Source organism: Peromyscus californicus, unplaced genomic scaffold, assembly GCF_007827085.1.
Source record: "Peromyscus californicus insignis strain IS unplaced genomic scaffold, ASM782708v3 Scaffold_6__1_contigs__length_162567912, whole genome shotgun sequence".
Classification (NCBI taxonomy): domain Eukaryota; kingdom Metazoa; phylum Chordata; class Mammalia; order Rodentia; family Cricetidae; genus Peromyscus; species Peromyscus californicus.
The window spans coordinates 60,911,097-61,150,535 of NW_026294584.1; the positions used below are offsets into that span (position 1 = coordinate 60,911,097).

General features: G+C 53.0%; 13 protein-coding genes and 2 long non-coding RNA genes across 45 annotated transcripts; 5 read left to right on the forward strand and 10 right to left on the reverse strand.

Annotated features, from left to right (window-relative positions):
• The first annotated feature begins 12,413 nt into the window (after positions 1 to 12,413).
• Positions 12,414 to 32,639, forward strand: Nos3 (nitric oxide synthase 3). The gene is made up of 26 exons (XM_052721082.1): positions 12,414 to 12,614; positions 14,698 to 14,800; positions 15,173 to 15,321; positions 15,450 to 15,612; positions 16,767 to 16,858; positions 16,940 to 17,081; positions 17,785 to 17,924; positions 18,035 to 18,209; positions 18,760 to 18,861; positions 19,483 to 19,677; positions 19,785 to 19,858; positions 20,011 to 20,155; positions 20,533 to 20,637; positions 25,411 to 25,478; positions 25,841 to 25,957; positions 26,054 to 26,228; positions 28,025 to 28,157; positions 28,279 to 28,357; positions 28,489 to 28,676; positions 29,188 to 29,360; positions 29,666 to 29,876; positions 29,956 to 30,043; positions 30,714 to 30,835; positions 31,477 to 31,625; positions 31,779 to 31,973; positions 32,066 to 32,639. Exons 1-26 carry the CDS (start codon positions 12,451 to 12,453, stop codon positions 32,225 to 32,227), a joined length of 3,609 nt encoding a protein of 1,202 aa, XP_052577042.1. The 5' UTR covers positions 12,414 to 12,450; the 3' UTR covers positions 32,228 to 32,639.
• LOC128099271 (uncharacterized) lies at positions 30,937 to 31,896 on the reverse strand. The gene is made up of 2 exons (XR_008214483.1): positions 31,785 to 31,896; positions 30,937 to 31,620 (listed from the first exon to the last, which is right to left on the reverse strand). It is a non-coding gene; the product is annotated as an uncharacterized LOC128099271 (long non-coding RNA).
• An 849-nt stretch (positions 32,640 to 33,488) lies between the features above and the next one.
• Atg9b (autophagy related 9B) lies at positions 33,489 to 40,317 on the reverse strand. Its single transcript, XM_052722161.1, is given in 14 exon segments — positions 33,489 to 33,648; positions 33,731 to 33,854; positions 34,028 to 34,124; positions 34,281 to 34,414; positions 34,581 to 34,817; positions 35,258 to 35,437; positions 35,666 to 35,822; positions 35,995 to 36,749; positions 37,960 to 38,101; positions 38,701 to 38,862; positions 39,420 to 39,482; positions 39,602 to 39,647; positions 39,770 to 40,295; positions 40,297 to 40,317. Coding segments are annotated over 14 exon segments (2,769 nt in total). The 3' UTR covers positions 33,489 to 33,523.
• Positions 40,318 to 42,836: 2,519 nt separating this feature from the next.
• Positions 42,837 to 59,419, forward strand: Abcb8 (ATP binding cassette subfamily B member 8). Of its 2 annotated transcripts, XM_052722172.1 has the most exons (16): positions 42,837 to 43,048; positions 47,825 to 48,137; positions 48,488 to 48,643; positions 48,724 to 48,818; positions 48,944 to 49,049; positions 49,705 to 49,866; positions 49,987 to 50,072; positions 50,186 to 50,283; positions 51,460 to 51,565; positions 54,904 to 54,937; positions 55,103 to 55,239; positions 55,409 to 55,503; positions 55,704 to 55,837; positions 56,469 to 56,616; positions 57,855 to 58,105; positions 58,807 to 59,419. In XM_052722172.1, the coding sequence occupies exons 1-16, from the start codon at positions 42,954 to 42,956 to the stop codon at positions 58,945 to 58,947; spliced, it is 2,157 nt and encodes a 718-aa protein (XP_052578132.1). In that variant the 5' UTR covers positions 42,837 to 42,953; the 3' UTR covers positions 58,948 to 59,419. The 2 variants fall into 2 exon arrangements, with proteins under 2 accessions (XP_052578132.1, XP_052578133.1); XM_052722173.1 differs by lacking the exon at positions 47,825 to 48,137 and having other exon boundaries at positions 42,890 to 43,048.
• A 102-nt stretch (positions 59,420 to 59,521) lies between these two features.
• Asic3 (acid sensing ion channel subunit 3) lies at positions 59,522 to 67,159 on the forward strand. Of its 9 annotated transcripts, none has more exons than XM_052722165.1 (11): positions 59,522 to 63,564; positions 64,754 to 64,904; positions 65,143 to 65,270; positions 65,432 to 65,627; positions 65,712 to 65,768; positions 65,872 to 66,019; positions 66,297 to 66,388; positions 66,467 to 66,546; positions 66,641 to 66,715; positions 66,812 to 66,870; positions 66,984 to 67,159. In XM_052722165.1, exons 1-11 carry the CDS (start codon positions 62,329 to 62,331, stop codon positions 67,060 to 67,062), a joined length of 2,301 nt encoding a protein of 766 aa, XP_052578125.1. In that variant the 5' UTR covers positions 59,522 to 62,328; the 3' UTR covers positions 67,063 to 67,159. The 9 variants fall into 9 exon arrangements, with proteins under 9 accessions (XP_052578125.1, XP_052578126.1, XP_052578122.1 ...); XM_052722166.1 differs by having other exon boundaries at positions 66,641 to 66,712; XM_052722162.1 differs by having other exon boundaries at positions 66,467 to 66,715.
• A 1,382-nt stretch (positions 67,160 to 68,541) lies between these two features.
• On the reverse strand, positions 68,542 to 72,995 carry Cdk5 (cyclin dependent kinase 5). 2 transcript variants are annotated; one of them, XM_052722178.1, is made up of 12 exons: positions 72,861 to 72,995; positions 72,205 to 72,293; positions 72,059 to 72,126; positions 71,900 to 71,960; positions 71,739 to 71,795; positions 70,377 to 70,472; positions 70,152 to 70,226; positions 69,897 to 69,993; positions 69,647 to 69,717; positions 69,144 to 69,203; positions 68,960 to 69,040; positions 68,542 to 68,820 (listed from the first exon to the last, which is right to left on the reverse strand). In XM_052722178.1, exons 1-12 carry the CDS (start codon positions 72,895 to 72,897, stop codon positions 68,734 to 68,736), a joined length of 879 nt encoding a protein of 292 aa, XP_052578138.1. In that variant the 5' UTR covers positions 72,898 to 72,995; the 3' UTR covers positions 68,542 to 68,733. The 2 variants fall into 2 exon arrangements, with proteins under 2 accessions (XP_052578138.1, XP_052578139.1); XM_052722179.1 differs by lacking the exons at positions 69,647 to 69,717; positions 69,897 to 69,993 and having other exon boundaries at positions 69,144 to 69,245.
• A 268-nt stretch (positions 72,996 to 73,263) lies between these two features.
• Positions 73,264 to 90,726, forward strand: Slc4a2 (solute carrier family 4 member 2). 7 transcript variants are annotated; one of them, XM_052722153.1, is made up of 23 exons: positions 73,264 to 73,790; positions 76,943 to 77,056; positions 78,776 to 78,938; positions 79,081 to 79,325; positions 79,406 to 79,524; positions 80,656 to 80,888; positions 80,984 to 81,126; positions 82,178 to 82,358; positions 83,497 to 83,632; positions 84,067 to 84,232; positions 84,366 to 84,480; positions 84,595 to 84,779; positions 84,901 to 85,126; positions 85,326 to 85,541; positions 85,628 to 85,776; positions 85,862 to 86,056; positions 88,469 to 88,720; positions 88,831 to 88,920; positions 89,040 to 89,206; positions 89,574 to 89,827; positions 89,917 to 90,086; positions 90,236 to 90,409; positions 90,500 to 90,726. In XM_052722153.1, exons 2-23 carry the CDS (start codon positions 77,006 to 77,008, stop codon positions 90,578 to 90,580), a joined length of 3,711 nt encoding a protein of 1,236 aa, XP_052578113.1. In that variant the 5' UTR covers positions 73,264 to 73,790; positions 76,943 to 77,005; the 3' UTR covers positions 90,581 to 90,726. The 7 variants fall into 7 exon arrangements, with proteins under 7 accessions (XP_052578113.1, XP_052578112.1, XP_052578114.1 ...); XM_052722152.1 differs by lacking the exon at positions 73,264 to 73,790 and adding an exon at positions 74,362 to 74,834; XM_052722154.1 differs by lacking the exon at positions 73,264 to 73,790 and adding an exon at positions 74,362 to 74,834 and having other exon boundaries at positions 84,067 to 84,220.
• On the reverse strand, positions 73,832 to 78,004 carry LOC128100098 (uncharacterized). The gene is made up of 2 exons (XR_008214658.1): positions 77,895 to 78,004; positions 73,832 to 74,368 (listed from the first exon to the last, which is right to left on the reverse strand). It is a non-coding gene; the product is annotated as an uncharacterized LOC128100098 (long non-coding RNA).
• Fastk (Fas activated serine/threonine kinase) lies at positions 89,643 to 95,045 on the reverse strand. 4 transcript variants are annotated; one of them, XM_052722176.1, is made up of 11 exons: positions 94,865 to 95,045; positions 93,701 to 94,111; positions 93,094 to 93,273; positions 92,821 to 92,960; positions 92,019 to 92,232; positions 91,848 to 91,920; positions 91,511 to 91,602; positions 91,303 to 91,438; positions 91,112 to 91,226; positions 90,935 to 91,034; positions 89,643 to 89,755 (listed from the first exon to the last, which is right to left on the reverse strand). In XM_052722176.1, the coding sequence occupies exons 1-11, from the start codon at positions 94,944 to 94,946 to the stop codon at positions 89,715 to 89,717; spliced, it is 1,584 nt and encodes a 527-aa protein (XP_052578136.1). In that variant the 5' UTR covers positions 94,947 to 95,045; the 3' UTR covers positions 89,643 to 89,714. The 4 variants fall into 4 exon arrangements, with proteins under 4 accessions (XP_052578136.1, XP_052578134.1, XP_052578137.1 ...); XM_052722174.1 differs by having other exon boundaries at positions 91,761 to 91,920; positions 94,865 to 95,043; XM_052722177.1 differs by lacking the exon at positions 94,865 to 95,045 and adding an exon at positions 94,387 to 94,854 and having other exon boundaries at positions 91,761 to 91,920.
• Positions 95,046 to 95,261: 216 nt separating this feature from the next.
• On the reverse strand, positions 95,262 to 98,269 carry Tmub1 (transmembrane and ubiquitin like domain containing 1). Of its 4 annotated transcripts, none has more exons than XM_052722181.1 (3): positions 97,641 to 98,269; positions 96,354 to 96,772; positions 95,262 to 96,071 (listed from the first exon to the last, which is right to left on the reverse strand). In XM_052722181.1, exons 2-3 carry the CDS (start codon positions 96,740 to 96,742, stop codon positions 95,720 to 95,722), a joined length of 741 nt encoding a protein of 246 aa, XP_052578141.1. In that variant the 5' UTR covers positions 96,743 to 96,772; positions 97,641 to 98,269; the 3' UTR covers positions 95,262 to 95,719. The 4 variants fall into 4 exon arrangements, with proteins under 4 accessions (XP_052578141.1, XP_052578144.1, XP_052578142.1 ...); XM_052722184.1 differs by lacking the exon at positions 97,641 to 98,269 and adding an exon at positions 97,112 to 97,585; XM_052722182.1 differs by lacking the exon at positions 97,641 to 98,269 and adding an exon at positions 96,900 to 97,584.
• Positions 98,270 to 101,977: 3,708 nt separating this feature from the next.
• On the forward strand, positions 101,978 to 155,932 carry Agap3 (ArfGAP with GTPase domain, ankyrin repeat and PH domain 3). 6 transcript variants are annotated; one of them, XM_052722301.1, is made up of 18 exons: positions 101,978 to 102,584; positions 127,533 to 127,591; positions 127,842 to 127,929; positions 128,161 to 128,246; positions 128,325 to 128,466; positions 128,967 to 129,101; positions 129,238 to 129,365; positions 131,069 to 131,227; positions 134,756 to 134,848; positions 139,780 to 139,884; positions 145,171 to 145,339; positions 148,909 to 149,076; positions 150,417 to 150,557; positions 152,144 to 152,298; positions 152,404 to 152,494; positions 152,646 to 152,868; positions 154,907 to 155,162; positions 155,293 to 155,932. In XM_052722301.1, the coding sequence occupies exons 1-18, from the start codon at positions 102,257 to 102,259 to the stop codon at positions 155,497 to 155,499; spliced, it is 2,733 nt and encodes a 910-aa protein (XP_052578261.1). In that variant the 5' UTR covers positions 101,978 to 102,256; the 3' UTR covers positions 155,500 to 155,932. The 6 variants fall into 6 exon arrangements, with proteins under 6 accessions (XP_052578261.1, XP_052578262.1, XP_052578264.1 ...); XM_052722302.1 differs by lacking the exons at positions 148,909 to 149,076; positions 150,417 to 150,557 and having other exon boundaries at positions 101,980 to 102,584; XM_052722305.1 differs by lacking the exons at positions 101,978 to 102,584; positions 127,533 to 127,591; positions 127,842 to 127,929; ... (3 more) ...; positions 129,238 to 129,365; positions 131,069 to 131,227 and adding an exon at positions 131,630 to 131,785.
• Positions 155,933 to 156,652: 720 nt separating this feature from the next.
• On the reverse strand, positions 156,653 to 182,307 carry Gbx1 (gastrulation brain homeobox 1). The gene is made up of 2 exons (XM_052722307.1): positions 181,761 to 182,307; positions 156,653 to 159,087 (listed from the first exon to the last, which is right to left on the reverse strand). The coding sequence occupies exons 1-2, from the start codon at positions 182,290 to 182,292 to the stop codon at positions 158,537 to 158,539; spliced, it is 1,083 nt and encodes a 360-aa protein (XP_052578267.1). The 5' UTR covers positions 182,293 to 182,307; the 3' UTR covers positions 156,653 to 158,536.
• Positions 182,308 to 190,708: 8,401 nt separating this feature from the next.
• On the reverse strand, positions 190,709 to 199,881 carry Asb10 (ankyrin repeat and SOCS box containing 10). Of its 3 annotated transcripts, none has more exons than XM_052722053.1 (5): positions 199,611 to 199,881; positions 198,580 to 198,847; positions 195,436 to 195,955; positions 191,149 to 191,262; positions 190,709 to 190,894 (listed from the first exon to the last, which is right to left on the reverse strand). In XM_052722053.1, exons 1-5 carry the CDS (start codon positions 199,879 to 199,881, stop codon positions 190,709 to 190,711), a joined length of 1,359 nt encoding a protein of 452 aa, XP_052578013.1. The 3 variants fall into 3 exon arrangements, with proteins under 3 accessions (XP_052578013.1, XP_052578012.1, XP_052578014.1); XM_052722052.1 differs by lacking the exon at positions 199,611 to 199,881 and adding an exon at positions 198,997 to 199,306; XM_052722054.1 differs by lacking the exons at positions 191,149 to 191,262; positions 199,611 to 199,881 and adding an exon at positions 198,997 to 199,306.
• A 2,193-nt stretch (positions 199,882 to 202,074) lies between these two features.
• Iqca1l (IQ motif containing with AAA domain 1 like) lies at positions 202,075 to 214,543 on the reverse strand. The gene is made up of 19 exons (XM_052721506.1): positions 214,533 to 214,543; positions 213,618 to 213,945; positions 212,688 to 212,807; positions 211,515 to 211,700; positions 210,897 to 210,968; positions 209,434 to 209,639; positions 208,870 to 208,954; positions 208,113 to 208,235; positions 207,902 to 207,977; positions 207,558 to 207,664; positions 206,756 to 206,839; positions 206,609 to 206,667; positions 205,368 to 205,450; positions 205,133 to 205,240; positions 204,362 to 204,561; positions 203,704 to 203,790; positions 203,291 to 203,468; positions 202,724 to 202,962; positions 202,075 to 202,238 (listed from the first exon to the last, which is right to left on the reverse strand). The coding sequence occupies exons 1-19, from the start codon at positions 214,541 to 214,543 to the stop codon at positions 202,131 to 202,133; spliced, it is 2,460 nt and encodes an 819-aa protein (XP_052577466.1). The 3' UTR covers positions 202,075 to 202,130.
• A 6,272-nt stretch (positions 214,544 to 220,815) lies between these two features.
• Abcf2 (ATP binding cassette subfamily F member 2) lies at positions 220,816 to 233,721 on the reverse strand. 2 transcript variants are annotated; one of them, XM_052721047.1, is made up of 15 exons: positions 233,592 to 233,721; positions 232,756 to 232,955; positions 230,380 to 230,592; positions 229,783 to 229,965; positions 229,534 to 229,705; positions 227,373 to 227,468; positions 226,466 to 226,568; positions 224,858 to 224,953; positions 224,371 to 224,490; positions 224,200 to 224,289; positions 223,809 to 223,919; positions 223,114 to 223,176; positions 222,764 to 222,892; positions 222,064 to 222,267; positions 220,816 to 221,469 (listed from the first exon to the last, which is right to left on the reverse strand). In XM_052721047.1, the coding sequence occupies exons 2-15, from the start codon at positions 232,913 to 232,915 to the stop codon at positions 221,332 to 221,334; spliced, it is 1,878 nt and encodes a 625-aa protein (XP_052577007.1). In that variant the 5' UTR covers positions 232,916 to 232,955; positions 233,592 to 233,721; the 3' UTR covers positions 220,816 to 221,331. The 2 variants fall into 2 exon arrangements, with proteins under 2 accessions (XP_052577007.1, XP_052577006.1); XM_052721046.1 differs by lacking the exon at positions 233,592 to 233,721 and adding an exon at positions 233,272 to 233,536.
• Between the last annotated feature and the right edge of the window lie 5,718 nt (positions 233,722 to 239,439).

Genomic DNA, 239,439 nt, shown 5'->3' on the forward strand with positions numbered 1-239,439 from the left:
CCACCAGCTGATGCTAAAAACGTCGAGAGGCTCCTGCCTGCACAGTCATCCTTCAGACCCTTCCCACCTCCAGTGGCTTCCTCCCTCACACCCAGGATGCCCAGGGCCTTCCCCAACATGTAACTGCCATCAGAGGCATCATCACATCTGGGTCTGGCTCTTCACACACACACACACACACACACACACACACACACACACACACACACACACACACACACACATACACTCCTTCCTTCCAGACCAAGGCCAGGAGAGCCAGGCCCCAAAAGGAAGGAACTCCTCATCTGACCTGGCCAGCCATCCTTAAGACAGGGAGCCACTTGCTGAGAAAGCCTTTGGGTCTTATCGCAGGGGAAAACATAGGAGTCACTGAGACCCTTTGTCATGCCAATAAGAGAGGACCAGATATAGAGTAGCTCTCCTGAGGATGAGAGCTTCTTCATCAGGCTAAAGAAAGCCAAATCTCTCTCTCTCTCTCTCTCTCTCTCTCTCTCTCTCTCTCTCTCTCTCTCTCTCTCTCTCTCTTTCTCCACACACCACCACCACCACCACCACCAAGCAACATACAGAGAAAGGTGTATGTCAAAGCCAATTGCAGATTTCTAACTTCCTAGGAAGCTCAGGGGGTGCCTGAAGGCAGGCCACAGAGCCACCCCCAGTCAGGGATAAAGTTGAGGATGGAGAAACCCTGAGCTAGACATGCTTTCCTCAAGGCATCATTTCTGGAGTTGCTGGTGCCCGGCATCAAGAGACCACTTCATACAGAAGTCCCTCTGGTCTATCATGCACCAACCTCCCACTTCCAGACGCAGACAAACCTAATACCCAGAGCATCTACACTCTGCCCCACCCCCACAACAGGCCCCAAGGGTCATTCATGGGAAGAGCTCTCCCCCACCCTGCCTGTGACTGAGGGAAGGGAGAGGCTGTATTTATAGAGAGACACATGTAGGCTCCACCCAGCTCCCAGAAAGAGACAATTTAGGGAGAAAAGTCTGCAGAAAACATCCTACCCACCCCACTCTCTGCTCCTGCTCAGCCTGAGGGAGGAAGAAATGGAAGCTGCCCTTGCTGGCAGTCCCCCAAGGACCAGGCCAGGAGAGACAGTGACACTCACAGGGGACTGACAAGCAGTTCCAGTGGAGCAGACATAAGAAAGACAGCTGACAGGGATGGACTCTTTCGAAGCCCCAGGGGAGGGAGGGCAGCAACAGCAATCCCCTGGTATCAAGGGCAAACTTGAATTTTGGGGGGCACCGGGACCTTTTTCTGTACAGCTGGGTTCTCAGAATAGCAATGTTCTTCAGATGTAAACTGGAGTTGCAGAAGACAAGCAAGGGGCAGTGTGTCTTCCCCCCAGGAGCAGGTGCTCAGGGCCTACTGAGAGAGAGGGGAAAGGGGGGGCTGAATCAACAGAGGAGGGACACACCTCAGCCCTACACCCGAAGCCAGGGCTCCCTGACTCACTGCCACCTGCAGTTCCACATGAAGCAATTCTGCCAAGCCCCAGCCCATTGCAAGGTCTTTCCCTACCAACCCAGACACTTACCTTTGAAGGCACATGTTCCTGATTTGGTGGCATAGGAAGTGAGGAAAGTGCTGGAGGCTGGGATTCAGGACACCTAGCTTCCGATTCTACTTCTGCTACCAGTCATGTCAACAAATGCTTCCTGGGGGGCCTCCTATGCTCTAGGCCTTGTGCCAGATGCTAGGGGCTTGGAAAACAGGAGGACTAAGGCAGTCTCCCTCCTCCAGGGATTCACAGTCTAGTGGTGTCTGAGCGAGGCGGTGGGCAGACAAAACTGTAGTCTGTAATGAGTGCTGTGGGATTACAGGGAGGTGCCAGTTCATGTCTCCTGGAGGAGACGAGGAGGGTCTGGGGAGGGGAAGAGGCTTTGGAGCAAGTCCTTGAAGGTTGATGTGAGCAAGGAAGAAGTGTTGCAGGTGGAGGGGACACGAACCAAAATATAGAGACTTGGATCATGGGGATCAGGTCTAGGGACAAAACCAGTGTGGGGGCTGGCACCATTTGCAGAGCTCAGAGATTGCTCTTTAGTCTGTATGCACTAAAGGAACTAAAGGAGCAGCTGAAATGCACATTCTATGTATCCAATAAAGGTTTGTTGAAGTAATAAGCACGTATAACAGTTTGGAGAAACTAAGGTAGATACAAGGAAATTCTACTACCTGCTGCTGCCTAAAGGCCACCCCCAAACCAAAGATAGCATTGGTTTTGCTCATGGACCTACAGGCTCAGCCAGGACCTAATGACTGCTTCACACACTTAAGACTAGGGACCAGGGGCGACCACGTTTGATGGTGGAAGCTGGCTGTCATTAGGACCTCAGGTCAGGCTGAGGTCAGATATCCCATGAAGCCTTTCCACATGGCTAACTGGATTCCTCACAGCATAGCTGCAAGGTTACAAGGACAAATCTCTCAAGAAAGGACCAGCCAGAGCTGAATGAACTGTAATGACTAAATTTTGAAAGTCACACAAACAACTCCGGCCATCAGCATGGCCCATCAAATTGGGGGAAGGAGTACATACCGCTGCCATGTAGGAAGAAAGGCATGTGCAATGAGACATATTGGCATGACCACCTTGGAAAAAACATAAGCTGCCAAGTGAAGCTACACAATAGCCCAAGGGAGAGATTTGGCACAGGTCAGAAGTGATGGCAAGGAGCCCATTTGTTGTGTGCCTTTAGAAGCATCACTAAATATCACTTTCCTTACCTGTAAAATGAGACTAACCAAGCTGGTCTCTGGGACCCTTTCCAACTCTGGTCAGGAGTGATGCCTTAGTTCCACACAACCTAGAGCCCTGCATGGCTCTAGACTCACAGCCATCCTGCGATCCCCGCTCCCAGACAGCCCTTCATTTCCCTTGGAAACCGCCCCACTGCACCTCTTGCCTCCACTTCCTTGTCCTGAGCGCCCCTGGAGCCAACGGCTACTCCACAGACAACGCCATGAGCCATTTTATAGTGCTGTTTCAGGTTAAAAGGAAGTGGAGGAGGACACGTTGTAGGAGAGGTGAGAAGCCTCTGAAATGCACCAGTCCCCCACCCTGCTAAGGGAGTATCCCCGCGGGGTCTGTAACAAGTAAACCTCGGAGATGGTGCATCATCTGACAGGGGCACAGATGTCATGAAGGAATCTGGTGGTTCTGGCTATATTATAGGAGAAGATGCTCAAGCAGGGAGTGCTCTGGATGGGGGGGCAGCTGAGGGGGCTTCCCGGAAGAACTGGGCCCTGCCAGTTGGGAAGGATTCTCCCAGGCACATGGAAAGATGGCTGACAGCTTCATAAAGCCAGATGTCACCGGGACTCAGGTGTGGGTCTTCTCACCAGTTTATCCTTGTTCCAAATGAGGAAGCGAACTGCTAGTGTGATTCTTCTGGCTGAGAACCCGACAGCCATCTGTCCCTTTGAATTAGGGACGGGGTTTCCCCCACACAGAAGGGGTTTCAAGAGGGCTCTGGAGCTCAGTGAGTTATAGAGCTAAGCTAGAATGACCACATGAGGATGACTGACTGGTCCATGGGTGGGTGGGAGCTCTCATGATAAAGGGAGGGTGCCTGTAGACTGTGTTTGAATGCATTCCTGTAAAATCATGTTTACAAAGTATCTAATGCCTACCTTACACTATTTTAGAAAATAGGTTGGTTTTTGTTGTCTGCTTTGGTTTGGTAATTTGAGATATTTGTTACTTGGTTTGGTTTGGTTTGGTCTGGTTGTTGTGTCGGGTCTCACTGTGTAGTCCACACTAGTCTTGAAATTGCTAGCCTCCTGTCACAGCCTCCCAAGCGCTGGGATGATGGGTCTGCATCAAGTCACCTGGCTTTTGTTATTATTTAAATACTGTCCTCAGAGTTCGGCAAACAAGCGCTACTTTGACATTTATTTGGGGTTTATATTGGAGTGACCTTAAAAGACTGAAAAAATATTAGAGAATGCACCATGTTCAAACTGCCCTGCTAGGGAAACTGCCCGAGAGAAGATTCCAAGCCCTCTTGGCAGCTGAAACTTCAGCAGGAGGGGAACTCTGCCTCTGTCCAAGGTGCTGAAAGTCCTTCGTGACAGGCTCTGCAGGAAGCCAGAGGGGCAACCCAGGTGACCAGGATGAGGGCCCTCTTCTGGACACTGTGAAGTGAGCAGCTTCCCCAAACCATAAAAATCCTGGAACTATGCAGTGGCTCCACCTGGCAGCGTCTTGACACAGTAAGACCTGGTTTTCCGTGGGCACCGAAAACCCGGGTCTCGTGTACCCAGAGCTTTCTACCTCTCTCACCCTCCCCAAGCAACACTACGGAGCACTGTGACTCTGCCCTGGATTTTATAGGAGAAATTCTCTGGATTCCACTGGGGGTGAGGGCTGACACTTTAGGAAACATCAAAGCAGGAAGCAAACACTTTCTTATTCTAGGTGACAGGGACACAAAGTAGCGAAGACTTCCTGGAGATTATACAAGTTAGAAATGGAGCTGGGTCTCTTGGTCCTAAATCAAGTGACTTAACCACTATAACAGGACAGATTGTGGCTTATACACCACACACATCAAGAGCTAGAAAAATACAGAACTGAAGGAAAGATGGAGATGGGGGTTAGGAATGAGAATATGAACTACAGAGATGGCCGTGTCAGAGGTGGCTGAAATCAGGCAGAAATCAGAGCCACTTTGGGGTTCGAGGATCATGAGAGTGAGAATGGTAACCCACCCCTAGCTCTAGGTCCTTGCCTTCTCCATATATCACTACGTAGCAAATGCTAAAGACCACAGAAGAGATTTAAGATCCAATTTGATAACCTCTGACCCTGTCATCCCCTGACCTACTCACAATTACCTACCACTTCCCCAAATACTGGTATATTCACTTATTTACTTAAGTGTGTAGACTTGCATGTGACAGCCCACACAGAGAGGTTAGAAAACAATCTGCAGGAGTCCTTTGCATTAGCATGTGGGTCCCAGCGATCAGGCTCGGGTCACCAGGCTTGGCAGCAAGCACCTTCACCTGCTGAGCCGTCTCACTGGCCCACCATAGCTTTCTGTGTGTGCCATACTGTGCAGGCCACCCAGGGAAACACGAGGTCTGAAGTCTGTCCCCTGACCTCAAAGAGTTGCAGCCAATTAAGAAGAAAAGATGCTATATGAAGACAATATTGTAGGAGCCAAATACAAATACCATCTGACAAGAGAAGTTACATAGTCCTGCATTCAAACCCCCAAAATCGATACCTTCCATGGATGCTCCGGCTTCGTGTAGGGAAGTAGGGGAGGGAAGGTATAACCACCTGGTGGGGCTGAGAGCAGGGGTCAGGACCCCATCCCTTTCCTTTTGGAAATCACCGGTGAGCACAGCCAGTGAGTATGGGAAGGTGACAGTAGAAACCCATCACAGTATGGGAACTAAGTCCTCCTACCCTGAAAAAGAAAGGGCCCAGGCAGGGCACTCTGCCTTCTGGATCTATGAGGCACAACCCCCTTTATTTCAGATTCCACTGGGAACAGGGGCCAGCATTACCTGAAGCAGCCTAAGCTGGGGTTTAGGAAACCAGAACTCAAAATGGGAATCCCAAGCAGACCTCAGCCTATCAGCAACAAATACATCAGGACTGCCTTACTCATTGGTCCTAGGCTGGTAACTGGGAATCTACTTGGAAGGACAGAAAGAAAAGCCCACAGTGCTTTGTTTCCCAGGCACATGACTGAGCAGCTTTGCTCTATCATATCTGTGATTGGCTGCTGGTCACCATCATAAAGCAACAAGGCAACTAATAGTGGGCTGGAACCTCCAAAACCATGTGCCAAAACAGACTTCTCCCCTAAAAACTAAAGGACAGCAACTTCATGGTGATGCAAATTCCTTCAGGTGTCACAATGCCCCTGTCTCCACATCTGTAGGGCCTCTAAGGGCTGCTCTTCCCTCCTTGTGTGGAGAGAGGGTCAGCCCCTCCCTGGGGTACCCAGGAGGCCAAGGAAGCACACCCTCCCAGCTGAGCTCTGGGGCTGGTTGCTACGGAATTTCCATGCTTGGCATACTTGATGCTTAAACCCTGGTTCCCAAGGGACCCAGCACCACAGCAACCACACCAGGAAACTGGGCCAGCCTGAGGGACTGGAGCCGGGGGTGGGGGTGGGGGGTGGCGGGTGGGTGCGAGGCTGTTTGTTGGACAGATCCCTGAAAGTTGTCTGTCGGAAGTCTGGGTTCATCCCAGAGCCTTGCACTGATAAGTGATAGAGTTCCATGCAGGGTCCCCAAGGCCTGAGACAGAGATTCTGACTGTCACCACTCAGGAGATCTCAGCCTGACCCTAAACACTCATCCTCACACCAGATACCAAGAACGAAGAGCATTTTCAGGTCCCTGTGGATGTTAAAACATTCACATTCACCTCCACAGCCATGTTTTTGTTCCAAATAAATTTCGGGGGGCTGGAGAGATGGCTCAGTGGTTAAGAGCACTGTCTGCTCTTCCAGAGGTCCTGAGTTCAATTCCCAGCAACCACATGGTGGCTCACAACCATCTGTAATGCGATCTGGTGCCCTCTCCTGGCCTGCAGGGATATATGCAGAGAGGAAATTGTATACATAATAAATAAATAAATAAATCTTAAAAAAAAAATTTCGGAAGCACGGGGACCAGATGATGAAATTGGTCAGTGCGAGTGCCCCAGGACATACTGGTCATGGGCACATATATGTGCTTGCATCTCTGTCTCTGTCTCTCTGTCTCTGTCTCTCTGTCTCTGTCTCTCTGTCACACACACACACACACACACACACACACACACACACACTTTTATCCTCCACCACCACAACCAAATTTCTGTTCTGAGATCCCGGTTCCTACTGTGGAATCTTAGCGGTAGAATCTTAGCTGGGACTGGTGGCACACACCTGTAACCATGGCAGTCAGGAAATTGAGGCAGAAAAGCCCAAGGCCAGCCTGTGCTGCAGCTAACCTGCAGCTACAAAATTAAACTCTGTCCCCCAAAAAGGAAGTGGGTTCTCTGGGCAGTGATAGGGCCATGATGGGGGAGCCCTTCTGAGCATAATTACTGTCTCTATGAAACAGACCTAAGAGCCCCGGAGCTGGTAGTTACTGCCAGAACAAGTACAAAGGATTCCAAAAGCCTCTGTACCACAAGGCTTTCCCGTGAGGCTGAAAGCTGGTAGACAGGTGTGGTTCCAGATCATTGGGTGAGAACAGGAAATTCAACAGGCCCTGCCCTAGGGAGTCCACCCACAGGATGGGATAGCCCCAAGGGTCCATTCCCTGGCTCCCTGGGATACAGAAACTGCCTCTTCTTACAGGAGTCATGACATCTGATGCTTCACTCTCCGAGCTGTGGTAGACAGCGCTCCTGTGCCTCTGGCTTGGCAGGCCCTATGCAGGTTTGTGCAAAAAGGAGGGCAGAAAGAGGCTTACTCTCAGAAGGCTCCCTTCCTCTGGGAAAGGGCTGCAGATAGAATCACCACCGGGAGTTTTAGGGCCCCCAGAGGGCCACTGTGGAGACACCATTAAATCAGAAACCCAAGACAGTTGGCTAGTTCCCTGTGTGTCGCTGTTTGTTTGGGGTCAGACCCCAAGACGTGTTAGCACAGATCATTTCTCTCTGGCTCTCTGCTTCCCTCATGTGGCTATCTCGGGAATCGCAACAGCAGCTAGAGGGCGCCCAAGGCCAACAAAGCAGCCCTTTTCAGAGCAGCAAAAACCCTTTCCTTGCCTGCAGCCGGCACCTGCACCTCCTTGGCTCTTAGCCAAAGTCCTCGTAAAGACCCAGCCCCATCTTGCAACCTGGAAGCACAGCAGACCTCTCCCCACACACAGCATGAGTTACATCCTGAGTATGAGGGAGGCCTCCAGGCTGGCAGACCCTCCTCCCTTCCCTCCTTTCCCCTCGGTTCCCCACCCAGTCCTTGCCAGCAAGCGGGAAGGAAGTTGCTCATAGTGGGGAGGGCGGGGCACTTCCAGCTCACACTGAACAACTTAGGACTGGGCCAGAAGGAGTCAGGGCCTTCTGCTCCTGCCACCCACCACCTTCCTTAGCCCCTAGGGCCCCTCCACACACACCCCGGACCTGGGGCCTTCTTTTCCCAACACAGGCACCCCAAGATCAGAGCAATCACTCCCCTCCCAGACTTCACACAGACCTCTGGTCTGAGCTAAAAGGCAAGATTAGAGTCTAGGAGGGTACAGGAGGTGCAGGGGGCACCAGAGAGCTTGCTCTGCCAGGAAGGGGCCCCTACTCCCCCACAGAAGCCTGTCACCCTGTCAACCAGGACCAATGATGACTGAGGTCTGTGTTAACCTTCCCACTAGCTGCAACACTGCCCACCATCGGGGATGGAGGAGCTGGACTCCTAACAAGCCCATCAACCAAGCCCCGTCCAGTTCCATATCTTACATTAAATCTGTGATTTCCTTTCAATGGAGATGCACCCCTGAAACTTTAAAAAAAAATTCCCAGATATAACTTTTTTAAAAGCAGTTATTAAATAAATACAATAGAGTTGCCAGTATAAGAAATCAGTCACTAAGATGTAAAGCATTAGTGAGGTCCAGCAGGGCTGCAGGCAAATAGCGGAAGCAGAACCTCTGACGACGCCCTAGGAGACAGGGAGAAGCCACATCCTAGAAATGGAAGAGTCAGCAGCTGGTGAGGGTTGGGGGGTGGTCACTGGCCTTTGGCTTGGTTTGAATTTTTTAGTTTGGGGACAGTCTCGCTGGGTAGCTCTAGCTGGTCTATGTAGACCAGGCTGGCCTCGAACTCACAGAGCTCTGCCTGCCTTCCTAGTACTGCAATTAAGGGCCTGCACCACCACACCTACCCCTGCACCCAGCCTTGGTTTGGTTTTTAATTGACAAGCAAAACTATACATATACATACAAGATACTGCTATGTGATGTTTGGAGATAAATATACAATATATATATATATATATATATATCCTGTGCCATGTTGAAATTCAGGTGAGTCAGACATGGCAGCGCATGCCTGTAATCCCAGCACTTGGAAAGTAGAAGCGGGAGGCCCTGGAGTTCAAGGCTCTTGGCTACATAGCAAGCTTGAGACCAGCCAGGGCTTCTCAAACATTTGTCATCGTTTGTGGTAAAAAACAAAACCATTTGAAACCCTTTCTTCTTGAGTTGTCGGCATTTGGCATCGTCACTATCAGTCTCCATAGTCCCCTGCTGTGTATCAGAAAGTCAGGGATCCTCGGGAAAGAAAACTGTCTTGGCCAGCCTCTCCTCGTCTCTCCTCCCGCTGCCACCACACGAATCCCACCAAAAGTACCTCAGTGGAGAAGTCAGACGGACCGGAAGTGCCTCCTCGCCTTTTGTAAGAGGTTCTGCCTCTGACTCTTCTGGGATTTATCTTTCCTTTTCTCCAGCCTGGTGTGTTCTGCCCCACATACCGATCTACTCCACATCTCCTCCTGTGGCTGAACAAGGCTCCCTCTTGACCCTGTCCCTTCACCCAGCCATGTTACCTCAGCCACACCCATCCTAAGAGCTTCTCCCCTCGGCCTCCAAAACACAGCCCTGGGTGCCTGGTGGCTAAGCACGCTTGCAGCAGAGCTAATTTAGGAAGCGCTTACTCTGCAGAGGGTCCAAAGCCAGCAGGGGACCCCAAGGAGCAGAAGGTACTCTCACGCAGAGCAGGCTGCTTAGAATCCACAACCCAAGGGCTGGAGAGATGGCCCAGGGGTTAAAAGAGCTTGCTGTTCTTCAGAGAACCCAGGATCAGTTCTTGCCACCTACAGAGTGGATCACAACCAGGTCTTGGAGACCCAATACCTTCTGGCCTCCTTCTAGGTACTGAACATATATGGTGCACATACATATAAACGCAGGCAAACATTCTTACACATGAAATAAAAGTATATAAATAAATGATGATAGGTAGGTAGGTAGATAGATAGATAGATAGATAGATAGATAGACAGAGATAGATAGATAGATAGATAGATAGATAGATAGATAGATTAAAAAATAGAAATCACAACCCCAAGGACCTGAAGAAAGAGATGCTCCCAGAGTCTGGGTCAGGGTAACAAAGAGCCTTGGAGAGTACAGAAGAGAAGTGCTAGAGAAGCCAGGAGCCCCTTGGCACTGTATAGCACTCTCTAGGAAGCAGACCTCAGGGCATTGGAAGTTTAAGAGAATTACTGGGGGTGATGTCTCAGAGAGACCAGGAAAAGAAGCAACAGGGTCCAGGGGAAGGATCTAAAACAAGATACGAGTGTGACATGTGGGAACATGAAAGTCACAGCAGCTGAGAAGGGCATCTGACAGTGAGTTCTGAGGATCTCACCCTGCCCATCAGGGAACCCTGGCATCAGGGCAGCCACACAGGGGACTAGTTGGGCAGGAACGAATCCACATACCTTCCCAGGCTTATGGACTATCTGGAGCTTCTGGGAAAACACAGAAGCTTGACCTGAACACCAGACAGATCCCCACATCAACACATCCAGAAGATGTCAGCTACCTACCTTGCTTCCTTGCTTGCCTCTCTACAAGGCAAGATGGGATGACATCTCCAAGTCCAAGGCTGGCCCCGGGGAGGTGGGAAGATTTTCTCCGGTCTGAGAGGAAAGGCAAGAATGAAGGATAGTATGAACAGAGGCCTGAAGGCACAAAAGCACAGGAGTGTTTGAGAAAGCTAACTTATCAAGAATGAATGTGAAGAGTAAAGTTGGGAGACGGGCTAGGCCAGCATGTTAGAGTAACCCTGGGTTTAGTCGAAGGTTTCAAGTGAAGACAAAGTATGAGGCAGACCCTGACAAGAACCTAGCAGTGGTGGGAAAGATGGGATGGGGAGACCTGGGGTCGGAAGACCTTTATCAAGGGCCATGGCCAGCAGCACAGGCAAGGAGTCCGGAAGGTGTCCATTCGTGATGGTGGTTATAACCTTGACACTGAGGCCAGTCACGGCTTCCTTAACAGACGCTCAAAAAGAGGAGTTCTTGGTTGTCAAGGAGTCAAAGCATAGCTGGACACGGGAGCCAGGTGGATCAGGTCTAGCCAAGAGTATGAGAAGATGAAATACCCAGGGGCTTGATTCCATTGCCTGCCTCTCTGAGGATGCAGGTCAGTAGGGACAGGCAGGGGCCTCAAGGCCAGGGACCTGAAAGCAAGCTGGGGTGAGTAGGGTTGCCTGCGGATCCTCTGCTCCCACCTCCCACCAGTCACCCAGGGAGATCAGAACACTCACATTCAGGGACAGGCCTCTCCCCAGGAGGTCCCTTCACCTCCACCTGCCCTACCCCAAATTGGTGGGCCCCACCTTCTTAGTGACCCCAGAGATCAGCACAGCCCATTCCTTCCTGCTGATCCTGCCAGCCCCCCACCCAACCCACCCCAATCTTATCCTCCTCTGCTTTTCAAGAGTCCAGCCAACACAAATCCACATGTTTGTTTGTCTGCCTGTCTGCCTCTCCCAGTCTCTGCCTCTCCCTGTCTCTAAGCTTCTGTTTTGTTTCTTTCTCATAGTTTCTTTTTTGGCCTCTGAGGTCTCAAACTCACAAGGCTCCCACTCCTGTAAGCTCAAGTATCTAGCTCCTAGTTTTCTTCCAGTGCTCGATAGCACAGAACTACAAACTCCAGCATGCACTTCTACTTAAGGTGCCCAAAAGGTGCTGGTATATGTCTCCCCTGCATTCTGGGAATTGTAGTTTGCCTAGCCCACACCCAGTGCCCCCCTCCCCCAACTCTCCCCTATGGTCCATCTGCCTCTGCTCTGATGGTTAGGTCTCTCCACTGACCTGCTGACCCAGGGAAACATGCGTCACTTGATGACAGGATTGGGGGTGGAGGCCCTGGATGGCAGCTTCCTGCCCTTTTGTGTCCCCCATTTGAGTCATGGGGTGTGGGGGTTTCAGGAAATTGAGATGGGAGGGGGAAAGATACCCTAATGCCAGCCACAAGGGAAAAAATGTCACTGCATCCTTACTGAACCTGTTTCCCCAATCCCCCAAAGGATGCTGGGATAGGAAGGGTAAAGAGCAAGAGGGCCAGGGTAAACCTAGAGATCCCTATGATTACTAGGAGTATGATATTCCATTGCCCTGCTACTGACCCAGTGCTCAAAGCTGTCCACTGTGGCCTAACACCACCAAAGCCCACCATTCCCCCAAGACAAGCTCCTACCTCAGTCCCAGGCCTCTAATGGACACCTGTGTTCCCACTTATCAGCTCCAGCCCTCAAGGCGGAACCCAGGCGTCCGGCCCCCCACCCTCTGGGCCAGCGGGCATGAAGCCGAGGTTTTAGAGCCGCCCCCGCCAGCCTTGTTCCTGTCCCATTGTGTGTGGGACAGGGGCGGAGCGAGGGCCAGCATCTGAGAGCCCCCTCCCACCACCCCCTCCCTGCTTCCTAAGGAAAAGGCCAGGACTCTGCTGAGCAGCCAGCAGACTCGAGGTGCAACTGGCATGGGCAACTTGAAGAGCGTGGGCCAGGAGCCTGGGCCACCCTGCGGCCTAGGGCTCGGGCTGGGCCTAGGGCTCTGCGGCAAGCAGGGCCCAGCCTCTCCAGCACCAGAGCCTAGCCAGGCACCAGCACCCCCGACTCCGGCCCAACCAGCACCAGACCCCAGGTGAGGGCCATATGGCTATGAGCAGGTAAGATCTGGGAATAAAGGGTTGTATGGAGGACCGAGGCCTAGAGCTGGGAAGAGCCAGAAGGACCAAGCTACCAGTGCAAAAAGCTGCCAGTGTGAACAGGACAGGATGAGGCTGCATGGCTGAGAAGAAGCCAGATGCAGAGCCAACAGGTAATAGGTAAAAGTGAGATATAAGGGGCCCCGTTACAGAATTGGGCCAGAGTTTGAATGTTGCTCCACTGTCAAAAACTGTTTGACCTCAAACAAGTTACTTAATCTCTCTGAGCCTCTGTGTGAATAAAAAGTGCACTTGGCAGTACTTACCTAGTTCACAGGAAGCCTTCAACAAACAGCAGTGATGGCCACTTACCTGGAGAAGACAGGAGCAGGGGAGGGGCCTGCAGGAGTGGAGTTTCATACAACAGTGGAGAGTTGGGACCTGAGATCCGAACACTTGGGGTGGGGGCTAAGGCAAAGCTGCTAGGCCCTTTCCCTGGGACTCCCTCCTCACAGCCCTTCACCACAAACAACCCTACAGCCCTAGCCCTCAAGGAATCTTCCCTGGGCCTAGGTCCCTGAAGAGAAGAAAGACCAAAACCCCCAGCGGGGTGTCAGGCCCAGCAGCTCCTGCTAAGCCTGGGGGTCTGGTGCTGCTGCTCAGGGACACCAGGGCCCCCAGTCCCTCCCTTCCTCCTGCGCAGGCAGGCGGTCCTGGGAGGAAGTGATAAGGCTTCTGAGGCTTCCCTTCACATGATGGCTGCTGTCAAGAGGGGTGTGAGTGGGAGCAAAATCAGAGCAAAATCAGAGAACTCCCTGTCGGGGCTTTGCTCAGCTCAGGCCCCTCAAGTAGGGCCCATGCCTATTCCGTAACCAGTTACCAAAATATGATCCTTCAGACAGGGTAACATGACAAATGGAGGCTTAGGGGCCGCATGGTGGAGTATGACAATAATGCCAGCAGTTGGGAAGAACAAGCAGGAGGGTCAGAATTCTAGGTCATCCTCAGCTATATGGAGTTTGAATCTAGCCAAACATGTCTCAACCACACACACACACACACACACACACACACACACACACACACACACACATACATACATACACACATACACACACACATACATACACACATACACATACACACACATACACATACATACATACATACACACACATACACATATACATACATACATACATACACACACATACACATATACATACATACATACATACATACATACACACACACACACACACAAAGGTTATTTCACTCATGGTTCAGAAAGCTGGACATCTACATGACAGAGGCACCTGTTCTGTTGAGAACCTTATGCACATCTCAGGTGGGAAGGGCATGGTGAGCACCTAGATCAAGCAAGCAGGACAAAGAGCTCTCTCTCTCTCTCTCTCTCTCTCTCTCTCTCTCTGTCTCTGTCTCTTTCTCTCTCTCTCTCTGTCTCTCTCTCTGTCTCTCTCTGTCTCTGTCTCTGTCTCTGTCTCTCTCTCTCTCTCTCTCTCTCTCTCTCTCTCTCTCTCTCTCTGACAAAGGCACTCCTCTAGAACCCAGTCTGTCAATGCAGGAGTCTATACCGCTGTACCTCACCTCCCAAATCACTAACTTCTCAGCACACTTCCCTGGAATCCAAACTTCCAAATTGTAAAGCTAGGAAATACACATTCACACTAAAAGAACCTCAGACGTAGAGGAGACAGAACAGACGCTATGCAGGGAGTGAGAACCAGTCTGGGCCAGCACTCCAGGCCTAGCGAGTGGGGGGGGGGGGGGGCCTGAGCCCCGGGAAACTAGACACAGGCTCAGAGCAGAGCTTCCATTGTGCACTCAGGCTAGAGACAGCATTCGTCTAAGCCCTGCCGCCTTTGTAAGAAGGGGCACAAAGGCACTGCCCACCTCCCAAGGCTATTGTGAGAGCTGACAGAAAATATCAGGAGGCCGTTGGCGGGCAATGACCCGGTGGGGTGACTGATACTGTACAGTGCTGCCCTGGGCTACAATGGAAGGCCTAAAAAAGTAAACTTCTCTCCCATGACTCCATGCATCCCTGGTTCCCAACAGCCCCCCACTAACCCGGGCCCCAGAGGGACCCAAGTTTCCTCGAGTGAAGAACTGGGAAGTGGGTAGCATCACCTACGACACCCTCAGTGCCCAGGCTCAGCAGGTAAGGACAGGCTCTACCCATGTTTCAAGGGCTGGGATGGGGGTTGGTGGAGGCCTGGTCCCAGGTGCGGACCCAAATGAGGAAGCTCCACTTTGTTCAGACTTGGCCTTGTCTACAAGTAGTGAAAACTGGGAAGGACCAGAGGGGTCAAGGGACATTGCAAGGATTTCAGCAACCCTTTGGCCCGAGCCCCAAGTGCTACCCTAAGCCAACCTGGCCTCATCCCATTTCCAGTCTTAGCCCTGCTCCAAGTCCATGCTTTCCCGAATCTCCATCCCACTGCTCACCATCTACCTCAGCCCTTGCTAACCACAGCTCTTCCTGCACTCTGACCTGATCCTGACCTTTGTGTTCTCTGTTCCTCTGGCCTAGGATGGGCCCTGTACCCCAAGACGCTGCTTGGGATCACTGGTATTTCCAAGGAAGTTACAGAGCCGGCCCACCCAGGGCCCTTCACCCACTGAGCAGCTATTGGGTCAGGCCCGGGACTTCATCAATCAGTACTACAACTCCATCAAAAGGTGGGTTCCCCTCGGCACTGGAGCACCCCACCACCGAGTCAAGGAACCTCCGGGTCACCACTCACACCCCATTCCCCATCCCTTCCACTGTCCTGACACTAAGGCTTGTGGCCCTCCCCTCTCCCCAGGAGTGGGTCCCAGGCTCATGAACAGCGGCTTCAGGAGGTGGAGGCTGAGGTGGCAGCCACAGGCACCTACCAGCTCCGGGAGAGTGAGCTGGTGTTTGGGGCCAAGCAGGCCTGGCGCAATGCTCCCCGCTGTGTGGGCCGGATCCAGTGGGGAAAGCTGCAGGTATAACCAGCGGGCACATGCCCAGAATGGGTACCAGGGGGAGGAGGGATGCAGGAAGCTCCTGAGGTACAAGGCAGTGGGAGGATCCCTGTCTGTTGCCTTTCAAGACAAAGGCTAAGGGGACCAGCCCCCTCCTTGGTACTACCTGATAGTCCTCAGCCTTTTGACTAACACACGGTGATCCAGCCCCGAAGCCCTTGGCTGAAAAGGCAGAATATTGAGGCTCACCGAGTACATGAGGACGGCTGGTAGAGAGGAACAGAAATGGTCTGGAAAAGCTAACCTGCTCCTCCTACCAGGCCTTCACCTCATACCCACCTTCCCCGAAGTCCCCTATAGCCTCAGCCCCACACCCTCCTTCACACCAGTACACACCACAGAACTAGTCTGGGTTACTGGAACAGCCTCAGCACTAAGAGAAGCCAAGGACCTGCAGGGGAACTGAATCCATGACCTTGGCCTCCTGAGCTGTAAGTGGCCGCTAAAGAATGTGGAAGAAAGCCATTTGCTCAGCGACGCCAAAGGCATCTCCAATAGAATAAGAACAATCTGTCTACTGCTTGCCCAACCCTTTAAGTGGTTCAAAGCTTTAGTTGAACTTTGAACCCATCAGGCTTCCATAATAGGCTCCACTCCCTGCTGCGCCCCTCCCTAAGCCACTGGTCAACCACTGCCACCCCCATCCTGTCACAAGTTTCCTCCTCCCTCAGGCAGGATAGGACCTCCCAGCCTTCTCCTAGTATCAGGATGCCACTGGCAGGGTCCACTTAATGCAGCCACCTCTTCCCATCACTGTGCTAGCTCAAGGGAGCTGGATGGCTACCTGCCTTGGCATGAGCAACTCAATACCAATACCCCTAGGTGGGGTCCCTATCAACTAGAAACCTTTCCCAGACGTCAGCTCAGCAGTGAACAGGTGCCTCTCTGTGCTGGTTTTCAAGTCTGCCCTGAGGGGAATGGGGAGATGTGCCCTGGGAAAATCAGGCTGTGCTGGGCAGTGGGGCTGTCAGGCAGAGGAGGGTCAGTAGGGCAGTGGGTAGCTCCTCCAGACCCTGCCTCCTTCCCAGCAAGCCCCATGCCAGCACTCCTCCGGAGCTGGCACTCAAAATCTCACTTGTCTCCTACATCCTTGGCCCATCCCCTCTGGGCCCCAGGTATTTGATGCCCGGGACTGCAGGACCGCACAGGAAATGTTCACCTACATCTGCAACCATATTAAGTATGCGACAAACCGAGGCAATCTCCGGTGAGTGACAAGCCCACCCCAGGCCCAAGCCCACCTGGGCAGCAGTAAAGGGGGTCTAACCAGCTTCATTCCTCATGTCAGTTCAGCCATCACAGTGTTCCCTCAGCGCTGCCCTGGCAGGGGAGACTTCCGGATCTGGAACAGTCAGCTGGTGCGCTATGCAGGCTATAGGCAGCAGGATGGCTCCGTGCGAGGGGACCCTGCCAACGTGGAGATCACTGAGGTGGTGGACTACTTTGCTTTCTATTGCTGTGATAAACACTGACCAAAAGTAATTTGGAGAGGAAAGGGTTTCTTTCCTCTAACAACTCACAGGTCACACTCCATTACTGAAGGAAGCCAGGGCAGGAACTCAAGGCAGGAACCTGGAGGCAGGAACTTGGAGAGAACATGGAGGAGTGCTGTTCACTGGCTTGCTCAGCTACCTTCCATATATACCTCAGGCCCAGCTACCCAGGGATAGCAATGGCCACAGTGGATTGGGCCCCCTACATCAATGAGCAATCAATAAAACTTCCCCTTAGACATGGCCCCAGGCCAATCTGGTGATGGAGGCAATTCCTTAGTTGAAGTTTCCTCTCCCCAGGTGTGTCAAGTTGACAACCAAGAGTAGCCATCACAAGTGGGTACCAATGCTCGCAAGGATAGGGAAGCCAGGGAATGCTGCATGGGAATGCAGAGAGGAGGTCAGTGAGCGCAAGAGGGGACTTTCCTTGGGAAGCTAGGCATAGTGGCGCATTCCTGTAATTCTCGACTTGAGAGGTTGAAGCAGGAGGGTCAGGAGTTCAAGGCAAGCCTTGACTACAAAACATCAGGGTCCTCCAGTGGGTACAGATGCCCACCTGCTGAGGAGTCCCTAAGGTAAAGAATGGGGGATGGGAGATGGTGAGGAGTCCCTTGAACTCTCCTCTGCCTGCTTCCCACAGCTCTGTACCCAGCACGGCTGGGCCCCAGGAAATGGCCGTTTTGATGTGCTGCCCCTGCTACTCCAGGCCCCAGACGAGCCCCCAGAACTCTTCACTCTGCCCCCAGAGCTGGTCCTCGAGGTGCCTCTGGAGCACCCCACGTGAGCATGAGAGGCCAGGGGTGGGGGTGGGGCTACCCAGAGCCCTTGGGGGAGGGACTGAGGGGCATCTGGCAACTCAACACAGAGGCTAATTCGACCCTAACCCCCAGGCTGGAGTGGTTTGCTGCCCTCGGACTGCGCTGGTACGCTCTCCCAGCCGTGTCCAACATGCTGCTGGAAATTGGGGGCCTGGAGTTCCCTGCTGCCCCTTTCAGCGGCTGGTACATGAGCTCTGAGATTGGCATGAGGGACTTGTGTGACCCTCACCGCTACAACATACTTGAGGTGAGGGGGGTGCTGAGGAAAGGGGACATGAAGTTGTATGCCATCCCTACCCTGCCCCAGAGTGCTGGCCATGGGAAAATGTGAGCTGAGTTAGGTCCAAGGGTGTGAGTGAGCTCTGGAGCCACCAAAGCTTGGAAGAAAGAACACTGTAAGTGAGGGAGCGTGTGAAGGGTAGCTTTCATCAGATTCTCAAAGGGGGGAGAGAGGGAGAGAGAGAGAGAGAGAGAGAGAGAGAGAGAGAGAGAGAGAGAGAGAGAGAGAGAGAGTTTCCAGGCTGGCCTTGAACTCATGGTAATCTTCCTGCCTCAGCATCCCAAGAGTTGGAAATATAGACTTGACTACCATCCCTGGCTCAAAAGGGGACCTTGTCCCAGAAAAGGGTTTTACCCGTTTCAGAGATGAGGAATGAAGGGCCAGGGCTGAGAAGGGACTTGCTCTCTGCTCCATAGTACCTTTGTGGGCAGATCACTGACTCAGGCCAGTATCCCTCTCACCCCTCCTCCTGCCCACTCCTGCTGCTTCTGTCTCTACCCTGTTCAACTTGTCCCAGGATGTGGCTGTCTGCATGGATCTAGACACCCGGACAACCTCGTCACTGTGGAAAGACAAGGCAGCGGTGGAAATCAACGTGGCTGTACTGCACAGTTACCAGGTACACAGGTCCAGCGGTGGCATTAGGGGACACAGAAACCGAGCAGGGTTGAGATGGGCAATAGCCCGTGTACTGTAGAGCACATTGTGCCTGCTGCTTTGGATACACCAGCACTAGTCTGAAAGCTACAGTATGTTACCTAAGTGCCTGCCAGGAACCTTGCTTGGTAACTGGTCCCAGGGCATACTGTGGGAGCCACTGGTGTCGAGAATCTCTAATACGAGGGTAGAGAGCATGCTGGGGATGGGAGTGTCATAATACAGTGGGGGGGGGGGGGGTGTGGTCTGAGGAAACCAGTGCCTGGTGAATACCTCTGTGGAGTCTGAAAGGGTTAAGAAAGGACCTGAGGGTGCGCACAGTGGCAGAGTGTGAGGCCCCAGGTCCGTCTCAGCACACAGCACTGGTGCTCAGGCACACCAACGCTGGAAATCAGAGCTGCTCTCACCGCTTAAACTTGGAGCATGACTATGCAATCTGCAGGAGATTTGTGGGGACATTTGCGAAGTGTCCTTTGCAGTGACCCAAGGCACAGAATAGGCTGGGTTGACAGTGATAGAGAAAGAAAGGGTGGGGGACCCGTAGGGCATTTCTGACTCCAGCCTCTTCCTATCCCCACCTCAGCTGGCCAAAGTGACCATTGTGGACCACCATGCCGCCACAGCCTCCTTCATGAAGCACTTGGAGAATGAGCAGAAGGCCAGAGGGGGCTGCCCTGCCGACTGGGCCTGGATTGTGCCCCCCATCTCAGGCAGCCTCACTCCTGTCTTCCATCAAGAGATGGTCAACTATTTCCTGTCCCCTGCCTTCCGCTACCAGGTACCCAGCCCGACTGGCTCCTGCCCACCTAGCACAGCTCTCGACAGCCCACAAGAACTGCTAACTTCTGTCTTCCATGCTCCTCCCCTCCCCACCGCATCCTGCAGCCTGACCCCTGGAAGGGAAGTGCGGCAAAGGGCGCGGGTATCACCAGGAAGAAGACCTTTAAGGAAGTGGCCAAGTGGGTACCCTGGGACTGCATCCCTTCCCCATACTGTAGAGGAATAAACCCTGTAGTGGGACCCCCAGCCTGCTGTGGTGAGGTCTGGACTTCTACCTGGGAGGTCTGGCCTCTGTGCACAGAGGATGCCCTCACCCTACCCTTGCCTGCAGCGCAGTGAAGATCTCTGCCTCGCTCATGGGCACTGTGATGGCGAAGCGCGTAAAGGCGACTATCCTGTATGGCTCTGAGACTGGCCGGGCCCAGAGCTACGCACAGCAGCTGGGGAGGCTCTTCCGGAAGGCGTTTGATCCCCGGGTAGGACTGAGGCCTGAGAGGCAGGGGCTGGAAAGAGGAAAGAGTCTGACTACCTCCTCAGAGGTGCCTAGAGGACAAGAGGGTTAAAAGTAAAGGTTCATGTCAAGTCCAGCATGGTGGTGCATCCCTGTAATCCTAGCACTTGGGAGATAGAGTCAAGAGGATCAAGGGTTCAAGGTCATCCTTGACTACATAATGAACTCAGGGCTAACCTGGGATACAAGAGACCCTGTTTCAAAAAATAAAAGTCAGGCTTCACAAAGAAAGCTAAAATCTATAAGGATTCAGGATTCAATCATGCCTTGTCTTCCCAAGGCAGCCTAAGCAAGGACCGGGACAGCAAGAGGACAATCCCAATGTCCATCTTCTCTCCACAGGTCCTGTGCATGGATGAGTATGATGTGGTGTCCCTGGAGCACGAGGCACTGGTGTTGGTGGTGACTAGCACTTTTGGGAATGGGGATCCCCCGGAGAATGGAGAGGTAAGACTTTCAGGATGGAGAGAATGAGAAAAGACTCGAAACAGGAGCAGCTGGACAGGCAGGAGCAGACACACATACACACTCATGCACACACTCATACACACACACACACACACACACACACACACACACACACACACGCACGCACCAGGATGGGAAATGAACATGAACATGCCGAAGTAGCCCCGCTTCCTGGTGGGAATGTGAACTGGCTTCTGGGAATCTTGACTACTGTGTCCCAGCCATCTCTATTATAGTAAAACTCTTTCATGTGGGGAAGGCACTTCCTGGCTGACCAAAGAGTGCCTCAGGTCTTGACAAACGAGAAAAGCAAGGATTCCCTGCTCACTTCAGTATTTTAATGTTCCCTTTTCTTTCTCTGGAGAGAAACGTGCACTCTCTGGGTGCCAGCATAGATTAAATAGCTTCACTTGCTCAACATGTCTTAAACAAAATCGGAGGCCACCAGATGCCTTATGGTTAATCATTATCTTCCCGTGGTATGCTCTGAACCCCGAGTTTGATGCATTTCTACCTGCTCATCTGTTCCAGCTTCAGATGTTAGCTCCCTTATGAGCGCCGAGGCCCTCCTCTAGAGTCCAAAGTTAAATGCCCCCACAGCAAGTGTGAATTCTGACAGAAGCCCTTTCCCTAATTCTGATGTTTGTTTAAAACAAAACGCCACGAGTCAGGTGTGGTGTCATATGTAATCCTAGCACCTGAAAGGCACAGGCAAGAGGATCACGAGTTCCAGGGTATCTACAACTAAACTGTGAGTTTAAGGCCAGTCTGGGCCACAGGAGACCCCAAACAGGAATATCTTTAATCTCAGTACTAGGAAGGCAGAGACAGGTGGAGCTCAGGCTAGGCTTATCTACATAATGAGGTCCTGTCTCAACAACAACAACAACAACAAACAAACAACAAAAACTGGGCCAGTGAGGTGAGATGGACGGCAGAGCAGGGAAAGGCACTGGCTACCATGCCGGAGGCCCTGAGCTCTATCCTCAAGACCTAGATTAACAGGACAGAACCAACTCCTGTGAACTGTCCTCTGACCTCTACACACGTGCCATCGCACACACGTGCCATCGCACACATGTGCATGCACACAGTTAAAATAAAAGCAATAAAAAAGTTAAAGCAAACAAACAAACCCGAACGCCTGACTCAGCATCTACTCGGTATCTGGAGGGACCTCCCTGTGCATCATGACATGCAGAGGGCATCACATGATGAGACAGTGGGAACGCTCCAGAGAGGCCCAGCCACTTTTATGGCAGGGATTCCCAACACAGCCCATTAGTCCATTAATCCATGAGTAGATGAAACCATTCATGAAGGCAGAGCCCTCTCAACCCAACACTCTTCGAAAGTCTGACTTCCAAATGTCATCAACACAAGACTGGAAGGACAAACACTAAGCCATAAGTGGCACCATTAGCTTCTTAGCATAAAAGTGGTGTGTGTGACCCACAGTCCTAATAAGACAGAGCATTCCCTCAGGCTGGAAAGCCTCATCAGCTTCTCCAAGTCGATCTCCTGTCACACAGATAGATGCTTCGGTCACTCTGCCGTTTTGGAGGTCTGCCCCTGTCCATGGCTCACTACTTTCTCCCCCTGCTACGTGGTGTTCACTGTGTGAACAGCCCTGGCTTGTTTATCCATTCTTCTGTTGATAGACACTTGGACTGCTTCCAGTTTGGGGTTATTATGAATAAAACTGTTAAGAACATTCTTGTAGCAGGCTTTTGTGGGCTTATGTTTTCGTTTCTCTTGGATAAATACCCAGGAGTGGAATTATTGGGTCATAGGGAAGATATAAGTTTGACTTTTTTTTAACTGTCAGATGGCCAGATTGAACCACACTTTTGAGATGTGAGCATTTTAATTTCACCTCCAAATTTTTTTAAAGGAAGAAATGCAGGAATATATCCCTCAGAAAACGTAGTATATACACCAAAGATATGAACAAGACTATTTATAGCAGCATTGCTCATAACACCCACACTGGAAACAATTCAAGTGTCAATCAACCATAGATTGGATAAACAGTGATAAACTCACATGCAATACAGCAGTGTGAACAAATCACGGCACACAATACAGATGAAAAATGAAACAGGCAATGAGTACATATGGCAGAATCCACTTCGTCTGAAGTTCAAAACCAGGCAGCTCTAATCCAGGGGTTTGCTCGATCAGGAGAATAGTGTGAGGCACAAAGGTGACTTCAGGATGCTGGTGATATTTCATAGGAGATGCTGATCACATACATGTCTGGTTCATGAAAACCTACATGGCTACATAGTTACTCTAAGTCATTCACGAACTGAGTTCAAGGCTGGGGACATAAGACAATTGGCAGGGTGCTTGACTAGCATGTTCAAGGCCATGGGTTTGAACCCTGGCACCATATTCATCGGGTGTGGTGGCACATATGTAATCTCAGTACTCAGGAGTTGGAGGCAGGAGGATTAGAAGCTCAAGGTCCTCTTTGGCTATATAGCAAATTAGAACCTAGCCTGAGCTACATGAGACCCTGCCCCCCCACCTCAAAAAAAAAAAAAAAAGAAAGAAAGAATCCTGAAGTTCAAGTCTCATATGCTGACTACAGTAACCCCATAGAAATACTACCCAGCTGATCTATAGTTAGTATTTAGAAGCTGTGTTTTGTGTGATTTCTAACTTGTTTCCATGGTGGCACCAAAATGTGAAACAGCCTTCTGAGGTGGCCCACTTAAATAATCCCCCTGGAGACAGTACACTACTTCAGGCCCTAAAGCTCTGTCCATTCCCAAACTGGCTAAAGTGCTGGGGGCTGCTCATGCCCAGAGCTCATGTGGACAAGAATGAACTGCCTTCCGTCTGCCACTCAAGTAGGATTTGACCACCCCACCACAAACTGACGATTAGTGTGTGCGCATGTGCGTGCGTGCGTGCGTGCGTGCGTGCGTGTGTGTGTGTGTGTGTGTGTCTGTGTGTCTGTGTGTGTCTGTGTGTGTGTGTACACTATGACATGCTTGTGGAGGTCAGAAGACCTTTGTGGAATTGGTTCCGCTCTTAGGTGGGCTCCAGGGATGACTCTCAAGTCCCCACTCTTGTACAGCAAGCATCATTACCTGTGAGCCCTCTCACCAGCCACTAGCCATTGTTTTATTTTGTTTGAAATCGGGTCTCACTGTGTAGACCAGACTGGCATCAAACTCATACCGATCTACCTGTTGGAATTAGAAGCATGTACCACAACACCTGGCATTCCCATTCAGCCACCCCCACCTCTAAATTCCACCTGACTGAGCCATACAAAGATGCATGGTATGTGTATGAGGATCTGGAAGAACTGTTCACAAACTACTCAGTGTCCTTCAGTCATAGGCAGATTTGCCACAGTACAGGCAAATACGGGAATAGGGTGTAGCCACCATAAAGCAGAGGTCAAGGGGCTGGAGAGATGTCTCAGCAGTTGAGAGCTCTTGACTGCTCTTCCAGAGGACCCGGGTTTGATTCCCAGCACCCACACGGTGGCTCGCAACCATCTATAACTCCAGTTCCAGGGCATCTGACACCCTCCCTTGCCTCCATGGGCACTAGGCATGCACATGGTGCACAAACATACATGCAGAAAAAACACTCATATGCATAAAACAAATAAATACATCTCAGAAAAGAGAGTGAGGCCAAGCTTAAGGTGTTGGCTTAGAAGGATGTCCACAATAGGTCACTGATAAAAAGCAAGCAAGAATTAATTACATGGACCCATTAAAAAACAGACAAACTATATGCACCCATGTAAGTATCAATAGCTCCCAATTAAGTGTGTGTTTCAATTGTGACTTTTTACTTTATGATAATGGGAAAGCAGTATGAGTCCATTAGAAACTATTTCACAGGGTGGTGGTGGCTCACTTCTTTAATCCCAGCACTTAGGAGGCAGAGGCAGGCGATCTCTGTGAGTTCCAGGCCAGCCTGGGCTACAGAGCAAGCTCCAGGACAGCCAGGACTACACAGAGAAACCCTGTCATGGGGGTGGAAAAAAAGAAAGAAAAAATGTATTTCAAATCCTGAACTTGGATCTGTGCCCAGACTAGAGCTATGGAATGGGATCCTGTGTTTGGATTGCTGGGCAGCTCCCAGTGAGCCACACAATTGCAGGGGAAACAACCAACACTCTAGTGTGCTTTGTTGATGAGTTAAGATGTGTGGGAGAGAGGGACGACGGCCATGCTGCATGCTCTGTTAAAACCTTCCCAGCTGCCGGGCGACGGTGGCGCATGCCTTTAATCCCAGCACTCAGGAGGCAGAGCCAGGCGGGTCTCTGTGTGTTCGAGGCCAGCCTGGTCTACAGAGCGAGCTCCAGGATAGGCACCAAAGCTACACAGGGAAACCCTGTCTCGAAAAACAAAACAAAACAAAAAATCTTTCCATCTTACAGTGGGTGTGTTGGGATGTAACCCCACAGTGCTAGGATGCTTCCACCTGTCAGTAGCACGCACGTGCACATTCACACACACACACACACACACACACACACACACACACACACACACACACACAGAGTTAAGTCTCAAGGGAGAATAAGATTAGGCTTTCTCTTTTACTTTATACACCTCTGTAGCGTGGTTCTTTAAAAAGTCAAGCTTTTGAATTTTCAAGACAGAAGTTACTAATAAAGAATAATAAGGGCCAGTCAGCCTGGTTTTAGGTTCCCATATAATATAATATATATAATACAAACTAAACTAACCATGATGCAAACACTTCCCCGTGCAGAGCTTCGCGGCAGCCTTGATGGAGATGTCGGGTCCCTACAACAGCTCCCCTCGGCCGGAGCAGCACAAGTGAGTGGGAGTGAGAAGACAGAACAAAGGCATTGGAGACACTGAAGCAGAGGTCTCAGAGACCTCACCCAGGTTTCTCAAGTCTTTCCCAACAAGCTGGAGAACAGAGAGCATGAGACCTTGACAGCAGTCCAGCCCCATGGGCCCTCCCTCCCTGGGGACCTGATCACTTGCAGGCCTATGACTCTGCTATGACTCTCTCCCAGAAGGAGGAGAGGCAGAGCAGAGCCCTCCACCATTACCTCAAGGTTGTGTTTCAAGCCTTCTCACACCAGGTGTATAAACCCCAAAACTATTCCCTGGCTGGGACTGGACCATGTTTCCAGTTCCTTGTGACACCCTGTCTTTATCTCTCTTGCCAGGAGTTACAAAATCCGATTCAACAGTGTCTCCTGCTCAGACCCACTGGTGTCCTCTTGGCGGCGCAAGAGGAAGGAGTCTAGTAACACAGACAGCGCGGGGGCCCTGGGCACCCTCAGGTTGGGGGATCCTCACTAAAGAGGGTGAATGGGAGAGAGAAGCCACCTGGGCAGACATGGGCTGGCAGGGGTCAACAACGGCTCCCTGTACCGCAGGTTCTGTGTGTTTGGGCTGGGCTCCCGAGCATACCCCCACTTCTGTGCCTTTGCCCGGGCAGTGGACACAAGGCTGGAGGAGCTGGGTGGGGAGCGCCTGTTGCAGCTGGGCCAAGGTGATGAGCTCTGTGGCCAGGAGGAGGCTTTCCGAGGCTGGGCCCAGGCAGCCTTCCAGGTGAGCTCCCCTGCACCCTGGTCAACCTCGTGTTCTGACTCTGACCAACCTGAGATGCCCCCTCCAGGCTTTTGTAGTTGCAACCTGAAATACTGAGACTGGAGGCTCACTGACTTCCTAATCTGGTTTTCCGGACCGGCCCTATTCCTTTCCAAATTTGCCTTCATTTTGCCACTCCATAGCCAGCCCTTCTGGGATCAGCCCCAAGTAGTGGACAATAGGTCCTAGCAACAGAGATGCCACACCAAGCTAGAGACACAGCAAAAAAGAAGAGGGCCTGCAGAAGGGTTCCTCAGACAGCCCCAAGCTGGCCCCAGGAGCGGGCGCAGAAAGGAATAAGGTCAGAGCACCAGGATGCCTACTCAAGGCAGGGCCCAGAGGATCTGTCAAGATGGAAGAAGGCAGGGCCCAGAGGATCTGTCAGCAGTCAGGGCTAAAGCTGAGGCCAGGAGGAACTCCAGGGAGCTGGAGACCAGCCCTGGTGCCTGGCCTGAAGGGCTGATCTGGACACAGAAGTATCCCCAGGAACTTCCTCGGGGCATCTTTATCACGCTGATACTTCTCACTTAGTGAGGGAGCCCCACAACTGTCCATCCATGTGGGTCTCAGTTTTAGCTAGTCTGGACCCAGTGCAAAAAAGAGGCCTCCTTTGGAGGTGGAGGCACCAGAGGGTTTGCTTGGAAGGATTGAGAAAAGAGAAATAGAAAGCAAGATCCAGAGAATATGGACTAAGGGAGATGGGGGAAGTTTCTGAGCAGGGTGAGCCCACACTTGAAGTTTATAACTGGTGATGCAGACGAATGAAGGCATCTGAGAGGCAGGAAGACGGGTTCACTGGGACGGTAGCAGTGGGGATCGGAAGGAAGGGAGAGGGCCAGGGGAGGAAGGAAGAGATATAAGGCTGCACACACTAGAAAAGAAACAGTAACAGCCTGTTTCCAGGGGAGCCCCAGATCTCAAGGCTGGAACAGCAAGCTGCTAGTCCACTTATCCCTGACCAGAAGCAGCCAAATAGAGCAGGCTCCCTACACCTCCTCCAGTAAGATAGCACCGGCCCTCTGCACACACTGTGCTAAGGGCTTTGCAGAAAGCATCTAAGATAGGGCTGGGGGTGTAGCTCAAGTGGAAAGTGCTTACCCAGCATGCACCAAGCCCCACGGTCAGCCCTTGGCACTACGAAACCCAAGTATGGTGGCACACTCTTGTAAGCCCAGCACTTGGGAAGTGGAGGCAGGAGGATCAGAAGTTCAAGGCCACCCTTTTTGCATAGCCAGCCTGGGCTACAAAAGACCCTGCCTCTAAAAATGGAAGTATCTTATTTAATGTTTTCTGGAACCCAGTGAGGGGTCAAGACGAGAAACTGAAACATGGAAGATGGCAGGTACCGAGAGAATCCAAACTCAGCTCTGAGTTCATAACTGCCTTCAACAGCGTGCTCCCAGGGACAGGGGATCAGTACTCATCAGACAAGCAGGTGTGACAAGTCAGGGTCCCTATGATAGTGGCCAAATGAGCTAGAAAATAAGGTGCTATAGTCAGCAACAGCCTCAGCCTCGGTCTTACAACTTCATCCTCCCTCACACCAATGTGGGTACCATCCCCACAGCTAGGAACTTGGGCTGCCCTGGCCTAGGAACCTGGGCTGCCCTGGCCTAGGAACTTGGGCTGCCCTGGCTGAGATGAGAGGAGACTGCCAGATGCTGGCAGGCCCAGCCCTACCTCCCTTAATACACTCCTCCCCCACTGAGGCTCCCTGGTGGCAAGCAGCCTTAGGTCCTCACCTACTCATCCCCCAGGCCGCCTGTGAAACCTTCTGTGTGGGAGAAGATGCCAAGGCTGCTGCCCGAGACATCTTCAGCCCCAAACGCAGCTGGAAGCGCCAGAGGTACCGACTGAGTACCCAGGCTGAGAGCCTGCAGTTACTACCAGGTACAACCCTGACCTTGATGAGTGTGTATGTGTGTGTGTGGGGGGGGGGGATCCTAGGATTCTCCCTCACAGGCTAGGAGACACTCACTTGCTCAGGCCCCTTTACCTTCTTGCTCCCCAGGGCTGACCCATGTGCATAGGCGGAAGATGTTCCAGGCTACGATCCTCTCTGTGGAGAACCTGCAGAGCAGCAAATCCACGTGAGGCTCACCCCATTCTCCTCATTATTAGGGTCCCTCCTCACTCACACCTACCACACTCCTTTCTCCCACATTCTTCCTGGCTCCTTGCCGTTCTCTGACCTCAGTACCTGCCTCCCTTTATACCCCAGCCGAGCCACAATCCTGGTGCGTCTGGACACTGGTGGCCAAGAGGGACTGCAGTATCAGCCCGGGGACCACATAGGTGTGTGCCCACCCAACCGACCTGGCCTAGTGGAGGCCCTGCTAAGCAGAGTGGAGGACCCTCCACCATCCACAGAGCCTGTGGCCGTGGAGCAGCTGGAGAAGGGCAGCCCTGGTGAGGACTGTGGGCTGGGGTGAGTGGGTAAGAGCCTGCCGCATCCCCTGACACAGGACCCCATGGCCCTCAGCGCTGACAGTGCTGCCACCCTGCTGCACACCTTGGTACTACCTGGACCTAGCTGCCACTCCAGCCAGGATGGCCTTGTTGCACGTGACCCTTTCCCAGAACCCACCAAGCACTCTAAAAGCCTCCTCCCATAGCCACCGCCTCCCCACAGTCTAATTTCTCTGTAGTTGGCCTATCTCCTTCCAAAACAATGCCTGGAGATGATAACGTATTGGGGTTAGGGCAGAGGAGATCAGACCAACCCAGTTCAGCCAGGGTTCCGCCAAACATACCAGGGCTGCACAGACAAGCACATGCCACAATTCAAGGACAAGTTTTCAAATAAGACATAGTAGTAACACATGGTCAGTCCCCCAAAAGTGAACAAAGTGAACTTTGGCTCAGACCACCCAGTCTCAGTGGTTCCCCGCCCTCAGAGCTCCCTATGCATCATTCCCAGGTGGCCCTCCCCCCGGCTGGGTGCGGGACCCCCGACTGCCCCCATGTACGCTGCGCCAGGCTCTCACCTTCTTCCTGGACATCACTTCCCCGCCCAGCCCTCGCCTCCTTCGACTGCTCAGCACCCTGGCAGAGGAGTCCAGCGAACAGCAGGAGCTAGAGGCCCTCAGCCAGGTGGGGGGGCATGCTGTGGGGGGCAGGGGCTAGACTAGAGGATGATAAATAAGCTAAGGGACCGAGGTGTGCCAGAGGATGCCCCCTCTTCATGTCAGGTCCTCCACACTTGCTTCTCCTGGCCAACATGCACTGGTATTTTAAGGCCTGTCTCCAGGCTGACTGATTCCTCTCTGGGTGCTCTGGGTCTTCAAGAGGGGTGTGTTGAAATAAACTGAAATGGGTGAATGCTAAGGAGGCTCAGCTAGGTAGGGGTCACTCTGGGAAGGACTGTGGGGTCCTCAGCTCAGCGTATCTGCCCCCAGGACCCCCGACGCTATGAAGAGTGGAAGTGGTTCCGCTGCCCCACACTGCTGGAGGTGCTGGAGCAGTTCCCGTCAGTGGCGCTGCCCGCCCCTCTGATCCTCAGCCAGCTGCCCCTGCTCCAGCCCCGGTACTACTCTGTCAGCTCAGCACCCAGTGCCCATCCAGGAGAGATCCATCTCACCGTGGCTGTGCTGGCGTACAGAACCCAGGGTGAGGCTGAGAGCTGGAAGAGCCTGGTCTTGGCAAGACTAAGACAGACCTCTGAATGGCCTCTCCTCCTAACCCCTAGATGGGCTGGGCCCTCTGCACTATGGTGTGTGTTCCACATGGCTGAGCCAACTCAAGGCAGGAGACCTGGTGCCCTGCTTCATCAGGGGGTAAGTGAGGCCTCTGGGGTAGGGCAGGGCAACTAGAAGGGATCGTCTGTGTCCAGACAGGGATGAGAAAGTGCTACATGCCTGGCAGGGACCAGTGAGGAATATAGAGGGAGGGGCGTGTCACACAGGATTAGCTGGTAATTGGGTCCTCCGAAGCATGGAGGGTCTATTAATACATCAAGAACAGTGAGTCTCTGGGGCGCTTCACAACTATGGCTGAGCTTTGGCCTCAATAACTTGGTGCAGAGTCCTGCTCCTGAAACCACAACTACCAGAAACAACACGGCTTAGCCAGGGGCCCTGCTGCTCTGTGAAAGTGTAGCCCCTGTATGCCTCGCTGTGTCCTTGGCGACAGACTATGTTAAAAGTCTAGGCTTCTGTCAGGCACGGTGGGTACAGACCTTTAATCCCAGCACTTGGAAGGCAGAGGCAAGCGAATTTCTGTGAGTTCGAGGCCAACCTTGTCTACAAAGTAAGTTCCAGACCATCCAGAACTGTACAGTGAGATCCCGCACCAAAACAACAAAACAAACAAAAAAACAAAACAAAACAAAAACCACCTCATTTGTCATTGGGCCTTAGGCTTTCCTGTCTATACAGCCAAAGGTTAGTTGGTATGTATAAGGTCATGGGTGAAGAAAAGCGGTCTTAATGGACTCTCTCTGGCTAGGGCTCCCTCCTTCCGGCTGCCACCTGATCCCAACTTGCCCTGCATCCTGGTGGGCCCAGGGACTGGCATTGCACCATTCCGGGGATTCTGGCAGGAGCGATTACATGACATTGAGATCAAAGGTGAGCCTGGGGCTAAGGGTGCACCTGGAAGTCAGAAGGGAGCCAAGGAGGAAAGGAGTGAGGCTGGAGGAAATGACCATAAAAGAAACTAGGACCAAAGGTGAAAAGAAACGTATTTAATGGGGTGGGGAGGGGAGAAAAGGGCTGGGGCCAGGTTGTTTGCCTTCCTGGTGGTCCCTCCGCGAATCATAGGTTCTGGAATGGACTGAGGGTAAAGAAGGAAGGGATAGGACAGGAATGCAGACAGAAGACAGCTCCAGGCAGATTCAGAATTACCTCAGAGCTCATCTAGGGCGACCCAGTCTAAAAACTGATGAGGTGTTCAGGTCAGGCACAGAGATGTCAATAAAAGAAGGTTGAGTGGGAGAGGATGGTTGGAAGTTTCGGAAGGTATGGGCTGAGCCATGGGCACAGAATTGAGTCGATAGAGCAGGTTCTAGCGGAGTTTCCCTCCTGATTCTTGCCTGAATGCCTGTTTTCTTCTGGAAATCAGAGGTGTGCGGGGTCTGGGTGAAAGCACCCCATTTGCCCCTGAAGAGCCATGATAGGGGTTGCTCCAACCCAAAAGGCTGGCCTGGAGGTGGCGTTGCCAAGGCTGCCCCAGAGAAAGGGCCCCCCCCAAACCGTCTTGTTTCTCACAGGGCTGCAACCCGCCCCCATGACTTTGGTGTTTGGCTGCCGATGCTCCCAACTCGACCATCTCTACCGGGATGAGGTACTGGATGCTCAGAAGCGCGGCGTGTTTGGACACATCCTCACCGCCTTTTCCAGGGATCCTGGTAGCCCTAAGGTACCACGGGGCCGGTGGTAGAGATGGCATGACCAGGCTTAGGCCGTCCCCAAGTCCCCACCAGTCCCAACTCCCCCAGGCCCAACTTCCCCCAAGGTACGCCCGAGGCCTGGGTGTTCTCACAGCAAGGCCTGCTTCTCGCTCCGCCCCCAGACCTACGTGCAGGACCTCCTGAGGACAGAGCTGGCCGCCGAGGTTCACCGCGTGCTGTGCCTCGAGCAAGGACACATGTTTGTCTGCGGCGATGTCACTATGGCAACCAGCGTCCTGCAGACGGTGCAGCGAATTCTGGCGACAGAGGGCGACATGGAGCTGGAGGAAGCCGGTGACGTCATCGGCGTGCTGCGGGTGCGAAGGGGCGGGCCGGGCTGGGTAGGGTAAGTCTACGCCGGCATCTCCTGTTAGGGTTCTGGTTCACTGAGCTCTTTTCCTCCCCTCAGGATCAGCAACGTTACCACGAGGACATTTTCGGGCTCACATTGCGCACCCAGGAGGTGACAAGCCGCATACGCACCCAGAGCTTTTCCTTGCAGGAGCGACAGCTGCGGGGCGCAGTGCCCTGGTCCTTCGACCCACCCGGCCCAGAAACCCCGGGTTCTTGACAATCTTCTTCCCCTTCTTCCAGTTCCCGGAGAAAGGGATTGTCTCACTCCGTTTGGCTGTCCAAAGCCAGCCACCCTCTCTCGAGAAAGCCTACAGCATCAGTCGCGAGACTGTGGACTTAAGAACTCTTTTCTCTCTCCAGTTCACCTGGACAGGGAGGGGTTCCTCCTAAATCTTGAAAGTTCCTCTGGCTGTGGTATTGAGGGCATCCTACTGCCCTCTTGGTATGCTTTTGACGGACTGTAGACTCCCTTTGTCCCTCTCTGGATTATCTTACCTTTAAAGTCTAAGTCATTCCAGTATTTATTGAAGATTTATCATAAAAGATCATGTCAGATGTAGTGAGATACCCAACCCAACTCTTGTGGATTGTAATGATTGAAAAAGAGACAAGTTCCATGCTTTAATGTGTACAGATGTGGGGATAGTAATTCTTTGACAGTGAGTCCTAGACACCTCTCTCTACGTGACCCAGTACTCCGAAAAAAGTTTGCAACCAGCCACAAACAGTTCTGTGGTTGAGTGAACAGGTGTAGCCCTCAGCTTCCAGGAGTGGGGCATGCCAGACATTCCCATGGCAAAGATGTGCAGCACAGCCACGAACAATCTCTACTTATTTCACACAGGATGAGGAGCCCCACCCACTTCCTCCGACATCACGGCAGTGCTGATGTCCAAAAACAGCAGCCCTCTCTAGTTTTTCCACTCACAAGTCTCCATATCCCCCGCCCCTAGTCCCACAGGAACTCAAGGGGGAGGCCAACAGGAACAACTTCCCTGCCTTTCAGGCTCTGTGCCTCACTGATCCCTAACACTGAGCCCGATCACTGCCTGGGCCCTGCCCTCCGCCTTGAGGGCACTGGGGTCCTTCTTCCCAGGCAACTACTCCACAGCAGCCAGTTGGGGCTAGTACCTTCTTATCCTCACGTGTGGGGCCCATCTCTGGCTCACAGTCATCTCCTACTCTTTGTTCTCTGGGGCAAGCTCCTCTTTGACTCCCAGATCATGACCAACTAAAATATTCTGGGCCTGCCATCTGGGGTGGAGGTGGGGCTCAAAAGACGACTCCATGTATCTTTCCATGCCACCCCATCCAATTTCCTGCAGCTAGAAAAGCCAGAACCTGTGGGAGGAAAAGGCTGTCAGCAAACATTCCAGGCACCTAGGTTCTAGAGAGACAGCCCCACCGTCCCAGATTCAACTAGTATCCCCATCCCTCCAAAACTGACCCCAAACTAGTTTCTTTATCCTTTCTTGACCCCCATGTGGGCAATACTGGCCTGAGGTGTCCTCAGTCAGTGCAAAGGGCCTGGTGGGGGCTCCTTCTGGGTGTCTGTGGTCTCCTGAAAGCCCCTTGGAAACAGATTCCGGGCCCTCTGGATACCCCACTGCTGTCTCGGGCTGGAAGCAGGACTGGAGCCTAGGGACAATGTCATTGGGTGAGCAGGGTCATGATGCTTAAGAAACACCAGGATCTTGCCTCTATCCCCTACCCTCCTCACCATCACTTGACCAAGATGGCTTCTCCTCATCTGGTGAGCCTGGCTGTGAAGGGCTGGACCAGGGCCTGGGTGGGGAGGAGGCCGAAGCGTCTCCCCATGGCTCCTGCTGCTGCTGTTGATGAAGCTAGATGGAAGGAGAAGAGTGGGGGACTCCCTCACGTGTGGGGGTGGGGAGCAAGGCCAAGCTCCTCGGCTGGGTACAGAGAGCTCATGGTTCCTGTTAAGTAGTCTTTAGATTCTGCCCCCCCCCCCGCCCCGTATTCATTTCACTCACCTTCCCATATTCCCTCTACATACCTGATGTAGGTAAATGGCGTGCAGGCTCATCTCAGCAGAAACAAGCTCTGGGAGCTGGGTCAGCTTCTGGCCCCCAGTGCCTCCTGGGGACACACAGCTAAAACAAGATTCCTAGTTAAGAGACATCTTCCTCACAGAGGAAGGCGGGCCAGGCTGCACCCCACTTTCCAAGTCCTCTCAGCACCCTAGCACCCTCTCTCAGAGAGTCAGCGCCAGTCCAGACTCCCCTGCATCTCAGGCCTCCACCTCTCACCTGGGGTCCTGGGCCATTCGTGAAATGGAGGCCAGGAGGCTGGCTGTGGCAGCAGCAGGGCAGGGGGTTGTAGGGCTAAGGTCCCTCTGGGGTGGGCGGGGATTCACCAAGAGGTTGGCCAGGAAGGCTTCCGGCTGAACAAAAGAGAGCCAAAGGCATGGGAGGGATAAGAGGAGAACCAAAGAAAGACAAGAGACATGAGAGGTTGAGCTGCCTACCGGGGTGACACACAAAGTCAGGAACGCCCAGGGAGAGATGGACAGCGGGAAGGGCAAAAGAGTAGGCAGGCCTGGAACTCACCAGAGGGGATGTGCAGTCACTGAGCACCCCTGGGGTCGGGGGGCTTCGTGTTGAGGTAGCACCCCAGGCAGCTGCATCTTGTTGTACCCGGCCCCGAAGGTGTCCAAGGAACTTAGAGCTATGCCCTGGTGGCCGCCATTGTGGATGTGCCAGGGAGAACCGCATTAAGGAGAGTTCAGTCTTTCCATCCTCTGCACGCTGAGAGAGTGAGGCTTCTGTCTGTCCCTCCGAGAGCCACTGCAAGGAAGAGTCCTTCTGGTGTTAGGGACACCAAGACTCAGGTAGGCAGGACAGGAAATACTGCCCCACGTTCCAGATGTAGGAAATCCAGGCTGTGATTGGGACTTGTTCAAGATCATCCAGGAGCAAGGTGGTGGAGCAGGACATGGGTGCTTAGTCTCAGATACAGCCAGGTTTGATGTTGCGCCCCACCCCACCCCCTGCATGCAGCCCTAGTTCCCAAGACAAGACAAGATAAGCCCACTCCTTACCCACTGACTACCTCCCTTTCTAGTGGGGGGTGGGGCAGTATTTGCCTCCATTTATCATCATCATCAAAATTTTTTTTTAAATGTACCAGCAACTCTGTAAAGGGCTCTGTAGACCTGATGTGCTTTGGTGAGGCAAGCCAAATGCCTGTCCAACGTAATTTTGTAAGGGCAGGGAAGAGCTCTAACCTGAGGGTGCCCATGGCGCTTCACATCCATTAGGGCAAAAGAACAGATGTCCCCGACACCAGCCACATCCACGGTGAAGTGACGAAAAAAGTCAATAATCTCCAGAGCACGGGGACGGAACCAGAAGAGCAGAAACAGAGGAGTGAGAAGTGGAGACAGGAGTTCTTCCAGGAGGGAGACCTAAGGAAGCAAGGGTGAGGCTGAGCAGGGATTATCAAGAGGACTCCCTAAGTGATCACCGCGGTCAAGAGCCTCCAGGAACACTCTGTAAGGTCGGAGGCTTTCAGCCACTCACTCCGAAGCCGCCTCGAGGACCCAGCCCCACACCCATGGGGCCCACAACTTCTCCCAGACTGATTATTTGGACAGGGCCTACTCCTGCAGCCCTCTGCAGGCCCGGGCACTCACTGCTCGGTACTGAAGCAGCTGCGCCATCTGCCAGTAAGAGCTGGCCCGAGCACCCGCCGCACCAGGCTCCTCCGGGAGGTAATGCATGTGTGCCAGGGCCGCCTGCAGCAGGAGCTGTGAGGGACGCCCCTGGCATTGCTCCTCTGGAATGAAGGACCTGGAGGGCAGGACATGGGTAAGGGATGCGGTTAGGAAGACCTGTAGGTAGGATGCCGGGCTATAAAGGGCTCTGATGGTGACAGAAGGGTTCGCTAAGGGAAAGGAAGCCTGCGCCCAGGTCAGAGAAAGGCCACACACCAATATCTCCTCCCTGGTATGTGCCATCGAACCTGGCCACTGTGGCTGTGACCCCGAGCGCCGTCATGGTGGTGAGCACGTGCTCCACGGCCAGCACATCCTCATCGTAGACGGTGAGCACCAGCAGCGCGGCAAAAAGCGCTCCGGAGAAGAAGACCAGTTGGCGGGCCAGCAGCGCGCGCAGGGGCGCAGGGGGCTCGGCGGCACGGAGGAAGGCGGCCGCGGGCCGGTAGGCGCGGGCCAGGCGCGCACGCAGTTCGTGCGGTAGCTCGTTGAAGTGGCGCAGCTGCAGGCGGGCCAGGAGGGACCAGCGGCGCGCCCCGAAGGCGCCGGGCTCGCGTCGCAGCAGCTCCACGTGGCTGTAGAAGGCGTACAGCACCTGCCAGGCCAGCACCAGCGGGCTCAGCGCCAAGTTCACGGCGGCCAGCAGCAGCACCGTGCGCCGCCAGCGTGCGGCCAGGACGCCCCGGAGGTCACTGCGCTTGTAAGCTTCGGGAAGCTCCCAGCCCCCGCGGAAGAGCGAGAAGGGACCGCGGAAGAGCAGCAAGTCCACGTTGAGCGCCAGGCCGCGGCTGAGGAAGGCTGCGCTGCCCCCCCAGGGCAGTGGGCAGCGAGCGGGCAGCAGGCCCTTGTTGGCCAGCGCCACCTGGTAGTTGGTGTAGCGCAGGATGCGGTGGTGGACGTCCAGTTCCGTCAGTGGCCTGGGCTGCACACACAGCCCACCGCTCCTCTGCAGCTCCAGGAGGCGGGACTGAACCTCAGCCCAGGGTACCGAGCTGAGCTCCTCCTGAGGAGAGGGGACAGGGGAGCCTAGGGACCTGTGTTCCCCTCCACAGAGACGCACAACCTCCATGACCCACTGAGCGGCCTGCAAACTCCAGCCCTGGTGGCCTCCCTCCCCACCTTGGCGGTCTGCCTTCTTCTAGCCCTTCTGCTAACAGAAGCACTTCTCCCTCTTCTTTCTGCCACTTCTCAGTGGTGCTGCTCATCACTGCCACTCCTGTAGCCATTAGTCATTTGCTTCCTGGTGACACCTCTTTAGTGAACTTCAAGGGTTGGGACCTGGCTTCCTTTTTTGAGCCCCCTGCAACCCCACATATAAGAAACTCTTCTCCTGTCTCACCGCTTCCTGAGCAAGCTCTGAGACATGGCGGCACTGTCCCACTCCAGGCCACTTTGTACCGTCACTGTCACTCGACCAGCTTTCACACACCCCTGCCCGTGTCTGTGTCTGGGGGAGGAGAGCGCTCCCACACTTCATTTGGAGAGACCCCTATGAGCCCCAAGCCTCACTTTAGCCCCATCTCCCCAGTCCAGATATTTCGGCAGGAGCAGCCCCCACAGCTCCTCCCGGCATCTTCCCCTCCCCTGGAGGAAAGAGGAAAGGAAGGGCAAGAGGAGACAAGGATGGGGTCGACAGCCCCAGCAGTGGCTGTGCCTGGTGCCTCCCTACGCCAAAGGCTCTTGACATCCCAGGGGAAGCAAGAAATGGGGACTGAAGACGGTATCTTAACAATAAACTTAGGGACAAAGCTAGAAGGACCATGACCAGGGGACAGTGAAGAGGTCAAGAGAGTGGCTTTCGTGTCAGGTACCCTAGAAAGCGCTATTTCAGGCAAGCAAGCCCATCTCCACTGCCTACAGGCACCCACGTTTGCCTCACTTCCTGCCCAGAGGCCTGATTGGCCTGACCTTCCTCATCCAATCAGGATGCTTCCTGCTCTAGAAAGCCTAGTGACAGCCCTTCCTCCAAACAGCCACTGTTTTTACCACCAGCATGTGACTGTCAGTCACCGTATGTGACCCATCTGAGTAAAGGAAGCTCCACAAGGGTCAGAGCCAAGCTTGCCAAGGGCCAGTGCCTCCAGACATTACTCAAGGCCCAGGGCAGGTGTCATTCAGCCTCCATCTTTCTTTCTGCTCTTCTCGGTTGGTCCTTCCATGTGTATGGCCCCACTCTCTCCTGTCCTCTGCCCATGCTGTCACTGCAGGCTTACTGGGGGAATGTGCAGGGCCTCCCTGTAAAACACCTGGATGTCCCAGTAGCTGAAGAGGTTGCAGACTGAACGAAGCAGCTGGAACAGCCAGAAGCCAGCAGCCAGGACTAGGAGGAAGACCAACAGAGGACTGTTGTGGATCCTGCAGGAGATTGGACAGGAAGGGTAACAAAAAGGTGGGAAACCCACAGAAAGAAAACGGTGGTAAACACCTGCAGGTCTCGGTGGGGCTCGGGGGAGAGGTCCTCAATGAGGCCTTCAAAGTGCTGCAAAGTCAACACTTTTCACAAACAACACTCATGCTGTCTGCTTTTTGTATTCTCATTATCCCATGGGTGTACAATGGAGTTTTCCAGAAGCTACAAGACAGGTGAAGGAAGATGTCACATCATACTGAGAGCCCATGTAATGTGCACTCATGCATTCCTAAGCTTTAAACTTGTCCTCATGGCTAGGGATGTGTCTGAGTGGTACAGTGCTTGCCCAGCATGCCGGAAGCCCTAGGTTTGCTCCCTGGCACTAAAAATAAACAGTTGTCCTCACCATTAATTTCTAATAAGGTAAATAGAAATGTGACTCATAATACAAGGCTCTTTGAAATTCTCAATCAACTTGGGCTATGTTTTCAAATATGCCAAGCACTTTAAGAGTTGATCCAGACCAAGGGGCATTACAGGGAGGTCCCCGTCTTCCATCCTTTTGTGAGCTTATTCCAGAAGCACCCACCAGACTGTCACTTACTTCTCTGCACACTGGGCTGAGGGTAGAATAGCATCTGACAAGGTCACTTTGCTGTGGAATGGTCCAGGTCTTGTATGGTTCTTTGGCTGGTTGTTGAAGAGAACGTTGTAATCCACACAGCGGAGGAGGAAGGTTGTGAAGGTGACAATGAAAATGAACTGTCTGAGAAGAGGGTACAGGGAGAGGGCCCTGATCAGGCTGAAGGGCAAGGTGGACTCAGCCAGGCAAACTGAGGCTCTATGTGGCCCCTCACCCTTCAGAGCCCCAAGACTAGAACGGAAAAGGAGAGCTGGGGCATAGCTCAGTTGGTAGAGTGTCTGCCTAGCATACATGAAGCCCTGGATTTGATCTCCAGACTACATAAACTAGGTACGGGAGTACACGCCTGTAATTTTAGCACTTGGGAGGTAGAGACAGGAGGAACAGGAATTCATGTCTAGCCTGGAATACATGAGACCCTGGCTCAAAAACAAAACAAAACACCTGCAAATAAGAAGAGAGGTCAGGCCGGGCGGTGGTGGCGCACGCCTTTAATCCCAGCACTCGGGAGGCAGAACCAGGCGGATCTCTGTGAGTTCGAGGCCAGCCTGGTCTCCAAAGCGAGTTCCAGGAAAGGCGCAAAGCTACACAGAGAAACCCTGTCTCGAAAAACCAAAAAAAAAAAAAAAAAAAAAAAAAAGAAGAGAGGTCAGAACTTAGGGACAGGACTGGCTTCTCACCCCAGCTGGAAGACATCCTCCAACAGGATACAGGCAAAACCATTCCGCTGGTGGTAGCTGTAGATGTGACAAGTTTGTCAAGAAATATACTTGTCTATGGACTCGTTCTGAAGAGACTTCCCCTACTCTCCCCTGATCCACAGTCCCCCACCATGTCCCTCTGCATGCTAGGCACAAAGGATATCTTGGTGAAGAAGCTGTCCAGGTTCTGGATGTGATGCCAGGAGCCTGGGTACAGAGAAACTGTGTCAGGACTTGGCACTGTCGCCCTGGTGATTAGTTCCTCTGTGTAAACCCAAACCTGCCCGGACCTCCAACCCACTCAATTTCCCAAATAGCCTCACACTTACCACGGAGTCCTTCAGGCACGTGAAGCAAGGGTTGATGGTCCTCCCCATGGAGGGGTGAGTCTTGGGACCCCTCAGGGTCACAGTCCTCGAGCCGTTCATAATCCTGCTCAGGGATCAGAGGACCTATCCGCAGCCCAGGATGGTCCTGGGGGCACCGGCAGGAGGGATGGGGAGTGACCGAGGCCAGGGGTGGGGTGGAGTGGGACCCCCAAGAGGGGGGAGCGGAAGTGGGTGTCATTGTGGGATGGGTCTGTGTTGGGGGTGTGGCTGGGGTGGGTGAGGCATTGGATGGAAGCTGAGAAGCCCCTGCCTCCTGAGTCACCGGGCAGGGGGACCCTGAGGCAGGAGGAAACAGTGAAGAGGAGCAGCTTCTTGTCCGAGGGACAGGGGACAGAGAGAAGACAGAGATCCTCCCTCCCCCAAGTCCCCGGCATGGAGAAGCAGACAGTGGCAGTGCCACAGGGAGCAGAGGCACTGAGCTGGGCCCCAAGTCTCCCCACCGCCCCCGCTGCCTCCTGCTCCCCCCCCCACCCCATTCGGCTCACCATCAGGCAGCAGCGTCTCCTGAGAGGTCGAAGGGACCGGGCTGCTGCTGTTTCCACAGAGGTCTGTGAAGCTGAGCAGAGACTACAACATGACGATGACAACAACAGGGCCAGGTGACTCAGGCTGGGCAGGCCTCAGGCGTGCCAGCCCTCTGCCACCTGCGTGATCACTCACACTTCTTGCAGGGCAACCTGGGGCCAAGGCCCAGGCTCCACGCCTGGGAGGGACCGCCGTTGGGGAGGCAGGGGTTCAAGAGCTCTTGGGACTAGAAGAGACACCTGTAATCTCTGCCGTCAGCCCTTGAGGGCACGAGTGGTAAAGAGACGGTAGATACGACAAAAATGACGAGCACAAAAGAGCAAAATCCCATCAGAGGGTCATAGAGTCTTGAGGCTGGGACGTGAAATCTCTCATTCCCTCCAGTCTCATTCCTTTCCCTCACACTCATGGGCACTGATCAACAGAGAATGACTTAAGACTACCTGCCCACTCACTCAGGACTTGGGAGGAGACCGAGGGTAGCAGGATTAGGAGTCTGAAGCCAGCCTGGGCTACACCTGACCCTATCTTTAAAAAAAAAAAAAAATGCATATTTCATTTCCCTGAGTGGAAAAAGAGAGAGACTTGACTTTGCCATCAGCTAGGAGGGAGCAACAGGAAGTAAAGGGAAGGAATCCTAGCCATCTTGGATCTGAGACCTGAGAAATCATTTAAGGGACTTAAAGTAGAAAAACTTGGTTTGGTTCCTTGCGAGTTCCATTATGTCTTCTTTATCCTCGGGTTCACCCTGATACACTCTCCCTCCAAGCCTGACCTGGTGTCAGGGGCCTCCTGAGAAGCATCAGCAAAGGAAGGTAGTAAGAGGTCCAGAACTTCGGAGAATGAGGTGGGCATGCGGGGATGGACTGGCTGAATGGAGTACCTTGTTGTTGTCTCACCAGGGAGGAGGAGGCCCAGGTGGCTGGTCTGATGGCTTGCCCAACGCCATTCCCAAGGTCCTGAGTCACCATGTGCCCTAACTGAAGCCCATGCCTGAGACGCTGACTTGGCTAGCAGGTGTCAGGGCCTCCAGGGCTTAGGCCAGTATCCTAGAAATGGAGAGGAACACAGAGCTTCCTAGAATGTTTCCTGGAGGAGCATGGAGGACATTCATGGAATTTCCCACATGTTTGGCCCAGGCTGCCCGATTTTCTTATTTTTCTGCCTTCTTTCTGGAAGAGGAATTGTCCCAATAGTTCATGACTGGGCAACAGCTCATGTGGCTGGGCAAGGTGCAGAACTATGAAAACCTTTTTACAAGTGACAAAATAGAATCGGAGGTGGGGGGGTGGGAGTGGAGATTCCTATGCTCTTTCTGAGGCCTCTAGAGAGATAAGTTAAGTGAGGTTTTAACCGGCACCTCTCTATGACATCACTCACACAGCATCCTTGATGATCCATACTTGTTTAGGATTATCTCTACACACACCCTGATTTCCTTAACCCAATCACAAACAAATTCTGGCTCATTGTTCCGTCCAGTTTCACTCTAAATTCCCATATCCACAGCATCCCTTTTCTTTCCTCAGCTCAAGTCATTTTGTATCTCAGAAGCACCACTAATAACAATGATACTAGTAACAACTAATAATGTTCACATGTCCAGGTGGATTACCAGAGAGCAGATGCGGGACAGACGCAGCGCTCCCTGGTGGCAGTGAATATCAGAGCGCTTTTCCCTGACGTCTGGAGAACAGGAAAGAGTCACAGCCACTCCCACCAAGAAGCCACAGCCCAGTGGAGGAGGCAGTTAAGAAAATAATTATATAGAAGGCTTGGTGACTCAAGCCTGTAATTCCAGCGCTGGGAAGGAAGGATGGAGAGTTCAAGACGAGCCTGGGCTACAAAGGGAATTTCAAGCTACCCAGAGCTATTTAGCAGGACTAGGTTGGAGGTAGTATGAGGGATGATTATCGCAAGAATAAGTGCCCCACAGGTGCACGCGCCTTTCGCTCTTGGGCTGGAATCTTAGGTCAGTGATTCTGACCTAAATGAGGAAGGAACCTGTGGGTTAGGTCTTAGGTTGCACCTTGATAAACTTTATGACCTCCATACTAATAATTCAAGATAATTGAGGGTCACTATCAGGACCAGTCGGGACGTTTTTCAATGCATGTGGCTTTAGTCTCCAAGAGTTGGAGACTAAAGTGGTGGCACATCACGTGCATGTAGGTTTTTGGTTTTGTCTTTTTTTAAACTCCCCAGTCTACTTTCGCTCATTCCTCCCCCCAGAACCAGCATCTACACTCCCTGAAGATGCCAGGGCACGTAGAGACTGTCAGGAATATCCCTAGGGAAACGGCTTGAAGCCAGAAGCGTCAGGACAGCCCCGAATATGAGAATGAACGTTGCACACCCTCTGACCGTCACCCGACCCTAGGGCATTGAACAAAAAGTAGCCAGAGTCGCTTCTGCTCGGTCCCGCCTCAGGCAACATTTTATCCAATCACAGCTTTGCGGCAAGACTGATGTGTTTTTCCTCCAACCACCGCCGAGGTACGAAGGGGTTGTCGGGATGGTGGCCATAGCTAACATGGAGTCCCCGGTAGCATGAGAGTGAGATTGCCGTTGCTAGTTGCTCCTGTCTTACTGCCTCATCATGTTGGTTCACTTATTTCGGGTCGGAATTCGGGGTGGTCCATTTCCAGGCTGGTCGCTACAATCCCTGCGCTTCCAGACGTTCTCGGCAGCCAGGTAAAAGAACGAGGGCTACTTAAAAGTGCGGGCCATTGACCAGCCGGCATCTCGCGGGGCCCGCCGGGAGGTGGAGTTCTGGGCTCGCGCGTGGCCTTCTGGGAGCTGTAGGCTATCTCGGAAGGAGTAGAATGTCACTCCCCAGGGAATTGACCTCCATTATTTATGGTGCAGTGTGGGTACCAGCAGGAGGCTCCGCAGGTCTGCACCTACTAGCGCAGAGGACGCTGCTGACTCCCAGCCGGTGGCCACACCCAGTCGGCACTGCCCATCAAGGGGCGCCACTCTTAGCCCGCGTCCGATCTCTGGAAATCCACCTCAGATCTGGACGTATCTGTAATTGGTATCCATAGACATTTACTATTGATGATGCTTCAGGATTAGCCGAAATTATTTTAAAGGATCAAAGGAGATTCCTTAGCTGGCGAGATGGTTCAGCGGGTAAAGAAAGGCACTTGCATCAAGCCTAAAGACCTAGGTTCGACTTGAGAACTCATTGGTAGGAGAAAGCAACTCCTGTAAATTATCCTTTAACTTCCATGACCCTAAACCCAATAAATAAATAAACACATACATTTAAAAAAAAAAAAGTTTAAGTAGTTCCTAACTGGGCTTAGTGGATCCCTGTGAATTCAAGGCCAGCCTGGTCTATAGCGAGCTCTAGGCCAGCCAGAGCTACATAAGTGAAATATCAGTAGCATTCAGGCTGAAGTAGGAAGGATGCTGGGAATTTGAAGCCAGCATGGGCTACAGAGTGAGTTCTGAGTCATTCCGGGCTACAGAGTGAACAAAATGAATCAAGAAGTGATTCTTAGAGCTGGATGCATTTGTCAGGAATCGAGTCAATCTGAAATGAGCCTCTAATCCCATTTTCTCAGGAGGCTGAGTCTAAATTCAGTACAGTAGAATGTATATCATACATTCTAAGTTCAAAGCCCTGGACAACTTTGTAAGATGCTGTGTCAAAATAAAGAGTAAAAGGGCCATTCATTCAGATGGCTCAGTAGGGAAAGATGTGCTACCAACATGACCCCCTGAGTTTGTCAGTCCTGGGACCCACACATGGAAGGCAAGAACTGACTCCTGCAAGTTGTCCTTTGATCTCCACTCACTCACTCAGGCACAGGCACACACAAATAAATTAAATGTAATAAATTTTGAAAATAAGGAGTAAAAATTGGACTGGGGACATGGCTCAGTGGTAGAACATTTTCTTGTCATGCCTGAACCATAGGCTCAATTCCTAGGGTGGAAAAAAAAATCTGATCTATTCTTGGTAAGATTAAAAAAATAAAAAATAAAAACTCCAACTCACTTTGGTCCAGAGAGAAAAATAGGTTGAAGCCAAGCAAGAATCCAGAGTCTGTTTTTGGGGAGTAGGGGTTTGTTTGTGTGGGGTTTTTTTTTTTTTTTTTTTTTTTTTTTTGGTCTTTTTATTTTTTTATTTATTTTTATTTATTTATTTATTTATTTATTTATTTATTTTTGGTTTTTCGAGACAGGGTTTCTCTGTGTAGCTTTGCGCCTTTCCTGGAACTCACTTGGTAGCCCAGGCTGGCCTCGAACTCACAGAGATCCGCCTGGCTCTGCCTCCCGAGTGCTGGGATTAAAGGCATGCGCCACCACCGCCTGGCTTGGTCTTTTTATTTTTAAAGACAAGGTTTCACTGTGAAGCTCTGGCTGGCCCCGGGCTCTCTATGTAGACTAGTTTGACCTTGAACTCACAGAGATCCACCTGCCTCTGCCTCCTGAGTGCTGGGATTGTAGGAATGCCCTGCTACCCAGAATCTGGAATTTAATTGTAAATATTCTACAAGAAGCAACTGTTTCCCTAAGAGGTCTAAAGGAAGATTGCCAAGGGTGGGTGACTATGTGGAAAGCCCATCTATTTGATGGAGGGAGGGCAGACACTAAGCTAGAAGTACCAGTGCTGGGAAGCTGTCCGCCGGTTGTTGGCAATCGCCATGCCTTCTTAGAGTCTTGGTTGGGAGATGAGAGTAGCTGGAAAGTAGCCATGGTAAATTATTAATGGTTTGAAAACAGCCTTTAGGAAAGAATGAGGGTGTTGATAATATTTAAACCATCAAGAGACACAAGGTAAAACCAAAAACAATGAATGTGTTCATTTCAATTCACAAAAGGGATTTAGCAGTCAGGGTCATTTTGAAAAGAATATAATAGAAACTGTCAGAACACATGTTTCAAAATTAAGACAAGTATTTTGTGAAACCTTTCTGCTTTGGCACACACACACACACACACACACACACACGGAGTACTGGATTGTGCTGGAGCATTGTACTAAGTTGCAATGTACAGTGCCAGTCACAGTGAATCTGTATGTTTGCGAAACATGGCAGTAGTCGAGTCAGCCTGTACTGCATCTCTAACGAGGATATGCATGGCGCCACAAACATCTGCGCAATAGACATCTCATATCCCAGAGATTTCCTAAGTTCTGGAGTATAAAATATGGCCTCTGGCCCCTCAGTAAGATACTGTCCAATGGAAAATTAGGACAGTGGTACAGAAGGAAAAGAAAGTTAGTTTTGTCTAAAACTGAAGATAGATTGACTTAAGGCATAGTGGAAAAAAACTTCAAACAGGCAGGTGGAACAGAGTTAAGCGCAGGTTTGCCTGAGAACAAAGGGGGGGGGGGTGAAAGATATAATAAGGAGGGTCTGGAAATAGGAAAAGCCATGACACTGAAGACCAAGCAGAGCCTTACTCTGGATCCTTATTTCTTTTCCATTATGTCTTGGGGGTGGGGGGTGGGATGTGTACAATGAGCACAGGTGTCAGAGGCCAGAGGGATCGGATCCCCTTGAGCTGCAGTTACAGCAGTTGTGAGCTTCCTGATAGGCATGCTGGAATCAACCTCAGGCCCTCTATAAGAGCACTACACACCCTTAACTGTTAGTGAGGGCTCACTTTGTAGGGCTTTGAACTTGAAATCTTCCAGCCTCAGCTTCCCAAGTGCTGAGATTCCAGAAGTGCACTGCCACACCCCACTTGCATATCCCTCGTCATTGGTCTAGTCTGAGCATTCCTCTGTGTACCTTTGGCCAGATAACTTCTGCTCCAAACAGGTTCCCTCGGTCCCGTCCTTCCCCTCTGGCTCTTCTCTGCTATGGACTCTAAAGTACAAATCTGATTTTATTACATCTTACCCTAAAAACCACAGAGGGTCCTGAACAGCCTGCCTGGTGGTCTTCTCATGTCCAGGTGCTTTGCAGAAACTGGGATGACTGCCCTTCCGAGGCACCTGTTTCCTCTCCCTCCCCATGTGCCCTGTCAAAGCTACATTGTTGCTGAAACTCTTCTCCTGCTGCAGAAGCTCCTGCGAGCGTTCCTTTGCCTCCCATCTCCACTCTCCGGTCTGAACGTGGCCAGCACCCATTCACCAGTGCCTTTTCTGATGCTTTTGTAGAGCACAGCAGCACCTGCTCTCTGACCTCTAGTCCCCACCCCACCCTTGCCCCAACCAGCATGACCCCGGGAAAAGGAGCTTACTTTGCCCAGCTTGGACAGCTCCATACTCTATGGCACAGTAGGTTCACAGATGTTGTAAGCAGTTGAGTCTACATTTCCATTGTATACACATGAGACCTAAGGGAAGAAAGGGCTTCACCATCCAAGATGATGACGAGATCAGTCATTTGCAGGTGTTCTTTCTGTTTCCTCTGTCCCCAGTGGGAGAGGAACATACGGTCCTTTGTCTTCATGCATCAGGCACTCAGGTCCTGCCTACGGGAGGTAAGGTAATGGGATGAAATAAGTCCAAAAACTTAGAGCCTCTCTGGCCTCGACCACCACACATAGCCTTGGCATATCAAATTTAGGACAGTAGAATGAGCCTGGATTCTGGAACCAGACAACAAAGTTCCCTCTTGCCCACCCCATCCCTGGGGACAAATTATACCACCTCTCAGTTGTTCTTTTTACCAGGTGAGAATAAGGGCATCTTCCAGGGTCAAGGACTGTGGACCGTCAGCTCACTCTTGCTAGGTCATGTCTGCCGTGTTGATTACCTTGCACATACGCAGGGCCAAGCACAGAGAAGCTCATCGCCACGATTCTCCCTGAGCCTTCCTCCAGGAGGCCTGATCTGTCCCTGTACAGGAGGCCTCTGGCCGGCCACTCCGAGTCTCCTCTCACCTTGTCAGGCTGGAGACCTGCACTGAGCAGGGTGCTGGAGGCTAAATGGGGGCCTTGCTGGCTGATGCTGGCTGGAAGACAGTGCTAGGGGAGAGGTTCTTAAGATTGTACTCTGATAGCCTTGCATTCCACTGTCACTACAGATGTGTGCAATGTCTTATAAACCAAAGTTGCCTGAGAATGTCCCTAAGACATTCATTCTAGGTGAGGTAGCGCATGCCTGTAGTCATAGCTACTCAGGAAGCTTGAGCCAAGAGGATCATTTGAGAGCAGAAGTTCAAGGCCAGGCTGGGGAATATTAGAAGATCTTATCTCAAGAGTGAAACAACACCCACCAGTGGTGCCAGCACTCGGGAGGCAGAGGCAGGCAGATCTCTGTGAGTTCAAGGCCAGCCTGGTCTACAGAGAGATTTCCAGGACAACAGGACTGTTTCACAGAGAAATTCTCCCTGTCTTGGAAAAAAAAGAAAAAGAAAGAGTAAAATAAAATAAAATCATCCCTGGGAGGGGCGGCAGATGAAATGCTGTTCCAGAAGGCTCAGCCAGAGCCCAGGGGGGTGGTTAGTCTTTTGAAGGACAGCCAGGACCACAGCTGTCAATACCTTTTTCTGTCTACAGGTCCTCAGATGACCGGTTCAGCTCATGCCTCCTCCGGGCAGTGGCCCAGCTGCGGTCACAGCTCCGGGCTCACCTCCCTCGAGTCCCACCAGCTTCCCGACGGAGCCCCTCTGTCTGGTGTTGGGTTGGGGGGACCTTGGTGGTTCCTGCAGTGCTCTGGCAACACCCCCGCCTCTACCTTATAGCACTGTGTGAAGCCGAAGGGTCCCCTCCTGCCTACCCCACGCCCAGTGCCCCGGAGCTGCGTTTTAACTGGAAGTTCTTCTGGCATTTCCTTCACCCCCACCTGCTGGCCCTGGGGGTAGCCATTGTGGTGAGACTTTCCCTGTCCCTCCATGTTCAAGCTCAGAAGGGCCTAGGGAGCTCCAAACGAGTTACACAGGGACAGCGTCCCTGCCTTGTGGAAACAGCAAGGGCTGCCTGGGCTCTGGGGCATCAGGACGACCTGTGCAAGGGGACTGAGTTTGTGGGATATGAGAACTCGGGAGGCTGGAGGCCTGAACTTTAACTCTCAGAGAGACACCTACTTCTGTGACCACATGAGCAGCCACAGTGTGGACAAGACAAGGCTCAGTAAGGGGAGAGGAAAAGTCAAAGTCAGAGCTGGGGAGGGGCGAATATGGTCTCCTCTCCAAGTGTCTGTTCCCTCTGTCCCCATTCCAGCTGGCCTTGGGTGCGGCACTAGTGAACGTGCAGATCCCCCTGCTCCTGGGCCAGCTGGTGGAGATTGTGGCCAAGTACATGAGGGACCGCGTGGGGAGTTTCATGTCTGAGTCCCGCAGTCTCAGTACCCAGCTGCTCCTACTCTACGGTGTTCAGGTACAGCCCTACCAATAGGAGGGCCTGGGGCTCACAGCAGCCTTCCTGGGGCCTCCCTGAGTGCCAGGCCTCTCTTACAGGGCCTGCTGACCTTCGGATACCTAGTGCTGCTATCGCACATTGGTGAGCGCATGGCCATGGACATGCGCAAAGCCCTTTTCAGCTCCCTGCTCCGGTACTGCCACCTGTAGGGGGTGGGGCCAGGGTGACTGATGGCTCCCTGGAGATCTAGGAGGGCCAAATCCTGAAGTAACATCTCCCTGTCTTCCTCCACCTGCTACCATCATGTCTTACTGCCAGGCAAGACATTGCTTTCTTTGATGCCAAAAAGACAGGGCAGCTAGTGAGCCGCTTGACTACCGATGTGCAAGAATTCAAGTCATCCTTCAAGCTTGTCATCTCCCAGGTCAGTGGTTCAGGCCCCTGTGCCCCAGCTCTGACATCCTGAAATTGCATTGGAACAAGGCAGTGCCCCTGCCGGCTCTTAGTAGAGCGAGACTTCCAGGGGCCTGAGGAAGGTGTTCGAGAAAGGAAACAGTGAATCTGGAGGGAAGCAACTAGGACAGTGTCAAGGTCAGGACAGGCTGCTGCTCCGTGCTCTGAAACCCTGACTCCCCCAGAAAGCCATTTATGGGCAATTAGGAACCACCCTGGTAGGAGCAAACTCCCTTGACCCAGCCTGACCCCGTTGTGCCCATTGCTGGTCAGCATTGAACTCGTGCATGGCTCTAGTGCATACCGACAGCCCACCCTGTGTGCCCCTCCATCCCCGGGCCCCAAATTTGCAGAACACTGGCCCATGGCAGTCGGTGTATTCCTGTGCAGTTCAGTGTGTCCAGAACAGAAATAAGCAATGGATTTGTCTAGAGTAAAAAGAGTATGGCCTGTGGACATTCTCACCCATCCATTTCACAACTGGTGATCAGGTCCTGGATAGTCAAGAAGGGTTTCATTTAGTAACCAGTGACTGCCCCAGAACCTGCAGAGCTGTACCCATCCCACCCCGAGCAGAACACCCACCACCTGGTGCTGATGCTCCAAAGCCTCCTCTCACTACTCAGGGACTGCGCAGCTGCACCCAGGTGATTGGGAGCCTGGTGTCCCTGTCTATGCTGTCCCCACGCCTCACACTGCTGCTGGCCATCGCCACACCTGCCCTCATGGGAGTGGGCACCCTGATGGGCTCAGGTCTCCGGAAGTTGTCTCGCCAGTGTCAGGAGCAGGTACTGGAATTCTCGACATGTCCCCCTTGTTTCTTCTAGTATCTCTGGCCCATTCTCCTTGACCCTCGTTACCCCTCTTCCTGTCTATAACTTACTCCTTGTTTATCTGTCTCCATGCAGGTTGCCAGGGCAACAGGCGTAGCAGACGAGGCCCTAGGCAATGTTCGGACTGTGCGGGCCTTTGCTATGGAGCAGAGGGAAGAGGAGTAAGTTCTGGGAAGGCAGAGTACAAAGTGGGTCCATCTCTGTCACGTACCCTCCCTGTATTGGCCCTCAGCCCAGCTGCTTCCTGAATGCCCAGCCTGGCTTTTCTTTCCAGACGCTATCAAGCAGAGCTGGAGTCATGCCGCTGTAAGGCAGAAGAGCTGGGCAGGGGCATTGCCTTGTTCCAAGGGCTCTCCAACATTGCTTTCAACTGTGAGTGAATGATGCCCTGCCTGGGGGGTGGAGGGCATGTGGGCATGGGCTAGGTGAGAGCAGAGATAGGCAACAGACAGTCTCCACCTGCCCAGATGTTCCTAACATATTAAGTACCTTCGTTTGTGAGATGTCCCAGCTACTAACAACTGCAGGAAACTAGAGAGTGATATCGCTTAGCTCATAGAGAATACTACAGGGCACCTTAGGGAGTGTGTGTGTGCTCCGGCCCCTCCCACTCCTGGTTATTTTTGTGCCACTGGGGCAGAACCAGGACCTCAAGAGTGTTAGGAAAACATTCTACTACTGACCTGTCTGACGTGTCTCTCCAGCCCTTTACAGTTTTCATCTTTTTAAAAGATTTTTATTTATTTATTATGTATACAGAGTTCTGTCTGCATGTATGCCTGCAGGCCAGAAGAGAATTCATCATTACAGATGGTCATGAGCCACCATGTGGTTGCTGGGAATTGAACTCAGGACCTCTGGAAGAGCAGCCAATGCTCTTAACCACTGGGCCATCTCTCCAGCCCATCATTTTATTTTTAAATTTTAAATTACGTCTACATGTGGGTATGTGTATGTGAGTGCAGGGCCCCAGAGGCCCCCAGAGCTGAAGTTACAGGCAGTTATGAGCTGTCTGATATGGCTGCTGGGAACTGAACTCAGGTCCTCAGCATGAGCGATATGTGCTCTTAATTACCGAGTCATCTCCCCAGCCCTTTTATTTTTTTTTTTTTTTTTTTTTTTTTGGTTTTTCGAGACAGGGTTTCTCTGTGCAGCTTTGCGCCTTTCCTGGGACTCACTTGGTAGCCCAGGCTGGCCTCGAACTCACAGAGATCCGCCTGGCTCTGCCTCCCAAGTGCTGGGATTAAAGGCGTGCGCCACCACCGCCCGGCCAGCCCTTTTATTTTTAGATAGAGCCTCATTAAGTTACCCAGGCTGACTTTAGACTTTTTCTGTATCCCTGGCTGCCTTGAACTTGTGATCCTCCTGCCTCAGCCTCATTAGTGTTACAGGCCTATATCACTACACCTGGCCTGCCCATCTCGATTTGCAAATGAGGAGTTCAGGCCTGAAAGTCAGTGGGTGGCATGGGGGTGGGGGGGTAAGACTCAGGACTCAGCGCTCATCTCTTGCCACTTCCTGCCTCACTGCCTGGCCCTTTCCACGTAGGTATGGTCTTGGGCACCCTGTTCGTCGGGGGCTCCCTTGTGGCTGGGCAGCAGCTAAGAGGAGGAGACCTCATGTCCTTCCTGGTGGCTTCGCAGACGGTACAAAGGTGAGTGGGGAGCACTCTCATCTCTCAGTAGTCCTGTTGTCATCCATCCCATCGTGCCCCACCCCCCACCCTTCCATAACCCTGCTTACTAGAACAGGGGTGCCAGCATGCTTGGGGGAGGGGCTACTGCATAGCACTAACCCTGCCTTGTCCCCCAAGGGAACGCAGAACAGGGAAGAGCTCCAAAACTTCCACTAAACCTTCCTTGGCTTCACTGAGGCTGTGTTCGGGAATGCAGTCAGCATCATTAGCTTTCTCGACAACCCTCAAGTGTTCTTGAGAAGCTCCCAAAAAAATTAATTGTGGTGAAATAGACAATGGAAAATTTATCACCCTAGCCATTTTTTGTTGTTGTTGTTTTGTTTTTTGTTTTGTTTTGTTTTTTGAGACAGGGTTTCTCTGTGTAGTTTTGGTGCCTTTCCTGGAACTCACTCTATAGACCAGGCTGGCCTCGAACTCACAGAGATCCGCCTGGCTCTGCCTCCTGAGTGCTGGTATTAAAGGCGTGCGCCACCACCGCCCGGCCGGTTGTTTCATTTTAAGTATCACTTCAGTAGTGTTGTGCATGTCCCAGTGTTTTTAGCCACCACTGACACTGTCACCTGAGCTTGGTCTTCCTCCAAAAGTGAGACTTCACTCCCCTTAAACACTAGCTCCCATTCCTTCCCAGCTCGGGCACCCTGCTGCCTTCTGTTCCTGTGACCCTGACCACACTAAAGAGCACACGGAAGGGCAGCCACACATGATCCTTCCCTCTGTGCCTGGCTGCTTTCGCCTAGCGCAGTGCCTTTGGGAGTCCATCCATGTTGTGACCTGTGTCAGGACTGAGTACCCTGTGGATAGACTATCCTGGACAGGCTTTTTAAGGGCTGCCTTGGCCTCAGACCCCCTCCCCGACAAATGCTACCCATGTAGCGTTCATTTCCTTCCTTAGCTCAGCCCCATCTACCCTGCGTGGCAACTCAGAGCTCATCTGTCATCTTGGGCATAAGGCTGGGGCTGCCCTCACAGGCCTCTAATCTACTCCTCTCTTTCTCAATGAAACTCAAGCACTTCCTGTTGTTTTCTACCTTGCTTTCCCCATACATAACAGGTAGTGTGTGTATGTGTTTGTGTGTGTGTGTGTGTGTGTGTGTGTGTGTGTGTGTGTGTGTGTTATGATAATTAAAGAGTGAGCATGCTATAATAAATAATTAAAGAGCAAAGACATATTAGCATCAACCATGTCAAGAAGTGCCCCACTTCTCAAATTGGTCCTTCCCTACAGAGATGACACTTTTTGTTTGTTTGTTTGAGACAGGGTTTCTTAGAGTAGCCTTGACTGTCCTAGAACTCACTCTGTAGACCAGCCTGGCCTCGAACTCACAGAGATCCGCCTGCCTCTGCCTCCCGAGTGCTGGGATTAAAGGCGTGCACCACCACCGCCCCGATAGAGGTGACACTCTTGATCCCAGTGGTACCCTGTCCTTTCCCAGAGTCCTATCTTGCCGTTGCTGTAACTCCAAATTTTCTTAGAGAGTGGTTTAGTGTCTGATTGATAGTGTCCAGTGTGAAGTAAGGCCAACCTTGAGGATGGTGGGATGGTCTCATCACCACCACAGCCAGAGGTCTGCAGAGCAGAGTGCACCTGGTTCCCAGCTGCATGAACATTGCCCCTGGTTCTGTTTCTGCTCCACACCGGGGACCTTCAGACCCTCTGGTCCCAGAAGGCTTATCTGTCCTCTGGCCCAGCAGCTGTTCCTTCCTGTCTTTGGGATCTAGATGCTCTGATTGCAGAAGAGGTGGAGATTACCATGTCCCCCTGCTACCTTGCCTTCCTCGTGCTGACCTAATTCCCTGATCAGCCTGGACTCCAGCCCCTCATGATCCTTCTCGTCCTGTGGACTCAGTTGAACAACTTGGCTCTACTCCCTGGGCACACACCTCCCACCTTCGTGTTCTTACCTGCCCACTGTACTACTCAGCCCTAAGCAGTACTGTGCAGGGCAGCCCAAGGAGCAGCCTGCACCGTCTCTGGCCCCTGGGCAGGTCGCCATCACCAGCACCTGGAGGAATTGGCCTCCTTGCGGAGCTGTTGTGTTTCTTCCTGGCGTTTGCTGTGTATCCAGGGGGTCTGTGTATTGGAGCAGTGAAGTTCCAGCTAAGTGTTCCTTTTGGCAGAGAGTGGATGGTCTCCAGATAGGGAACTTGTCCAGACCAGTTCACTTCATCAGGCTACGGCTGGCCCCATTGTGCCAGCTCTCAGAGCAAGGTCAGCGCACTCCCATGAGTCATGTGTGTTTTGGATTTCAGTTGTGGTTGGCCCCCTTGCCAGGCTGTAATGGCTTCCAGGTCTCCTGTGAGTTGGTCCCATCCACATCCACAGATAACTCCCCCACTTAGCCCCGCCCTCCACAGCCTTCTACTCCTGGCAAGTGCCCATTGCCCTAAGCCTTCCACAACTGTTTCCTTGAGGGCTTTGGGGTGCTTGCCCCAGCACTGGAAGAAGTGAATTTGGCCCATAGCTTGCTGAGATAACAGTCTTTCCTTTTCTCAGAAAGGACCATTGCACACAGCGGCACATACAGTCATGGGTTGGCCAACCCACTGGGGACCGTGACTAAGGCTGTTGACTCATCTACCTCTTTAGCTCACAGTAGGCGACCAGCTCCAGCCCCGGCCCTGCCAAGACAAGGGAGATGACCCACTGTCTAGACAGATAAACACATGCCATCTCCAAACATACCCACCTTTAGGGCAAGCCCACAGTAAAATCTTGGCCAGGGAGTTTTGCTTTGGGGGCTCCCCAGGGCTTCCCCTTGTAGCCCCGTCTCTGTTTTCCTCTTTTTCTGAAAGGGCTTGACGTTTTTTCACCTTAATTTGAAAGTGAGTCCTTGTTTCCCCAGAAATCTAGCATTAGATCTGTCCTCCCACTGTGGATCCCTATCCCTGTGACCTCTGTCAAGGCATCTGCATAGGCAGGTCAGGTAGAGGTCATGGGATCCGTTATATCCCTTCTGGTGGACTGATGGCCTCCCTGATGCTGTGGGCCATCTTCACCCTGCATACTGAAGGCCTGGGAAGCATGTGGGCATACCATTGAGTCCCAGGCATTCACCCCACATCCACTGCCTCCTAGAGCACCCTCCAGATCCTGGCTTAGGCAGCAGAGTGCTGTTATCTTATAACTAGAGAGGGAAGAGAAGCTTAGTGATGTGGTGTCGCAGGGCTCCTGTAGCCATAAGATATTGGGGCCTTCTCTGCACTAGCCCTATGTCCTTGTCTCTCCTATCACAACCTTTCCCTTCTCTCCGGCCCTTGTTAATACCTCTCCTATCTCTCTCTCTCTCTCCTGGCAGGTCTATGGCCAGCCTCTCTGTCCTGTTTGGTCAGGTAAGTGAGATTGTCCCAAGATGGTGTGTGTGTGTGTGTGTGTGTGTGTGTGTGTGTGTGTGTGTGTGTGTGTGTTGCTGTGAGAGCTCTGGACACACCACAGCCCTATCCAGTACCAGGAGCCCCAGTTTCTAATCTCAAACACAAACTGGATTCCCTCTGCAGGTGGTACGTGGGATGAGCTCAGGTGCCCGAGTCTTTGAGTACATGGCCCTGAGCCCCGGCATCCCATTGACGGGGGGCAGCTGCATCCCTAGCAAGGACCTTCATGGCTCCATCACCTTCCACAATGTCAGCTTCAGGTCAGTATTGGTGGGTAGGCTGAGAAGTGGACTCTTTTGGGCTGAGGATGAGAGGAAGTCAGGAAGCATTCTAACTGAATGCTCCTGTAAACAAGCCCCTGTTGGGGGACTTAGGAGGGAAGTAAGGTCCAGGAACCTGGTCTGATTGGGGCTCTCTTGACCACCCCAGCTACCCCTGCCGCCCTGGCTTTGAGGTGCTCAAGGACTTCACCCTGACGCTACCACCTGGCAAGATTGTGGCCCTTGTGGGCCAGTCTGGGGGAGGTAAGAGGAACTTCATCATCTCCCATCCTCTGGTTCATGTTTTGGTAGCCGCTTGGAGCACAGATGGTAGCAAGCCCTTATTGATGACTGCTCCTACCTGGGATGGGGTATCCTCCATTGCTACAAGGGTCCCTCTTTGCTGAGAGAGTCTCCAAAACCCTCTCTCCTCTCCCCACACCTCCAACCTCCCCCTCCTCCAGGAAAGACCACGGTGGCTTCCCTGCTGGAGCGCTTCTATGACCCCACAGCTGGCATGGTGACACTGGATGGGCATGACCTGCGTACTCTCAACCCCTCCTGGCTCCGGGGCCAGGTCATAGGTTTCATCAGCCAGGTGAAGGGCAGAGGCTGGCAGGGTCTGAGCAGCAAGCCTGGGCCCCTTTTCTTTCTTCTCTACTACGTATCTCCCGGATCCTCTGAGGATATCTGTAGCCTAAATGGTTACTAGCCATCCTCTGGGTCCAGGATGTCTCTCTCCCAGACAGACGCAGTTCTGTCCTTATACTCCAGAGCACGGACACAGCTTCTGTGGGCTGCAGTCTTAGGATCCCAAAGCAGGGGCACTAACACTGCCAGCAGCTACCACCCACCAAGCCCGACAAGGGACCATCTTTTCTCTGTGGGCTAGAGATAAAGCCAGCACACCACTAGGGGAGGGACAGCTGCCCACATGCAGGAAGAGACCAGAACTCAAACGGCCCCTATCATGTTATAGGGCCTGTCCGTCATCACCTTTGGTGAGGGAGTCTGTGTCCCCTGTGGGAAGGGCCTTCATTTCCTTTTAATGAGCAACCCTATCCTCACATGGTTAGCATCTGGCTTTGAACTTCGGACCCTCCCTGCAGTTGGGGTCTTCTAAAATAGGTCCCTGGTACACATGGCAGTCCCCAAATTCTGAGAGTGAACTCAGAGTATGGTCTGTAAACACCGTCTCTATGTGTTCCCATGCCCCTCAACCATGCAAGGAGCCGGTCCTGTTTGGAACAACAATCATGGAGAATATCCGATTCGGAAAGCTGGAGGCCTCTGACGAAGAGGTGTATAGAGCTGCACGAGAAGCCAATGCCCACGAGTTCATCAGCAGCTTCCCTGATGGCTACAGCACCATAGTTGGTGGGTCTCTTGGCGGGAAGCTGCTGGGTCAGCAGGGCAGTGGTGGGGCTCAGGGGCCAGGGTTCTACAGGCAATGAGCAATTCAGTGTGACTCCTGAGGGACAGCTCGAGGAGAGTCACACCAGGAAAGACCAGACTGTGGCTGAGGGGACAAAGATGGCTCTTTGGGGACAGAAGAGCTCCAGTCCATGTCGCTCAGACATAACAGACTAGATAGGGCTCTGAGAGGAGACAGGATATAACAATGCAAATGGGAGAACCCTGGCCACAGGCACAAGGGACTTGTCCACTCTGGGGCCTACCATAGTCCCAGACAGGAAATAGGGCTCCTTTCTAAACTGTCCCTATTCTTTTGGTTCCCAGGACACCCCAGTTCTCTTGCACTTCGGTGGCATCTCTCAGCACAACAGGCTGGCGTCTTGTGCAGGCCTCCCTGTGTCAGGGTGCTAGAACATACATCGGCACACCAGCTCGTGCCTGTGACAACCTGAGCCTTAGATGGTCGCCCCCACAGCTCTTCTGTCCATCTTAGGGGCTGTGTGTATCATATAGAGGAGATGGACTATCCAGCAACTTGACTGTGCTTCAGAATGTTCCATTACCTCTCGAGGCTTCTCAGCTAACTGACTGGGACCTCTCAGGCTGTGCCAGTCTCTAGCAGTCCCTTCAGGTCCTAACATAGCTGTGCGTACATGCTCAGGGCTCTGTGCTATTCTGGTGGGAGGCCCTTGTCGTCTCTCCCAGTTGGTACTTCCTGTACTTTAAATTCCAGTGTCCCTTGCTGTTGGGCTTCCCAGGACTGCTCCCCTTACTGACCTGTGATCCTGCCATCACTTTGCAGTCTCTTGAGGTTATATGTGGCTCCCAGGATGTCAGGTGCCTCTGTGTTTAACATCTTTGTGTTGTGCTGCCCATGCCTGGTTACCAAATGGTCTTACTACAGCTGAGGCCAGGATCCAGGAATCATTGTTGCTGTGGGCACCTGGTGGGAACTGCCCACCCAGATCTGAGACCCACCGAGGAAGGGACACTCATACAAGACACTTGTGTTTCATGTGCGTTATTATATTATGTGCATTATTATGCTGGAGCACTCAGACTGACAAATATGCACATGGGGTAGGGGTGGAGTCCTTAGAGGAGCCTGATGGAAGCTCATAAGTATCCAGGGCCCATGGCCTACCACCTCCAAGGGTGGAGCTGAGGGTCACTTCAGATCCTGTCCCCTCTTTCCGTAGGTGAGCGGGGCACAACCTTGTCTGGTGGCCAGAAGCAACGCCTAGCCATCGCACGTGCCCTCATCAAGCAGCCCACTGTGTTGATCCTGGATGAGGCCACCAGTGCACTAGATGCAGAGTCTGAAAGGGTGGTACAGGAGGCACTGGACCGTGCCAGTGCTGGTCGCACCGTGTTAGTCATTGCCCACCGGCTCAGTACTGTCCGTGCAGCGCACTGCATCGTCGTCATGGCCAATGGCCAAGTCTGTGAGGTCAGTCGGGCTGGGAGTGGGCAGGGGCTCAGGTGGCCTAGCTAAGCTATATGCGCACCTGGCTTGGCTCCAGGTGCTTGAGGTCATGTTCTGGGAACAACATCCCAACAGACCAAGGTCTTCCTGTCCTCAGATAAGCTCTGACCTCTGGGAGAGGTGAGCTGCAGGCTCCCAGGACCAGAGGATGTGGATGGTGTTAATGAAAAGTCTGAGGCAGAGCTTGCCACCCAGGGGCTCAGATACTGCATCAGGGACTTTTTTATTTATTTGTTTTTTTTGTTTTTCGAGAAACCTATACAGGTTTTTCTGTGTAGCCCTGGCTTTCTGGAACTCCCTCTGTAGACCAGGCTGGCCTTGAACTCATAGATATCTGCCTGCCTCTGCCTTCTGTTGCTGAAATTACCGGTGTACACCACTACCATCCAGCTTTGTGTCAGGGACTTTTATGGGAGCAGTCAGGGGCAGAACCTCAGAGCACATGGATGTCTATCTCACAGCCCCAAGCTGAAGAAGAGACATCAACTGAGCAGGAGGTGGCATTGACCAATAAAGCTGTGCCCAAGGTGTTTTGTTTAAAATGAGCCCAGAGTTGTCAAGTGTCTCTAAATGGGGCATCAGCTTAAGTGGCTGTGAGCCTAACAGGTGGTGGGGGCTGGGGCTCAAAGTTTAGCTCTGTTGAATGACCCTCTTTCTGTCTCCAGGCTGGGACCCACGAAGAACTTCTCAAAAAGGGTGGGCTGTATGCAGAGCTTATCTGGAGACAAGCCCTGGATGCCCCACTGACCTCGACCCCAACTGCAGAGAAGCCTGAAGACCCCAGCAGCCACCAGTGGAAAGCCTGAGAGACCCCCTGGGGTCAGGTCACTGCCAAGAATCAGTCTGGCGCTGGAGCTCGGCTGGGGACAGAGCCCCTGAAGAGCCAGTGTGCGGGGATGTAGCCTGCACTCCTGCTCCCTTAAAGTAACTGGGCCTGGCAGCTGGGCCGGGAAGGCGGCTTTCCGCCCACCTGCTTCTGCCGTCCTGCCTCAGCTCTGTGGTTACTGGGATGTACATGATGAGGCAAGTCCCTGAGGCACCTCTGATTGACCCTTTCCCTCTGACCCAGTTCTCCACAACACTAAGGTTATTCAGGCCCTCACTCCAGGGGACTGAAAATTCATGGTCTGGCCAGGCCTAGTCAATGGGCTGTAATCCAGGCACTTGGGAGACTGAAGTAGGAGGATCAAGGGGTTCAAGGCCATCCTGGGCTACATAGACCCTATCTCAAAAAAAACCCTAAATGAATAAATATAATAAAAGAAATTTTTAAAGGAGGCTGAGGCTGTAGCTCATTAGCAGAGTACCTGGCACATGTGAGGGGCCTAGATTTGATCCTTAGAACTGCAACTAAAATAATAAAACCCAGGATTGGGGAGTAACCCAGGACCTCAGACCTAGGCTCCGCCCCACCCTAAGTAGGACCACACATCCCTAGCCTTACCCTTGCATCCCCACTGTGTCTCTTGGCCCATCCTCCACACAGCCACAGTCCTGGTCTCCAGCAGGATGAAGTGGTAGCAGTCCATTTACAAGAAGCATTCAGCCTACCCGGCTGTTCCCTGTGTGCTTCAAATCTGACCTGGTGAGACTATAAAGTTGAAGAAAAGACCTTGAAGAGACTGAGACTAGGCCATGTGTCCACCCAGAACATTCAGATACGGGCATAGTGCCAAACCAGGCGTGGTGGAGCACCTCTGTCATCCCAGCAGATGGGAGATAGAGGTGGGTTGATCAGTTAGAGGTCATCTTTGGCTACATAGAGAGTTTGAGGCTGGCATGGCCTTTGTGAGAGCCCACCCCAGAGGTGGAAGGCACAGTTATACACAATACAATATGAGGTTCATAAGGATCATGGAAATGGTGGGATGGTGGCCTTATCTTGAAAGGGGGTAAGCAGACAGCCTGAATGACATGAGCCTGTGGCCCCAAAGCTGTAATTGAGGCAAGCTGGGGCCTCCATTGTCTTCTCAGGTGTCAAGGGAAGCATGCAAAGGACCCTTAGAATGTGCTGATGCTCCCGGAGCAGTCAGGACTGTCCTATGCTGCTGCGGATGTATCAGTCCACCCCACTTACCCCCAAAGGGTGATGGCCCCTAGCTGTGGTCTGTAGGTCACTTCCCACTGAGAGGCCATCCCTGGCCAACCACATCCAGGTTGTAGAACTCTGTGCAGACCAGCAAACCAGGCAGGGAGAGGTGCTATAACTCCATGGCCAGACAAGCAGTTTGTACTTTTCATGTGGCAAAGGATTATAGTCTTTCAGGAGTGATGGGCACATAATGCAAGAAACAGCTGCTATTGGAGGCCAGTGTAGGAAACAGTGGCTGGGGTGAGTGCAGAAGCTGAAGTGGGACTTGTGGTCAGGACTACACCCTGCTGTGAGGACAAGGAACCCAAGAACTCTAGTCCAGAGTGCCCTGATTTAGTATCTGTAGTGACAGCCCTGGAAGCTGAATTCTGGGTAGCTTCAGTTGTCTGGCCACTGTGCCCCCCCCCCCACCTCTACCAAGTGCAGCTTAGAGCAAAGCCTCTGCTTTCCATAGCAACGCCTCTGTCTGGCCCTACCCTTGGTCCAGGTGGGACATAAAATCTCCCTCACCGAGCAGTCAGCCAACCAAGTGTGCCCAACATCATGCATGGTCACCCGGCTGGCAGTGTATACATCGGTTGGTGTGATTCTCAGCCCCCTGACGGTGGCCACTGGCTGGTGACCCTACCTGTCACCCTGGCCTGGCTCTGCCAGCTCCCTAGTAGAGACCAGCAGCTTATCTGGGCTTGCTCTTGAAAGCCTCTTCCAAGAATTAAGTGGGACACTTTGTAAGGACGTCCTTTAAGACCACAGTGCTGTAACCCCAGAAGGTGGTCACATCTATGCCTAGCCTATGCCACCAAGCTTGGGACAGTTTCTGAGACTGTGAGCCCTGAGTGCTTGCTAGGACCAGTGTACATACAGTCAGAGGCAGTACACTGTGACTGATTGGGTGGTGGAACTGTGCCCCCACCACTCAAGGCCAGAAGCCACCAGAAGGAACCTGGTCTCCAGTACTTTTCAAAGACACAATACAAATACAATTCTGGGGCCAAGGAGAAACACCTGCCACCAAACCTAAGGACCTGAGTTCAATCCCCCAAGACTCATGGGGTGGATGAGCAACTCCCACAGGTTATCCTCTCACCTCCACACATTGTGACACACACACACCCAATAAACAATAAGTAAAACATTAGAGGAAACTGTAAATAGTGGACATGACAGTGACAAGAACCAGGCCTTGCAGTCCCCTGTTCAGATGCCCTTGGGCTACTGGCCCCTCATATCTGAGTTCCTTGTGCTCCTCCAAGCCCTCTAGCACTGAGCTTGTGCATGGCTCCTCCAGCTCTGGGAGCACATGCACCCCACCCCTGCAGCAGCACACACACTCCACCCCTGCACACGCACCCCACCCCTGCAGCAGCACACACACCCCACCCCTGCAGCTCTACCCTCATCTTCCCTTCTGAATTCCTGGAAGCAGCTCCATGCCTTGGATCCCATGCTGCCTTTGCCCTATGGCAGGGCGCTGGGAGATGATTCAAGGTCCTGGAATACCCTCCAGGCGTACTCCCTGACCAAGGCTAATGGGAGTGCAAACCGGTGTAACTGCTATTAGGGTGGGGGTGGGGGGACCTGGTCACATCTATCAAATTAGTAAGGCAGTGGCCTCAACCCAGAAACTCGGTTTCAGGGTGTTTATGACATTGATAGCAAAGCTAGAATTGAAAGGCTGGAATCCTCAGTGGTCATCAGAGAAGACATCGCTTCCACATGACGACCTAGGACCACTTTCAGAAATGAGGACGCTTTCCAGGTGCTGGAGATCCCTAGATCTGTTCATCAAGAGAGAAAGGTGTAAAGTCACAGGGTACCCTGGTACCCTGGGGGTAGCAGGAGAGCCCATAGTCATTGTGGAGGAAGAGAGCCTCACCAACAGGAGGGCCCGAGAATGAGGAGGTAGGGTCTGGGTCACCAGGCAGAGGGGTACACTCAGAACACAGAAGGCCATTGGATATGGAATCTGAAGAGGGCCCTGGTCCTGTAATGTTGCTAGGATGCTGGGGGCCGAGGAAGAGAAGACCTGCCTGTGCCAAACCTCCCACCACTCTCTAGCTTGGTCAAGAGCCAGGTCTACTCTGCAAACGAACAAATGATGCCAGGTGAGCTCATGGAAGGGCAGGAGAGGCCAAAGGAGAGAGCGGCTGGACCAAGGATTAGCACTTACCCCTCAGGGCTGGCATTCAGGGGCTGTGACTGGGAGCCTAAAGGGCCCCAAAGGCATCCCCAACCCCAATGTATATCTGGGCTTCCTTCAAGCCCTACCCAGGGCTGCTGCGGTTTCCTCCTGGCGCCTCTGGTCTCTGACAGCAGAGACTCCCCCCATGCTGCACTAATGGCTCAGCCTGGGGCCCCAGGGACCTTCCCTGCCCCCCCAGGCTGCTCTGCTGGCCCCCCAACCCCCCTCATGCTGAAACCTAATCCTCTGCAGCCGCTTCAGCTCAGTCCTGCTCTGCAGCCCCTGCCTGCCACTACCTCCTGCGCCCTACCTGGTCTTTACTGCAGAGCCCCAACCTCACGGAGCCAACGCCGGTTCTGGGGAAGGCAGAGCTGGACCGACGACGACGTTCATCTCATCCAGTCCTACCAGGCCAGTACTTTCACCTCTCCGTCTTGGCTCCTCCCCTCTCTACCTTCTCCTTTTCTACCTTCTCCTTTTCTCTCCTCCCTAGTCCCTGCTGGGCCACCCGAATCCCATCTCAATCCCCCATTAGTCCTACAAAAACAGCCTCTGTCACTCCTTGGACGCCCTGTACCCAGTCAACAGTCCCTTCTCTGGGCTCTAGCCATGAAACCCCCCTCAGGACTGGAGGAGGCCCGGCGGCGGCGGCAGGCCTCAGACATCCGGGTGTTCGCCAGCAGCTGCACAATGCATGGTCTGGGCCACATCTTTGGCCCTGGAGGCCCGACCCTGCGCCGTGGGCTTTGGGCCACAGCTGTGCTCCTGTCACTGGCGGCCTTCCTCTACCAAGTGGCTGAGCGGGTGCGCTACTATGGGGAGTTCCACCACAAGACCACCCTAGATGAGCGGGAGAGCCACCAGCTCACCTTCCCAGCTGTCACCCTGTGTAACATCAATCCGCTGCGCCGCTCACGCCTCACACCCAACGACTTGCATTGGGCTGGGACAGCGCTGCTGGGCCTGGACCCTGCTGAACATGCTGCCTACCTTCGTGCCCTGGGCCAGCCCCCTGCACCGCCTGGCTTCATGCCCAGTCCCACCTTCGACATGGCACAACTCTACGCCAGAGCCGGCCACTCCCTTGAGGACATGTTGCTGGACTGCCGCTACCGTGGCCAGCCCTGTGGGCCTGAGAACTTCACTGTGGTGAGCCGGCTGCCCTAAGACTCAGTGTCTACAATCTTCAGCCTTGTCAGCCCAAGAGTCCCCCAAAACAGGGAACCTCAACACCCCTTGCCTGGGTATTCCTTCCCTCCTGCCAGCCACAGGCTCTCCATCCCCCAAGTCATTCTGTCTAGTCTAGGAAGTGGCATCTGGAGGTTCTCTCCATCTCACACTTAGACATTTGTGCACCTGGCCATGCCTCCCAGCAAGGACACCGACCCAAGCAGGCTGCAGGGCCAAGGGCTAGCTGGTGGAGACACTGCCCCTAGGGTAAAATGCAATACCCTGGGACTATTCTGGGGCCCCCATCTGCTAGGAGAGGATTTTCCTGTGTCTCATCCAAGTTTTGCCACCCAAGGCAGGGCAATAATAGATCCATTCCCTCTTGTTCCAATTACCCCTGTGGGCTGCGTCCAGGGCTTTGGTGAGAGGCAGGGGAGTTGGAGGAGGAGGTTTCCTCACTTCGCATATCTATATGTGAGGCTAAGGGCATTGAGATGTGGACTTCAGAGTTCTTTCAAGGACGGTGGGCGAACTGCAGGAGACCCGGTATCAAAAAGTCCAAAACAAGTATGGTAGTGCACACCTTTAATCCCAGAACCTGGGAAGCAGAGGCAGGAGGAGCCCTGAGTTCCAGGCCAGCCTCATCCATATAACAAAGCAAGTTCCAGGACTACATAGAGAGAATGTGTCTTTAAAAAAAAAGAAAGAAAGAGAGAGAGAAAGAAAGAAAGAAAGAAAGAAAGAAAGAAAAGAAAAAGAGAAAGAGAAAGAGAGAAGGAAAAAAACAAGACTCCTAAGAAGATAGGACAGGTGGAAATTCAGCTAGGTCACCTAGATTTAGTAACCTAGGTCCAGTTCCCACCCCCCACCCCACCCCTGCCCCAGGTACTTAGGTAACACATTGGGTGGGGGGATCCATCCAAGGATTTTTTGTCCCTGGGTATGATGATTCATGCCTGTAATCCCAGCACTGGTATTTGGAGGCAGGAGAATCAGGAATTTGAGACCATCTCAGCTACATAGCAAGCACCAGACAAGCCCAGGCTACACACCCCCCTCCCAAGAAAAAAAAACCCAACAGCAAAAATGAAGAGAAGGGACTGAAGGAGGGGAGTTCGCTCATGCCCAGGGGCTTGTTAAGAGAGGGGCTGTCCCTTTCTGCCCCCAGATCTTCACTCGAATGGGGCAGTGCTATACCTTCAACTCCGGCCTCCACGGGGCAGAGCTGCTCACCACTCCAAAGGGTGGCGCTGGCAATGGGTTGGAGATTATGTTGGATGTACAGCAGGAGGAGTATCTGCCCATCTGGAAGGACATGGGTGAGGGGCACAGGGTCATTTGCCTGTGAGGAGGGATGAGGGTGGAGGTATGCATGAGGCTGGGAAATCACAGAGACCATGGGAAGGAGAGGAGGCAGGTGTGTAGGGAGGAGCCCCAAAGCACATCTTCTTGTGAGAAGAGGCAGGGCTGGCTCTTCCAAATCCTGAGGAGAGGGACTGCCAAGTGAGTCTCTCCTGGGAGTGGAGTGTCTGGGGCCTTAAAGGCCCCTCCCTGCAGAAGAGACCCCGTTTGAGGTGGGGATCCGAGTGCAGATCCACAGCCAGGAGGAGCCCCCTGCCATTGACCAGCTGGGCTTCGGGGCAGCCCCAGGCCACCAGACTTTTGTGTCCTGCCAGCAGCAGCAAGTATGTTGGTTCAACTGCCTGTGCCTCCCACCCTCCCCAAACTCCTACCTCCTCAGAAGACCCTCAGACCCCAAGCCACAGTGCCTCAGCTTGTTCCTGGGGCCCTCACCCCAGCAACCTCTCTTAACCCAGTCTCCTCAACCTTGTCCCCCCCTCCACAGCTGAGCTTCCTGCCACCACCCTGGGGTGACTGCAATACTGCATCTGTGGATCCCGACTTTGATCCAGAGCCCTCTGATCCCCTGGGTTCCCCTAACCCAAGCCCCAGCCCTCCTTATAGTTTAATAGGGTGTCGTCTGGCCTGTGAGACCCGCTATGTGGCTCGGAAGTGTGGATGTCGAATGATGCATATGCCTGGTAAGGGGCAGGGGTCTGTTGGGAGTAGGGAATGGGGGTACCCTAGGGGGCGCTCTCGGGCTCCGTTCTCATCTTCTATCCTAGGAAACTCGCCAGTGTGCAGCCCCCAGCAGTACAAGGACTGTGCCAGCCCAGCTCTGGGTAAGGGCACCACCCTTCAGCCTCCCTGTCCCCATCCACTCGGCTGTTGATCCCAACCCTCTGGCCGAGTGGTCCTGATCCCTGCTTTGCGGCCTGCCTGCAGATGCCATGCTGCGAAAGGACACGTGTGTCTGTCCCAATCCGTGCGCCATCACGCGCTACGCCAAGGAGCTCTCCATGGTGCGGATTCCTAGCCGCGCTTCAGCTCGCTACCTGGCCCAGAAATACAACCGCAGCGAGACCTATATCGCGTGAGCGAGGAACGGTAGCAAGACTGGAGGCACTGTGCCTGAGACGGGGCGGGGTGGGGGTGGGGGCCTCGGAGCAGGAGCCCTGCACACAGCCCAGGATGGATTCATCTCCACATCATAATCGGTTCTGGGACTCTGGGCAAGCTGCTTAAACTTTCTGACTTGGGAGATGAGAATAACCCAAGGTTCTTGAAAGGGGCCAGAGCACCCATCCACACCTACTTCCAGCTGGCGCCAGGTGGTGTCCAGCAAGCAATTGGGGCTTCTTTTCCTCCAGGGAGAACGTTCTGGTTCTGGACATCTTCTTTGAGGCCCTCAACTATGAGACAGTGGAGCAGAAGGCTGCCTATGAAGTGTCGGAGCTGCTGGGTGTGTATGGAGTGCCTGGGTCTGCAGAGGTGTGGATAGGGCAGGTGACTGTGAGCTGACAGCATTCTGCCTCTACAGGAGACATTGGCGGACAGATGGGACTGTTTATTGGAGCCAGCCTGCTTACCATCCTCGAGATCCTTGACTACCTCTGTGAGGTGGGACAAAACCCCAGACATGATGGGGAGGAATTGGGCCACCAGTGTCCAGGGAGGTGGATGTTGACCACCTACTCCTGCCACTTGCCCCCAGGTTTTCCGAGACAGAGTCCTGGGGTATTTCTGGAACAGAAGGAGCTCTCAAAGACGCTCTGGCAGTACTCTGGTAGTAGTCCCCTTGCCCTCCCCCACCCCTAGCATCATCTGGTCCAGGAGCTATGTGCGGCCATCTTGGCTGGTCTCCACCTTCTCCCTTTTCCCACAGCTTCAGGAAGGGTTGAATGGCCATCGAACACACGTTCCCCACCTCAGCCTGGGCCCCAGGTAATATGAGGCGTGCCCCGTAAGGTCAAGGGACAGGTCAAGAGGACATTCAGGTCCCTCTAGGGCAGAAGAGGTGGAAGGTCCCTGCCCCAGCGCTGTGGCTTGTCCCACAGGCCTGCCACCACTCCCTGTGCTGTCACCAAGACACTTTCTGCCTCCCACCGGACCTGTTACCTCGTCACAAGGCTCTAGACCTGCTGTGACCACTCGGCTGCACCGTGACATCCTGGGCATGTCCAGCCTGTACATCTTTGCTGTCTTCGCCCTAATAAAGCTCTAGTGCATGTGCCTCAGGTGTTTGCCTTACAGACCAGACATCAGCAGAGTCAATGCCAGCCTCCCACCTCCATCCACTATCAAGTTGGGACTTGGTCCCCAGTTAGGCTTTACAACTCTCTGGTGGGGGGGAAGGACAATTTTAAAAGAAGATCAATCAATTGCACCTTCGTGTTAACGAGCTTATCAAACCCATTTTAATTTTTTTTTTTTTTTTTTTTTTTTGAGTAATGGGGACTGAGCCCAGGGTCTGGAGGACTCCTGCTCTGCAAGTGTTCTCCCACAGAAATACACCCCCACACTGTTGTTCTTCTGAAGCAGGGTCTCATATACTTCAGGATGGGGGTGAACTGTGCAGCCAAGGATGATCCTGATCTCCTAATCTTTCTGCCCACACCTATCAGATGTTGAGATTATAGGCATATACCACCATGTTTGGCTTCCCAGCCCTTTTTGTTATCTTGTTTATTTAGAAACAGAGTCTCACTAGATTGTCCAGATTGACCTTGCACTCTCCTGCCTCAGGCTTGTTGGTAGCTTGGAATACAGACCTGTACCACCAGGCCTACTTCTCAGCAATATCTAAGAAGGCAGTCTCTCCATGCCCAGAGCTCAGATGTGATGGTCCATAGCGGGTAGTCACTGTACCAACAGCGTAGAGCCAGAACGAGGTTCTAACTAGCTCAGCAAGAAGGCGGAGGTGGCTGGTTTACACTAGCAGGTCTCTGTCCTGCCTGTGTGCGCAGGTCACGCTATGGGAAAGTTCTCGCCTTTCCAACCTCTCCACAGGAGCTGACAGCCTACTTGAGACAGTGGGACTGAAAGCGCCCTGCCTTTCCCTTCCTGCCCAGAGGGCACCACTGGACCTCTACCTCAGCTCCAGCTTCCTTCTTTCACTGTACCCCAACCACTGGGAAACTGGCAAACAGGACCTGAGAAGGGATGTTCTTTTGAAAGAGACCCTACACAGCTCTGAGTTTCCCCTGCCCCAGCCTACAACTCCAAGTGTGAAAACAGAGATGGAAGGCTCTATACAGAAATGTGGAGACCCCCATAGAGAGGCCCAGCCCATTCTCCCCATTCTGGTGGAGGCTCGCTCAACTTTGCACTCAGGCCAGCGGCGTCCGACCTCAGAACTGTTTCTGGCCTTTCTAAGCAGAAGAGGAAAGTGTGCAGGAGTATGTGAGCCTGCATGTGGAGACAGAGCTGCCACCACGATACAATCAAAAGGATGGGGATCACGGCCTCCTGTCCCCAGTCTCAGACATGTGAAGAGGCAGAGCAGACAGTGAGCAGCTCGTTGCACAAGCTGTAGGCAGGGTCACAGAGGGTGGTAAGTCAGAGCAAGGGTCCCCAGCCACCCTTCAGAGCCACCCCACCACCATATCAGCAGACTGTGGGAAAGGAGCCAATTTATGAAATTAAATAAAGTCCATGGAGGGAGTGAAAACCACGGGCCAGGGTAACTGTACCCTGGCTGGGCCCAGCACAGCTGGTGCTCAGTATCCCACACCCCACTTTTCCACCCTCCTATGAGGGAGGATTAAATAGACCAGGCCCCAGCCTGGCCACCAGGGGTCAGAGAGCCTACGGGGGACAGAAGTCAGAGAAGTAGGGGTGCTGCAAGGCCTCCTCTGCTGAGATGCGTTGCACAGGGTTACACTTCAATAGGTTCTGCGGGTGGGAAGAAAGGCAGAGGTCGAGCTCAGACCAGGACAAGCCACCATCTTTTTGTCCCTCTGAGCAAGCACCACAATCCCCAGTTTCTTGGGCAGGCAAACGCCCCCATCTGCTTCTACCCCTAGGCACCTACCTGCAACAGGTCTCTCCCTGTGGCATTGAGCTTGGGCACGACGTTCACCAAGGACGTTGTGGCTGGGTACATTGGGTAGGGCTGCAGAGGAGGGCCAGGCAGAGTGAGGCCAGAGGTATGGAGCATAGAGTTAGAAAACAAAAGGGGCCTCTAATGAACCAAGACCTCCCATAGCCAGTCACACCTTATAGTCTGGCAGCTTGGTCATGGCGGGCCACTGTTCCTCGGTCGGGGTTCCTAGCAGTGTGTCCATGTGGTCAAGGGTCACTTGTGGGCAGGGTTGCGCCTACACCTCAGGGACAAGGGGGAGGATTCCTCACTCCTGCCTGCCCTTCTCTCACACCATCTTACTCTATCCCCCAGCCCAGCCTGAGATGAACCCCATTTTTATGGTGTTTACAGTGGACCAGGAAAATCCAACTCCTGGTGCTTGTGGTCCTAACAGACAGTCATTTTTTTCTCCACAAACTCCTTCTCCTTTATCCTAAGGCCCACTGGAGCAACTTCTAATTACCTCATCAGATGTGCCGTCCTTACCACCAGGCCACATCTCTCCACAGTGTGGCCCCATGCAAGGACAATATGGAGGGTAAGCAACGGCTACCTCTCACGCCTGCTCTACGCTCCATGCCCATTCCCTTTCTACAAAGAGGTGAAGGAGAGTGGACTAAGGGCCCTGGAAGGATATCGAAAGATCCTCTTCAGCTGGTCATCCACATCGTTGCCAGGGAAGAGAGGCCGCCCCGCATTAGCCAGCTCTGAGAAGAAAACAGGGGCAAAACAGAGCATATGAAGGACCCATCATTCTGAGGTGCCCCTGTGCCTCCCCGTCCCAGCCCCAAGAACCCCTCTCCCTTCCCTCACAAAAGATCCTCCAGACCCTACTTGTTAACCCAGCTGGGAAAGAAAGTGCCTCTGCAGAACCCCAATGTGTCACCTGCGAAGATGCAGCCGGCTGACCACATGTCGATGGACGTGGAGTACAGCTTGGCCCCAAAGAGGACATCCGGTGGGCGGTACCACAGCGTGACCACCTGGAGAAGACCCCACCCGCAGGGACCCCCCCCCTCCCACTTAGAGAGCTGGAAGGAGGTCCAGGAGGCGGCTCAGAGAGCAGAGGAAACAATGTGGTGTAGAGAAGCCACTGGGGGACTCCCTCCCTTCAACCTCATATACCACATCCCAGGCTCACCTCAGCAGAGTAGCAGCGGACTGGGATACCAAAGGCTCGAGCCAGGCCAAAATCAGCCAATTTCAACTCCCCATTCTGAGGGGAGATAACACAAAGAGGACATGGAGAAGACTTTTAAATGGTTTAGGGCAGGCTCCAGCTTCCTTCTCCCCATCCTGCTCCCTCAGTGCTCCCCATCCCTGACTCCAGCTTCTGTATTCTTGCTCCCTGTTCCCAGAGCAATACCCTGTTTATGAGCAGGTTCTGGGGCTTCAGGTCCCTATGCAGCACGTTCCGGCTGTGACAGAATCCCAGGCCTTTCAGCAGCTGGAAGAGGAATGACTGGGGAGAAGCAAGGAAGAAGGAGTCAGACCCACTGTGCCCTATAGCCTGTAGGACTTGGGGCAAGTCAAGAAGTCCATCCAATTACTCTGTAATTTAGTGTGTGTGTGTGTGTGTGTGTGTGTGTGTGTGTATTTGTGTCTGTGTGTATGTGTGTCTGTGTGTGTGCCTGTGTGTGTGCCTGTGGAAGCCAAAAGAAGGGGTAGGGTCTCCTGGAACTGGAGTTACAGGTAGTTGTGAGCTACCCAATGTGAGTACTGGGAACAGAATTCTCTGAAAGAGCAGCAAGTGCTCTTAACAACTGAACTGTCTTTTCAACCTTTCATCTAGTTACTTTAGAGAATCTGCTTTGCATGCACTAGGTAGCAGCAGTACAACAGTAACCAAGTTTTCCTTGCGCCTCACACTTCCTGGACTGATAGGCTGGTGAGCCTTCCTGCATCTCCAGTCCATGCTGGTCTCCCATACAAGGCTGCAATTTAGCACACACACCATGACCATCAACACAAAAACAAAGCTATAGTACTACTCAGGACCCGATTCCCTTGGAAGCTGGGCCAGCGCACTTGGTCTTGGGCCTAGAACAGTGACTGATACAACACAAAACCTACAGCAAATATTTGTTTCGTTGGCCTCTCTCTCTCACTCCATCTCTCTTTCCTCTTAAGATTTACTTTATTTTTAAATTATGTATGTATGTATGTGGGGGAGTGGTATGTGCATGTGAATGCAGGTGCCTTTGGTTGCCAAAAGTGGGTACTGGATCCCCTGGATCTGGAGTTACAGGTGGTTGTGAGCTACCTCATGTGGGTGCTGGGAATTGAACTCACATCATCTGCAAGAGTAGTATGTGTTAACTGCCATCTCTCCAATCCCCTCTTTTCTTTCCTTTTTCTTGCTTGTTTTTGCCCTGATATTTGAGACAAGGCCCTGCCATGTAGCTCAGGCTGGTCTTGAACTTGAGATCCTCCTGCCTCAGACTTCTGAGTGCTAAAGTTAGAAGTGTGTGCTACTATGCAGGGCTGGTATTTGTTAAATGCATGAGATATTTCTCATGTGTCTCCTCTCTTGAGTGCAAATGACATCCCTGAAATCAGATACTGTGCAAGTCAAAGGAAATCACATAAAAATGTTCACCAAGACTAGTAGCCCTTGGAGGGCAGAAACAGGTTTTCTCTGGTACTCCAGGACCACAACCTGTTACTCGGGAGTATTGATAGTATAGGCACACCCAGGAGATGAATCCCTAGACACTTCTCCCCTTACCTTCACAATCTCAGGGTCCAGGTCACCATTGCAGCTGTCAAAATATTTCTTCAGGTCCTAAATAGAGATGAGGGTGTGGAGAAGAAGACAGAGTTCAACCTTAGTCTGGACTCCTATACCCTCCCATGATTACTAATCCCGCCCCCCAGCCCCTCTTTCACCTGATCACAGAACTCAAAAACCAACGTCAGCTTCTTGTCACTATGCAGGACATCATGAAGCCTAGAGAGAATGAAAGGCTCAGCCAGATCCCAGTACCTCTAGCATCCCAATACAGCCTAGTCTACTGAGGAGGTTCTATCTCTTCCAACAGACCTCACCTAACAATGTTTTTGTGCTTCAGTTCCTTGAGTAGACAGATCTCCCGGAGGGCTGAACTTGGCACACCCTACAATATGCAAGGAGACAGTAGTCACAGCCCACCCAAAATAGGCCTTATACCCCTCCCCCCACGCCTCAGTCCTACCTCATCGTCATCATCCAGCCTGACACGCTTCAGAGCCACAATCTCATGGGTTTCCCGGTTTTTGGCCTTGAACACAGTTCCATAGGTGCCTAGGGGAAGGTCGGGGGGTGAGGGGGAGGATCGTTCTCAACATCTTAGTGTGTAAGGGCAAGTTTTCAGGTGAAGGTTAGGTATGGAGTAGTTTTGTGAGTGAGGATGCCAAAGCGAAGGTGCCTAAAAAAGCTCAAGGCTCCAGAGGCAGGGGGAATCTGCCATAAGCTCAGGGGGTGGGGGGTGGGGTTGGGAAGTAGCGAGGAGTCATCTAGCAGAGCAGTGAAGGCCTGCAAAAATGTTAAGGTTGGAGGTTCTGCATTTTGAAGCAGGGGTTCCAGGTGAGGGTTGCAAGTGATGTTGAGGCTAGGGGTGAGAAATGCAGGAAGTGCCGCGGCTAGGAAGATCGGTCCACAGAGACTGCTAACGCTAAGAGCAAGAGTTTGCCGCAGATGCTAACACAGGGAGAAGGGTTGGTGTCTGCACCGAGTGTTGGGCTCAGCGGCCAGGGCTTTTGCCCAGTGCTGAGGTCGGAGCCTGCAAGTATAGCTGACGGTAAGGGAGCTGGGACTGCAAGCAGGGTCTTCAGAAAAGGACCTTGCAGGAACATCTCGTGGTTCCATTACCTTCCCCAATCTTCTCCAGTTTCTCGTATTTCTGCATCGCAGCGGCCGCGGGGACCCCTGCGGGCCCTCGGTTCTAAGACTCCCGGCCCCGGCGTTGCAGAGGAGGTGGTACCCACAGCTCCAGCCCCGCCCACCCGCTCCCCCGCGCACAGGCGTCTGGGACTTGTAGTTCCTGGGTGGCCATGTTTCCCAAGAATGCCGGTGGCGAAGGGTACGAGGACTACAAAGTCCAACAGGCCGCGCTCGGACTCTATGCAGCGATCAACTCCCGGGACTCGTTTCCACCGCGGAGGCAAACCTTAAACTTCAACTCCCAGGAAGCATCGCGTGTCCGCTTTTCGGGCGTCTCCGCCAAGGCGCGGAGGCTCCCAGTGTGCCCCGCTCTTGTTATTATTCCTTTTCTGTGCTCACAGCCTTCCAGAAAAGGGCCGCTCCGGGACCGCGCGTTCCAGAATACAGTGAGGGTGGGGGTGGGGTACTCTCTGCTTGAAGTTTGCGTTTGACGGCCTAGATCTCGGGCGCTGTTGGCCCGGCTCTGACCTGGTTGGGTGTGTTGAGTCGCCAGCAACCTCCTGACAGCTTCAGCACTAGTTTCCACCTCTCCCTAGGCCACCTGGTGACCCTAGGACTGATTGGGGAATGATTCTGAGCGATGTCTTACTGCTGATGACCTCACGGGGACCAGCTGACCACAGGGCTGGGCAGCGAGACAGGTGTGCCCCATTAGAGGCTGGATTTGAGTGGAGGGACACACGCCAGAGACCCCTCTTTCTGCTGGGCCCGTTTTATCGTCTCGAAAGCCACCGGACTCCAGCGGCTCCACTTTGACATGCCGAGGCCAGCTGACTGGAGCCTGGGTACCCCCCAGATCCCAGTCATCAGAGCAGGCCCACTGGAGTCAGCCAGGGTGTGGCCCACAAGGACTGGCAGGTCAGTTACTCCCCTCAACAGACGAGACCACAGACAGATGCTACACTTGCAGCAAGCAGCCTTTACCTCACCCCGTAAAGGAGTTGATTATAGATTTTCTCGCACTGCTCTCTAATTGTCTCATGACTGCATTCTTGAGGGCTGTGAACCGGGCGAAAACGGCCCCAAACAGCATTCCTCAGCGCCGGAACCAGAGTAGCGCTAACCATTTGTTAATTAACTTACTTAAATCTGAGTGCTTTTGCATAAACAATATTGTGATTCGCCCACGTGGCAGACTGAACACGCATAAAGTGCATTCTTTATCTGAAATAATTGATGATTTAGTTGAGAAAACAGGATGACATGCAAAGGTCTTTAAAATAGAGGTGTCAACTACGAACAGGGTTCCATCCAGCGCGGAGGTAGTTCTGGTGAAACTCAACAAGTTGTCCTGCTTTCCATCAGTTCAGGGTCACGGTCACCAACTCTAGCGTCATTACCCCTCACATTCGCGCGCCGTCCGTTCTCTCGGGCAGACACCAGGGCTTGCTTTCTTGGAGGCAGTGGGGTTGTTTGGGCGGGAGCCCTGCAAGAGCCTTAACGCCAGAGAATCCGTAGTTCAACTCCCCGAGCCTTCATTTCCTGGCCATACTCCTCTCCCTCGATCCCCAACGTGAAGCCGACTCCTTTCCTCCCAGAGGTGGCTCACTAGAGCCAAAAGAGGGCGTCCCCGGAGCCTTTGCGGGCGTGGGGGGGAACAGCCAGGGGGCCGCGCCGGCGGTGTCGGGCTGTGCCTGGGAGCGCGCTCCCGCCACGGAGTCTCAGCGCCGGCTCTCCGCCTCTCAGCTAGCCGCGCCGGGGCCGCGCACGGCGCTCTGCGGGGGGCGCGCACGCTGGAGGCTGGCCTGCCCGCGGCGCGGGGGAAAGTTGAGTTGGGAGAAGTTGGGAGCGGCGGGGGCGCGCCCCGGGGTGGGCACCGGGAAGTCGTCGGGAGCGCGCGAGGGTTCCGGAGGATCAGGGGAGACCCGGAGACCCCCGGGACACGAAATCCAGAGCTAGCGGGTAAGCAGATAGGTGGGGGAGGGGGAGGGCCGCGAAGGAGTGGGGGGGGGGGAGACTGGAGACTCGAGCGCCGAGGGAGTGGAAGTGGAGGAAAGGGCGGGGACTGGGGCGCAGGGAGCGAGGTCTTAGGGAGAAGGATGGGGAGGTGAGTGGGAGTACCGCTCCGAAGCGAGATTCCGGGGTCCGCCTCTTAAGAGTTACCTAAAGCCAGGGTGCCGCGCCCCCTGCCACCAGGAGGGGGTAGTCTCGGGGAGCCGCTACCTTCAGCTTGCTCTCCCACTCCTGGGCGGGTTCCAGACGACCCTCTGCCCCCGAAACCTGCCAGTTTGGGGGTTGCCCGGGACCTCAACCCCCTGGATCTCGGGATTGGAAGGCGGAGCCCTGAAAGGGGATGGCGGGTCAGGTTAGGACAAGAGGTCAGACAAAAGGGGGAGCAACTGGGTGAGGATGGGAAAGAAGAGCTTGAAGTTTGATTTTTAGGGGGCTGCCTTCTCTGGGTAGGGAGCTCCTTGCGGGGTGTGGAGGCAGTGCTGCCTCAAATCTGGGTCCACTTTATCAAACTCTCTCCGCCCCCACCAGCCCCACAGCCAAGAGCTGTGGAATGTACGAATTCACTTGGGGAATGGTTAATGCCCAAGTGGGGGTCCGAAGTGCTAATCCCTTGGGCTGGGGGAGAGATGATAATCCTTCGGGCCCGTCAGGGCTGGTTCGGGGAATGTGCCCCCACTAGGATTATCGGCACCGATGCTCTGGACAGAGGCTGCTTTGTATTCTACGACAGCGGGGGAGGGGTGGGGGCACATGGGTAAAGGGAGGAGGGCTTGGTTGGAGGAGCACACTTGAGGGCAAAGCCTGGAGGTGTGAGTGAGCACCTGCAGGTGCTGAGGACAGATTCCCTATACCCCTCCCAGACCAGGTCCCCTCCCTGGCACCTCTCCCCCCACACTGGCGGGCCCTGGCTGAAGGCCGGCTGAGGGGGGAGGTAGAAAGAGCAGTCAGCTGAGTTGGAGTTCTTGCCAGGAATGTGTAGCCCAGACTCCCCACCCTGGGCTGATCCCCCCCAGACCTCTATTTCTTGACCCTATACTAACCTGTCTCACTGCCAAGGTAGCCTTAAGTCAGACAACCCCAACTCCCCAGCAGCCTTCAGCAGCTTAGTATCGCTACCTTTTGGAGAGCCTTGGGTGGTGCCCTCACTAGGAACGGGTACCCCGGTTAGCACTGGTTGGGTTCCCTCCACCCCCATCACCGAGCTCACACCCTATAGTCACTGTCAGGAGGGCTGTCCTGCCACTCAGATTTTCCTGGCCCAGGGCTAGGGAGGGGAGGGATAGAGACTGCCCCTAGCATTTCTGTGCCCACCCCCTTGACGATGTCACGTGCCCCTCCCCCATTATAAGCCCCACTGTCCAGTTCCTTCGTTCCTCCTACTGCGTGAGTGGAGCAGGGTTCCTTCTCTGCACTAGGGAGCCTGCTTCTGTCCTGTGTCTAGGGCTGGTGGTGCTGCTGGTCTGCCTGCCTTGTGGGAGCACCCCCTCCTTACTCTCAGGCACCCTGCTTTCCCCTTTTGGGTTCTCTCCAAAGTTCTTTCTGGTCCTCTTTTTTTTTCTGTTTGGGAAGCCAGCCACCCCGGCCTCCACACCCCTCTTGCTCTGCGGGGTGTCTCACTCCCCTACCACACCCCTTTCTGGTCTCAGGCTCACCTCCAGGGGCCCCTGGTTCTTGTTCCTGTCTGGCCCTTCACGCCTGATCCTTCTGTTCTTTATCATTCCCTCCCTCATCTGTTCTGCTTTCTTTCCAGGGCTGGGCCTTGACTCCTTCCTGCCTCATTTTTGTGGCCTCTTCCCCCCTCTGCCCCTGTTCTCCCGGCTGCCTGTGTGCCAGCCCCTTGTCTGCAACCCCCCTCTTTAGTCTTTTCTTCTGTCCGTAACCCTCCTCTCTCTTCTTGCCACCTCGAAGGGCCACTATGAGGGTCTTCATAGTCTAGAAGGGTCTTGTATGTCGGAGACACTGGAGTGGCAGACAGCTGAGGCTCCTCTCCTCTCTTGAGCTGGGCTGGGGGCTAGCCTGCTCTTCACCCATGGTGACTAGCCCTTTTCCCCACTCAGGTTATGCCTCCGCCTTGTTGCCCTGAAAGCCGAAGCGACAGCGAAAAGGGCTAAGATTTGGCCATGAGCAGCGCCCCCAGGCGCCCCGCCTCGGGCGCAGATTCTTTGCACACGGTAAGCACGGCCTGCAGGTGAGCCGGCCCAGGCTCCAGTGGGGCGTGGGTGGGGTGCAGAAACTACGAAAAGGAAGCTGCGTTGGATTGAGAGGCACTGCCATCGTACCCAGACTTTGCTAGTGTATGAAGATGCTGAAACGGGAAAGGGGAGGGGCAGGCGGCCTCCATTTGTTTGAGGAGTTGAGGCTAGTTTAGATGCAGTTGGACAGGAGTTTGAGGGCCCTGGATCATAGGCCCTGTTACGCTCTCTGACTGGATCTCAACTGCATAGGGCCCCCCCCAAGAAGGCCTACACACCAAAAGTTCTAGTCAGAGCTTGCCGGCAGTGACTGGCCCCGCCCCTGGCCCACGTGCCATCCAGGCCCGCCCTCCCCCCCTCCCCAAGGTGGCCACTACCCGACATGGCCCTCTTCTGATTTTCCTAAGAAGTCTAATGATTAACTCCGGTGGCACAATCAGCCGCATTATATTGGTCACTTTAACCCATCGGGGCACGTGACTGGGAAGGGACACTGGCGGTGCCCTCCCCCTTCTTCTAGGTTCACCCCTGCCGCCATGGACTTCCTCCTACGGCCTCAGGTTGGAGGGGATGGCCCATTCCCCCTCCCCACAAGCTCCTCAGGAGCTGATGCCTTGCTTGCTCCCTAGCCGCTTCCTCACTGGCACCAGCTTCCTCCTGCCCAGCTGCTTCTGGTGGAAATCTTGGGCTAGTCTGCTGGAGCTGCAGAGAGATGGGCTGTGCAGGACCCCCTTCTCCAGTCCCCTGTCCCTGCCTGCCCTGGATGGTTTTTTCTGTGTCCCCCACCTCTACCCCTGCATGTCTCCCCAAGACTGACCCTCCTCCCTGGCTCTTCCTTGCTGTAGCAGCTGGCACTGCCATGGAAGGGGTGGCATACCCTGGCCTTTGGAGGTCCTGACGCCCTTCAGGTCCCGAAGCTCTTGAGCAAATATTTGGTGGTGGCGCCTGGAGCTGAGACCTGCTGGGGGTGGGGGGTGGGGAGGGGGGCTGGACCAATGCTGCTGGGCTTGCGGGGGCCAGGCTGCTGGTCCTTCAGCCAGGCTGAGCTTTCCTGCAGTTCTGGCCTGCACTGGCCCTGCCTGCTGTCGGCTGCTGCACTCCCGCAGGATGACTCAGGTGGGGGGGAGTGGGGGTGGGGTGAGGGGCGGGGCTGACTGACTGGCTGTGAGGGGAGGATAGTGCTGCCTAGGTGGGCATGTGTGTTGCTATGGAGGGGATGGGGGCTTTCTGGGCAAGCAGGAGTATCCATTCCTGTCCAGGCAGGGAGAGGTTTGACTCAGAACTACTCCGAGGCAGTTAGCTTAGATGCCTTCAGAAGTTACTTTTAAGGCTCAGCAATTGTCCTCTAGCCAAAGGAATTTTTTCTGCCACAGTAACAGGGAAGTTCACATTCTGCCTGGTTGCAGAAGGGCCAGACCAGGAATTTTATGGAGTCTTCTAGTGTGGGCCTGCCCTAGATTGATTGGGCCCTTTTTAGGGGGGTAAGCTGCTGGGGAGTTGGAGATCATAGTTGCCGGGATGTGGATTAGGTCCCAGCGTTGGGTGGAAGGGTTAGGTTGCTGCACACAGGGAGTCAGTTTGTGTGTTGGAGATGAGAGGTTGCCGCAGTCACTAGATCTCCAGCCCTGGGCAGGTTAGGGCCTTCACATACAATTCCCAGTGAGCCCTGTGTGTCCTCTCCACTCTTCCTTCTCACAGCCAGAGCCAGAAAGCCTGGGCCCTGGAACACCTGGGTTCCCTGAGCAAGAGGAAGACGAACTGCGAACCCTAGGTGTGGAGCGGTTCGAGGAGATCCTCCAGGAAGCTGGATCCCGAGGAGGAGAGGAGCCGGGCCGAAGCTATGGGGAGGAAGACTTTGAATGTGAGAGGCCAGCTGGGGAAGGGAGGCTGAGGGCTCAGGTCAGACTGTCCAACAGAGAATGGACTGGGTCTTAGTGGGAGAGGCCAGGATAGGAGAGGGGGGGCGCTGTGCCTGCCTGCCGCCAAGTCCCTCCTCTCTGCAGACCACCGCCAGTCCTCCCACCATATCCACCATCCACTGTCCACCCACCTGCCTCCCGATGCCCGCCGCCGCAAGACTCCCCAGGGCCCAGGACGGAAACCTCGGAGGCGCCCTGGAGCCTCTCCCACTGGGGAGACCCCTACAATCGAGGAAGGGGAGGAAGATGAGGATGAAGCCAGTGAAGCTGAAGGGTTCAGGGTTCCCCTACAGCAGCCATCCCCTGCCTCTACACCTTCTTCAGTGCAGGTAAGTAGTGCCTTGGCTCTTGGGAGCTGTCTGCAGGGTCCTGGCCTGGTCTTACCTTCCCATGTGGGTATCTGTTGCAGTTCTTTCTCCAAGAGGATGAAGGTACAGAACGGAAGGCAGAGAGAACCAGCCCATCTCCCCCTACACAGATGCCCTACCAGGAGATACCTCCCCGGGCCACCAAAGGGGCACAGACAGGGTAAGTACACTGTACTCAGCAGTGTCCTAAGTAGGCACTCCCCTTTCTAGAGTGGGGAGGAGGTAGAAAAGAAAGCAGGAGTCCTGAACTAACCAGGCTAGGGTTCAGGTCCCAGGCCTGCCTCTTACCAGCTCCTTGGGGAGGTGACAGATGACAGGATGGAGCTCACTGGCCTTGCTGAGGATTACAGGGTGCTTTACCAATCTGAGCTGCCCCCAGCACCGTGCCCCAGCACTGGCTCGAGCACTGGACCAAGGATGCAGTACTTACTGGGGCCCCCTCTTTGTCTCTGGCAGCTGCCAAGTACACCCAATTGGAAAGCAAATGTTGCCCCGTGAAGTGGTAGCAGAAAATCCCTATGTCCAGTGACCTGGCTCAGGCAGAGTCAGTCCAGGTGGTTCACAGGAGTTGGGGGCACTAGCCAGAGAAGGCTTCCAGGAGGAAATGACTTTGAACAAAATCTCAAGGTTACGACTATCACAGACCTGTTGTTTTCTGGGTACCAGGCAGCGTAACGTGCTATGGGAAATAAAGGGCATGGTGCCCCTTTAGAGAGTGAGCGCATAGGCTCGCTGGGTGCCAGGCTGGCAGGGGAAGAGGTGGGAGCCTCCAGGAACTCCTGGCACTGAGGAAGGAAAGGAGAAGCAGGCAAGACCGGCACAGCAGAGTCATGGGCTGCGTGGATGCTGGCATTGGCAGAGAATAGGAGTAAGGGCAGGAGCTGGTGTCTCCGAAGGGCAAGGCTCAGTCCTTCGCAAACAGGTAGGTATCTGGCGAGTTTCAAAGCCCATTTCCAGGTTGGAAGGGCAAGGGAATTATTAATATTGATAAATGCTAGGTTCTGAATGTTACTTTCCCAAAACCTCACCTTCTTAAACACCGAGGAATGCTGGCCTTTGCCCATGCTGTGAGGGAGGTTTATATCCAGATGACCCTTGAGGTGAATGCTGGCGGTACACAGCCATGAAAGGCTAGAACTGGGATTTAGATGCTGCCTGTTGGCTTTCAGAATCCTCAATCTTCCTACATGCCCACCTTGCAAGAGTGGGAGCGAGGAGGGCCGAAGTACATGTGGTTTTCTGCCTAGGAAAGGAGGCTGGCTTTGGGGGCTCATGGCTATTCTTTCTGCAGAACCCTGGTGGAGGAGACGGTAGCGGTGGCCAGTGGCACAGCTGGAGGTGACGATGGAGGTGCTGCAGGGCGTCCCCTGACCAAAGCCCAGCCTGGACATCGAAGTTACAATCTTCAGGAGAGAAGACGAATTGGCAGTATGACTGGGGTGGAGCAGGCACTCCTGCCCAGAGTCCCTACTGATGAGAGTGAGGCCCAGACACTGGCCACAGCTGACCTTGACCTCATGAAAAGTGAGTGCTGCTGGGGCCTATAATCAGTCTCATTGTTGGTGGGACAAAGGGTAAGAAAAGGAGGAGACTGATCCTGGCCCTCTACGTGCCCCCAGGTCACCGGTTTGAGGATGTTCCTGGGGTACGGCGACACTTGGTGAGGAAGAATGCCAAAGGGTCTACACAAGCTGCCCGGGAAGGTCGAGAACCTGGCCCCACGCCTCGGGCGCGACCGCGGGCCCCCCATAAGCCCCATGAGGTACATCTGTCTACTTCATGTCTTCTGTCACCTCCACTTCCACCAGGCAGACCCACAGCGCATGGGGCCCCAGAGCTGCCTCCGTAATAGGGAAGGCTGCCCACCGCGTCTTTAGGGTCTCATGTGTGGTACTGCTTCAGGAGGTGAGCCTTCAGTGAGGTGTGTATCATGGCCATCTGCTGGCAGGCCGCAGTAAGTGGTCTGCAGGAGAAAATACAGAAGAACCTTCAGGCTTCCTGCATGTAGTACTTCATTTTCAAAGCCCAAGCTACCTGCTCAGTTGACCCTCCCGACAGCTGGTGAAGGTGGTAGCACAGGTGGTGTCAGCCATAAGCCAGGTCTGTTCCTTGACCAAGGTTACTAGTTATTTAGGGACACTACCCATCTTAGACTGCAGGGCTCTGAACTTTGACATAGTATGGTTTTTTAAAATGTGTTTATTGAGGTATAATAGCACTATAGTAAATCGCACCTGTGCCAAGCGTCCGGTCCAGGGACGCATTCCACCCACAGCATCCAGATGGCTACTGTCCAGCTAGAGATGGTTCCCACCCTCAGCAAGTCTCTTCCTGCTACCGCCCTGGCAGTGTCCTAGAGAGGTGACCATGCCCTGTCATTTTCCAGAGATGGAGTCTCATTTTGTAGTCTAGACTGGCTTGGAATTCCCTGTGGAGCCCAGGCTGGCTTCAGACTCAAGGCCGTTCTGCCTCAGTGTCCTAAGGGCTGGGATTACAGAAATAATCCACCACTCATTAGTTTTGTCAGTCCTGTGTCGGGCTCCAGAAGCCCATGGCTTCCTAGCACGGTGACTCCACTTGGCTCTAGGAATCCTGTTCACAGACTTGACTCAGTCCTCTAACTGCCACAGAGGTGGGCGTCGTAGACATTTTACAGATGAGGGGAACCCATATCTGGTTAGTGAGTCACACATGCCTGTGCACCATCCACCGTGGCCCATGGTCATGTACCCTTCTGGTGCCGCGTCTCCCGAGGTGGACCCCAGAATCCTCCGGCTCTGTTCCCTGCAGTATTTTCCTCATCTCACCCCAAGGTGTTTGTGGAGCTGAATGAGTTGCTGTTGGACAAAAACCAGGAGCCTCAGTGGCGGGAGACAGCCCGCTGGATAAAATTTGAGGAGGATGTGGAGGAGGAGACTGAACGCTGGGGGAAGCCTCACGTGGCCTCACTGTCCTTCCGAAGCCTCCTGGAGCTCCGCAGAACACTGGCCCATGGTACATCTCCATTTACCTGCTACAAGAACCCTTTGCTTCTACCTCCATAAGTGAAGCTAAAATGACTTGAAAGCATTTTGATGAAAAATGGCTGAAATTCCTGACGTGCCTTGTCAGCATGTTTTGTTTTAGATGTCTGAAGTAATCCAGGCTAGCCTTGAACTCACTATGTAGCTGATACTGGCCTTGAACTCCTTATCCTTCTGCCTCTACCTCCTGAGTGCTGGAATTACTGGCATGTGTCACCACACCCAGCTTCCTTCTTAACATCTTAGAGGATCTGGGAATATTACCTAACCTGTAGGACTGTCTAAACTTCACTAAGTAACCACAGGCCCAGGACTCCAGTGGACTTGCTTCCTCCTTCCTGTTGGGCAATCACACCCAGTTGTTCTTTGAAAGGCTGTTTCTAAGCAGCTGAGGACAGAGAACTCTGCTGTTGGAATTGTTTCCAAACGAAGAGCAAATAGGCCGCAAGTGAGGTTTCTGGGCTTTGGGTAAAACGCCAGAGGGAGAGCTTTATCTCTTAGGCTGTTTTGGCTGCTCAGGATCATTTGAGTCTGTTTATTCCCTAGTTCTTTGTTCTGGAAAGTTGACCTTGCCTGATAAGTGGCCTGGTAGCTTTTGAAAGGAGTTTCATTTCTATATGTTTTTGAGTTCCCAGCAAGCACCCACTGGGCTCGCACAAGTGAAGGGGGGAGTCTGGGGACTTTCAGTTGACCCCAGGGTTGCCATGTGGGCAGGGCCACAGACCAGCTGGAACATGAGGGAGATCTAGGACCCCAGGAGCATCATGGGGAGGCAACACTGGGTTTCTAACAGCAAAGAAGACATAGCTAGAGCAGGTGCCCTGGGTAACCTAAGCTGGGTGCTCCTTGGATAGGGCGTCAGATAACTAAATCTTGGTGGTTTCTGTCAGCCTCACACAGTATTCCTGGGATGGGGGAAGGAAGGGGACAAATAGGTGAGAAAGGTGAAGTGATAGAGACCTAGGAACAGAGCTGGTACTCAAGCCCAGACCCCTGGCCTACACAACCTGGCCGTGCCAGCCTGTCCCCACTCCACTCTCCCTCCCTTCTGCTCCCCACTGTCGTTACTAGTTCTGGGGTGACAAGCTCTCCCTGCCACCTTCCTGCAGGAGCTGTGCTCTTGGACCTCGATCAGCAGACCCTGCCTGGGGTGGCCCACCAGGTGGTAGAGCAGATGGTCATCTCTGACCAGATCAAGGCAGAGGATAGAGCCAATGTGCTACGGGCCCTCCTGCTGAAACACAGGTATGGCCACAGAGCAGGGGGACCCAGTCACCTCCTGCTGAAACACAGGTATGGCCACAGAGCAGGGGGGCCCAGTCACCTCCTGCTGAAACACAGGTATGGCCACAGAGCAGGGGGGCCCAGTCACCTCCTGCTGAAACACAGGTATGGCCACAGAGCAGGGGGGCCCAGTCACCTCCTGCTGAAACACAGGTATGGCCACAGAGCAGGGGGACCCAGTCACCTCCTGCTGAAACACAGGTATGACCACAGAGCAGGGGGACCCAGTCACCTCCTGCTGAAACACAGGTATGGCCACAGAGCAGGGGGGCCCAGTCACCTCCTGCTGAAACACAGGTATGGCCACAGAGCAGGGGGACCCAGTCACCTCCTGCCTCCCTGGCTCCAGCCCCACTATTGCCCGTCCTGACCCTCACTGTCCTCTGTCCCACCAGCCACCCAAGCGACGAGAAAGAGTTCTCCTTCCCCCGAAACATCTCAGCGGGTTCTCTAGGCTCTCTGCTGGGGCATCACCATGCCCAGGGGACCGAGAGTGATCCTCACGTCACTGAGCCTCTCATTGGTGGTGTTCCTGAGACCCGACTGGAGGTGGATAGAGAGGTGAAGGGGAATGGATCCTGCCTAGGGGCTGGCAGTAGGATATGAGCAAGCCCAGTGTGGAAATGCAGCTGGGGCATGTGGGAGGTGCTGCCTGGACTGAGTTCTGTTCTGTTCCTCCCATCCCGACCCCTAGCGTGAGCTACCACCCCCAGCCCCACCTGCAGGGATCACCCGCTCCAAGTCCAAGCATGAGCTGAAGCTGCTGGAGAAGATCCCTGAGAATGCTGAGGCTACCGTGGTCCTTGTGGGTATGTGGGGGAGAGCTAGGGGATATTAGAGAGTGGGCTCTAGGGCCATCCAGGACTTAGAGACTAGAGGGGTCCTGCCACCTGCTCTTGCCCATGGTGTCTCCACATCCCTAGGCTGTGTGGAGTTCCTTTCTCGCCCCACCATGGCCTTCGTGCGTCTGCGGGAGGCTGTGGAGCTGGATGCAGTCCTGGAGGTGCCTGTGCCTGTGCGTTTCCTCTTCCTGCTGCTGGGCCCCAGCAGTGCCAACATGGACTACCATGAGATTGGCCGCTCCATCTCCACCCTCATGTCTGACAAGGTCAGCTTCCTCTCCATCTGACCCTATGCATGCCTGCCTCAGCCACTACCCTTGGGAAGCCCCAGGGCCCAGCCTCTGGCCCCCTCCTAGTGCACTCCCTGATTCCTCTGTGCTTGGGCAGCAATTCCACGAGGCAGCCTACCTGGCAGATGAACGGGACGACTTGCTGACAGCTATCAATGCCTTCCTGGACTGCAGTGTGGTGCTACCACCTTCAGAAGTGCAGGGCGAGGAGCTGCTGCGTTCTGTCGCCCATTTCCAACGCCAGATGCTAAAGAAGCGAGAGGAGCAGGGCCGCCTGCTGCCCCCTGGGGCTGGGCTAGAGCCCAAGTCTTCCCAAGATAAGGGTACGCCCATGTAGGCCTGGGCCAGGTGATGCTACCTTAAGGAGGGAGCCCGAGGGCAGTAGAGGGCACCTAGGGACCTGACAGAGGAGGCCAACTATGTTGCTCCTGTAGCCGATATGGTCTGTGTTCTCGGAGGAGGGCCTGATGGGGTGGATGGGAGGGAGGGCGCCAGGCGCCCTGATGGAGGCCTGGGTTGCAGCGCTCCTGCAGATGGTAGAGGCGGCAGGTGCAGCTGAAGATGATCCCCTTCGGAGGACGGGCCGGCCCTTTGGGGGGCTGATCCGTGACGTGCGGCGCCGATACCCCCACTACCTGAGTGACTTCCGCGATGCACTTGACCCCCAGTGCCTGGCCGCTGTTATCTTCATTTACTTTGCCGCCCTGTCTCCTGCCATCACTTTTGGGGGGCTCCTCGGTAAGAAGCGGGTTTAGCGAGGGGTGGGGAGAGGTGTGCACAGGGCCTGGCCACCAGGTACTGAGCTTACACCTTTCCCCCTGCAGGAGAGAAGACACAGGACCTGATCGGAGTGTCAGAGCTGATCATGTCCACAGCACTCCAGGGTGTGATCTTCTGCCTGCTGGGGGCTCAGCCACTGCTGGTGATCGGCTTCTCTGGGCCTCTGCTGGTCTTTGAGGAGGCCTTCTTCTCAGTAAGAGCTCTTTCTGTCCCGCTTCACTGCCCTTCCTGGACACGGCTCCTGTCACCCCTAAGGGCTTCCCACCTCTCCCGTTCAGTTCTGCAGCAGCAACCAGTTGGAGTACTTGGTGGGCCGCGTGTGGATTGGCTTCTGGCTGGTGTTCCTCGCCCTGCTCATGGTGGCTCTGGAGGGGAGCTTCCTGGTCCGCTTTGTCTCCCGATTCACCCAGGAGATCTTTGCCTTCCTCATCTCCCTCATCTTCATCTATGAGACCTTCTACAAGCTGATCAAGGTGGGCATGTGCGGGGTACAGAGGAGCCTGGGGCGTCCCGTCTTTCTTTGGAAAGACGTTTGACTCGGTTGTATTCTGTGTGTGCACACACATGCAGTTGTGTCACGCACGGGGTCAGAGGGCAACACGAGGGGGTCGGCTCACTTCCTTCACCTTTTGATGGAGCTCAGAACGCCGGGCTTCACGAACGTCGCGTCCCTTTACCCGTTGAGCCCTAGTGCCGGCTGCCTTCCTTGCTTGCTTTCTTCATTTGATTGTGTTTTTCTGTCTTGTATCTTGGTTCTTTCTTCTGGACGACAAGCCAGGCTAATTCTGGAACCCCCTGGGAGTGAGTCTGTCTATTCATGAGCACAAAGTAACATGGAATCAAGAGAGGGTTAGAAGAGCTGGGTAAGCAGGAGGAAGGCCACCGGAGTGTAGCAGAGCTGAGATACAGTGCTGTGGTCTGTGTGCTCGCCCGCTTCACCCCCATCCTTTCCATGGCCTCCCTGTCATCAGCACACAGCATCAGATCAGTCTTTCAGAAACTCACATATTTCCAATAGCAAGGATAACCTGCGCTTGCATTAGAATCCACGAGTGTGGAAATGAGGCCCAGGGGTGACACAGTCAGTCTGGACACCCAACACACAGGTCTCAGGAATTACCATCCTTGATCCTCCGTGCTCATGGTTCCTCTTCCCTCAGCCCCTGGAGCCCAGCTTTGGCTCTGGCTCTCTCCCACTCCCGGTGACCTTCCTGCCCCCCTCCACTCCATGTAGCCTTATACTTAACCAGACTCTCTAGTCTTAACCAAGTCTTTTTCTTTTATTTCATTTTTAGTCTCAAACTCTTTCTCATATGTCATGCTTGCTCAACATGAGCTGAATAGTTGGTTTTCAAAGTCTCTGATTATTTTCTAGATTTCTACATGCAAGTGACTGTGAAAATATTTAGCATTTTTAAAAACCTAAAACCCTGAACAGGCTCTTACATGAAGGGAACATTGCCACCCATAGATACTGACATTTACAAAGCTGCTCTGGACATGGCTGTGCAACCTTTGGCCAGTGAAGAAGTGGGTCCCTGATCATTTTCTCAGAATGCCGTAATAGAGGCTAAGGTTCTGACTCAGGGTTGAAGTGCTTGCCCAGCCATTACAAGACCCTGTGTTTGGTCCTCAGCTCCAAAAAAACCTAAAATATTTAAAAACTAGAGTCTAAATGCCATAAAAGTAAAAGGAGTTTAAAGAAATGTAATTTGGATTTTTGGGGACTCATAAAGTTAACTGACAAGGCCAGGCGGTGGTGGCGCATGCCTTTAGTCCCAGCACTCGGCAGGCAGAGGCAGGCAGATCTGAGTTCGAGGCCAGCCTGGTCTACAGAGTGAGTTCTAGGACAACCAGGACTGTTACACAGAGAAACCTTGTCTCAAAAAACAAACAAACAAAAAAGAGTTAATTGACAAAACTCACACTGAGGTATATTAGGAAATATTGGAGCTGGGTACAGTGGCACACATATTTGATCCCAGCACTCAGGAGGCAGAGGCTGGTGGCTCTCTGTGAGTTTGAGGCCAGCCTGGTCTACATAGTGAGTTCCAGGCTAGCCGGGACAACATAATGATACCCTGTCTCAAAAAGGCAAAAATAAGTATTGGTAGAGGGCCACCAATATGACCCAGTGGGCAAAGTTACCTGTCACTAAGCCTGATGACTTGAATTTGATCCTTGGGACCCACCTAATGGTAGAAGAAACTGACTCCCAAAAGTCATACTGACCTCTACATGGGTGCTTGAGTGGCACTGCATGCCCACATACATACATAGTACATACATACATACACTAAATAAATGTAGTAAAGTTAAAGAAAAAAGTAATATGGGTGCAAAAACCAATGAATTAAGTTAAGTGAAAGTCTCCACACAAACATCCCACACTTTGTATGCCTGTGGTCAGACCCTGCGCATGTGAGCTGTGACTGGAACCTTTTTGTTGAGACACTGAATGAACGATTTGGTGTTCAAATAAACTGGGTTAAGTTTTTTTTTTTTTGGTTTTTCGAGACAGGGTTTCTCTGTATAGCTTTGCGCCTTTCCTGGAACTCGCTTTGTAGACCAGGCTGGCCTCGAACTCAGATCTGCCTGCCTCTGCCTGCCGAGTGCTGGGATTAAAGGTGTGCGCCACCACCGCCCGGCTGGGTTAAGTTTTTAAATATATGGAACACTGCGGTGTTGCCTGTTGTCCTTACACAGGGCCATTCTGACCTTCTCTAGTTTTAGTGTCTGTGCTACTGAGGTGAGCACTCAGTCATTTTCTTAACCTGGTAAGGCAAACTTCTGGAAGGCAGGCTGGCCCTTGCCAAACTCCTCTACCTCACCCACATCCAGCCTGGCCCCAGTTCAGCCCATGGTCTTTTGTGGCTTCTCCCCAGATCTTCCAGGAGCACCCCCTCCATGGCTGCTCAGGCTCCAACGACTCAGAGGCAGACAGCAGCAGTGACAATATGACTTGGGCAGCAACCATGCTGGTGCCAGACAATAGCAGCACAGCCATGCAGTCTGGGCAGGAGCGGCTCCGGGGCCAGCCCAACACAGCCTTGCTATCGCTGGTGCTGATGGCGGGCACCTTCTTCATCGCCTTCTTCCTACGCAAATTCAAGAACAGCCGGTTCTTCCCTGGCCGGGTATGTAGGCTTGCAGACTGGAGGAGCTGAGGACAGGTAGGGGTTAACTTGGAAGTGTGAGGGAGTTGCATGGGATAGGAGGCCTCTGAGCATGGTGCTTGCCCTCTTAGATCCGGCGGGTAATTGGGGACTTTGGGGTGCCCATCGCGATCCTCATCATGGTGCTTGTGGATTACAGTATTGAGGACACCTATACCCAGGTAAGGCGTTGCACCAGTGGCAGAAAGGTGCTGCTGGCCCTGGGCTGTTTCCACCACCTTGGGTTCTGGTGTCCCACTGAGTACCCTCTGTGTAACAGCACACTGCCTCTGCCTTGCAGAAGCTGAGTGTGCCCAGTGGATTCTCCGTGACAGCCCCAGACAAGCGGGGCTGGGTCATCAACCCCCTTGGAGAAAAGAGCCCCTTCCCTGTGTGGATGATGGTGGCCAGCCTGCTGCCGGCTGTCCTGGTGTTCATCCTCATCTTCATGGAGACACAGATCACCACGTGAGCCATCCTAGCTAAGGGACCAGAGTCCTCAGCCAGGCTCAGGGGGACAGTATAGGATCTATCACCATGGGGCAAGGACCTCGAGGGGACCCTGAGTGCCAGGCTACCCAGCTTATTTGCAGGCAACAGAAATGTCACTGATGTTAGCTGGGGTAGGACAGGGCACAGGCATTGCAAGATAGCCTGGCAGGGCTTGCCAGGAGGAATCCTGCATGATACAGGCTAAGGACACAGTTCAGTTCTTGGATGGAGGCCCAGTCCTAGTGGGATGGACAGACCACCAGAACCTGTTGGGACATGCTGGAATGATATGCTCTCCCATGCTGGGGGTGCCCTGGGGTTCACAGTGCCTCTCCTCTCCCAGGCTGATCATCTCCAAGAAAGAGCGGATGCTGCAGAAGGGCTCTGGTTTCCACCTGGACCTGCTGCTCATTGTAGCCATGGGTGGCATCTGTGCCCTCTTTGGCCTTCCTTGGTTGGCCGCTGCCACTGTCCGCTCTGTCACTCATGCTAACGCACTCACTGTCATGAGCAAGGCTGTGGCACCTGGGGACAAACCCAAGATTCAGGAGGTCAAGGAACAGCGGGTGACAGGGCTGCTGGTGGCCCTGCTTGTGGGTATGCTGCCCTTACTCTGAACCTCACCTTCTCTGTCGGTCCCCAGTTGGTTCACTGGAGGGGACCAACTGTTGCTTCTCCTTTCCCAGGCCTCTCCATGGTCATTGGCGACCTCCTGCGACAGATCCCTCTGGCTGTACTCTTTGGCATTTTCTTATACATGGGAGTTACTTCCCTTAATGGGATCCAATTCTATGAGCGGTTGCACCTACTGCTCATGCCACCCAAACACCACCCAGATGTTACCTACGTCAAGAAGGTGAGTTCCTGCACTGAAGGGGTGCAGGACCCCGCCTTGGCCAGACCATTTGCCTCCTCCCTGTACAGAGGAGCTCTAGAAATCCCTGTGGTAGTTCATCTCTCCAGCTGGCTGGGCTATGTCTAGGCTCACCCCACCTCTGCCCCCAGGTTCGGACCATGCGGATGCACCTGTTCACTGCTTTGCAGTTGCTGTGCCTGGCCCTGCTCTGGGCAGTCATGTCCACAGCCGCCTCCCTGGCCTTCCCCTTCATCCTCATCCTCACAGTGCCACTGCGCATGGTGGTACTTACCCGCATCTTCACCGAGCGAGAAATGAAATGTGTAAGCACCCCTGCCCCTCTCCTCTCTCTCCCTCCACTCCTCTATTCCGTGACTCTATAAAGGCCAACCCTTCTTCCATTCCTCTCACAGCTGGATGCTAATGAGGCAGAGCCAGTGTTTGATGAGCGTGAAGGCGTGGATGAGTACAACGAGATGCCCATGCCTGTGTAGCTGCTATCCAGAGGCAGAGCGGAGGGACTATGGGTCGGGGATGGGTTGGGGGCTGGGGCTCCCCTCCTCCTGCCCCTTCTCATTTTTATTTAAGTGAATAATTTAAAGCCCCTTCTCCCCCCCTGCAGTAAAGTGCTTCAACCCCAGCCTAGGCCTGGTCGTGTCTTTGTTGGTGGGGGTCATGGATGGAAAGATACGGGGCCCGGTTCTGGTCCTTGTCCCAGAAATGAGACTCACCATGGGGAAGGAAAGGGATTTTAATGTAAAAACCAACAGGGAGCCAAAGTGCAAGCTGCACCGCCTCCACCCATAGGGGATCCATCCTGAGCCCTGTGTGTGTACTCCCTCACCCACCCTCAGGTCCCCAGCGGAGGCCTAAGGCCTGAAGTTTCTGCCTCAGGTAGCTCTTGAGCTGAGGCAGGCCTCTCTGAGACTCCAGTTCTTCAAATGGCAGCTGCAGAGAGAAGACGAGGTTATGGTGGGTTGGCTATACACACACACACATGGGTGGGGCGGGACAGGACTTCTCACCGGCAGCAGTTGGTAGCCCATCAGGCCCAGGTGCCGCTCCCTCAGGGCCCGGGAGCCCAGCAGCACCCTGCCATCCCGGCAGAAATGCCAGCGCTCTCGCAGCATCAACACCACCCTGAAGAGGAGTGGACTTGGCTTAGGTTGCTGTCGGCCCAGTAGCCAAGACTCCCCAACTGTTTCATTTTCCTTACCTTTGGGTAGAGCCTTGGGTTGTGGGGTTAGAGTCAGCCTGGTCCTGTTGGCAGGACCGTGGTGGGTAGGGCAGGAAGGGGTCTTGTGTCCTCACAGGTAGCACAGCACCAGAACTACCAACACAGAGCAGGAAGTCTACAGGGCAGACAGGCCTTAGCCTTGCTCCAGCTTTAGACGGTGGACCACCCACACCCATCCACACCTCACCTGTGCAGTAGCCTGGAGGTACGGTCAGGTCCTGGCGGTATTTTTCTTCCCCCAGAAGCTGGCGCAGCCCCTCAGCTACTATGTCCTTGTGACTGAGGAGAAAGGACAGTGGTAGAGGGAAGGCCCCTGTACCTGCTGAGCACTGCCATCCTAAGTCCCTTTGCGGCCTCAAGGCTCTTTTTCTGTGAGGGAGACATGTGCTCTGGCTCCCCTACTCTGTGCTCCTGTGGCTGCCCCTCCCCTGGCCCACCTGTATTTGCAGCGGGCACGGTCAGTGATGAGGGGCTGTGGGAAGATGGGCACTCGCTGTCTTTGGGGAAGGCGGGGGCCTTGGTACCCTGGGAGTTCAAGCTCCACGGCCGTGTCGAGTAGAGAGAGGTAGCGTCGCACAATCAGAGAAGGAGGGGTGCCTGTGGGGAAGCAGGGACTGGGGGACACTGGGCCGCTGCCACCTGGGCACGCTCCTGCCCTGCAGCCCACGGCCCCACCAGCCCTCCTGTCTGCGTACCACTGATGTGGTTGATGAAGCTGGGGGAGAAGACGAACTGCAAGGCTCTGGAGGGGAAGCGCTGCAGCTGACACAGTGACATCAGGATGTTGACTGTGGCCAGCGGCGCCACCCCTGCTTCCCGGGCCAGGATCCTCTCGAGACAGGGCATGAACTGCTGCTCCAGGGGCAGGTAGTTCAACCTCCCAAAGGGCAGGACCAGCTTCTGTACCACCTGCAGAAAAAGGCAGCATCATCCAGCAGGAAACACTGCTTTGGTATCTTTCAGGGTCTTTCTCTGTCTCTCAGGAACTCCCTATGCAGACCAGGCTGGCCTCAAACTCAGCCAGCCACCTGCCTCTGCCAGGATTAAAGGCACATGCCACCTTGCCAAGCTCTCTGGCATGTTTGGTAGACACAACCTCAGGGAGGCCTGGTTCTGTCAGTAACTTTTCGAGGCAGAATGCCCTCTAGACCAGCACACACTCCCAAAGTTCTGCAACTTAAGCGGCGTCTGGACTACATGGCTCAACATCACAGAAGGGACGTAACCGTGGGGGTACAGCCTGTAGATCTGTAGGAGTGGATCCGATGGAGCTGGGCTGCTGTGCAGGAGCTTTGGAAAGGTTCAGGGCTCCAGACATACTACTGTACTGATTATGGGAGCTGGACAGTCAGTGAGCAGACAGATGTCCTGGGGCACAGAACACAGCCTAACTGGAATGCTTGCTACAGAAGCTAAACAAGCTAGATAGGGGGCTGGGCCTGACCAAGTCGCTGAGGATGACTCAGAGGAACATGAGAAGGTGGGAGGCCAGCCCACCTTGCTATTGAGCTGGGCTTCCTCAACCACCAGGAAGTGAGCAATGGCTTCCAGAAGCTGGGGTTCCCTCAACCGGTGCCGGGCCAGGTGCTGAGCCAAAAGCACCATTACATGGGGAGTCAATTCTTCTGGCCTTGCCTCTGTGAAGAACAGCCTGTCATACTGTGCCTTCAAGGAAGAGTCCTGTGGGCTAGATTGCACTCCAGCCCAGGTGCTTTACCCCAGTGGCTCCAGCTCATCCCTTGCCTCCCTTTTGCTTTTAACCCTCGGCACCTGCCAGGCTTCTGATCAGATGCTGACGAGGGTACCGCAGGAAATGGGGGCAGCTCAGGGCCGTTTCCAACCTTTGCCCACCATGGACAGCAGGCTGATGTGGGGAGGGTGGTTTTGGAGGGAGGCGGGACCTTCGCTCCCGCTCCAGGGCACACAGGAGTGGTCCATCTGATGGAAAGCCTGGGTGGGAGAGGGACAAAGACCATCCCGGTAAGAAAGCTGGGATGTGCTATCTTGCCAACTTCCTCTTCTTCATTTCTTGAGTGGGAAGGGATACTTATTTCAGTGGAGAGATATGGTATCATGTGAACATGATGTATCAACAGTGTGTGGGAAAAGCCTTATACAAATCATCTTGTGCCAAGTATAACAAACTGCTGTGGCTTCCTAGAGCACTGTATTTGAAGGAGCCTAGTGTCTGGCAGAGGTAAAATAATGGTGTTTGACTTGGACATCCACCATGGATACAAGAGAGGAATCAGCGAGTGTGCTTGGGTTAGTGCCATTACTCGGTGGGAATCTGAGTTATCCATAGCTTGAGTCCTCCACTGTTCTCTTCCTCCACTCTTCCCTAAACACCCACACCTTCCAACACCCTCCTCCTCACCAAGTAAGACGGCAAGGTGTAGACACACATGGATGGTGTAAACGTCAAAGGTGGGGCAGTTTCGGATGATGAGCTGACTCAAGTCCCGCAGTGTGGCCTGCTCCACAGGAGGGGGCCTAGGCTGAGACACCAAGAGCTGTCCCAGACGACGAAGTGCCACGGGGTAGTGATGAGCTCGCACCTTGGTGGGGTTCTGACTCAGCCATCGCAGCAGCTCCCCAGGGCTCCGTGCCTGTTCCAGAAGCCGTTGAAGGCCTTGCACAGGGCCTCCTCCAAAAGGCCGGTCCCCCGACTTGCTGGACCCCAAATAACAGGGCTGTACTGGAGGGATGAGCAGCAGACCAGACAGCCGAGCAGGGGAAGTCTGGGCAGAGAGCAGGATTCGAAGCATGGAGGTGGGTGATGGAGACCCTGAGGGGTGGCCCAGAAAACCGGGTGAGGTTTCCTCCAAGGGGAAATGTGCTATCTAGTCCTTACCTCACTCCCTATCCAAAGGGGCCTGAAGTGAAAATACCCGAGTGTGACTGCTCTGGTACTCTTCCCCACCCTGCCCCCTTTCCCCCCATTCCTTACAAAATAAATCCTACTTCTTTAAGTGTGCTCGGTGCAGCTCTATTCACATTTCACATACAGATCTCCTTCGATGCTCCATGCACGCTGATGAGTAATAGCAGGGCTGGCATTACCTCATTTCACAGGTGGAGAAACAAGGCCCAGAGCGACGAAGAGGTTAAAGCCCGAGGTCATTCACAGGGGTTAGTGGTCGCACCCAGCCTGGAGCCCCGGTGGTCCCGGCTTCGCGCCCTGCCGACCACCTCCCCTTCTCGCAGGAGGCGGCGGCGGGGTGGGCGGAACGCAAGCTCTGCAGCCGGCCGGTGCTGGGTCCCATGCTGGGCGCTCCCACTTACCAGCTGCGTGACCTTGGACAAGTGTCTTCGCCTCTCTGCCTAAGTCTCCTCACCAGTGAAATGAGGACACAGCGCAAGCTCGCAGGGCGCGCGCGGGGCCCCAGGGCGCCGTCTGCCAAGGCGCGGAGTCGGTGCTGTCCGCGGGAGAGGCCCCCACACCCTGCCCCGGCCCGGGGAGGCCAGCAGCCCGTGGCCACTGCCGCTAACACCAGCTCCCGCCACCCTCCCGCGGCCCGCCCCTCAGACGCCACCCTACATGACTCCCCGGGCCCCGCGTAGGTCACTCTCTCAGTTGGTCTCGGGGCCCGGGAGTCGGGCTCCCCCCGTGGCCTCCTCATCAGCGGGCCACCGAGTCCGCCATCTTCCCAGCAGCCCCCGGATCGCCCCTAGACGCCAATCGCAGCCCAGCGCCAGGCAGCGGAGACGTGGCTCCCGGCAGGCGCTGCGAGCCGGGGAGCCGCAGGTCCCGCCCCCCCCGCTTCCGGGAAGTGCGCGCGCGCGGTGGGGGCGGTGCCACGGAACCTATCCTGAAGCCGGACGGAGGGATGCCGAGAGCGGCGGTCCGCTGTCCAGCGTTGGGTAGCTTAGGCACACGGGACCTAGGGCAGGTCCCCTTCTCCCCACCCTCAAGCTCCACACAGACACACTGGGAGTGAAAACTTCACAGTTTCTTTAATCTGCACAAATTCCAGAAAACAGCTCCCCTTCACCAGTCTCCCCGTCCATCGACCCCCCCCCAACTCAACCACGGCAGCTCTTTGGAACTAGACATACCTAGGTCCCCTGGCAGCAGCACACTAAGATGGGCCCAGTGGGGTGGCCCGGCTTTGCACCGGGCCAAGGCAGCGACAGCAAGTGCCTGCTCCAGAAGAACCTACTGTCTGCGAAGGCTGAGGGCCAGCAGCCCCAGGAGATGGCCCAGAGCGATGAAGATCACAGGGAGAAGCCTCCGCTAACCCCTGGAGTCCTCTGCGGCGCAAGGCTGGGCTCCAGGGTAGTGGAAAAAGGCAGGCAGCGGGTGAGGTGGGCCTGGGCAGACAGCAGCTCCCTTTGCGCCTTGGGGAGTGAGGTCCAGAGGGGCTGGCCACACTGCCAAAAGCCCGTGGAGGCACTACGGGCGATACATGGCAAAGGCCAGGAGACTGAGGAGCAGGGTGAAACCGGCCAGGCCCAGGGTGGCCGTCAGGGGAAAGAAGGGCCGGTACTGGATCTGGCAGTACCAGAGCAGGAGCAGCAGCAGGAGCAGCAGAGGCAACAGAAGGCTGCCGATTTCCAGCCCGGAGGGGCCGGGCTCTGACCCTGGTGGGCAGGGGGGACGTGGGGGACCGACTCTCGTGGACACGTGGCAGTGGAGAACGCAGTTGGGGGGGAGGTGGAGGCTGCCCAGTGTCTGGGTGTCGTCTCCTAGCAGTTGGCCTTGGTAGATGAGTCGAACCTGCTGTTCCCGGCCCGGAAACTGGGTTCTGAGGAGAGAGGGACCTGGGTAAGAGAGCAGGCCTCAGGAAGTCCTGGTCCTTTGCTCAGAGGACCCATCCCAGCTTTCACCCCTGCCCTCTACAGACCACCCAGATCCTGGCCTCTGGGGGGCAGGTTGGAACAGGTTAACAGGTATAGGGTGTGAGTGTCTAGAGGAGACAGTTTTCTCACACAGAAAGTAAGGGGAAGCTTCAGATACTTCTAGTGGCCCTTCTGTCGTCACCCACCCCATTTTTTATCATTTTGTTCGTACCCTCCTCCCAGCTTACCTTTTCAAGGAGCCAATGGTGTCCTGAGGCCAGGCCCTGGCCACCTGCTCAGAGTCATTGAGAAACTTCAACCGTAGTACTAGGGGTTCCTGAAGGGGGTCCGGAGGTGGTGTTGTGGCTGTGACCCCTGTGTCAGGCTCCGGCTGTGCAGATGGACCTCTGTGTCTCAGGCTGGGGCTCTCAGCCCCCGGGGCCTCCTCTCTGACGCTGTCTGTGGCTGCCATGGCTTCACTGGGCTGTGCTGGTGTTGTGGTCCCTGATGGCTGTGGCAGGGGGTCTGTATTCTCAGTGGTATGTGTTGAGACCCAGGCAAGGGCCAGCACCAGAAGGCAGGCAAGCACCGAGAAAAGGACAGTCACCTCATCACCTACCCCTTCAATCAAGGCCATGGCACCCGAGTTGCCAGAGGTGCTACCGAGCTAGAGAGGTACAAAGAATTGGTGAGAGGCTGCTTTCTGACCAGGAGTCATCCCAACTTCAACAAGCTCTTGAATCCACTGCACTACAACCCTCCCACTGTCCCAGTCAGTCTGTCTTCTTACCTACCCTAGTCGGTCCAGCATCCTGGAGTCCCAAATTTGCCTTCTTGTTATGTCCCTTTGCATCACTAGATTCCAAGTCCTAACTTTGCTGTCTGAGTTCTAGGACTTTATTCAGCTCCCCAATTCACCCAAACCCTGGATCCAAGTAAGGGCCTTGCTCTTCTAAGCAACTGTCTCCTAAATTTAACCTCCATCAAACTTTACCCAAAAGCTTACCTATACTTTTGTCCACTTCATCCCAAAGTTCTCTCCTTCACCTATTCCCAGCATAGCTCATCTGATGCCCTGTCGCTTAAGTTTCTCTACTCGATAGAAGACAGAAGGGTCTCTATAGCCCCTTACCCTCCCCTTTACCATCTACCCAAACCCCACCCACACCACAGACAGCTTCCCAAAGCTTCCCAGACAACGCCAAACGTCAAACTCCGCCCTTGGCCAATCTGGAGCCTAGGGAACTCAGTTGTCTACCCAGCTCGGCCCCTTCTTGGGTCCACCCAAACACCACCCCGCAGCAGCCCTACTCAGCGCCTCCAGGGGCAGCCTCGCCAAACCCAGAGGCCTCCAGACCCTTGATCCTTCCGGGAGAACCTAGACTTAGCTCTCCTCACCCCCAATGGTCCATCACTCCTCCCATCTGCCCGCCCCCCGAGCTGCAGGAGGGCACCAGAGATCTCGGGGCGGGGCATGCAAGGCCAAGCTGTGGCCTGGGGCGACCGGGTGGGCGCGGCCACGCGCGGCGACTCACCGCCCAGCTCCACCAGCTCCATCTCGGCCCCTCGGGCACTTCCGGGCCGGAGGCACCGAGGTCGCAGACACCTGAGGTCCCTCTCCTTCCCCGCTGCCGCGGCCCGTGAGCATTGTGGGAATTGTAGTTCTCCCTGTAGTTCCCGCTCTCCGCCCTGGGGACCCATGCCCCGGGCTGGACCAGCTGTTCCCGGTACCCGCAGATCGTTGATGGCCTACGGGGGCGACCCTGGGGGTGTACTTGTCCACAGAGGTTTGGTCAGAAACAAGAACCTCCCGCTCCGCCGCTAGCTGCCGGGGCATCTGTCACTCCCGACACTAACGTCAGCCTGCAGCACGTCAGAGCGCCCGCGTTGGTGATGCGGTGATGAAGGCTCTAGGGAGCTTAGGTGGCCACTACCCGGACCTCGCCTTCTGTCATAGTGGACGTCAGAAAGCAGCTTGGTTTTCTAAATTGACTCTGTATCCGAGAAGGCGTGGGTTGCCTGCCTCACTTGCTAGGGAGAGTGCCTGACCCTGGCTGCCCCCTTTTCCGGGCCTCTCCTCTTTTGCTCCTGCACCTTGTCCCTACGGGACTGTAAAGCTGGCATAGACTTTGGAGCAGAGCACACATCCTAAGGTCTCACACAGGCTCATCAGCTACATACTCTCTGGTGGGTTATTAAATCTCTGAACAAGTATAATTGTTCTAAGTCAGTTGTAAGGAAGACATTGGATATTTCATTAAATGAGTATGACAACTATGTAAAATATATGTCACTGTATTCACCACACCTACTATTAGTGCACTGGCTTCACCCAAACCTAAGCTGAGAAATTGGCTGAGTGGGGCGGCATGTCACTGTAATCCCAGCACTAGGAGGTTGAGGTGGGAAGATTAGGAGTCTGAAACTACCTTTGGCCACCTACAGAGACCCTCTCTCGTCCCCCAACCTCTTAAAAAAAAAGTGTTTCTGCATAGAGGGTGTGCAGGTAGATCTGTGACAGCTAATCTTTGTAGATTTGTCTTTACTCCAATAGCCACAAACATCTTGAATCGTGGATTTTATAGAGCAGTTTTTGCTTGGGAGTCTGCGTGTCTGTGTACACGTGTGTGATGCATGCAGGTGAGTGTGCATACGTACAGGATTTATTTCTCTCTGCTCCCCTATGCTAGGATTGCAAGCATTGGCAGCCCCGCCTGGCTTTTGACATGAATGCTGCAGAGTCAAATTGAGGTCCTCATGTTTGCAGAGCAAGTCCCTAATTATTAAAAAAATTATATTTGTATGGATGTGTGCCTGAATATATATAAGTGCACCATGTGCATTTCTGGTGCCTCTGGAGGCCAGAAGAGGACATTGGATCACCTAGTACTGGAGTTATAGGCAGGTACTGGAATTATAGACAGTTTTTAGGGGTCACGTGGGTGCTGGGAACTGAACCAGGGTCCTCTGCCAGGGCTGCAAGAGCAGCATGCTCAACAAGCCCAGTAAGTGCTGATAACTCCTGAGCCATCTCTCCAGCCCCACACAGGCCAGTCCTAGTTTTTCCACACAGGGTTTCTCTATGTAGCCCGGGCTGTCCCAGAACTCACTTTGTAGACCAGGCTGGCCTCAAACTCACAAAGATTGCCTGCCTCTGCCTCCTGAACACTGGGATTAAACGTGTACACCACCACCACCTGGCCAGAGATGCTAGTATTACTTTTCAGATTAAGACCATAAAGTTTACAAGCCATTCCTAAAGCCACACAGATAGAAATCACATCATCCAGTAGTTTGAGAGTTCCCAGGGTTGACTAGTTTGCACTCGGTCCTTTGGAAAGTAGGAGAAATGTAGGAAGGAGCAGAGATGTGTAGAAAGTCGAGTAATAGGCAATTTTATTTTGGGGAAAAGTCCAGGTTGGCCTGATAAGTGGGAATGAATGTAAAAAAAAAAGAAAAGAAAAGATGACATATGGGCTAGAAAGGTGGCTCAACAGTTAAGCACAGTGGCATGACTGCTCTTTCGAAGGACCTAGGTTCATTTCTCAGTGCCCAGATGGGAACTCAAAACTATAACTCTGCCAGGCGGCGGTGGTGGCACACGCCTTTAATCCCAGTACTCGGGAGGCAGAGCCAGGCAGATCTCTGTGAGTTCGAGGCCAGCCTGGTCTACAGAGTGATTCTAGGACAGCCAAGCTTGCACAGAGAAACCCTGTCTCAAAAAAGAAAACCAAAGTTTTACGTTTTTACTAATGGTAGACCAAGAATAGGCACATGTCTCTGAAGTTGCTTGGTGTCCAAGCCCAGGGTACAAAGTTTTAAAAGGCAAAAACCATAATTTACATCAAAGTTAGATGAGGGTCATAGTAACCTTGAAACATTTATTTCTGGCAGAGCATAGTAATTATTTCAGACATAACATGACAATTAATTTTTTTGTTTTATTTTTTGTTTTTGAGACGGCTTCTCTATGTAGCCCTGGAACTTGCTTTGTAGATCAGGCTGGACTTGAACTCACATCTCCCTGCCTCTGCCTCCCTCGTGCTGGTACTAAAGGCATGCACGACCACGTCCAGCTGACAATTTTTACTTGTATCTCCTTTAGCTATTTCAGTTTCCTTTAATCATTTTGGTTAATATAACTGGCCCATGGTTAAGGCCATGGGAATCTCAAATGTGTTGCCAAGGCAGACATGACTGTTGGGGATAGAGGGCTGAGAAATGACCAGGCAGACACAAACAAAATAAAGTTAGGACAGGGTGGCATTACCTTAGTCATTTCAGTGGTACTCAGAAGATACCTGGGTGAGCCACTGACAGATTTAGTTCTTTGTGGTGTTTTGTTTTGTTGTTGTTGCTTTTCGTTAAGGACAACTCTCTATTGTTTTTATCTTTATCTGTATGAGTGTTTTGCCTAAGCGTGTGTCTGTGCAACATGTACACTCACATGTGCGCCTGGTGCCTGCAGAGGGTGTCAGATTCCCTGGAACTAGTCACAGATGGATGTGAGCTACCATGTGGGTGCTGGGAATTGAACCCAGGTCCTCTGGAAGAGCAGTCAGTGCTCTGACCACTGAGCCATCTCTCCAGCCCCATTGAAATTCGGATGTTCTTTTCTTGCTTTCTGAGACAGGGTTTCTCTGTGTAGCTCTGGCTGTCCTGGAACTCAGAGATCTGCCTGTCTCTGCTCCCCCACCCCCCACCCCCCCACCCTCCCCCTACCCCCCCCCCCCCCCCCCCCCCCCCCCCCCCCGCCCCGCTAGGATTAAAAGTGTGGGCCACCACTGCTTGGCGTTGCTCTTCTTTTTGAGACAGGTTGGTGATCTTCTAGACTCTGCCTTCCTAGTAACGGGATTACAGGCATGTACTCATATTCGGCTGTTTGGATTCCCTACGTAACCCAGGCTGTCCTTGAACTCCCAATCCTCCTACTCCACCTCCCCTGTGCTAGGACAGGTGTATATCATGACTTCCATCATACTCTAGTAAATTATTCCACAGAGTCACTCCCTTGCACTTGCACATGCCACCTCTTGGAGGTTTTGGGGGACTGCGTTGGGGATGCAGGTTAGCACTGGGACCTTGAAAGGCGCTCTCTGGCCCTAGTAGGGGACAAGATAGACAAGGGGGTAGGACAAGAAAAATTATGAGCCCCATGTGGGTTCTGGTGAGTTCCTGTAATGAACCAATGAACCCTCCTCAATATGGCATGGGATGGTCTTTCGGGAGAGGGCTGTCATTGGGAGATAAGAATTGGGACACTATTGTTTCAAGCGTCGTTTGCAGGGGCCCTCAGGTAAAACTCTCAGGGAGAACTGCAAATAGGCGCGGAGGAACCCGTCCCTGTCTCAGAGCCCCAGCCAGCAGTGGAGGCGGAGAGCCAGGGAAGATAACCACAGCATGATCCCTAGGGCTGACCTCCAGGCCTGGGAACAGAGGTGCGGGTGCCGCACTAAAGGAGGGTGGCGCCGTCGGGCCTGGGCGAGCTTCTCTGCCAATCAGCCCCATTTATCAGCACCCTCGGGCGCAGGGATCTGTTCGGAGTGGGCCAAGGATTCCACACCGGGCCTAGAGCAGCGCAGAGAGATGAAAGCGACAGCTGGCCGGACGTGGGGACAGCGCGGTCGTGTCCCCAGGCGGGTGGCCCTCGAGGCGCCGAGGGTGGGGACGGGCGAGCCGGCGGAAGGGCCTAGGCGGGTGGGTGGGGCCGCACGCCGCGGCCAACGCGCGGCTCTTGGGGGTGGAGGCTGCGGAGCTTGCGAGCGAGCGAGGGGCGGGGGCGCAGGGCGACGCGCTGGAGGGGCGGGGGCGGCTGGGAGGGGGGCTCGGCTGCGTGTGCCGGAGCCGGCGGGGGCGGCGGTGCGTGCGCATGACGCGGGGGGAGGGCCCCGGGCCGCGCGCTCCCGGTCCCGTTGTTGTTGCCGCTGGAGGCAGCTCCGAGGCGGCGGGATCTCGGCGCCGGTAAACGCCGGGCGGCGGCCCCAGCGTGCGTGGCCGCGCCTTCTGGCCTCCGCTCCGGGCCTCATGCGTTAGCCCGGCGCCGCGCGCTTCATAGTTCGGGTCCTTCCAGCCTCGCGCGCCCGCTCGCCGCCGCCGCCGCGCCGCCCCTGGCCCTGGCTGGGCCCGCTTCGGGCCCCGCTGCTCCGGAGCCATGAACTTCCAGGCGGGCGGGGGCCAGAGTCCTCAGCAGCAGCAGAGCCTGGCGGCGCCGGGGGGCGGCGGCGGCGGCGGCGGTGGAGCGGGGGGCGGCGGGCAGTTCGGCGGCGCGGGGCCCGGAGCCGGGGGTGGCGGCCCCTCGCAGCAGCTGGCCGGCGGGCCCCCCCAACAGTTCGCGCTCTCTAACTCGGCCGCTATCCGGGCCGAGATCCAGCGCTTTGAGTCGGTACACCCCAACATCTACGCCATCTACGATCTGATCGAACGCATCGAGGATTTGGCGCTGCAGAACCAGATCCGGGAGCACGTCATCTCCATCGAGGGTGAGCAGAGCCGGGGGGCTGCGGGATCTGGGGCGCGATGGCCTTTGCAGCGCTGGCCCGGGGACTCCATGGCCCCGGCCCGGCCCGGCCCCTCTCTGGCGCTCAGGAGTCTTGTGGAGCAGAGGTTCGCGATTTGCTAATCCGCGCTGCAGAGCCCAGGTCTAGGTTTTTTCGTGTCTTATTCAGGAACACTTTTTTGGGGGAGGGGGAGGGGGTTCTGTCTTGAGCTAGTGGACACGTTTTTCTGCTCTTCGTGACCCAAGATGTGAAGGTGGTGTCGCTCCAAAGACTGATGCACTGAGTCGCCAAAGACAGGAGGGCCTTGGGGCCACATCTGGCCAGGCATGGTCGGGCCCGATGGGCGCGACGGAAGACCTTGTTGGGTCGTGAAGGTGGGGCCGATGCTTGAGAATAATCTTAGCTACTGTCCTGGCCCTGCCCGGCAGTAGGGGTAGAGGATCAGAGCCTCGGGTTAGTGGATGGCAGCCTTCCTGGGCCGTTCCAGCAGCCTTCGGAGGGTGGCGCTCCCCGCGGCGCCCTCTCCCGACGCACACCCACCCCCACGCTTCTGCGGCCGGGCGGGCGCGGGCCTGGCCTGGCGCAGGGCTGGGAAGCTGTGGCCGCGTGGGAGGCGCAGGATGGTCCCTCTGCGCGCTGGCAGTGACCTCTAACCCCTAGGACATTCATGCCTGCTTAACCCGGAGGCATACGTGGGGCTACCGGATGCTGACTGACCTCCAGGGAGGTCGGGCCTGGATCTAGGGACTATAAACCCCAGAGCATTCGCTGCTCCTAACAATGCTCCTTCCTGTGGGCACTTGGGCCCTGAACTCATGCCACTGAGGGGCACATTAACTGGGGGCACACTGCTGGCAAGAAGCCCCGTGACCTCTGGTGTAGTGGAGGCCGGCTGGCAGTAGCAACAGGCACCCCAGTGGCAGCGTTGACCTTCTAGCTAGCTTGGACAGATGGGCCTCGCCCTGGTCCATCTGCTTCCCTTTCCAACTCTGCTCGAAGGGGGACGCCCACCAGCAGGAGGTGGGTTCTGCCTTAGTGGCAGTGCAGGGAGAGCCAAGGCCAGTTGCTGCTGACATGGAGTTGAGAAGGGTTTGCCCACTCTTTGGGCCCTGTAGTTCGGATCCTGTTCCCGTCTTTACCTTGTGTGAGGCTCTGGAACCCTCTGTACTTGAACATCCCTGGTTTGCTTTTTTAAGGGATCCATAGCTGATGAGTCTTGAGTCTTTTGTGAGTAGAGCCTCCCCCTGCCCCCCTTGAGATCTGGGTCCTTTTGTTGTAACATTGCCTTCTGACTTCCTTCTGATCTTCTCCCAGCCTGCTTTCGTCTCTTCCCTCTCAAGGCAGAGTTCACTGTGAACTAATTAGGTGACAGAAAAAACTCATTAACATGGATCTGAGTAAACGGCCTGATTCATTGCTGTGGCTGGAGATTAGGAGGTGGCATTTGTGTGAGCCCAGGGTCTTCAGAAGAGATTCCATTTTTCTCTTAGATGCAGAGAGAGTGAGGCTAGAAGAGACTGTTCTCTGTGCTTCCCTATTCCTGGAGGAAGTATGAACTCCGAAGGTTATTTCCCCTGCCTTTTGGGGGAATGAAGCAACTTACTGGACAGCCACCAGTGTGTGTGTGTGTGTGTGTGTGTGTGTGTGTGTGTGAGAGAGAGAGAGAGAGAGAGAGAGAGAGAGAGAGAGAGAGAGAGAATGTGTGTGTGTGTGTGTGTGTGTGTGTGTGTGTGTGTGTGTGTGTGTGTGTGTGTATTGGGGGATCAGCTGTCCCGGAGACTTTCCAGAGCAGGGAGAAGACAGGCTGAGTGGGCGCCACATCTAATTCCTGTTTATTAGTGTTATTAGTGACCTAAGTCACCCCTGCTCACATACCAGATTGGGCATCTTCTGTGCAAGTCATGGTCCTGGGAAGTACTTGGTTTGGTTTTTATCTCTGTCTTAAGTTCCACATGATAGGCAGCATTTCCCCTCCCAGAGCCCTCCCCCAGACTAACTTCTCCATTGTGGTTTGGAAGTACCCTACCATTCCATCTGCTTAGCTTGGAAGCTTTGTGTCACCATCATGAAATCCTGAGACTCAGCCGATGATCATTGTCACCAGACTGACCCAGCTGTCTCCTCCCTGTCCCTGCTACCTTGCTGCCTGGAGAAGTGTGCTAGCATCTTTTTCCACCTTCCCCTTCCAGGCCTCTCCTGGGAACCCATTTTTTTTTTTTACCCCCACCCTACTGGCTTTCACACTTCTATCGCCCCAGCTTTTCCACTGTAGGCAGGCTACAAAAAAAAAAAAAAAAAAAAGCCCAAACCCAACCAACCAGACTACTTCTCCAGTGTTGAGCCCTGTAATGCTTCCTGCGGTAGAATTCTCCATCTGCCTAACCATGTTGATCTGTCCTGTTAGGCAGTGTTCCCACCTTGGCCAGAGTAGGGAGGTAGTAGCATGTGGGCGGGCCCTTGCTTTCTGTTTGGACTGAGCCCTCAGCCCAGCAGACCTAGGCTGTTACATAAACAGTTTCCAGGAGCCTGTGCTTCAAGGGATTGAGCTTCCTTGTGCCAAGGGCTGACATTTCACCTGCTTCAGTTAATCTTTGGTGAAGGGCTCATTTGTCTTATCAGAAGGTGACTGCCAGAACCATTTCAAACATCAACATTCCTTTCCTAGTCAAGAGAAAACACCTGCCTATCACTAGGCCCCAGGGAAGGAAAGAAGCACCCACCAGGAGCCGGGAGTCGGGCCTGGAAGATAACTGCATGCAGGCCCTCCGAGCCATTCAGCCTTGCCAGTGAGAAACCGAGGCTCAGAGAAGGGAGGGACCAAGGCTAACCCAGCCTGACACCTGGCTTGGGATCAGCATTCTCTCCCAGGGAAGAGTTCCCTCAGCTCTCACAGTCTCCTGGTTGTGTCCTAGAAAGAAGAATGCAGGGACCCCAGGGCTTCAGTTGATGGCCGTGAGTGGGGCAGAGAGACACTAGACCTAGCCACCCAGGAACCCAGAGAAGGTATTGGGAGAAGCAGCTCCAGTGGTTTAGGAAGGCACCCTTGAGCAGGTGTGTGTCTGCGGGGGATGGGGCAGCAGGGCCTGCAGCCCAGCTCAGTTTCCGGTTTGGGCTCTGGGCCTGGAAGTGGACAGTGCCTATGTGCGTGTGCCATATGGCTACTATTGTGTACGCAGGAACCCGGCTTTGTCTGCTGCATGAAACCCCTCTGTTTTCCCTGGGGTTTGTGTTTCTTGAGAGGTTCCTTGGAGCATTCCTGTCATCTCCTTGGATTGTTGTCATTCATGCAGTTCCCGCTCTGCCTTCCTTCCTACCCAGACAGTGGCTTAAGTGATATCCCAAAGGAACCGGGAGGAAGAGAGACGGGTTTCTTCCTGTTTGCTTCAAGCCTCTGCTAGACAGAGAAGGGGCCAGGTGCGTTGGGAAAGCCCAGAGGAAGCAGGAAGAGGGTTCCAGCCACAGCCCCTGCCTGACTCGCCTTGAGTGTTATGACTGCATTTTGCCATTGTCCTGCAATTTCTCTTACCATAGCCCTGCCATAAGGAAAGGACATGGAAGCTAGTTCCACTTAGGGACGGGAAGCTCCTGAGCTCCTAACTTTACTGATTATTCTGGGTAGTCTCCACCTGGCCAGGATTCTCAAGACAGGATCTGCTGCCTTGTGAAATGCCCAAGCTAGGCTTTCCCCAGAGGCCCCAACGTGCAGGTCAGGAATGGGCTGGAACCTACATCTGTCACTCTGTAATCCTAGTTAGCTATTTTAGTGGGGAATGTAGGACTTTGCACACAAGGGTTCTAGGAATTCTGAAAAAGAGGATACCCCTGTGGGGTGCTGGTAGGCAGCAAAACGTGTATTTGTTCCCAGTTCATCTCTCTAACTCCTGCTGGGTTGGCCCACTTGCATCTGGGCCTCAGAACACTGGAGAACAAAGGTCAGGAAGGAAGAGGAGACGCCGTAAGGGCTGGGCCCAGCTGCCCCGGGGATGGTTCACGGGGCCGGAGACGGCAGAGGGCTCCGGGGGTGGCAGCCATGAAGCTGGGTTTTCTGAAAGCAGGGTAAAGCTGGGAGATCTATCTGCTTCAGGGCTGGAAGGGACAGGTGGAGGCTGCTCTCAGGCCCCTTCACTCCATTGGCTGCAGGGTCGGTGCCTGTTGAAGCCTTCCTCATCGGGGAGGCGGCCTCTGCCCCGAAGTCCCACCTGCATCCATCCTCCCTTCCTGCTACCCTCTCTCCTCAAGTGGGAGCTGGGCGTGTGGTTGGCAGGGTTTCCCACCCAGGGGGATAGGATTATGTTGGGGGTGGTCTGAGAACATGTATGTAGTGTTGAGGTTCTATAGCAGGTTGGTCTCTGTGGCTAGCCTCTGTGTCCATAGGGGACAGACGGGTGAAGTGGGCAGAGGACAGTAGGGAAGGAAATTTCTTTTAATTGGAAAAACTTTTTTCATGCGATATATTTTGATCATGTTTTTACCCCTTCTCCAATTCCAGGTCCTTCCTACCTCTCTACCCACTCACCTTTATGTTCTTTTCACCCCTCTATAAAAAAGAAACACACACACACACACACACACACACACACACACACACACAACCCTACAAAAACAGAAACTAAAGTATACAAGTAAAAATCAATAAGAAAAAAGAAAAAATCCCAAACAAAACGAGGCAAAAAGTCTACAAAAACACCATTTGTGTTTGTTTTGTGTTGGCCAATTACTCCTGAGCATGGGATGGGGCCTGCCTTGAAGTGTAGCTAATATACTCCATTGGAGAAAACTGATTTTTCCTTTTCCAGGGAATATCTTCTTGGTTGGGGGTGGGAGCCTGTGTCCACTTCCTCTCAGCACTGGGACCCCATATTCCTTGAACCACTGCAGGTCACATGTACACTCTCACAGTCTCTGTGAGTTCTTATGTGCGTCAGTCCTGCTGGGTCTGGAAGACACTGTTTGCCTGGAGTCATCTATGGCCTCTAGCTCACACAATCTGTCTCTACATAGCTCCCTGAACTTTGAAGGAAGGGGTTTGATAAAGACATCCCACGTAGAGCTGAGTGATCTATCATTGCCCAGTTGTGGGTGTCTGTGTTAGCTGGGAAAGGAAATTGTTTTTTTTACTTTTGTTGTTGTTGTTGTTTTGTTTTTCAAGACAGGTTTTCTCTGTGTAACAGTCCTGGCTGTCCTGGAACTCACTCTGTAGACCAGGCTGACCTTGAACTCACAGAGATCTGCCTGCCTCTGCCTCCTGAGTGCTAGGATCAAAGGTGCGCACCACCACCCCCCAGGGGGAAAGGAATTTTGAATGCTTTTTCCTATATTTATTTATTTCCATCTTCCGATATCTCAAGAAACCATGAGAGCTGGTGCCTCCTCTGTAGGACACGGGTGGCCTGGGAGGGTTCAGGCCAGAGTGTGGAGTGGCCTGCGTGAGAGTGGGTCCCTCACCACGTGTGCATTTGCCTTTGAGTCCTTGGCAGCTGTCGTGTCCCAGCGAATGTCACGTCGGCACAGGGGCAGGGGGACTCTGACCTTGTCAGACAGGTATCCCTCGGGCCATGGGGACTTGGGGAAACGAATGCCTTCCCGTTCCTCATTGCCTGCATGTCAGCCTGTATTGCCACATTCTCTGTCAGGTAAACTGAATGGAGCTTAATCCTGGTGATTGGCCCTGCTGCTGCCTTCTGTCTCCTAGTGTGTGCCCAGGACAAGGAGCTGCTCCCTTGTCCAATGGACCCGGCCCTGGGGTGGAGGTGGGATGGGAAGGTGAGCAGGCAGATGGGACAGGTGTGTTGTTTACCTGTGTCCCGAAAGCAAGATAGACTTCCTCAGTGTTGCACAGTTCCCCTCGTTTTTCAAAATGTCCTTTCCATTTTGCACATGAAATGGCCTGGGACTTAGAATAGCCTCCCTGAGGTCCCAGAATGAGCCACAGGGCCAGGGCCTTGGCCTGGTGTTCCTGCTCCTCGCTTGGGTGAACTCGAGAAGGTGTGGTCAGGTGGGCACATGGTTGGCTCACATAGATGGCTCCAGGGGAAGTTTTTGAGATTCAAACTGCCCTGGAGTTGAGAAACTTGTAGACTATAGTTTACAGCGACTCAGGCCTCTTCTTCCTTGGTGTGATTTCTTCCTTTCTTTCTTTTTTAAAGATTTATGTATTTTTATGTGCATTGGTGTTTTGCCTGCATGTATGCCTGTAAGAGTGCCAGATACCCTGGAACTGGAGTTACAGACAGTTGTGAGCTGTCCTGTAGGTGCTGGGAATTGAACCAGGCTCCTCTGGAAGAGCAGTCAGTGCTTTTAACTACTGAGCTGTCTCTCTGCCAACCCCGCCAACCCCGTGTAATTTTTTCCTGGATATCTAGAATCCCCCAACTGAAACAGCTAAGTGTGTAGAGATAGCATAAATGAAGAGATGCTTACCCCAGAGGCGTTATAGAATATGTTCTTTAAAAAAAAAAAAAAAAACTCAGTAGGGGCTGGAGAGATGGCTCAGCGGTTAAGAACACTGACTGCTCTTCCAGAGGACCTGGGTCCTATTCCCAGCACCCACCTGGCAGCTCACAACTCTAGTTCCAGGGGACCCAACACCCATGGCAAAACACCAATGCACATAAAATAAAAATAAAAAAATCTCAGCGGGTGGTGGTGCAGGCTTTTAGTCCCAGCACTGGGGAGGCAGAGGCAGGTGGATCTCTGTGAGTTCGAAGCCAGCCTGGTCTACAGAGTGAGTTCTAGGACAGCCAGGGCTACACAGAGAAACCCTGTCTTGAAAAAGAACAACAGAAAACCCTCGTTTTTTGCCATCATAGTTGTGTACACCTTTAATTCCAGCACTCAGGAGGCAGAGGCAGGTGGATCTCTGTGAGTTTGAGGCCAGCCTGGTCTATGTAGGAAGTTCCAGCCAGCCAAAGCTTCATAGTGAGACCTTATCTCAAACTAAATAAATAGAACCAGCCTCATCTGAAGGACTGAAGAAATGGCTCAGCGGTTGAGGACACTTAGCGCTCTTTTAGAGGAACTGGGTTAAGTTCCCAGCCTCTGCATCACAGTACACAGCCATCTGTGACTGTAGTTCCAGGGGATCTGACCCTCATAGGCATCGGGCATGTATGTGGTACAGATATGCACATGCAGACTGCTTCAGTTAGCTTTCGGTTGTTGTGATAAACACCATAACCAAAAGCAACTTGGGGAAGAAAGGGTTCATTTCATCTTACAGCTTCTATTCCATCTGGAAGGGAAGTCTGCAGTTTCCCAAGGCAGGAATCTGGAGGGGGAATGCTGTTTACTGGCTTGCCCTCCGGGCTTCCATTTAGCTACCTTTCCTTTTTTCTTTTTTGATGTTATTTTTGTTTTCGAAACAGGGTTTCTCTGTATCCTTGGCTGTCCTGGAACTCACTCTGTAGACCAGGCTGGCCTTGAACTCAGAAATTTGCCTGCCTCTGCCTCCCAAGTGCTGGGATGAAAGGCATACACTACGCCACTGGTTCCAGCTATCTTTCTTTCTTTCTTTTTTTTTTTTGGTTTTTCGAGACAGGGTTTCTCTGTGTAGCTTTGCGCCTGTCCTGGAACTCAGTTGGTAGCCCAGGCTGGCCTCGAACTCACAGAGATCCGCCTGGCTCTGCCTCCCAAGTGCTGGGATGAAAGGCGTGTGCCACCACCGCCCGGCCCAGCTATCTTTCTTACACCTCCCAGGACCATCTGCCTGGGGTTGGCACCGCCTACAATGCGTTGTGCCCTCCCACATCAATTGATTGATGACTCAAGAAAATGTACCACATGCTTGCCCCAGGCCAGTCTGATGGGGCATTTTATCAATGGGTTCTGATCCTCAGATGACTTTAGGTTGTTCACAGAAAAACTATCCAGCACAGCTAAAATACATACACAAAAATCTCTCTTTTTTTTTTTGAGGTTTCTCTATGTAGCCCTGGCTGTCCAGGAACTCACTATGTAGACCAGGCTGGCCCCCAACTCTGAGATCTGCCTGCCTCTGCCTCCCAAATGCTGTGACCAAAGGCTTGTACTACCACTGCCCAGCACTAAAAACCTCATTTAATGCATGCCTATGTGTTAAAAATAAGTATGTGTTTGTTATAACTAACTCATATATAGCAAAGGAAGTTTAACCATACTGTCCTGCCTTCCTACCTGGAAGTTCCTGTCAGGAGCATCTGTCATGTTTCTTTTTAGGCTCTTTCCCTCTGTGGCTCTTTGGTGGATTTTTGTATTGCTGGTTTTTATATTAAAGGTAGAATTTTGGAGTTTGGTTTTGTGCATGTGTGTGTGCACTCGTGTGAGTGTGTGCACTCGTGGAGGAAGGAGGTCAGCGCTGATGTCTTCCTCAGTTGTTCTCCAACCTATTTTTGAGACAAGGTCTCTCACTGAACCTGGCCTCGCTGATTCAGCTAAACTGGCTGGCCGTCAAGTCCCAGGGATTCTCCTGTCTGTGTCTCTCTCTCCCCAGTGCTGTGATGACAGGCACGTGTCACCGTGCCCAGCTTTTCTATGTGGGTGCTAGGGACTGAATTCAGGTCCTTACATTTTGTTTCTTTGTTTGAGACTCAGTGTGGTCCTAGCTGGCCTAGAACTTGCTGTGTGATGGAGGATGACCTTGAACTGCTGCTTCTCCTGCCTTTTCCTCCCCCGGTGTTGGGATTATAGGTTCACAACTTCATGTGGGCTTTACACTTTAAAAAAAGATTTATTAGCTGGGCAGTGGTGGTGCATGCCTTCAATCCCAGCACTTGGGAGACAGAAGCAGATGGAACTCTATGAGTTCGAGGACAGCCTGGTCTACAAAGCAAATTCCAGGACAGCCAGAGCTACACAGAGAAACCCTGTCTTGAAAAACTGAAAAATTTTTTTTATTTTATATGCATGAGTGTTTTGCCTGCAAGTATGAATGTGCACAATGTGTGCATGCCTGGTACCAGTGGAATTGGAGTTATGGACAGTTCTGAGTTGTCATGTGGGTTCTGGGAACTGAACCCCAGTCCTCTGCAAGAACAAGTGCTCCTAACCACTGAGCCACCTCTCAGCCAGCCTCACCCCACCCCGCACTTGACTTTTTTGTTTTGTTTTGTGGCAGATGCTGCAGGGGGAGAAGAGGAACCAGAGGTTCAGCTCCTCACAGCAAGAATCCTTTGTTAATTGGCAGCCCCCTGGACAGGCAGTGAGGCTACTGGGTCCTTGTCCCTACTCTGCCTCTGCCTGGCTAGGACAGTTTAGGCAATTTACTCCATGGCTCCATGCCTATCTTTCCAGAGTCATATTTCAGTTGTGGCCACCTAACAATTGCAGTTACAGTATTTGGAACCATCTCAGTCTTGGCTCTTGGGCCAGGGGTCCCAGCTGCCAACTAGGGGACTGAGGAGGACTCCAAGCTCAGCACAGATCCTTCTCTCTTGAGGCTTCTAAGATGTCTCACCTGAGAGCCTACAGGGGGAATAGAGCCTGTGGGAAGAAGGAGAGTTTCTGTGCCTCAGTTTACACATTTGGCATGTCTTAGTCTTGGTGTGCTTAGGATAGCAGGATCTTACATGAGCTAGGCTGGTGCCTGGTATGGAGCCAGCCCATGTTGATGGTAGTCATTATTCCAGAAGGCAGCGCAGAATCCTATTTACGGTAAGGGCACACTGTTTATTACCTAGTTGTACATTTGTCTGATCATTTCCTTTGGATGATTTCCCAGATGACGATGGTAAGATACAGAGTTTGCACATTTTTTAGGACTTCTGCCACCGTTCTGACTCCCAGGGGTGGAGATAGCTTTTTCCCTGCCTGCTTCCCTGGCAGATGAGAAAAAAACGAAAACACCAAAAAGGCTTTCCCTGTGTCCACCTGTATTTCTTTGATTATAGCTTATTTGTTTTGCTATTTGATTGATTTTATTAGTGAGAATCTTTAAAGGTTTGTTGGGCTGAGGGTAGAATACTTGCTTATCCAACAGAGTCCTGGCTGGCAACACACACACACACACACACACACACACACACACACACACACAAAACCATACACACATGCACATACACACACAAAATCACACACACATGCTCACACACAGTCATTCATTCTCATTTGATTACACGCACATGCACACGCACACGCATATGCACATGCACACACACAGAGTCATTCATTCCCATTGATTGAATTCTGCTCCTTGTGCAGGTTCCTTTGGTTCGTTATTCCTGTATCTGTTCGGGCTTAAAGTAGGTTTAATCTCTCTTACTATTGATTTTTTTCTTAATTGTTGGTTTCTGTTTTCCGGGAGTCAGCCCCTCCACCCCACAGCAGATTTTCTTGTCAGCACTTTGGCCAGTGTGCTCTGAGCAGGGCCAACAGAGCTGGCCCCTGCTGTGTCTGAGGCCCTGTCCCTGACCACGGTGGTGCTTTATTGGACAGTGTTGCCTTTTCTTTCTCTCAGCTCCCCTCTCACGGCAGTTGGGGTACTACCCACAGCCCTGTCTCTTGCTTTTTAACTTGATGTTGCAGTAGAATGTGCACCCAGACCCAGCTTGGGCGTGGGATCAAAGTCAACCCTGAGACTAAAAGCCAAGATGGAGGAGGGTGAGGGGAATGTAGACCCCTCAGGTGTTCATGCCAGGCAGGGCCTTCTAGGCACAGCATTTGTGGGACAGCAAGTGTCTCTCTTGTTTGGAAGATATTTTCTGTTAACACCCTAACTACCCTGTGGTCTAGTCTTTATTCTGAAGAGACTTGTGGAGATTTGTCTGCTTTCCATGATTCAAAGTCCTGCTGCTTGGTTCTTGTCTCAAGTTTCTTCTCGACTTTCTACGTTGAAAGAAATAGTCAAAGTCTGTAAGAAATAGAGTTAAGAACCATGTTCTAGGGCTGGTGAGATGGCTCAGTGTATAAAAGCACTTGTTGCACAGGCCTAAAGGACCTGAGTTTGCTCCTTCAGTCTCTGTGTGTGTGTGTGTGTGTGTGTGTGTGTGTGTGTGTGTGTGTGCCCTGTGCCTAGGAGGATTCCTTCAGTCTCTGTGTGTGCCCTGTGCCTAGGAGGATTCCTTCAGTCTCTGTGTGTGCCCTGTGCCTAGGAGGATTCCTTCAGTCTCTGTGTGTGCCCTGTGCCTAGGAGGATTCCTTCAGTCTCTGTGTGTGCCTTGTACAAAAATAAATATACTCTTTCTATAAATGCCCATTTTTTATTTAGTCGTTCAACTAATTTCTTTTTCAGTTTTAAAGATTTATCTTTTATTTTGTGTGTGTATGTGTAGGCTTGAGTAGATGTAAATGAATGTACATCAGTGTGCAAGTGTTCTTGGAGGCCAGAAGAGGGCGTTGAATTCCCTGGAATTACAGATAGTTGTGAGCTGCCCCATGTGAGTATTGGGAACTAAATCGGGTCTTCTGCAAGAGCAGCAAATGCTCTTGCTATCTCTCTAGCTCCTAACAACTATTTTTGCTTATTTACTTTTTGTTGGGAGGACAACACAGGGTCTCCGTCTCTAGCCCTGGCTGACCTCAGACACACAGCCCACCCAGCCCCCCTGTCTCATCTTTGCAAGGGCTTGGGATTACAAGCAGATGCTAACTAACCATTCTCCAGCTAATAAATATTTATTTATTGAGCACTCACAAAGGTGACTGATGACAAATACATCTATTTAAAAGCATTGCAGTATATTCAGAAGTTTGGGGGTTTTGCATTTACTTACCATGTGCCACAGTGTGCATGCATGCAGAAATAAGTGAACAACTTTGGGAGTCAGTTCTTTCTTTCCATCACATGGATGCTGTGGATTGAATCCAGGTCATCCTGCTTGTTTGCAAATACCTTACCCTGGTTGAGCCTTCTTGCCAGCTGCCTCCCCCTGAATATCTTCTGAAAACCTAGAAGTACGACTTCTATGTGGAATAGTTCAAATATTAAGGGCTGTCCCTGTTCCCTGTGTGGGAGCCACGCTTCACACAGTTCTGTCCGGAGACAGAGATGGAGGATGACTCTGCCCTGCTCCTGGGAGACTGTGAAGTATGCCAGTCTGGAAGGCCCTGGGAGCTTTGCATCTGTCAGCGTCCAGGTCACGTGTTAGGGTTTTCCTGGGAGCAGGTGAGTGAACTAAAGGCCTCCCTCCATTCTGGCATTTCAGGCGGGGACTCTTGTAAGACCTTCTGTTTGTGGTTTACCTTAGTTCATGGTTAGAAGTATGGCCCTCACAGCAAGCTGGTGTACACGTTCTCCTCTAGAAACAGGAGGCACCGAAGGAGCTCCTCCAGCCCTCCCTAGCGCTTGCTCCTTGTTTTGTCTCTCATCTGTCGTCCCTCCCCCAGCCCCCCCTCAGCATCAGTGATAAAGAACAGAGTACTAAGCTAAGGAGTGACCCAGAGTGCTGCAGCAGTAAATACAGATACCATAGCTGACGCCTCTTGTCCCCATATCTGAGCCCGGCAGCCAGCAGGAAGCCTGTGGATGCGTTGGACCCTCTTGTCCTCTGCCATGTGTGACACTCATATGTCATACTGGAAGCCTCCTCAAGTCCAGCTTGGAGAGGCCTGAAGTGATCATCTTGTTAAGAGTTAATTCTCAACCAGGCAGTGGTGGCGCACACCTATAATCCCAGCACTTGAGAGGCAGAGGCAGGAGGATCTCTATGAGTTCAAGGCCAGCCTGGTGTACAGAGTGAGTTCCAGGACAGGCAGGGCTACACAGAGAAACCCTGTCTTGAAAAAACAAATGAACAACAACAGCAACAACAAAAAGAGTTAATTCTCTCCATCTTTGTCACTGCTAGGGGGAGATGCTGTCCTGTTTAGCATATTTAGATCCTCAGCATATCCGTATGGTCCAGAGTCTAGAGCCAGCTTCCTTGCCGACCCAGCAGCCCAAAAGATTCTTGGTGTGTGCACTTCTTTGTGTAGGACTTGAGACTTTAGAACCAACCCATCAGGGACAGACAGGCCACTGCCCTTTTATGTGTTCTTTCCTAGTGGCTACATCTCTGTCCATACACATTGGGTTAGACTGAACCTGTTCTTTCCCGAATTAGTGTCCCACCCCCAAAGCCACCTTCAGTCTACACATCCAGCCCCTTAACCCTGTCTCCTGCCAGATGCTGCCTGCCCTGCCTGTCACGATGACCTGAAGTAGCCATCAGTGAAAAGCGTGATCTTCCCAGCTTTGTTGCAGTCTGGGGGAAACGCTGTCCTGAACTCGTATTGACACATTGCCCAGCACAGCCTGCTCACTGTAGGTCCCACACACCTTTGCTTCTTCTGGCAGCCCCTCACCAGCCTGATTGACCTTGTCCACCTTTGACCCCTCCCCTCAAATACACAACCTTGCCTACTCTGATCATTTCCAGTGACTTGTCATCCCTAGTTGGCATGTGTCATGTGCTTGTGTCTGATGGAGCCTGAGCCTTGTGCCTGTGGCAGAGCTGTCCAGGCCGTTCCAGGTTCCCCGCCTAGGATCCTAGTATACTGCCCGCTGTGGTAGGTGCTTGACCCTCCAAGGAACCTTTCTGATTCCATGTTGGGTCAGAAAAGCCTGTATCTCCTGAGCCTGCTCCACTGGCACAGCTGAGGCCTTCTGGATTGGGGCCAGGGCTGCTCTGGAGTCGTGGAGCAGGCTGCCCGTGGACCTCTCCAGGACCAGCTGCAGCCAGAGCATTCAGTGTCTATGCTACCAGGTTGTTCTCTAGGAGCTGGTGTCAAGAGAGGCCATTTATGGTGGCGTATGTACTCTGCTGAGGCAGTGGGTCTTCTGACTCATGCCCTCTCTGTGGTAAGAGTGCCAGAGCAGCCAGTCATAAGGTTGGGTTTTTTGTTTATTTGGTTGATTGGTTGTAGTTTTTTTTTTTTTTTTTTTTTTTTTTCCTTCGAGACAAGGTTTCTCCGTGTAGCCCTGGCTGACCTGGAACTCACTCTGTAGACCAGGCTGGCCTCGAACTCACAGAGCTCTACCTGCCTCTGCCTCCTGAGTTCAGGGATTAAAGGTGTGCGCCACTGTGCCTGTCCATTCATGAGGTTTTTACTAGCCCAGGAGCTGTGGTCCATCTTAGGCAGGACCAGATGCCTCTGAGGACAGCATGGGGCCATCTCAAGTATGTGTCTTCCTTTCTCTGAGCTGTGGGACCTCCTTCTCAGTGACCTAGGCCTGCTGACAGGGATACATTCCATGGACTTTGAGCAATAGACCTTTATGGTGCTTGGAGTAGGGTAAGGAGAAAGACTGGACTGTTCCTCAGAGGAGGGCCTAGATAGGCCAAGTTCAGGAGGGTAGGGACAGCATCGCAGGAAGCTTGGCAGAGGATCACTTCCTGGATGCCCTGACTGCCCCATCTCTTTCTGCCTGGGAAGCCAGGGTGGACTGGTACAGTCCAGGAGGAGGGTACCATGGGGAGGGGGAAACTGAGGACTGGCAGAGGTGCGATCTGAACCTGGGGACAACAGTGCCACAGCCTTTTCTTTCAAGGTGCCCCAAACTTGATCAACAAAACAGTCTGCTTCTGTGACAAGCTAGAATGCAAGTGCTGGGCCAGGTACCCAGGCTGGGGTGTGAGTATATGAGAACTCTCCCATCGCTCTAAGTGGGAGACGGGCGTGTGTGTGTGTGTGTGTGTGTGTGTGTGTGTGTGTGTGTGTGTGTGTAAGCTAGCATCAAAGAAGAGCTGTGCTTTCAGAAAGCAAAGCCTCTTGTTTTAGCAGAATCCTGAGTGCACAAGATTCTGGCTGGAAATGGGTGCTGCCTAGTGGCCTGGGGCAAGGGTGGCTGAGCAGGTGCTGGTGGGTGCAGCACTAGCCTGCCGCCCTGACAAGCACTGCCAGACGCAGTTTCACTGGAGTAGTGGTTTTATTATGAAAATTGCTGCCGTAGTGTGTTTTTAAACCACGCAAACGTGCCACCCCTCACTCCAGCTCTTCCTGTGTTTGTGCTGCAAATGTCACAAGATTGACAGCTCTTGCTGTGGGTGATGAGGAGCTGCAGCATTCTGAGCTGGGGCTGCAGGACCAGCTCTTCCATCTCAGGTAGAAACGCAGGGAGAGAGGGACTTCGGTCCGGCACTTCTCTGCCTCACACACCTGTTCTTCTCCTAACAGTGTAAGTTTTGGACCATGCTTACAAGGTATTATTGATTCCACTTTTCAGGTGGGGAAACTGAGGTATGGAAAAGTTTTAAAAAATGGCTTAGGCTACTTGATCATCATGGTAGAACATTTGAGGCAGTAGAGCAGTAGCAACCAGATTTCCATGCCAAGAGCATATCTCCTGTCCTATGTTAGTAAGCTAGGTTGTAGGGAGATACATCCACACCCTGGGAACAAACTGTATACAGTCCTTCCCCCGTGGCATTAGTGTGCCTTGATGGCCCTTGCCTGTGTCTGTGGTTGTGCTGGGTGTTAGTGGAGAGAATGCCTCTCCCTTCCCCCGACAAATTCCGCTCTTGTCTGGCAGATGACTGGCGGTAGTGTTCACATGTTCTAATCCGTTACAAGCTTATCAGTATAATTACATCTCCCATCACACAGTGTGCATGTACTGGATAAGCAGCTAACATGCACCCTTCTGCAGAGAGCTCCTGCAAGTTGTTAAGAAATAGGTTTGCAAAACCCAAGAGAAAAGCAGGCAAAAAATAGGGCGAGAGAGACAAGAAAAAGAAACTCATGTGGTCAGTCACCATGGAAAGATGCTCTCCTAGCAGTCAGAGAAACCCTAAATGCAGAGCAAAACCTGAAAGTTCTGCTGGGGTGTGTGTGTGTGTGTGTGTGTGTGTGTGTGTGTGTGTGTGTGTGTGTGTGTGTATGTGTGTGTGTATGTGTGTGTGTATGTGTGTGTGTATGTGTGTGTGTGTGGGGGGGTGCATGCCATGCTTCTGATGGATGAGTATGATGCTGAGTGAGCCCCATAATATATGTAGCTTGAACTGATTCTCCAGCCTCACATCTCCCAAATGTTATGATTTTAAATAAATGCCATCATGGTAGGTTTATGGAGTGCGAGGGGTTGAACTCAGGTCTTTGTGCATCTAGACAAACGTTCTACCAAGCTCCAGCTTCACTTGCAGCCCCTCCACTTTTTGAGACAGGGTCTCTATTATGCAACCCTGGCTGGCCTGGAACTTTGAAACCTGTTTAAGACTGAGGGTAGTTCGGTGGTAGAGCCCTTACCCAGAATGCACGAGGCTCTAGGTCAGTGGTTCTCAAGCTTCCTAACGTCGTGACCCTTTAACACAGCTCCTCATGTTGTGGTGACCTCCAACCATAAAATTATTTTCGTTGCTACTTCATAACTATAATTTTGCTACTGTTATGAATCTTAATGTAAATATTTGTGTTCTGATGGTATTAGGGGGCTGGTGTGAAAGGCCGAGAACCACTGCTCTAGGTTCAATCCCCACTGCTGGAGGGGAAAAAAGAGAAACAGAAACCCATTCAGCTGAGTGAAGCAGAATTTTATTTATGTATTTATTTTGGTTTTTTGAGACTGGATTTCTCTGTGTAACAGCTCTGACTGTACTGAAACTCGCTCTGTAGACCAGGCTGGCCTCAGACTCAGAGATCCACCTGCCTCTGCCTCCAAGTGCTAAGATTAAAGGTGAGTCCCACCACTGCCTGGCTGTGAAGCAGAATTTTAGTTCATAGAACTTCAGCTATTTTTTGTTTGTTTGTTTGCTTGGTTGCCTTTTTAAAAAGACAGTCTTACTCTAGGAGCCTGGCTCCAGATTCATGGCGATCCTGCCTCAGCCTGGCATCCTCAGTGCTAGGATTATAGGCATGAGGCCCCACATCTGGCTGTGTGTGTTCAGTTTTGAAGGAAGAGACCATTTTTAAAAACAGATGAAAGGTCAGGCAGTGATGGCGCACACCTTTATTCCCAGCACTTGGGAGGCAGAGGCAGGTGAATCTCTGTGAGTTCACCACCAGCCTGGTCTACAGAGTGAGTTCCAGGACAGCCAGAGCTGTTACACAGAGAAACCCTATCTCAAAAAACAAAACAAAACAAAAAATCACACGAAAGAAGGAAATAGGTCAGGGGTGCTGCCGCACAATCACTGCTTTCTGGCCCAGAGGGTCTGAATTGGATTAAAGAGGAACCAGCAAGTGTACACACACACGCGTACGTGTGCACATACACACACCACGCACAGGTGTAGAGCTGCTGGTGCAGGTCAGAGCAGGGCCAGCGTTAGGAGCATTCCCAAGGCCTTAGAAGTGCGGGCAGAAGTCTCTGCCCTCTCTATCTGGAGTTGCCACAGCTGACTGCAAGAAGTCATGAAATCTCACTAACAGTGCTAGGAGATATATATCTCAGAAGCCTGAGGTTTTGACCACGGAATCTGGAGTTCTGGGCCCGGTCTGGGCTCTGCCACCCATAGGCTGTGCAACCTTGGGTAGCACACTTCCCTTCCCTGAGCATCACAGTTACCGCCTCCAAAAAACTAAGCTGTGGATTCTGGCCTGGAATCCCGGCAGGCTGAAGGGGACTGGGAACCTCCTAAAAGCCACCTCAGCATAGAGGTTTTTCTATAAGGTCCTTATTTTATAGTGTCCTTGGGCAAAGAATCATAACAAATTACCCAGGAGCCAGATAGCAATTCATTGTCTTATTTCAGTAATGCAAAAGTCTGATGAAATCAAGACGCCATGAGGGCCACACTGCTTCTGAAGGTACTAGGAGCACATCTGTCACATCCTTGACTTATAGATGGCCATTGCCTTCTCCTTCTGTCTCCGTGTGGCTCCGGCTGGCCTCTACTCACTGGAGCTGAGAATGATCTTGAACTCTGATCCTTCTGCCTTCTGAGGATTGGGATGACAGGGTGCTCTAAGTGGCTGGCTTATGTTATGCTGGGGATCATTACTAGGGCTTTGTGCATACTAAACAAACACTCTGCTAGCTGAGCTGCATCTCCAGCTCTACTGTGCCTCTTTATATTAGCATCCTCCTGCATGGTTAGGCCAAATGTCCCCTTTTTACAAGGACACTGCGGTCAGGGTCAGGTGCCCACTCTACTCCAGTCTGACCTCCTCATCTTAAGTAACCACGTGTATAATAACCATTTTCACAGGTTATGTCTGAGATCTAGAGGTAGGACCTCAAATCTCCAGGGTCCCCCAACTTGGAATGCTAGAGTAAAGGCAGAGGAGACCAGCCTGGGCTGGCTGCCCTGCGAGATGTGAAACTGCAGGCCTTGGGCTGAGTTCCTGCCTAGCCTGTAGGCCTCTGGCACTGGTTTTAACCACCCGCCTCCCGTCTCTCACAACCCTCTCCTACCCAGAGGGACCTGCACCTTTTACTGCCCCTGCTGCCCACCAGGCCCCAAGACCCTGCCGTTGCTCTGTGTACAGCTTGAGCTGGGAAGGTGGGAGTTTTCTGTTTTATACACCAAATCTGAGGTTCAGCAAGGTTTTGATGAAGGTAGGTGGTCACACAGCCAGCAGGTCCTGTATTAGCTGCTCTTTGTGTTGCTGTTACCCCATACCTGGCCAAAAGGAAAGGTTTATCTTGGTTCGCAGTTTGAGTATACCGTCCATCGCAGTAGGGAAAAGCATGGCAGTGGAATGTGGGGCAGTTGGCCACGCGTTCTGAAGTCAAGAAACAAGGAGAGATAACTGCTGCTGTCCACTCCCTCTGTCCTTTTTCAGTCCAGGACTCAGCTTACGGAATGGTGGCACCCAGATTCAGGCGTGTGCCTTTCCACCTCAGCTAATCCAACCTAGAGACTTCCTTACAGACTTGCTCAGCAGTTGGACTCCTGGGTGATTTTAGTTTCTGTCAAGTTGATAATTAATATTAATCCATCACGGTGCTGGAGGGGGAGTTTGAGCCCAGATTGTGCTCTTCTTCTTTGGGCTTGTGTGGATTGTGCTCCTTGTGACTTACTGTCTCAACAGACTGTCCCCGCCAGGAACTGTCTCTCTGAGGCCCATCTCCTTCTCCTTAGGAAAGCCTGGTACATAATTCATGTGTTGCTGAAACTCTGTGGAGTTCCGCTGGGAAACAAAAAGCACATGAGGAAGAAATCTCAGAGTGGAGAGAGTTAGATGATGTTGACAGGGACCGCTGAGATCCTGTAGTCTTCCAGGGGAGGGACAGTTCCACTGAGATCCTGATGACCAAAAGGACAAGGAAGGGGTGGAGACTGTACAGAGAAGTTGAGATAAGAGTGAGATCAGGCAGGGTCAGGGTGCAAACACATGGGCAGAGTACAGGGTGGTATGGACTGCAGCGCTTCACTCACAGTGACAAGGTCGTGGTTTTAAAAGGTCATATCCCCAAGTGGGCATGAATGTATATGTCAGTGTGGTGGCAGACGGTGTAAGGAGACCGTTAGGAAGTTGATGTGGGGCATAGGTGGACTACTGGACAAAGGAGCCTCTTGGAGAGAGTGCTGATAGAACGGCCAGGATCGGTATGAGGTGGTGGGAATAGGCATGAGTGCCCTTGCTTCTTTGGCTGGAGCACCTAGGGGCAGATGCTCTGCCATTTGCCTGGGCAGAAGCAATTTGGAGGCGGAACTTTGCGGTGAGTTGTTGCTGCAGTGTCCCCAACCCAAGGGCCTTTTCTCTTGATTCCCTGACACCTGACCTGGATACCTGTGTTGTGGGAGGAGCCTGCCAGACGCATCAGTTGCCCTCATCCTAGGGAGGTGCATTATATGCCTCAGGCAACTTAGAGCTGAGTGTGGCTAGCCCAAGGGCCCTGCTGCTAGCATGCCTGCTGCAAGAAGGTGTTCTGCTGCCACCTTGTGGCCAGAAAGAGCCAGGCTGGTCTTGGAGGCTCGGTGGACACACACAGGCCACACCTGAAGACACCTAATCCATTCCTTGGGAAGCCAGGTGCAAGCCGTGGTCTCCAAGCAGAAGCTTCTCCTTCCTCTGTCTTATAGAATGACAGCCACCAGTTTCTTGTGGACTGTGTAGGCTGTGGCAGTCACGTGCTCATCAGTGCATCAGTAGCAGGCACTAGGTGACTGGAGACTAGGTGGAGGCCCCTGGGAGTTAGGCTTAGCTGCCCTCCCCCTCGGCTGAGGAATCAGTATTCTCTTCCCAGGTGTGGCTCACATCTCATCCCTGCCCATGGGGTCCTTCTCTTTCTGCCTAGGCCTTCTCTGTGCCCAGAGACCTCTGTGCAGTGGGCTTGAGGCCCCGGGCTGAACAGGGCCAGAGGGTTGCTCAGTGCTTGCCTTCTGCACACTCTGGCCAAGGAAGAAATTGTTCATCCTGACCTAGAATGCAGTCAGGGTCTGTGAGAGATGCATCACTAATCCTTCAGAAACTTCCAAAGGAGCCACTCAGCCCCTGTGGGACAGATGCAGCCTGGCACTTAAGAGAGCTGTAAGAAACAGCTGCCCTGAGGGAGGGCTGGGTTTGTGGGGTTTGGGTCCTGTTTGGACAGTTCCAGCACAGAGCTTTCAAGGGCAGCGTTATTGCTCTTTGTAGGTAATGGCTGTGTGGAGCAGAGTTGTGATTATTACGTGCATTTGGAGCAGGTGTGTGAATGTGTGTACATGGCTGGAACGCGCCCCTCCCAGCTGTGTCCGTCGTCGTCCGTGTCGTGTCCGTCCCCCCCCCCCCCCCCCCCCCCCCGCTAAACAGCCCACCCGCTAGGCACCTTGTCCTCTATCCCCTTCAGTCCTCAACACTGGTTCCTCAGCTACTGCCTTGTGCTTGCATTTTCATTTGGGGAGGGGCTGTACTGGGCAGTTCTGTTCTTTTGTGGAAGAATAGTTCCTATGCATGGGACAGATAGGACAGACAGATGGAGGCAGGGAACTGTTTAGTTAGGTTTCTGTTGCTGTGATAAACAACGTGACCATAGCACCTTAGGAAGGAGAAGCCTTGCTTTGCCTACGCTTCCACATCACAGTCCATCATTGAGAGAAGTTAGGGCAGGAACTAAAGCAGAGCACACAAAGAGTGCTGCTCATTGGCCTGTTCCTCATGGCTCGCTCGGCCCACTTTCTTACAGGCCCAGGCCATCTGCCCGGGGTGGCCCCACCCACAGCAGGTGGAGCCCTTCCACATCGTAGTAATCATTAATCAAGAAAATGCCCCCCCCCACTTGGCAATCTTATGGAGGCATTTTCTCAATTTAGATTCCCTCTTCCACCAGATGTGATGGTGCACGCCTTTAATCCCAGCAGTTGGGAGGCAGAGGCAGGAGGATATGAGTTGGAGACCAGCCTGGTCTACAGTGTGAGTTCTAGGACAGCCTGGGCTATACACAGAGAAACTCTGTCTGGAAAAACTTCAAAAGAACAAAACAAAGATTTCCTCTTCCCGATGTGTCTAGGTTTGTGTCAAGTTGACAAAGCCAACCAGCACAGGAAGTTAAGTAAAAAGACTGCATCCCTCTAGTCTGCAGCTCGGGAAGGTGTGAGTCAAGAGTGCTGGAGTTGTGTCGGTGTTCCTGGGCCTGCCTGAGATCCTGGGAAAGGCTCCTCTGTGGAACCGCCTATTACATCTATTGCGAGGAACAGGGAAGCAACCATCCCTTCCACTCTTAATAACTAGTCCCTTGAGATCGCAGAATGCCCCAACAAGAATGAAGAATGCCCCAGAGATCCAGCCCAGGACTTGAAAGTTTCCAGCTCTCCTTTCTGGGAGCACCTAGATTGGAGAGGCCCAGCCTTCCCAGGCATTCCCCCTAACCCAGCCCCCTCAGGAATGTGCTGCTTTCTTTCATCTGCTCCTTCTCACTGGGACCATGGGATTCTGAAACTGGATGGGACGTGGAGTTGGGCTGGGCTGGGTGGAGACAACCGGGAGGATGATCAGTTTCCAGGGACACTCAATCAAGCACTAACCTAAACTGGTTTCTCCCGATCTGTTCGTGGTGCCCGTGGCTGTCCTCTGGATGATGGAAGCTGGCTGTCTGGGCCAGGGGACTCAGTGTGCTGATAGTGCCATGTCCATCATAGTATGGAGCTTCTGCCCCATGCTGGGGTGAACCTGAATTGTCTGGAGATTGTGTGCAGCCCATCCTACGAATGCTTAAAAGACATTGAAATGAGGGGTGTTTTAGTTTCCAGTGTCAGCTCAGGCAGTGACCACAAATTGTCACTGCTGTCACTTGGACCTAGCAGCAGGGGGCTCAGGAGTTACTCCCGGGCACTGAGGTTTTGCCTTTGGTTTTTCCTGCTGCTCTTTGGTCTAGTCCAAACAAAACTGTATCTTCTGCGTTTTATAATCTCCAAAGAAAAAGACTTCCTCAGTCATCAGCAGCAGCTGCTGTAGCATCAAGCACCTCTTAGCCTTAAGAACGTCAGAGCCGAAAATGGAGATACTGTCACTTTGCTAAGTTCTCTAGTTTATAGACAGACGTCTGAAGCTCAGAGATGGCACAAGATTTGCCTGTCTGTCTCCTGGCTCAGAATTTGAGCTGCTAACGAATTTGGCTGGCCCTGGGGTCCTTGGTTTTGGTCCTCTCTCTTCGGAGAATGAAAAAATGGCTAACTTTTCTCCAAAACGGTGCTTTGTGGGGGGTGTGCTTGGGGACTGTTATTTATTTGGCCTGCTCTTAATGACAGCTCCTCACCTACCTGCCCAGTCTTAGGAGGAGCCCTGGCTGGAATTTCCTGTTTTCTGAGGGCTCCCAGGGGCTGCCCTAGTAGGCCGGCTGCCCTGCGCCGCCGCCGTTCCTGGGTGTTCCAGGCCAGACTTGCCGCCTCTCCTGGTTAGGCTGGCTCCAGGCCCTTCCAGGTCTGGGCTTGCAGGCTCGAGGTGGAGGAGTTGAGGGACTCGGTTGGCCCGCACCAGGTGCCCAGAGGCCGGAGGTCCGTGCGCCCCGGCCGCGGCCCCGGCCCGGGCCCAGCCCCGCGTCCCTCGCCATGGGCCTGGCCTTCGCCTGTGGGCCCTGAGCATGGAGCGGGGCTGGCCGCCGGGGGAGAGCTGCAGCGGGGAGCGGCCCGCCGTCTGCCGCCGCGCCCTCAGCGTCTGCGACTCGCTGGACCTGCACAGCGCCCCGACCGACCGGACCGCCGCCGCCCTGCAGGCCGCCTTGTGCGCCGCGCGCGAACAGCCTGCGCGGCCGCGGAGCGTGTGCTCCGGGACTCCGGGGTCGGCGCCGTCCGGCGCGCGCGGCCTGCTGCTCGGCCTCCTGCGCCCGCGCCACGGCCGTCGGGGCCCTGCGCCCTCGGAACGGCCCGTCTCGCCGGCGCCCAGCCCGGAGCCCAGCCCCGTGCCCGCTCGGCGCAGCCGCGGTGCCGGGGAGCGGGCGTCCAGGCCACGGCCCACCAGCATGACGTTCCTGGAGGTTAACCGTCTAGAGCTGGCGGCGGCGACGGAGGCGCCGGGCGCAGGGCTTGGCCGCACGGGGAGCTCGGGCTTCCTGCGGGGCGCGTCGCTGTGGAGTAGCCAGCGCTGGCAGGTGTTCCGCGGCGGCGGCGGCGGCGGGCGCAGCGCGGAGAGTCCCCGGCGCGGCCTGTCTGCGCTCAGGAAGAGCTTCAGCTTCCGTCTGCGCCGCGGCCAGGAGATACGGCGCTCCGAGTCGGGGCTGCTTGCCCGGCCGCCCCGCACGCGCACCCGCAGCGACGGCGACGCCAGCTCCCTGGGTACTTTCCCCAGCCGCCGAGACCTGCTGGGCGCCGACACCCCGTGCGCGCCGCCGGAGCCCGGCCGCCCCCGCGCCGCCGCCAGCCTCTGGAAGCTGCTCACCAGCCGCTTCCGCAGGAGGGAGCCCGCACCCGCGGCGCCGCTGTGGAGCCGCCGGGCAGCCGCGGCCCCGGGACTCCTGGGCGCTTCGAGCGGTAAGGGGGAACGCCAGGGGGAACGCCGTGCGCCGTGGTGGCCTCTTTGGTTGGAGTCTGGCCGAAAACAGTTTGTGTGAGAAACGGTCTGAACCTACCTGGTAGAGACCGGTGGGTACACATTGCCTGGAATAGCTGGGTCTGACCCAAGTGCCCCTCGCCGCCTAGTTGGTATGTGTAGGGTCGTTGGAAGTGTCCAGAGGAGATAGCAGTGGCAGAGAATTCCAGGCAATGGCACTGTTCATAGCATCTTGGCGTGGTGTCCTAGGAGACCTGAAGGACCTGGGTTACGGTGCCACCCTCTTTCTACACAGTGGATAGAGTCCAGTATGGCTGCTCAGGAACGGAGCTCTAGGCTGGGCTGGAGAGTTTCCTAACTGGGAGCTGGGACCTCTCGCTCTAGCTGCCTCTGCAGCTGAGGTCAGGGACTGATTGTGGACTTGAATGAGATAATGCTGTGAAACATCTGTGGGCCGGGCCAGTGAGTGGGATCTGGGCCGGTCAGCAAGCACTGCCCAAAGTCCAGCCCAGGCCAGGCCATCGAGACTTGCTGGGGAATAAATGAGCCCTGGCTGTCAGGTCGGGGGGGCACTGAGTAGCAAGAGGCTTTCCTTCCCGAGGACCTCGTGAGTCTTAGGGGGCCAGTGGTGCTGGGTGTGGTCTAATGAGAGGGAGCCTGGGGGCTGGTCTCCTGCAGAGGTGCTGGGGAGAAGCCCTGGCAGGGCCTGGTAGATGTGCCTCATTGGACCTGCCTTTACAGTACTGGGCCAGGTGAGACTCCTCCCTCTTCACCCTGGCTCAGGAATGTGGTAGGTGGCCCCACCCTGCCAAGGGTGAGCTGTTCCTACTCGCAGGAAGGAGACTGGTCCCCCTTGCCAGGGCCCTGCCTATTTTGGGTCTGGCCTGAGACCTGCTAGAGTAGCCTCTCACCTGGGTGAGAGGCATCCAGGCACCAGGCCAGGTGAGCTCATGTGGAATCTATGCCCCTGATGGAGCATGCAGAAGACAAGGAGGGACTCCCAGCCCTGTCCTGAACACTGTCTGCCCTGTTCCCTAGGAAGTTAGGGGTGAGGGTCAAGGTCCCATGGAGGACAGTAATCTCCTCTGGCCTTGACTGACAGACGGGTATTGTAGGTGGCAGTGGTGAAGGTTAGGGCAGGTGTGTGGACCACTCTGGCCCTGATGGAACGGCTCTGTCTGTCTGTCTTTGCAGACTCATTTGTGAACAGTCAGGAGTGGACCCTGAGCCGCTCTGTGCCGGAGCTTAAAGTGGTGAGTGGGCCCATGGGAGGCCCAGAGGCCCGGTGGCTGGGTGGGCCAGGCTTTATTTAGGTTGTGGGTCTGGACATTGGTTCTCCGGACTGCCATTCTTTCCTCTGTTGCCTCCCTCCCTCCCTCCCCTCGCATTTCCTGGGTCCCTTTCTACCTCGCCAACCTGCATGAGCTTTCCTTACTCTTAAGCACCAGTCCTACTTTTTCCTTGTGCCTTCTGACCACCGATTTACCCATTCCACTTCTGCAGGGCATAGTGGGGAACCTGTCTAGTGGGAAATCAGCCTTGGTGCACCGATATCTGACAGGGACCTACGTCCAGGAAGAGTCCCCTGAAGGTGAGCTAGGCTGCCCTAGAGGCTGGCCATAGGTTGCCTGTTCCTCCACTCTTGTGTCATGTGGAGCTCACTCCTGCCCATCTCTTCCCTTCTCCCCGGGAACCCAGGGCTTCTGCATGTGCACACATGCACACACACACACACACACACACACACACACACACACACACACACACACACACACACGTGTTCCCTCCTCCACATTTGGTCCTGACCTCTGTTCTGTCCTAGGAGGTCGATTTAAAAAGGAGATTGTGGTGGATGGCCAGAGTTACCTGCTGCTGATCCGAGATGAAGGAGGCCCCCCTGAGCTCCAGGTGATGCTCCTTTTGACATGCCTGCCTAGTGCCCCAGTTCAGCAGGGCAGTGGGTGCTCACTCTGCTTATCTCCCCAGTTTGCTGCCTGGGTGGACGCAGTGGTGTTTGTGTTCAGCCTGGAGGATGAGATCAGCTTCCAGACGGTGTACAACTACTTCCTGCGCCTCTGCAGCTTCCGGAATGCCAGCGAGGTGCCCATGGTGCTGGTGGGCACACAGGGTGAGGCAGGGCATGCTGTATGGCAGGGTATGGTGGTGGACCATTGAAGTCTCCATAAACAGGCCTTGACACCCCCAGCTGACCTGTGACAGGCTCTTAACCACCATGGGGCCTGAAACCCAAGGTCTTTAATTTGGTTTTCTCTGGAAATCTATAATTATTGTGTCCATAGTTTTCACTATTATTATTTATTTATGAAACAAGGTCTCACTCTGTAGCCCCGGCCGACCTTAAATTGCGGTTCTCTTGCATTAGCTCCCCAAATCTCAGATTATAGGCATGTGCTATGACACTGGGTTCTACCCACATTTGTTTCCATTGAATGAGCAATTAAGTCATTGGTTTGTTTTCCCTCAAAAAGGCATTTGTAGAATGAAACAAGGTTCAAGCACCTGAGTTCTCCCTGCTCTGTGCACCCCACTTGGGCCTCTGCCTGCCCACCAGTGCATAACCCTCTATTGCTTCTCAGCCAGCTGAGTGATTCCCCCATCTTCCGACAGATGCCATCAGTGCCGCCAATCCCCGGGTCATTGACGACAGCAGGGCCCGAAAGCTGTCCACAGACCTGAAGCGCTGTACCTACTACGAAACATGTGCAACTTATGGGCTCAATGTGGAGCGAGTCTTCCAGGACGGTAACTCAGGACCCAGAGCTGGGTGTAGGGTGGCTTTGTGGCAAGGAATTAGTACCACGTGTATTGGGGGAGCTGCCAAGCTGGGCTTTCTACCCCTCTCTCCAGCAAGTAGAATTGACTTTGCTATTCCCTGCAGTGGCCCAGAAAGTGGTAGCCTTGCGGAAGAAGCAGCAGCTGGCCATTGGGCCCTGCAAGTCCCTGCCCAACTCACCCAGCCACTCAGCCGTGTCTGCTGCCTCTATCCCGGCTGTACATATCAATCAGGTGCGGTCACCTCCTGTACTCCCGGGCCTTGTGTGTCTGTTTCTCAGCACCTCTGCCTCATGCTTATCACCCTTGCTCATCTCTCTAAACTCGTAACCTTGCTTGTGGCTCCAGTTCTGTGTAGTCTGCATGGTTGGCCTTGGTCTGGCCTTTTCCTTGTGGTGACTGCCCCTTGTCCCAGTTTCTGTGCTATTCACTCCACTGTCTTCTCCCCGCCCCAACTACTTTAGCTAAGACATCACAAACACATGCTCTAGTGAACTCCGTTTAAATGGTCTCCTAAGCTACTGCTTAAGGAAACCTTATGTAGCAGGCACAGAAAGGAAAGAAAGTTCTGGTGTGCTCACCACTCCTCTTTAAGGCAGACCTGACCCTGTCTTCTCTAATGGACAAACACTTCCACATGGTTGCAGGTGCAATGCCTTCTTCCCAGAGAGGAGGAAGTGGCTAACAGCCCCAGGCCCACTGGGCACTAAGACTAGCCCTCTGTGCCCTGTGGCAGTGTTTTTATCTTGGAAGAGCAGCACATCCTCATGAGGGTGCTTGGATTTCAGCTTCACTCGGAATGTGCAGATTGCTCCTGCCATTGCATGTCCTACTGTGTCATTTGGACACTGGTCTGTGTCTGGGCCTGGTCCAGGGTTGGTGTCTGACACTTGACATGTGGGCCAGTGCTTGGTTCCATAGCTGCATACCCTTCCTGCCCTGCCTCGCCGCCCTTTGCTGCAAGCCCAGAGTCATCCACAGTGGTTAGTGATCAGCCACTATGCTTTCTAATGACAGCTTGGTTACAGTGCCAGGACCCTTCTTCTTAGGACTTGTGACAGGGCACAAGGATTCTTCACACCATTCCTCAATGAAAAGAGGAGGGAGGAGAGGGGAAGGAGGGGGCAGAGAAGAATGTCTTTATATCTTTGTGTGGTACACCTACCCTCCACCAGACAGGGCCAAGGTCACACCCTGCCCCTTTGCCGTGGGCCTGCCCTTGGGAGGCTGCTGAGGCCAGGAGTACATTGCAGTCCCTTGGTCCGTTTAGTGTTGGAGATGGGGCCTGGCACTCTAGTGAGGCCCGATTTCCACGCACCATCTTTCTGGTCCTGGGAAGACACTTCTGTGTGCTCTGTCTCCATCCTATAAACGTTTTTGGCTTTCTTTTTCTCCTCCTCTTTCATCCCCACCTGCAGCTTATTGTGCGCGGCAGCCTTTGCTCTGTTCTGCACTATACCTCAGACTGGTCCTGATGCTTTCCCGATGCTGTTCTATGCCATACACTTTGTCAAAGTAAACCTGAGACTACCCAACACCCTGAGCCCAGCCCCAGCTCAGGGAACCCAACCCCCTCGGCCCTTCTGCCCCCGATTTTGCGGATTCAGAAATGGTGACCTACTTTCTCGTCCCAGACCACCTGCAAACTATGATGCCACTGCTTGTTCACTTTCAGGCTGTGTCCCTGATTTTGGAATGTTAGCTTGTGCCCCGATATAGTTCTCAGGTTGGCACAGAAGCATCCCCATCCAGTCCCTTCCAGAGCCCCAGACCAAAGATGTAAAGTTCCTCATGGTAGCTAGCAGTTGGATTCTGTTGGCCTCCAGGACGTGCTAGCCCCCCTCAGTACCACCTTTCGGAGCCGGTGGCCCTTCTGCTGCCTCTCGTGCTGTCCACCCCCTGCCCAAGTCACGCTCAGCAGCCCTCTCTATTCTTAGGCCACGAATGGCGGCAGCAGCGCCTTCAGTGACTACTCGTCCTCAGTCCCCTCCACCCCCAGCATCAGCCAGCGGGAGTTGCGCATCGAGACCATCGCTGCCTCCTCCACCCCCACGCCCATCCGCAAGCAGTCCAAGAGGCGCTCCAACATCTTCACGGTACGTGCCCGTCCTCCTCCCTGCCCAGCTGCCATCACTGCGCAGGCAGGGCTGCGCCGAGCTCCCGAACAGGAGGGCAGGCAGCCCCAGGTCAAGAGGATGCAGTCTCTCTCGCACTTAGACACACAGGGCTCCTCGAGGTTCCTCAGTGGACCCGAAGCATCTTCCAGGCCATCCTTCTGGGCCCAGGAGGGGCTTCCCTCAGACCCTCCCCCTGTGCACATGCTCACCCCCTGAAGCCTCCCTCCCAAACCCTAGAGTTTCTGTATCAGCTTGAAGGGATCTTTGAACTCGTGGCCTAACTTCCCTGACCCCCTTTGATTCAACAGCTAATGACCCGGAGGCCGGAAGGCTGTTTGCCCAAGGCGACACAGAGGGTTAGCTGGCCGAGCTAGAGTCCCAGCCAGGCCTCCCCGTCCGCCGCCTTCCGGCTCTTTTTCCGTTACCCCACTGCCGAGGGGAACATTCATGCTTCCCACCCACCGCTGTGATTGGTTTAACAAAGGCTTAGCCATCTTTTCCTGGGCTTCACCACGCTGCCTCGTGCCTCCCGCTCAGGTTTGTCCTGTCTCCTTGTGAGCTCCTTGCCCTTCCCCACCAACCTCATGCCCCTACCCGGGCTCCACTGAGCCTCCCTGCTCAGGGCCAACCCCTCAGCTCTTTGGCCCCTGAACTTACCACTCCCCATCCCAGTTTTTACACACCGTGCCCCTCCCTGCCCTGGCCGTGGCCCTTCTGTGGGGCTCTGGCTGGACTGTTCCAGGAGCTGTGGGCAGACAAAAGGTGGGTGAGCAGCCCGTCCCTCTGCATCACCCCCACCTCTTTCTGAGAGCCAGGGCTTGGCTCTTGGCCTGGGCCTGTATCCAGCTGGCCAGGCTAGACTTTCTGGACCCTGCCCAGACAGAGCCAGTGCCCCTGGGCCTCTGTCCTCCATTCTCACATCCACCCTGCTTGACATACCTCTGCCCTGCATCCCTCTGTCTGCTGGCTCCTGGTGTGCGCGCTCACTGGCCTCTTTCTGCTGACGGCTACCGCTGCTGTTGTTGGGGCACACTGTGCTTACACAGCTCCAACCCTGCAGACCCACAGCTTCTCCTTTCTGTTCTGTTCCATCCATTGAGATATGCAGAGTCTTGGTGGCTGCCTGCTCATGTCCACACCTGCTGCCGCTACTGCTGCTATAAAGCCCTTGGGTGCCTATGTCCCAGTGACACCATGGGCACCCTCCACAGCCCAGTCCCCAACATCAACATTGTGTCTCAATCATCCACTGCCTTGATTCCATTCTTAACATCCTCCCATCTTCCCCCACTGGCTGGTTCAACGTCAGGGCATCCCTGCCTCCCTGCTTGGCCTCCTCGCCACAGTACCTTCGGGCTCCCTCCATGTGTACTCTGCTGCCTGCCTGCCTCAGCTGTGCTGCCTTGCACCACCACACCCCTTGCTGCTTCGAGCACGGCCTTCCCTCCAGGCCCTTCCATTTTCTCCATCTTCACAGTGGCAACCTTATTTTTTCTTTCCATCGTTTCCATGGTGACCTCACTTGCGCCATTGTCCCTGAGACAGCCTCAAGGCATGTTCAGCTCTATGGGTGTATCTTGGGGGATTCACCCCATCGTTGCTGTTGGGGCCACCCTTCCTTCATCCTTCCTGGAGGAGTTACGCGTGCTCCAGGAGGTCCTGTTGTGTGCTGCCTGTTCTGTGACTGGTGACTTCTCGCTGGGCATGGTTGTGATGTCCCCAGTCTCCCCTTCATGACTCCATGTATTCATTTGTTGCCACTCTTGCCCTGGTTCCAATTCCCATCCTTCATGGGGAGGTGCCACTCTGGGCTCCTGGGGTTTTCTGGTTGTTGGCAGCCCCTTGGCTTACCAGCCTGGCTGGGGGTAGGGCTCATCACACTTATCCTGATCAGCAATTCAGTCTGGAGACCCAGTGACAACAGTTCCATCCTCCTTCCTCCTCCTGGGGCCAAAGGGGCAGAGGGCTTTAGCCCCGGAGGGGTCTGGAGGCAGGTGTTGTCTGTGGAGCTGCTGGGCAGCAATTTAATCTTTAGCAGTTTTGCCCAGTTCTTCGTGCTCCCCCTGCTGGGCTCTCTCACACATTGCAGTTGCATTCCTTTGTCCGGACCCTGTGCCTTGGCTTCTGGCAACCTGGGAAAACAGGAGGGGTGGGGCCCGGGCAGCAGAGTGGAGAACATTCCCTGCTGACATGGACTGCTGGGCCACAAATGCCCAGCAGTTGGCGGCCTCCTCCTCCTCCTCCTTTCCTTTTCCACCCTCCTCCTCCTCCTCCTCCTCAAATCCTCCTCCTCAGATCCTCCTCCTCCTCTTCATCCCGCTGCCGCCGCCTCTCCCCAGGCGCCTGGGTCTCTGCCCTCACCAGTGCTGACCGACTTTTGCGGGGCTTAAGTATAACTTGCCAAAATCTTTATTCTTTCGATATTTGCAGATATGTGCCACTGTTTCCAACTTTTCATCAACAAAAAGGCCTTTCCAACTCCTTCCAAATTAGAAGACCAGGTGGTGACACACAGCACCTCTGGACATTCCCCCTGTGCGGGGCCGGAGGCGGGCCGGGCCCTGGGACTGCTCTCAGATGAGAAGCGGCCGCCGAGCTCCCCGCTCCAGAGACCCACAGGAACCTTTGTAACTAACCCCACCCCCAGGGAAGGCTAGGAACGCCGGAGCCCGCGCTGGGGGCTGCCGGGGGACCAGGCCCGGCTGGACGCTGCGCCAGGCTCGCTGAATGGAGAAGAAGGGAGCTCGGCCCACGCCGGCCGGCCAGAGCGACGAGGCCCAGAGGGGCGGGGGCACTCAAGCCCGCTGGCCCAGCTGCTCCTGGGGGGAGCTTTCCTGCCCCTCCCCTCCTCTGCTCCTTCCTGCATGGACTTCTGCCGTTCCTGCTCCTGCTCCGGAAGCCGCCGCCGCCACCGCGCTTGCCTTGCCCCCTCTTTTTGGCCCCTTCCCCTGTTTCCTAGGATCCGCATTTGGGTGGACTCTGCCCCAGGAGCTTGGCAGGGCGTAGGGCCTCTTCTGGCCTCTCTCCTCTCTCTCTCCATCCACTGTGCCCCTCGGGCCACACCGACGCGCTCGGTGCCATGTGTCTGTGCCGCAAACGAGCACCTGCCCGCTCACTTCCGGACTTCGCTCTCCCTGGTTGTCGTGCCCTGTGCTCCTGGCCAGCCCTCAGCCCCACCGGGCCACCTCTCCTCGCCCCTCCCTTCACTTACACTCCAGTCCCCGGGCTGCGTACTCAAATCGCGCCCTCCTCCGTATTTCACGTCCTTGCTCTTTGTGAGGGGCGGGCCCGGCTCAGTGACCTGTGCTGCTCTGTATGGTGCCGTGTGTAAGAATAAACCCATTGGAATACTCGTGTCTCGGTTCCTTCCCGACCCGCCGCCCAGGCCCGACCCAGAGCTAGGGCTGCCCAGGAGAGGGAGGAATATGGGATGGTGGGGAACTGCAAGCGGGCTGTTCTCCCCAAAAGGCCCCAGACCTCTAACACTCCACCTCTTTTCTCTTTCAGTCTCGAAAAGGTGCTGACCTGGACCGGGAGAAGAAGGCTGCTGAGAGCAAAGTAGACAGCATTGGTAGCGGCCGGGCCATCCCCATCAAGCAGGTCAGCACTCTGTCTCCCCTTGGCCCAGGATGTGTGTCTCCCCAGGGCGTGCCTGGCCGACCTTTGTACCAAGGGACAGGTGATTTTGGTCTGAAGCTCGAGGTCCACAACCGGGTCCCTAGACAGCTGTCTTTCCTCCTCGTCACCACCAGAGAGCAGCAGAGAGCCACTTGCTGCCCTCAGTTGGCTTCCAAACCTGATGGTTCTTTGGTACCACCTGGAGAGGAGGCGGCCTCCCGGACCCTGGACTAAGGAAAAGAGTTGAGGGCTGGACATGGTGGCACATGTCTGTAACCCCAGGACTTGGGAGGCATAGGCAGGAGGCCAGCTTGGGTTGTGTAAGGAATCCTGGGGGCAGTCTCAGCTACAAAACACAAGGCAGACAGAAAGGAGCAGAGTAAGAGGCAGTGCTGAGGGATGCTCCCATCCGGGATCTACTGGTACAGTTTACCGCTGTGCGCATCTCTTGTTCCTTTTCTGTTTTCTCACATACTGATTCAAGTTACTGCTGCCTGTACGTCTATGGGCTTAAGGCTCACTGCTTCGACGTCAGCAGCCTGTCGGAGTTCATCCCTGAAGAAAACTGGTCTCCTCCCTCAGCAGCATCCCTGTCCAGAAGACACTATCTTGGTCATCTGGTTCTTAGAAAGACTCTTTCTGTTCCTCTTGCATCATGCTCCCTATGCGTTAAGTGTGGGTGTGTTATAGATGTCTCGTTTAGGGCTGGGCGTTCCATGGTCACTTATTCTCTGTGCAAATGGAAACTTGTTTGATGAGGGATGAGATGTATTTATCAAGAAAGCATGTGGATTTCTGTACCTTCCTCTAAAGAAAACATGTAGTAGAGCTGTCACTTCCGATCTCTCCCCCCCCCTTTCCGAGTCACTCACTCCCTGAGAGCACTAGGTCATCCAGGCCTAATGGGGGCGCCGGTGCCGGAAAAGGCGTGGACTGATGAAGGGGGTAGTACATGTGCTGAATAGGAGCTCTTGCTAGCGCTGCCGAGTGCAGGGGGTGACATTTGAGTGAGCGGGCATCTGCTCGGAGTGTGCCAGATGGACCCTTCTTGGTACTGGTGTGGTACAGATCTCCTGAGTATCTGGTGGCTGCGGAGGGACATGTTGCCAGGTTTTGGCCCCAGAAGAGGTTGGTGTGGCCAGAGCACTAGAGCTGAATTTGGCCAGGGCCTGTAGGCACGTTTAACCCTTCCAGGGACTTGTGGGTCCCTTGGCAGTGTGAGCTACTGGGGCAGGCCAGTCCCTCTGTCTGCATCCTGGGTTAAGATGGGGGAGGGGTGCTGATGCTCTGTGAAGGTGTGTTTAGAGAGCATCCCAGGAGGCTTCTGAGGGCCCAGAGAAGGAGGTGGAGCCACATGGCCCACGCTGTTCTTTCTCCTGCTCTCTTCTTGATCTCTCTGTTGACAGAATTTATGTCTGGCAGGGACCGTTCCAATCGGGTCGGTCTTGCGGGAGGGAGTCACTGAAAGGGCTGGGAGCACAGAATGGCAGCAGTGAGGGTCCCCTCCTTCCTGTCCCCAGGATGCCTGTGTGGTCCTGTGTCCACAGAATCCTGACACAGGACCGTTGATGCCTGCATCCCAGGAGTCCAGGCTCTGTTGCTGGAGCACTGTGGACGCAGCCTAGTCACCTGCTGTGTGGAAGTGGGAGGGTGAGGGTGACAGGTGCTTTCAGAGTGGTGGTGGTATCACACACACCCAAACACATTGGAAGGGTGAATGAGAACACTCCTTGCCTCGGCTCCCACTCGATTTCCTGTCTGGGGGTTGCAGTAGCTGGAGGCTGGATTGTTCTCTGAGTCCCCTACATGCAGGGGTGGAGTGGGGAGAGGGTCCTGTCAACTTGCAGCCTGGAAGTCAGGTGGTCACTTGGGTGTTACTTTCTCTGAGCTTCTTGGAAAGGGCCCCTCCTGCCTTGAGGCCCTGGTAGCTGTCTGGCCTGGTAACTGTCTTTTGTGCTGGAGATGAGGTCGTTCATCTGTGTGTCCACCTGGGAGGGGGCTGCTGCCCATTATGGAGGCCCCGCCCATGAGGGAGGGGGACCAAAGCTCTCCTCAGATGCACCCTCGTGCCTCTCCTGGGTGTATTCCGATGTCACCACCAGCGGTCAGGTCTCACTCCGCCACATTCATGGCCCCTCCCCTTCCCCGCCCTCCTGTCCCGTGCTCCCCATTTCGGCTTCTTCCCCTCCCCCTAGCTCCTGCTGGGAGTGGAGATTGCATTTCAGTTGCCATTTGCATTCCCAATCAATCCGGACTCCGCAATTAAGTCGGCTGGCGGAGCTGGGAGGGAGGCGGCGGCGGGAACGGGTCCTCTGGGGGCTGTCGCCTCCGCACCGCTCCCATTCCGCCCCAGATTGCTTCCTGCTCCGTGGTGCGCAGCCGGCCGGCCAGGGAGGGAGCGGGAACCCCGCAGCTTCTCTCCCTCGTGGAACTTGGACTGGAGGGTGGGGGCAGCAAGGCTGGGTGGAGGGTGGAGGCCAGGGTCGCTCCACCGCCCTCTAGCCTGTTGGCGAGCCCTGGGCGCCACGCCCACGTCCTTTGCTAACGAGCCTCATTAAGTGGAAGAGAGCCGCGTCTTCTGTTGGGCGGAAAGGGTTCCGCCTCCCGGGCTGCCTCCGCTGCAGTCCGACTTCTGACCTCCTAGCCAGGTGAAGGAGGACCTGGGTAGGTCCGTGGTCTTAAGGCTGCTCTGACCCAGACAGGCTCAGAGCTGTTGTGGTATTTGGATGTTCCTAGCCAGCTGGTGGCAGGGAGGGGATCTGGGCCTGGGGCTTAGAGGCAGTGGCCCACAGCTCGTGACAGAGTGCAGGGTTCAGGTGTGAGAGGCCTGGACCCCGAGGCTGAGTGAGAGGAGAGCCCTGTGATGCCGAACATCTAGAAAGTTGTGTGTCCCCCAGGGTCTCCCAGGAGATGGCCTCCCCTCTGCTTTCCTGATGGCGGTCTGTCCTCAGAAGCTGCTTGCCCTTGGGGGCCCTTGCTGTGGGTCAGGGAGAGGGAGTAACTTGGCTCTCCTCTGCTTCTACCTGTGTCCTATGGCAGGGACACGCCAGCCACAGGCAGCAGGGCACCAGGCAGTGTTCTCAGGTCCCTTCACAGACGATATGACCGGGGAACCGATGGCTTTTAAAAATTACCCCAGTCTGTCTTCAGAAGTTCTTCCCTTTGAGGGTAAAGTCTCACCATCAGGAGGATGTCCTGGTGCTGTGAGTACCATTGCATCTCCTGTGGTGACATTTGTCTCTTGGGGGTAGAAGGAGGAGGAAGGAGGGGAGTTACCAAGGATGTGAGACATGTTGAAAAGTAGGAGCTGGGAACTAAAGCTGTTCGTTCAGGCATCCCTGGTTGAGCACCCTTCCTCAACTTCCAGCTCGCCCCCTAGTGGCCAGGGGTGAGAACACTTGTAAATCCTAAATCCCCTTTTATGTAATCTAGGCTGGCTGGACCTTTACTGGCCTTCTGCCCCAACCTCTTAAGCCCTGGGGCTACAGGCATGTGCCACCATCCTCACCCCTTAATTACGTGTTCTAATCTCATCCACTAGATCAAGAAGAACTCAGAGGGAAGGGTGTGGCTGAATCTGATACTTGGCCTGTTCTTTGGTATTCCTCCATGGTTGTTTTACTGGCTAGCTGAGGGCAGGCCCCACTGTTTGCCTCCACATATGTGCATTATCACCCTTGTCCCCACAGGGAGCCCAGAATATACCTTCCTGTTGTGCCAGAAATGTCTATCATAACTTCTCCCACCAAATCCCAGTCTGGGAGTCTAACCACATGCCTCTTCCTACCTGTACTGTTGGGAGCTTTGAGGGACCAGCCACCTGGTGTCCATCTGTAGTGCCTCTGCTCCCAGCTGTCTTCCTATGCAGTGGTCTTGGAGTGATTCGGAGCAGTGCTGGGACCTCTTTAAGGGACTGTGAGAAGGGTAGGTTTCTCCCAGGGTGCTGTGCGTGGGTATTACCCATCAGGTTCTGTGTGCTGTCTTCATCTCCGCACAGCCGCACAGCACAGTCTTGGGGGGAGGGTGCTTTTTCTCCGGTTCTCCCAACAGACTTCTGAGTATCTGTGATGGCCCAGGTGTCGTGCTGGGTGCCGAGAGTTATTAGCAAACATAACCCACACAGATGTCCCTGTCTCCTGGGCCTTGCTCTTATCCCTGCCTATTGGACCTGCACATTTGAAGAGCATATCATGCCAGCCCTTGTGGTGTAGGCTTGTAATCCCAGCTATTCAGGAGGCTGATGCAGGAGGATAATCAGTTCTGGGCTCACCTGGGCTGTAGAGTGAGTTTGAAGCCAGTCTAGGCAATTTAGTCAGAGCCTGCTATGAAAAGAAAACTGGGGATATAGCTTGGTGGTAGAGCGCCTACAAATCAGCCCCCTGTACTGGGGGGCAAAGGCTACCTCACTGATTTACTCAGGACGTTTGGTGGCTGAGACGGGAGGCTTGGACTTGTTGGTGCCTAGGATGGGGTCTGGGGCGTTGTTGGGGCGGTTAGGACATGTTTCTGTCGTATATTGGAGCTCCCTCAGGTAGCAGAAGACCAGAGCCTCTGCGGCCTTCCTTCTCTCTCATAGAGCCGTCTAGATTAACAGTGGTTCAAACTGCTTCCCCCTGGATGGCCAGTGAAAGCCACGCCTGTGGGAAAATGTCTCCCTGCTCGGCCTAGGGCGCCTGCAGGTCTTCAGCCCGTCTGCTCAGATGCAGTGTTTTCAGCAGAAAATAGGGTGGGCCTTGAGTTACTTAATCACATAATGACCTTCCTGTGCTAGGCTGGCTCCTGGCCTCAAATCAGGTCCCAGGCAACAGAACTCCGAGACTTTAGGGCTGGTGTCTGGTCTGAACCCTGCCTGACCTTGGGGGACAGCGTTCCACAGGCTGACTCCTGGTCCGTAACTGTACCTCTGTTCTTAGGGGATCCTGCTAAAAAGGAGTGGCAAGTCCTTGAACAAGGAGTGGAAGAAGAAGTATGTGACGCTCTGTGACAACGGGCTGCTTACTTACCATCCCAGCCTGCACGTGAGTCTAGGGGAAGGGTGGGGATGAGGGGACGAGACAGAACAAGGACTCCTGGTGAGCTCCTGGGGTTTCCTTTGAGAATGCATCACACTTCAGTAGTCTGGGAAGAGCACAGGACCCGGGTTTTGCCTTTCCTGTAAAGCAAGCTCTCCACCAGCTATGCTAAGCTGCTGCTGCTGGGCGATTGCGGCCAGCTTAACCCTCCTTTGCCAGCCGGGCTCTGTGTCCCATGTGACTGTAGAACTTCTGTGGCCAAGGGCATGGACACTGCCAAACAAGCTGGCCATGGCAGTGAGGAGCACTAGGCTCCTGGCCCGGGGATGATGGCTGAGCCAGGCTGTTGAGTTGGGTCTAGGAGGAGTAGAAGGGTCTGGAGAGCACATCGCCCGTGGCCCAGAAGTGGGGGCGTGGGTGTTCCGATGATCCTAATGTGGCCCCGTGGCAGCTCTCCCTACCCTCCTTCCCTCTCTTCCCCTCACTGCGTGGCTCCAGCACACAGCTGTCACCAGAATCCATCTCTGTCACCACCCCACTGTGGGGCTAATGAGTTCTCCTGTGAAGCCCCTCGAGCACAGCACGTGGGCCAGCCCCACCTCCCCTCAGCCCCCGCCCAGAGGCTCCGGGCTTGCCTCAGAGGGTCCCTAACCCATCTTCAAATCTGCACGCGATGTCAGGGAGGCCCTGCTCGACAGGTTCCAGGGTTTGCATTTCCTGGCCATTACCTGGTCCTAAGAGGCCTCCACAGAAACCCTCCAGAGAAAGAGACCTGGTGTGGATATGAGCCTGGGCAGAGCAGCCTTGGGAGGTTTCCATTCAGGGCAGTTTGCAGCCTGCGATGCCCATTGATCTTCCCCTCTTCTGATTCCTTGGGGGTACTGGCCTTTCTCCTTAGCTCAGGGAACATTGGTTAAGTTAATCCTCTTAGTTCCCTGAGAGATGAGGGGCCCACATCCATTTCCTACAGTAGACTGTCTTGTCACCTTGACCCACCCTACTTCTCCCAGCCCTCAGCCTTCTCCCAGCCCTCAGAAGACAGTAGGAAGCAGTTGGCTAATTCAGGTGGCACTGGCTGCAGAGATAGAAGGTGTCTTAGGCCAACAGTGCCCTCTGCAGGTACAGGGCCTCACCATGGAGCCCTGCACCCGGGGAGGGCTGGAGGAATGTGTGCTAGACAGACAGTAGATTCAGGGTGCTCCCTACAAAAGGGAGCTGAGGGGTCCTCCCTAGTTGCAGGAGGAACTGGGCCGAGTGTTGAGGCCCAGAAGCATGCCAGCACCTGCCAACTCTCATGAGTCATGTTTCACCCTCAGTCCACCGGGCAGGTTGGCATATGTTCTCTGGATGTTTACATCTGGACCAAGGAGCTTGAGAACTGGCTGACTAGGACACCTGCCTCCCTCCTGTGTGGGTGGCCTCAGCTGCCTCCTGCCTGCATCCTCAACAGTGTCTCTCTGTTTGTGCAACTATGGCTGTGTGTGGGGTTAATCCCTTCTGCTATTCCTTGTACTAGAAAGTGAGAAGAGCCAGGATGAAGAGGAGGGATGGAAACATGGGGGGAGGGGAACGGGTCAGTTGTGTCAAGCTAGGTTCTGGTTTGGGAACCAGAAGGAACAGAAGGAAAGTGGGAAGGCAGTAAGGACATTACCTCTACAGCCCCAGCTGGTAGGTTTGTGGCATGTTCAAGCCACCCAGCTAGTAATTGAGGCATGATGTGGATCCATCATCATCATCAACATCACCTAGATTTGCCAATGCTTGCCAAGAACACCTACCTCTGAGACTGGCTGAAAAAGTCAGAACAGAGAGTGAGTCAGGAAAAGCTGCCAGAGGCCTGGCTGGACATCCAGGTTTCCCAGGAGTCCTTCTCATCATACTGGACTGTGTACTCAGGGGCCTGTGAAGGATGTGGGGGCTAGGAACTTCCAGACCTGCCCTTAGGCCCTTGCAGGGTGAACTGGAAGAGGTGACAGCCCATTAGCCTAGCCTCGGGCTCTAACTCTCCAGGACCCCTTGGGCTCTGTGAGGATTGTGTGGCTAGTACCCTGAATGGCATCGCTGGGTCGGGCAGCCAAACAGCCGGCCTCTCCCATTGGATGTCTGGAGGCACTGACAGACAGTCAGCCTGGCCTTCCCTGGAGTCTTCTCATCAAAGAGTTGCTGGTTCCCTTGAAAGCTTCCTCTTGGACACAGCAGCTGTGAGGCTGTGCCCTCAGGCCCGGTTCATTCCTGGGCTCGCTCTTTCCCTCCTCATCTGGCCTGTGGCTTTGGCTTACCTGCCATCTCCGGCTGCTGCCTGCTCTCCTCCATTCCTGTTTGCCACCTTCCTCTAACCCAGGGGCGAGTTAGCACAGCAATGACCTAGCAGTCTAACCTGCAAGAATCGCGGATCCCTGAGATGCTGGGATCTTAATCTTGACAGTGAAAGAAAGGCCCCGACGATTCTCAGCCTTTTGGACAAGATCAAATGAGAGAAAGGGCCTCTAGTCACCAGAGACTCCCTCAGGATTGGGCCTGTCTGTTTCTCCTGAAGGGGACAGGTCTCCCCTGAGAACCAGGACCACAGTGTCTAGGCCTCTTCCACTAATGGAGGTGGCTGGGCCCAGCATGTGGAGCATGAGTTGGTGGGCAGGCCGCAAGCTTCGAGCCCGAGTCTCGCCTGGCCCAAGAGAGCCTGCCACAGCCTCCCCCATTTTGCAGCCAGCGGAGCCATTCACACAATCACCTTCTGTTAATTCTATCTGCAACATCAATTAAATTGTTTGTAGAAACTAATTGAATGTGGCTTAATCACACATCTTAATAGCTTTCCACGCTCTGAACTCGTTGTTAATTCCAGTAATAAAACGAGATGAGAACGCTGGCTGGGTAATTAGCGAGGAGGCTGGGGAAGAAATTGCTGTTTGATGGTGGGTAATAAAGGCAGCCGTGGTGACCGCTCTCCTGAGCAGCCGCTGCCACCACCACGCTTCCCTGTTCTGCTGACGGAGGGAAACGCTATTGCTCTCTGCCTGAGGTCCCTGTTCCTGCTGCTGCTCCTCCAGGCTCCTCACCAGGCCCTCCAAGCCCAGGCTGCATCAAGCAGCCCAACACTCAGCCCGAACTTCTGAGGATGTCACCCTGCCCAAGCCACAGGATATGGTATAGTCAGATGCAGAAGTTGGGCGGTCCTTTCTCTGCTAGCTAGCTTCTGGCTCCTTGACCCTAAACGGAGTCCCTCTGTGCAGCTCTTGTTCTTGGCCTTGGGTCGTTTTCTAGTGCTACATCTCAGCTTTGGGCAGCTCAGAGCTTGAGCAGGGCCTGAAGACTATTACAATTGCTGTGACCTCCTTGCGAACTGGAGCAACCCAAGCCCCTCCCTCAGGAGAGGGACTACAGCTGGGCCTTCGGCCCAGCCAGCTGTTGGCAGTTGTCTGGAGCAGACGATGGAAGATGTGGTTGTATATATAAGGACTGAAGATGAAGATGAGCAGGAACCAGAGATGAGTATGTCCAGGAACTCCAGATGAGAACATGTAGAACCAAGCCTGGAATGGAGGTAGCGAGGAAGGTTGAGACATGAAGTTACGTACTAAACACAAAAATAAAGACCAGAGGACCAACACCAGTGTCTGGTGAGGCAGAGAACGGTCAGATGAAGCAGTCCCTGGCGGGGAGCAGCGAGGGGCCTGTCGCGCCTCTGCACAGCCGAGCTCAGAGCCCATGTTAGTTGCCCAGAATGTGGCATCTGGTGTAGTCAGGTGCTGGTGAGGCCCAGAGCTGTAGCTAGAACTCTGGATGTACAGCGTGGAGGCCAGAATTGTCAGAGTCCTCCTGGTTTGGAGGCTATTCTCTTGGATTTCTTGGTAGATTGTTCTGTGACTCCAAAAAAGATGAATAGAACTTCAGAACAAGTGTGTCTGTTCTGTGAATCCAAAAGAGATGAACAGAATTTCAGCCAGGCCTTGTCACAGGAAGGGATAAAGCAGGAAGTCAGACAGGAGTCAAGATACAGTGGCGGCAAGGATCAAAGCTCCGCCCTGAACTCACCTGTGGAGGAGCAGCTCTTGGTTGGGTTTAGGTCTTCCTGAAGATTGTCTGCCTGGAAAAGTGTCAGTGCCCACCTTGAAAACCAAGATGGCTACAAGCTCAGCTGGGCTTCCTGGGGCTGTATGTAGGCAAAGGGCTTGTGCAAGATTTCCCGAACTTCAGTGAGAGAATCTGATTTTATGTCTGATCAGTATAATTCTAGATTCTTCTCTCAGGAAGTTGTTTAGCACCAGCGGAGGAATTTTGTCATACAGTCTGGAGATGGAGAGCTTAGAACTATCAAGGGACATGAGGGTGTAGAGGTCGAAGCAGTCTGGAGAGAGGTGGGAAGCTCCAGGTCGGGTCCAGCTTTAACCAGAAGCTACAGGGACAGAGGGTTCTGTAGTCCTGGGGTCATGACCTGCAAGCAGGCTAAGCATGTCATCTGGGAAGCACAGCCTTGGGAATCTGCAGACCTGGGCTTGGTCCAGCTCCAGTACCCACTGTGATCTTGGGTAGATTAACATTCCTAAGCCTCAGTTTCTTCATCTCCAACATAGGGCAAACAACACTCTGGAGACTGAGACAGGAGGATTGCCGTGAGTTGAGCCTGGAAACACCTCACTCAACTGGTTGGGATTTGAAGTATACTGATCAATGAACTGTAGATATATTGTGCATAACACACAACCCAGGGATGGGCAAATGCCAGTCTGATGATGACAGGTCTCACTGATGGAAAATCCATGATGTGCGTTGATACACTCCCAAGTCCATCAAAAAGGATCAAAGACTGTCCTATAAACTTGAGCAAATAGTTTTCCGGGGCTGTCCTAAGGGCTGATTATTCCTCAGTGCCCAGCTTGTGATAGGAGCATTGTGGGAACTTGGGACTGCTCTGTCCTTAAATCAGTCCCTTGTTTCCCCTCCTCACCCACAGGGGTGCTCTCTCCCTAAGCCTGTCTCTTTACTACCTAAGCCATGGCCTCGAGCCTCAGCGATCGCTCGGCTCCAGAGCCTTCGTCAGCCTTCATCCTATCTTCCTAGCTGAACTCCACCCCTCTGGGCACCGTGAAGACTTGGGTGTGATCCAGATTTGGAGACTCGGTTGGGCCTCCAAGACCTGCTTTTTGAGATTAGGTGTGTGTTGTTGTAGCTCCCCCCTCCCCCCATCGACACACACCCCGGTTAGCAGTGAGGGAAGAGGCCTAGATAGTACTGGAGACAAGCTGCCGAGGAGAGCCGAGCCTAATGCATCTTTTGTCGTCTGTGCACCTCTAGGATTACATGCAGAACATCCATGGCAAGGAGATTGACCTCCTACGGACAACGGTGAAAGTGCCTGGAAAGCGCCTGCCCCGAGCCACACCTGCCACAGCCCCAGGCACCAGTCCCCGTGCCAATGGGTTGGCCATGGAGCGGAGTAACACACAGCTGGGTGGGGGCGCAGGTGAGGTGGCTGCTGTGATGGCGAGTGTGGGGAGTTTTAGAAATGGGGGAGTAGGTGTGAATGGGCGTAGCAGGACAGGCTGCTTCTCAGCCAGGACATCAGAGCTTCAGACATGCTCCCCAGCCAAGGTCACACGTGAAGATCCTCTCCACCAGGAGTCATGTCCTATGTGCATACCTAGCAGAGCTTGGCTATCAGGTGGGGCTTGGGAGCCTTGGGACAGGGTGTGAGGGTGTGAGGACCGCTAGTGATCCTTGGACTGCCTCCCTGCGGTTTTAGCTAGGTAGGCCAGTGACTCAGCTTGCCACAGGAGCGGGGTAGAGTTGCCTGGGTAATCCTAGGTCTGTAGTGGATGCAGGGTCTCTGCACAGAAAGCACTGGGTCTAAACCCAGTGGTTCAGGAAGTCAGGAGAACTGTCCTCTGTCCACCCCTGGGGATGGAGAAGCAGGGACCACAAGCTGACAATTGTGTCTAGGCAGCTTTTCTATGGCTATATTCTTTATGTGTGTGGGAGTGTGTGCTGTGTGCACATGTATGGGTGTGTTTGTGTATGTTTGTGCAAATATGAGTGCAAGTGTCAGTAGGGACCAGAGGCATCTAGATTCCCCTGGGGCTGGAGTTATAGGCAGTTGTGAATCACCTGATGTGGGTGCTGGGAATCAAACCCAGGTCCTCTGGAAGAGCAGCATATCCGGTCCCTGACTGTCCTCTTACTTCTTCATGGTCTCGGAAGGCCACCTGTCCCCAGGTCCGAGTGCCGTTCACCCTCCCTGGACCTCTTTCCCTCCCTCCCTCCCTCCCTCCCTCCCTCCCTCCCTCCCTCCCTCCCTTTCTTTGCTCCTAGAGCTGCCCTGGATTCCTGGACCTTTCTGCAGGGCTCAGTGTTCTCAATTGTCCTAACTTTCCCTGAAGCTGCTGCTCAGGACACTCATAGTAATGTGGATTTCCCGAGATGTGCCACCTTGCCTAGGGTAAGGAGGTGAGGATGTAAGGAGGTAGGGAGTTGTTGTCACGTGATAGGAAGGTGTCATAGACACTGAGAGAACATTGATGGGCCTAAGGATACTGAGTCCTATGGAATGGACAAGACAGACCCCAAACAATAAAGAATTGTTCACTGTAAATGCTGGTGGGATTGGAACCAGGACCTTGTGCACACTAGGCCAAATACTCTACCACTGAGCCATACTCTACCACCCTCTAAGAATGGTCCTTGTTTGGAGCAGGGTACTTTATTTGTAGTTGGTTCATTCTGAGTGGGCTGGAGGTGTGGGGAGAGCTGAAAGAGGAACCTGACATCATCATTACCTGACTGTGCCATTACAGTGGGTGTCTCAGAAGCAGGCACCAGGGCCACAGCAGTGCTGTGGAGATTCGTGTCCTGTTTTCATGAGGAAACAAAGACTGTGAGAGGTGAAGTAATCTGTCTATAAAATCCTTCTGTAGGTGTATAAATCCTGTTGCTTCCTTTGAGCCGTCTGAGCCAGAAATGGGGAGCTCTTGAAGTGTGTACAGGGAGAGTTCTAGTGGGCACTGGGAAGGAAGCAGGCCAGGGAAGATGTAGTCCACCTGTGAGGGTAATTTGCTGAGAGCCTGCTGAAAAGGGTGGGCTGCAGAGCCTGGCCTTGGCAAAAAGAACGACTCACATGCTGTCCTTAGTGCTGAGCCTCTAGGCTGTCTCCCAGCATCTCACTGGCCAGCCCCATCATGGGGTTTCTTGGTACCACAGGAGGGAGGAGGGAAGAGGAAGGTGACCGAAGAGCCGCCCTTTCCTTGAAGATGGGTAGTGAGAGGGAAACTGGGGCATTTCCCCAAAAGTGAGAGAAGCAAGATGCCTCTGGCCTGTCCCGTCCCATCCTGGGCCCACCCACCTAGCTTCCACCTAGGATGCCACAGTGGGATGCAGGAGGGAGCCCCAGCAACTCGCTCCTCTAATTACGGCACCCACACACAGAAACACATGGATGACGCTTCCCAAGCACGAGTTCCCGCTGCCGCATGCTGACACCGACCCTCATGCACACTCACACATGTCTCTCGCTCACCGGGCGATGTTAACATCTCATTATCTTTGTTACTGTAATTACATTATCCGCTGCTTTATGCAGAATTATCCTCGGAGGACTAATTGATGGCTCCATGTTTAATTCATTAATCATTAGCATCAAATTCGACAATTACAGTGCACACTGATTGTGGGATTGCAGGCGTAATGAGGGGAGAATTAACAAAGAAAAGGGAAAGCGCTCTCCTCCCTCAGGGTGGGGTTGGGGGGCTTGGGAGGAAGTTGGGCCTATGATACCTTTGGTCCAGGCAAGGGATTAGGGGGTCCTATTTGGAGTCCAGGAGGCATAGGGACTAGGAAGAAGTTGGGAGAAGCAAGGAGCCTCCAAGGTTTAGGGAGGGCTGGAAGTACCAGGAGGACCTGAGACCTGGGTGGGAACTGAAGCCCGGGCACCATGTTTGTGTTACAAGCATTTACCATGCCCAGTCATTGTGGGAGCTACGGCAAATAGAAGGGTAGCGTCATGCTCATCTCTGCCTTGAAGGGCCCCTCCTCAGAGCATGTGCAGCAGGGGCCTCCCTCCCTTCCTCTTGCAGCTGCTTCAGGTCTCTGCTTCCTTAGACATCCAGAAACGGGATCCACATGCTTGACTACCAGGCTGCAAGGCCTGCTGTTCGCCATTTCCCTTTGCCCGCCTCTGCTTGCCTCCTCCAGTTTGGCTGGCTCCAGACCATCAGCTTTCACTTGAACCTCCACACTGGAGCGTCTCGGGAGGCCTGACACCATTTGGGTTTGTCCCACCTGTCCTAGGCTGTCCCTTGGGCCATTTCCTCCTGGCCTCGTCACCACCCTGAGTCTTGGGGACACTGAAGAAGGGGAAAGAAGCTTAGGTTCCGAGGCCCTGTAAGGGACACAGGCTCTGTGGCTGTTGCCAGGCTCTGTAGAAGGCCTCTAGCCGGGCCCATGGTGGGCTGTGCCCGCCCAGCCTTGAACTCCTCAAGCCTTGGATTCCCCTTGGTTCTGCCATTCTTCCCTGATGGGAAACGAAAGATTAATTTTCTCCAGCCCAACAGGATAATTACTAATACTAATTAGACATAATTACTTGACTCTGATACACTTCTTTCTCGTCAGAATGGCAGCAGAGCTGAGGCAGAGCAGATGACGTGCGGACTGGAATGTTAGATGCAGGACCTAAATGGGGTGTGAGTGAGGGGAGTGGCAGGTTGCCGCACTCGGCCTTGGCCAGGAGACCTCAGATATGGGCGACCTCATGTGACACCCCATGCCCCTGCCTTTCCTAGCTCCCAATCACAGTGATTTATAGTCTTGGAGAAAGGCGGATGTGGAGGCTAGAAGTCATCTCCTTCAGGTATGGAGGCTGCAGGAGGCCTTGGCACACCCCAGTGAACCTGGCTCACTACCCAGTGAAGCCCAGGACCTCCTTTCTGGTCACTGTCTTGCTGGAGTTAACTCAGACTTTGCCCTGCAACTTGTTTAGCACATCATCTCTATGCAGCCCCCACCTGCCCCTCTGCCAGCCTGATCCTTCCCCTCCCCCAGGTGCCCCCCACTCGGCCAGCAGCGCATCCCTGCATTCTGAGCGCCCCCACAGCAGCTCAGCCTGGGCTGGCTTGCGCCCCCAGGGGCTGCACCAGCGCTCCTGCTCGGTTTCCAGTGCTGACCAGTGGAGTGAGGCAGCTGCCCTGCCCGCCAGCATGCAGCACCCCGGTGAGTGGTGGCTCTGCCGCTTCCCACCTCTTCTGGCATCTGCTTAAACAGGATCTGGGAGTCTGATGGGGTGGGGCCCAGCAGAATCCTTCAGGACTTGTTTCAGATACTGTACTGCAGGGGCTGGGTACCTCAGAGGCTCAGTCCCTTCTCCAGCAACCAGCTTCTCTGGCCCCAGGCCTAAGTGTGGACCCTCAACCAAGACTAAAGGCCTGCCCTCTGTAGCTCCTCCTTCCTGAGCCCCAAGCATCGCTGGTAGCATTCCTGTATCCCCATCAGCCCCCTGCACAGTCAGCTCATCAGCCTCTCGGCAGGGGGACAGAGAAGCAGAATAGGGAGATTGGAGGCTGGGGGCTGTACACAGTGCCAAGTCTGGGGCAGCACTGACCTGCCCTTGTGGAGAGGGTCCTAGTCCCTGCAGGCTTGTCCTGAAAGGGCCTCTTCCCGTGTCCTGCTTCCCTTGATTGGACTTGTCCTGTTCAAAGAGCCGGAGACTGCCTTTCATCCACCCTGTTTCCAGTGCTCTTCCCAAATATCTCCCCCAGTCCTCCTGTAACTTTCTGGCCACAGACCCTTTCTGCGTTGCTTGCCCACCCTCCTGAGCTCCTGCTCACTCGGGGGCACTTTTACTTTTCTCCCAGAGGCCTCATAGACACTCACACCCCACCTTCCCCTCCCAGTACAAACAGCCCAGCCACTCTGCTCTGTGCACAACAGCCAAAAAAATCCTTACATGTCCCCATCCAAGAGCAAGGCCACCTTGGGAAAAGTGAGTAGGGAGCCAGGACCATTCCCTTGGGTCACCGACCCATGGCCTGTCTGGCATGGTGAAGCCCCTCTGTTGAGTCTGGAAGGAGTTAGTCAGGGAGGGAGGGAGTGTGTCTGCCTCTAATGAAGTTTGACATTTAGTGGTGAGCGCCGGGCGGGGTGTGGGAGCGGAGCTTGATTAGCGCGCTCTAATTGACAGTAATTAGGCAGCTCCCTGATTGTTTCTAATTCTGCTATTAATTGTGAGGAGCGGGGAGTGTGATTGAGGATAAATTTGGTGCGGAGCTGCTGGGGCTTCAGCTCCCTGTGAGTTCCCTGGGCCGCCTTCCACCCCTCCAGGCTGCAGAAGCACATGCCTCCCTCTGCCTTTATCCTGCCCTGCTTAAGTTTCCAACTCTTCTTAGTTTTCCACCTCCGGGGCAGGAATCTTTGGGGCTGGAAGGCCTGGGCAGCCCTTGGCCCAGAGAAGGTTCCCTGCACACCTACCTAGAGGGAGCAGGCCTGGCTCTCCCCACACCCTGTGCCCAGCTCTCCTCCCTCTTCCCACACGTCTCCACCTCTCCCCTCACCAGCCAGTGGCCCAGCTGAGGTACTCAGTTCCAGCCCCAAGCTGGAGCCTCCCCCATCTCCCCACTCCAACCGGAAGAAGCACCGCCGGAAAAAGAGCACCACCGGGACCCCCCGACCAGACGGCCCCAGCAGTGCTGCTGAAGGTTAGGGGGACCTAGAGGTGGGCAGTGGGACCTGGCTGTAGTACCCTCCAAGCACAGTTGTTTCCATCGTAGGAAAGCACTTTCTATGAATGATCCCTGAAATAAGTAGCTCACGGCCCTCTGGTAACCTAGACCCTTCTTACTGAATCCGTCCTGTTGAGCCAAGCTTGCTTCTGTCGTTCTGGAGAAAGGCAGGCAGCAGGCCATCCTATTAGCTCTTCCAAGCCCTGCTGAGCAAGGCTGGTTCTGTGTCTCTTGAGTTAGCTATGAGTGTAATGCGTGCTGAGGACATGACAGGTTCCTCTCTCGTGTGTAGGGTTGGCTGGTGCTCTCTGTGGTCTCCTGGGAGCAAAGGTGTTCCAGCTCAAGATGTTCTTCTGACCTTTCTCTCTCGGTCTCTGTTACCGTAACATCGCTCCTCAGTGTCTTCCCAAACCCCCTCGGGGAGTTTTTTGGTCCCCACATAAGTAACTTCTGTGGCCTTGCAAGCTCTCGTCTCTGTTCTGACTGTTGTGGGGATGAGTGTGGGTCAAGTGAGTCTGGACAGACAGTACCACAAAGTCATGGTGGCACAGAGTCCACTGTGGTCTAGGGAGTGGTAGAGGAGCTCCCAGAGTTTAAAAGCTGAGTGTGAGAGCAAGGGGGGAGGACCCGGAGAGAAGAGGTACCAGTTTGCACCTGGGGAAGCAGTTCTCTTAGGGGTCCTCAGCAGGAACCCAGCGGGGGAAGATTTCCAGGAGTGTGGCCTCCCTGAGGGGAGAGGTTGCAGGGACAGAGGAGCAGCAAGAACTTAGGATGAGGGAGGGATGACCCTGGCAGAGTGCATGGCTCACCCTAGGGCCATGTAAGCACTGTGTCTCCAGCCACCATGACAAGTCACACTGCCGATTGGCAGCTGTTAGGGCCAGCGGCCACTGGGAATGGATCTGCCTTTCTTTTAAGGGGTCTAGGGGAGCAGAGCAGAGTGGGAGACTGCCATCCCGGGGGTCACAGTGCAGCCCCAGTGTGTGCCACTGCAGATGTCCTTGGGTTTCCATTGGAGAAAACGTGTCTTCCCCCACCCACTTGCCCTTCCTGTCTGTCTATGCCAGGGCAGTGGGGGAGGGGCTCAGCTCCCAGGAGCCCTGTGCTGACGCCGTCCGGAATATTGGGTTTAATGAGCTGCAAAATGAGGAGGCTGCAGCTGACACGTACGGATGGTGCTCCCACCCGCCTCCTTGCCCAGCATGTGCCTTCTAGCACCCGCCACATCCTTCTCCACACATTTAGCTCATCTTCCTCCAGGATGCCCCCTCATGGTGTCCATTTCTGGTAGTGGTCAGGAAGCCAAGCACTGGCAACCGCCATTTCCTGACTCCACAGGTGGTTAGAAGTGGAGGGCAGGGACTCATACTGATCTTGAGCAGTCAGTGTCCCTGCTTGTGAACAACCCTGAATAGTGTGTGGCCCTAGGGCTGGCCCGGGCATATTTGAGGAAGAAGGATGAGTGTTGGCGAAGCAGGGTCTGGATGGAGTTGTGGCAGTGGTGTGCCTCTGGGTGTGTGTGCCGGCAAAGAGCCCTAACGGTGTACGCGCCGTCTCCGCAGAGGCAGAGGAGTCCTTTGAGTTTGTCGTGGTGTCCCTCACCGGTCAGACCTGGCACTTCGAGGCCTCAACAGCAGAAGAGCGGGAGCTATGGGTGCAGAGCGTGCAGGCCCAGATCCTCGCTAGCCTGCAGGGCTGTCGCAGCGCCAAGGACAAGGTTGGCATGGGGTGGTAGAGTCTGCTTGGAGAGCCTGGCTGCGGGGAGAGCCAGGGAGGGGACTTGGGACTGATCAGCTGTCCTCTCTCTCGTGCCTCACGGCAGACTCGGCTGGGGAACCAGAACACCACTCTGGCTGTGCAGGCTGTCCGCACGGTCCGTGGCAACAGCTTCTGTATTGACTGTGAAGCCCCCAGTGAGTACGAGGACAGTAGATCTGGGAGCCGGGTGTGGGGGGGGTCAGGTGGCAAGGGGTGGTGGACAGTATGCAGGAGGGTGACCTTCCTCAATGGCCCTTTCTCTGGGTGCCACCTGCTGTATCCTTCCTTCTCCCTCTGCCTACATAGATCCAGACTGGGCCAGCCTGAACCTGGGCGCCCTGATGTGTATCGAGTGTTCAGGGATCCACCGACACCTGGGGGCTCACCTGTCCCGGGTCCGCTCCTTGGACCTTGACGACTGGCCGCCTGAACTGCTTGCTGTCATGACTGCAATGGGCAATGCCTTGGCTAACAGTGTCTGGGAGGGGGCTCTGGATGGCTACTCGAAGCCGGGCCCCGAAGCCTGCAGGTAAGCTAGTGTTGCTCCAGTGCTGTCCAGGGGGACAGCCGGGCCCCGCTGTGGGGTGGGTAGGACCTGTAGCAGTAGAAGGGTTAAAACGCCATTGCTCTGCTTGGCGGTTGGCCCCTGGGGGTGTCCCTCCCCTGCTGGTGCCTGTCACTCAGGCGCCTCACAACAACAGGGCCTTTTCTGAGCCCTTATCGGCAGGTCAGGGGCCAGCAGGAGGCGCATGCGCAGGGCCCATATCACTGTGTGGCTCCCGCGTCCAAGCCCGCACGCTGAGATGGGGAGAATGGGTGGTAGATAGGGTGGCCATGGCCCCCTCTCAGGCTGTCACCCGCTTTGTTCCAGTGCTACCAATGGCAGAGAGTTCAGACGGCTTGATAAGCTGCCACTCAGGCCTGCTTGGAGTCTTCCTGCCCTCTCTGCTCTCCTATCCCTCCTGGCCCCAGTGGTCTCCCCTCAGTCTCTCCCCTTTTACTCAATACCACCCCATTTGTGTGCCTCCTGCCCCTCTGAAGGCCCGGGTATCCCTGCGGCTCCTCTGTGCCCTCAGTCTGTCTCTTCATCGCAGTGGTCCTCCCTGTGCCCTCAGTCTCTTCATCGCAGTGGTCCTCCCTATGCCCTCAGTCTGTCTCTTCATCGCAGTGGTCCTCCCTATGCCCTCAGTCTGTCTCTTCATCGCAGTGGTCCTCCCTATGCCCTCAGTCTGTCTCTTCATCGCAGTGGTCCTCCCTATGCCCTCAGTCTGTCTCTTCATCGCAGTGGTCCTCCCTGTGCCCTCAGTCTCTTCATCGCAGTGGTCCTCCCTATGCCCTCAGTCTCTTCATCACAGTGGTCCTCCCTGTGCCCTCAGTCTGTCTCTTCATCGCAGTGGTCCTCCCTATGCCCTCAGTCTCCATCGCAGTGGTCCTCCCTGTGCCCTCAGTCTGTCTCTTCATCGCAGTGGTCCTCCCTGTGCCCTCAGTCTCTTCATCACAGTGGTCCTCCCTGTGCCCTCAGTCTGTCTCTTCATCGCAGTGGTCCTCCCTATGCCCTCAGTCTCTTCATCGCAGTGGTCCTCCCTATGCCCTCAGTCTGTCTCTTCATCGCAGTGGTCCTCCCTGTGCCCTCAGTCTCTTCATCGCAGTGGTCCTCCCTATGCCCTCAGTCTCTTCATCGCAGTGGTCCTCCCTATGCCCTCAGTCTGTCTCTTCATCGCAGTGGTCCTCCCTATGCCCTCAGTCTCTTCATCGCAGTGGTCCTCCCTGTGCCCTCAGTCTGTCTCTTCATCGCAGTGGTCCTCCCTATGCCCTCAGTCTCTTCATTGCAGTGGTCCTCCCTATGCCCTCAGTCTGTCTCTTCATCGCAGTGGTCCTCCCTATGCCCTCAGTCTGTCTCTTCATCGCAGTGGTGCTCCCTGTGCCCTCAGTCTCTTCATCGCAGTGGTCCTCCCTATGCCCTCAGTCTCTTCATTGCAGTGGTCCTCCCTGTGCCCTCAGTCTGTCTCTTCATCGCAGTGGTCCTCCCTATGCCCTCAGTCTGTCTCTTCATCGCAGTGGTCCTCCCTATGCCCTCAGTCTCTTCATCGCAGTGGTCCTCCCTATACCCTCAGTCTCTTCATCGCAGTGGTGCTCCCTGTGCCCTCAGTCAGTCTCTTCATTGCAGTGGTCCTCCCTATGCCCTCAGTCTCTTCATCGCAGTGGTCCTCCCTGTTCCCTCAGTCTCTTCATCGCAGTGGTCCTCCCTGTGCCCTCAGTCTCTTCATCACAGTGGTCCTCCCTATGCCCTCAGTCTGTCTCTTCATCGCAGTGGTCCTCCCTGTTCCCTCAGTCAGTCTCTTCATCGCAGTGGTGCTCCCTGTGCCCTCAGTCTCTTCATCGCAGTGGTCCTCCCTATGCCCTCAGTCTGTCTCTTCATCGCAGTGGTCCTCCCTGTGCCCTCAGTCTCTTCATCGCAGTGGTGCTCCCTGTGCCCTCAGTCTCTTCATCGCAGTGGTCCTCCCTGTGCCCTGCCTACATGCCTGCTCCCTTCCTTGCCTCATGCCTCGATGGACCTGTGCTTACAGAGAGGAGAAGGAACGCTGGATCCGGGCCAAGTATGAACAGAAGCTCTTCTTGGCCCCGCTGCCAAGCTCCGATGTGCCGCTGGGGCAGCAGTTACTCCGGGCTGTGGTGGAGGATGACCTGCGGCTGTTGGTGATGCTGCTGGCCCATGGGTCCAAGGAGGAGGTGAACGAGACGTACGGGGACGGCGATGGGAGGACAGCCCTGCACCTGTCCAGTGCCATGGCCAATGTGGTCTTCACACAGCTGCTCATCTGGGTGAGTCTGGGTACCTCTGGCCTGGCCTGGTCTCCCCCTCCTCAGCCTTCAGAGGCTGCCTCTTCCCGTCCCTGGGAGCTGAGGCCTTTCCTTCTACATATGCCAACTGTGAATGTGCTTTCTCCTACAGTACGGGGTGGACGTGAGGAGCCGTGATGCCCGGGGCCTGACCCCACTGGCCTATGCCCGCCGGGCCGGCAGCCAGGAGTGTGCAGACATCTTGATCCAGCATGGGTGCCCAGGGGAGGGCTGTGGGTTGGTACCCACCCCCAACAGAGAGCCTGCCAACGGCACCAATCCCTCTGCAGAGCTGCACCGCAGCCCTAGTCTCCTATGAAGCTCAGGAAGAGGGCAGAGGGACCAGAAGGACTCCATGGCCTGGAGGGAACAGATGGAGAAGCAGAGGAGGGAAGGAGAAGGGTCCAGGGATGGAGGAGAGGCTTGGGATCTGAGCTGCAGCAGAGCGGGGGTGTGTTGTGCAGCCCTCTGCCCTATGGTGCCATGAAGGGACAGAACCCTTTGGAGGTACCTGTGAGGAGAGGGGGGCAGGACCTCTCCCTCCTCCAGAACCCTGCCTCCTCATGATAGCTCCCACAGGCCTTCACCCTGCAATCAGTGGGGAAGGGCAGGATACAGGATGAGGGGGCCAGATGAGAGACGGGGGGGCCAATCTGTGAGTCCCGTGTAAAATTTGTACATTGGAGTATTTATGTTCGTGTATATATGTGGTGTGTGTGTATGATGAGCCAATAAACCAGGCTGTATGTGTGGCCTCGTTTCTCCTTTTGTGCCTCAGTACCCCGACCTTCCCGGAGTGACCCTCACCCCCACTTTCTGCTTGTAGACCCTTTGAAGATGTACTGCCCCCGCTGTCCTTTGTCACCTCCTTAGTCAGGCTTCCTTGGCAGGGATGGAGTAAAGGCTGTCCATGACAGGAGACAGGCTCGACTTCTGCTCTGTGTCCTTCCTCGCTCACTGCCTGCTTGTGAAAACTTGCCAGTGGTCTCTGCTGTCACCAGTGCTGTGGAGTAACCACACCCCGCACTGGCCCAGTGTGCAAAGGCAAAGCCTTTCTCCTTCCAGAGGGACTCCGACCCCTGTGGCCAGTGTTGAGGGAGGCATCCGAGAGTGGCTGGCCCATGCCTTTCGAGGAGATGGGAGAGGCAGGACGCTGGTGGCAGAGAGCCGCCTCGCCCTCCAGCAGCTTTCTAATCTTAACCTGTCCCGAGCTAAGTTTGAAGCAGAGCCCAGATCCCCAGCTCCATGCCATATCCCTTTATTCTTGAAGTAAACCCCGGGGAAACACCTTTCTTCTAAAGTTTGATAGATGAGAATTTATTAAGTTTGAGTGCTGGGCCTGTTTCCTATTCCTGGAACCACCTTGCTAGTGGCCCATATTTTCTGAAACATCTTGAACAGGTGGCCATGTGGTGAGCTGGTGCTCGGCCTGGGCACTCGCCCACATGTTGGTTAATAATCAAGTAACGCTATTGAGAGGAAACCAGATTTTATTGTTTCATCCACATCCCCCTTTTCAAGTCTATTAAGAGGCTCACACGGGGTGGAATCTGGACAGCGTCATGAGTAGGTACAGGACTGGGTTCCCTGGGACCAGTATGGGCTAGCTCCAGACTCCCTAAAGACAAGCTGCTTGGGCCGCCTCCCTGCTGCTTAGCACAGTTGGAGCTTTACAGAAAGCCAAAAGCCTGGATGCTCACCCCTCCCCCACCTTTTCAGCCCAGTGCTTGCTCCGGTTTCACAGAACCTGGACTCCATCCAGCTCAGCTGAAGAGGCAACAGCTTAACCTCTGCCTTGACTTCTGTGTAGGTCAAGCATAAGGGATCCTAGCCTTTTGACTTTGAGGTACTCCTTGCTGGGAATGAGCTGGACCTGGACTGCATATTCAAGGTTAAATTGTCAGCCTTACTGAAGTTGAATTTCCCAGGACGGGAGAAAGAGACAGCCTACTCTAGCTCTATGTCCTCACTAGAGTTGCTTGGGAGAAATGAACTGCCAAGGACAGACTGTCTTGGTCTCCTAAGAGGCATTCAACACCTAACTGGATGTGACACGGACTACTTGGCCACTCAGGGGCTCACCAGTGGCCAGAGTGGCCTGTAAGTCAGGCCAGGAGTGTAAGTGGGTTGTGCTTCCGATCCTCCCTTGTGGGTGACTGCCTGATGCAGCTTGTGCATTTTTCTGTTTTCCACTCTCTCTAGTCCATACAGGTCATGTTTCTCCCCCAAAAGCTAGTTACCCCAGCAGCAGCCACAGTGCGCTTCTCTCTGTCTCCTTTCTCCAGCGTCTGCGGGTATCTAGAGCCCTGCTCCTGGGATTTCCTTTGTCTGCCCATAATCTCTGCCCCAGAGGCTGGTGGGAGCCTAACACTTCAAAATATAACAGACAGGAGAAAACGCAGCTAAGGTTACAAGAGCAGAGAGGCAATGGGCCTCTGCCCCAGGCCTTGGCACCCGAGAGAGCAAATGAAGGCAGAGAAGAGGCTGTGTGCCTCTGTAGGGAAGTCCTTCTTTATCTAGCTCAGGTGGTGGAGGGAGCCTCCTATCCTGCCCTCCTCACTGACAGGATGGTGTCCTCTATGTAGGTGCCCTGGATGTTCTCCAGGGTAGACTGGGGTCTCCCTTCAGTGCAGACTGAAGGGAGTTTCTCCCAGAGAGAAGACACCAGGAGCACAAAAGTTGGCCTCCTCACAGGAAGTGGGGACCAAGTAGCCCGGTGGTAACAGGAGGGGTAGGGTGGGTGGGATGCACTGTGGAGGGATGCTTAAGAGTGGAAGGGGGGGCTGCTGAAGAACCCCCCACTTTGGCCATGACAGTTCCATCTCATGTCTTTGCATGTCCTTATATTGAGCAGCAAGATGGCGCCTTCACAAAGCGGTAGCAGGGTGAGACTAACTGGGGGAAGCTCAAGGAAGCCATTTTCCCAGTCCCCCTTTGGGGTACAGACAGACAAAAGACAAAATAGTTCCATATATACACACTTTACACAAAATAAATAAGGAACTGTGGCCCCAGGCTGGTACCACCCAGGACTTCTCTGTTAGAAGCTGCCCCCTCAGGCCTTAGCCATGGAACCCTCTAGGTCCTGGGCATTTCATATCCCCACCCCAAGAGTCCACTTCTGCTCCAGAAGCTCTCGGAGATCAGAATTTGAACCCCGCACCCCTGAGACAGCCAGTTCTGAGGTCTCTAGAGCAGTCCCAGCCAGGCCAAGCACTCGAGTCTGCAATCCAGGAGCACAGCTGACCTCTCCCCGAGCAGGGTCCACCACGCCCCTCTTGTCAGCAGCACCCAGTGAGTGAGTCTTGGGCAGGCACAGGTGCTGATCCTTTGCCTTCCGGTCCCCAGGACCCCCATCAGGGCCGGGCCCCCTGCTCCATCTGTTGGTGCTGGCTGCGCACAGCAAACCTGTTGACATGCACAGGGATGGGCACCACAATCTTGGGGTTTCTCACGGGCTCCCCGGAACGGCTGCTCACATTGCCAGCCTTGATGCGCTTCCACTTGGCCCGGCGGTTCTGAAACCAGATCTTGACCTGCACCTCACTGAGCTTGAGGGCATGGGCGATCTGGGAACGCTCTGTCAGGCTCAGGTATTTCTTGCAGTGAAACTCCTTCTCCAGCTCCAAAAGCTGCTCACTGGTGAAGGCTGTGCGCCGCCTTCGGCTTTTCCCCCCAGGAGTGGTGACCCCTGTGGCCACTGGTGCCCCCTCCTCAGCGCCAGTCCCCAGGCTTCCCTTTAGCTTCGATTTAGGTCCCAGAAGAGCCCCTGGGCCCCCGGCAGAACTGTCCAGGAAGCTGTCCTCGCTGTCACCGCCTGAGCCCTCTTCCTCCTGCTCGCTGCCTGCGGGGTCTCCTGCTGGGGCCTCCAACTTCTCCTCATCTGAGCTGTACACCTTCCCCTCTGCTGTGCGGGGTGGATGGAGAAAGCAATGGATGCAGAAGGAGAGGCACGTGGAAGCGTGGCCAGGAATGAGCAATTGACAATAGGAAGCAACACATTCGGAGAGGAAGAGATGGGTCAGGAGAGACGGGATGGACATCCAAGGGGCGGCAGGAAGAGGGTTAGAGGGGACAAAGAATGGGGAGAAAGGTTTTAACCAGTAGACTTCACTATGGAAAAGCAGGGAGGCGACACACATGCCAGTGACCCCCTCAGCTTTCCCACCAGCCCAACGCATGCTCCCTACCACCTCCCGGCTCCCTCCAAACCTGGTACCCACCTGAGGTCCCGTGTTGCACTTACAACCACCCTCCAAACCCCAGACCTGCAGTCCCAGGATGAAGTAATGTGGAAGCTGGCTGGAGAGGACTGGAGCTACACACAGCTTTTGTGTCCTCCCAGGAATCCTCTCCAGCCCCAAGAGCAAGCGGTATCCTGACTCTTAGCCCCTCAGACATACATACTAGATCCAGGTCACAGAATCTTATGTCAAGATGGAAACTTTAGAATTATCTGGTCTCATTTTAAGTCTGAAGCCAAGAAATTCTAAAGGCTGGAGAATGAGATCTCCTTGTCCACCTGGTTCCCCTTCTTTTTCTTTTTCTTTTTTTTCCCCCCAAGACAGGGTTTCTCTGTGTAGTTTTGGTGCCTGTCCTAGATCTTGCTCTATAGACCAAGCTGGCCTCGAACTCACAGATCTGCCTGGCTCTGCCTCCCGAGTGCTGGGACTAAAGGTGTGCGCTGGCTCCCCTTCTTAACCAGACTGCCCTGATGGAAGGCTCCCAGCACTGCCATCTCCTTATCTGTGGCTGAACTTTCTCCCTGTCTCTTGGCCCCCTGGCCCCTTTCTAAGGCTCATCCTTAATATCATCAGCATGCCATCATCTCTTCCCTGCACAGACCCTGGCCAGGGCTGCCTGCACAGCACCAATGGAGGCTGCCTGAGGCTTCGTAGAGAGCTTGATGTATGTCAGCAGGGAAGGCTGGAGGGGATGTGGGAATGTGACAAGGAGAAACTAGACAAGAGAGTGTAGGAAGACATCTTGACTCCTAGTGGGTGACTGTGTTGTCACAGGGTGTAAATATTTTAATCCATACTCAATTCTAAAATTTAAATCAATCCCTGGTTTTACTCGGATCCACTGATGTCTTTGTCACGGCTGCAAACAAAGCATTTCAAGTGCTTTTTAGGGCTGGGGAGATGACTCAGCTGTACAAGCATGAGGGACAGAGTAGGGATCCCCAACACCAACATAAAGAGCCACATGTGGTCAGGTGTGGTGGCTCATGCCTGGACCCCCAGCCATGGGACAGAGATAGATCCTGGAGGCCACCAGCAAACCAGTCTAGCTAAAGTAAGCTCCAGTTTCAGTGAGAGACCCTGCCTCAAAACACTAAGGTGGAGGGCCAGAGAGATGGTATAGGGTGCTGCCAAGCCTGATGACTGTTCGGTCCCTGAGACTCACATAGCGAAAAGATGAAACCAACTTTCAAAAGCTGTCCCTGACTCTGTCTCTGTGTCTCTCTGTGTCTCTCTGTGTCTCTCTGTCTCTCTGTCTCTCTGTCTCTCTGTCTCTCTGTCTCTCTCTCTCTCTGTCTCTCTCTCTCTCTCTCTCTCTCTCAAACACACACACACACACACACACACACACACACACACACACACACACACACCTAATTTCCTTTAAATATTTGTTTTCAGTATTTGAGTTTTACAAAGTCCTTTGTTTTCTGCTGAAAGGAAACAACAGAAATCCAAAAGACAGCCCAGCAACCAGTAAGGGAAGAACACAAGGATGCTGTAACCTAGGAGCTCAGTGAAGGCGGACTGCTCGAGAACAGTAGTGCAGCCCACACCCCCACATCCCCCACACCACACTCACGCTCCTCAGGTGTGTTCAGAGGGGAGACTAGAGCTCAGCGGGAACTGGATCCCGGGTGCAGTGAACGGTGCATAGATAAGGGGTATACAAGGGCATGGCGCCCCGGGGGCAGGCGGATGAGAACGGCCCTGCCTTACTGCAGCCCCTCCTATAGACTGGGCCTATAGTCAGCAGCCTGTTTCCACCCAGTGAGTCCACACGTGTTCTTTCGTGCCTGCTCCTTCTTCTCAGGAGCCACAGCAACGTTTGCCTCGGAGGCCAAGTCTTCAACCCCACTACTGCAGCCAGGACCTTCATGCTGCCCCGGCCCCAGCTTGCAGCAGCCCAGCCAGGCTCCAAACTGCCCCTTACCTTCCCATAAGCAGCCTGCCATTCAGGTGTCTCATGATGTCTAGAAAAAGTGCCAACCTTGCCAGGCACGCCTTTAATCCCAGCACTTGGGAGGTAGAGGCAGGCAGATTTCCGTGAGTTCAAGGCCAGCCTAATCTACAGAGCAAGCTCCAAGACAGCCAGGACTATTATACAGAGAAACCCTGTCTCAAAAAAAAAAAAAAAAAAAAAAAAAAGTAAATAAAAATTTAAAAAGTGCCAATCTTTCCTCAACCCTGGCCACAAATACTTTGTTTTCTGCAAGATTAAGGCCTGGGAGCTGGAGAAATGGCTCAGTGGTTAAGAGCACTGGCTGCTCTCTCAGAGGACCAGTGTTCTATTCCCAGTACCCACTAACAATGTGGTTCACAACCATCTGTAACTATAGTTCCAAGGGATCTGACGCCCTCTTCTGGTCTCCATGGGCACTGCATGCACATAGTGCACAGACATACATGCAGGTAAACATTCATATACATAAAATAATCAAATAAAAACAAATAACTCTTTTGTTAAAGATTCAGGACATGGGTGGCCCTCCTTCCTCTTGCTAAGGGATTTTGTTCACACCATTTTTTTTTTAAATTTCACAGACTCAGATTTTTCAAGTCCCAAATGGAAATCTCGACCTTTCTCCCACCTTTCCCCCTTAGCATTCCTCTCCACCTGGCCTGGTAGTACCCCTCCTCATCATCTTCAGACGCCACCGTGACAACACTTCATTTCTCCCTCTCATGACCCCACCCCAACGCCCCACCAATCTGCCTCTCAGATCTGACCAGAGCTGGGCCCTTCCTCACAACCTCCTCACCGACTTGGCTTCTTCTGGTGGTTTCCCTGTCTTCTGTGCCCACCCATCCCCAGCCCTCTCTCTGTTGGGGACACCCCATTCCTCCCCAGATCAAGCACTGGCTCCTTCCCTGGCTCCTTCAGGCTGGCCCTTCTTCCTTGTCATCCTCTTAGAATTTAGATGCTTCTTAGATTCATCTGCTTCCATAATATGTGACATCAACTTCATTCACTTTATTTAAGAAAAAAAACTATGTCTCTTCCTATTAGAATATAAACTTCACAAAAATATGGATTTCAGTCATATTTTGTTCATGGTTATAGCTTTGGTATCTTAAAAATTACCTTATAGAGTAGGCATTTAATACATATTTAACAAATGAAAGCAGCTATTTCCAGTGCATGCATGCCTGCTTTCTCCCTCTCTCCATCAGTTCCCGTTCTCGGGCCCTCCTGAGATACCCCCTTCAACTCCACCCTTTCCCAGCACGAGTGGACTCTCTCCTCTGCTCATACCACCCCAGTGTCCAGCGTGCCTCAGATCTTCCCCCACACAGAGGAATCCTGTAGGATCTCATGGTGCTAAAGGAAGTGAAGAAAGTCCCAACACTATTACTAAGTCCTATGGTTTCAATTTTAAAAACATACTCTGTAGTAATTAATAATACGTTAACAAAAACATAGCCCAACGGTGCAATGTTTTAAACAGTGTTAAAAAGGCAGAAACTGGATTTCAGGACTTGAAGGATAGAGCCATTTAGTACAGTGTCAAGCCCCCGGGGGGGGCTTCCAATAAATCTAAATTGATGATGATTGAGAGCAGGCTCCCCGCTCCTCGATCCGGCAGAGCCCTCCTGAGATCATCTCATCCATCCCTCTGTCTTCAGACAGATCCAGAAACTCCAGCCCACACAAGCAGCCCACCCTCAGTGCCGCTTTTAAAGCCGTATGAGGAGCGAGGGTTCATGGCCTCTCTCCGTTTCTTGATCCCGGTGGGACACTGAGTGGCAGGGGCATGAGTGTCTGTCTGTGCCTTTATGATCGTGACATTGAAGACTCTGATAAGCTACCTCTAGACCGTGGGTGGGGGGTGGGGTAGCTGAGAGGAACACACAACCACTGGCCTCAGAGGACAGCTTTTGGAACAATGAAGGGCCCCGAAAGAGGGGAGACCGAAGGAAAGGGAGAAGCAGGCAGGAAGGAGAATAAAGCCAGTGGGAAATGGGGTTCAGAAGCGGCAGAAAATTAAATGATGAACCAGACAAAGTGAAAGGCTGAGTTCCATACAGAGACAAGGCAAACGGGGGGCGGGGTGGGGGCGACGACAAATTGAACAGTACTATTTCCACCCTCCGCCCCCAACCCCCAGTACAGACACGTCTGCTGCTGTCACTTGCTCTTTACTCGACCAGCAGAGGGCGCACTGAGAACCTGGATGGAGTCAGGGACCAGGAATGAGTGAGCTAGCTACTCAGTTACCCATGGAAGAAGACAGACCTTGGCAGGCAGCAGGTTCACTCAGCTTACCATTTCCACATAAGTTAGTTAAAAAGAAATGCAGGGGGCTGGAACAATGGCTCATCACAACCATCCGTAACTCCAGTTCCAGGAGATTGGATGCTGTCTTCTGACCTTCTTGGGTATCAAGGATGCGCATGGTATACATACATACATGCACACAAAACATTCACACATAAAGCAAAAAATAAGGATGGAAGGAAGGAGGGAGGGAAGGAAGAAAGGAAATGCTGGGTGCGATGGCACACATCTTTAATCCCAACATGGGAAGCAGAGGCAGACAGATCTTTATGGATTCAGGGCTAGTCTGATGTACACAGTGAGACCCTCAGCCAGGACTGCTTTAGAGAAGAGGAGGAGGAGGAGGAGGAGGAGGAGGAGGAGGAGGAGGAGGAGGAGGAGGAGGAGGAGGAGGAGGAAAAGAAATGCAAGCCGTTTTCCTTCTGCTTTATAATAAATGTCAATGGTGAAAGAGTCGAAACAAAAGTCACACGTTTTTGTGGTTGACAAAACCGAGCAGAAGGCGGAAGCCTGCCGCTTGCTTGAGGTCAAGTCCCTCAATGGAGCTCTGTGCTTGGGACTTGCTATGGAGACCAGGCTGATCCTGAATTTGCAGCAATCTTCCTGTTTCTGCCTGCTGAGGGATTACATGGGTCTGGTTTATCACGCCTAGCTGTCAAACCTTTCTGGTAAATTTTCTATTTGTGAAGTTTGATGTAGAGGAATTGGACTAGATAGATGTCAGACCCACAGAAGTCAATTTCCAGTTGAAAATGGACTTAGTTGACAAAACAAGATGCCACCGAACACCTGAAAATTTTTTTTTGAGGCCAGGTCTCTCTAAGTAGCCCTGGCTGTCTTGGTACTTGCTATGTAGACCAAGCTGGACTCAGACTTACAGAGATCCACCTGTGTTTGCCTCCTCGGTGCTGGGCATTAAAGGTGAATGTTATAAAGGCCAGCTTCCATTGAACAGCTTATAATGGAAAATAATGATCCGGTGCAGGAACTCTCCAACAAAATGAAAAGTGTTTTGAAGTGTAAGTGGCTGGGAAGGCAGAAAGATCATGACCTCGTGTATGAGAATGTTAGAACGGGTACCAGAGTGTGTGCTAGGCTCCCTGTGAGTCCAGAGCCTGTGGAAGCCTCAGTCTGGCTGGGGTGGTTGACGGTGCAGAAGGCTGGTTAGTTAGAAACAGAGTTCACAGGACTGCTCCTGTGACTTATAGACTGCTCATGGACTTATCCTGGAAACCAGAGATCTCAAAGCTTGAACTACAGTTACTCAGAGAGTTGATGCCGAGAGACCTGTTACCCCACTGAGTCCAGAGACTGCACTCAGGCTGCAGATGCACCAACATGTGGACAGTGGCTGCTTCCCAGAGGAAAGGCAGTGGCTCCACAGACTGGGAACACTAAGAAGGTAAAGGGCCAGTCTGTTGAGGCCTCAATAGGCTTTCCTCCATCTACTAAACAAAGAACTATGGGCAACTAGGGGAAGAACCAGGAGAAAGAGCCTTCTCCATGGGAAGAGCACACCAATTGCTTATCCAGTAACGAGTGATCAGCCCTGAAAACATATATACGAGTAACATTATACAGACCAAGCAAGTTGTACTTAATAATATTCATGTATATACATACATGTATATAATAACAATTAATGAAAAGAGGCCATGAATTTGGAAGAGAACAAGGAGGGGTGTGTGAGAGGGTTTGGAGGGAGGAAAGGGAAGGGAGACATGATGGAATTATAGTATAATCTCAAAATCAAAGGGATAAAAGGGGTCCAGTTGGGCTAGAAAGGAGCCACACAGAATCTAGGGGAGGTATTTTCCCAGCAGAGAGAATACACAGTGCTAAGGCTGGGCATCATAGTGCGCGACTGAAATCCTGGCACCAGGGAGGTCAAGCCTGGAGGCCAGCCTGGGACAGCCCTGGACTTGCCTGCCAAAGGCGAGAATTCCACACTGGACTCGTCAAGGATGATGAACGCCATTGAAGGAATGTCTTCAGACTTACGCCGCAGGAACACTCTCAGACTGAGCTGTTCCTTGGTGTCCCAGCTACTGCTCTGTGCTCACTTAGAGGAATCTGGATGATTGAAAGAAGTCCCGTGGTTCTGACTTGGCCACTTCCTCACTCAGTCCCCGGGACAAAGACCCTCCCTTCGTGAACTCCATGGACGGCCATTCTTTTCCTAGTAGTGAGGGTCAAAAGGTGGGAGAAATCCCAGGTCGCTTCCCCAAAGAGACCCAGCTGCACTTCCCAGTCCTCAGGGCACTAGCCTGCCAGGTGCCATCACTGGGCCACTCCTTTGCAGGCCAGGACTTCCTCCTGTCTGTGACTCCTCAGCCCCTCTTCAGATCATTCTTTGCTCATCCCTTTGATTTGCACATGGTCAGCATGCCACTGTCGCTCTGTCCCACGCCACGCCATAAGGAGCGTTCCCGTCTCTTCCCTCTCTTCCCACCCCTTAGCATTCCTTGCTCCACATAACCAGGAGGACCTTCACTAGATCACTGCGATTCTGCCTCTCCCAGCTCTGTGACAAGCTCAGGGTGGTTCCAAGTCCCCACGTATCCCAGTTAGTTTTTCTGTCTTGGCACAAGCTAGACTCATCTGGGAAGAGGGACTCTCAATGAGGGGTTTCCTCCGTCAGACTGGCCTGTGGGGATGTCTTTGGGGACATTTTCTTTTTTTCTTTTCTTTTTTTTTTTTTTTTTTTTGAGACAGAGTTTCTCTGTGTGGCTTTGCACTTTTCCTGGATCTCGCTCTGTAGACCAGGCTGACCTCGAACTCACAGAGATCTGCCTGGCTCTGCCTCCCGAGTGAGTGCTGGGATTAAGGGTGTGCATCATCACCGCCAGGCGACATTTTCTTGATTAGTGATTGAGAGAAAGGGCCCAGACCACTGAGGATGGTGTCACCCTTGGGCAGGCGGTCTTGGATTATATAGGAAAGCAGGCTGAGTAAGTCCTGAGTAAGCGGTGTTCCTCCGTGGCCTCTGCTTTAGTTCCTGCCCCGGCTCCCTTGATGGCAGGCTCTGATTGGGACATATAAGCCATATAAACCCCTTCCTCCCCAAACTGCTCTATTGCAACAACAGAAAGCCAACAGGATAGCATGCCATTTCAGACCCAGCAAGCTTCCGTGGTCCTCCACCATCCCCAGTGTCCTGCATAACCTTGGGCTTTCCAGGGTGCTTCTCCTTGTTTGTTCTCTTTACCGGCCTCCACTCTGTCAGCACAGACTCCAGAGTCGCTAACCTGACTAGCAGGTGAAGGCAGTGGAATTGTAGAAAGAGGGAATGGTTTTCCTAAGTCCCACAGCCAGGGACATTGTACCATGTCCAGAATCTCAGTCTCTGAAATCTCCTGGCACTCTTCCAGCCTTTCCAGCAGATTTTCTTCCCTCACCTCCCACCTGAAGTAACAGCCCTTCCCAGGGGCCTCCCCCAGGAGAAAACGTTTTTAAATTGTGTGGTTTGTTTTCGTTTGTATGAGTGTTTTGTCTGCAAACATGTCTTGGTACCAAATGTGTGTCTGATGCCCAAAGGAGGCCAGAAGACAGCACCCAATCCCCTGGGAATGGAGTTCCAGACGTTGTAAGTCATCGAGTAGGTGCTAAGAATTGAACCCGGGTCCTCTAGAAGAGCAGCCAGTGCTCTTGACTGCTGAGCCATCTCTCCAGCCCTAAATAACCTTCTTATCAAACCCAAGTGTAAGCCTCATTTCTTCCACATACACACAGACTCTAATTTAATCACTGAAATTACACCTGGCATGCTCACAGAAGATTCCTGAAATTGCCTCAGAAGAGGGCCCGTCACCAAGCATCACATTGTCTTTAGCAAGTGAATTCCCCCATTATTCCCAAGACAGAATTCCTACCAGATCTTTCTTACCCTTGAGAGCTTGTGTGATGGAATCTTACCAGTTAGTATTCCTTTTCTTTGAAAATGTATTTTCTAGGTCGGGAGAGATTGCTCGGTGACTAAGGGCACATTCTGCTCTTGCAGAGGGCCTGAGTTCTGTTCCCAGGACCCACTTGAGCTGGTTCCAGGGAGATCCCCTGTGGGAGTTCACATTCACATGCATGTACCCACATGCAGACACATGCACACTTAACACACAGATAAACACACACAGAGAAACTCACACACATCCTTACATACACAGACATACACAGAGACACATACACACACTTCCCTACAGACACACACAGACACACAAATACACACAATTAAAAGTGAGTTTTAAAAAAGAGAAAAATGTACCAGGCAGTGGTGGCGCACACCTTTAATCCCAGTACTCATGAGGCAGATGCAAGTGGATCTCCATGAGTTCAAGGCCAGCCTGGTCTTTAGAGTGAGTTCTGTGTCTTGAAAAACAAAACAAAACAGGAGAGAGAGAGAGAGAGAGAGAGAGAGAGAGAGAGAGAGAGAGAGAGAGAGAGAGAGAGAGAAGAAATGGTATAATAGCACACACCTATAATCCCTGCACTCAGGAAGCTGAAGCAGGAGGATGGTGAGTTTAAGGGCCAGCCTGGGCTACAGGGTAAGACTGTCTCAAAAGGGAGGAAGGGGAAGGACCGGGGCTGTAACTTAGTGGAGTTTGCCTCGTGTACACGAAGCCCTGAGTTTGGTGATCAGCACTGCCTCAGCAGAGCTTCCTTAGGTTGGAATCAGAAGACAAAGCCACAGGTTTGTGGAGGGGTAGAAGTCTTCCCACCCTGCCCTCCCCATCGCAGGTCCCAGTCTCCCAGAGTCTCCCTGATCTCTTTCCAGACCTCTGGCTGCTTCGCTGGCCCGTGAGGAACCTGAGCACCTTCCCACCAGTGTTTCTCCCCCATCCTGAAAGGCCCTAGATGTTGCTTGCTGCCCTCCTTCTGGACCAGGAAGACTGGTGATTTTTTTCCTTCTCCCTTTGCTCAATGACAACATCCCCTTCTTTGGGGCCTTATTTCTCTTGGGCTGCACAGTACCTGGTAGCCCATCAATCACATTTTTCTGTGCTTCTGCGCTCAGGTTGGCCTGTCGCTAGATGGGACCATAACGACATGCACATCCTGAGCACAGGTGTCATCCTGAGTTGTACACACAAGAATTTTAAGCAGGCACTATGACAGGTGAGAGCTGCTGGTATTGTGCCTCCTCACCTCTCTCTAGGGTGGGTGTCTTAGGGAAAGAAAGACGGGAAGACAGAGAGAGGAGCCACAGAGAGAGGAGCCACAGAGAGAGGAGCCACAGAGAGAGGAGCCACAGAGAGAGGAGCCACAGAGAGAGGAGTCACAGAGAGAGGAGCCACAGAAGAGGAGCCACAGAGAGAGGAGCCACAGAGAGAGGAGTCACAGAGAGAGGAGCCACAGAGAGAGGAGCCACAGAAGAGGAGCCACAGAGAGAGGAGCCACAGAAGAGGAGCCACAGAGAGAGGAGCCACAGAGAGAGGAGCCACAGAGAGAGGAGCCACAGAGAGAGGAGCCACAGAGAGAGGAGCCACAGAGAGAGGAGCCACAGAAGAGGAGCCACAGAGAGAGGAGCCACAGAGAGAGGAGCCACAGAGAGAGGAGTCACAGAGAGAGGAGCCACAGAGAGAGGAGCCACAGAGAGAGGAGTCACAGAGAGAGGAGCCACAGAGAGAGGAGCCACAGAGAGAGGAGCCCACAGAGAGAGGAGCCACAGAGAGAGGAGCCACAGAAGAGGAGCCACAGAAGAGGAGCCACAGAGAGAGGAGCCACAGAAGAGGAGCCACAGAGAGAGGAGACACAGAGAGAGGAGACACAGAGAGCGGAGCCACAGAGAGAGGAGACACAGAGAGAGGAGACACAGAGAGAGGTAGGAAAACCCAGCAGCATCTGCATCTTTGGATGCTCTCAGGTACTTTGGTGTTCCATGAATCAACAAATGCCCATCTTAGCTTAAATTAAAGTTGAGGAGCTAGAAGCAATGGCTTAATGGTTAAAAGCACTTGCTGCTCTTCTGGAGGTCCTAGGTTCAGTTCCCAGCACCCATGTCCAGTGGCTCACAACTCTGGTTTCCAGGGAATCTGATGGCACATGGAACACACACAAAATAAATGACAAGTGAATTAATAAATTAATAAAAGTTTTTTTTAAAATTATGGTTGAGCTACCATCACAAAGCAGTCCTGAGTTAAATGTTGTCCTGAGCTGGCAGGTGGTGGAGCACACCTTTAATCCCAACACTTGGGAGGCAGAGGCAGGCAGATCTCTGTGAGTTTGAGGCTAGCCTGGCCTACAGAGTAAGTTCTAGGACAGCCAGGGCTACACTATGTGGGGTGGGGATGCTGTCACAAGTAGCAGCAACGATCACCAGACTGCAGACACATGAGGTCCTCCGCCCAACACCTCCAACACTCCATCCACACAGTCCCGCCCCATTTCCCGAAGCTTTCCCTCAGAGCACCACCTAGTCTGGAATCGTTTGGAAGTTAAACATCTCCATAATCTACCAGAGTAAGAATTAGTATCATTCAATCAGCAGCTTTCCTCCTGTCACCAAACGGAAGCAGATAGGAGCGTAGGAATTCAGACAGGAGAAAAGGCTGGAGAGGAAGGGGCGATCAGGCCCCAGTTGGGCACAGGAGAGAGCTTCGGGTCAAAATGGGAGACAGGGGGACTGGAGAGATGGCTCAGAGGTTAAGAGCACTGGCAGCTCTTCCAGAGGTCCTGAGTTCAATTCCCAGCAACCACATGGTGGTTCCCAACCATCTGTAAAGAGATCTGGTGCCCTCTTCTGGCCTGGAGGCATACATGCAGACAGAACACTGTATACATAATAAATAAATCTTTAAAAAAAAAAAAAAAGGGAGACAGGGAAGTCTGAAGGGAAGAGAAAGAGCCAGGTGAGCCACATCTGAAATCCCAGTATTTGGGAGGCTAAGGCAGGAGGATCATGGTTCAGGGCCAGCCTGGCCTATATAGTAAGACACTGTCTCTGTTCTCCCGCACTGAGGGAAAGGCAGAGACAAACTGAAGCCTGGATTGTATTAGACTCAGCACGATGTTCCATCCGGCCTGTCCCCTACAAAGTGCTCGGACTAATGTGTGCACCATCACCCCGGAAATGTCTCTTTGTCAGTAATGCTACCTCCCCTGTGTCACCCCTAGGAAGGAGATCTCTCACAACAAAATTTTGTGGAAAGCTACCAGCTATTTGAAGAGCTAAGACAATGGTGATTCTGTTCCTTTTATCTATCTATCTATCTATCTATCTATCTATCTATCTATCTATCTATCTATCTACCTACCTACCTATCTATCTACCTATCTATCTTTGTGTGTATGGATATTTTCCCTGGATGAATGTCTATTTATTACATGCATGTCTGGTGCTCATGAAAGTCAGAAGACAGTGTTGGGTCCTCTGGTATTGGAGTTATGGAAGGTTGTAAGCCATCATTTGGTTGATGGGAATAGAACCCAATGCTCTCACCTGCTGGGCCATCGCTCCAATAATGCCCACCCCCCCACACACACTTTGATATAGTTTATCATATAGCTCCAGGTTGGCCTCAAACCCTCAAATCTACTGTTCATCGAGAATGACTTTGAAAAAAAGAATGACCTTGAACTTATAATCCTCCTGCCTCTACCTCCCCGGTGCTTAGATCCAAGGCGTGCGCCACCACACTTGGTTTTATGCGGTTCTAGGGATCTGGCTCCCAGCTCCATACATTCTAGGCAAACAGTCCGCTGACTGAGCTATATCCCTAGCCCTCCAGTAATGCTTTCTTAAGTCCAGGACTCAGTGTAAGCCTTCCTGCTTACCTGGTAACTGAGAGATAAATGCCATGGCCCTCACTTCCCTCGTAAAGGCCACTGGGGCTTTACAGGTTAGTTTGAGTTGTCTTCCTCAAAGAAGTAGCACCACTGACTCCATGCCCATCATTCCCGGGCACAGCCTGCCCTGGTGCCTCTGTGCCCCTCCCGTCGCTAACACTGTAAAGAGACGACATGCCAGTGTTGTCTGACATAAAGAATAACCTGGACGGGCAACAACAGAAAGTCAGGCACAGACTCCAGAGCCCAGCTTCTCCTGCCCTGGTTGCCACCCTCCATCCACACCAGGTACACACAAAATCCCCTCCCCTGCGATGCCACAGCCTGGTTCCACCTCCCTCGTCTCTGGTGGTAATGTCTTCCCAGCCTTAGACCCAGGCCTGACATCACCACACGATGCACACAGCCAACCGGCCTCTGACTTCTCCATGGACACTCCTTACCAGGAAGCACAGAATTCTCAGACCCCTCGTTCAAGGTGCCTTTAATATATATTAAATATTACACACATACACACACACACACACACCACACACACACACACACACACACACACACACACACACACACACACACACACGTGTGAGAGCCAAGGCATATCAGAAGAGGCATTAGGTCCCCCGGAACCGGAGTTACAGGCAGTTGTGAGCCACCACAGGGGTGCGGGGAACTGAATCCAGGTCCTCTGCAAGAGCAGCAAGTGCTCTTAATGGCTGAGCCGTCTCTCCGCCCCCACCCCTTTTAATAAAAGAATGACTCGTCAATAACGGTATCCTTAAGGATCAAGCAGAATTGTAAAGCAGGCTTGGTGGCACACACCTCCAACCCCAGCTAATTGAGAGGTTAAGGCAGGAGGATTGTGAGCTCTGGGCCAGCCTGGAACTGAGACCACCCTCATCTTTCAAACAAACAAATAATAAACTCAAGCATATTAAAAGACAAACAGGATTGGAAATAACTGTAAAGATAACTTAATTCAAAGCCCTAATTTTGCTGATGAGGAAGCAGAGAGGTGATGTGGCCAACACCGTGAGGTTCTGTGCGTGGGTGCATAATTCACGGGATTCCGGCTTTACTCCATCTCTCCTTAATGCTCCCCGTGAAAGCTCTAGCTTCACCATGACCCCCCTTCTAACCTCTCTTTGCACTTCACAGTTCAGAAATCTGCTCTGCTGCCACTACCCAGGCTACAAATGTTTCTGTGTTTGCCTCCGTCCTGGTGTTTGCAAGGTGCTTTCCCGCTCACGGCCCTCATCCCCATGATTACCACTGATCCTAACTCACATACTGATGTTCCCTGTTACAGGAGACTCACTATTCACCTCTACTCCATGGCCAGTGAAGACCCTACTCCGTGGCTCTCACCAGCTTGGGCTGTCTTTCCTGAGGACACCTGAATTCAACTCAGACCGTTCACGGCAAAGCCCAGCCTCGCTCCCTTAACCCACCTTTCTTCAGTCAATTGTTCCCTCCAAATTCATGCAAGCTGGCAGCTCCCCCTCCCACACACACGTTCACAGTTCCATAAAGGCCGCCAGCCTCTCCTCTGCAGCTAGGAACCCAGCCTTCCCTGTGTCTATGCACACAGACTGCAGCAGACCTTCACCTTTTTGTTGTTTTGTTTTTTGAGACAGGGTTTCTTTGTGTAACAGGTAACAGCTCTGGCTGTCCTGGAACTCTCTCTGTAGACCAGGCTGGCCTCGAACTCACAGAGATCCGCCTGCCTCTGCCTCCTGAGTGCTGGGATTAAAGGCGTGCGCCACCACTGCCCTGCTCAGACCTTCACTTCTAACACCCACACACACAGCTGCTTCTCCCCACCCAGCCTGGGCATTCATTCCCCATTCCCTCGAAGTCAGTGGTTCTCAACCTTCCTAACGCTTTGGCCCTTTAACACAGGTCTTCATGCTGCGGTGACACCCCCCCCCCCCCCCCGCCCCCAACCATAACATTATTTTCATTGCTGCTTCATAACTATAATTTTGCTGCTTCTATAAATCATGATGTAAATATCTGTGTTTTCCAATGGTCTTAGGAGACCCCTGTGAGAACGGATGCTCTAAGTAATGTTCTGTTCTTGACTCCACCTCAACTCTTTTTAGTGCCCACTTTAGTCTCTTTCTTTGTACACCTGATTTCTATTTCCCAAAGTCAAGTTAGCTCACGGAAAAGACCCAACTCTTTGACCGCCTGCCTGGGAGAGTGCTTGCCTGTAGTCTTTTAAAGCAGCCTTGAGCTCAACGCAAAGCCCTTGGCTCATAATATTGTTATGTTCCCTCTTCTTTCCAATTGAAATATTTTCACCATCACCACCCGCAGCAGCAGCAGCATGAGACAGAGGCTCACTGTGTAGCCCTGGCTGGCCTGGGAATTTCTTGGTAAACCAGCCTGGCCTCGAACTCAGAGATCCACCTGCCTCTGCTTCTGGAACTGGCAATAAAGGCATGCACCACCACTCCCAGGCACTTATCATTCTCTCTCTCTCTCTCTCTCTCTCTCTCTCTCTCTCTCTCTCTCTCTCTCTCTCTCTCTCAGCTCTGGCTGTCCTGGAACTCTCTCTGTAGCCCAGGCTGACCTCAAACTTATTCAAGAACAAAAATGGCCTCAAATCCCTCCCTGCGTGCCTGACTGGTTCCTCCCTCCCCCCCTGCCCCCTGTTCCCAGAACAGCCTCCCTGCCCATTACTCTGAGTGAAACAATTTTCTTCCTAAACTGGGAATAAACACATGCCTTGAATCCCAGGTGGATCTCTGAGTTCAAGGCCAGCCTGGTCCACAAAGCAAGTCCCTGGATAGACAGGGCTATACAGATAAACTCTGTCTTCAAAAACCCAAAACAAAAAGAAAAAGCAGTTTCTCCCTAATCATCTGTAACACATGCTTCCACAGGTGTGCGCCGCTGCAGGAGCTGCTCCGCCCCACACGAGTCAAGGCATCGAAGCTCTGTTCCAATCCTCCAGCAAAGGCCTCCGATGAGAGGGCATCTCAGGAGAGGGACTTTGTGATTTGCCACTCCTTAGGGGTTCTTAAGCTCTTTGTACCATGAACTCCCCTGGCAGGTGGATAAAACCTACCAGCCCCTTCTCAGCTTCAGCTACGTGGCAGAGAGTACAGTTTTATACTGGAAGCCAATTATATTAGAACACAGTTATCCAGGGCTGAAGAGATGGCTCAGGGGCTAAGAGTGTAAACTGCTCTTGCAGAGGACCAGAGTTCAGTTCCTACAGCCGTGTCCAGAAGCTCAAAATGTCGGCAACTTCAGGTCCAAAGGATCCAATACCTCCTTTTGGCCTCAGAAGGCACCTGTATTCATGTGCAAATACCCACATATAATCACACATATTAACATATAATTAAAAATAGTCTGGACGGTGGAGGCAGAGGCAGTTGGATCTCTGAGTTCAAGGCCAGTCTGTTCTAAAGAGCAAGTTCCAGGACAGCCAGGACAAAAACTGAATAAAATAAAATCCTGAAAAATAAACTAAAGGAGTTGAAGAGATGACTGGACAGATAAGAGCACTATTATTTATTTGTTTGTTTATTTGAGACAGGATTTCTCTGTACAAAAGCCCTAGCTGTCCTGAAACTTGCTTTGTAGACTAGGCTGTCCTCGAACTAAGAGATCCACCTGTCTCTGACTCCTGAGTACCGGGATTAAATTAAAGGCATATGCCATCATGCCCAGCAAGAGTACTGGCTCTTAAAGACCCAGGTTGGGTCCCCAGCACCTACATGGTGGCTCACAACCATCCATGACTCCAGTTCCAGTGTATCAGATGCCCTCTTCTGACCTTGGTGGGCACCAGGCATGCACATGGTACACATACATACATACAGGCAAAACATTCATATGCATAAAATAAATTTTAAAAAGTTAATTAAAACAAAATCCTTAAAAAAATACAGTTATCAAATATTTAAACTTAATCTTGTCATGTAATCATGCTTCTTTATTATATTAACACAAGAAGCATTATCTCTCCAAAGAATGTAAACCTTCATGAAAACACGTGATTTCTATCCATGAAAAAACTTCATGTATTGCTAAGATGATCATGTTTTTTTGTTCCACAATCATACATTAAAGGACACACCACGTAGTCAGGCGGTGGTGGCGCATGCCTTTAATCCCAGCACTCGGGAGGCAGAGCCAGGCGGATCTCTGTGAGTTCGAGGCCAGCCTGGTCTACAGAGTGAGATCCAGGAAAGGCGCAAAGCTACACAGAGAAACCCTGTCTCGAAAAACCAAAAAAAAAAAAAAAGGACACACCACGTTTTAGCCAAGAGTCAGCAAGAATAAAGACATGACTTCTTCCACCCTGCCAACAGATTGCTGAAAGGAGGTCCTTAGAGCTCAGGTTCAGATCCCTGCTTAAACACTTGGTCTAGGAATAGAAAGGGACATCAAAGATCCCCTCAGTGGCCGGTGTGGTACACGCCTTTAATCCAGAGACAGGCAGACCTCCAGGAGTTCGAGGTCATCTTGGACTATATAGCAAGTTTCCAGGCCAGCATAACATATCTCAAAAGCAAACAAACAAACAAACCACCACAACAAGCAAACAAAACACAGCCAAACAACACACACACACACACACACATGCACAAAATCACCTCAATGAAAACTTGATCTACATGAGGAAAGCAAAAGCCTAAAGAAGTTATGTGACAGTGACTCTCCCAAAGTGTCTTGAACACACTGGGCTCATAACAGACATACAATAAAACATTCTCCAACTGGAGCAGGTATCAAAATTATACAGCAAAATAATGACAAAGCTGAGACTTGAGCCCTTGAGTCAGAACTGCTAAAAAAAAAAAAATGTTCTTTCAGCTACATTAAGTGAATGCAACGCTTGAGTTTTTTAAATTTTATAATTATGTTACTATTCAGTGTGTCTGTGTGAGCATGTGCATGGAGGTCAAAGAACAACTTTTGAGAGTCAGTTTCCTCCCATGTAGGGCCCAGGGATTGAACTCAGGTCTTTGGACTTGACAGCAAGAGCTGACACCATTTCTCTCACCCGACTTTTGTCTCCTTTAAAAGTCAATGGGCCGGGCAGTGGTGGCGCACGCCTTTAATCCCAGCACTTGGGAGGCAGAGCCAGGCGGATCTCTGTGAGTTCGAGGCCAGCCTGGGCTACCAAGTGAGTTCCAGGAAAGGTGCAAGGCTACACAGAGAAACCCTGTCTCGAAAAACCAAACCAAACCAAACCAAAACAAAACAAAAAAAAGTCAATGGAGTTCTGGACGTGGTGGCGCAGGGCTTTAATCCCAGCACTGAGGAGGCAGAGGCAGCAGATCTCTGTGAGTTGAGGCCGGCCTGGTTCTAGGTCAGCCAGGGCCACACAGAGAGACTTCTTCTCAAAAAGAAAAGAGAAGAGAAGAGAAGGGGAGGGGTGGGGAGGGGAGGGGAGGGGAGGGGACAGAAGTGAAGGAAGTCAGTGGAGGGTTAGCTGGGGCTGTAACATCAGAAGTTCAAGGTCATCTTGCATATGGTGAGTTTGAAGTCTGCCTGGGATACACAAGAACTTGTCTCAAAACAAAAATATAGACGGCTGGAGAGATGGCTCAGCCGTCAGGCACACACACTGTTCTTCCCGGCACCCGAGTCTTTTGTCAGGTGGCTCACAACTGCCTGTAACTACAGCTCCAGGGGCCCCAGCAGTCTTCTGACTTCTGTACATATATGCATGTAATTCTAAAAAGTAAAATATTTCAGAGAGACAAAATAAAAATAAAATGTGAAAAATCAACTGCGCAAGCTGAGCGTAGTGGTCCACACCTTTAATCCCAACCCTTGGGAGGCTAAGGAGGTGGAGTGTCGTGAGTTTGAGACCAGCCTGGGCTACACAGTGAGTCTGAGGTTAGCCTGGGAAACAGATTGATACCCTGTGTTAAAAAACAAAACAAAAAGTCAGTGGAACAATCAATCTCTCTGTGCACTTTCTCAAAAGTTCTAGGAAAATATACTCTAGGTCTTGGTCACCTAAAAAAAAAAAATCTCTTGTTTTCAACAGTAGAAATCTCTGGCTCTACAGCACGTCATTTCCTGTCTCCCTCTCATAGATAAATATTATATCTTGACAGTCATAATGGGCACCTATTCAGAAATTAATTAATGGTCATCTAAAAACGTTCCCCAGCTACAATCAGGCGCTCAGCTTACAGCAATCAGCCCTTGAACACTACGCTGCTCTGAAGTTTCCTGGTCCCTCTGTGATTACCATTATTACCGCAATCTCCATTCGGAAATTAGCAGATCTTTACCTGTTCAGTTTTTTAAAAAATAGTGCTCCCTACACTGACATCTCCCAGGTTGGTCCCTCACACTCTCTCATCTTCTACACCACCCTAGCTACAAATGTCTTCATTTGTTCCGCATCCAACACAGGCATCATGCCTCATGCCAGTCTCTCCTTGTATTTCTCACCCATCTAATGGTTACACATGGCATACCCACCCCCACTCATTGTCGAAGCTTCTATATCCAAGAGGTCCAGCCTTCAAGTGGAATACTCTAAACACTCTCTGTTTGAAGTCCCGGCCTGCATTTCCCCAAAGGATGGTTTTCTTCCACTACTCCCCAGCACACAGCATCCTTCCCGGCGGCGATCAGCTGTGTGATGGATGCACAGCCTTGCCGTATCTGGCACACTGGTTAGCTGGGACAGACTGCTCGCAGTCAGAGCTCACACACTTCTTCAGATCCCCAAGACCAGCTCAGACCCTCTTAGGGTTGAATCTGGTCTGTCCTCTGCCCGTTTCCTGGGATGCTGAGGATCTGCTACCCCACTTCCTTCCTCCACGGCTTTCGTGAGACTGGTCTGACAGACTCTTTAGATGTATTGATAGGGTCTCCGTCAGCACCGGAAACGTGGCTAGTTTGAAGACAGCTGAGCTGGGAGTGGGGAATATATGCACTGATTTCAAAGACGTTATGAAAAGAGGACACAAAATATGTCACTCGAATATTTATATGGATTAATGCTGAAAAGATATTTTGGACATATTTGATTAAAGAAGGTTGTTATTCATTGCACTAGTTTCTTTTATCTTTTTAATGTGGCTAGTGAAACCTTTAAATTACATATATTAATAAATGGCTTGCTTCATATTTCTAGTAGTCAGCTCTCACTTCTTTGGGTTTCTGTTGGTGTGTATGTGTGTGCGCATGTGTGTGTGTGTGTGTGTGCACGCGAGTATCCGAGAGCTCAAGTGTGTGTGAGCACTTGTGTGTACTGAACACAAGCTAGGCAAGCATTCTACCACCCCAGCCCCACTGGTCCATATTTAATCCTCCCTACATGTTCAAAATTCTCTCCTTTTTATCACTCCTAGTAAAAGGCTGCCCCCAGTTATCCCCACTGCACCCCATACTCCCCCTGGAACTCTTTCAATCTCCCATTCTCAGTGCTTTTCCGATCCATCATTTCTTGTCATAGTCCCCCCCCCATTTGCTAACATAGCTTTTACCCCTACAGTCAAATTATAATGAAGTTCGGGGCGTTTTCTTCCTCAGTTCTCATATAGAGTGACATCTGTCTTAATTCTTCACCAACTGAAAATTTTTTCCTGTAATTCCCAAAGTATAGAACTTTTTCATTCTCCAAATTGGCCTGTCTTCACTAGAGGTTTTCTTCTTTTCTTTTCAAAGATAGGATTTCAAGTAACCCAGGCTGTCCCCCAACATAATACGGAGCTGTAGTTGGCTTTAATTCCTCTTCTGCCAGCCTCTACCTCCTAGTTATGGGTGCCACCACACCCAGCTATTCTATAAGGTCATTTAAAGAGGCTAGCGATTATATATTACACATTCAACAAGTGTGAATGAGCAATAACTTCAGCCCAGTGCCACCCACCCATCCCCACCAGGAAAGCAGCCGTCCCTCTGCCATTTTAAAGACTGCATTCCTTCCCAGACTCTTTTCTGTGGAGGCTCCTGTTCCATGCACAGTGAAGAACTCTCCTACTCCATCCCAAGTACTCTGAGACATCCCCCAACAGAAGGTTCCATTTCCCATCAGCCTCGGTGGCCATGTGCAGTCATTCCCCGGATGGATTTCATGCCTAACATTTCAGTAACTGCATTTCTTTCTTTCCACAGTCACGTCACGGAAAACTCACACCTGGGAAGGCAGGGGAGTGGTTGTTGGCCAAGGGCTGGGACAGCTGAACTGAGGGTGAAGACAGGTTCCAGCCCCTCTGAAGCCTGACTCCCTTACTGCTCTTCCGGTACCCACAGTGATATTGCCACAGATCTTCCCAGGCTGGGGCATGACCTTCAGCACAGAAACTGTCAACACCCTCCCCTGCACGGTCTCCTTCCTATTGTATCGCCAACAAAGCCCCTTCCCAGCGGCGCCCCAGCAGCACACACACAGCTCCTTTTCTTGTGGATTACATTTTCCTCAGATCGGAAAATCTCTTCTTTCTTCCTGCCTGTGACACCAGCCTGTCATCGTCCTCAGTCCCGAAACCCCGTCTAGTGAATATTACTCCCGGGGCTGAAACTCTCGGCACGCCCTGGCATTTTTATTTAGCTCTCTCCCAGTCCTCCTGTGACAGAACTCTTCCTCGCACACTTTTTCAGTGAGATTGCTCACTTTTCATTCAGCCCAGCCCAGAGTTCCTCTTCCCACAGACAACCTGTTCCCTATCCCCAATCTCCAGTCCATCCGTGTCTGTCGCCACCCCCCCCCCAGCTCTTTCCTCACTCCTTTCTTCTCAGGATTTCTCTCCTGTCCTCTTCCTCTGTTGATATATTTAGTTTACTAGCCAATATTGGGTTTATTTCAGAAAAGAACCCCCGTTATACATAAGAGTGGAGAGGAGAGCCGGGGACCCTGGCAGGGTGTGGATGAGCTGTTTGCGCTCCCATGGTGAGGGCACACCCCCTCAGTGTTGCTCCACCTGTGGGTCCCCTCCCACCTTCCCTGGCTTTCTTCTGTGCCTGGCTCTGCCCCCAGGCCCCATGGGTGGCCTCCACAGCACCTCTTCAGTAGGCAGCCCTGTTTTCCTGCGTTTGAACTACCCCAATCCTTCCTTCTTAAGGGGCTCCTGCTGCTCTCCATCCTCCACCCGGCTCTGCCCCGACCTCTTGTCCTGAAGACGTTGTCTCCTGTCTCCACCTGTTTCTCATCTGCTCAGGGTCCTCCTGAGGAGTCTCTGCTCTGACTTCAGATCCTCTTGGGTCAACCAGTTTAGTAAAGGAATTACCAACAGATGAATCCCCACAGTCAAAATGCCCAGAACTAAATCAAAACTGGAAGACAGGCTTCTTGACTGCCCCGTGGGCAGTTCACAGCAGAAGCCTGTCATCAGGAATTGCCTGCCTGCCCCGGCCAATGACTCTTGGACCGTCTTCTTGCCTCTGCAATGGTCATCCTCCAGACCCATCGGGTCCTTTCCATGGGCTGAGCTAGGTGCCATGAACTGTGGAGCAGAAGTGGGCTCATCCCAGCGTGAAGGAAGTTTAAACCCTCTACCCTTGCACGGGCTTTTTTTCTTAATTAGAACTCACCAGATTGCATAAGCCTTGATCTCGGCACACCTGGCTCTGCCTGGCTCGGAGAACGCTTTTTGGCTTTAGGATGCCGAGGGCCGGACAAGAGGACTTTGAGGGAATGGATTCGGATCAGGGTCCATTTACTACAGCCTGTCTCCGTGGAGAGGGCATCCTCCCAGGGCTCTTGAACGACCTGTCAGCTGAATCTTAGCAGCAGGATCCTCAACTCTTCGTCTTTATGCCACACCCAACTCTAGCAGCCTTTAGCATCTCTAGTGCTAGCCTGCCCTGGTCCAGCGCCCAACCTGGTCCGCCAACGTTTAGGTCTAGCCTAAATGAGAATTCAAGAGTGACCTCTGCTAAGGAGAAGAAGCTACAGGCTCACCAGACCCTCCTTTGCCCTGCATCCACAAAGCCCATGCCCACCGTTTGAGTGCTGAGGGGTTGATTCACAATGCGCCCCCACATTCTAAACTGACAGTTGCCCCCAAATGTCCTGCTGGGGCCCTCAGGAAAAACGAAGGGATTCTGAAAAAGAGACAGGGCTAGGCTTGTGGACGACAATGCCATGCCGAGAGAAGCGTGCCACCGGTGAGGCTTCTGGCGCTCCGAGGCCAGAGCAGGGCTTTGGGACCTGGAGGCGTTGGGGACTGAACACCGCTCACAAGCTGGGATCTAGCACTCCAGGGCTCCAAGCAGGTGGTAGGAGTTCTGGACTGGTCCCGGTCTGGGACTTCCTTTCGGTCCCATGTCGGTGCCAACACTTACCCGGCAGACTCGGGAAAGTCTCTGAGAAGTGCGGTGGCTGGGGCGGCGGGGGTTCAGCCACTTTGTCGCGCGCAGGCAGCAGCTCGTCGGCGTCCAGCGCTCCCTCCGTGCGCCGGGCCGCGGGCTCGGGATTGCTTCGTGAGGCGGTCGAGGCGGCGGCGGCGGCAGCGGCGAGCTCCGGGGGTCCGTAGTAGGCATCGGGAGGCTCTGCGAAGCTGGGCAGCGCAGTGGTCAGCGCCACCATCGAGGGCACCGCCTGGCCCAGCCCGGCGCAGAAGGTGTTGCTCAGGCGGCCCGCGAAGGAGGCGAGCGGGGCGAGCGGCGGCAGGCCGGCGGGCAGCGGCGCGGGGGCCAGCGCCTGTGGCAGCACGAGGGGCCGGTAGGGCATGAACATGGGGTAGCCGGTGTAGAGCAGGTGGCCCGAGCGCGGCGGCGGCGGCCCGATGAGCGAGTCGATGGAGAAGGCGGCGCCCGGGCCGCCGCTGCCCCCGCCGCTGCCCCCGGGGGCGCCGCCGCCCGCCGCTCTCTGCATGGCGCTGCCCGGGCCCCGCCGTGCGCCCCGCGCGGACACGCAGGGCTCGCTGCGGGCGCGCGGGCCGAGGTGGCGGCGGGGCGCGGGCTCGGCGCAGTGTGGCTCCGGCGTCGCGCTCCCTCGCTCATAAGGAGGGAGGGGGCGGGCGGGCGGGCTGGGGGTGTCGCCCTCCGGACTCATCCATCTTCCTCAAATTACGCTTCACTTGCTCCCTCCGCCCGCCGCCGCGCCCGGCTCCCGCGCCCCGCGCCCCGCGCCTTCCCAGCGGCCCGGCCGGCCCGGGACCCCGCCCGCCCCCCGCGGCCCAACCAACTATTATTAATGCAGATTGATGAGGCCGGACCCGCCGCTTTGTGAAAGTTTGCGGCGGCCGAGGAGGCGGCGGCGGCAGCTGGCCAGGTCCCCTCCCTGCGCCCGGACCTGCTCCCGGCTCAGCCCACGCGGCCCCGGCTCTGTGCGGCTGGAAGGGCGAGCGGGGCGCGGCGGGGCGGGGGTGCGCGGGCTGCGAGGGCGTACTCCGGCCGGCCGGCATGCCACCCCGGGCGGGCGGGCGCCGGGCGCCGCGGTCCCTAGGAGCCCGGACGCGACGGGAGACAGCAGGGGGCGCGCTCTCCGCCCAGGGCCCCGTGCGCGCCTGGGGCCACTCGTGGGCGACCGCTTTCCTACGGTCTCCCCAGCCCCTTTGCACTCTGCCCTGGACTCGGTTTTCTAAGCATTGACTCTTGCCCCTTCTCCCTCCTTTCTCCTCCATCTCCAACTTCTCGCTTCTGTGGGAATTCGAGTGCCCACACTGGACCAAGTACTTACCCTTCCTTCACCTTTCCCCTGCACCTCTCTCCCACCCTTTCCATTCCATTCCTTTTCTTTCTCTCACCCTTCTTCCCTCGCTTTCGGCCCCCCTTTTAACTCCAATTCCTCTCTTTTTGTTTCCCTATCCCAGTCTGTCTTACTCTATTTTCTCACTCCCTGCCTTTATCCGTATCTCTTCTGTCTGTCTATCTGTCTGTCTGTCTCTCGTGTGTGTTCTCTCTCTCTCTCTCTCTCTCTCTCTCTCTCTCTCTCTCTCTCTCTCTCTCTCTCTCTCTCTCTCTCTCTCTCTCTCTCTCTCTCTCTCTCTCTCTCCCTCTCCATTAATTTCCCTGATTGGCTCCCTGGCTCCAGCGCGTCTGATGAGCCCTATTCATTCTCGGGCCTGACACTCTCGACCTGCCCTGGCTGATTGCTGGGGGCTGGCCCCAGGAGCGCTGATGAGCCCCAAGGGTCAGCAGCGCTAATTATCTGCTAATTGCAGATGACTCTGCTCACCTCCCCCATCCTGCCTTGACTGTCCCCCTCCTCTGGTTCCCAGCAGCAGAGTTGTCGTCCTAGAGGCAGAAGTCATTGGCTTTTGGCTGCATAAGCACCTCAGGTCAGTGAGTGGGATCAAGACAAGAAAGAAGAGTGGCCCAAACCTGAGGATGCAGAGCAAGCTGGCCCACAGAAGTGCTGCCGCCTTTGGACAAGGAAACTATTCGGGTGGGGCCAGGAAGAGCCTAATAGTTCGCAGGGACAATAGCAAAGACAGACAAGTTCAACAAGATGCAGCTTAGGAGTGCAAGGGATCCTACTTAGGTAAAGAGGAAAGCCTTCCACACAGAGCTACAGAGCTTGACAGAGGACAGAGGCAGGCAGAGGAGGGCAGAGGAGGGCAGAGGAGGGCAGCCGGCACTGCTGGGTCTCAGTGACATTTGTCCCAGGCAGGAGTGTTGTATTAGCTAGTGAGCAGAGCTAGTGTTAGGCTGAGGTACTCTAAGGGCCTTGGGTAGCCCCGAGGAAGGGGACAGGATTAAACGAGGCAGGTATTAGGCTGCTTGCCGTATTCTCAGCCTGAGAAGCAAGGGCAGAAGAATCAGAAATTCAAGGTCATCTTCAGCTACATAGTGAGTTCTAGGCCAGTCTGAACCCGAGGCCAGGGCAGCCGGGGCTACAGAGTGAGTTGGAGGAGAGGAGAGGAGTCATGCCTCCAAAACTCAACAGGGAAGTGTGTGGGAGATGGTGTCATTTCTGTGCAGTCCGGATATACGTTGGGGTCTACATTCACCCAATGAAAACAAGGGACAAAACTGGGGAGAAGATGCCACCTTAGAGAGAGAAGAGGTGCTTGGGCTTAGGTCTGGGAACCCCAACTCACAATAAAGAGCTAGAATACACCGTTGACGAGGACAGTCTTCCAAACAACTCTTTAAGTTAACCAAGCCCTCCCCGGTGCTGATAATGAAGACCAGATTTCAGAAGCATATTATACTGAAGAAGGGAGAGGTCAAGTACTTGGTTTGATGGCTTTGCAGTGTTGGATATATAATAGAGGCTTATTGACTTGATGAATTACGGAGGGAACTTTGAGCTTACAATTACTGCAATTAAAGCTGTATGAGCAGCTCCCGCACCAATCAAATGACACACGGAGAAGAGCCATTTTTAAAAGTAATTGCATTCATTTTTTGCATAGGTAATAACATCACATAGAACAAAATTTCAAAAGCTCAGAAGGACATATGCTGAAATATCTCTGCCCCAAAGCTCTGATAGTAAATGCACACTTAAACAAGCCTGCCATTCTCTGTGGCTCAGAACGGATCATGCACTCGAGGGTAAAAGACCTTCTGGTCTCAGAAATGTATGTCACCTACCTCAAGCCGAGAGCCTATTGTCTAGCACTTGTACTCAGGGCAGTATACTCCCCACTCAAGCTGGCAAAGAGGTGGAGGTTTATATTTTGGTACCAATGAATCCCAGTGGGCAACCCACTTAGAAGTGACGATCTACGTGAGACCTCGAGGGCTTTGTATTGACCTGGCATGTATGCCAGACACTGAGCTCTGCAGCCCGTTTATATCTTCAATCGGTCCCTTGCCCTGCTGGGGTCATGAAGACTGACTGCTCCGGTCTTTGATGTTCGGTAGCTGGTATCACATGTTTAGGGGTGACTGCAGCAGCCCACTTTCTATCCTTGCTCTTGCATTCTGGGTGGCACTGAGACCACACAGTAAATGGGGAAGCATTGCTGGAGATTAAAACAAACAAACAAACAAAAAACTTGGAAGCAAGTTCTAGCCTTCCCTGAGCCACATGACTTAACTTTTCTGTGTTTGAGAGAGGGGACATATTATCTACGCTGGCTGCTTACGAAGTAAGGATTACATGGAGATGAGGCAGTGTCCTCCAAACCGAGTTCTTCCTGCAGGGAACAGAGGAAGAGCATGTCTGCCCAAGGGAGAAGGGGCTCACCTTCCACCCAGTCAGCAGCACTTCAGGACCAAGGGCAGATGCCGTTGCCATCAAACCTATCAAACTTGAACAAAGCTGGCTCCTTACTAGCAGAAAACTGGGACCTTGATGATGAATCCCTGAATACCTAGTGCCTGGTCTTTCCGAAAATGGAACCAGGGAGCTAGAGAGATGACTGAGCCCTTAAAGAGCACTGGCTGCTCCTCCAGAGGACTTGGGTTCTGTTCCCAGCACCCACGTGGCTGCTCTCAGCATTCTGTACCTTCAGTACCAGAGAATCTGACTCCCTCTTCTAACCTCCCTGGGAACCAGGCATGCACATATGTATACGTAGACAAAACACTCATGTACATAAAAATAAATCTAAAAAGATTAAAAACAACTAATAAAATAAAATGGAGCTGTACATGTGCTCTGAGTCAGCCCGCTCTCACCGCACACAGCTTTGGGAAATGCTCCTGCACAGGAATTTGGGTTTTTGCTTCTTTTCATTTCTTTGTTGGAAATACGGTCTCAAGTGTGATTATTTACTTATTTGGTTTTTAAAACGGGGCACGTGGGGAGGTGGGGGGTTGACACACACCTTTAATCCCAGAGGCAGAGGCAGGTGGATCTCTATGAGTTCGAGGCCAGTCTGGTCTACAGAGTGAGTTCCAGGACAGCCAGGGCTGCACAGTGAAACTCTATCTCGAAAAACAAACAAACAAACAACAACAACTACAACAGCAAAAACATGGCTTCTGTGGCCTGGCTGGCCTAGTTCTTGCTGTGTAAACAAGACTGGACTCAAACTCACAGAGATTTCCCCTGCAGGCACGCACCTCTACAAGTGGATAAATAATTTGATCTACCCTCTCTGCTTGGGGTCTGTGTCAGGCCTCATCTTATGACCTCTCCTTCATGTGCTGGCAACTGCACCTAGGACACAAAAAATGAGCAAAATATTCTAAAGCCAAAGCCAACAGGTCCATTATTTCCGACTCACTCAGGCGGGAGAACCCTCCCACTGCGGGCCAAGTCGGGTTCTGTCCGCGAGTACCCTCTGGTGGCACTAGAACGCAACTACAATCACAGCGAGGGAGGCGCGGAATGCCGCAGCGCCCCCTGGCGTTAGTCAAGAGAGTCACCAAGGGCAAAGGAACTAGAACCAGGCAAGAGGTCCAAGCTTCAGAGCGCTTCTTACTCCGGCAATGACTGCGGGCATCGGTGCGGGATTGTACACGAGTATCTTGAAGTCTAGTGTGCGTGCATGTAGATATGTGCATCTTCATTGTGTCAGGGTTCTCGAATTCTGTGTATCTGTTATGTTGAATGTGTGATATGTGTGAGCCCACCCGTTCACAGGCGGATAGGTTGGTGGTAGGGAGGTCCGCGCCTCCAGTGCAGGGCGGAGTCCTCACGGAGGCGTGAAATTGGTTTGGAGCAAACACATTATGGAAAGCAATTACCAGGGAGAGGTTTTGGGCCCGCGGGACCATCAGCCAGGAGGCTGGGGAGGAAGCTCCCTGGCTTGCAAGTGTCTGGATGTCTAACCCCAGAAAGGGCCTTCCTAATGCTGCTTCTTTAAGGGGCAAGGCATGGAGCTAGGCACAACCTCTTCAAACCAACCACGCCATACCACCTTTCTTGTCTTCCTTTCTTGGCTCCTTGAAAAGGAGTCCCATACCTAGCATTCCCCAGACATGGCAGAAGAGCCTCTGAGGCTCCAACCCCTTTGTGGTGTCTTCTCATCATCCCACCCTCCACACCTTGTTCTTTGTATTGTAACTAGTTCACATGTGCTCTGTGAGGGTGGTGTGATTGTGTCGATAATGCCCTTAGGGCAGGGCCATGTCTCAGAGCCTTATATTTACCTGGCAGTGTGTGGAAAGGATTAAATAGAATCGTAAACAGGATGCATAGACAGTTGTCCCCTAGGCAACAAGGTCCTCTTGAAATAGGGTTCGTGGACTTCAAATCCATTGGTCCATCCGGCCTTTGAACGCCTCTTCTTTGAGATGTCTAACAGGCTAATCTGGCTAACACAGACCCTTCTATCTCTCTTGCCTTAGTAATTAGTACCACCACCCACCTAGTTGTTCAAGCCAAAAAAACTGTGAGGCATGCCCAGGTGAGTCCCACGTGTAGTCCACCAGCAAGCACTATCCATCCCCGCAAAGACTTCCAAAGCTACTCCATTGCTCTCCCCCTCTCATGCCAGGATGGTTGCTAATGCCTCTGACTGACCTGGACTCTCTCTGCTTCCCCCACCGAGGCAGCCAACCCGGCCGGCAGCCTGAGGGACACAGGCCCAGCTGCTCCTCTGCTATTGTCCACATTCACTTCCACGCTGGCTCCTCCCTGTCATCCTGATCTCAGGCTAGATGCCAGCCTCCTCAAAGAGTAGGTGTCCCTGTCACTGAATCCAAAATGACGCCCCGTTGGCGCCCCATCGCTGTTGGCATCTGTCTCTAGACTTAGTACTACGTGCAACTGTCTCTTGTTTGCCCGGCATTTTCAGCGGAGTAGTGAGGACCGAAGACGAGCCCTGGTGACCCCTGCAGCCTTGTGCCTGCCCAGCCTAGAACACAGGAGGCACAGCAGTTATGGGCAAATCAGTGGACTCCGGACATCTCAGGGATGAGACTGGGTCTCCCAGAGAGGTCCCCGCAGGATGGCGAAGGACCTTCTTCAGTGGGTTCCCATCAATCTTCTCCTGGCCCCAACCTTTATCTTGGCAAAGTGAAGGTCTGCGGGGCGGGGGACCAGACAGCCAGGCGTTTCCATGGCTGAGGGTGCAAACAAACCCTGGACCCTCTTGGTCGTACCAGGGGCCATTCGCCAGCTCTCAAGCCCCGTGCTCGCACCTGAAGCCTAGGCTAGCGGGTGAGTCTAAGGTAAGTCCAGGCCTGTCAGGGGCCAGGCCACCCACCCCCAGTCCACTTGCCTCTATGGCCTTCTCGCCTCCAGGCCCCGCCCCACATAGTCTGGCTTCCTGTAGCCGGCTGGAAAAGCGCTCTCAAGCCTGGGAATTCTGTCCAGTGACCCTTGACATGAAGGACCACAGCACACTTGCTTCGTGCTCTGCGGCTGGATTGCCCCGCCCACTGCTGGCTGCCGTGGCTCCAGCTTGTAGGGTCCCGGTACTGCAGTGTGAGCAGCGGCACCCCCGTCTATCGGTCCACAGAAGTAGAAGCTTGAGTCTAGGGGAGGAGATTTTTGCTCCACAACAAGCTAACGGCAGAATTGAGAGTAGAACCCAGCTCTGGTGACAGTTCCACATTCTTGCTACCACAAAGCTATATTTAAAGAATCCAATTAATGCCAGGCTGGTAGCTCAATGCCTTTCTTTTTTCTCTTTTTCTTTCTTTTTTTTTCCTTTTTTTTTTTTAATTTTTGTTTTTCGAGACAGGGTTTCTCTGTGTAGCTTTGCACCTTTTTCCTGGAACTCACTTGGTAGCCCAGGCTGGCCTCAAACTCACAGAGATCCGCCTGGCTCTGCCTCCCAAGTGCTGGGATTAAAGGTGTGCGCCACCACCGCCCGGCGCAATGCCTTTCTTTAATCCTAGCACTGGGGAGGCAAAGGCAGGCGGATCTCTGTGAGTTTGAGGCCAGTTTGGGCTATAGAGTGAGTTCCAGAACAGCAAGGGCTAATGGAGAAACTCTGCTACCACCACCCCAAAATAAACTGGATTAAAGGTGCTGAAAAGATGGCTCAGCAGTTAAGAGCACTGGCTGCTCTTCCAGAGGACCTAGGTTCAGTTCCCAGCACCCACATGGCAGCTCACAATCATCTGTAACTCTAGTCCTAGAGAATCTGACTTCCTCTTCTGGTCTCCAAGGACACCAGGCATGGACACTATGCACGCCCATGTCCTTAAGTAAAACATCCTTATGTAGAATAAAAAATGAAGAAGCAGAGTAAAGGGAACAAGAACAGATGTGCACCGAGTGGTGCTCCCTGACCTACAGGGTTAGGCAGTGGGTAAAAATGGTTGTTTTCCTAACCCTGGGCCTGCGGTGCTCAGAGAGTAACCGAGCCTCGCTTCCTTTCTCTCCCACATATACTGAGCCCTTTTCCCCAGGGGCCTTCCCTTCTCTCCCAGCCCTTGGCCACCAGCTTCCCTTTGCTCCTGCCTCAGCCTTGCCCAGCCTTCAGGCTACCTGTTCTGACAAACTCTCACTCTGGAGGCTATTTACCATCTCATGTGAGGAGAGGGGCAGGTTGGCCTGGGACCTGTTAGTGGATGCTGAAGGGAGAGGTGGGGCAGCTTGTGCATGGGGCAACCCACACCGAGTCTGTGGGAGGGAATCACCTCAAGGAAGGTGGAGGCTTGTCGGAGATGGTACCAAATCACACACCTCGCAGGGTGTAGTGGGTAGCCATTTCAGCTTTGTCCTAGAAGTTCCAACCCCCATTGAGGCTTTGGTAACTGTCACGCCTACAAAGCAGGGCCAAGAGAGGACCCTGAAGACCCGAGATCCGGATGCACCGGCTCCCTTGGTTCCTGGACCCTGGATGCTGGAGGTAGACTGAGTTCTCCAGAGAACACCGCCAGACTGCGCTACACATTTCCCAGAACCTGCAACCTACCTATCCCTCCATTTGTAAGTTACGCCACTAAAGAAACCTCCCTTTTAACTAACCCTAACCCTAACTACGTGGAGTGGCCTTAATAATTTCACCAATAGCAGGGGGTTTGTTTTTGTTTTTTAAAGACAAAATCTCACCAAGTAGCACAATGTGGGCACTCCCACCCTCCTGCCTCTACTTCCCAAGGTCTAAGAGAACATCTGTGCCATTATTCCGGGCTTCAGCCTGGAGATTTCCAGTGCACATACAGGTTCGCCCAGGCGCTCTCTCCGCATCAGTATCAGCTGGGTGGTCATCTGTTTTCTCTCCAGTGTGGATCAAGGCATCCACTCCTGTCTTGAAGATGGACCTCGTGCTGGCGGGATGACCTGACTTGAGTCCCTGCAGAGAGGTGCCCCTTGGGGATCTTGCTTTGTTCTCAGGGCAGGGTACACCTGGAAGGAGAGGAAGGGCAGCAAAGAACTCCAGTGGCCCTGGAAGCAGCTGCTTCGGGCCAGAACCATCGTCCGGCTCTCTTGCCTCCTGCCCATGCCCGGTCCCCAAGCATGGTGGCTGTCCCCGGAAGCCAGGACTCACCTAGTAAAGCACGTCCTCGAAGTCCAGCTGCAGGTAACGGAGCAGGCTGGATGGCAGGGGAAGCCATGGCAGTGCATGGGGCAGACTGCCCTCCAGGTGACAGCGGAGTGCACAGCGGCTGAGATGCTGCAGCGACCTCGGCTGCCTCACCAAGGCAAAGAGGGACGAGTAGAATCGATGGTGCTTCTGGAGACGGGAGGAGGGACTCGGTGAGGACAGCCTTAGACCACCGGCTCCCGCTTCTTCTAACAGGACCAGGATGGTGACCACTGGGAGCATCTCAAGAACCTCATGAACACTCTCAGAACTCACTCCAGAGGGTATATTTTTCTAGGACACGAGTGGGCTGCTGGGTAATTTCTATGGAAGATTGACAAGGCTGTCCCTTAGGGAATGGTGTCTCTCAGGGCCAAGCTGAGTGATGTGTCCTGGACACTGACCTGCACAATTTCAGGTGGTACCAAGCCCTTGGCCTCCTCAGGAAGCTGCACCACACAGTAGGTGTTCATCAGGACCTCGATGGTCCGTGGGGACATGCACCAGCGCTCTAGCACCTGCAAGAGGAAGATTCATTAGGGGAATCTTATCAGGTCACGTGAGATGACGGGATGACAGTTGTAGGGTCAACTTTCTCCCCCAAATATACTAACAGCTGACATGTATGTGACCTCGTTTGAAAATGGGGCTTATTTACTTGATTCTGTTTTTATTTTTATTTGCTTATTTAATTTTAAAGATTTTTATTTAAAATTATTTGTGTATATGAATGTGTTGCCTGTGTTTACGTCTGTACATCACATATGTGCAGTGCCTGTGGAGGCCAGGAGAGGGCATTAGATCCCTGGAACTGGAATTAGAGGCAGTTGTGAGCTGCCGTGTGGGTGGTGGGACTCAAACCCGGGTCCTTTGGAAGATCAACAAATGTTTTTTAACTGCCGAGTCATCTTTCCAGCTCCTTTTAATTTATTTATTGAGATAGGTCTCACTGTATAGCCATGGCTCACCTCTAACTTGTTATGTAGACTTGGCTGACCTCAAACTCACAGAGATCAACCTGCCTTTGCCTCCCAAGTGCTGGGACTAAAGATGTGTGCGACCTAATGCTTGACAAGAGTTTATTATTTATGTATTATTTATTATGTGTCTTATGTGTCTGTGTGTGTATTCTAGTTTGTGGGTGCCTGCAGAGGTCAGAGAAGGGGGTCAGATCCCACGGAACTGGAGTTACAGGCTGTGGTGAGCCACCCATGAATGCTGACATCACACATTTGCACCACCATGCTCAGTTTGGAAACAGGATTTTTGCAGATTCAGCCAAGTCAATGGCTATTAGGGTGGTCTCTATCTAATATGGCAGACCAGGGCTTGGATATAGCTTAGTAGTTTGCCTAGTGTTTCTGAGACCCTGCTCCGATCCCCAGGACCACATAAACCGGGTGTGTAGTGCCTGTGATCCCAGTAACCGAGAGACGAAAGGAGGAAGATCCCAAGTTCAAGATCACCCTTGGTCTATCACAAGTTCAGGGCCTGTCAGAAGAAAGGTGGCCCCGTGAGAATCTCAGAGTGATACGGCCACAAGCCAAGGAGTACCGGGGAATCACCAGCGCTAGAAAGGGGTGCACAGTACACCTCCCTGGGAGCCTCCAGAAGGAACCAGCCTCGTCAGCACCTCTATTTCGTGCTCCAGTCTTCAAACCTGGGAGGGGAGGACTGCTGTGGCTGTCCACCGCCCTGTCTGTGGTACTCTGTTAGAGCAGCACCAGAAAACCAACAACTGTGCTTCCGGTGTTCCTGTGGCTTGTGCCCGATTCTTTCCCCATCACTTTGGAGGCATGGGCCTTTAATCCTCAGTCCTACTAGACAGGGACTGTTATTGTGCCCAGGTTACAACTGAGGGAAATTGAGGCACAAAGAAGTCCCAAAGCCTGGCCAGATTGCAGTTCTAGCAGGCATGCCTGGCACAGTGGCTCTTGGCGCCCAGCTACTACACCACCCTGCCCTTCCACTTGTCTCCCCCGGGCTCTGTCCTGGACTTTTATGCTGGCTAAAAGGTAGCCCTTAGCCTGGCTGTGGCTCCTGAGCAGACACAAACACCTGGGCTTGTGCTGGGGATGCAGTCAGGCGGTAGAGGAGCTGCCTTGCATACACAAAGTCTTTGATACAATTGTAAGTACCATATGAACTTGGCGTGGGGTGCAGGCCAGTCATCCTGGCACCGGGAAAGTGGAGGGAGAAGGATCAGAAGTTCAAAGTCATCTTTGGCTCCATAGAGAGTTTGAAGCATCTGAGCTACATGAGACCCTTCTCATAAACACAAAAGCCCTCACTGGAGAGATGCCTCCACAGTTAAGAGCACTCGCTGCTCTTGAAGATGACCCAGCATCTATGTGGCATCTCACAACCATGGTAACTACAGTTCCAAGGAACCCCATACCCTCTTCCGGCTTCTGTAGACACCAGTCATCTATGTGGTGCACAGACAAGAACGCAGGCAAAATACTCAATACACGTAAAAAAAGTTTTAAGTTTAAAAAAAAAATCAAGCACGGTGGCACATGCCTTTAATCCCAGCACTCAGAGGTAGTGAATTACTATGTGCTGTCTCCCTGGGGAGCATTTCCACACAGAACCTGCACCTAGCCCATCATAGACACCACTGCACACACCAGGAACCTGGAAACCCTGCTTCCGGTGAGTAGTGGGGACAGGTGGAAGGACCTTGTTCGGGCACAGGGGCTCCAGAGCTGTCTCAGCTTAGCCTGCCGGGGACTTTAGCTGGAAGTGCCTACTCTGTTCCCTCCCTCTCTCCAAGGAGTCCCTGTGCCAAGTCCTACCTCCAGGAAGCCCGTGCTGTCCTCCAGCCCACACTGAGGCTGCGCCGGCCAGCCTTGCCCTCTCCCTTGCCTCATCTGTATATTGGTGCGACGCCTGACAGCTTAGAACGAGCTTTCTCACGCATCAGCTTCATCCTAGAACACCAGCTAAGGCACCTGAGCACCATGCCTAGGTCACGCCCTCTTCTAAGATTGCACCTGTGAACCGTATTTCTAACTCTAAGATGTAGGGAACTCCCCCCACCCCACTATCTTTTTAAAGACGAGGAAACAGGCATAGGAAGATGAAGCAACTTGCACACACCCTGTGCCCTGCATTGGAGCCTACTTTTTTCATGGTCACCAGACTGGCAGGCTGTTGGCGGCTAGGCAGCCCAGTGTGCACTGTCTGGTAGGCACTGTCCCTCTCTGCACTACCACAACTTTCTATCCCCTTCAGCACAGGCTATATGCGGTGCTAGGAGCTTGAGAGCCAAAGACTTTCAGCGACTGCCTTCCAGCCACACAGACAAGTGTCCAAGTCAGAGCCGCATGCGGTCTTCAGCAAGCAGCCCAATGCATGTCTTCCCGAGGAACTGCTGAGGCCGTCGGGGCACACAGACAGTCTCAGAGTCAGCCTTGCTGGGAGGGCTGGGACTCTAGTCAAGGCCCGAGGGGCTGCGGACTGCGAGAAAGGGACACACGGTGTCCTTTACTCTGCCAGTCACCCCTTTCCCCGGAGACAGCTTAGGGCCAGAGGAGGCTGGTGGGGGCAGGTGTAGGGGCAGAGGTGGGGGTCTTGGAATGTCTGTCTGTTGCTGTACCAGGTCCTCTTCCTGCCCCCGCCCGGCGGGGAAATCATTAGCTGTCAGAACCGCAGTCAGATTACAGGGAATTGCTCGTCTCCTAATTATCTGGTGTTAATAGGAGATTAATTAGTGTTAATTGTTGATTTTCTTGTATTTTCCCAAAGGGGAGACCAATCTGCCGAACTCTCGGGCTGTTTAATTATTTGGTCTTGCTTAGGAATCCAGACAGATGCTGCTAGGTTTGTGGGCAAAGGGGAGAGGCGGGGACAACAGGAATGACTCAGGGGAGGAGGGCTGGGCTAGCGGGGCCGTGCCTATAGCTGTCACCCCTCCCAGAAGGCCAATTTAGTCTTGACATATCCCTTTGAGAGCAACTGTCCCCGCCGCAGGCCCAGCAGCCTCCATGTTACATGCAGCTCAGAGTAGCATGAGCCAAGTTCCTTCCCAGGACACCGTAACCCAGCATCTCAAGTGGAACCCACTTTGGAGACGCTGACATAAGACACAACTGAAAGGTGACAGTGAAAAGCATTGTCAGAGGGTGGGGACAGCTAGCTGGCAGTGGCGGAGGGGGGGGGGGAGGTTGTCCTAAACTTCAGAAAGCAGGGCTGTGTTCCTTTGCCCTTGGGCCTTGGGGAGCAGCGACTCCAGCTCTGTCCCCGGGAAGGCTCGCCCAGGTCCAGGGCACAGCTTGCTCAGCGCATCCTGCTGCGGTGTCACATCTCTTCCGACTCTGTCTTCCTCAGCCCAGGGTCTGAGGAAGGCCCCCTAAGCCCTCACTGCTCCCCTCATCGGTCCTGGCTCTTCTGTCCTGATCTTTCGTAACCATCCCACGGCCCTCAGTCCTCCTTCCTCAAGTGTATGCACACACGTGTGTACTCACACACATACCTGTACACACACACACACACACACACACACACACACACACACACACACACATGCTGTCGGGTCCTTAGTCTTAGATCTCACGTACTTGTTGAATGAAAGAAGAAACTGATCTGTCTGCTCAAGGCCTCCCAGTTACTCGGAGAAGCAAACGTGGCTCTCCTGGTCCCCAAACCATAATGACCTTCCCCCGCCTTCAGCCCCATGCCCCCTGTACCTTGGGGAGTGCCCCGGGCCAGACTCGGACAGCACCGTGGTTGAGGAGAGCTCGCACCGTGTGCTCGGGGCTGCAGGCCAGGGCTGTAGCTGGGCCTTGCAGAGCACAGTGCAGAGGTGTATGTCCCCCATAGTCCATGGCGTTAGCGCTGACACCACAGGACAGGAGCAGCTCCACGACAGCCGAGTGGCCACGGCGGCAGGCCAGGTGCAGGGGCCGCTGCTTGTCCTGGTCAGCAGCGTCGGCATCTGCCCCAGCCGACAGCAGCAAGGTGCACAGTTGGAAACAGCGGCTGGTGGTGGCCGCGGCATCCGTGGGGGATTGACAGCGGACATCACAGGCCGCCAGCAGTGGTGTCCAACCTTCGGCATTGCGGGCGTCAGGACACGCACCCCATCTTAGAAGCAGGTCTGCTAGTTCCACATGGCCCAGCCGGGCAGCTGTGTGCAGAGGAGTCTCTTCTTCATCCTCAGACCGTCCATCCACGTGTGCTCCAAACTTCAGGAGCAACTCCACACACCTAATCAGGGAGAGAGGGGAGGCAAGCAAAGTGCATTTCTGCTGGTCTCAGCACAGCAGATACACCAGGGACTCTGCGGACCTCACGGTTCTACACCCTCCTTCCATCCAGGCTTTCCCTGAAACAGGAGCCAGAGTCAGCAGTGGACCCTCTGTGCTTGCTCTCCAATTTTGGAACTCAGATGATCTCCTTTCTCTGCCTCTAAAGTTCTGGGATTACAGGCACCAGCCATCACAGCCCACAGTGACACCTTCCTGGGTTTTGGTTGAAAAGGTTTATTTTTGCTATTTTTAAAATGGGGTGTGTGTGTGTGTGTGTGTGTGTGTGTGTGTGTGTGTAAGCATGTGCTCAAAGGCATCTGATCCCTTGAAGCTGGAGTTATTGGCAGTTGTGAACTGCTTGACATGGGTGCTGGGAATCAAACTCGGGTCTCTGTGAAAACAGCACAAGCTCTTAACTGCTGAACCATCTCTTCAGCCACTAACCTCAAAACCAACCTCTCAGGAGCTGGAGAGATGGCTGAGCAAGCAGGAGCACTGCTGCTTTTCCAGAGGACCCAGGTTCAATCCCCAGCACCCATATGGTGGCTTACAACCATCCAAACTCCAGTTCTGGGAAACCCGATAGCCTGCTTCTGACCTCCTTAGGCACCAGACACATACATGGCCCACATACATATATGTAGGCAAAGCACACACATAAAATAAAATAACCTTTCAAAACAAAAGCAAAACCTGTGTTCTTTCTGCAAGAATCATCCTCATGCGAGTACAAGCCACAAGAAGTCACCACGTGCTTGGAACGCGTTCCTCTGATGGCCCGGCCTCCGTCCCTGGTACTCTATCACTCTCACATCCTAGAGGACAGCAAAGCTGTGAGGACTGGGGATCTTGCACAGGCTTATACACTAGTGAGAGATGGAGCTGACAGAGCTCAGCGGTTAAGAGCACTGACTGCTTTTCCAAAAGACCCTTGTTTGGTTCCCCGTACCCGCATAGTACCACCGTTCCTAGTATGGATTTTATTTTATTTTATTTTATTTTTTGAGGCAGGGTTTCTCTGTAGTTTTGGAGCTTATCCTGGAACTCACTCTGCAGACCAGGCTGGCCTTGAACTCACAGAACTCCACCTGTCTCTGCCTCCTGAGTGCTGGGATTAAAGGTGTGCACCACCACCACCACCACCACCCAGCTGGAAATTTTTATATTGTATGTATTTTTACTGCAATTGCTTATTTACTTTTTTGTTAGGGCTTCTAGGGAACTTTAAATTACATCCATGACTCACCTGTTCCCTCTCTCTTTCTCTCAGTCTCTGTTTTGTTGAGAAAGGGTCTGATCTGAAACTTGATATGGAGCCTATACTGTCCTAAAAGTCACTATGTAGCCAAGGATGACCTTGAACTCCACTCCTCCTGCCTGCATGTCCCATCGCTAGGACTGCAGATATATGCCGCTGTGCCCTGATCTACTTTAGATTTCTATTGGACCATACTGGTATAGACTATTTCAACTGTGATGTGACTAACCCAGGGAAACCCCCTGGTGGTGAATGAGCTTAACAGGGGGACAAGGCCTATAGGAGGGCACTCAATGGGTGACTTGTCCCTTTCTGCAAGGCATGAAGTCATGGAGGGAGGGCCTGAGTTCATGGGGTTTCCAAGGACCCTTCTGTTCAGATTCCACGGTGACGACAAGTGGTAAGTGGGGTCTCATCCTCTCGGGGTCCTGAATCACAGGTCACAATTATTTAGGTCAATGCAAAGGAATATTTCCCTGTGGAAGATGAATCACAGACACACTTGGATGTGCCAATCAGTATCTTATGAGCTTAAATTAGTTCTTCTGTTGTGCTTGGGATAAGACCCTGGCTCAGGGAGGCAAGCACTCCACCACGGAGCCACACCCCCTTGAATCTAGTCCTTTTCCCTCTCAGTATGCAGCCAAGGATGGCCATGAACTCCTAACCCTCCTGCCTCCATCTCTCCAGATCCTGGTATTTTAAGCATGCACCACCAGGCCTGGTCCTTAAGCTATTCTTGAGCTCATGGATGTGGGCTCACCCTGATGATACAGGAATCCAGCCTGCTGCTCTACCCACTCCCAGTCCTTTAGAGTCTGTTTGGGCTACAGGACAGCAGGTCCCCTGAGGATAGGACCATGGCACACTGGATGAGCAAAGAAAATGTTAAAATTTCACAGTGGTACCATCTTCTCCATTACCAAGCTGGCCAGAGCCCTCAGTGAAGGCCGTGAGGCTGGGCCCCTGCTCCAGCTCTCCACACTCCCCCAGCAGAGCAGAAAAACCATCTCAAGTTGGTTCTCTCTCTCTCTCTCTCTCTCTCTCTCTCTCTCTCTCTCTCTCTCTCTCTCTCTTTATTTCGAGACAGGGTTTCTCTGTGTCGTTTTGGTGCCTGTCCTGGTCTGCTAGCCTCGAACTCACAGAGATCCGCCTGACTCTGCCTCTCGAGTGCTGGGATTAAAGGCGTGCGCCACCGCCACCACCACCCGGCTTCCTGCGATTTCTTAACCTGGACCAATGGATGTCTTGGGAGTGACTGCATGTTGACACCACCAGCCCATCCTGCCCCCTTGAGAGTGGGTCCAGGATGAGAGGTCACTCACTCAAGGATACCAGGGCCCCTGCAGAGGTGCAGAGGGCGTTTCCCATCCTGGTCAGGGGTGTTGGGGTCCGCTCCAGCTACCAGCAGCACATGGACACAGGCGGTGTGACCTGCAGTACAGGCTTCATGCAGGGCGGTGCGGCCTCCAGGGGCACTGTCTGGCTTGGCTCGACGCTTCAACAGCAACCGAAGAACTTCAGTGTGGCCCCGGCTGGCTGCCACATGCAGTGGAGTGGTCAGCTCCTCTTCATACGTCAGAGACCAGAGTCCTAGGGAGAGGGGGACAGGGGTCTCAGAACTCGCGGGATGCTAAAGAGCTGCCAGGCAAAGGGATGAAGCTGATAGAGGCGGAATGAAGGAACCCAGAGCTTGGTCTCAAGCCTCCCCTCTCCCACTCGGACCCACGCCCCGCCCATACTCAGAGCACGGATGTTGAAGCGGAAATCTCTCCATCGCTCTGGGTCGCTGGTATCAAAGATGGAGTCAGGAGCCAGGCCAGTGCTGGAGTCCGCAAGGATTTGAGAGACAGAGCCCACATCCCCAGCCAGTACTGCCTGCCAGAAGGCAAGGGCAGGTCCTGAAGCCGTGCGGGTGATGATAGGTCCCAGGCCAGGCTCGAGGTGCTCCTCAGACCCTCTGTCAGGCTTCTCCACCAGCCTGGCACAGAGGGTGTGTCTGTCACCCTGGGGCTCTCCCTGGCACTCCTCTGGGGACCAGCTCATGAGCATATGGGGAAAGGGAGAGTATCAGGGAGGAAGAGGAAGGGACTATATGCAGAGAGGGGGAAACACAGGCAGAGGGAGCCGAGGTCCCGTGTCCCTCGCTGGAGCCTGACCTGGCCACAGTGTCCAACAAGAGCTATTCTGGGCTCCACATGACTTCTAGCTTGGGCCAAGGTCTAGATTGGGAAAGTTTGGTGTGAGGGAACAGCAGCTAAGGAGTTCAGCTTGCCCTCAGTCCTTGGGACCCCCGTTCCTGCGGCAGCCAGGCCAGCTCCCACCCCTGACCTCCCCAGCCCCAGCTGCCCCTCACCCCTCTGGTGGCTGCTCCAGCGAGGCTCAGCTGCCCGGCTCTCCAGCAGCAGGTCAGCTGTGCTGTGGGGGGGGAACAGGTCCTGCAGCCTCGCCAGGTCCCCAGTGTACAGTGCGTTCTGCAGAGCCATGTCACGGCAGAGCAGTGGTGATGACTGAGGGGTCCTCTGAGCTGAATAAGACTGAGCTCTCCAGATCTGGCAGGTAAGGGCAGAGGGGAGACACCCCAGATGATGTCTTCTGTGGGGTGGAGAACTCCTTCCCCCAGGCATGGCCGGTTTCTAGGAGAGGGAGCCAAAGGAGCAAGACTTGAGCCACGCTGAAGTTGGACTGTGTAGGCAATGCTGGGCCCCAGCCAGGGGGAGCCCGGTATGGGAGGAGCAGGAGAGCCGCCGGGCCAGCTGTAAATAGCACTGGGCTCTGAGGGCCCAGTGGAATGCTCCTGCTGGAGAGAGGGGAGAGAAGGGCAGGACAGAGTGGTGCAGAAGCAACTCCGAGCTTCACTCCCAGGCTGAATGGCGTCAAGGTTGATGCTCTGTCCAAGCCATTGCCTCATAGACAAAAACAAAAAGTTCCAGATGAAAGGGTGTGCCTAAGGACACACAGGTAACTTGCCCCAGAGCCAGGACTGGACCTGTGATCCTAAGCCACTTGTTCCATCATCAGTCAGCTCCAGCTGCCTGGTCTGTGACCTCAAGGGAGGCTGCTGATTCCTGTTCCTCGAATACAACCTTCCGCTCCTAAACACAAAGGAACTTGGTGGAGATGAGCATCAGAGACTCTGTGTGAGGCACTCTCAGGGGTTCTCTGGAAGACAGACTTCTGTCCAGGAAAACAGGGCTCAGTCCTCAGGCAGCAAAAGAATCACTCCCGTGCCCATCCCAGCTGCTGACCTGCTCTGATCATCAATGCTTATCCTAGATGCTGGCCCTCATTCCCATCCCAGGTATCAACTTCCCACCCAGCTCAAGTTCTGGCCTCCCATCTTGGTACCAGCCCCCGAGACACATCCCAGGTATCAGCTTCCCCTGCCCATCTCAGGTGCCAACTTCACTCCCTGGATGCCTCCCAGCATCTCCTACATGGCATCTCTACCCCTCCATAATTGTACAGAAGTCTTAGCTGGAAGTGACGTAGGGAACCTCTCTGACCATTCAGCCCAGAAGACAGACTGCTTTTGTTGAGGAAGGCGGGAATAAGAAGCAAAAGAATGGAGAAAGGAAAAGTGGGGGGAAGCTCTTGGGCTCAGTTCTGTGGAGTCTGCCTGCTGCGGGCTCTGTGCTCTCACCTGGTCTGGCTCACACTGGCTGGGCACCGTGGGCACTGACTGACTTTTCTCATACCCTCTGTACAAGGTTGGCATGTCTGCCTTCCGAGAAAGCAACTGTGTCTTCTTTGCTGACACGGTAGTGCTGACCACTTGAGTTTCCTACCCCCTAGGAGGGGTCTTTGTAGGAAAGAGGTTGTAATAGTTACTTTTCTCCTTGCCATGACAAAACAAAAAAACGTCACCACCAACAAAACCCCACACAACAACAAACTTGACACAAACAGCTTAGGAAGGCAGGATTTATTCTGGCTCACAGTTCGGGGGGATACAGTCCATGATATTGGGCAGGTGGGCAGCAGAAACGGGAGGCAGCTGGTCACAGTGCTTCCGCCATCGGGGAGCACAGAGTAGAGAATTCTAGCGCCCAGCTTATCTTCTCTTTTGCGTTCAGTCAGTACCCCAACCCGTGAAATGGATCCACCTACATTCAGGGTGCGTCTTCCCACCTCAGTCAACCCAATCTACAAACTTCCTCCCAGATACACCCAGAGATTTGTGTCCAAGGTGACCCTAGATCCTGCCAAGGTGACAGTCAATATTAACCGTTCACCATCATGGAGGGGAGGACCACTCAAAGGGCATTGCCTCTACCCCTCTCTATGGTCCACCATAGCCTCTCCAGCTCCACCTCCACTCCCACCCAAGCATCCTCACCTCCTTCACCCCCTCACCCTGGAGATGCTTGGGCTAGAACTGAGTTCCAGATTGGGAAGAACCTTAGAGGATGTCCTGTCCAACCTCTCCTCATTTTATAAAGAAGGAAACTGAGGCTCAGACAGGTTCCAGGGCGAGTGATTGCCAGTGGGCTATGAGCAGGGCTAACGCCCTTCTAGACTTGGCATTTCTCCCTTTGGGTCCTCTCGCTTCTGTCCTTCCCTTCCTGGGTCTCCCCTCTCCACCCACTCCCTAAGAAACTTGAGCAAGTGAAGTGGAGAGCCAGCACAGGAAATGACAAGGTAAAGCCACAGGTGTGGTAGGAGGGGCTCTGGCAGCCAGAGCAGAGGCTAGGCTAGATGAGCGGGGGTGGGGGGGTGGGGGGGTGGGGGGGTGGGGCCCAGGGACAGGAAGCCATGAAGGTGGTGACCAAGAGAAGAAAGCCCTCAGGAACCACCTGGGCCTTTATGTGTCTGTCCCTCCCCTTGGCCCTGGAGGCCCCACCCATTCACCACAGCACACCCCACAGGTCCACCATCACTTCCTCTTCTTCTTCTCCTTTGCCAGTCTGGCCTCCTCAGCCTCCTGTTGGTCCTTGCTAAATTTCATGTTCTTTCTTCCCAGTGGAGTCTTGAAATACCATTCCTGGGGGGCAGAGAAGCAGGGATTGAGTCCACTGGATGCAAACCCTCCCTTCCCCTGACAATTTTCTTCCATCATCCCCCAGGTTTGGGGGGTGGGTGGGCAGGTGCCCCGTCACAGAAGGGGCTTCTCCTAGTTTCCAGCAGGTACTTCAGGCCACAGTGTCAGCCATTCTTGAGAGGTGCATGTCCCTCTGTCCCCACAGGCCTCTGTGACTCCTAATGTCAACCTGCCTCCAGGGATAGTCATCAAATCCAGTGACAGCTAGAGCAGGCAGCCCAGGTGGCACTCCCCAGCTTCTTTGCTCAGGCTCCTACACCTTGGTCCCTTCCTTGGTATTACTAGTCCCTTTTCCAGCAGAAGCCCAAGTTCATTTACCCTGACCATCTCCTGGCAACAGGGCCACAATGGGCGGAACCCCAGGCATGCAGAGGGCTGACTCCAGGCTGGCACTGCTGAGCCCACTGACCCTGCCCAGGCACTTTCACCTTCAGGGATTCCTCCTCTTCCCTGTATACTGGATCCAGCCTCGCCAGGTGGCTCACAAACTCGGAGGCAACCAGTGGCTTCTTGGACAGCTGAAGGATCCGCCGCTCAGTCAGCACTGACTGGATGACTTGTAGAATATGACCAGGTGTGTAGCCATCAGACACCCGAGCCAGGGCACTGACATCCAGGCTCTGGGTCAGCTGGGTTCCCCGGTTCTCTATCATGCGCTTCCAGAGCACTGCAGGCAGAGGAGAGGGTGGGGTGTAAAGGCCAGAGAGCAACAGAAAAGCCACGCCCACAGACAGCTCTAGCTGTGTCTAAGCAGCTCTGAGCCCCCCGGAGAGCAGGAAGGTGTGGGACCTGGAGAGGTAGGGATGATGCTCTAGTTACATACCCAGTGTCCATGATGACACGGAGGTCAGGAGCCAGTGAGCCTGGCTGCTAGCATATGGTCTTTCCAGACCTGTCATCTGGTGCTAAAGCTGAGGCTCAAAGCAGCAGTGGGGGTGGGGAGAGGGCAGGGGCTCAGAAGGGTCGGGGTCCCTGGGTTCCACTCCTGGCCTCACCATAACGAGAAGCATAATCGGGCCGAGGGATGAAGAGGATGCGCTCATAGAATCGGCACAGCCCCTTCAACTCCGCTAGCTGTGGCCGGTCAGTAGTGCCTATCAGCATCACACGGTCACCAGGGCTCAGCAGTTTAGTGGCCTTCATGAGGTCCTTCTTTATTCTCTTTGGGTCCAACTGCTCCAAGGAGAGAAAGTTACAGGGTTGAGGCATGGTGACTGGGCCTGTGAGAGCCCTGTTCTCAGAGCACATGGCATCAGCTCTGAGTGTCACAGGCCTTCTAAAGCAGGCATGACAAGAACGGAGACCGTGAGCCAGACATCAGTTTCATTTTCAATGACTTGAGCGGGATTTCCAGCCTCACCCCAGGCTCTGGTTGTCCCTCACAGCCCTTTCTGCCCACACTCCTCACCCTCCTTTCTTCCTTTGGGATCTTCTTATAGAAGGTTTTCTCAGTATTTCCAATCCAGATGACAGAGGGCTGGTAGACCCGGGCCACCTGGATAGGTTGGAGTGTAGAAACCAGGTGTCAGGCATCCCTGGGCAAGGGGCAGACCCTAGCAGCTGACCCTGGGCAAGGGGCAGACCCCAGCAGCTGACCCTGGGCAAGGGACAGACCCCAGCAGCTGACCCTGGGCAAGGGGCAGACCCCAGCAGCTGACCCTGGGCAAGGGGCAGACCCCAGCGCTGACCCTGGGCAAGGGGCAGACCCCAGCAGCTGACCCTGGGCAAGGGACAGACCCCAGCAGCTGACCCTGGGCAAGGGACAGACCCCAACAGCTGACCCTGGGCAAGGGACAGACCCCAGCAGCTGACCCTGGGCAAGGGGCAGACCCCAGCAGCTGACCTTGCAGCCTCTAGCTTCCATTTGCTCTCCAGGTCTGCCTTCATGTCCTCCCACATCCCTAGCATAAGGACTGCAGGGGAACCCAGGCTCCCGCAGGGGTTGCTGGGAAAACATCGGCTTAGGCCCCTGTGTCTCAGAGCTATATAGGTCATCCCTAAAGCGCTCAGAAAACCCACCCTGCGGCTCTTTCCACCCTGAGAAGTCACCCCACAAGGCTGCAGACCTTGAAGACAGTGTGCACCAGCAGTTGTGCCCCATTCTTTCCAGGGTATTTGCCCATCACGTTGCCAGGTGACAGGTCAAACAGGTTGGCACCGGTTTCTGTGCATACCGCATGGACCAACATCTTCTTCCCCATGCCAGAGGGTCCCACCAGGAGGATGGAGCGGACATGGGGAGCCATGGAATGTATGTCGTGGGAGCCTGGGAGGAAGTAGAGAGGGCTGGGGCAGGCCATGGACCAAAACTGGGCAGTGGGCTGCAGAAGACCCCTGAGTTCTGCCAAGGCCTGGGGCTGAGAGTGTGAGATGCAGGTGTGGGCTGTGCTACCTCCCCCAGGACTTGAGCAGCTCCCCCCAGACTGCGGCAGCACCCTGCTTAGCAACCCCCTCGGTAGGGAACTGAGTGTGAGGCCAGGAGGGACCGCTGCTGTTTCCACACCATACATTTCCACCCCAGGATTATGGTGGGTGGCGTTGAAAGGCCCATGGCACACTGGTTTGGAAAGCTCCTGGTCTCTGGCATTTAACAAGCTCTCGGGGATGCTCTTCTGAAAAAAATGAGACTGACTACAGGGTGTCACTTGGGGTTGAGCAAGTCATGGACGCACTTGCTCTCTGGGGTGGCCCAATCTGAGTGTAACTGCAGAAGGATCTGTGACAGTCGGGAGTCCTATACCCACTAAGGCTAGGGAGGATCAAGCTTGCATACCCCGCTCAGCCATGCTTTCCTGGTCCTTCCCAGCCCTGGCTTTTCACTCCCCTGAGGTTCTCACCCAGCCGAAGAACCCCGTACAAGGCCATGTTCTGTCGTATATCAAACAGGGAAGGCATGGGCATCTTGTTTGCCAATGTTAGCGTGGACCCAAGATAGAGGCAGTCACCTGTCGGGAGAGGGAGGGACCACCTGATGAATGGCACTCCTGTGGGTGTCTGGAGGGGAGATCTGCTGGAGGAGCGGCATCAGGAGGGGGCAAGGGTCAGGAGGCCTCCATGGGGGGGGGGCCTCACCAATGTAGTCATTCAGTGTCACCAGCACACTCTTCTTTATAAGGCCGATGACAACAAGCTCTTCAAACAACGAGTCCACAGTCCTGGGGGAGAGAGGTGCAGGGGGACCTCACAGACAGTGAGAGAGGACAAGAGAAAAGGAAGGTGGAGGTGGGGAAGGGGCTTTGGCACAAGAAGAGGGGAAAGGGGTCCCCTGGTAACATTCTGTGATCAGAAATGTCAACAGAGCTTCTGGACAGCCAGAATCAGAAGATGGAGTCCCGGCCACGGTGTCAAGGGACAGGTACTCCACAGTGGGTGCCCTGTGGAATGTGGCAGGAGCCCACGCCCCCTGTGACAAATGCCCACCAGCCTTTCATGTCCACCATTTGAAATTTGGGTTCAGTGCAACCCTCTTTCCCTCTTCCCAAGACAAGTGTAGGGTGAGAATGCCCTTGTGAGTCGTGGTCCTCGGGGAACTGGCATTAGTGGGGAGAAGGCTTTGGGCAGGTCCTTCAGTCCCCCCAGGGTGGTTAACACAGGCACAGATGGAAAGGACGGAGCCAAGCAAAGGTTGGAGGGATAACATGTATGATGATTATAAACCCCACGTGTGTTGTTCCGTGTTGTTAGTGTGTGTGTGTGTGTGTGTGTGTGTGTGTGTGTGTGTGTGTGTGTGTGTGATGTACATTTGGCATGCAAACGTGCAAGTGTGGGTGTGTGCACACAAGCATGTGCGTGTGCATGCATGCTGAAGTCAGAGGTCAACACCAGGTTGCCTTTCCCGGATTGCTCGATCCTACCTTTACTCTTTGAGACAGGGGCTCTCAGTTATCACTTTTGCTTGACTAGCTAGCCAATAGCTTCAGGGATCCACTTGTCTTCCCACACACACACACCTCATCCCCTGATTCAAAAGCAGGCAACAACCATGTCCGACTTTTTTGTTGTTGTTTTGTTTTTCAAGACAGAGTTTCTCTATGTAGCCCTGGCTGTCCTGGAACTCACTCTGTAGACCAGACTGACCTCGAACTCAGAGATCTGCCTGCCTCTGACCCAAGTGCTGGGATTAAAGCATGTGCCACCACCGCCCAGAGGTGTTTTCATTTTTAAAGGCACTTGGTGGACAAGGTTAGGGGTTCAGCGAGGTGAAGTAACTTCCCTGGTGTCATACAGCAACAGACCCAAGCCCAGAAATCAGGCTTTCTGCCCTGGACCGCCTCCCCAACACAGTGCAAGGCATGGGCAGCAGGATCCACTACCTGTCCGGGGTCAGATCTTTCTCCTTCCTCTTCTTCCCACTTTTCTTCGCAGCTTTTTTCTGGTGGGCAATGAATATACAGGTGACTGCTTTTTATTGCCTCCTCACCCCCGGGCCCTCCGCTCCCCAGCCCCGGACCCTTATCTGCTTTTGGAGCCTTCAGGGGCCTGCCCTCCTCCTTGTCCACAGCCAGACGCAAGTTCTTCAGTTCCTGTCGCATCAGCTCGTCCACCTGGGGACGTGGCAGGGTGCGTAGTGGGCAGACGGGGGAGAAGTGGGAGAGGAGGAAGAGGAGCCTCAGGAGAAAGTCCAGGTGGGGAGGAAGGGAGTCGGCCGCCCGCCGCCAGGGCTTTCCCACTACAGAGTCAGAAGCTCTCCTTCCCTCCATTGCTCCTGTTCACACCAGATCTGAAACCGCATCTTGTTCTCCATGACGTGAGAAGCCACCCCCGCCAGCCATTAACGTGGGATGGAGTCCACCAAACAGAGTTGGAGCCGGAAATCCACCCTTTACAAATAAATCTCTGTAACCTAAGCCGCTGTAGGTTTTATGTGGGCTGCTGGAAGCCAGGACCCTACCAAGGATGGGACTGGAGGATGACATATGCCTCCCAGCAGATAGCCCTGGTGGTCCAGTCACGAGGTTCGGGGGTGGGGCATGCTCAGCACCATGCCCAATCTGACCATGGTTCTGGGGCCCTCCTCCTGCCCTCACATCTTTACTGGTCCCTGAGGGGAAAGGGGACCCTGGGGAAGCCAGGGACAGTGTGGGTGATGGGACAGCAGGTAGAACCTGGCCTGTGTGCAGAGAACAGAGGTTCACAGAGGATTGGCTAGATGCCCAGGCTGGGGAACTGGAGGGCATGGGTGGGGAGGGGTCGGAAGTGGCTAGGCGTTCCAGAGGTGGACAGAAGGTAGCAGCTGAGGGAAGCCTCAGGCTGTGTGCACACCTGTGCCCGGATCTCCAGCTCCACTTCCTTCCTTTTCTCTTCCCGGAGGGTCTCAGAGTCAAAGTTCTGGCTGGGGTGTTTGTTGTCATAGCGACTCTTCCACAAACCTGATCACATTTTTAAAAGGGGGGGGGGGGGTCATAGCTAGCCTCCTGTTCTTGCTGGCTGCCCTAGGCTTAACTGCTGGACTCCAGAATTCAGAAGAAAATCAGTAATGTTCCCACCCAGGCAACCATCACACCCTCCTTTAACATCTCACCTTACATTTGCCAGTGTCACACCTATGGCAGATACTACTTTCTCCATCCCCAGGCTCAACACCCCCCAGGCCACTCCCTTCTTACTTGTGTATTCCTCGTGGCCGGCACTAATCACAGGGATGAATTTGGATGGCAACACTTTGAACGTCACATCTGGTTCCTAGTATGGAAACGTGAGACCGAGCTCTCCTCCTGACCTGTGCCTACAGGCAGCTGGGAGATCCTTCCCGGAAGCTGTCTACAGTGATGCCTCAGGCTCTCCCTCCCCGCCCACCGGCTCCTCTGCAGGGCTAACCTTTTTGGCCTTTTCATCCTTGGTTTTCTTTTTCTTCTCTTTTTTTTCCTTCTCATTGTCCTTACCCTTCTCTTGTTCCTTCTTCTTGCTCTCCTGGGCCTGCATCTCCAGTTCTATTCTCACCTGGATCCAACAACAAGCGGTGTTCTGGAGACGGAGGGGATCCCACAGAAGTGGGAGAACCCAGCCGGGCGGCGGTGGCGCACGCCTTTAATCCCAGCACTCAGGAGGCAGACACAGGTGGATCTCTGTGAGTTCGAGGCCAGCCTGGTCTATACAGTGAAACCCTGTCTCAAAAAAAAAAAACAAACAAAACTGGAAGAACCCAAAGGTTGGCACGGGCAGACCTGGATCCTCACAGCCTGGGGAAACTGCCAAGGTAGAGAGAGCTGAGTGTGCAGAGATGGCACTCTGGGGTGGGTGTCAAACAAGAAAAAGAAGCTGAGGAGGACCATTCTCATTGGAGCTGCTGCCCTCTCCAGGCCCATGTGACTTTGGAGCCTGAGTGGTCTCACCAGACCTCCCTCCCTCTCCAGGCCCATGTGACTTTGGAGCCTGAGTGGTCTCACCAGACCTCCCTCCCTCTTCAGGGCCATGGCTGCCTTTAGTCCCACGCAGTTTCTTTAGCCATTCATCTTTGCTCTGGCCACAGCTGTCTCGGTTAAGGCTGACCCTTCCCCGTCCACTGCCACATCCTCAGCTCACATTCACTGTTGTCTTTAATCCCAGGCTGAGCCTGTCCCCATGTCAAGAGTACCTGCTCCGGAGTCTTGTCTGCAAAGATCAGGTAGGATCCACCCGAAGCCTCGTCTGGATAATCAGGGAACCGACCAGTAAGGGCACTGAGTGGGTACAGTGTAGTTAGAGAGAGATGAGTGGATAGAGAGATGGGTGGGTGGAGGGATGGATGGGTAGAGGATTAACTGAACAGACTGATGGGTAAATGAATAGGTGCACAGAGGGAGTAGTTGGCTAGATGGGAGGAAGGATAAATGGAGAAAGGGAAAGAGATTGGGGATGTAGAAAGCACAGGAGGTTTAGAATGGAAAGGGCCATTCACAGTCCTCTCCCTACAGGAGAGGTACCTCTGGTACCTCTCTTCTCTCAGGGAAATGGGAAGGCAGTGTGGAGATGGTCCTTATCGTGGAGCTCGGGGTCTAGACCAAGAGTGTTAGGAAGAAGTGAGAGTTGATGCAAAGGGGGACCATCTCTCTAGAGAGAACAGGTTGGGGCATGATGAGGCGGGAGCTGTTCTAGGGACAATGGAGTGAGGAGGGATGAGGTGTAGAAGGTTGGGTCAGCTGTGGCTGTGGACACTGACTGGCACTCAATAAACCACTGTCGGATTTGATCCTTCATCTTCTCCTTCATGTCAGGTCCCTCCGTCTCTGTGAGAGAATCGTGGGTCTTCCCTATGGCATCCTGGAATTCCTCTTCCTTTTCTACCTGCCGGATCCTCCGGGACTCATCCCCCAGGAAGGCCTGGCTAAGGATGCTCAGGCGGGCTGTCTGGTCGGGCGAGGGGAGCTAGGGGAAGTGGAGAGAGGGCAGGGGGCTCAGGGTTTTACATGGGATGGCCCAGCCCCCGCGTTTAGACACACACACCTGCCCTCACTCAGCCCCCAACACACCCACACATTCGCCCAACTCTAGGGCACATGCCCTCACGGAACAACGGGTATGCCTGCATCAGGAGAAATTGTGTTTGGAGCCGAAATTTGTCTGTGTAAATTACCCTGGTAATGAGTTTGCTAGATGCATCCGGGCTGCCCCCCGCCCAGCAACCCTCCCCCGTGAGCCTGGGGCCCCAGCCCCCACGCACGCACGCCCCGCCCGGCGGCCGAGTTGGCAGCCGCTCTCACAGCCACTTTCCCGCCTCATTGGCTCCCAAATGTATTTTAAATATCACTCTGCGCAGAGACAATTACTGAAAACGCTGAGCTCACACTGTTGATGGGCCCGGGCGGCCATGCTCATTCCTCACCCACTACTGTTGCCCCCACCCCTGCTCTCCCTCCTGGGGGGTCCCATTCTGCAGCCTCTTAGCAAGTCTTTGACCTCTACTCATACACAGCAGCCCCCTTAGTAGTCATCCAGCCTGCATCCTTCTAGTCCCTCTGGCCTCGCCCCCAACCCCTCTGCCAGCCAGGTCTCCACAGGATCTATCCAGGGCAAAGCTCCTCTCCCCAGAGTGTGACCCTCGCCCAGTCAAGGCCTTCAACAGAGACTGGCTGGATGAGGGAAGGGTTTGAGAGCAAAGGACACTTTAAGAGAATGGGGCTGCTCACTCCAGCTGGACACACACACGTGCACACGTGGACCGTACAAGGGTCTCAGCCCCTTCCAGTACCTGCCCCCATGTGCAATCACTCAGTAGAGCAGAGAAGCTCATCTTGGCCCCCAGAGCAAGTGGGGGGGGGGCCTGTGACCTCACAAGTCCTGTTTAGGGGTGTATTCCTACCCCAACATGGCTTCCAGTGGTTCCCTGAGACTAGAAGAGACCTGAGGAATACCATGGGGTACTCCTGCTGGACCCACCCCTGCAGCCTCTCCTCCCAGCTAGGTCAGGGATGCACGGTTCAGGATGCTCTGTGCCATCATTTTCCTGCCCCCACCCCACATCTGAGATCCTATGGGATGCTCTAGAAGGGGGCCAAGTGGACAAGCCCGGTGAGTTCCCTGTCCTTAGGCTTCTTAGAAAGAGTCCTCAGTGGACCCTGCGACAGGGGTGCAGAGGATGGAGATGGGGAAGGAAGAGCCCTGTGTAGGCCAGGGAGGGCTCACCATGCCAATGAACTCCATTTCCATGCGCCGATCCTGCTCAATGCGTTTCCTCTGCAGGTAACCCTTCCACACCTGGGGTTGGGGACACATGTCACCCAGATGCTCTCCAGGCCATGTGACCTCAGGCCTAGCGGGGAGCAACAGGGGTGCCTCTTGCTAACTGATGTCTCCTAAAGTCTTGGCCCAGGAGGTTAGGGTGGGACTGGAGAAAGGAGGGTGGTGGATGCCCTAGAACTAGAGTTACAGAAGATTGTGAGCTACCATGTGGGTGCTGAGAACCAAACTGAGCTCCTTTACAAGAACAGCCAGGGCTCTTAACCTCTCCAGCCCCTCCCTGCAGTTTTGATCTAAGGGAACTGGGCTAGAGATGAGAGAGAACCTCTCTAGGGCCTAGGTACAGAGTGGACCAGTGTGCTCTCCGAGGTGCCGGGCATAGCCATCCCAAGACACCTTTGTGCTTGGCCTCATTGATAGATTAAGGTCCCAGGTTTGGCATCAAGCTGTGGACCACAGACTTGAGGCACCTTCCTTCATTCCTGGGATTAATTCCTGAGCCCAGCCAGCTCTTACTGGGAGAGAGGAGTCTACCCTGGTCCTCTTTCTGTCACCCAGGGTTACCTTCTGTATGACAATGGCTCCCTGGTCCTGACTGAATTTCTGTCGCCCATTCTCCCGAGTCCTCTTATCACGTTCCTCCTCTTTCCGAATCTCTCGCATGAAGGTGGCTCGCAGTCGGCCCTGCCTGGCCCGCTCAGCACTTTGCACTAGAATTAGGGCCTCGGTCCGGCCCATTCCTCGAAAACTCTGGCCATAACAGTGACAAAAGAAGAGGAAGCCATGAGGAAGCCTTGGTACCCAGGGTGGGCAGCCAAGAGATCGGTCACCGAGGATGCGCTGGGGTCACAGTCCTAAGTGCTGGAGATCTGTCCTGCAAGGTGTCGGAGGGTTCCAGGGAATACAAGAGCAGCCTTGGAGGAGGCTGGGGATTGCCAAGGAGCACTCTGAAGTGGGAATAGGATAGGGCAAGGCCTGTCTGTCCTGGGGAAAGAGGTGTAGGAGGACTCTTGAAGGATGTCCCTCACCTACAGTAAACGTCCGGCAGGAATGAAGATGTTCACAAGAGGCGTCTGTGTCCCTCTCTTTCACTGTCTGGTGATTGAGACAATGAACCCCAAGGAATTGGAATTTCCCCCAGGAAGATCATGGGGGGAAGAAGGAAAGTGCTGGAAGCCTGCTGCCAGCCAGAGGGTGAGCTTGTGTCCCAGAAAAAGACACTTCAGAGTCATGACAATTGTTAGCCCACCGCGCAGGAAAGACTGGAGCCCAGACAACGGTGCTGGGTGGGACTTTGAGGGGACTTTGAGGGGACTACTTAGTGATGCGTATTTCTGGTCCTCTATGTAAACCTGAACCTCATGTTATTTATTTATTTATTTATTTTGTTTTTCGAGACAGGGTTTCTCTGTGTAGCTTTGCGCCTTTCCTGGAACTCACTTTGTAGACCAGGCTGGCCTCGAACTCACAGAGATCCGCCTGGCTCTGCCTCCCGAGTGCTGGGATTAAAGGCATGCGCCACCACCGCCCGGCCTGAACCTCATGTTATGACCCTGAAGATGAACTTGGAATCACTTCTTTGTACCTCTTCCCAAGGTGGCCACAATGAGTACATCTTTCTCTGCTCTTCACTATAAACTTGTCTAATTAGCCAGTGGAGGGCACAAAGCTGAACCTACTTACTTTGTTAAGGTTTCCAGGACCAGGTGCTGGCCTACGTGACTCTAGCAACATTACCTCTTGAGCAATCAGTGGCTCCAGTCTGCTCAGGATCTGGGCCAGCATCTGCTGCCGTGCCTTCATAGCGCTGGACTGCTCCAGCTGAAAGTACTTGGGGATGGGGACCTCCAGGTCTGCCTTTAGCATGATATGTGGAGAAGGAGGGTCAGGAATTAGAAACCCAGGCCCTCTGGCCCTCTGCTGGGTTTCCAGCCATGCCTGCATCCCTTGACACCATTTCCCTCCCACCTAGAGGCCTGGGATGGGAAACTTACGGACTCTGGTTTATGACCGGAGTCACCCCTTTCTTATCCTGCCCCACACCTGACTGAGGAATTCTGGGGTTACCAAACCCAGCCATGCCTCTGGATCTATAGGAAAGATTTGATAGTGTCTTTCTCATCCTGACTCCTACATAAGAACGTGGGATCTTGGGGACCCCTCTTCCCTACCCCACCCCCAAGTCTACTGGGAGCTAGCTGGGGAAATCTTGAGACTCTTTGACTATGAGCAAGGACTGAATCCTGGCCTTGATGAAACAGGACTGGAGAGTGCCCAGCACTGTGCTCTGAAACCTCTAGAACTTGGCCGTGCTCACAGGTCTCCTGGGATGTTTCAAGAAACAAGGGCAGATTTAGCGGGGCTGAGACAGACTCTGCGTTTCCAACAAGCTCCTAGGTGATGACCAGGGACCACACTCTGAGAAGCAAGCCTCCATAAGACCCTCCTCCTCATCTATCCCCTGAGGTTCCCAGGTCTTCTCAGACACAATGTGAGGCCAACTCTTCAAAAGCCCCCCAGTTCCTGGGACTCTAAACCTCAACCCTCATCACCCTGCTCCCTAATAGAACTGCCTCAGGTCAAGGCCCGCCCAGTTCCCAACCTATGACTGCACAGGCCCAACCCTCCAAACCCCAGCCCCACTCAGGTGGCTGGCTGCCTACGCACTGGGGTCAGCTTGAGATCCTGCAACACTCGGTCCAGGCAGTGGGTCTCCCACAGGTCAACTCGCACCAGCTCATCCTTGAGCTCCAGCACACGGCCTGCCACGCCGTCCAACAGGCGCCGCAGCAGCCGACGCTTCTGCGGCTGTACCATCTGGTCGTAGGCCATGTCAAAGCGGCGCAGCAGCCCCAGGTAGTACAAGTAGTGCACCGAGAGCCTGTACTGGAAGTTATGCCGCTCCTGGCTGGGCACGGGTTCCAGCAGAGATGGCTCTTTCTCCAGCACCTCTTCCAGAGTCACATGGGAGGCCTCCCAGAGGCGTTGGTAAGCTCTAGAGAGAGGGCAATGGTTGTGTGCCTCAACAGCACCACAGAGGGGACTGGGCATGGGGGACAGAGTTGCTGCCTTTGGGGGACTGTGAACTTGGGGTTCCAGAGGGACTGATGATCTTCATGGTGTCAAAGTGGACTTCAATGAAGTAAAGGGCCGCTGGGGGATGATTGGGCACAGGGCTGGCTTGGAGGGCTAGGATAAAGGTCTTCAGGTTTTGATGGATCAGCAAAGAGAGTCTGGGAAGTCAACAGCCTGGGCCGGGTGTTCCCAGGAGGAGGGGAGTCTAGAAGCATTGAGTCCTTTGTAAGGAAGAGTACTGCCCCATCCACCATGCAGTGAAGGTCTGGAGTTGTGAGTGAGGAATGAGGAGAGAGAGGCATCCATTCCACAGAGCCCTGGGGCTGGACTGGATTATTGTTCAGGGCAAGTCTGCAGACTGAAAACTAGCCCCAGGCAGGTGCAAGCAGGGACCATGGGAATGCCCAAATCCACCCAGGGCCTGCCAGCACTCAGCCCCCCTCTCTGCCTGGGCCTCTCGGGTCCAGTGAGGTCTTTGCTCTTTGCCCCCTCTAGCCCTCAACTCACCTCTCAGACATGGTGTCTTCACCCCTCAATGCCCTTTGTGAGTTGGTGGGACTGCGGCAGCTATCCAGGGGCAGAACAGTCTGGCTTGAAGAATTCTGACCCATTGTACCTATGTTCTAAAGCTGAGGGGTGGGGCTGGGGAGTGCAGGGCTGGGAAAACTTATCTAGGAGTACATCCCTGAGGCTGCACACCGAAAAGTCCTTGGGCAATGGCTGTAGAAAGGTCAGGGCAGAATGTGGGACAACTGACCCTTTTCTTGTGCCTACCAATAAAGGAACAGTCTCTATTTGATGCCACCTGTGAGCTGGAGGGGGCGGGCAGGTTGAGCACATGTTCCACAGGCGTCATTCCAACTGAAACTGCTCATCCAGAGTACTGGTGGAGTCTTACTACGGTTTCCACCCATTTCCCCTCCTCAGTCTCCTGAGTAGCAAGTGTGCAATTGTACACGCTTTTAGTTACTTTTCTAGTGTTGTGATAAAAACACCAAAGCAACTTAGAGAAGATTTTGGCTTATGGTTCCAGAGAGCTAGAGTCCATAATGACAGGTTGGGAACAGCAGGCAGGCATGGCAGCTGGAGCAGGAAGCTGAGAGCCCACATCTCCAACCTCACGCACAAAGCAGAGAGAGAAAATGCAATAGGGCGAGGCCTGAAGCTCTCAAAACCCACTCCCAGTGACATGCTTCTTCTAGCAAGGCCAAACTTCCTAAACCAACCCCACAGCATCACCATCTAAGGACAAAATATTCAAATGTGGCACACTAAGAGACATCTCACTCAACCACCACATACACTGTGACTGTCCCCTTCTCCTGTGCTTTTAGTCCTTGTGTGTGGGGAGACTATTGGGAAGGGAACGAGGGCCTGGTATACGATAGGCACACATTCTACCCCTGAGCCTCAGCCTGGTCTCTACTCTTGTGTATGACCTCCCTGAGACGTCTCTATGGTAGGAGCAGGGAAACGCACTGGATTGTGGTCAGAAAGCCCTGAACTCTCCCTTTCCCTGATTTTCAAATCACCGCTGCCCGGGAACATACGTCACTTGGAGCTGGTGGACTAGGTGGTGCTCCCGGTGCTCAGACACAGCTTGCTTGACCAGCTCTCCAGCCTGGGCCAGCAAGACGGCCTTGCCAGCCAGCCATTCAAAAGGTGTCACTCAAAAAGGAGTTGGTTGTCAACTTGACATACCTGGGAAGTGGGACCCTCAACTGAAGAACTGCCTCCCTCAGATTGGCTTGTCCTCTTGTCTGTGGGATATTTTCTTGATTGCTAATGATTGTGGGAGGGCCCAGCCCACTACAGGCAGTACTATCCCTAGGCCAATGGGCCTGGGCTGTGTAAGAGAGGAGCTGAACTTGGCCCTGAACACAAGCCTGTAAGCGACATTCCTCGGTGGTTTCTGCTCCACGTTCTTCCCTGCTTGGGAGTTCCTGCTCTGACTTCTCTCAAGGACTGCAAGCTGTAAGCGGACGTGAACCTTTCTTCTCCGAGTTGTTTTTGGTCATGGTGTTCAACACAGCAACAGAATGCAAACGAGGAGACAGTTTGTGATCAACCAGTGGCCTTGGCAGAGTGTGGATGTCAGGGACCACCGTGTTAATGGAGGCTTTCAAGGAGAATGGCGACCAAGACCCCAATCCGGACACAAAGACACAGGAAGCTGAGTTTCCATTTCACTCCCACCATCATGTTTTTGGCAGTAGACCAAATATATAGTGACAGTGGTCCATATGATTACATGGCCTAGTGACAGCTATGGCCAATGTTATTTTTTTGCAAGTTTACTCTAACATTCACATAAGGACAAAACTAAAAATGCATTTCTTAGAAATATTTTCATTGTTCAACATGAGGTTGTAAACCCACTTTTATTTTTTACTTATAGTGTGTGTGTGTGTGTGTGTGTGTGTGTGTGTGTGTGTGTGTGTGCGCGCGCGCGCTTGCCATGGTAGGCATGTGAATGTGAGAGCACAGCTCTTGTGGCCAGTTCTCCCGCTGTGTGGATTCTAGTTATGAAACGAGTCAGGCCCTCGAGACATCTCGCTGGCCCTGTACACAAAGTTTAAGTGAAGTTTATCTGACTACAAGCTGATGCTATCTACCCCTTGTAGGTCAGCGTCTTTAGTCAACATATGGGCAGTTATATGTGCATTTTGCCTTTTTTCCCCATTTGTGTGTGTGTGAATGTGTGTGGGTCAGAGGTCGACATTGTCTTTCTCAATTATTTTCCACCTACTTTTCCTCTATGTTTTTATGTGTATGGGTGTTTTGCCCGAAAGCATGTCTGCATACTTGTGTACAGTGTCCAAGGAAGCCAGAAGAGGGCATCAAATTCCTTTGGTCTAGAGTTAGAGAAGTTGTGAACTGCCATGTGGATGCTAGGAATTGAACCCAGGTCCTCTGTAAAAGGAGCAAGTGCCCTTAACTGCCAAGTCATCTCTCCACCTTATTTGACAAATGTATTTATTTATACATCCAACGTCTCAGTCACAATATTTTATCACCCTAGAATGTTCCTTTATGCTCTTCCCAATTTCCCTGCCCATCCAAGGCAACTGTTTTCACTTCTCCCTCCAGTCTAGTTTGGCATATACAATCTCACGTCAATGAGCTCATACAGTATGTATTCCTTTGTGTGGGATATTCTCTGATTGTTATTGATGTAGGAGGACCCAGCCCATTATAGGCAACGCTGTCTCTAGGCAGGTGGGCCTGGGATGTAGAACGATAGTTAGCTGAACTTGAACCTGAGAGCAAGCCAATGAGCAGCATTTATTTGTGATGAAAACAGCAAGATTCAGCAGGGCAGGGAGACAGAGCAGGCAGACCTGAGCACACAGGCGAAGAGATGGCGCAGACACGTTTACAGTGCTTGCTTGCTGCTCTTGCAGTTTGTTCTTTGAGACAGATTCTCACTATGTAGCTTGGGCTGGCTCTGAACTTGACACCGTCCTGCCTCAGCCTCCTGTGTGCTGGGTTACAGGCATGCACTACCATGCTGGCTGGTTTGCTTTTTGTTTTGGTTCCATTTTTTTTGTTGTTTTGTTTCAAGACAGGTTTCTCCGTGTAGCCCTGGCTGTCCAGGAACTCACTCTGTAGACTGGGCCGGCCTCCAACTCAGATCCTCCTGCCTCTGCCTCCCCGGAGCTGGGATTAAAGGAGTGCATCACTGCCGTGCTTTGTTTATGCATTTTTGTGGAAATACTTTTTATTTTTCCTTTTTTAAAATAACTTTATTTCTTTTGGTACTTAGTTTGATTTGAGTGGATTATGGATTACAAGGTTTCCCCTCTTATTTTTTGAGACAGGGTCTCCCACTGAATTTAGGCCTACCGACTGAGTTAGACTTCCTGGCCAGCAAGCCCTAGGAATCCTCCTGAGTCTACTTCCCCAGTGCTGGGATTACAGGGATGTGCTGGTGTGCCCAGCTTTTTACATGGATGCTAGGGATCCATGGGCCTTTTTGTTGTTAGATTTTACTGTGTGTTTGTATGTGCACAGGCATACAGTCCTCAGAGACTCTGGAGCTGGAGCTACAGATGGTTGTGAGCCACCCAACATGGTGAGTACTTACTAGGAACTGAACGTGGATCCCCTGTAAGAGCAATAAGCACTCTAAACCGCTGGGCCATCTCTCCAGCCCTGGGTACTCAGGTCTAACTGGACCATTTCCCTGCACCTGCACCTTGCTGTTTTCATCAGCACATGTCCACAGCTGTCCATAATCTGGCTAAGTGACAGTTTACACCGAGGGATGCTCTGTACTACGAGAGTGCTGCTCTTCAACTGCATCTCAGAGTCCCGAGGAGGTGAGTTATCCCTGGAGGTGACATTCTTAGAGGGAGGACTGTCAGTCAAAGCATTTGTTCACTTAACTGGTGTTTGATGAGCAAGTTACGGTCCAGAAAGGATATCTGTGTGACAGTCACTGCATCGCTGGACCAGGAAGTAGGTGACCTACGGTTGGACTGACCCAATTACTTTGACCTCAATCAAGGCACTCCCCTCTGCTCTTCTCTTTTTCCAGCACAGAAACTTCTGAACTAGGTGGGTCTGTTATAGAAAGGTAGTAGGGACCTGATGACAACCTAAGATGTGAACAGGGGACTTGGTCAGTGTAAAGTGGGAGAGAAGTGGCTAAGCCAGCGGGTGAGTTGGAGCTGTCTGGGTGCCTTACCAGTCATGCTCTGGCCATCCTCGCCAGCAGAAGGCTGCAGCTAGTCAAGATCTTGGTCATCTTGTCATTAGGGCCGCCTGGGTGAACAGCGGCTCTCAGCTCAATGACGACACCAGGCCATCAGTGTGTCCACCACCCTCTCCCGAGTCCACCCTGACCCAGGCCATCAGTGTGTCCACCACCCTCTCCCGAGTCCACCCTGACCCAGGCCATCAGTGTGTCCACCACCCTCTCCTGAGTCCCCCCTGACTCAGGCCATCAGTGTGTCCACCACCCTCTCCTGAGTCCACCCTGACCCAGCCTTCAGCCACCCTCTCCTGAGTCCACCCTGACCCAGGCCATCAGCCACCCTCTCCTGAGTCCACCCTGACCCAGGCCATCAGCCACCCTCTCCTGAGTCCACCCTGACCCAGGCCATCAGCCACCCTCTCCTGAGTCCACCCTGACCCAGGCCATCAGCCACCCTCTCCTGAGTCCACCCTGACCCAACCTTCTGTCAGATTTTGATCCCAAATCTGAGCTAAGCCACAGGTTCCTGAACACTGTGACAACAGAAGCCCAGAACAGCTCAAAATATACCAATTTTTGGGAAAGGAGGGTCCCACAAATCAGAAACAGTGTGTGTGTGTGTTGGGGGGGGGTGGGCACAGCCACAAATGCCACCTGCCTGCATATGAAAACATGCAGCCCTGCCACCCCCACTCCGTTTCGAAAAACCTGGTGACATGGCAGCTACTGTTGCTTCCAGGCCGAGGGCAGTTCTGAATCCCAAACAAGGCACAGCTAATTTTAGATAATTTGCAGACTTTCTAGGCATTCTTAAAATGGTCAAATCGGTTTTCTCCTGCCGTGGGTGTAGGAAACAAATGCACTGACTGGATTATGAGGTTGAGTACACTTCCCTTCTCCAGATGCCAAGTCCTTTCAACCCTGAGCTCCAGGGGCCCAGTGGTTTGTTTTTCATTTTTTGTTTTGGTGGTGGTGGTAAAGGAGGGTCAGGAACCCAGGCTGGCCTCAAACTCCCTAGTATTGGAATTCCAGGCCTGTGCCGCACCTGGTTTGAGTTTCTAGTAACAGGTAGTTGATTTGGTGACAAGTGATGACCCTGTTGATCCGAGTCTGCAAACTCAGGGCAGGCTGACTCAGACCGCTTTGCTCCCAGCCTAGCTAGCAGAGCAAGTCCTCTGGGGCTGTGGTGGAGCAGAGACCCGCCAGTCTCAGCTCTCAGTGGAAAGGCTTGGTTCCTCTGCTAAGCAGCTCTGGGACCTCACCATCTGGGGAGGACAGACCCTTATCACTTTTTTAAGGAACAGGACCAAGTCTGCCATTCTAGGCTGTGGTCAGAGATCTCCCTCCCTTTTGAGTACTTCTGACCCTCCTAGTATTCAAGCCACAATTTAGTAGTTAAAGATTTATAGCCTTTCTGTCTTGTTGGCTTTCCTACTTGATTGTAAGCTCTTAGATGTGCTGTTAACACAGTTAAAAATGGCTGGTGTGCTTTCCAACAAAGAGGGACGCTGAGGTTTCAGAGGCGAGTGACAACCACCCTCAGGTAAGGTAGTACCTGCTGACATGAAGCCTCAAGGTTCCAAAGGACTAGCCGGACTACAAAGAACCCTGGCTGGATGTAAGCTAGACACAGCTAATAAAGGGTGGGTGTGGAGAAGATAGAGCACTCCATCAGTGGAGGAACTGCAGACCCCAGACTCCACATCTCTCTCACTCCACCAAACACAACCGACAGGTCTAGCTGAGAAACCTGGATTTCTAACAAATGTCCTATATGATGGGAGGTGGCAGCCAGAGTATGTCATACTGCAAAGCATGGTCCATGACCTGCTGCTCAGCATCCACACTAGGAAACTTGTTAGGAATGTTAGTTCCTAGCTGCTTCCAGTACTCCCAAAAAGCTGGCAAGGTCCACCTCTGTGACCTGACAAGCCCTCTCTACACCCAAGTCTGCTGAAACACAGGCCTAAGGGAAAGCTTGACCTGGAAGGGGCGGGGGCTCCAGAGGGCCTGACTTCTCTGCCTTATAGGCTTGCTGAGGGGAAGTGAATGCCGACTGCAGGGAGCTAAAGAATGCTGAGGCCCAGGGAGGAGGGTCTGTGGATTCCTCTTTATTGGATTCTTTGTAGATGACACACAGATCTACAGTTAAATAATTATTAAAATACCGACCAGGACTACAGCCCTGGCCCAGGGCTCCCAACCAGAAGCAATAAGGAATGGGGGTGATGGGCTGGCAGTACTCCTCCAACATCACCAAAACCCATAAAATGAGGCTCTTGAATCCTTCCAGGGCCAGAACAGGGCTTGGGCCCTTGGGTTAACCCAGGGACCCTTGGCTGCATCTCTCAGGGCAAGGTAACCAGCAAGGGTCTGGAGGAACAGCCAGCCAGTCCGGACACAGACAGACCCAAATGGAAGGAGGATGGGAGACGGACAGGTGCTGTCCAGCTGGAGATAAGATGCAGCGAAGGCAGGCTGAGGGGAGGCTGGGGGCAGTATTGCAGCAGTGCGGGAGTGCAGCCCCAGGGTCCTGTCCTGAGTGGCTGGTCAGGGGTCAGCTGGCAGGCTCCAGGTGGCATTCCTGACCCAAGCCTGGCTGAGGGCTCACACGTTGTGGGTCCTCTTGGTGAGCTGGGGCTCCTCATCTACCAGCTTGGATTTGAGGTGCTCCTTGTAAGCCAGAATGTCTCCAGGCCACTTAGTGATTGTCTGCTTCTCACAGACCCAGATCTCCTGTGCAACCTGGAAGCAGATGCTGGGTTCAATCTGGCCAGCCCTCGGCACCCTCTCCACCACCAGGACTGTAACGAGGTTTCCTGAGTGAAACAGCCTCTCCCTGAGGCCTCACCCAAACCCATACCCAGCTTACTCTCTCTGGGGACACTTTACTCAAGAGCACTATAACCAGTATTCTAGAAGTTTCCAAGCCAGATCCTACCCTCCACTGCCCTACTGTGAGGTCTCCAGCAGGCTCCCCACGTATTCAGAGGCTTCATGAGCCACCTGTTTTTCTACCCTTGCTTTTTTAGAAATACAGAATACAGAAATGGCCAGCAGCCTTCCTCCTCTTAATCTAAATCCTTCTTACTACAACACTTATTTTTGGGCTGAAGAATCTTGACACCGTAATAAAAGTCTGATTTCCTCATTTGGCTCATCTATACCAAGTTAACTACTATCCCCACAGAGTCATGAGATCTGGTTCTCACCAGGTCACATAGACCTGAGCCCCTTCCCTGAATTTAGCAAACGTGTGTTATGCCCTCCATGTGCTACAACTGTGCTTCACCCAACCCTCTGCCCACACGCTCCATTCTGTGCCTCAGCCACACTCACCTGCTGGATGAGTCTGAAGTCATGGCTGACTAACATCATACCACCCTCAAACTCATTGATGGCGTCTGCCAGTGCGTCAATGGTCTCTATGTCCAGGTGATTGGTAGGTTCGTCCAGAAAGAGCATGTGAGGGTTCTGCCAGGCCAGCCAGGCCAGACACACTCGGCACTTCTGCCCATCCGACAGGTTCCGGATTGGGCTCACCTAGAGGAACCATGACGTAAGAACTTGGTGTTACACCTGTCATGCAGCATGGGAATTCTCTCCTCTCTGGCTCCTGTTACCAGTATTGCTTTTTTTTTTTTTTTTTTTTTTTTTTTGTGAGACGTGAGCTTAGAATGACCCAAGATCATACAGCAAGATATTGGCCAGGCCATTAGTCTTGAGACCTGACGGGATACCTAGAAACATGACCACTTAGCCTCTCGCTATTAGCATGTAAGTTCTGATGCAATGACATGATCCGGTGATCCTGCAGTTTCGTGTCTATTTTCTAGCTCTCTCAAGTACTCTGGCTCAAGAGCCTGTCAAGAGTCCTGCTCACTGTCCTTTCCCACAACCCATAGTACATGACACTTTAAAGGAAAGAAATGGAGGAGACTCTGGGATCACTTCCACACCTAGGTGTGATGGCAGTGTTCCCTGATCATCTGGCCGTAGCCTGAGCCATCCTGGGTCCTCCCCAGCCCTCCTCTCTCACCTGCTGTTTCCCAGTGAGGCCGTATCTCCCAATGATCTTCCTCATCTCCTCCTTCTCCTTGATCTCCGGGTAGCACTTCATCATATACTCCAATGGTGAAAGGTCCAGGTCCAGCTGCTCCTGTAAATGCTGCAGAGAAAGCAAGACCACCACATTTGGGGGAACCTTCTCCTAAAGGAGGCCACTTGGTGTGACAGGGGCCTACCCTAAAAGGGGCCTGCCCCAGGAGCCCACCCAGACACTTGCTCAGGATCCAAGAAGCAGGGAGAAGCTGATTGTTCCTAGAGGAGGGGCTTGGACAGATGTGGTTCCTTCTACTCTGACCCCCAGCCTTGATGCCAGGCCTGTACCTGATGGTAACGCCCTATCTTGACATGAGAATGCTTCCGGATCATTCCATCTGTGGGTAGAAGCTAGGAAAGAATTAAGTAGAATCAGGAAAGTAAGCATGCCAAAAAAGAATCCCCAACAGAAGCAAACACACTGGGTTTGGACAACCTCCCAATCAATGTACTTCGCTAACACAGACTACCGTCTAGGCACTCTTCAGTGTTAAAGAGGCGGGGCAGATGCTCAGTGGATTAAGGCACTTGACAACCTGAGATGATCTGGAACCCACATGATCTGGAACCCACAAGTGAGAACTGACACCCATAAGTTGTCCTATGACCATCACATGTGGATGCACACACAACAAATGTAAACGGATATACTTAGGACAACTCACTCAAAAAGACTCAAGGGAGGCGGAAGATAAGCAGAAGTTTACTAGATGGACATGAAAGGTCCATTGTATAATAATACATCAATAAGACACTTGATGTAGGTCCAACACACATTTTCTCAAAAGAAACTCCAGTGTATAGGCGTCCGTCCTTACAGCCTTACTGTCACATGCACGCCTTCACCACACTCTCAGTCATTGTCTTCCCCACCCTCCCTTCCCGGCCTCAGCACTGCCCGGCCCCTCCAGGTGGCTCACTCAACCACCAAAACACTCACTCCTTCCCTTCTTCCAACATGGCATTCCACCTTAGCACCATACCTCTCCAGTCAGCAGCTTCAAAAGAGTGGACTTCCCTGCACCATTGGGTCCTACCAGAGCCACTCGTGTGTCAAGGTCAATGCCAAATTCTAGATTATTGTAGATGCAAGGCTGAGGCGGGGAAAGAGAGAGGAACCAAGGTTAGAACTCGAATCTCCTCTGCCTGGCATGCCAACTCCATAGGTGGGGAGAATGGAGGAGGGAATTACTGTCAAAGCTGATCCCAACCCACTGCTCCCATCTGCTAAGCCTGAAAATCATCCACATCCTGGCAAAAGTCAGCAGTTGGCAAGAATGGGAGAGGCCCCCACTGCTGAAACTGCCCGTGCGAAATGCACCCGGCCTCCTAGCTACACACAGGCTCTGCACGTGTGCTCTGGCCCATACTCACCCCGTCTTTTGTATATTTGAAGCTCACATTCTGCACCATAATGACAGGTGGTGGGATTTTACCACATGGTGGGAAATAAAACGACAGCGTCTAAGAAGAGGAGGCATTTTCATGTCAGTACTTTTTTTTTAACCCATGCTTCAGCCACCTAACCTAACCATCAGACCTCACCTTGTCACTCACAACCCTTTCTGTCAGTCCTGATGCCATCATTTTCTGTAGCGTTTTCTCTTTGCTTTGAGCCTGCCGGGCCAGCTTGGCACTGCCATGGCCAAACCTGGCAATGTAGTTCTGTAAGAGACCAGAAGAGGAATCGGAGTGTGTGCAAGAGATAAGATGGGGCTTGAAGTGTGCATGTGCACAGGACACTGGAAGTAGCAGCTTTTGGTGTTTTTTTTTTTTTTTTAGTTTTTTGAGACAGGCTTTCTCTGTGTAGCCCTGGCTGTCCTGGAATTCACTCTGTAGACCAGGCTGGCCTTGAACTCAGAGATCCTCCTGCCTCTGCCTTCCAAGTGCTGGGATTAAAGGCTTGCACGACCATGCCTGGCATCAACTCTTAAACCTTGAGTAAGAAATGATTTCTTACTCATTTCTTCCGGCCTCCCCTGGCCCCCATCACTTCCCAGCACCCATGGAGAAGGGCAGCACAACCTCCTACCTTCATGTGTGCAATCTGGTCCTGCTCCCAGTGAAACCTCTTCATCTGGTTCTCCTCCAGCTCCAGCCGCGTCTTCACATACTGATCATAATTACCCTGTGGGGAAATGCCCCAGGCAAGGTGGCAGCTTTACCCAGGGCTCAGTCCTGGGTTCTCACTCAGATCGGAGGGTGACAGCAGCATCACCAACTGCATTAAAGCAGCACATGCTAACCTAGAACCTGGTGTCTATTTCTGTAGAGCTGAGGACGGAACCCAGGGCACTAACATGACACGTGTGAGGCAAGGGTGTACCACGAAGCCATGCTCTAGCCCAACCAGAAATGTATGGATGTATATTTAATTCCATGCCTTTTACACAGCCAAGCCAAGGCAGGGTCCATGGTAAATCCTAAGATTAACCCAAAGAACACTCAGTGTCTGTAGAAGCCTTGAACACAATCATGCAGACACCATGGAGCTCAGGCCCTCCACCACCTCCTACTGCCCACCTAGAGGCTAATGCCACTTAGGATAATAAGGGTTGCCCCCCACAAGGGAAAACAAACCACCTGGATTTGGGATCATGCCCAAGTGGATTGCCACGGTTTCTATCTGAACCAAACAAAGCCCAAGACTCAAGCTAGTATCCATTAAAAAGACCTAACAAACAAGTCACAGGATATCCACACACAATGGTAATACTATGCATCACTAAAGAGGCAGACTGCATACTCATCTAAAAAGCATTACTAATTTTAAAAGTAACCTGAAAAATATAATGATTATTAAGTATTACAGAAGAGGGGCTGGAGATGGCTCAGTGGTTAAGAGCACTGAGGATCTGGGTTCAATTCTCAGCACCCACATGGTGGCTCACAACCATCTGTGACTCCAGTTCCAAGGGATCTGATACCCTCTTCTGGCCTCATTGGGCACTGCACTTATGGGGTACAGAGACACATGTAGGCATACCCATATACACAAAGAAAAAAAACTTAGATTCTAGAAGATTAAAGATAAAGAAATGTATCCATATGTAATATTTTCTACAAATGATTGCAAATACACAATTTTGGAAGGTGATATAAGAAACTATTAATGCTCCCACAGTGACTGTGACTATGAATGAAAAGGTCTGTTTTCCCTTTTCCTATCTGAAACTGATGCTCACTGAGGAATCCAGGCTGGCACGACCCTCACACTTCAGCCAACATAGTGCTGGGGTCATGTAGATGCCACCACACCTAGCTCTATTTTTTACTTTAAAAAAAAAAATTATTACATTTTTCTTTATTTAGTTCTCTGTGTGTGGTCATTAGATTCCCAGAATACATATATATCAGGTGCTCACAACTGCCTCTAACTCCAGCTCCGGAGGATCCAACACCTCTGGGGGCTGCAGCAGGATCAGGGCCTTCCCCAGGCACTCACAGAAGTCAACTTCTTTGCATAAGGCAAACACACACATACACACACACACAGAGCAGCTGCCATCCATGGCCTACAGTCAGAAGCAAAGGCTTTGGAACTAAAACAAAATGGACCAAAGGACTTCTTTAAAAGACTGTATCATACTTAATAACAAATTCAAAGAATTAGCAAGTGCAGGAGCCAAGGCCCACTCACCGTGTAATACTTGAGTTTCTTGTTGTGCATGTGGATGATATTGGTACAGACCCCATTCAGAAAGTCCTGGGAATGGGACACAAGGACCAGGATGCGCTTGAAACTGTGAAGCCAAAGAGCCAATCAGGAAGGTTGCAAACAAGAGACTAGTCAAAAAAGCCTACACAGCCAGACCCAGAAAGCCCTCACCCTCTCCCACCCTCACACTCAAGTGCCCTTGTAGCTCCTGCAGCAAGCAGGGACCTAGGCAGCACTGCATTCCCTCAGTAAAGGGCTCCAGGAGCCTTTCCGTGGTAAGACAGCCTAAGCCTGAGGCTTCTGTTCTGTCAGCAGAATGGAGTAGAGATGGAGTAGTAGTGAAGTCAACAGTCTGTATATACAATAAAAGGCATCCAGAACTGTGGGGAGGGCCAACTCAAACCAATTCAATAAGAGAAACATGAGCCCTTTCTTTTGAGACAGCACTAAGATATATCCTGTTTCCTTTTAAAGCTGAGACAATATTCCAAGCTACTCAGTTCTTTGGTTATAAAAGAACCATGATCATATTTGTTAATATTTTTATCACCACATCATGAATTTAAACATTAGACTCACTTTACATGATTTGTGTGTGTACACATACACTGATAGATACATACACACACTTAAACATTGCCTTTAATAAAGATGCTGTACTTCGGACACAGGAAAAACAAAAGGTTTTGGTTTTAAAGGCTCACACAATTCAGACTTAAAAAACAAAAACAACAAAAAAACCACCCCAATGAAACAACAAGGCCCACTCTAACTGCATCTGGCACTGGCTACATCTGGCCTCTCTCTGGCCTCCTTTCTGGGCACCTATTTCCTCTGGGCTCTGCTACTGACCCCTCAGGGATCTGTGGCTCCCAGCCCCACTCCTTACGTCTTAAGTTCTTCTTCCAGCCACACACAAGCATCCAGGTCCAGGTGGTTGGTAGGCTCATCCAGAAGCAGCATGAAGGGCCGAATAAAGAGGGCTCTGAAGGACACAAAAAAACAACAGTCACCTTGAAAGGTGAATGGAAGGCACAGCTTACCTGCCATGAGGCTGGTCAGGTCTAGACTGAATCCTCAAGCCAATCTGTAGCAGGCTTCTTGGACCGCCAGCTCCCCAAATCATGGCACAGAGACTTATTAATTATGAATGTTTGGCCTTAGCTTAGACTTGTCCCACTAGCTCTTTTATCTTAATTTAACCTGTTTCTATTCATCTATGTTTTGCCTCAGGGCTTTTTACCTTTCTTTCATTCTGTATGTCCAGCTTCCTCTATGTCCGTCTGTCTGTCAGCTGCCTGGCTAGCTGGCCTCTGGCGTCTCCCTCTCTCTTCCTCCTCCTCTTCTCCCTGGAGCCTAGATTACTTTTCCTACTTGTTCTCTCTGCCTGCCAGCCTCACCTATCCCTCTACTGCCTAGTTACTGGCCCTTCAGTTTTTTATTAGACCAATCAGGTGCCTTAGGCAGGCAAGATAAAACAAATGTAACACACCTTTCTATAGTTAAACAAATGCAAAAAAAAAAGTGCAGCATAAACAATGTAACATATCCTTACATGGTTAAAACAAATGTAGCATAAACAAATGCAACACATCTTTACATAGTTAAACAAATATTCCACAACACCAATCCGTTTTCTACATAAAAACAAAAAAGGGCTCCAGAGCTCAGGACTGAGAGTTATAGGAATGCAGCCTACAGGTAAGGCTGAGGCCTTTTGCACCTGTGAGGTTTGAGATGGCAGTTGGTGAGCATCAAAGAAAGGCACAAGAGGAATCAAGTTATCAAGGCAACCACCATCCTAGTTAGACTAGTTGATGGGGCTGCCAGACTCCAGCAAGCACCCAAACCAAGAATGTCCTTTTTCACACAGTAAGTCAAGGGACAGGCTAAAGCTCTGGCCTCCAGACTGCAGTCACCACTCTTGGAGAACTTAGTAAGAGTATCTCTGAGCTGAATCACACTCAAGCTGAGAGTTGTCTATCTCTAAAGTGCCTAAGCTAGCCAGAGCAGCTTCTGGTCAGCAAATGGAACCACTGCACTACGTTTTAAGACAGGTGAGCCAGGCGGTGGTTAATCCCAGCACTCAAGAGGCAGGCAGCTCTCTCTGAGTTCGAGGCCAACCTGGTTTACAGAGTGAGTTCCAGGACAGCCAGGATTATTTCATCACAGAGAAACCCTGTCTCAAAAAAACAAAAAAGACACAGGCAACTCTCTAGCCCCATGGGGCAGCCTCACCAACCTGCTTCCCAGGAATGGTGCAATGCAGACGGTCTCACCCATTTAATTAGTACTATGGCTTGAATATTCCCCACTGAGGCATTAAGAGGGTAGAAATGCCTCTGAATGTTGGTGCTTGGCCTCTGCACGGTGAGCAGGAGAGAGAGCCCAGTGAGCACACACTTGTGGCTTTATAAGGAGACAATAAGACAGACACACCAACTTCCCATCTCTCACCACATGAAGCCTACACTACACGTCAGGACTCTGCTAGCAAAGTCACCATCAGATGAGGCCCTTTGGCCTTGCACCTCCAGGACTATGAGCCTCTTTTCTTTATAAAGCATGCAGCCTCAACAGATATTCACTATTGCACTAGAAAACAAAGGAATACAACTCAGCCCTCTGGGGAGGGGCACTGAAGCAGTGCTGGACTATAGAAACTCATTTTAAGCACAGGTTTCCAAGGGTAAAAAGGATAGGTGACATCAATGCTGTCCAATATTTTACTATCATAAAAATTAGCAGGATGGAAGCACAAAAGGCAGGAAGGGGGTCAAAGTGAAAGAAAAACTTAACCTCACTGTTTACTTGAGTCTGCTCAGAGTACTCCTGGACCATGTGCTGAGGACCCAGCACTGAGCATGGAAGTATTTTTGAGTACCTCAGCTGGACACTCAGTCTAGTCCACATACCTATATAAGCCACACCACTGACGGCTATCTCATCTGATACATACTGACCATGAGACCAGTTCTACAGTCCTACCAGGGTGAACACTCCACTCCAAGAGACGGGGGCTCCAAGGAAATAGGAAAGGGGAGACTCACCTGGCAAGAGCAACTCTCATCCGCCAGCCACCACTGAAGTCTTTCAGCTTCTTGCGCTGCATGGCAGGTGTGAAACCCAATCCATGTAAGATCCTTGAGGCCCTCATCTCGGCTTTGTCGGCGTCCAGCTCTTCCAGCCGCTCATAGAGTTCCATGAGCTTCTCACACTCCGCTGTGGGTGGCACATGACCATCAGCTCCCTGAGGGTCCCAGGAGGAAGCCTACCCACCCCTGGGTATAGAGCCATACCATCTTCATGAGCTAACCGCTCAGCCTCCCTCTCCAGCATGGCCCGCTCTGTGTCCACCTCCATCACACACTGCAAGGGTGTTTTGTCGCTAGGAGGCATCTCGCGAGTCAGATGGTAGATGTCTATGTGCTCGGGGATGGGCACTTCACGTTTCCCAATAGCAGAGAGCAGCATGGACTTTCCTAAGAGAATGACACAAAGACATTCGGCCACCTCCTCACTGTTCTTGTGCACCTGTTCCTAACAGGCAGTCCCGGGTCCCCATTCTAGAAGTGCTTGCCTTCTGCTCACTCTCAAGATTCCCTTTCCAACTTTAAGTCTTGTGCTACCACTCCTATGAAGTCCTGTTCATTTACAATGGCTTCACACACTACTCTCCCATTCCCGTTTCCCCCACCAACTTCTCTAGCACCTTCTGTCAAAAACTACTCACTTGGTACTTACTGCACACTGCTGGGTCATAACTCCCCTGTCCTGGACACGTCTGGTCCTCCACTCATAGGATTAATTTCTTGCTTTGCTAATGCTAAATACACACTGAGTAACAGATGATCCAAGAAAGAGAAACCTCCCACTTCGCCCTCCAAGGGCCTCACCGATTCCATTTAAGCCGATGAGGCCATAACGACGGCCTGAGTTTAGTTCCAGTTTGGTGTCACTGAGCAGCTCTTGACCATGAAAGGTGAGTGAGAGGTTGATGATGTGGACGTCAGTACTGTTGGGGTGAGAGGCCAGGACGCCGGTGACAGCGCGAGCCGCAGCTTTCTTCATCTCAAAGTCCTCCAGCTCCTTGGTCAGCAAATCCACTTCTGGAGACAAACATCATTTGGGAGGGGCTGTCAGACAGACTCAGATCCCACAGGACTTGAGCTCAGGTCATTCAAAGCAGACTCAAGAGTTCCGAGAGCTTTGTACCTAGTGCACACGACACAGACTTGCCCAACACTCTGCCTTCACAGGCAAGCTTTACTTCGCACTCTTTCTAAGTTCTCTTGCCCTTCCAATGTCCCTTCCCCCCCACTGTGCTTAACTTCCCCACCTTCCACAACCCTAGCCAGGGATAAGCCTCCTCACTGCCTAACTCGATCATACTAGCTTCCTTCTAGAACTCTTATTTTGGAGACAATTCTTACCACTTAACTGTCAGTTTTAACTATATTTTCTATTACTTCTGTCCCCATCACTAATGTTACTATGTTTCTTCAAATATTTGGTGTTTATCTGTAGTACAAGTCACTCACTCACACACACACTCACACACACACACACACACACACACACACACACACACACACACACCCCACTCAAAACACGGTCCCTGCATATCCATATAAACAACTGAGATGACTAAAATAGACATAAATAACAAAATGGCACAGGGGATAACAAATAGGAACACAAACAAGGTTTGATGTCTTCAGAAGGCATTGCCATATTGAGCCAGGCTTTGAAAGAAAATGTCAGACAGAGCTTTATACAAGCACTATGGCATCAAATCTTAATGTGTGAAAGGACAAACATGTGGTAACCACCAAAGGACAAGGAGCGGTCGACATCAGCAGGGCTGACTGTGCAGCGAGTTTTCAGGGGCACTGAAGAGACAGGCATTCAACTGTGGTGCTCACTACTATGCGTCGCCATGTTTCCCCCGTCACAGTTAACTTCAGCTATCAGCTTCACAAAACCTGGGGAGAGGGAGCCTCAACTGAAGAACTGCCTCCATCAGACTGGCCAGTGGCCATGTCTGGAAGGCACTGTCTTAACTGCTAATCAATGTGGAGGGTCCAGTCCAGTGTGGGCAGCGCCGCCCCTACGTACGAAGGCTAGCCGAGCAAGCCAGAAAGCAGCACTCCTACACACTCCTACACAGTCCTCGTCTTACTTCCCTCCCAAACTGGTTTCAGTCATAGAATGTTCTGTCACAGCAACAGAGAAAGGAAACTAGAAAATAAGGGTTCTGAAGCCGGGTGGCGGTGGTGGCGCACGCCTTTAATCCCAGCACTCGGGAGGCAGAGCCAGGTGGATCTCTCTGTGAGTTCGAGGCCAGCCTGGGCTACCAAGTGAGTTCCAGGAAAGGCACAAAGCTACACAGAGAAACCCTGTCTCGAAAAACCAAAAAATAAATAAATAAGTAAGTAAATAAATGTTCTGAAAGCAAACTATATTTATATAGTATGTGTAGTAGCACAACTAATGAGGAGAAATGCTCAATAAATCCCCAAAACAACAAAACCACAGCTGTTTTCTCAAGAAAATCACATAAAACAATATGTAACAAGCCGGGCGTGGTGGTGCACACCTTTAATCCCAGCACTAAGGAGCCAGAGGCAGGCGCGTCACTGTGAGTTCAAGGCCAGCCTGGTCTACAAATCGAGTTCAGGGCTGTTACACAGAGAAATTCTGTCTCAGGAAAACCAACCCCAAAACCAAACCAAAACAAACAAAACCAAACCACCACCACCACCAACAACAAAAAACCCCAATATGTAACAATAAGTTATTCTCATTAGTATAATCACTATCCCTGTGACATCAAGAGTACCATATGGTAAAGCCTGACATACTCGCTACCATAGGTCGGAAGAAAAACTCAGAAAACCGATAGGAAGTTGCCTTTTCCTTTACTGTCCTCTACAGCCTCAGGGTAGAACAGCTCCCATCTGTTTGCCGCTTCAGTTCAGTTCCCTTGATCAGTAACAAGGTGGCACTATCTTTTTAACTTTATGGGTTTGGTTGTCACTGAAAAGTTTCATGGCCTATAAAGACGTGTGTGTTGGGATTTTTACTCTGTAAAAGAAGCCCAGGCTGGCCTCAAACCCCTCCATCCTTTTGCCTTAGCCTCCTGAATGCAGGGATTACAGGCCAATGCATCTGCATCCAACTAAGACACATTCTTCATTGCCTCTGCATCCCGATTCTGATTTTGGCTGAGGCAACCAGATCAGGAAATGGACCCGATTCCCCTCCATCACCTGTGGCCTCTCTGCCATTGGCCTCCTCATTTTTCTCCTCTGCCACCTGAGGTCCTGTGACGGCGTCTCCATTTTCCTCATGTCCCTTTCTGGGCCGCTGGCGAGCTTTGGCAGCTTCCTTCTTTTTGGCTGCTTTCTTCTTGGCCAGGTCGGAGGGCATGGTGATGAGCCACGGGGGTAGTTACCGTTCTTTCAGGAGTCTGAAGAAAAGCAAACCGATACTCCAACAAAATTCTAAACTTACAGGTAAGAATGTCTGAACCGTAGTCCATCCCTCCTTGGAATTTTCCTATCAAGCCTCTGGTGCCTCACTCTGTCCCCGCCTCGCCTCGGCCAACTTTGTCAGGGTCCCTCACACTCTCTCGCCCGGTCGGTCTCCCAGCCTCTTCCCCTCCTCTAGGGCTCGCGCGCCAATCCCCGCCGCCGCCCTCACTTGGATGCGCTCTTCCCCCCGGGCCTTCAGTGAGGGACCGTTCTGCCCCTAGTCTCTAGTTTCCCAACTTGGCGCTCGCGCACCTCAGCCGGCCGCCTCCTTTTCGGGTCTTCGCCAGGAGTTCGTCCGGACTTCGTTTTGGTCGCTCCCCTCCACCCCACCGACTGCGGCGCGGTTCCTCCCCCGGAGCCACGCGTCTTCCGCGGCGGGTCCCAAAGGGTCTCCGCGCTCGCTGCCCCTAGCCTCCCCCACAACCCGCGCGCCTGCGTCTCTGCCTGGGCCAGTTCTTTTCCCTTTCGGCCCTTTCCATCCCGACCCTGATCTCCCTTCCGCTTCTCCTCCCGCTTCCTGCTCACGGGTCCGCACTCTCCTCCCCTCCGGCTCCCCTTCCCCCTCAACTCACGGGGCCTCGCCGCTCGGCCTCTGTCGCAACAGAGCTGCTCCTTGAGCTCCTCCGCGTGCGGCCGGCTCGCCAGCCAATCACGGCCCCGGGCGCCCTTCAGCGCGCCGCCGCGAGAGCTCCTGGGAAATGTAGTTCTTGACTCGCAACGACCTCGGGCGGGACTCTCCTCAAGAACTACCACGAATCCCAGGTGTTGCGCGGTCCTAGTGACGCCATCAGAACGCGCAAGGGTCCAGGTTGGGGGAGGATTAGAGTCCAAGAGTCCTGTCTCAGCAGCTGGCTTAAAGCGCTGGAAACTGCAAATCCCAGATTGCTCCTCGGAGAGGCGAGCTGCTCTTCCAGACCGTACCCCCACCTCTAGCAGATAAGTTTACCCGGCTGCTCAACTGGTTTAACCAGCAGAGAGTGCGACTACGCTTCCCAGCATGCATCTAGAGAGAGCTGACCCAAACAATGGGAGAAGACAAGTAGAGGTGGAGGGAAAAGGATGAGTGAGGTGCTGCTGGGCAGAGGCGGCACTGAAAGTGAGGTAGCCCTTCGCAGACAACACCAAGAGGGCTCCATACAAAAAAGGAGCCTTAGTTTCATGAAACTGAAATTGCAGAGCCTCATCCATCGCTGGTCAAACTTTTAGAAAGTGCCAGACGTTGTTCTGAACCTTGGTATCTCAGCCGAGAGTTACTGGATTCCATCAGAGCGGTATAAGTGTTGTGGAAAGAGTCAAAGGACCGCTTTTCTGAGTTTAGCTTTATGGACAATTAGCTGTGACTTGTAGTGATATATTTGTAATCTAAGAAATAAAGCTTGGCTGAAGATCAGAGGACAGAGCCAGCCACAGAGTTAGCCACAGAGGTCAGGCAGTAGTGTCACACACCTTTAATCCTAGCACTTGGGAGGCAAAGGCAGAAATCCCTTTGGATCTCTTAATTCAAGGCCACGCTGGGCTTCAAGAGATTAATCCAGTCTAAAAAAGAAACAGAGCCAGGCAGTGGTGGCACACACTTTTAATTCCAGCACTTGGGATCACGCACCTTTAATCCCAGCACTAGGGAGGTTGAAGCAGAAAGTGATATGGCTGGGCAGAGAAACGAATATAAGGCGGGAGGAGACAGGAATGCATTCTCCTGCAGACGCTCTGTCAGGCTGAGGAGTTGGTGAGGTAAGAGGTAGTAGCTGTGGCTTGCTCTGCCTCTCTGATCTTTCAGCCTTCACCCTGATATCTGGCTCTGGGTTTTTTATTATAAGACCATTTAGGATTCGTGCAACAGTGACTTGTCCTGTTTCATTTCCTTTGAGTCTTACTGTCTAAAATCTCTGACAGACTTGGTGTTAGGTACATTGTAAACTCTAGATTTGTAGCTTCAAAAACAATGTAACTCTTTTTTGACCCTTGTTACCTCTCCAGGCTCCTGTCCACTGGTGCCTTATTATTGATGACACTGGAGGAAGCAAAAGAAACCATTACTTCCCTTGAGTGCACTCTCCGAAAGTGAGCCCCTTTTCCTCTACATTTCCCCAAGCTAAATAGAAATTAGGCTTGAAGGTCAGCAGCTTCAGACCCCGCTTCCTGTGTCTTTGCTAGCACACTAATTTTGAGAGAGAAAGCATCACCCAAGATTTTAAAGGATAGTAAAGATTAGAAAGGGGAAGAAGGGAGGGGGATGCTTTGTTGAAGCCCACTAAGGGAAGCCTGTCTTGTCCTGGTAAAAGGCTGTTTCTTATAGACTCCCCCTTTAATTCCTTTTAATCTGCTGTTACATTGTTTGTACTTTAAAGAGTAGACCATAAGTTCTAACTTCGGCCCTGGGTAGAAACAAGACTTTCTGAACTGACAGGAATATTATAGATTACTATATAAGCGGGAGGCTTTTTGGTAATGAACAAAAATGTACTATTGCCTTTTCCTTTAAGAGTTAATCCAAAGACTGGAGAGATGGCTCAGCTGTTAAGAGCACTTGCAGAGAATCATGGTTTGATTCCTAGCACCCACACCAGGTGACTCCAAACTGCCTGTGAACAGTTCCGGGATATCTGGTGCCCTCTTCTGGCCTTTGCAGGCATTTGCACACACATGGTGAACACAGAGAGGAGGGGGTACACACATGCAATACACACACACACACACACACACACACACACACACACACACACACACACACGGGGTGGGGAGGGGGTAATCCAAATGGACCTGTCAATCACCTAGACAGGAAAATGCTGCTCAGGAAGCTGTTCCAGAAACTAAAACATAGTAGAAAACCCGTCTAACCATTGTCCCCTCCTACCCCTTGAGAAATGTTTTTCTGGGGCCTGGAGAGATGGCTCAGCAGTTAAGAGCTCTGGCTGTTCTTCCAGAGGTCCTGAGTTCAATTCCCAGCAACCACATGGTAGCTCACAACCATCCATAATGAGATCTGGCACCCTCTTCTGGCCTGCAGGTAGAACACTGTATACATAATAAATAAATACATCTTTAAAAAAAGAGAGAGAGAAATGTTTTTCCTTTACAGTGTTCCTTTTTGTTTTGTTTTGTTTTTTTGAGACGGTTTCTCTGTGTAGCTTTTGGAGCCTGTCCTGGATCTCGCTCTATAGACCAGGCTGGCCTCAAACTCACAGAGATTGCCTGCCTCTGCCTCCTGAGTGCTGGGATTAAAGGCGTGGGCCACCATCACCTGGCAAGAAATGGTCTACTAGTTCTTATATGTCACTTAAACACTGTTGAGCATGTTCCTAGAATAATCTCCACCAGTTGAGTAGTACTATTGGCACCTTACACAATTGAAATAAGCATATACAGACTTCAAAGTAGCAAGAAAACTTTATTCAAAGGCCAAGTAATAGTACAGACCAGAAATATACTGCCACTCTTGACCACAGGGCACATGAGTGAGAATGCACTCAAGGGTCCTGATTACGGTTTGGGGCTTCCTTTTATGCAGTCTAAGGGAAAGAGAGGCTGGTTACTAAGGGGTGTAATAAAAGTGGTTCTCTATTTTGACAGACTGGTTTGAGTTACATAAGTTTTTTGTTTGTTTGTTTGTTTTTTGGCTTTTCGAGGCAGGGTTTCTTTGTGTAGCTTTGCGCCTTTCCTGGAACTCACTTGGTAGACCAGGCTGGCCTCGAACTCACAGAGATCTGCCTGGCTCTGCCTCCCGAGTGCTGGGATTAAAGGTGTGCGCCACCACCGCCTGGCCTTTTTTTTTTCCTTTTTCCATGCATCTGATTTTAATCATGTGCAATCCCAAATACGTGTAGGCATAAAATGATAATAGAGGATTCTCCCCTAAAACTTCAAAGGGCACAGTTTCTCTTATTGCACATGCACCCAAAACCAGTTTAGGCCAGATTATTCCATCTCTCTTGGGGCATTATCTCGAGGTCACTGAGAGAAGAAACTTATTTCATTGTTTAAAGTTGGTATATCTACAAACCGATACAGAGGAGGTGGCCCAGATTTCCAAAAGGACGCTGGGTGCACTGTTGGGAGAGATGTCTGTGTGCATAGTACAGGCAGGTGGGAGTCCCAGATTGCCAAGTGAATTGTTAGAAAAGTGAATGGTCCAAACTAAGTGGAGTTTGAAGCTGCTGAGCTGTTCTCTATGCTTGCCTGTCTCATTACTAATTAAGCTCACGTCAGTACTCAGAAGTTATTCCTTGACTCCTGAGGAAGCTTTTAAGGAGCCTCACTTAAGCCTTGCTAAGAAGAGCATACATCAGCTACAAAAGAGAGTTTTACTGTCACGTTCCACACATGTATATAGCATATGTCATCATTCATCTTCACTACTTTTTCTTGTCCTACCTCTTAACTCCTTCTGCCTTCATGCTTTGTTTGTTTGTTTGCATAGTTGTTGTTTTTTTTTGGTTTTTCGAGGCAGGGTTTCTCTGTGTAGCTTTGCGCCTTTCCTGGATTCCGCTCTGTAGCCCAGGCTGGCCTCAAACTCACAGAGATCCGCCTGGCTCTGCCTCCCAAGTGCTGGGATTAAAGGCGTGTGCCACCACTGCCCAGCCTTGTTTGCATGTTTGTGCCATGCTAAGGACTGAACTGAGGGCCCTGTGCCTGCTTCACACGTGTCTACCACTGAGCTTCAATCCCAGTGCGTGCACACCCACATATACACACAACTCGTGATGATCCTTGTACCTCAGCTTCCAAAGTAGATAAGATGACTGAGATTATGAACCTGTGTTACCAGGATGTTTTTCAGGGTCTCATGTAGCCCAAACCTTAAACTCTGTGTAGCTCAGCATGACCTTGAACTTGTGATTCTCCTGTACCTCCTGAGTGCTAGGGTTATGGGCATGAGCCACCATGCCCACGTTTATATGTACTGGATATCAAACCCAGGGTTCAATGCTTACTAAACAAGCCTCTATTAACTGAGTCATCTCCAGCCCTCCTCTCTTTTTAAATTTAGATTTTAATACATGAGAAAACATTAAATAGTTGAGTCTGGCTTATTTTGCTTAACATTATTTCCACCTCCACCCTTTTCTTACAAATAACACAACTGTATTCTTCTTTAAGGCTGAGTAATACTCCATTGTGGGAATATATTCCATTTTGTTTATCCATTTGGCCTCTGATAAGACAGGTATTGATAGGCAGATTTCATAGATTGGCTACTGTGGATACTTCTAGTAAACCTAGGTATGCAGTTTGCCCAGGAGTGATCTACTAAGATCATATGGTAGTTCTGTTTTCAGATTTTTGAGGAACTTCCATATCGATTTCCCGGTGGTTGGTCTAATTTACATTCCTACCAACACTGTGTAAGTGTATAAAGGTGTGTCTCACCCTGTATACATCTCACTCTTTCCTTGATGGCATTTATTTCTCTTTCTTTTTGGATTTTCAGGACTGGGTTTCTCTACATAGCCTTGGCTGTCCTGGAACTCAATCTGTAGACCAGGCTAGCTTCAGACTCAAGAGATCGCCTGCCTCTTCCTCCTGAGTGCTGAGATTAAAGGTGATGTCATCACTACCTGGCTTTATTTTTGTTTTCATTCTTTTTTTTGTTTTGTTTGTTTGTTTTTTTGAGACAGGGTCTCCCTGTGTAGCCCTAGCTGTCCTGGAACTCATTCAGTAGACTATTTTTGTTTTGTTTTTGTTTTTTTGTTTGTTTGTTTGGTTTTTCGAGACAGGGTTTCTCTGTGTAGTTTTGGTGCCTGAGACAGGGTTTCTCTGTGTAGTTTTGGTGCCTGTCCTGGATCTCACTCTGTAAACCAGGCTGGCCTCGAACTCACAGAGATCCACCTGGCTCTGCCTCCCGAGTGCTGGGATTAAAGGCATGCGCCACCACCGCCCAGCTATTTTTGTTTTCTTGATGGTAGTTACTCTGACTGTGGTGGAATGGAATCTCATCTCAGTGTGGTTTGGTTTGCATTTCCCTGAGGGCTAAAGAAGATGCACATTGTTTTCATGTATTTATTGGGCATTTGTACTTCCTTTGAGGCTGTCTGTTGAGTGCACTTGCCTATTCATTGATAAGACTATTTGTTCCTTTGATGTTTAATTATTTCAGTTCTTTAATATATTCCATCTTGTGTCAGACAAATAACTGGCAAAAGTTCTCTCCCATTTTGCTGGCTCTCCCTTCGTTCTGGTAATGATTTCCTTTGCTGTGCTGATGCGTCTTAATGTGGTGTGATCTCACCTGTTAGCTTTTGCCACTGTTTCCTGAGCTATGAAGAAAGAACTTTTGAAAAAATAAGCAAACCATGACATCCAGGTGCTAAGTGCCTTAAAAGAAGTGACTTCTGTGCACCACTGTAATACCAAGGAGGCGGGCTGTCACTTGGCACAACATAATCAGGCACATACTCTTTTATTCAAACCCAGCTTTCCCAT

What these genes read in the sequence shown, in the direction of transcription:
- Asb10 (XM_052722052.1), bottom strand. Translation starts at nt 199,306, where the DNA reads ATGCTCATGAGCTGGTCCCCAGAGGAGTGCCAGGGAGAGCCCCAGGGT. An exon ending in CTTCAACATCCGTGCTCTGA is followed by an intron (nt 198,848 to 198,996) that starts GTATGGGCGGGG and finishes CCCTCTCCCTAG; the next exon opens with GACTCTGGTCTCTGACGTAT. An exon ending in GGCCCGGGGCACTCCCCAAG is followed by an intron (nt 191,263 to 195,435) that starts GTACAGGGGGCA and finishes TTCCTCTTGCAG; the next exon opens with GTGCTAGAGCGCTGGTGCAT.
- Abcb8 (XM_052722172.1), top strand. Translation starts at nt 42,954, where the DNA reads ATGTTGGTTCACTTATTTCGGGTCGGAATTCGGGGTGGTCCATTTCCA. An exon ending in GCTTCGCAGACGGTACAAAG is followed by an intron (nt 51,566 to 54,903) that starts GTGAGTGGGGAG and finishes CTCTCCTGGCAG; the next exon opens with GTCTATGGCCAGCCTCTCTG. An exon ending in TTCCACAATGTCAGCTTCAG is followed by an intron (nt 55,240 to 55,408) that starts GTCAGTATTGGT and finishes TGACCACCCCAG; the next exon opens with CTACCCCTGCCGCCCTGGCT.
- Gbx1 (XM_052722307.1), bottom strand. Translation starts at nt 182,292, where the DNA reads ATGCAGAGAGCGGCGGGCGGCGGCGCCCCCGGGGGCAGCGGCGGGGGC. An exon ending in GACTTTCCCGAGTCTGCCGG is followed by an intron (nt 159,088 to 181,760) that starts GTAAGTGTTGGC and finishes CACCCCGCACAG; the next exon opens with CAGAGGGGAAGGTGTACAGC.
- Agap3 (XM_052722301.1), top strand. Translation starts at nt 102,257, where the DNA reads ATGAACTTCCAGGCGGGCGGGGGCCAGAGTCCTCAGCAGCAGCAGAGC. An exon ending in ACAGCTGGGTGGGGGCGCAG is followed by an intron (nt 145,340 to 148,908) that starts GTGAGGTGGCTG and finishes CCCCTCCCCCAG; the next exon opens with GTGCCCCCCACTCGGCCAGC. An exon ending in CCCCAGCAGTGCTGCTGAAG is followed by an intron (nt 150,558 to 152,143) that starts GTTAGGGGGACC and finishes CCGTCTCCGCAG; the next exon opens with AGGCAGAGGAGTCCTTTGAG.
- Asic3 (XM_052722162.1), top strand. Translation starts at nt 62,329, where the DNA reads ATGATGCCAGGTGAGCTCATGGAAGGGCAGGAGAGGCCAAAGGAGAGA. An exon ending in GCCCATCTGGAAGGACATGG is followed by an intron (nt 64,905 to 65,142) that starts GTGAGGGGCACA and finishes CCCTCCCTGCAG; the next exon opens with AAGAGACCCCGTTTGAGGTG. An exon ending in GCTCTGGCAGTACTCTGGTA is followed by an intron (nt 66,716 to 66,811) that starts GTAGTCCCCTTG and finishes CTTTTCCCACAG; the next exon opens with CTTCAGGAAGGGTTGAATGG.
- Cdk5 (XM_052722178.1), bottom strand. Translation starts at nt 72,897, where the DNA reads ATGCAGAAATACGAGAAACTGGAGAAGATTGGGGAAG. An exon ending in ACTGGAGAAGATTGGGGAAG is followed by an intron (nt 72,294 to 72,860) that starts GTAATGGAACCA and finishes ACCTTCCCCTAG; the next exon opens with GCACCTATGGAACTGTGTTC. An exon ending in TCCGCTGCTACTCTGCTGAG is followed by an intron (nt 69,994 to 70,151) that starts GTGAGCCTGGGA and finishes GGTCTTCTCCAG; the next exon opens with GTGGTCACGCTGTGGTACCG.
- Nos3 (XM_052721082.1), top strand. Translation starts at nt 12,451, where the DNA reads ATGGGCAACTTGAAGAGCGTGGGCCAGGAGCCTGGGCCACCCTGCGGC. An exon ending in CAACCAGCACCAGACCCCAG is followed by an intron (nt 12,615 to 14,697) that starts GTGAGGGCCATA and finishes GGTTCCCAACAG; the next exon opens with CCCCCCACTAACCCGGGCCC. An exon ending in TCCAGTGGGGAAAGCTGCAG is followed by an intron (nt 15,613 to 16,766) that starts GTATAACCAGCG and finishes TCTGGGCCCCAG; the next exon opens with GTATTTGATGCCCGGGACTG.
- Tmub1 (XM_052722181.1), bottom strand. Translation starts at nt 96,742, where the DNA reads ATGGCCTTGATTGAAGGGGTAGGTGATGAGGTGACTGTCCTTTTCTCG. An exon ending in ACCATTGGCTCCTTGAAAAG is followed by an intron (nt 96,072 to 96,353) that starts GTAAGCTGGGAG and finishes CTCTCTCCTCAG; the next exon opens with AACCCAGTTTCCGGGCCGGG.
- Abcf2 (XM_052721047.1), bottom strand. Translation starts at nt 232,915, where the DNA reads ATGCCCTCCGACCTGGCCAAGAAGAAAGCAGCCAAAAAGAAGGAAGCT. An exon ending in TCAAATATACAAAAGACGGG is followed by an intron (nt 223,920 to 224,199) that starts GTGAGTATGGGC and finishes TCCCCGCCTCAG; the next exon opens with CCTTGCATCTACAATAATCT. An exon ending in ACTTCAGACTCATCCAGCAG is followed by an intron (nt 221,470 to 222,063) that starts GTGAGTGTGGCT and finishes ATCTGCTTCCAG; the next exon opens with GTTGCACAGGAGATCTGGGT.
- Slc4a2 (XM_052722153.1), top strand. Translation starts at nt 77,006, where the DNA reads ATGAGCAGCGCCCCCAGGCGCCCCGCCTCGGGCGCAGATTCTTTGCAC. An exon ending in CCCCCCATAAGCCCCATGAG is followed by an intron (nt 81,127 to 82,177) that starts GTACATCTGTCT and finishes TCTCACCCCAAG; the next exon opens with GTGTTTGTGGAGCTGAATGA. An exon ending in GACTGGAGGTGGATAGAGAG is followed by an intron (nt 84,233 to 84,365) that starts GTGAAGGGGAAT and finishes CCCGACCCCTAG; the next exon opens with CGTGAGCTACCACCCCCAGC.
- Fastk (XM_052722174.1), bottom strand. Translation starts at nt 94,946, where the DNA reads ATGAGGAGGCCACGGGGGGAGCCCGACTCCCGGGCCCCGAGACCAACT. An exon ending in AAGCCCAGCTCAATAGCAAG is followed by an intron (nt 92,233 to 92,820) that starts GTGGGCTGGCCT and finishes CTTTTTCTGCAG; the next exon opens with GTGGTACAGAAGCTGGTCCT. An exon ending in CCTCCGCTGGGGACCTGAGG is followed by an intron (nt 89,756 to 90,934) that starts GTGGGTGAGGGA and finishes GTTTGTCCCCAG; the next exon opens with GTGCCACAGCCTTGCTCATG.
- Iqca1l (XM_052721506.1), bottom strand. An exon ending in GAGCCATTGTCATACAGAAG is followed by an intron (nt 210,969 to 211,514) that starts GTAACCCTGGGT and finishes CCCCAACCCCAG; the next exon opens with GTGTGGAAGGGTTACCTGCA. An exon ending in AGCTGGAGATCCGGGCACAG is followed by an intron (nt 206,840 to 207,557) that starts GTGTGCACACAG and finishes CCACGTCCCCAG; the next exon opens with GTGGACGAGCTGATGCGACA.